The sequence below is a fragment of the Phocoena sinus genome, chromosome 3, assembly GCF_008692025.1.
Source record: "Phocoena sinus isolate mPhoSin1 chromosome 3, mPhoSin1.pri, whole genome shotgun sequence".
Lineage (NCBI taxonomy): Eukaryota > Metazoa > Chordata > Mammalia > Artiodactyla > Phocoenidae > Phocoena > Phocoena sinus.
In genome coordinates, this window is record NC_045765.1 from 23,701,976 (window position 1) to 23,990,333 (window position 288,358).

General features: G+C 45.8%; 3 protein-coding genes and 1 long non-coding RNA gene across 4 annotated transcripts; 2 read left to right on the plus strand and 2 right to left on the minus strand.

Annotated features, from left to right (window-relative positions):
- Window positions 1-41,821: 41,821 nt before the first annotated feature.
- On the minus strand, window positions 41,822-181,961 carry LOC116751339. Its single transcript, XR_004349233.1, has 6 exons — window positions 181,833-181,961; window positions 178,359-178,464; window positions 172,595-172,689; window positions 129,963-130,147; window positions 44,117-44,197; window positions 41,822-44,006 (listed from the first exon to the last, which is right to left on the minus strand). It is a non-coding gene; the product is annotated as an uncharacterized LOC116751339 (long non-coding RNA).
- STC2 (stanniocalcin 2) lies at window positions 181,945-197,404 on the plus strand. Its single transcript, XM_032627114.1, has 4 exons — window positions 181,945-183,528; window positions 185,589-185,731; window positions 188,559-188,770; window positions 193,843-197,404. The coding sequence occupies exons 1-4, from the start codon at window positions 183,378-183,380 to the stop codon at window positions 194,243-194,245; spliced, it is 909 nt and encodes a 302-aa protein (XP_032483005.1). The 5' UTR covers window positions 181,945-183,377; the 3' UTR covers window positions 194,246-197,404.
- A 58,254-nt stretch (window positions 197,405-255,658) lies between these two features.
- Window positions 255,659-258,000, minus strand: LOC116750997 (CDK-activating kinase assembly factor MAT1-like). Its single transcript, XM_032626492.1, is given in 4 exon segments — window positions 255,659-255,736; window positions 257,255-257,397; window positions 257,509-257,865; window positions 257,868-258,000. Coding segments are annotated over 4 exon segments (711 nt in total).
- A 19,216-nt stretch (window positions 258,001-277,216) lies between these two features.
- NKX2-5 (NK2 homeobox 5) lies at window positions 277,217-280,369 on the plus strand. The gene is made up of 2 exons (XM_032628325.1): window positions 277,217-277,681; window positions 279,259-280,369. Exons 1-2 carry the CDS (start codon window positions 277,351-277,353, stop codon window positions 279,897-279,899), a joined length of 972 nt encoding a protein of 323 aa, XP_032484216.1. The 5' UTR covers window positions 277,217-277,350; the 3' UTR covers window positions 279,900-280,369.
- The last annotated feature ends 7,989 nt before the right edge of the window (window positions 280,370-288,358 follow it).

The window sequence follows — 288,358 nt, forward strand, 5'->3', positions numbered from 1 at the left end:
TAGACTGAGTAGTCATAGTTTCTGAACAGAGACTTGAGTGGAGTGAAAGAACAAGTCATCCAATAGCTGTTGATTTAACCACCTTATATCACAACACTTGGAACAGCAGAAGGAAGATGCCACAAACGTTATAGTCAAATGGATTTTCTTTTCTTACAATCACCTTTTTTTTCTATACATTTGAATCATGATATGGCACTTAAGATGCTCTCATGTCACAATTCTGAGTCCCTCCAACTCAGAATTGTGACAGCCTTTTATTTGCAAAGGCAAATTGTGAATGGCAAAACACCAAACAATTTAAATGTCAAGAAGTTTAGAGGGAGGGCTTCAAGATGGCAGAGGAGTAAGACATGGAGATCACCTTCCTCCCCACAAATACATCAGGAATACATCTACCTGTGGAAAAACTCCTACAGAACACCTACTGAATGCTGGCAGAAGACCTCAGACTTCCCAAAAGGCAAGAAACTCCCCACATACCTGGGTAGAGCAAAAGAAAAAACAGAGACAAAAGAATAGGGACAGGAGCTGCACCTCTGGGAGGGAGCTGTGAAGGAGGAAAAGTTTCCACACACTCGGAAGCCCCTTCACTGGTGGAGATGGGGATGGCAGGGGGGAAGCTTTGGAGCCATGGAGGAGAGTGCAGCAACAGGGGTGCAGAGAGCAAAGCAGAGAGATTCCCGCACAGAGGATCGGTGCCGACCAGCACTCATCAGCCCGAGAGGCTTGTCTGCTCACCCGCCAGGGTGGGTGGGGGCTGGGAGCTGAGGCTTCGGCTTCGGAGGTCAGACCCCAAGGGAGAGGGCTGGGGTTGGCTGCATGAACACAGCCTGAAGGGGGCTAGTGCACCACAGCTAGCCGGGAGGGAGTCTGGGGAAATGTCTGGAACTGCCTAAGAGGCAAGAGACTTTTTCTTCCCTCTTTGTTTCAGGGTACATGAGGAGAGGGGATTCAGAGCACTACCTAAACGAGCTCCAGAGATAGTCATGAGCCGCGGCTATCAGCATGGACCCCAGAGACTGGCATGAGACGCTAAGGCTGCTGCTGCAACCACCAAGAAGCCTGTGTGCAAGCACAGGTCACTATCCACACCTCCCCTCCCAGGACCCTGTGCAGCCCGCCACTGCCAAGGTCCCGTGATCCAGGGACAACTTCCCCGGGAGAACATAGGGCACACCTCAGGCTGTTGCAACGTCATGCCAGCCCCTGAAGCTGCAGGCTAGCCCCACATTCCATACCCCTCCCTCCCTCCGGCCTGAGTGAGACAGAGCCCCCTAATCAGCTGCTACTTTAACCCCACCCTATCTGAGTGAAGAACAGACGCCCTCAGGCGACCTACACACAGAGGCGGGGCCAAATCCAAAGCTGAGCCACAGGAGCTGTGCAAACAACGACAAAGGGAAATTTCTCCCAGCAGCCTCAGGAGCAGTGGATTAAATCTCCACAATCAACTTGATGTACCCTCCATCTGTGGAATACCTGAATAGACAATGAGTCATCCCAAATTGAGGCAGTGGACTTTGGGAGCAACTGTAGACTTGGGGTTTGCTTTCTGCATCTAATTTGTTTCTGGTTTTATGTTTATCTTAGTTTAGTATTTAGAGTTTATTATCACTGGTAGATTTGTTTATTGATTTGGTTGCTCTCTTCCTTTTTTTATATATAGATTTTTTTTTCCTTTTTCTCTCTTTGTGAGTGTGTGTGTGTATGCTTCTTTGTGTGACTTTGTCTGTATAGCTTTGCTTTTACCATTTGTTCTGTCCGTTTTTTGTTTGTTTGTTTTGTCTGGTTGGTTTTTTAGTACAGTTTTTAGTGCTTGTTATCATTGGTGGATTTGATTTTTGGTTCGGTTGCTCTGTTCTCTCTTTCTTTTTCTTACTTTTTAATTTTTTTATATTTTTAAGTTGTTTTTAATTTTAATAACTTTTATTTTATTTTGTTCTTTCTTTCTTTCTTTCTTTCTCCCTTTTATTCTGAGCCGTGTGGCTGACAGGGTCTTGGTGTTCTGGCCAGGTGTCAGGCCTGTGCCTCTGAGGTGAGAGAGCCGAGGACATTGGTCCACCAGAGATTTCCCGGCCCCATGGAATATCAAACTGCGAAAGCTCTCCCAGAGATCTCCATCTCAATGCTAAGACCCAGCTCCACTCAACGACCAGCAAGCTACAGTGCTGGAACCCTATGTCAAACAACTAGCAGGACAGGAACACAGCCCCGCCCATTAGCAGAGAGGATGCCTAAAATCAAAATAAGGTCACAGACACCCCAAAACACACCAACGGACGTGGTCCTGCCAACCAGAACGACAAGATCCAGCCTCATCCACTGGAACACTGGTACCAGTCCCCTCCACCAGGAAGCCTACACAACCCACTGAACCAATGTTAGCCACTGGGGGAAGACACCAAAAACAATGGGAACTATGAACCAGCAGGCTGCAAAAAGGAGACCCCAAACACAATAAGTTAAGCAAAATGAGAAGACAGAGAAACACACAACAGATGAAGGAGCAAAGTAAAAACCCACCAGACCAAACAAATGAAGAGGAAATAGGCAGTCTACCTGAAAAAGAATTCAGAGTAATGATAGTAAACATGATCCAAAATCTTGGAAATAGAATGGAGAAAATACACAAGAAACATTTAACAAGGACCTAGAAGAACTAAAGAGCAAACAAGCAATGATGAAGGCACAATAAATGAAATTAAAAATTCTCTAGAAGTAATCAATAGCAGAATAACTGAGGCAGAAGAATAGATAAGAGACCTGGAAGATAAAATAGTGGAAATAACTACTGCAGAGAAGGATAAAGAAAAAAGAATGAAAAGAACTGAGGACAGTCTCAGAGACCTCTGGGACAACATTAAATGCACCAACATTAGAATTATAAGGGCTCCCAGAAGAAGAAGAGAAAAAGAAAGAGACTGAGAAAATATTTGAAGACATTATAGTTGAAAATTTCCCTAATATGGGAAAGGAAATAGTTGATCAAGTCCAGGAAGTGCAGATAGTCCCATACAGGGTAAATCCAAGGAGAAACATGCCAAGACAGATATTAATCAAACTATCAAAAATTAAATAGAAAGAAAAAATATTAAAAGCAACAAGGGAAAAACAACAAATAACATACAAGGGAATTTCCATAAGGTTCACAGCTGATCTTTCACCAGAAACTCTGCAAGCCAGAAGAGACATATTTAATGCGATGAAGGGAAAAACCTACAACCAAGATTACTCTACCTGGCAAGGATCTTGTTCAAATTCGACAGAGATATTAAAACCTTTACAGACAAGCAAAAGCTAAAAGAATTCAGCACCACCAAACCAGCTTTACAACAAATGCTAAAGGAACTTCTCTAGGCAGGAAACACAAGAGAAGGAAAAGACTTACAATAACAAACCCAAAACGATTAAGAAAATGGTAATAGGAACATACATATCAATAACTACCTTAAATGTAAATGGATTAAATGCTCCAACTAAAAGACATAGACTGGCTGAATGGATACAAAAACAAGACCCATATATATGCTACCTACAAGAGACCCACTTCAGACCTAGGCACACATACAGACTGAAAGTGAGGGGATGGAAAATGATATTCCATGAAAATGGAAATCAAGAGAAAGCTGGAGTAGCAATTCTCATATCAGATAAAATAGACTTTAAAATAAAGACTATTACAAGAGACAAAGACGGACACTACATAATGATCAAGGGATCAATCCAAGAAGAAGATATAACAATTGTCAATATTTATGCACCCAACATAGGAGCACCTCAATACACAAGGCAAATGCTAACAGCCATAGAAGGAGAAATCGACAGTAGCACAATCATAGTAGGGGACTTTAACACCCCACTTTCACCAATGGACAGACCATCCAAAATGAAAATAAATAAGGAAACACAGCTTTAAGTGATACATTAAACAAAGTGGACTCAGTTGATATTTATAGGACATTCCATCCAAAAACAACAGAATACACTTTTTCTCAAGTGCTCATGGAACATTCTCCAGTGTAGATCATGTCCTGGGTCACAAATCAAGCCGCGGTAAATTTAAGAAAATTGAAATCATATCAAATATCTTTCCCGACCACAACGCTATGAGACTAGATATCAATTACAGGAAAACAATCTTTTAAAAATATAAACACATGGGGGCTAAACAATACATTACTAAATAACCAAGAGATCACTGAAGAAACCAAAGAGGAAATTTAAAAATACCTAGAAAAAATTGACAATGGAAGGGCTTCCCTGGTGGTGCAGTGGTTGAGAATCCGCCTGCCGATGCAGGGGACATGGGTTCGTGCCCCGGTGCGGGAGGATCCCACATGTCGTGGAGCGGCTGGGCCCGTGAGCCATGGCCACTGACCCTGCGCGTCCAGAGCCTGTGCTCTGCAATGGGAGAGGCCACAACAGTGAGAGGCCCACATACTGCAAAAAAAAAAAAAAAAAAAAAAAAAAATGACAATGAAAACACGATGACCCAAAACCTATAGGATGCAGCAAAAGCAGTTCTAAGAGGAAGTTTACAGCAATACAATCCTACTCAAGAAACAAGAAACATCTCAAATAAACAAAGTAAGCTTACACCTAAAGCAATTAGAGAAAAAAGGTCAAAAAAAACCCCGAAGTTAGCAGAAGGAAAGAAATCATAAGGATCAGATCAGAAATAAATGAAAAAGAAATGAAGGAAACAATAGCAAAGATCAATAAAACTAAAAGCTGGTTCTTTGAGAGGATAAACAAAATTGATAAACCATTAGCCAGACTCATCAAGAAAAAAAGGCTCAAATCAATAGAATTAGAAATGAAAAAGGAGAAGTAACAACTGACACTGCAGAAATCCAAAGGATCATGAGAGATTACTACAAGCAACTCTGTGCCAATAAAATGGACAACCTGGAACAAATGGACAAATTCTTAGAAAAGCACAACCTTCCGAGACTGAACCAGGAAGAAATAGAAAATATAAACAGACAAATCACAAGCACTGAAATTGAGACTGTGATTAAAAATCTGCCAGCAGACAAAAGCCCAGGACCAGATGGCTTCACAGGTGAATTCTATCAAACATTTAGAGAAGAGCTAACACCTATCCTTCTCAAACTCTTCCAAACTATAGCAGAGGGAGGAACACTCCCAAACTGATTCCACAAGGCCACCATCACCCTGATACCAAAACCAGACAAAGATGTCACAAAGAAAGAAAACTACAGGCCAATATCACTGATGAATATAGATGCACAGATCCTCAACAAAATACTAGCAAGCAGAATCTAACAGCACATTAAAAGGATCATACACCAAGATCAAGTGGGGTTTATCCCAGGAATACAAGGGTTTTTCAATATATGCAAATGAATCAACATTACAAACCATATTAACAAACTGAAGCACAAAAACCATATGATCATATCAATAGATGCAGAAAAAGCTTTTGACAAAGTTCAACACCCATTTATGAGAAAAACCCTCCAGAAAGTAGGCATAGAGGAAACTTACCTCAACATAATAAAGGCCATATGTGACTAACCCACAGCCAACATCATTCTCAATGGTAAAAAACTGAAACGATTTCCTCTATGATCGGGAACAAAACAAGGTTGTCCACTCTCACCACTATTATTCAACATAGTTTTGGAACTTTTAGCCACTGCAGTCAGAGAAGAAAAAGAAACAAAAGGAATCCAAATTGGAAAAGAAGAAGTAAAACTGTCACTGTTTGCAGATGACATGATACTATACATAGAGAATCCTAAAGATGCTACCAGAAAAATACTAGAGCTAATCAATGAATTTGGTAAAGTAGCAGGATACAAAATTAATGCACAGAAATCTCTTGATTCCTATACACTAATGATTAAAAATCTGGAAGAGAAATTAAGGAAACACTCCCATTTACCACAGCAACAGAAAGAATAAAATACCTAGGAGTAAACCTACCTAAAGAGACAAAAGACCTGTATGCAGAAAACTGTAAGACACTGATGAAAGAAATTAAAGAGAATACAAACAGATGGAGAGATATTCCATGTTCTTGGATTGGAAGAATCAATATTGTGAAAATGACTATACTATCCAAAGCAATCTACAGATTCAGTGCAATCCTTATCAAACTACCAACGGCATTTTTCAAAGAACTGGAACAAAAAATTTCACAATTTGTATGGAAACACAAAAGACCCTGAATAGCAAAAGCAATCTTGAGGAAAAAAAAAAAAAACAGGGCTGAAAGAATCAGGCTCCCTGACTTCAGACTATACTACAGAGTTACAGTAATCAAGACAGTAAGGTACTGGCACGAAAAGAGAAATATAGATCAATGGAACAGGATAGAAAGCCCAGAGATAAACCCACACACATGTGGTCACCTTATTTTTGATAATGGAGGCAAGAATATACAATAGAGAAAAGACAGCCTCTTCAATAAGTGGTGCTGGAAAAACTGGGTAGCTACATGTAAAAGAATGAAATTAGAATAGTCCCTAACACCATACACAAAAATAAACTCAAAAATGGATTAAAGAACTAAATGTAAGGCCAGACACTATAAAAGTCTTAGAGAAAAACATAGGCAGAACACTCCATGACATAAATCACAGCAAGATCCTTTTTGACCTACCTCCTAGAGAAATGGAAATAAAAACAAAGATAAACAAATGGGACCTAATGAAAGTTAAAAGCTTTTGCACAGCAAAGGAAACCATAAAGAAGACCAAAAGACAACCCTCAGAATGGGAGAAAATATTTGCAAATGAAACAACTGACAAAGGATTAATCTCCATAATTTACAAGCAGCACATGCAGCTCAATATCAAAAAAGCAAACAACCCAATCCAAAAATAGGCAGAAGACCTAAATAGACATTTCTCCAAAGAAGATATACAAATTACCAACAAATACATGAAAGGATGCTCAACATCACTAATCATTAGAGAAATGCAAATCAAAACTACAATGAGGTATCATCTTACACCGGTCAGAATGGCCATCATCAAAAAAATCTACAAACAATAAATGCTGGAGAGGGTTTGGAGGAAAAGGAACCCTCTTGCACGGTTGGTGGGAGTGTAAATTGATACAGCCACTATGGAGAACAGTATGGATGTTCCTTAAAAAACTAAAAATAGAACTACCATATGACCCAGCAATCCCACTACTGGGCATATACCCTGAGAAAACCATAGTTCAAAAAGACTCAAGTACCACAATGTTCATTGCAGCTCTATTCACAATAGCCAGGACATGGAAGCAACCTAAGTGTCCATCTTCGGATGAATGGATAAAGAAGATGTGGCACATATATACAATGGAATATTACTCAGCCATAAAAAGAAACGAAACTGAGTTATTTGTAGTGAGGTGGATGGACCTAGAGTCTGTCATACAGAGTGAAGTAAGTCAGAAAGAGGAGAAAAACAAATACTGTATGCTAACACACATATATGGAATCTTAAAAAAAAAAAAAGGTTCTGAAGAACCTAGGGGCAGGACAGGAATAAAGATGCAGAACTACTAGAGAATGGACTTGAGGACACAGAGATGGGGAAGGGTAAGCTGGGACAAAGTGAGAGAGTGGCATGGACATATATACACTACCAAATGTAAAATAAATAGCTGGTGGGAAGAAGCTGCATAGCACAGGGAGATCAGCTCGTGCTTTGTGACCACCTAGAGGGGTGGGGTAGGGAGGTTGGGAGGGAGACGCAAGAAGGAGGAGATATGGAGATATATGTATATGTATAGCTGATTCACTTTGATATAAAGCAGAAAATAACACAACATTGTAAAGGAATTATACTCCAATAAAGATGTTAAGAAAAAAAAAAAGAAATTTAGTTGCCATTCACTGAATTTGATGGATAAATATTTAAATGGTAATGCTAATAAGATCTCATCTTTTTGAATCTTTTTTTTTTTTTTTTTTTGCCATGGGTAAAAAATAAAGGTCAAGGGAACCCCTCTCCCTTTTAACATTCTCATGAAACAGGAAGATGTCTCAATTTGAAAGAAAAGGTCAGGATAATTCATCCTTCTAAAGGACTCTTCTTTATTACTTTGACAAGTTTAATTTAATTCTGGTTGCTGTGATCACATCCTGGGTAAAGATACACACTCAGTGAGAGCAATGAGGTCTTGATGAATCAGGAACCCCCAGGAGCCCTTAGTAATGGAATCAGCATGAAGCAGTGAGATAGAACTGCTGGGATTCTGATAGAATGACTGGATCTGCAGATTACCATGGTGAGAAAGACTTCAAGCCTTCTGGTACATTTTTCACTTCCAAAGAACTTTTCAAGCTTTTTCTAGTTAGTTCTCAGCTTATCTGCAGGGAATATGAGATAAACTGAGGCATGGAATGACACTGAATCAATCTAGTATTCCATCTACAAGATCCCTGGCACCCTTTGTGATGTAGTACCTGACCTGAGAAACTGACATTCAAGAGATCCTTTCTTCCCTGGATGAAGGAACTGGTGTCTGAGTACTCACTGTTTAGGAAAACAGAAGTTTCATGTAAGCGATAGACAGCAAGGCAGTGAAGGGAAGAGAGGACAATTTCTCTCTTACACACCAAGTTGACTAAATAGCCAATTGCCTTAAGAAACAGAATGAACCTTTAAATTCTCACATATACAATTCAGTAATAGAAAAAATTTCAAGGATGTCACCATAATGACTTTTGGAGAGTAAGATTTGGGGGATCAGAGAGAGAAAGAGCTTTTACTTTTCATTTTATATACGTTTACTTGTTTAAGTGTTTTTTACAATGATTCTGTATTCCTTTGGTTACCTTAAAAATTTATAAGCTAGTTTAGCTTTTATTATTAAAGCAAGTGATATGATCAGATATGTCTCTTTCTTGTGATAAAACTTCATTAGAAGATTCACTGGCCTGGAACTGCATCTCTCTCAGGGCCCCATACAATAATTATACTTTGGAAATGTTTTTTAAAATGGCAAAATGATTATAACAAGTAGCTAAGGCAAAAAGAGGTGGCCTGGTGTGTTCTCTTTGCTCACTTTGGAAGTATTTGTGAACATTGTAAACCTTAATTTTGAACACTGTAGCCTTTGTAAATCAACATGACCCCAGAGTTGAAGAGTAATCCAGATAGTCCAAAAAAATTAAAACTATACAAGTGGAGACTTCACTTCTGGCCATGATGGAGTAAAGGGGACCAGATCTACCTTCCTGCCTGAAACAGCTATGAAATTGGACAAAATATATGAAACAATGATTTTCAAGACATTAGACATCATGCAAAAAAGATAGTGACCCCCAGCAAGACTGGAAACAAATGAGATGAGCCTTATGATTGTCCCAGCTTACTACCTTGAGGGTATTACAAGATATGGCATAGGGAGGGAGAACCAAGCAGAGCCCAGAGGACCCTGAGTTTAGGAGATAAAGCTAAGAGTATAGGAAGCTAGAATTTGGAGAGGAGAGAGCTGCATAGAGAGAACCCCAGAAATCTGCAAAGGGTGTCCATGAGTATTCAGCAGAATACTGATCAGTGTATGAAAGTGAAGAAGCTACACAAAGCTGGGGAAAGAACACCAAAAGGATTGGAGGGAACAGTACCTGCTACAATCAGCCAGACTGGAAAACCTCATAGTTCAAGGGGTACTGGGTCAAGCAGCAAGAAGAGTCCTGACTAAATAGTGGAGAATAATGAGTCCTAGACACAATGCTGCTCTGGTCAGCCTAAAAGAAGTTTAAAAGCAAGACCTGAAAGGATCAAACTGTGTCCAAGTGACTTAACCTCATCTCAAAATAAAGTTGAAAAATATTTATAGAAATACAAAAATATCCAGCAACCAAGAAATTAAAGTTCATAATGTCTAGCATCCAATCAAAAATTACCAGGCATTCAAAGAGGCAGGAAAATATGGCCCACAGGGAGTTGAGAAATCAGTTGAAACGGAACCAGAAATGTCACAGGTGTTAGAATTAGCAGATAAGAACATGACAACAGTTATTATAACTGTATTCCATATGTTCAAAAGTTTAACATTGAATATGTTAAGTAGAAACATGGAAAACACAGAAAAAGAGACACAAATAAAAAAAATCTTGAGATGAAAACTACACTGAATGGGATTAATAACAAATTAGACATTGCAGAGAAGATCAGCGAACTTAAGACATAGCAATAGAAACCATGCAAAGTAAAACATGGACAGAAAAAATACTTTAAAAAGTGAATGAAGCATTTTTGAATTGTGTGACAACCCCAAGCAGCCTTGGAGTTGTAAATGTGTAAATAGAATTCCGAAGGATGAGAATGATAACAGAAAAAAAGTACTTGAGTAAACAATGGTAAAACATTTTCCAAATTTGGTGAAAAATAAAAACCCACATATCTGAAAAGCTCAACAAACTCCAAGAACAAGAAATATGAAGAAAACTGCTTCAAAATATATCATAATTCAACTGCTCAAAACTAGTGATAAGGATAAAATCTTAAAGCAGCCAGAGGAAATAAGATACATTATATACAGAGGAACAAAGATAAGCAGGACAGTACATTTCTCATTAGAAATTATGCAAGCTAGAAGATAGGGGAGGAACATTGTTAAAATACTGAGAGAATAAATAAAACAAACCTGTCAACCTAAAATTCTATACCTAGTGAGAATATCTTTCAAAATTCAAGGAGAAATGAAAACTTCATTCAAAAACTGAAAGGATTTATCACCAGAAGTTCCATGCTATGAGAAAAGGTAAAGGAATACTTTCAGACAGAAGGAAAACAATAACAGATGGGAATAGGGATCTATTCAAAGAAATAAAAAAAAGAAACCACTCATAACTCTGTTGATAAATATGAGATTTGCTAACTCTGTTGATAAATATGAGATTTTTTCTTAATAATTAAAGTCTTTTAATTGATTATTTAAGCAGAAATAATAACATTGTATTGATGGGTTTATAAAATGTACAAGTAAAATGTATGAAAACAATAATGTAAAGGCTGGAGAGGAGAAACAAAAATATACTATTGTGAGATTCTTATAAGAATGGAGCAATGTAATATCACTTGAAGATAGACTATGATAAGACACAGATGAATACTATAAAGCCTAAAGCAACCACTAAAATAACAACAAAAATAATAGCTAATAGCAAACAAAAAACATAAAATAGATAATAAAAAGTACTCAATCAGGGCTTCCCTGGTGGCGCAGTGGTTGAGAGTCCGCCTGCCGATGCAGGGGACACGGGTGCGTGCCCCGGTCTGGGAAGATCCCACATGCCGCGGAGCGGCTGGGCCCATGAGCCATAGCCGCTGAGCCTGTGCATCCGGAGCCTGTGCTCTGCAACGGGAGATGCCACAGCAGTGAGAGGCCCACGTACCAAAAAAAAAAAAAAAAAAAAAAAAAAGAAAGAAATCAGAAAAGGAGAAGAAAAGGAACAAAGAGAATACAGGAGACAAGAAAATAAATGGCAAACTTGTAGATTTAAACCTAACCATATCAATAATCACATTAAGTGGAAATGATAAAAATATCACCCTTTAAAAAGTAGGAATTATCAGATAGGATATTTTTAGTTTTTTGCGGTACCTGGGCATCTCACTGTCGTGGCCTCCCCCGTTGTGGAGCACAGGCTCCGGACGAGCAGGCTTAGCAGTCATGGCTCACGGTCCCAGCTGCTTCGTGGCATGTGTGATCTTCCCAGACCGGGGCACGAACCCGTGTCCCTGCAGGTGGACTCTCAACCACTGCACCACCAGGGAAGCCCCAGATAGGATATTTTTTAAAGAAAGACAATTATATACTGTCCACCAGATCTTCCACTTTAAATATAAAGACCCAAAGAGGTTAAAAGTAAATGGATGGAAAAAGTTATACCATGCTAAAATTAATTCTTAAAAAAAGCTGGGGTGGCTATATTAATATCAGACAAAGTATATGTCAGAGCAAAGGATAATACCAGAAACAATAAAGCTCATCTGACAGCAGTGGCATACACATTCTTTTCAAGTGCACGTGAAACATTTACCAAGATAGACTGTATTCTTGGCCATGAACCAAACCTTAATGAATTTAAAAGAATTCAAGTCATATAATGTATGTTCTCTGACAGCAGTGGGATTAAATTAGAAATGAATAACAGAAATATATCCAAATACTTGGAAACAGAGTAATACACTCCTAAATAACTCATGAGTTAAAGAATAAATCAATTGAGAAATTATAAAGCATTTGAACTAATTGAAAAGCAAAAATACAGCAAACCACAAGTTGTAGGATGCAGGTAAAGCAGGACTTAGAGGGAAATGTATAGCACCAAATGCCCAAGAAGAAATGTCTCAAATCAGTGACACCAGTTTTGATCTTAAGAAACTAGAAAATAAAAAAGAATAAATGAAACCTAAAGTAAGTGGAAGAAAAAAATAATGAAGATCATTACCTAAACAAATGAAACAGAAAATATAAAATCAATGAAACCAACAGGTTTCTTTGTTCCTTGAGAAAATAAAAATAATAATAAACATCTATCCAGACTCATTAGGAAAAGAGAAAAGACACAAATTACCAATATTAAGAATGAGAGGGGTAGCATCAGTACAGATTCTACAGATATTAAAAAGATAACAAGAGAATTTTTAACATTATGCCAATACTTTCTACAATTAAGAAGAAATGAACAAATTCATTGAAAGATACAAACTACTAAAACTTATTTAAGAATAAATAGATACCCTGATAGCCCTATACCTAAAAAAGAAATTAAATTTTTAGTTTAAAACCTTTACACAAGCAAGCCCCAGGCCCAAGTGGCTTCATTAGTGAGTTCTACCAACATTTAAGAAAGAATTTATACCAGTTCTACACAACATCTTCCAAAAATTAAAGATGAAGGAACACTTCCCACCTCATTATATGAAGCTGGCATTGCCCTGACACCAAAACCAGAGACATCACAAGAAAAGAAAACTAGAGACCAATATCTCTCATGAGTATAGATAAAATAATACTCAATAAAATATTAGGAAATTGAATCTAGCATTATATATAAATAGAATCAATGTAATTCACCATGATATCAAAAGAAAATCAATATGATCATCTCAATAAATGTAGAAACAGCAATTGAAAAAAATCCAACCAATATCTATTCCTGACAAAATCTCAGAAAGCAAGAGGAAATTCTGCCAGCAGATGGCCTTCAGACTTGAACTGCAACCTGAGCTCTTTCCTGGGTCTCCAGCCTGCCGACCCATCCTGCAGATTTTGGACTTGTCAGCCTCCACAACTGCAGGAACCAGTTCCTTAAAATATATCTTTCTCTCTACATATCCACATCCCATTGGTTCTGTTTCTCTGGAGAATTCTAACACACAACCCAAAAGTATTTCAGCTGGAGAATGGATAAACTGCGATGCATCCAATAATGGAATTCTCCTCCTAATAAAAATGGTAGACTACAGTTAAATTCAACAACGTGGATGAATCTCAAATGCATTGTGCTGAGTGAAAGAAGCCAAAGTTAAAAATAACCTTTCCCAGATCACAGAGTTAATAAAATGTTATTCTTCTTTATGGCACAGATGTGATCTTACTTATTCCACTGTTTACTGTAGACCTCCCAGACTGAAATGAAAGCACCACAAAGTTAGATTTTTGTCTTTTTCACTGCTGGACCCCAGGTGTCTAGAACAGTTGCTGGCACAAAGTACACAGAGATCGGTTGAGTATTAAATGAACAAGATTCAAACTCAGATCTGGCTCCAAAGCCAACTTTTTTCACTGCTCCAAATTGTCTCCTATATCTCCTTGGATGATAGTGAGGAATCCTCTTACATGCTGGATTTGCCCTAAGCATCCCATGACACATGTTGTTGGCACCATGCATAAGCCAAGCTCTACCAGAGGCCTACTTGGTGGCAGACAGAGCTATATTCTTTACAGAGGTTACTCATTCAGTCCCACCATACACCTGCACGTTGGGGACTATCACCACTGTTTGGTGAATCGGAGAACTGAGTTCCAGAGAGATTACATGCTTACAAGATCACAGATTGAGAATTGTCTGGCTCCAAAGTTTTTTACATATTTCTTTAAAAATCACACACTATAGGGCTTCCCTCGTGGCTCAGTGGTTGAGAGTCCGCCTGCTGATGCAGGGGACACGGGTTTGTGCTCTGGTTTGGGAAGATCCCACATGCCGCAGAGCAGCTGGGCCCGTGAGCCATGGCCCCTGGGCTTGCGCGTCCGGAGCCTGTGCTCCACAATGGGAGAGGCCACGACAGTGAGAGGCCCACGTACCGCAAAAAAAAAAAAAAAAAAAATCACACACTATAAACAATTTAATTATTCTTATGAATATTGTGAAACCTAGAACTAGATTTGGGGTTTTAGTCAGACTATGTCAAAAGCAGTGAAAAATGGACATTTGGTCATTCATTATCATTTCAACATATATTTTGAGCACCTACTACATGCCAGGTAACATGCTAGGCATTGGGAACAGAGTGTTGAATAAAATGGTCCATATTCCTTTCCTCATATGTGTGTTGTGACAATCGATAGAGACCTAAACTCAAACTAGCTTAAACAATAAAAGGAATTTTTGGTTCATATTACTATTAAGTCCAGAGGTAGGTCTTACTTCAGGTATGGCTTGATACAGCATCTCAAACCGAGAAGCCAATTTTTCTTTCTTTCTTTCTTTCTTTCTTTCTTTCTTTCTTTCTTTCTTTCTTTCTTTCTTTCTTTCTTTCTTTCTTTCTTTCTTTCTTTCTTCCTTCCTTCTTTCCTTCCTTTCTTTCTTCCCTCTTTCTTTCTTTCTTTCTTTCTTTCTTTCTTTCTTTCTTTCTTTCTTTCTTTCTTTCTTTCTTTCTTTCTTTCTTTCTTAACTCTATTCATCCAGCAGTCTTTCTCTTGTAACTAAAACTATCCTTCCTCTTGGTTGCTAGATGATTTCTGGGACCTACATGCTTTCTTAATATGTCTAAATTGAGAGAAGCATCCTTATTGGTAGTGAGGACACTTAGAACTCACTCAGCACCCACTTCTTTTCCACCCATGGCAAACTTTGAAGAAACCACATACGTCAAAAGACCTTCCCCTCCCACCCCCACTTTTTGGTATTGCTGATCTGTGTGGTAACTGAAGCAAAGGAGACTTCAGAGTCTGGCTGACCCTTGCTTTCCATTTTTTGTCATCATTGGCTGTCAGTATGGAATCTGCCATGGCTGAGATATGTGTGGCTATGGAATCAGCCCGGAACTGAGAAGAAAGAGACTTGTTTGAGTTCCAGCTAAGCCACTTCACAGCTCTGTGGTTTCTATAAATCACCTCACGGCTCTGAGCTTCAGCTTCCTCTTTGGTAAGCAGATAACAATATCTACCCTTGTCAACTTCACAAGATTGTTGTAAAAATGCATTTCATTCATCCATTCATTCAATAACTATTTACTGGTAGCCCACTCTATGCCAGATATTGAGCTAGATTCTAAAGATACATCAGTGAATAAAACAAAGTTCCTCTGTCTCAAAGCTTATGGTAGAGGAAAACAGACTGTAAATTAATCAAAAAATGAATATATAATATATCAGGTGGTAATGAGGGCTATGGAGAAAAATGACACAGGGTAAAGGAAATGAGGGCTTCTTTGATATTTTATATAAGATGGTACATGAGTGACTATTGGAACAGAGGTATGAAGGAAATGAATGAGTGAGCCATGCAAAGATATTAGGGAAGAGAAGGTACAGCACATGCAAAGGCCCTGAGGTGATGGGATGATTGGTATTTATGAGGAATAGCAGGGAGGTCAGTTTGGCTAAAGCAGAGTGAATGAGGGAAGGGTGGTAGATGGTGAGGTCAGACAGGTAACATGGAGCTAAATCAATTCAGGGCTGTAGGCCATAGTAAAGATTTTGGCTTTTACTCTGATTAAGAGAGAAGGCATAGAATGGTATGAGGTGATGTGTGCTATGTAAAGATCATTCCAGCAGCTATGAGAACATGCTTCATGGGAGCTAGATTGGAAGCAAGGAGACCAGGAAGGAGGCTATTGCAATAAAGCAAGTGAGAACTGACAGAGGCTTGGATCAAGCTGATAGGAGAGGAGGTGGGGAAAAGTGGTCAGATTGTGGGTATATTTTGAAGGTATCATCAACAAGCCTTCCTGATGGATTGGATATCAACTGTAAGAGAAAAGAGAGGAGTCAAGAATGATCCCCAGTTTGAGCCTAAGAAGTGAGAAAATGGAGTTGTTACTTATTGAGATGAGGAAGACTGCAGACAGAATAACATGGAAGGTCTCAGTGTACTAGGACCTCAGTTTTGGAAACATTAGTATTGAGATGCCTACTAGACATCCAGATGATGATGTATGACATTGGACATAGGTATTTGGAGTTCAGGGAAGAGGTGTAGGGTGGAACTATAAATTTGGGAGTTGGCAGCCTATACAAAGCCTTAAGAATGGATAAGATAACCTAAGGAATATGTAGAGAGGAAAAATTCTGAGGTCTGTGAAGAGGAAACTCGAATATTTAGAAGTCTGGGAAGAGAGAGAGGCATGGCAAAGAAAAACAAAAATAAGAAACAGACAATGAGGTAGAAGGAGGAACGAGAGAGAGAGAAGTGAAGAAAATGTGTAAGGAATGAGGGGCTATCATTTCCATTTATTATCCAGTAGATTGGATGAGTATCATGATGGTAGATATAAAGCCGAATATATCACTAATTACATTAAGTGTAAGTGGATTAAGTAGTTTAATTAAAAGTCTATAATTATTAAAAAAATTAAAAAACAATTTAATTTTGTGCTGCTTACTAGAGATACACCTTAAATATAGGACATAATTAAAAATTAAGATCATAAAAGATATACTCTGCAAGAATTTTCCAAAAGAAAGCTGGTATACTGTAGCAACAGTAAAGTAGACTCAAGGCAAGAAGGATAACTAGGATAAAAATTAAAGTTTCATAATGATTGAAAGGATTAACTCTCCAAGAAAACATTAAATTTCTCAATTTATATGTACACTAAAAACATAGCTTCAAAATGCACAGAACAAAAATCGACAGAATTGTAAGGAAATATAGGCAAATCCACACTCATAGTGGGAAACTAACACTGGGAATTTTTTTTTAACATCTTTATTGGAGTATAATTGCTTTACATTGTTGTGTTAGTTTCTGCTGTATAACAAAGTGAATCAGCTATATGTACACTTACATCCCCATATCGTCTCCCTCTTGCGTCTCCCTCCCACCCTCCCTATCCCACCCCTCTAGGTGGTCACAAAGCACTGAGCTGATCTCTCTGTAACACTGGGAATTTAAAAACTTTAACAATGAGAAATACTTCTCTCCATAAAAGATATAATAGGCAGAAAAAATCAGTAAGGATATATAAAATCTAAATAACACAATTAACAAACTTGATATATTGGCATGTGCAGAATATTGTGCCCAAAAGAATGTCCATTCTTTTCAAATGTACATGGAACATTTATGCTGGCCATAAAAGAAGTTTCAAAAGATTGAAATCACTCAGAATATGTTCTCTGACCACAGAAAATTAAGCTGGAAATCAATAAAAAAAAAAAAGTAGAAATTCCTCAAATGCTTGGAAATTTAGCAATATACTTTTAAATAGGTCACAGAAAAACTTTTCAATGGCAATTGGAAAATATCTTTAACTAAATGATAATGAAAATATATCAAAACATGGGGAATATGACTAAAGCCCTGCTATGAGACAACTTATAGTCTTAAATGCATATATTTAAAAAGAAGAAAGGACAAAAATAAAAAATCTAGTTACCTATCTCAAAAAAAAAAGAACTGCAAATTATATCTAAAGAAATGAGAAGGAAGGAAATAAAAACTAAGAGAAGAAATTGATGAAATATAAAACAAACATTCAGAAGAGAAAATCAACATGCCTCAAAGCTGGCACTTAGAAAAGAACGATTATAATGTTAGGTTCCTGGTAAGAGAGAAATAGAGAAAGCACAAATTACCAACTTGAATGAAAAAGAGGACACCAGGGCTTCCCTGGTGGCACAGTGGTTGAGAGTTTGCCTGCCAATGCAGGGGATGTGGGTTCGTGCCCCGGTCCGGGAGGATCCCACATGCCGCGGAGCTGCTGGGTCCGTGAGCCATGGCCGCTGAGCCTGCGCATCCGGAGCCTGTGCTCCGCTACGGGAGAGGCCACAACAGTGAGAGGCCCACGTACCGTAAAAAAAAAAAAAAAAAAAAAAAAAAAAGAGGACATCAGTCCAAAGCCTACAGATATTTAAAAGATAATGACAATATATTATGAACAATTTTTTATTAATAAATTTAAAATTTTAGATAAAAAGAAAAATCCTCAGAAAAACAAAAGTAACAAAAAACTGACACAAGAAGAAATAAAAAACCTGGAATAGTTCTATACATATTAAAGATATTGAAGCTGTAATCAACAACATCTATACAACAAAACCTCCAGGCACAAATGGCTTTCCTCTAAGTAAATTCTTCTAAGTATTTATGGAGGAAATGGCACCAATCTTACATAAAGAGTTGAAGGGGCTAAAGAAAAAAAAGAGAAAATATTTCCTAACTTGTCTAATGAGGTCATTGTAACCTTGACACCAAAAACTGACCTGAAATGGAAAAAAATTTACAGGTCAGTGAGTCTTATGAACAGAGATACAAAAATACCAAACTAGCAAATTAGATTCAATGAAAGATAAAAATGATAATAAATCATGATCGTGTTGGATTTGTTTCAGGAATGAAAGGACAATTTCATATCAAAATAAATTACTATAATTTACCATATTGACTGAATAAAGGAAAAAAATATGATCATCTCAGTAGATGTATAAATAGCTTTTGATGAATTTCAACACCCATTCACGACTAACTGAAAAATCCTCTTTGCACAGGAATAGAAGGAATAGAAATTAAGGATCTTTAATCCAATCAAATGTGTTTACAGAAAAACCTACAGCAAGTATCATTCTTAATGATACTACTGAAAGCTTTATGCCTGAGAATGAAAATGAGCAAGGATGCCTGTTTTTGCATTTTTATTAAATATTGAACCAGAGGTTCTAGTCAGTGCAAAAGGACAAGAAAAAGAAAAAGTATACAATTCAGAAGAAAAAAGTAAAACCATCATTATTTGCAAAAAATATGACTTTGTACCTGGTAAATACAAAAGGATCTACAGACAAACTATTTAGAAAGGTCATCATTAATAAGTGAATTTAACAAAGTCCCTGGGTATAAAGACAATTGTATGTAAAAATCAATTTTATTTCTATGTAACAGCCAAAAGCATGTGGCAAATAAAACTTCAAAAGAATACTATTTGTATCAGCATAAAAATACCAACATTAATGATAGAAATTAAGGAAGACTAAATAAATGCAGGGGACATACCATATTCATGGATCAGAAGACTCGATATTATAAAGACTTCAATTTAAGCTCAAATTTAACTACACATCCAATGCAATTAAAATCAAATTCCTAGAAGTTTTTTTGTGGAACTTGATGAATTAAATCTATGTGGAAATGCACAGGGCAAAATGCCAAGACAATCTTGAGGAGAGAGAACAAAGCTGGGGGTCTTCAACTATCAAATAACAAGACAGTATGTTGGCTACTATCAAAAAGACAAGAGATAACAAGTGTTGGCAAGGATGTAAAGAAAAGGGAACCCTTGTGCACTGTTTGTGGGAATGTTAATTGGTGCAGCCACTATAGAAAACGGTATGAGGTTCCTCAAAAAATTGAAAATGGAACTACCATCTGATCCAGCAGTTCCACTTCTGGGTAATTACCCAAAGGAAATGAAAACACTAACTCAAAAAGATATCTGCATCCCCTACGTTCATTGCAGCACTGTTTACAACAGCCAAGGCATGGGAACGAGTCAATCAATGGAAGATTAAATAAAGTGTGTCCCCCAACTGAAGGACCCCACCTGCAGGCAGCCCTCTCCACCCTGCCTGCCAGGCAGCCCTCTCCATCCAGCCTCCCTCCCTGGGTACTGATGACTGCCTCATACACTTGGCATCAGCTCCCAGCTGAGACCAGCATCAGGACCCTACAGCATCCCGTGTTTCTCAAAATTCTGCCCCCACCTTTATAAATAGCCCCTTATTAAACTCCTCAAATGACCCGCTTTGACTCCTCCCTGTTTCCTATCAGGGTCCTGATGGATGCAGAAGATAAATTTCAGCCAAGGAGAAAGAAGATGAAGGAAAATAAAGCAAAAGGAGGTGATGAAAAGCAGCAGGTAGGAGGGGGTGACTCTAGATAGAGTGGTCAGGGAAGGCCTCGCCTGGAATGGAGACATTTGGATTGGGAGCTGAACGACAAAGAGAAGCTAGTCATGAGAAGAGCCAATTAAATAGGTCTATTTCTTTTGATATCCTGATCATACCCCAGGGTGAAACACTTCACAGCAGGACTTAAAGCCTTGAATGTGCATGCCCTATAATCCTCCAGGAAGGTGTAACTAAGTAGCATTTCCCAAACCACACCTTTGACCCAGATCCTTTTTCTCTAAAGCAGCGCTGTCCAATAGAAATCTAATGTGAGCCACCAGTGTAATTTTAAAACTTTTAGTAGCCACATTAAAATAAATAAAAAGAAAGTGGTGAAAATAATTTTGATAATATAGCTTATTTAATATGCTATAACCAAATATTATCAATTCAACACATAATATAAAATTATTAATGAGATATTTTCCATTCTTTTGTGAAGACTAATACTAAGTCTTTAAAATCTGGTGAGTTTTGTATGCTTCCAGCACATCTCAATTCAAATCTAGCCACATTTCAAGTGCTTGGTAGCCATATATAGCTACCCTATTGGACAGTGCAGCTCTAGAGAATTGTGTGGGTCTTCTGTTTTGCAGGGCACTCTTCAGGAAACCCTTCCCTGAAAAGGAACCCGTGGCTAGAACCTATCCCCACGGCAAAGAGCTAGGACATAATGATCTTGGAGAGGCAGCGGTGAGCGGTGGTGTGAAGCTAGATCTTAATTCCCTGACCAGGAATTGAACCTGGGTAGCCTGGATGAAAACCAGGAATCTTAGCCACCAGACCAGCAAGGGCTAGAGGCTAGAAGCTATCTTTCCCTGGCTCTCGCCCCCACTGAAAAATGCATTTCTCACGGAGGGAAAAACTGTAAAAACAGATAGATACAAAGTTTATTATTAGCGACATAGCACAAGAACAAGTGGGAGAGCACAGAGTGAAACAGCTTGTTTAGTGAGGAAAGAAGAAAGGCAGAGATGCACACCTGGAGAGAAAGGGTGTGGGCATCCTCCCTAATGAGGAGGAGCACAGTAAAGAGGAAGTTAAATCATTTATATAAGTCAGTTCTTCCGGGTCTTTGTTTACCTTTGGCCAATTATCTGGTTCTTCTTCCACGCCTGACCTACCCTAGGGCCCTCCCCAACATGCGTGCGCAACTTTTTTCCAAGATGGATTCCAGCCCAGAGGCCTATGGGGCAGCCTTAGCATCACATGTTATGTGAGGGTGGTGCCCCCTCCTTTTTGACCCCCAAGGAGCCTTTCTGCGCATGTGCAGTGTCTCCCTTGCCCCAAGGATGGGAAACATGTGACCTCTTGATCCTTTCCTTAAACAGCGTCTAGCCCCTCTCTGTTCCTGCCATGACTGTTATCTTAAGTTGTCCACGAGACAAAGCCTGGCTATTTACCCTGTTTCTGTTGTTACTTCCATTTCAGAGACCAAAGAGGGGGCTGATTGTAAATGCCTAAACCGGAGCCCACCTAGCTCCTGTCTCAGGAAATGCAAACAGGAGGCTAGTTGCAAGTGTCCAGCCTGAAGCCCATCTTTTTCTCACCCCAATAAATGTAAATAGGAGGCCAGTTGTAAATGCCTAGCCTGGAGCCCATCTATCTCCTGCCTCAATAAGTGTCTACAGAATAGTTTAAAAGGGGTCATCCCAGAAAATGTGTGAAGCATTTTGGGAAACATCTCAACCTGTGGAAGAATAAAAAGCAAACAATGATAGGACATGGAGTCAAATCTTTCCTTTTGTACAATGCTGTTTTGGTTATCTTTTGCCATGTTAATAAATCATCCCCAAACTTAGTGGTTTAAAACAACAACGATCATTTATTTATTTGCTCATGATTTTGCAGTTGAGTGTAGCCTGGTGGGGACAATTCATAACTACTCCAAGTGGCATCATCAGGGTCAGTTTGGCAGGAGCTGAAAGATGCATTTTCTGATGATTCACTCACGTGGCTGGGAGTTCACCTGGGCTATCTACAAGTGAAGAATCGTGGGCTTCTCCACGTGGCTGCTTGGGCTGCCCCACAGCATGGCAGCTGGGTTCCAGAAGGGAGAGAGCAGAAACAGCCAGTCTTGTCAAAGCTAGACCTTGCACTGGCACAGCATCACTTCTGAGGGTGGAGAAATACAGCCCACTTCTCAGTGTAGACAAAGAACTTGTGACTATCTTCGATCCAACATAGATGCTGTAGTCCTTTCACAACCATATTTTTTGGGAGGTGGTGGGAGGTGGTTTAAGAAAATTTTTTTAAGTTATTTTTTATTGAAGTGTGGCTGATTTACAATATTGTGTCACTTTCAAGTATACAGCAAAGTGATTCAATTATACATGTTTTTCAGATTCTTTTCCTTTATAGGTTACTATAAGATATTGAATATAGTTCCCTGTGCCATACAGTAAATCCTTATTGTCTAGTTTATATACACATCCATATTTTTAGTTGATCCTCCAAGTAACATTTTTTCATCTTGAGTAATTTATTTATTTAATAATCTTGAAATAAATATGACAAAATCTTAACTGTATATGCATGCGTGGAACACAAATGTTTGCTATAATCATCTCTGCATACTTTTTCTGTTTTCTTTAAAATTTTAAATCAGTAGGCTTTATTTTTTAGAACAGCTTTAGATTTACAGGAAAAATTGCAAAGATTCTACAGAGTTCTCATTTAATCCTCCACCCCACACTCACAGTTCCCCTGTTATTGGCATCTTACATTAGTATAGTACATTTGTCGCCATTAATTAACTAATATTCATATCTCATTATTGAATTTCATCATTTATTCAGATTTCCGTGGTTTTACTTTTTTTTTTTTCTGTTCCAGGATCCCATCTAGGGTGCCACATTACATTTAGCTGTTCACAGCGCTTTACGTTCCTCTGGGCTGTGACAGTTTCTCAGACTTTCCTTGTCTTTGATGACCTTGACAGTTTGGAGGAGCACTGCTAAGGTACAGTGTAGGATGCCCTATTATTGGGATTTGTGGGAAATCTAACCGTGGGAAAAAACACCAGTGGTTTTCTCATGGTTAGATTGAGGTTATGGTTTTGGGGAAGGAAGATCACAGAGGTAAAGTGCTATTGTCATCACAGCATATCAAGGGTACATGGTTTCAGCATGATTTATGATTGTTGATGTTGACCTTGATCGCCTAGCAGAGGTATGTTTGTCAGGTCTCTCCACTGTAAAGTCCCTCTTACTTGGAAGGAAGTTGCTGTGTGCAGCCCATACGCTCCCCTCCTTTAGGATGAAGTAACTGCATAAATGATCTGGAACTCATCTGCAAGGGAGATTTGTCTCTTCTCCCTCACTTATTAATTTATCAATCATTTGTTTATATCAGTACTAAATCATGGATACTTATTTTATACTTTGGATTATAATGCAATACTTACTTTAGTTTGTGGCTCAAATTAGCTGCCAGTGGCTCTTTCATTGATTCAGCAACATTTGGTTTTGGATATTATCATTGCCAGGAGAAAGATGAGAAAAAGGCAGTTCATCCAAGTGATGAGACAAGCCCAAGACAGGGCAGCCCACCTCTGACTTCCAAATCTCCGTTGTACCTACTCAGCCCACCAGGGCCCTTTGCTGTTGCCCAAAGGACTGGCTGAGATCACCAGGAAGCTCCTCCTAGAAAGTCAAGCAGGTTACCGCTAGTTGTAGGAGGTCCTTGTGTGTGTGGCCTCTCCACAGTCTGAAAGTTCATAGCCAAGGAAAGGGTAATTATATACCTCAACAGAGAAACAAAAAAACCGTCTGAACAGCAATGGGTCATAATGAAGCGGTTCGAGGCTCCATAAATAGTGCTGCCCTATAGTCCTCAACCATCTCTGAAGCAAATTAAAGCTTGCCTTGGTGCTTGGCATGAACTTGTTGCCCTGCCCCACCCCCGGGGCTACACGGGTCTTCACCAGGAGGACCATCCATGAGCAATGGACCGAGATCTGAGAACACTTACACAAGCCCGACGTACAGGGGGTGAGAGTGCAGTGGTCCCCTTTCGACATATAGTTGATCTGGAACCCCACAAACTGCCTCCACATGGGTTACTCACCCCCAGGCACGAGTGCCCTGGCCATGGGTAATGATTGCACAAATACTGCTCTTTGTATCCAGCAGGGAACAATCTTGAGAAATAAACTGGCTCTGGATGGAAAGTATAAAAATACCACCATAAAGAAGGTCTCATTTGAAGAAACGTTCATACCCTTCAAGGGTCTACATTGTGTCTGCGGCTCAGACATGTGGCTGTGTTTGGAGGAAAAGGCTATTTCAACCTTGATCTCAATGATGTGTTCAGGAAGTCATTCAAAGGCGAGGCATATCTCAATACCCAAGTTCCCGTCCACATAGAGCAAATCCTGTATAGACTTCTATTAAAAACTTTCCTAACACAGAAAATGCTTTTAAATCCAACACCTCTCTTTGCCAGTATTTTTTAAAACAAAGCTGTCATGGCCAACAGGCACATGAAAAGATGCTCATCATCACTAGTTACTAGGGAAATGCAAATCAAAACTACAGTGAGGTACCACCTCTCACCACTCAGAATGGCCATCATCAAAAAGTTTACAAATAGTAAATGCTGGAGAGGGTGTGGAGAAAAAGGAACCCTCTTACACTGTTGGGAATGTAAATTGGTGCAGCCGCTATAAAGAACAATATGGGGGTTCCTTCAAAAACTAAATATAGAGTTACCATAGGATCCAGCAATCCCACTCCTGAGCATATATCTGTAGAAAACTCTAATTTGAAAAGATACTTTCACCCCAATGTTCATAGCAGCCCTGTTTACAACAGCCAAGACATGGAAGCAAACTAAATGTCCATCAACAGATGTATGGATAAAGATGTGATATATATATATATATATATATATATATATATATATAATGGAATATTACTCAGCCATAAAAAATGAAATAATGCCATTTGCAGCAAAATGGATGGACCTAGAGATTACCATATTAAGTGAAGTAAGTCAGACAGAGAAAGACAAATATCACATGATATCACTTATATATGGAATCTTAAAAGATGACACAAGTGAACTTATTTGCAAAACAGAAACAGACTCACAGACATAGAAGCAAATTTATGGTTACCAAAGGGGAAAGGCAGGGGAGGGAAAAATTAGGAGTTTGGGATTAACATATACACACTACTATATATAAAACAGATAATCAACAAGGACCTACTGTATAGCACAGGGAACTATATTCAATATTTTGTCTTAAACTATATTGGAAAAGAAAAAAAGCTGTATTATAAAGTATTCCAAACATATAAGCATGTCTCGAGAATACACATAGCTTTTAACTTTTAACCAAGTTTATCGTCTTAACAGTGTGCTATATTTGCACAGATCTTTATTTTTTTTAAGAAAGAAAACATTGTAGAAGCCCTTGCAGTCTCTGTGTACATCCCCATTTCTTGTCCCACTGCCCCTCACCTGCCCTTAGCTAAAGCTGGTATTCTCGGCCATTCACACCAGACTCTTCTCTCCCGCCACTTACAACCTGTCCACTTCGTCAGGAGCACAGCACTAGGTAAATGCATCAGGAAGCGTGCACTGGGGGGACTCACCTATCAGAACTGCTCAGCTAAAGAACGAGACTGCTGAGCGCAACCGTCAGGAAGAGGAGATGGGGCCTTGAGGAGAGAATGGATGAAAAATATGGTGTAGAACTTGAAACACATTTCAGCCTCCTGAAGGCAAAACAGGCTGCGTCAGATAATATGATCTGTTTTGCCTAAACTCTCCTTTGTTTTTCTTAAGTCACTGTGCCTATGATGAAAATGATTTCACATGCCAACATTAAAGTCTTATGGGGCTTCCCTGGTGGCGCAGTCGTTGAGAGTCCGCCTGCCGATGCGGGGGACATGGGTTTGTGCCCCGGTCTGGGAAGATCCCACATGCCACGGAGTGGCTGGGCCCGTGAGCCATGGCCGTTGAGCCTGCGCGTCCGGAGCCTGTGCTCTGCAACGGGAGAGGCCACAGCAGTGAGAGGCCCGCGTACCGCAAAAAAAAAAAAAAAAAAAAAAAAAAAAAAGTCTTATGTTCTTCATTCTCTTAAGAACTGAGGGAGGGGGAGGCTCAGAGCTGGAGGGGCAGGGCAGGGCAGGGCATTGGGAAATGTGGGTGAGGTCAGCATTGATCTGGCCACATAACACTGTTAAGGTCCAAAGACATAGTAAGTGTTATCGGACTTCTAAAATATGTTTGATAGGCTAGGGAATGTTTGGGCAGGCTAGTGGGTTCCAAAAATCTATTTCTGCAAGATCTCTGCTGACTGTCTTAAAGCTCTATGGATGGGTTCCTTCAGGCACATCAACTGAATCAAGATAAAAACAAAGGCAGGGAGACCCCAAATCATACTTAACTGCTAAATTTCCAACCAAACTAAATTTAAATTTTGTTAGTGAACCCTGAACTGAATCCAACCAAAGTGTTTTCAAGACCCCATTTGCCAGACTGGTCCACACTAGAAGTTTCCAGCACTGTAGACCCAGACCCCAGTCCAGCCTCTGAATTGCTGTCACTTGAAGGGAAGGAAATGGTCAAGGGTCAGTTTTGTGCCAGGCATGGTAGTGGATGTTTCACTCTCTATAGCTTGTTTAGCCCTCACAAAACCCTCTGAAGGACGGCATTAACCCCATTTGATAGATGAGGACATCGGGATTCAGAGAGGTTAAGCAACCTGCATAGGGTAACACAGCCAGGAAGTAGTTTATCTGGGTGGCCCTTGGATTAAACACAACCATATGTAAGCTCCTGTTTTTCTACGGTGGTCTCACTTGTGATGTGTGTTGGTTGGGCTGTTTTCAGATTGCAGGGAGCAGAAAGGTGTCTGGGTTCTCGTTCTCTTGGGACTTGGGAGATGAATTGTAAGAATCCAGAGGAAGTGAAGGAGCCCAGGAAACAAACGTAATCATAGTAGTAGCCAGACTCAGCCTTCTTGGAGAATGAAACAGAGACCCATCCTCTCAGCTGGAGCAATGTGGCTGCTGATTCTAGTGAGGCCACCCCGCCCAACATATTCTCTCTCTCTCTCTCTCTCTCTCCCTGTCTCTCCTGCTCTGCTTGTCTCATGATTTCTGCCACATGGTTCCATATCTCAGTTCCCAGCAACACCCAACTCAGTGTGTGTGTCTCCCTTTTTCAAAGGACAGGTTGGTAAGAGGCCAGGCACCTCATGGATGGACATCCTCACGTGACCAGCTAATCCTTGGCCCCATCACGTGTGCTCAGGGTAGCAAGGTCACGTGACACAAATGTGGTTAATCACACAGAAGATACCACTGTTCTTCAGAAAGGAGGTATGGGTGTGGCGGGCCCTTGGGGTCCCAGGGACTTCTGTATTAGTTTTCTGTGGCTGCCATCACAAATCATCACAAGTTGATATTTATTCTCCCACATGGTTCAGGAGGTTGGAGTCTGAAATTAAGGCATCAGCAAGGCTGTGCTCCCTCCAAAGGCACCATGGGCGATTCCTTGCTTGCCTCTTCTAGCTTCTGGTGGCCCAGGCATTCCTTGGCTTGTGGCTACTTCACTCCCATCTCTGCCTCTGTCTTCATGTGGCCCCCTTCTCCCTGTGTGTCTCTGTGTCCTCCCCTCTTATTATAAGGACACCAGTCATTGGATTTAGGACCCATCCTAAATCCAGGATGATTCCATCTCGAGATCCTTAACTAGGTACATCTGCAAAGACCCTATTTCCAGATAAAGTCACAGCCTGGATTTCCAGGTGGACATGAATTTGGGGTTACATTATTTAAACCACTGCATCTTCTTTATGGTACAGTGTAGTGTTACACACACACCCCCAAAGCACACCAGGGGCTCCGAGAGAGCAGGGGTCATGCCTTTGTTACTTCTTTTGGACCTGCCCCAGCGTGGCGCCAGGTAGTAATTAAATGCCTACTGACTGGACCAGAGTAGAACAGGAAAAAAATTCGGAAAAATCAATTGATGCATCATTCTATCAAAGCCCCTACCTTCTATAGGCGGCTGTACCCAGCTTTGGCATCCTGTATTCATCACGGCTGGCTGGTAAGCATTTTCTGGGCCACCATACCACACAGCACCCTCCCCAGAGACGTGGATTTGCAACTCTGCGCTGTCTGCTGGACAGAGAACTGCCCCTGTCGCTTCTCCATCCTGGAGTCGCTCTAGTGCCATCTCTGCAGACCGAACCATGCCTTCTAGTGTTTTCCTGCCCATGAGCTGACTGGGTCCAAAATTCACACGAGGTTTCCTTCCCATTGCCTCTCAGTCACTGGAGAAGACAAACGAGTCCTGTTCCGGTTCAGCCTTGTTCACTAAATGTTCTCTGGTGGGAAAACAAACCAAACCAAACCCCAGAACTCGTTTGGTTCTCAGCGATATAAAAAATATTTGGATTTGGTTCGAGGTTGAGCAAACTGGTGCAGTTTGTTCCAGTTTCTGGTTCGTCGTTCAGGTCAAGTCCCTGCTCCAGACAGAAAGAATGTCCCTGGAATGCGTCTTCCAACAAGAGCTCAACAGCTAAAAGGGCTGGACGTCCAGACGGAGGCCGCCTGCTCAGCAGGCGCCGAGGGGCTTCCCTGTGGCTCTCATCGCTGGTCTCCCGGGCCTCGGGGACAGGGCCTGGCAGCACATCTGGCCGGGTTCTCCAGGGAAGGCCATGCCACCTTCCATGGACGGAAGAGAATGCCAGGCCACAGTGCAGCTGAGCCCACCCTCAGCCCAAGGGACCCAGAAGAAGAGTGGGGGCAGCAGGGTGGTGGGGATCGCTGTGTAGATCAACCGCCATCTCCACACAAGCACAGCCCCAGGGGTCTCCCATCAGGCAGGGGCCCAGAAGAGGACCCAAAGAACTAAGTAAATGTTTGGCTGATCAGGAGACAATGAGGAGCGTTGGGTCCCGGGGGAAGCAGGCGGAGGCATTCAGATTCAACCTGTTTTGAGGCTGGTGCTCCTTCTGTGCGGCTGGCTGTTCTGAGAAGCCTGCAGAGGAATGCTCCATACCTTCCTGTTCGGCAGGCGTGGATTCAGAGCACAGTTTCTAGGGCCTGCGCAGCTCTCTCCCTCCCCAGCCAGGAAGCAATGCAGAGCTAAGGACAGACCATCAGGATACTCATCCGAAGGGAGCCACTGCAGGGGACGGAGCAGCTGGGGGCATTGGGGACACCCAGCAGTGAATCATCAATGAGGAATTTTGAAGGGAAAACACATATTTCCACTCTAGTCTCCCTCCCACGCGGATCCACACATCAAAGGGGTCCTGAGATACAGACACTAGTCAGCAGGGCTGATCGGGTTTGCCCTGAGTGCTGGAAACCCGAGGGACCAGTAGGCAGATCCCTGAGGGGCTGTCCCAACTCTGTGATGTAGGGAGAGACACACCTCAGGCCACCACGCAGGAAGCTGACAAACACTGTCAAGGGAAATGGAATGAAAGCTCCGAGAAGTGGTCCAGTCCAAACACATCTATTTCTCAGAATTATCTTTCCTAGATCCTTACCCTTCAACCAAAGGGCACCCTTATCAAAGGCAAGTCGGTTGTTCCCTGACTTAGCTCGAAGCCATTTTTATTCTGCCTTGGTTACGTGAATGGTGATCGTGGCCTGAGACGTAATCCAGAAACATTTCCGAGTGCTGGCCACCCGGACAGGATCAGACCCCTCGCACACGTGCTCTCAGCAGGTTGTGCGTTCTGTTCAACGACGCTTGCTACGTGCCGGACTCAATTATAGGTTTCCATATACTTACATCTTCATTAGTTCTACATTGCCGAGTAGATGGAATGTGCTGTCAGCTTTAAAAAAAAAAAAAAAAAAGTGTTATGTTTTTTTTCATGGATTCAACACTGTCTAGTCCTATTTAAAAAAGAAAGGAAAAAAAATAGCTTGGCTGAAGCCTATATTCCTAACGGGCATGGAATTGATTCACAAGTTCCCAACTCTAGTTATATAAAAGTAATTACTGCAACCTAGAGTAATTGGTTCCATATCCAATATTCGCAGAAGGTTGTATATATATATGGATTTGAATTGGGAGAGAAAAAAATGAAAAAAATAGAGAGCATTTAAACTATATATATATATATATATATATATATATACCCTTAAAAACATCTCTAGCTGTGTGGGATACAGATCTTTAAAGAAACAAACGAAGCAGAACTGGCAGAGACCAGACCCCAGAATTCCAAGACCGGGCAGTGGATAGTCTGGGCACTGGAAGTCACGAAGAGCAGAGTCTACAGTGGCCTGGAAGGCCCATTCCACAGGCGGCAGCTTTCAGCACATGGTGGCCACCTCTTGTTCAGCGGAAGAGCCTACTCCACAGCCCTGGTTGAAGCCTTTGCCTGACTCCCAGTCCACGGAGTTTCATATCTTATTTGTGGCTCTGGGAACCCAGTTCCCACTCTGTCCCCCAAGTGGGTTCCTTAGAGCTGGAAGGTATTGGCATAAGAGGACACAGCATGGGGTCAGCTGCAACATTCCCATATGGCTTCAAAAACCACTTCAGCAAGGAAGGATATCCAGTGGGGAGGTCTGTGGACCTGAGGAACCTATATGGGCAAACAGAAAGCCCCTCTGAGTTGGAAACTCAGGAAGGGAGTTAAAGGCCAGCCTTCCTCAGTGATGTGAAGACGATGGAATTGGCGTCACGGGTGTAAAGTGAGGTTTAACGTTGACCTCTGTTCCATTTCACGCTTGGCTGGAACCTAAGATCCAACCTAAAATCCTAAGCATTTCATGCTTGGTTGGAGCTTTCTTCCTGCCACCTACAGAATTGCCTTTCTATCCTGGCTTTGTTTCATCTGTAAATGTAATAAGCCTACGTTACACATCATTAATAAAAATGCTAGAGGGAATTCCCTGGCGGTCCAGTGGTTAGGACTCTGCACTCTCACTGCCAAGGCTGTGGGTTCAATCCCTAGATCCCACAAGCTGTGTGGCACGGCCAAAAAAAAAAAAAAATCATCATCAACGGCCTGAGTCACGATAAACTGATTTTAAAAAAAATTAAAATGCTAGATAAGGAAAGCCCTCAACCACCCAGGGACCTCCACGCAGATGGGCCCCCTCCCGCTTATCAAGGTTCAACCAGGTGCACGCTCACCCATCTCCTCTACCCTCCCTCACACAGCTCCCCAGCTTACCTGTCAGGATAATGCCCGATCTGGGGAGTCGAGAGGAAGGCACAACTCAGGTTGCCGAGGGTGTCTCCTCTTTGTTTGGGTTCACAGAGAGTTAGCAAACATGGTGTACTAACATGACCCTGTGGAGCACGCACGCAATTCTGTGGATGCTGGCCCAGGCTACTCCTGCAAATTCCACACCACAACTGGAGAGACTTCTGGCTTCTCCTCCCTGTTATCTCTGGCCAACCTCTGTGGATTCTCAGCCTGGCAAGAGAGGCTGGTTTCTAAAATTCTGGCAACGACATGGGGTCTGTCACACACTGCCTTTGATTTGGAGGTCTTGGTTTAAGCTCAAACCACGTAATTTTCATTGGGTTACTGTTCATGCCTCCTTCTCACCTCAAATTTGGTTCATCAAAGTCAGTCTTCCAGAAGGGTATGAGGGCCCAACAGTCCCCAGGGGTGTTTCCTTGATATACACTCCATAAGAATGTCAGGAGAAGCAGAGACACTCTTGTCCCTCCTTCTTGAGGTTCAGCCCAAGGACATGAGATATTTTTAATTAAGAGGATGAAGAAAACTAAATGTTTGAGATAGATGATTGGAAATCCAGCTAACTCCTAATCAAAGTGCATTTAGTCACTTGAGAAAAGACAATGTGACCTATGGGATGCTCCATAGGCATAAAAGCGTTTAAATTCAGAACAGCTGGAGTCAGCAGAGTCCCATCAGCGTTCCAGAGACCTGGCCTGAGGCGGAGCCGGGGGATGATGGCAATGCTTCTCCCCACGATGGTGCAGGGCTTTCTGCTCTCCCCGTAGACTGGTGGAACTGCCACGTGTTCCCATTTTACACACTGACAGCAGTTATGATTAGAAAAGGTTTTGCTGCCAATTTGAGCATATATAAACCAGCAGGACGAGAGGATAAATTTCAGCTCCTTCTTCAGCTGGCCGAGAGGCAGCTGCGCATTTGGAATGTAAAGGGAAGGTCTGGGCTGAGAAATTAGAGGAGAGATATCTACCATCAGTCTTTCAGAGGAGGGGAAAGGACTGTCCAAAGGTATATTCTTTCAGAGCTCTGGCCTCAGTTTCCCTCTCTTTAAAATGCTAGAGCTCTTGGGTAATTGTGAGGATTTAGTAACATAATAATGCAGGTGGGAACACTATTGGGAAAGAGGGGAGGAGAGAGAAAGAAGGAAAGAGAAAGATAAAAGGAGAGAGAGAGAGAAAGAAAGACGCAGAGATAGAGAAGACTTTGACTCTTCACCCACTGATCTATATACTGACTGAGGCCAAACCAACCCACAGAGAAATGCAGAGCTGAGATAATTTTGTTCATTCAAAAACTATTTATTATTCTAGATACTGTTCTAAGTGCCTTGGTCACATCAGTGAATAAAGCAGGTGAAAATGCCTGCCCTCGTGGGCAGAAGTAGTGCTGAAGCCTGATCAAACTGTACCTGAAGCCTTGTTATCCCTAGGCACTTATCTGAGCCAATGAATTCCCAACGCTTTTAAGCCAGTTTTTGGCTTTTTTGTTACTTGCAAAGCAAAGTATCCTAACTACTACCACCATCCTCTAGACGTGGTGGTACCTGACCAAACCCTGGTCACGTTTCACTCCACATTCAAATTAAGGGGGGGGACACAAAAAGATAAAATGTACACGTCTCTGTTTGAGAAACTCGCCACCTCTGGGTGGCATACAGCTCTTATAAATAGCTAGGAAGCAGATTCAGGCTGGAAAGGAATTTTAACAATTTCAAAAAAAAAAAAAAGATAAAAGGGAAAGAAAAAAGGGGAAGAATTCCACAGGAAATTGACGGAGAATTTGGGAGATAGAATGCAGCAAGCATCATTGGACCACGGCCAGAACAAGCCTCCCCTTATTAGAAGCACCAGGAGAGCCTGAGTGTCCAAGAGCAGTAGGACCATCCCAGAGTCTCTCACTGGAGAGATGTTTAATGAATGGTGTTTCAGGGTACAATTTATACATGTGTATAAGCATCCTTTGTTCATTTTGCCCCCTAAAACTCACTTCCACTTGGGAAAGATAATGCTCTGAATTTCAAGAATCTCCAAATAAATGCTTTTTTCTTTTAAACAAAAGTAGTGTTTTGTTCTCCACTTTTGTAGGGTTCATGAAATAAATCCCAGTTGTCTTGAAGTCTAATGGGATATGTCACCCTAACTGAGGAGCAGGGCTAACGATTATGATACAAATGCTGTCAGAAAGATTTGTAAAAGCGATACGCGGACTTCCCTGGTGGCGCAGTGGTTGAGAGTCCGCCTGCCGATGCAGGGGACACGGGTGCGTGCCCCGGTGCGGGAGGATCCCATATGCCGCGGAGCGGCTGGGCCCGTGAGCCATGGCCGCTGAGCCTGCGCGTCCGGAGCCTGTGCTCCGCAACCGGAGAGGCCAGAACAGTGAGAGGCCCGCGTACGGCAAAAAAAAAAAAAAAAAAGCGATACGCATCCTCTTCCTCTTCTACTAGGAAGTAATCTAACAGCTAATTGTTGCCTTTTAATAAACCCTTTCGATGTTGTAAATTGCCGTGGACATTCTGCTATTTCTGCCTCATCGGCATCTACTCATCCATCTTTTGTTAACAACACCCAATTTTCCTTGGGAAGCCAACCTCCCTCTACTTTCAGGCCTTGTGGTTCAGTTAAGTCTGGACCCCCTGCTTTAGGGGAGGACAGGAGACCCAGACCCAACCAATCAGAGCACCACACCCTCCTGGCCACATGATAATTGGTTTGAGGATGGTCACATGGCCCAAACCAAGCCAATGGGAATCAGTCCAACAACTCCAGTTGAAATTATTGGGAAAGACACTGTCCCTTTCCACTGAGGCTGCTTAGCTGATAGGCTGCAAGTCCAGAGTCACCGTGGTGCTAATGGGAACACAGCAGGACTGAGAGATAGGGAGAGATGGCACATCTGGACCTCCAGATCCAGCTGTACCTGATGACAGGCTCTATCTATGAACTCTGTAAGATATCTGAGCCAAAATTTTGCTGAAAACAGTTTAAGTTATATCTCTGTCATTTAAACCAAACTTCTAGCTAATTCATAAGTAAAGCCTGCCTGGGTATTCCCTACCAAGCTTATCCTGCACAAGACACACGCTATCACAGAAGTTTCGAGTAGCTTGGTCCCCACCATCTACCCCGCGGGCATCTTCCAAACGCAGCTTCCCTTTCAAAAGATGAAGTGTTCACCATGCTGCCCCTCCGTTCATTCTCACTCACCGCAAACTCCACTTGTTCTCAAAGCTGTGTCTGCAGACCCCACCTACCTCCACTGACCCCATGGACCTTTAAATCTGATGCAGTTGCTGTAGCCCAAGATCTTTTTTTGAGAGGAACCCCAACTCCGGTTGCCGCATATAATGTTCTTGTGGTGGCAGACAGGAGGGCACAAACTGGAGTCCTGGTCAGTATGACCTTACCTCGGCCTTTGGACTAAAGTTCGACTTGGCTTCAGAGAAGTAAGGATGCGCTCAGGGGAAAAAGCAGCTATAGCACCATGGAAACAAAATCAAGAGGCCTTCCGTCACGGGTGTCTCTGAATTCTTCCCAGAGAGCTTGCTGCAACCCGGCTCCCTGAGTCCTGAGTCCCACCATAATTACTGAGTGCTTGCTACAAAATCTCCTGGTTACACTTCTGTGTTCTTTTCTCAAAAGGCCTTTAAAGACCTCATTACCCAGGTGCATGTGGCCCTCAAACTGAGTGGTATTCACATGCACACAGAGAAAGGCTGGCCACCAGCCCTGATTACCATCTACCGCCTTCCAGAGAGAGAGCTGTGGGCCAGTGTTCTACGAAAGGGCAACCCAAAGGGCAACGGCAACCCCCTGCCCTGGGGGGGAACGTGGTAGGTGAATAATGCCTCCCAAAGATGTCCCTGTCCTAATGCCTAGAACTTGTGAGTGTGACCTTACACGGCCAAAGCGGTTCTGCAGCTGTCATAAAGTTAAGGATCTCGAGATGGGGAGATTATTCTGCATTATCCAGGTGGGCTCAGTGGAATCACAAAGATCCTTATAAGAGCGATAGGCTGGCAGTGAGAGTCGGAGGAGAAGGCCATGTGATGACAGAGGCAGATGTTGGAGTGATGCACTTGGAGCAAGGGGCCACCAGCCAAGGGATGCAGGTGGCCCCTGGAAGGTAAAAAAGGCAATGAAAGGAATTCTCCTCTAAGGCCTCCAACACTGGACTGCCTGAACTGTAAAACCTTGACTTCTGGACTCCAGAACTGTAAGAGAATAAATCTGTGCTGTTTTAAGCCACTGTGTTTCTGGTACTAGGAAACGAATTCAGGTCACATGGGTCAAGATGCCAGCAACAGCTCCCTGGCTCTGGTTCTCGTGGTGGGGAGGAAGCTACAGGTGCATGATAGCCTCCCCATCCCATAGTTCCCAGGACACTCTGGCCCTTCTCCTCCCGTGGAGGAGACCCCTCAGGAAAACTATGCATATTCGTTTCCTGTGGGGCCACTGTAACAAATCACTGCAAACTTAGTGGCTTAAAAAAAAAACAAAACAGAAATTCATTCCTTTATAGTTCTGGAGGCCAGGAGTCTGAAATCAGTCTCACTGGCTAAAGTCGGGATGTCAGCATGGTGGATCCTTTGGGAACCACTGAGGGGAGCATCAACTATAGAAACCAGTGGTTATTTTGTGGTCATTACAAAAGTCAATAGGAATAACTGCAAGCTAAATCAAACCTACCAAACAGAGTAATCTATTTTCAATGCAGAGTTCTCTCTGGGCGAAGCCAAGCTAGTTTCTTCTGACCATTTCTGGCCTTTATACTAATGCCTTATTGGCGAGAATTCTAGCAATCTGCATTCAAGGTCGTGTGCTCATGTGTCCCCTTCCCTCCACTGGACCTGCTGAGACTTAGACTTAACTGTGTATCCATGCATAGGCACCAGGAGGGAGAGAGGCTTCTACTGGATGTAACCCAATGGGTTAGAGCCGGTCCGTACCGGCTTTTACCCAATCTAGAAAGCAGCCAAGTGCCCAGAGCTGCCCTCCACTTGTACAATCTTATCTTATGACCAACAGAACAGAATGTTCCCTGTCCCCGCAGATCAAACAAAGACATAGGAAAATGGTGGCCTGAGGGCATGGCCGTTAATACGCCAACACATCGTGCCCCCAGGCAAGATGTTCCCATGAGCGGAAAAATCCAATACAAAACCTCAAGATACAACTCATCTTTCTCCCTAAATTAACATCAACACCTGAACAAAGAGCCTACCTTAGAGTCCTTCCATCACCATCATCACCACGTGGGCTATCATTTATTGAGTACTTATACATACCACTCTGCATACGCTATCTCATGTAATCCTTTCAAGTTAAGTATTATTTGTATTCCCATTATACAGATGAGGAAACTGAGGATCAGAGAGATGGAGTAATTTGGCCAAGTTCATTTAATTCAGTCCTTATGTTCTTTCCAACAACTGCCGCCCGTACAAGTTGCTACATCCATGTAGAGTGGGATGTTTCATCAAAAATACTCACGAGTGAGGGTTTTGTTTGGTTGGCTTGGTTTGGTTTGGTTCCTGCTTTTTCCTGTCACCCCATGATGATTCCCCCATTCATGTAGCAACCAGGGTAGAGTTCTACATTCTCTACCCCAAGGTGACACTGCACAAAGAATCTTTTCCTGTTTTGACTTTCAAAAGTCTAGTCCTTTCAAGACCACAAAGGGCCTATTTGCAGAGACAGCACAAAAGACTTAGGCGAAGCTGTGATTAGGAAGGGCAAAGTTCCCACCAAATCCAGATCAAGGTTCCCCAGACTCAGGGGAGGGAAGAGAGGTGGAGGTGACTTAAGGGATGAGAGAGGGGGACCCTGTCTCCTACCCCTGGACTTGGCCCAGAGAGGATGGAGAGGAAGACAGAGGTCCCAAACTTCAGTCATTTATGTGTCGACACTGTGTATTTTTGCTGTGACTTTTCACCTGTGGCAGCATTTACCTGCTATTTCTCTTTAAATCAACTTTAAAATAACTCTTTTTTAAAACTTGGCTTCCTCCTGGGCAATAGTAGTCTTAAAAATCAGAGGTTTGATGTGCTAATTGTATTTTTCTAGTACTCGTGTAAATAAATACATAATAATTAACATTTTAAAAAATGCTTGCGCATCACCTAAATGCTAGCTCCACTTGGGGAAATGCTGTGTTAGTGTTAGCTCTCCCAGGGAATATCGTTTCACTTTCAGATCTGAGTCCTGGGGAACGGGGCATATGATGAGGGTTGCCCTGGGCAACCATGAGGAAAATCTGGGCCAGGGTAGGGTAGGTACTGAAAATGGTAAGACAAAAGTTGACAAGGAAGAGGGAAGGAAGAAAAAGCTGACAGCCCTAGAGACAGCCACAGCACTCACCAAAGCACATCCAGTTGTAGCCTCTGTGTTTGGACCGTGAATGCAGGGACCACAGCTTACTTCCCTCTGGAGAGAAAACCTTACACATCTGTCCTCATAGACCCAATAGCACCTGTGGGGGGAGGGGGGGCTGGTAATCCCCAGGGTGCAGAGGCAGTGATATGGCACTGCAATTAGGACAACAGGCCCCAGTGCCTGGGTTCCTCAGCTGTGTGACCTTGGGCAAGTTACTTCCTCTCTCTGTGCCCCAGTTTCTTCATCTATAAAGCAGTTCAAAGATAATGGTAGAGTGTTGGGAGGGGAAGTTAAATGAGATTATATGTGTCCCCCACCAGGCACATATAATAGTAAACATTAAAAAAAAACATTGGTTCTTGATAAGTGACTTGCCTGAGGTCACACGGCTCTTATACGAAAAGCCCAGGTTGGCTGACTCCAAAACATGCTCTTTCAACCAGACCACACGTCTCCCTGTCACATGAACAGCAAATTACATCATGTGCAAACCCCTGGCTAGTTTAACATCATGCCCAAATAAAACTCCCTAGCCACTCTGACACATTTAGTGACATACAGCCTGGGAATTCAGCTCAGGTGAAAGCTCTGTGGAGCCACGGGAAGAGCTCAGAGCATGAAGCCACACAGGCCTGGATCCAGACCCAGGCCACAGGACCTCCCCTCTCTAAGCCTCAGTATCCCCCTCTGAGAAATGGGTGTGATGGTTATACTAGCTACCCCACTGAGCTGCAGGGAGGTCTCAAATAACATGAAGGCAAACTTCAGAAACTGAGAAATACCTCACAGCCGCTAGCATGGTAGCTGATGTCTATAATTATTTAATTATCACATGGTAACAGAGTAAGCATTTCTGGGTTTGGCTGGACAAGGCCAGGCTTCAGCAGAGGAGCCCAAGAAGTGGCTCTGGGCACTCTTGGACCAAGGGTTGGAGGGAAACTCAGGAGACGTCTACGTCCATTGCCAGGAGGTTGAGAAATCAAATTGGATGGGAATCAGGGTGGGGAAAAATTCCTTCTCCTCAGTAAAGAATAGAGGAGCTTAGGTCTCTGACTTGCAAATGGAGAATACAAAGTAGTCACCCAGCCATTGTTATTTAATAAATTAATTAACTGCCGAGGAAGAAAGTGTGGAAATAAAAGACTAAAATAGATATGCCATTGAAAACATCAATATCTAAAAACAGTGTGCTTAAGATGTGTGCATTTATTGTATGTTCAAAAAAACGGTAAGCAGAGAGTGAGCGCTGGTTAACAACACACATGCTGAAGTATACTAGGTTTGTGTACTGATCTCTGAAGCTTACTGTGAAATGCAGCCCAAAATTATTGATGGATGTAGAAGGAAGGGCTAGATGGAGAATACATGATCAAAACAAGTAGAGTAAAATATTAACGCATATAGAATCTAAGTAGTCGGTATACAAGTGCTGCCTCTAAAATTCCTTCAACTCTGCATTGTTTGAAAATCTTTTATAAAAAGATTTTCAAAAAATAGTTTAGATGACAAGAAGAAATAGTTACACTATAGTGTTAAGCAGGAAAAGCAAACTACGTGACTTCAATTATGTAACAGCTCCTCTACCACCATGATGGGACTTCAGGCATTTTAGAAAAGACTCCCTTTTGAAAAAAAGGAGAAAAACATCTCGGCTGAAGTTATTATCATTGGAGGTTCATCTGCAGCTCAAAGGCTTCTGACCTTCCAGAATCCTCTTTTTATGTTTAGGGAGTCCTTAAAGAAAATATTCCTTAAGTTATCGACCTACATCTAAGAGGGAGAGAAATTGACAACCAGCTGAGAGTGAAATCGATCTGGGGAGTAGCCAGGTAAGAGGCGACCCCTACAGAGATGGGAGCAAATGGGGTCCGGTGAGGAGAAACCACTCTGTGGAACATGGTCTTCTCCTGGCTGCATCAGAGCATTTGCCATATTATGTCTTACAAATAGAGAAACTGAGGCACAAAGATGAAAGGGGACCTACCTCGGGTCACAGAACACTTCATAAATATGAAAGCCGACAGCAGCATCTTCACTATCTCAGCCACGGGGTCTGCTTTACCCAGTGCACCTGCCCTAGAGAACAGGAAGTCGGAAGCCAGGAGCCGATGTGCTCAGGTGAGGTGGAGAAACCGTCACCAGAACTGCATGCATGGGCCTCCTCGGGGGCACCCACTTCATCCCACTACTTCCAGGTGGGCAAGCACCACTCTGATTCTCTGCCATTGCTCTCCAGGTGTCGGGGGAAGAACGAACAAAGCTAGGCATACTCCATCATTTTCGTCCACCACCAATCCTAAGGCAAATCTTTCTGCCACCATATTCACCTGTCACCTTCCTGAGGAAGAAACCTGCAGGCGTGGTGGCATCGTGGGAGGGCAGGGGAGGGACAACTGTTTTCTGAGCAGGTCTGACCCCTGAGTGAGATGACCAGAGCCTCTCCACATGACCCGCTGAAGACACTCCGATGAGAAGTCAGCTTGGAGACCTCAGTTCCTGAAAATGCTAGTCGAACCGCCTCTTAACTTGGCTAGTCACTCAAGCATAGAATTACTCAGAACATCTTCGCCCATTAAACTGCCCCCATTTTTTTTTTTCTTTACAAAATCTGGCTGCTCTTCCCAAAATGTTTTGACTGGAAATTTTTGAAATGCCTTGAACATATTTATACGCAGTTCTTTGAAACAAGGGTGATTTCAACCACCGCTTTGCTCAGAGAGCTTGCCCTACTCTGCACTGCAGTGTGGAGCGAAAGCCTGGAGTCAGAGCCTCACAAGTCATAAAGCTCGAACTACAGTAACGCCATCCGGAGGCCAGAGACACAAAGCAAGTATGTCACTCACCTCTGACCAATGGCAGGGGCCTCTGGAGACTGGGTTCAATCTAAGAAAATAACCACTGAGGCAGAAGAGGTGAAAGGAGCTGCATTGGGGGACAACTAAGAATCTCTCCAATGAAAGTTCAGCATCATCCCGTTGACAAGCATTTATTGAGCATCTACTATGTTGGAGATTCAACCAGAGAGCAAGAGAAGGTGTGCATAACCAGAGCCATGCTGGGTGGTAGAGAAGACCATATGACTATATGGGGACTGGAGAGCCCAGGTGCAAAGCAGAAAGGAGGTCAGTTTGGGCTGCAAATTATAACCAGGACAAACCCACTTTGCAGCCCAGTTCACAAGCCTCCCTTCCGGGGTCCTCACAGTGGCTATATGACAGCTTCCCACAATCCATTTTGCTCACCTGAGGTTATCACCTCCCTGAGAAACCTTCTGTCCTGACCACTCCAAGACACTCAGCATCCACACCCCTAACTCAGCAAACACCACTTTGGGTTCTTCCCAAGAATTCCGCCAGTTTGCCAGCTGCATGGACATCTGTGGGACCCTTTTAGAAAAGATGTCCCCAAATCTCTTGATCATGACACTATGTCCAGTTGGCCCACTCTTCTCCACAGAGCAGGGAAGAGGCCAGCCTGCAAGAGGTGGTTTCGCTTAGCCCGGCCTCTCTACCACCTAAGATGTGAGCTGTGATTCTCTGGAGTCTGGGAAGGATGTATTTGGACTTCTTGGAACACAGCAGGCTCCCTGGCTTCTTGAACTTAATGAGGAGTGAGACGCTTTGCTTTGATCTCTGCCCCAAGCCATAGAAGATCAAAATACCCTGGATCTGTACTTACGTAGGCAGCTCCATTTTTAGGCAATATTGCACAGAGGGCCTTAACCAGTGTTGGCACCTCCCAGGTGCCAACTACTCCCAGGTGTAGTATCCCTCCGCTGCCCACACCCAGCCTTGTAAGTCTGTGCCTTGGCTCCTCAGCCCCAAAGCAGGACATTAAAGGCTTATTGAGCTGCGTCTTTAATAATATTTTTTTTAATGTTTAAGAACCACCATAAAAATCCATTGGATGGCATTTTTTTTTCCACTTTGGCAAAACTAGAGTCATAGTCTATGTTATTACAAACTCAACCACAAGAGAAGAAAGTCATCCAGTCACAATTTAGAAAATCACATTCCATTAGCACTGGAAGGGCATAATAGCCGAGCAGAGATGTGTCCAGTCACATCTGTCTTTTTCCATAGACGCTTCTCCCCCCAGGCCACTATTGAGCAACTTGTCCCCTTTCCAAGCAGCCTCTACGTGCTGGAGACTGACCTGAAGTGATTCTCTGTTTTCTCAAACCTACAGACAGAGAGGCCTTAGACTTAACATAATTTGAGAAACCCCAAAGGAAGACCCCTTGACACTCCCCCACCCCGCTCTGCCAATGTAGAGATTTGTTGGAGGCTCTATTAACGCCAAAAAGTCCCTTATAAATGTAAGCTGCTCCTGGAAGAGATAATGCATTAAAACACATAGCCATTCACACTTTAGTATGACGTTTTCTGATAATAGCTATTATTTATTGAGCATCTAATCTGGGCCAGGCACTGAAGCAGGCCCTTTAGACAGTCACTTTATCACATTTGGAAGGAATTAAACTTTGTAAAATTTTGGTGAGGGAAAGTTTGGACATGTCTGATTAGCAAGTGGTTAGGATGGGGATGTTAAGTATATGGACATGATTGACACCACATAGAGAGATAGAAGGCCAAGGGGGAAGTCATGAACTTTAATGGAGAACTCAAGATAGGCTTCACAGAGGTGGTGTTTCACTGGGATTTTGAAGGATAAGAAGCAGTTCATCAGGTAGCCAAGGTGAAGAAGGGAATTCTTGTAGAGGGAATAAACATGGGAAAAGCGGTACCGGTATATAAAATAATATTATCTCTCTGTCTATCTATGTATCTATCTATCTCTGTCTGAGTTCCAGCAGGAACACTCAGATAAGAGAATTCAAGAAGGATTTAGCAAACAGACTATTGACAAAAGTGTGGACAAGATACAGGAAAACCACAAAAGGTAGTGCGGGATTCCAGGTGCTGTACCACCCCTGGACCCAAAAGGATGAAAGAAGGCAGCAGTTACCCAGATGCAGAAAGAGAAAACTATGTAGTGAAGGCCACCTTAAGAGGATGTGAGACTTCCAAGTCACGCAGCCAGCCTGAGATGACCTCACAGGGAGGGAGCCAGGGGAATAAATCCCTCCACCTCTGTCTCCCCTGCCCCTACCCCCAGAGCTCCTGTGGTGCTCCCCATAGGCCCACACCAGCAGGAAGCCAGAGGGCAAGGCAGGGGAGCCTGGATGATGCACCCCTAGTGGGCTGACTCCTGGGGCTCAGAGCTGGGCAGAGCCGGGTGCAGGGGGCTCTGGGGTGTGGACAACTAGAAAGCACCCAAAAGAATGTATGAGATGTGGCTAGAACATGGAGTATCGGGGGTGGAGGGGGACGTGATAGAGGGACACAGAGCAGAAATGCGACTGCAGTGGAGCCTGTCTGTCAGGCTAAGAGTAAGCGGGAACCACGGACCTGACGTGGTCATAGAGACCCTGGCCACCGCTGGGCCCTGGGAACAGGCGTTCATCAGAAGGCACCTGGCAGCCAATGACTCCTGAGCTGAGCCAACAGCTTCCTGAGCTTCCCAGGCTGCCCTCTGGAAGCGACCCCAACCAGCCTTGTCTCTTGGAGCCCGTGACACCGCAAACCAGAGCCCGGGAACACAGAGGGGTGCCGGCTGCCAGTGGCTACCGAGAGCGCAGCCCGTAACATCTTGGACCAGTTAAAACTAGTCTATCTCTTTTATTTATATTCCATTCCACCTTTTCCCCCCTCCTCATGTGGAAAGAGAGCCCGGGGATCAGGAGCTCAGAGGAGCAGGTTTCCCAGAAAGACAAGAAATGCCTGTCCACTTCCCCCAAGGAACAGCTCCAGGCGGCCAGCCGGGAAGCCCGGTCAGTCCTGCCCTGTCAGGCCTCAGAAAACAGACGAGTGCCAGCCCCTCTCATCTGGGAAACATTAAAAACAATCTCTGAAGTGATTCACTAAAAGTCCTCCAGTGGCAGAAGACCATCACCCAGATGTGAACATAAACACAGAGGGAAATTCCAGCATCAGAATGGTTTCAGGTCTTTAAACAAATGCGTGGCTATTTCAGGGAAGGGAAGAGTCTTTTGACTGTCTTTCCAAGTCCCCAGAATCCAAGTCAGACTCTCTCCATCCAGCAGACCAGGCAAATTCCTACAATGCCAAACACAGAAAACTGTGAAAACACTCACTTGACTCCCTGGGGCCCTGCCCACTTGAAATTCCCAGCATCCCACCAGCCAAGGCCAGTCACCCAAGCTTACCAAGCTTCTGGTGGTGCAGCCTTCAGCTCAGCCTTTGTAAAGCACCGGAAATTAAAGCCGAAGCAATTGGTCCATTCTGCTCTGAAAAAAAAATCAGCATAGAAAATAGATGGAGAGTAAATCAGTATCAGGCAAAACTGAGAGTGTGTATACACCGATAAAACATAGTAAAAACGAAAGAAAATAGAAGTACATTGGGGCACAGATCACATGTTATCGTGTCTATTGTCTGGCAGAGTGAGTGGCACATGGTAGGTGCTTGATAAACATGTCAGGAAAGAGAGAAGGAGGGAAGGAAGGAAGGAAGTTGGGAGGGAGGGAGGGAGGGAAGGAAGGAAGGAAGGGGGGAGGGAGGGAGGGAGGGAAGGAGGGAGGGAAAGAAGGAAGTCCACGTGCAAAGGTAATTAAAGAGGTAATACTACAGTTTAAAAGTGTAACAGATTCAGCATTGTTTAATTATTACACTTCATAATTCACATACATAATGTATATGTACCATACATAACATGATAATACAACTTAGTTCTTAGTAATACAGGCAAGAAAAGCAAAAATAGATAAATAAGACTACATCAAACTTCAAAACATTTATACATCAAAGGATATAATCAACAGAGTCAAAAGGCAACCTAGGGATGGAAGAATATATTTGCAAATCATATATCTAATGAGAGTTAATACCCAGAATATATAAAGAACTCTTACAACTCAACAAAAAAATCAAATAAGTCGATTAAAAAATGGGCAAAGGACTTGAATAGATATTCTGCAATAATATGCAAACGGAAAACAAGGACATGAAAAGATATTAACGCCACTAATTATCAGAGAAATGCAAATCAAAATCGTAAGATATCACCTCACACCCATGAGGATGGTATTATTTGTTAAAATAATATATGTGTATGTATAACTAAATCACTTTGCTGTACACCTGAAACTAACATAACATTGTTAATCAACTATGCTCCAATATAAAATAAAAATTAAAAAAATAAAGTGTATACAAGCCGTGTTTATCATTAAAAACAAAACAAAACAAAACCCTCCCTATTTCTTCCTCCAGCCTGGGGAAACCACCAGTCTCCTTTCTGTCTCTAAGAATCTGATTACTCTAAGTGCCTCATATAAATGGAATCATACAGTATTTGCCCTTTGGTGTCTGGCTTATTTCACGTAGCATAATGTCTTCAAGGTCCATCCATATTGTGGCATGTATCAGAATGCCCTTCCCTTTTAAGGCTGAATAATATTCCATTGTATGTATATACCGCATTTCGCTTATCCATTCATCCGTTGATAGACACTTGGGCTACTTCCACCTCTTGGCTAATGAGAATAATGCTGCTATGAACATGACTGTGTAAGTATCTTTTGGAGTCCCAGCTTTTGATTCTTTGGGGTGTATACCACTGGGATTTCTTTTTAGTGATGAAATTTCCTCTGAAAGCTGGAGGGTGGAGCGGGGAGAGCCCAGCATTCGCTGAGAATGGGTAAATGATCTAGCTGTCAGATGGTGGAGAGCACAGCACTTGTGAACTTACTCATATTTAGATTAGACTTCTAACTCTACCGTGATTACAGACAATTATGAATCTGTGGAAACCCCACTCGTCATCACAGCCAGCTGCACATTCCCAGGGAAGATCAGTGCAAAGGGGAGAGTTTGGAAGCCTGAGAGACCTGGGTTCAAATCTCAGGAGGAGTCCTTATTAGCTATATGGCTCGAGCAGGCCAGAGACCCAATACCCAAAACATGAAGGTGATAAAACGCTCTTCACATAGTTGACGTGAAGACTAGTGAGAAAGTATACACAGTGCTGGTGGGTTGCAAGCACTCAATAAGCACTGTGTTTCCTCCACTCTGCGGTACCTCCCCTTTTTTTCAATGTCACGTTCTACAATTACATTTCCGAATTCAGGGTGTGCTTTACCAGATACCAGCTTTATCGTTGCCTGTGGATGGAGTGAACTCAGCCAAACTGCTCTGGAGAAATCATAGAATTTTCCCAAGAAGAAGCTGGTGTAAAAGACCCCAAGGTGAGAATGCCCAGCACTCAGCGCTGGCATGTTCACCTGTCAAAGGTCCCTGTTCACCTCAGATGAAAGCAGGTTTCCAAAGAGTAAGTCCTTGGCCGGTGCTATGTAGCAAAACTGTGAATCACGTGACTGAGGAACAGACCCAACAGTGGAGCAAAAGGGTTGAGGATGAAGGTCCTGGAATTAGCAGTCCTGGGTGTGACCTTAAGAAAGTCACTTCATTTCTCCAAACCTCAGCTTCCTCATCTGTAAAATGGAGCCAATAATAGTATGCCTCCTAGGGTGGCTGTGAGGAGTAAGAGGTGGGTAGTGTTGTAACGTGCATGGCACAGAGCCCACACTGGGCAGCTGTGGAACCCAGATGAGATGAGCCAGGTTCCCTCTCCCCTCACTCCTCAGGCATTTCTGCAGGAGAGGGGGTTTAATGGGAAGTGTGCACTGTGCCCTGCCCCTTCTCCAAACTGTACCATCAGCACCCTCCACATTTTCTTTCATCACCCTTAAGGCCTTGATCATAAAGTTTACGAGACGTAAAGAGTATCTCATCTACCCGTCCTTCCATCCATCCACCCACCCATCCATCCATCCATCCACTCATCCATCCATCCACCCATCCATTCATCCTTGTACTCAAGAAGTAAACAGTAGCTCATCTACCCGTCCATCCATCCATCCATTCATCCATCCATCCATCCACCCACCCATCCATCCATCCACCCACCCATCCATCCACCCATTCATCCATGTACTCATCTAACATTTATTGAGTGCCTGCCCTATGCCAAGCCTGACATAGCCATTGGGAACCAAAAGATGAATAGAACAGGCCTCTACTCTACAGGAAATCACAGTGGAAGTTGGGGAGAAAAAAAAAGTAACGACAAGAACAGCAAACACTTATTTAGGGCTACATGCTAGGCGCGGCTTCAAGTGCCTTTGCATAATACATTTAATTCTCCCAACAGGCCTATGATTTTTAATAATGCTGGTAAGTAGCGGAGCTGGAATTTGAACTTGAGCCTTCTGGCTGCAGAGTCCATGCTTCCAACTAGACTGAGAGTCAAAAAACTTTAACAGCAGGTCTGGTACAGACACCCACACATCAGGACAAATGTCAGTGATTTTGTGATGCTCTCGAATGCCAGTCAAAACCAAGCCAGCTCTCCTTCAACTGTTTTTAACCTGTAGACTGTAGGACCCTAACACTAATGGAGTCTTGGGCAGAGGTCACGGGATCGGACTTGGGGGTGTGAAGGAGGGTGTCCAACAGCTCCCCAGAATCAGCGGGCAGCCAAGTGCTTGCGGTGCTTGAACGCCCTGAAGGTTGATGAGTGGGGAACATGTAAATTACACTCCATCCCTCACGAGTCACTGAGCGCTATTCTCACACACATCGGCTCATTTAACCTTCAAGAGAGCCCTGTGAAGGAGATCTAATTGCTGTCCCAACTTCACAAAGGAGCGACCTGAGGCTCAGTGTCCCCAAGCGGGGGACACCCAGCACACCTGTCGAAGGCCCTTGTTCAGCTCAGATGAAAGAATTATTTCCAAAAAGAACATCTTTGGCCCAATTCTACATGCTTGCCAGAAGCAAAGGAGTTGGACCTGCATTCAGTTTCTTTGCCTCCCACCAATAACCAGCCAGATGTCAGAGGGTCCCTTCCTTTATTCTCTGCCCTGCTGTCCCCTCCTCAAGGCGCCACTCTCCTAGGTGTCGTGCCCATAAGGGGCCCTTTTAGATGACACCCCACAGCCTCACTCCGGGTCTTTCTTGCTCACCCATTGCCTCACACATATGCATACTCCCCTATTTCCAAACCGAATCAGTACCAGGCTCAGTGCATTTTGTCAAGTATCTTGAAATACTGTAAACTCATTCATGTGACGGTATTGCTGAATAGGTGTGGTTTTTAAAGGGGGCCTTCTATTTGGATAGTATAGTAACACACTGGAATGGATCATTATAGGAGTTTCCAGTATCCTGGAAACTTAATATGCCTCATCATATACAGAATATTACCTGAGGATGACATTCATTCATTCATTTCTTCATTTCGTATCCCAGCCAACATTTACTGAGTGCCTTGTACCTGCCAGGAAATGTCATGTGTGCTGAGAACACAACAGTGAGCGAGACAGTCGAAGTCCCTGGTCTCAGAAAATCCACTGTGTAGCTGAGGAGACGGAGCTGTAAGCAAAGACCTTGCCAAGGAGTTTTCATTCTCATTCTGAGGATTATAATAAAGGGTGGAAACTCATGCAGGGATCAAGGTAGTCAGGAAGGCCTGCTGGAGAAACTGCAGTCTCTGCTGGGCACTGGTGGGTGACCGGGAGCTCACCAGGCAGAAGAGGGCATATGCAGGCACTCTGGTACCTGCAATTGTGCAGAGTCTGAAACGGCACAAGCAAGGCCGGCCCTGGGCCCACTCATTTCATGAGACCCTTAAAAGGGGCTGAAGCTCACCACAGCCAAGGCATTTGTGCCAAGCAGTAGGTAAAAGCAACAGGCCAGGGTGTCCTTAGGACTGAGTAGATGGCAGCAGTATGTCCCTCCCTTTGGAACGTTAGAAATAGAGTCTGTGCTCCTGGGGTTCTTGGTTCCCTGTGAAATTGCCCAAGTTGATGATCGTGACAACACAGGAGGCAAATCGGTTGTCTCTGCACACAATCTGCGGTGTCTCCCTGACCCTGGCATATCCAAGGAGCTGTCTCAATATTCGGCTGCCCTTTCCCCTGCCTGTCAAGGGAAAGAAAGGCTTCGGCATTAACCGTGACAATGACGGGTGACCTGAGAGTTTTCTTTGACCTGCCACCTAAGGTAAGTGGCGTTTTGCAAAGATCCCAAGACTTTGCTTTTAATTCAGCTTGAACCCAAGTTTCCCTCCCAGGCACTATCTCCAATGTGCTGGGTTGCCCAGTGAAAAGAATCATAGCCCTTTCCTTTTCTGGCTTTCTCTGATGCAACAAGCCTCCAGCAGTCGTCAGAAAAGAGGGCAAGTAACATCCGTGGTAGAGACAAGCCTATGAAATTAGTTCAAACATACAGCTAGGCACTGTACTTACTGCAGAGAGACACATGCTGTTCCGTGGACACAGGCCTATTCGTGAGTCACCAGGCATAATGGGGCATTGTTGAAAGTGTTGGAAACATGAGAATTTCCTCACTGCCCAGCTTAGGTAATGTTGGAGTTACATTTGCCTCCAGAAAGGAAGTCAGAGAGACTCAGCCCAACTCCCAGTTGCCAAGCCCAAACCATCGGGCCACCATGTTTTTAGGCTGACTCGTGTTCATAGGAGTCACCCCAGGTTGTGTTTAAGGATCAACATCTCATCTGCATACACAAGAGAAGTGAGTGCTTTGACAAAGGACGTGCACAAAACTCTGGCCAGAGGGTCCTAGGCCAGGGGGAAGGCTATTTTAAAGACACACACACACACCAGGGCTCTGTCCTATCAGATAGATTGGTGGGAAGAGGAAAAACTTGCCTATGATTTGGTGTGAGGAAGGGATACGGCAGACATGCAGGCAACGATCCATCTAGAATAATGTAGAATAGCTCTCATTTCTTGAGTATATTATGGGCCAGGCACTGTTCAGTGCTGTATGTGTATGACTTCATTTCTTCCCACATACCTGAGATCCAAGTGGGTCCTGCCAACCTCGTTTACAGAAGGAACTGAGAGGTGACAGAACACGCCTATGTCACAGAGCCACCTGGGATTTGAACTCAAGTCTGAGGGATACTAGAGGTGGTGCCCTTTCTTAACCACTATACTATACCACATGATGAAATTTAGGGGGAGGAAATTTGGTGGCCGAGTGTCATTTAATTATCCTTAGCCCTGGATAAGGGCTGGCACCGGGATCCAGTTGCACAGTCCCAGACCCTGAGCTCCTGTCTCCCATGATCCTTTGCACCTGCTTCTATCGCAGCCCTGTCACACAGCTCAACACCAAGATGGCTTGTGAGAACACTGTCTCCCCACTCGATCCAAGTCCCCCAGAACAGGCACTCCATTGTATTCTCTGCATCTGCCACAACACCTGGAGCTGGGCTCACACTCCGAACAGTTTTGTGGGTCCACATGAACGGATGGATAGAGGGTCACCCACGTGCATGAATGATTCAAACAAACTGGGCTTGATTCCAAGCTCAGTCACTGGCTGGCTGGGTGGCCTCGAGCATGTCACCAGGCCTCAGTTTTCTCACCTGTGCCATTGAGAGGTTCAATTACAACTGTATCTGCAAAATGAGAGACGGATCCCACAGGTGGAATGCAAAAATGAAAGTTCTTTGTTTTTATTATTTTATTTAAATTGATATTTATTTTCTCCATAGAAAAATATAACTAGTTCTTCAAGCCTCTGAAGTTTTCTTTTATTATAAGACTAAGTTAAAAAAAAAAAAAGTAGTTCATCTTAAGAGTCTATTCAATCTTGGACCCCATCCAGGTCTCTCTGTGTCATGCTCACCCCACACCACTCTTTCCCACGCCTGCCCTCCAGCCCAAGGACCCTCCTGTGGTCTAGGGTGGAGAGAGGCCCTGAGGCTTTTCCTTGATCTTCATTCTAATCCTATGTTACAGAGAAATTGTGCCTGTTCCCCTCAGGCCCCCACTCTTGATTCACAAAGGCACATTTTGGTTGTCTCACCGCTGGACATGGATTCAGGCTGGAGAGCAAGTAGTTAAAATTGGGTTCGGGAAGCAGCCCACCCGAGCTTGAATCTCACCACATTCTAGCTATGTAACTCAGTCTGGTTTCTTAACCTGTCTGTGCTGAATCCCTTCCTCTGTAACCTGGAGGTCCTAGTGGCAGTTATCGTGTGAGGAGTCAATGAATTCATAGACATATGGCTCTCAGAACAGGGTTTGGCATGTGGAAAGCAAATAATTTTAAAATTTGTTTGGAAACATAAAAGGTCCCGAGTAGCAAAAACAATCTTGAGAAAGAAGAACAGAGCTGGAAGAATCATGCTCCCTGACTTCAGACTATACTACAAAGCTATAGTCATCAAAACAATATGCCTCCCTGGTGGCGCTGTGGTTGAGAGTCCGCCTGCCCATGCAGGAGACATGGGTTCGTGCCCCGGTCCGGGAGGATCCCACATGGTGTGGAGCAGCTGGGACCATGAGCCATGGCTCCGCAACGGGAGGGGCCGCAACAGTGAGAGGCCCGCGTACCGCAAAAAAATAAAAAAATTTAAAAAATAAAATAAAAAAACAGTATGGTAATGGCACAAAAAAACAGACAGATCAGTGAAACAGAAAGCCCAGAAATAAACCCACATACTTACGGTCAATTAATCTATGACAAAAGAGTCAAGAATATACAATGGAGAAAAGACAGTCTCTTCAATAAGTGGTGCTGGGAAAATTGGACAGCTACATGTAAAAGAGTGAAAGTAGAACATTCTCTAACACCATACACAAAAATAAACTCAAAATGGATTAACGACCTAAATGTAAGAACAGATAACTATGAAACACCTACAGGAAAACACAGGCGGAACACTCTTTGACATAAATAGCAGCAATATTTTTTTGGATCCATCTCTTAAAGTAAAGGCAATAAAAGAAAAAAATAAACAAATGGACTGAATTAAACTTAAAAGCTTTGGGGTATTATTTCTTCCACTTTTTATTCTCACAATTAAAACCCAGCTTCTCCTGAAGTGTGGCAGCCTCTGTCTGACCCAAGGAGAGGTCACATATGAGGAACTGGAAGGAAAGAGAAGCACAGAGGTGGCACGTAAAACTCAGACTCTCCTGACAGCCAGCATCCAACAGGGAGGAGCAGATGCCCATTCAGGACTCAGGGACGCAAGAGTCCCAGGGCAGGAGAAGCCCAGTGACTCAGCCCAGAACTCCCCAGCTCACATGGCCACAGAACTGGGTCAGCAAGTTCAACACGAGCTTGTCACACAGGTCCCAGCTGACATCTGAGACACTTTATGACCACCTCAAATGTCATTCCTCACATGTAAAATCAGGATGGTAATAATGTCACCCTTGAGGAGAGGTTGTGAGAATGAGCTGGATTAATACACATGAAGAGCTTAGAAGGGAGCTTACGTATCAACTTTCCCAAATGTTAGAGCTTATTGTTACCTCGCTTAATTCTTATTTTCTTCTTTGTGGCTTTCTTCATGTCCCTTTTTCCTATGATGGGTATGAATTACTTTTACAACTAGGATAATATGGAAATAGGGAAAGGATCTGTTTTAAAGAAAAAAGAACAATGATTATAGATAGAATTGCAGTGCTGTTGGCTGTGAGGAAGGGAGAGGCTATGTCTAGTTGGGGGTAACTCTGGGTGGGCCTCACAGAGGCAGCAGCATTAGAGATGGGCTTTCAAGCATGGGTAGAATCTCATTTAGTGGTGAGGGGGCTCCCTGGTGCACCATTATGAGCCAAAGAACAGGGAAATTTGATGCTAATGAAACGGGTGTGAGGAGAGAAAACCCAGCAATGCCAGTAGATGAGATGGGAAGAAGATCCTGTGAGGAGAATATTTCCCAGCATGCCTAGTTTCTGGGCAATAAGGAGGCCAGACACATAAAGTGAGGGCAGTCTTGAAAACAGAGATACCTTTCTTTTTTACTGATCCAGGCTTAGAATTGTTGCTGGAAAACACAAACTGATCATTTACAAGAGAAGAAATAAAAAAATGATCATTAAAACCATGGGGAAATTGTGATAAAGTATCAATAAAATAGGCCAATATACACAAGAAAGTTTAGAGGAAGAAAGAGAGGCAGAAAAAGGAAGGACATGAAGATTATTTTCACACCTGCAGAAGTAATAGAATTAAATTCAATGCTTCCTGAGACAATATAGATCACCACATTCTCTTGAGTCTCACCTCCAAGGCCCTTCAGTAAATGAGGTTCAGTGACCCCCCCATTCACCTCCCTGGGCCCTGGCAGCCCACTGCTCTCTGCTCTGTTGAGGGAGCCTTATATGGGTAGAGGATGAGGGTGTGCGTCCGGTCTTTATAGAAGCATCAGAAAATGAAATGAAAAGCCAAGCCAGCTGGCATGGGCAAGGAACTTTAGAGCAAACTTCTTCCAATCTTTTTTTAAGAGCTCCTCCAATTAGACGTAAGCAAATCAATAGACAGTGCTGTGGCACTTCAGCGTTGGGTAGGAATCCCACTTCTGCCATCTCAAAACAACTCCAGGCAAGGGACCTTCCTCCTTGGGGCATGAGTTCCCTCATCCACTCAGTAAAAGGGATGACACAGACCCTGCAAGGTGGCTAGGAGCACGAGAGAGAGGAACGCACGGCCAAACTCTGGCCTTAACGAGGACCACCTTTTCAAACAGTTAGAGAGAAAGAGGAGTATGTACAAAAATGTGCAGTGGCTCCTCTTGGCTGGAGAGCAAAAGCTGGAACTGAGGCCTGCTGCTCAAGTCCTTAATTCCTCTGATTCTCTGCTACCAAGTACCCTGGCCAGGAACAAGCATTTAAGTGGTTAAAAGTCTCCTTTTCCTAAGATGCATAATAGGAATGGGTGGTTCAGTGCAGAGCTGAGCATGCAGAGTTATGGGGCTGGTGGCCCACAAGCATACCTTAAGCAGTTTTTATGGTCACCTGTTGGTACTGGGCAAATCCATCTGCAGCTTTGAACTAAGATAGGGGCAAACACGCCCGCTTCGGGCTTCCCTGGTGGCGCAGTGGTTGAGAGTCCGCCTGCCGATGCAGGGGACACGGGTTCGTGCCCCGGTCCGGGAAGAGCCCACATGCCGCGGAGCGGCTGGGCCCGTGAGCCATGGCCGCTGAGCCTGCGCGTCCGGAGCCTGTGCTCCACAACGGGAGAGGCCACAACAGGGAGGGGCCCGCGTACCGCAAAACAAAACAAAACAAAACACATGCCTGCTTCAGGGCAGCTAACAGGAGATTCAGGAGGCTTCTAATTCAATGGACTAATTCTACATGAAGCAGAGATCATTCAAGAAAATGGTGCTTCTTAACCCAGACTCTTGAGAACATGCCCTGGTTCTCCCTGGCCCGTCCTCATCTTCCAGGTCACAAAATAAGCATAAAAGCCTGACATTTGAGGACTAGTCATTTGATTTAGGAGCTAAAAATCTGCTTCTACTGACTCAAATAAGGAGCCCCACTGCCTACGCTGCGTCCTTCTTGACTCAGTAACAACAAGGAAAATATTTCTTGCAATATGGCCTTTCTTTCACTCATCTTCCTGCCTAGAGTCACATACTGGGCAAGGCAGCCAGGAGTCAAGTTCTCCCTTCATTTCACCATGTAACATGCTGCCAAAGTAGCACCAATATATTCCATGGTCTCGGCTTAATTCCATCTTCATTTAGCAAAATCCGCTGGCACCGTCAATCCGCCTTGAGACTCAGCGGGGCAGAGTAAATGAGCCATTTACACAAAACTAAGTTAAGATGACATTAGGTGGGAAGGGAAGAAGGCCACTGCTGACAGTGACCAAGCACTGTGCTTGCCATAACCTATGAGTCTAGTCCAAGGGGAGGGTGGTGAGGATGCTAGCAGCTCAGGAAATTCAAGTTCAGGATAAGTAGTAGACAGCACAGCTTGTCACAGCGAGCAGGTAGTATACACGGGAGACAGTCAATGCTTTCTAAATAAATTCATAAAGGACAGATCCAGAAGGGATTGTGAAAGGAACCTAAAACAGGCGACATGTTTATCAATCAGAAGGACAACTAACACAGATGGGCTTCTCTCTCCCCTGCAAGGACAACATTGCCACGGCAAGGTTAGGAAGCATTCCTAACCCTGAACTTCACAATAATTAAATCATAAATATGACTCTGAGTACGTCAGGAGAGCAAAGATATTGCAACCATAAACCTTTATAATATTTTACTGTGCTAAGAATTTACGTGGCCAGCCTGGTAAATGGGCATCGCTTCATCAATCACGTTAATTATATGAAAGGTCCCGTCTTGCTATAAAGTACAATGCAACTGCACCACCAACTTGACTTAAAGCCAATGTGTCAGCTATAATGCACGTTAAATTAGCACCAATCTGACCTGCTTTCTTAAAATGTGAGAGATATGGGAAGAATGATTTCAACAATCTTGGGCTCTTTTGAGGCCATGACAGTACAAGAAAAACTAAATAGATGTCCTGGTTTTCTTTTGAGAAGCTATCCAGCAGCAGGGAGGGACATTTAGCATCAATCCCCTGCCTCAGAATCCTGCTCCCACTTTTAAGTGGTCTGAGAGTCCCGACCCTGGTGGTGGGGGGCATGCCAGCAGCAGTGTCTCTCTTCCCCCTTCGAAATCTCCTTGCTATTCCCCAGCTATAGCTTGGATGTTTCAAATGTTGGAGCACTCATTACAAGGCAGCTCCTTACCTCAAGGAAGATATCTAGTTCCCCCAAGTTCTAATTCTGCTTTCCTGGAGGTAAGGAAATAAAGTTAATCTTCCTTTTATAGACCAGGTTCTGCCAGTTAAAAGGTTGTTAGCTTCAAGAAAAAGAAAACCCAGCTCAAAAGGGATGAAACAATAAGGAGATTTACAGACTTATCTGAAAGACAGTCCCAAATTAAGGTGGGCTTGCTGCGTGGAAGGGCAATTGATCTAGCGGCCCAGCCATCTCCCAAGGCTGGCTGCCCTTGTGGTCACAGGACGGCTGCCAATAACCAGCAAGACTACCTGCTTTCTGCCTACTGTTGGGGGGCGGGGTGGACAGAGAGAGGGACCCTTCCTGAACCCCCTCATTAAAGTTCAGAATGACTTTCCTAGACACCCCTACTAAATCCTTCCACCTTCCATCTCATTGGCCTGAAATGTCTTCAATCGGCCCATCTCTGAAGCAGTCACAGAGGCAAAGGGATGGGACTTTCCTGATTGGCTTAGCTATGGATCAACCAGGGCCCATCCAAGCTGTGGGTCAATCTGCCAACCCCCCCACTGCTGTTACATAGTGGGAGAAGGGTACATGGATGTTGGAGGGGCAACCACCGTGTGTATTTCATAGTCCTTCTCCTTTCCTGCTTAGAAAGCCCAGCCCCTTCCCCTGACTCTTCAAAGGCTGGATCCCTGGGCCTTTTCTGGACAGCCTGCCCTCCCCAGCACTCAGCACTCTGGGAAGCTAATCTATGTAGGGGAGCCCTGTGTTGATATACTGGGTGTCTAGGATCTCTGGCTAAGCCCAACCTGTGGCTTTTACAACCATGTCATGCTAGGAGCTTATACTGGACAAATCACCATGAGCTTCAGTGCAAGCTGGATTTGGATTCCTGCTCTACCACTTACTGGATGAGTAACCCTGAGCAGCTTATTTCACCGCCTCATCCATGGTTTTCTCATCTGTAAAATGGGAATAATAATACCTATTATACTGGGTTACTTTGAATAAATTAAAGCATTCACTGAGTGGGGCACAGTAAGTTCCTCATAGATCTTGGTATTATTATTATTAAATGATAATAATGAATTGGTTATCTCCCATCTGGTACCGATATCAAACTCCAATTGTACAGGAAAGTAAAGGCTTTCTGCTTCTTCACTCACACCGGATCCAGAAATGTGATCCTTTCCCTCTGTGGATGCTCGGTTGTGCAGAAAGCCCTGCATCCGCTATAGGAGAAACTCGCTCTCTGCCCTCCCAGAGCCCGCCCCCGCCGCGTCCTCCCTCCAGCTGCTCTGCTGCTGCCCCCTGCCCCCCAGACCCTTGCTATGTAAGAGAACTAAGCAGAACAGCTCTGTCACAAGAGAAATATCCGTTTACAGTAACTGCATGTCTTTTTTCTGCAGTTTCAGTTGATACGCTGGGCCTCTAGTTACTCAAATGTAACAAACCAACTTCTGCACTAGGAAAGTTAATTATAAGAAAAAATATCAGAGCAGCTGGGAAGATGATTTCAGTAGCAGCCATTCATCTTTTAAAATACTCAGCTTACTCCAGGAGCTAAAAGGAAAAGTAACTCTCACACTATGTTTCTTTGCAAGTGTTTCTATTATGAGCTCTTCACACCAGCACTGGGAAGACATGCAAATAATTACCCATATTGATATCCTTAAGCAGTTTTAAGAAATTTGCCAAAGCAGGAATGAGAAGGAAAACTGACTGTCCAGCTACTGTTTCCTCCTTGGAGTATAAAGCAGTGAAGGAGTAACTCATGTTCCAGATCTTAATACTTCCTTCCCTCCCAGGCTGAGAAATTCTATTGTTCGAGAACTTTCTTGAGCTCCCACCCTGCAATCTGTCCAGCACTCTGTTGCTTTGGCTTGGTCCCCTGAGCTCCGTCCATTTGCCCTGATTTGATTTCATTCTGCTTAGCCCTCTAGATAGGCATCTTAGCCAGACTGGCCGCCTGGTTGTCAGGATGGGTCTTCCAGTTCACTTTCGGCCCCAGGCCCTGCAGCCATCTGGTCGGGTCTCTCCTGGCCCTGCGCTCAGCCGGACCCTTGTCCTGATGACCTGATGACTCCCTTGTTCAGCAGGGGAGTCCAGACAGGTAATATGGAGACCATCCTCTTACATACTCTGTGGAACAATACTTGAGTGTGTTCAGGGTACATATCTCAACCTTGATTTTGATCTCAAGGAGGAAATTCAAATTCTTGCAGAAAGCATCTCCCTTATCTGAAAGACTGGATGAATCATGAAGCTGTTTCTGTATGAGAAACCTGATACGGATGAGGTCTCACAAAGAAAGCACATGGTGGATTGGATGGCTGTTCCCATTTCTTCTCTCTTCCCTCTGCCATGGCCTTGCAGAGCGGGGAATGGAGAGGATGCACTCCCACTGCACCGACACTGGGCTTGGTTTGCTCTGCTTTGGCCAAAGGAATGTTAGCAGACGTGACGTGAACTCTTCCAGGCTCACACAGTTTTGTATGTCCTTGACGCTTTCATGATCCTCCATGATAAAGGGAAGCCCCAAGTAGCCACCAGTCCAAAGAGACTTGGACCTAACCTGTGGCTCAGAGCCAAGCCCGACCAGTCCCAACCAGGACACAGTCAACCCCAGGTCCGTGAGCAAGAAAATGTTTGTAGTTGTTTGTACACAGCAAAACGCAAAGCAGAACTGCCACTGCCCAAAAACGCCATTACTGGCATCCTGACCACAAGGCTCCTGATTGCCCCAAATCAAGACATGGCTGCAATCAACAAAATGAAAAGCCAACCAATAGAATCGGAGGAAATATCTGCAAACCACATGTCTGATAAGGGGTTAATAGCCAAACTATGCAAGGAAATCATGCAATTCGATACCAAAAATAAAAAACCCAATTTAAAAATGGACCAAGGACCTGAACAGATATTTTCCCAAAGAAGACATTCAAATGGCCAACAGGCACGTGAAAAGATGCTCAACACTGGTCACCAGAGAAATGCAAATCAAAACCACAATGAGATATCACCTCACACCTGTTAGAATGGCCATCATCAAAAAGACAAGAGATGACAAATGCTGGAGAGGGTGTGGAGAAATGGGGACCCTCCTACACTGTTGATGGGAATGTGAATTGGTGTAGCCACTATGGAGAACAGCATGGAGGCTCCTCAAAAACATTAAAAATAGAGCTACCATGTGATCCAGCAATCCCACTTCTGGGTATATATCCAAAACAAATGAAACACTATCTCAAAGAAATATCTGTACCCCCATATTCAGTGCAGCATTATTTACAATAGCCAAGAACTGGAAACAACCTATGTGTCCGTCAACAGATGAATAGATAAATAAAATGTTTTATATATATATATATATATATATATATATATATATACACACACATATGTATGTATATATGTGTGTATATGTATTGTATTATTATTAATATTATAATAATATTAATATTATTCAGCTTTAAAAATAGAAGGCAATCCTGTCTTTTGAAACAACATGGATGAACCTTGAGGGCATTATGCTAAGAGAAATAAGTAAGAAGCCAGAGAAAGATAAATACTGTATGATATCACTTATTATGCAATCTAAGAAAACCAAACTCATAGAAACAGAGAACAGGGTCAAGGGGATGGGGTTCAAGGATGTGGAATGGGTGAAGGTGGTTAAAGGGTACAGATTTCCGGTTATAAGATGAATAAGTTCTAGGGATCTTACATACAGCATGGTGACTATAGCTAAAATACTATTATATTGTATATTTGAAAGTTGCTAAGAGACTAGATTTTAAAAGTTCTCACCACACACACACCCACACACACAAATTGTGCCTATATGCAGTGATGGATGTGTTAACTAACCTTATTGTGATAATCACTTCACCATATATACACATACCCTATCATTACATTGTATACCTCAAACTTACACAATGTTATATGTCAGTTATATCTCAGCAAAGCCAGGAAAAAATTAGAGGATGGTAAATATTTTTTAAAAAGATGCAACTACAAGCCTTGCAGAAGAGAAGAGAGAAGAGCGGCCACTCCATCAATAGCCCCCAGCAGTCTGCAATGATGATGGACCAAGGAAATCAAAAGAATCCTGGATGGGACCTGGCTTCTGCTTTTCTTCACATGCCCCATGTGGTGAACGACTGGGTTTGCCTGCCCCACATCCCTTTCTCCTTCCTCTGGCACCAGGCCCAGATGCCCTGTGGGGAGCTGCTGTACCTTTACTATCAGCCCTGTGGTGAAGGAAGGCTCCCCTGCTCTCTGACTCTAGGTGTGTGTTCCTGGTCCTAGCATAGCCATTCAGCATATTCCATTATCCTGGCCACAGTGAGTGGGTCAAGGATGGGCACATAACACAGGCCAGACCCAAAACAGGCAACCAGGGGGCTTTTGCAGGAAGTATTAGGGAGGAGAAGCTCTCTTTCTGGTAAGATTTGAGCCTGGATCTGCTGGAGTGCCACACACACAGACAGATTGCCCAAGAATGAAGCAGACACAAAGGAAAACCAGGGCTAAAAGATGGAAAGAGACAGATGTAGAAATACTTTGTGTGAACACCTGGATCCAGCTGTGCGTGAAGTCAAACTATCCTGAGCATCTCAGATATATGAGCCCATAAATTTGTTTTTGCTTCTTCAGCCAGTGGAGTTGGGTTCTTTCCCTCCTCCACAGACAGGGTCTTAATTGAGACACTCCATTTGTTAGCTGCCCTGTGCAGTTGCTTCTCTCCATCCTTTTATCTTCAAGGTCTAAATTTAATGTGAAGAAAAGGCATAGAATTTTCATGCTCCTCCACTGGAATTTCTGTTGCTGGCCTCCATCACTGCTGAGCTGGTGACACCAAACATTTGAGCGTGGCAAAGTCCATCACTGTTGGTCAGGAATACTGCATAGCACGTATTTATTTATGCATGTATTTATTATTTTCTCAGCAAGTGGTTAAACCTTCATTTTTTTCTTAGAAAAAAAAAAAAATTGAGCATGTCACCACCTCATTTCCCCACCTCCCCCAGGATTCAGGGATATGACAGAGTTGAATTGGATATGTCTGAACTTTAGAGTTAAAAACAAATCAAACCACCCCCCCTTCCAAAACAACAAAGACATATTTTGTCACAGAGGGTCCTTTCCCTTTAAATGCATTCCAGAGCAATGCCACAAAGGCATGCGTCAGGCCAAATGCCATCGGCTGCTGATTGAGGGCCATGTGAAGAACATCTTCCCCTTCCGGCCACCCCCCAACCCAGCTGTCAGGGCTCCCCACTTGGAGTCCTCGAGTTCCTGAAATGATACGGGCAGTGCAGATGTCACAGGGCTCATGTAAGGCATGAGCGTGGCCTTGGCCCTTGAATGCTCCCCTGCTCAGCTGTCACAGCTGATTGGGCCACTGACCCAACCAAGGGCTCCCTCGGAGAGCTTCCAAGACAAGACCCACTTTCCCCTGCAGTCAAGCTCCTGATGTGCCGGGTTTGTGGCTCTCTGGACGGGCAGTAGTAACCTCTCTGAAGTCATAGCCTTTACTGTCATTTCTTTTTTTCTTTTTAATTCTTTTTTTAAATTGTGATAAAATACCCGTAACATAAAATTTACCATCTTAACCATTTTTAAGTGTACATACAGCTCAGTAGTTCGAAGTGTATTCACATTGTTGTGTAATCAGTCTCATATTTTTATCTTGCAAAACTGAAATTCTGTACCCATTAAGCAATCATTCCTCTCCCACGCCCAGCCGCTGGCAACCACCATTCTACTTTCTGTTTCTATGAACTTGACTACTTTAGGTACTTCATATAAGTGGAATCATACAGTATTTGTCTGTTTGTGACTGGTCTATTTCACTTAGCATCATGTCCTCAAGGTTCAACCATGTTGTAGCATGTGTCAGAATGTCCATCTTTTTAAATGCAAAATAATATTCCGTTTTATGTATATACTACATTATTTTTTCTTTTTTGGCCACACGGCATGCAGGATCTTAGTTCCCTGACCAGGGATTGAACCTGTGCCCCCTGCAGTGGAAGCAGAGTCTTAACCACTGGACCGCCAGGGAAGTCCCTATACTACATGTTCTTTATATATTCATCTATTGATGGACATTTAGGTTACTTCCATATCACGGCTTTTGTGAATAGTGCTTCAGTGAACACGAGGGTGCCAATATCTCTTTGTTAGTTTTTTTGGATGCATACTGAGAAGTGTGATTGCTGGATCCTATGGTAATTCTATTTTTAAATTTTTGAGGAATTGCCATACTATTTTCCACAACAGCTATATCATTTTACATTCCCCAGCAATGCTCAAGTGTCCCAATTTCTCCACATCCTCATTAACACTTGTTGTTTTCCAGGTTTTGCTTGTTTATTTATGTTTGTTTTTTATAGTCTCCAACCTGATATCTCACTGCAGTTTTCATTTTAACTGTTATTCTTGTTGTAGTGGCCAATGCTGCAACATTCTCTTGTCTGTTTTCTTTTCTTTCTTTTTTTTTAATGTTTCAGAAGTGGGTTAATTTCACTTTAAAGTTCAGGGCCTAACCAACTTGCTACTGTCTTCTAAGATAGAGATTCTGCTGCAAAATCACAGGGGCCTGGAACTCCTAAGTGACTAGGGCCATCCTCCCCTTTACGGAAGAGGAAACAGAGGCCCCCAGAGGGATACTGCCCTGATTAAGAAATCCAAGATGGGCAAATCCGGAGGGAAAAGCTGGCGCTGCCACTCACGAGCTGCAGGACTGCAGGATGCCTCTTCGCTTCTCTGAACCTTGTTGGGGTTCTTTTCTGCAAAATGGGAATATGAACAGTATCTGTTTCACAGGGTTGCTGTGAGAGTTCAGCTAGATAACACGTGCCAGTGCCAAACGCAGTGCCTGGCACACAGTCAGTGCTCAATAGATGCTAGTGGCTGTTGTGGATATTGCTGTATTATTCTTATTAAATAACTTGCCCAGGTCCTAGGACCAGTGAATCAGGTTTTCTGATTCCCAGTTGATGTTCCTGCTGTGATGACTCATGACCCCACCTTCCTCAGTGGACATGTTCACTTAAACAGCCCTGTGCCCGTTACGTGACTGTAAATGATTGCCATGATTCTAAAATGTACACTGAACCCAATCCCTCAAGGGTACACCCCATCAATGCCATGCAGGAGGACAGGGGACAGCTGTGGGAAGCCCCTGCTGGTTGTCACTGCAAATTCTGAACAGTCCAAGGTAGCAGAAGGCAAGGGCCAAATGACAGAGAGGGGGCACGGGAAGTGCTCAAGGGATGGGGTCTTCAAGACCTTTGACCTCAAAGAAGTTCACACGAACTGATCTGACGCTATTCCTAAGTCATCGGGGAGCTGCTTTATCTTTGTCTCGATTCCATCATGCTTGTGTCTGATACTTCACACTTTACAAAGATTTCCTCATTCAATAAATAGTTCTTGAGAACCTACTCTGATCACGAAAGATGATGTGTAAGGTGCTGGGACACACTGAAGAGCAACGTCAGAGGGTCTGGGGAGCGAGACAGATATTCAGAAAATTGCACAGAGAGATGGACAAGGAAGGGAGGAGAGGCAGTGATGGGTGAGTTATGCCTTCAGACAAATGGAGCTAAGTCCTGCTGGGTACTCTTCAGAATCCATGTGCAACATCCTCAGACTAGGTCCATTGGAGGACGGGGAGGCTGGAGCATTTACCCATTTGTTCTCATCCCCAACTGGTTGAGGTTTTCCCCTAGAGGCATCAACACTCCCCAGAGAGAGCCCCCAGGTAGCTGGAGGTGGGAATCTGTCAGTGTGCTGGGTACTGTCGACCTCAGCTGCAGGTGAACTCAGATAGCCAGGTGGCTGTAAAACAAGTGTCAACAGCATAGAATCTGTCACCACCCACCATGAGATTATGGAGTGGCTTCTAAAATAAGTGTCCTTATTGGTCAGGGAGAGGACTTGTGCAAACAAGTCACTGGGACTCAGGAAACATAGATTCTGTGACAGCCACAAATACATGCAGAAATACTACCAAGAGCTCAGGCTGCAGAAGACTCTGATTCACTCACTCAACAGATATCTACTGAACACCAACTATATACCAGGCACTGTGCTAGGCTCTGGAATAGAACAGTGGACAAAACAGACATGGTCTCTGCTTTGGGCTTACAGGCTAGCAGATGAGACCAGCATTCAACAAGCACACAACGAAATAAGTAACACTTGTGACAACTGGTTTAAAAGTGCAAATCTTCTGCCTGCAGATTCGATAGGGAGGAATGCATTTTCTGCTGAGAAAGACCATCTAAGAAATCCAGGAATCTATAGCTTTTGACAAAGCTGCAAAAGTCAACGTGCATGGTGCCAGGATATAATGAAGACAGAGTAGATTAGTCTCACGGACTGAATGTGTGTGTCCCCCCAAAATCTGTATGTTGAGTCTCTAATGAGATGGCATTCAGAGGTGAAGCCTTTGTGAAGCAATTAGGTTTAAATGAGACCATGGGAGTGGAACCCCCGTGATGGGATTAGTGCCCTTATAAGAAGACAGACACCAGAGCTCTTTCTCTGCCATGTGAGGGCACAGCAAGAAGGTAGCCATCTGCAAGCCAGGAAGAGAGCCCTCACCAAGAACTGAAACTGCCAACACCTCGATCTTGGACTTCCCAGCCTCTAGAACTGCAAGAAATAAATGTCTGTTGTTTAAGCCACTCAGTCTGTGGTATTTTGTTACAGCAGCCCGAACAGACTAAGACAATGGTGTTAGAAGTTGTTCTGATCATGACCAGGGTATTCCTTCACAGAGAAGCTCCCTCATCCATGCAAAGAGTGGTACAAAAGGATATAGGGGTCTTCCTACTAGTCAGGCAGAACAAGAGTATCTCCCTAAAACTGTGCTTCTATAAGGAAGGGTCAATATGGTTCCACCGGAGATCCAGTCATTGAAATGACTGTTCCAGAAAGCAAGAAATACAACCAACACTCTAAGGATGGTGGATTACCAAGAGAGAAAAGTCTGGGCTCCTTGATGACATTGTTGAGCCCTTGTGCTAGCTTTGGAAACTCACCTCCAAACTTCTTGTTACGTGAGCTAATTAAAAGTCTTTACTGCTTGATCCACTGTAAATCAGTTCTGCTATCACTTGAAGCCAAAAGCATCCCTCACTGACATAACATACCATTTTTCTCAATACCCTTCATGAGAACTGTCCTTCTTCCCATGAAACAGTTAAGGAAACTGATACTCAGAGAAGTGAACTGATGTGTCTAAGGTCACACAACTAACAGAGGTGGAATTAGAACTCAGAGCTTCTCTGAATCCATGCTAGTACAAGATGCTACAGTGAATATAAGCCCTGTTTCTCCCCCATGGAGCCTCTACCACATGCTGTCACCTTACAGAGCTGCTTTTAGTCTCCAAATGCCATGAGGCACTGCATCACCAGCTGCTGCCTCCTCACTCAGTGCCATTGACATGACGTGTCAGCACAGTGGCCTTTGCTGTTGTGTGTGATCAGAGGTCCCTTGGGCATTTTGCATCCTTGCCTTGACAGTTTGTACTGTTCACTCCCTTCTTGGGACATTCTTTTCTGCCAGCTCCCCTAGAACTCCATTATGTCAGCACATACACACATTCTTGCAATATTTAAAATACTGGTTATGAAAATTATGGAATGACATTAAAACATTATATGTTAAGTGGAAAAGCAGAATACAAATTGCATGCACAGAGCTATGACAAAAATACACAAGGACATAGAAAATGAAAGCAAAAACACAAGACTGATTGCTGCGATTGTGGTGGTGTGGTATGATTGTGGGTGATTTGTTTCTTCTTTTTTGATTTTCCAAATTTTATGTACTTACAATGAAAAAGTAGGTTAAAATGGTTTTTTAAAATATGTCATTGTTTATCTGGCCCCTCTCCTTCGAGGCAGCAGAGCAGAGAACGCTAGTTAAAAATATGAGCTCTGGAGCTTCACTGCCTGAGTTCAAATCTCAGCCCCACCCTTTAATAGCTGCATGACTCTCAGAGAGTTCCTTAACTATTCCGTGTCTCAGTTTCCTCATCTGTAAAATGGGGCTAATAAGAGCACTTGTCTCATAGGGTGGTTTTGAGGATTAAGTAAGGTAACATTTGTAAAGTCCTTAGAACAGTACCTAGTATAGACTGTAAGTACTATGTAAATGTGTGTTGGCTACAAGCCATTTCGTCGTGCCTTCTCCACTGCGGAGCATCTTGGAAGGGACTGTGATGTAGAAGCAGGACAAATCTCGTGTTGTTCAGAGGGACCCAACTGGTAGAAGTTTCAGAGAGATGGATTTGTGCTCAAAATAATAAAGAGCTATCTCATAACAAGCAGGCTGGAGGTGAACTCCTTAGCAATTCAGCACTGAATACAGCTCTGATGCTTTATGGCTCAAGAAGTATCCATACATAAGGCCACCAGAGAATTAAGTGCTGGGAAGATGAGCAAATCTCCCCCAGTGCAGAAAGGCCCTGAACAAGTCTTCCCTTGCTTAAATAGGATGAAGTCCTCTAGTGGCCAGGAGGTGACATTACAACTCCTTATCTGAGTCCCAACATAGGATGCCCAACGGTTGCTGGCGACCTTTAGCTGGGTTTGGCTTTACCAGGCATATCAAGAGAGAATGAGCTTCCCTGGTGGCGCAGTGGTTGAGAGTCCGCCTGCCAATGCAGGGGACACGGGTTCGTGCCCCGGTCTGAGAAGATCCCACGTGCCGCGGAGCGGCTGGTACCATAAGCCATGGCCGCTGAGCCTGCGCGTCCGGAGCCTGTGCTCCGCAACGTGAGAGGCCCACGTACCAAAGAGAAAATGCAAGGCTCCTTCTCTCCCCTCGCAGTGGCTGGAAGAGCCAAAACACATTTCTTAAGATAGAGTACCTGTATGTTTGTGGTATAAACCCACTTTATGCAGCTGATCTCTAAAAAGGAGGTCCCCTCCCCGGGCACATTTGATGGTGTGTGCCACTTGTGTACACATTACATCTGCTTAGAAGCAGGGGGCTCTAAAAAGGATGGCTTAGAATGTGTTAGAGATGGAATAGACCTTCAATTAAGTCCTCTCATTTCAATCCCTTCACTTTATAGATGGGGAGAATCCAACATTTAGAATAGTGCCTGGAACACAGTAGGTATATCATATATATCATAAATATTTTATGAGAGCTTGGTGTCATTACTTTAAGAGTAGACCTCATCAAAAAACTCACCTGATGATACCTTAACTGTTCTTTCTTTCACAACTTGGCATTGGTAAAATGCCCATGAAAACAGGATGCTACATTAGGAATAATCTTCCTTTACTTTTATATTTTATATATTATCTTATGGCTGGTAGAAAGAGAAATAAACAGGTAAGAAGAAATAGACAAATAAAAATATAGTCTAGTGTAGGGCTCAGCAAACTTGGAGTAAAGGGCCAGACGGTAGAACTTTTAGGCTGTGTGGGTCAGGCAATCTCTGTCATCACTACTCAAGTCTGCCATCTGTAGCATGAAAGCCAGCCACAAACAATACATAAGTGAAAGGGCCTGGCTGGATTCCAATAAAACTTTATTTACAAAACCACCAGTGGGCTGGATCTGGCCTGACAACCTTTCATCTAACGCAAGAATGAGGAAACTTCCATTCTTCATATACGACAGAAATGGTTAATGGATCATGGTGTCAATTGATTGCCTGAGTCCAAAACCCAGCTCCAGGCCCTTACTAAATGCACAACTTCAGGAAATTTGTTTAACCTCTCCATGCCTCAGTTTTCTCATGTTTAAATGGAAACAGTAATTCTGTGTAGCTCGAGGGATTGCTGTGAGAATCAAATAAGACCATGCTGGTGAATGCTTAGTACAGAGACTGATACTGAAGAAGCGCACTATAAACGTTAGCCGCCTTTTATGATCTCTGTTTTTACCATCATCATCTGCTTCTATTGACGGACAGAGTCATGAACATTAAATGAGATACGGACATGAAAGTGCTTTGATATGACTGCACTAGGCAAATTGGAGGCATTCTTCACGGAGCGCTCAAATGCATATCGATAGCCCGTGCACCCACTCCCCACTGCTGACATGCCAGGGGAAACTGGATATATTCTTCTTGTGTCAGTGGAGTAGTGGGGGAAACTGAGGCTCTGGAAAACTCAAAAGAATCATTAAAAATGGCAATTTATTGACTTGGCAACGGGCCCCCATTCCTTGCCTACTTTTCAGCCTCTTATCAGCAACTTTGGGTTCCAGTGACCATACTGGGCCTTGTTTGTTCAGAGATCTGCTCAGGAAATAGATCCTTAAAGTTCTTTCAGATCTGCTCTCCTACCCTCCATCCTCCTGTCGCCTCCACCTACTGATTTCTGGTCTTCGTTATCTGTGCCTCATCCATTGATGAGGATGGATTTCCTCCTGTTCCATCATCCATCATCCACCCACATCCTGGGTGATCTTTAGAAAGCAAAGATCTGACTCTCAGGCTAAAGGTCTGCATTGTAAAAAATGCACATGGGTCCCTTCACCTCCTGGGTACCCACCAGTGCACCAGTCCCCGCTGTAGTCCCTCCCATCCCCCACCCATCCTCAGGGACTTTGACTCCAGTGCCAGGGACATGCTCACCCTTGGCTCAGCTCCGCAGCAGGGACCCACATGCTCTTGGGAAGGCAGCCCCTCTGCCATCACCACACACACATACCAGCACTCTTCATCTCAACACCACAGGCTAAGAAATCTTCAAGACCAATTCCACCGTGCCTTAGTCACTACCCGGAGCCCATGACTCCCATCCATCCCCCATCACCTGCTCTCTCCTCCCCAAAGAGCTTTGTACACTCTGCTGTGACCCAGCTTACGACCCCTCCCAATCTCCCAGCCTTGGGTCCTGTGGTTCTCACTGTCCATTCTCAGCAAAATTCTCGATTTTCATCTTCTTCCCTGGATCTTCCCTTTACCAAAACCCAGTTCTCTCTTGAAAACTCTGCTACCTCTGCTGTCTGCTCAAAGGTGGCTCTTCTCTTTCCCAAAATCCATGTGTCCCTGGCCCAGAGATGGAGGAGACATCCTACTTGTCATGTTCAGGCCTTTATCTCTCCCACTTCCCTAAAAAAAGCTCATCAACCTTTAGAAGCTCATGCCACTAGACTAGACCCCCAGCCCCTCCCTGCCCCAACCCTGTGATGCTTTACATTTATTAATTCATTAAACCTCTCAAAACCCCATGAGGTAGGTATGATGATCAGCCTCATTTTCCAGATGAGGAAACTAAGGCCCAGGCCGAGTAGTTTGCCAAAGATCACACAGAAAAGATTCAAACTCAGGAGCTCGCACTAGAGTCCAGCTTCTTAAGCACTCCACCCACTCACCCCCAGAGACAGCAGCGTCCTCCACCCAACCCTATTCCTTAAAGATTTTAGCACCAGCCTCACTGCCTCTCTTTCCAAAAACCACTCCTGTCATAACACTTAGCAATTTCAGTTCCATGAAGACAATTCTCCCAATACCCTTCCCATTTAGTTCCTCGGCCTCCTTGCCTCCAATTATACTGTTCTTCATCCTATAATCTTCAATGCTTATGCTGTGTCATTGTCAATAATTGCATGTTACGGACTGAATATTCAAAAGTCATGTGTTGAAGCCCTAACCCCTGATGGGATGGTATTTGGAGACGGGGATCTCAGGGAGGTAATTAGGGTTAAATGAGGTCATGAGGGTTAGGTCCTCATGATGGGATTAGTGCCCTTATAAGAATTGACACTAGAGAACTTGCCATCTCTCTCTGTCCCTCAGCGTGACAGAAGTCATGTGAGCACATAGCAAGATGAAGGTCTCCTACAAGCCAAGACAAGAGGCCTCAGAATGAAACCTACCTCGCCAGCACTTTGATCTTAGACTTCTCAGCCTCCAGAACTGTGAAGAAATAAATTTCAGCTGTGAAGCCACCCAGTCGATGGCATTTTGTTACAATAGGCTTAACACGCTAATACACTCCACTCTCTCTAGAATCCCAATTTCAAACACCCCACCCACAGACCACTATCGCTTGTCTTTCCACTTTACACCCCTTATGAACCCAACTCTAACCACCTTAAAAACCCATCAGCACTTCCATCAGTGACCCAACCACCAAGAGAACCTGTCCCCCTTGCCTGGTTAGATTCCAGGGTCATTACTCCCTTTCAGACATGGTCAGTCCCAGTACCCATAGTTCCTTCTTCTTGCCCAGGAAAAGCCTAATGAAATCCAACCTCCCACCTACTCTGTGCCCACTCCTAGCAGCTGAACGTGGCTGGAGAGACACACCCAGCTGTGCTGATGGACTCACCTCAACAATCACAATCTCAAATATCCCTTGGCCCTGCCCAGTAATCCCATATTTCCCTACTCAGGTTCTCCCCCACTCACCTGGGGAACATTCTCTGTGCCTTCTCCTCAAGCTTCACAAACCTCCTCCCCATTGCTCACTCTCAACTGATAACCTTGCTTTCATTCCTCCGTGAGAAAACAGTAGCAGTCAGGAGAGGAATTCCACACACAAACCCATTGGATCTACTCACCTACCTGCACCTGTCCCTTCTCCCTGCTTTCCTCCTGTCACTGAGTGGGCTCTTTGCAAAGGCCAGCCCCTCCCCAAGCCCTGGATGCCTAGATGCCATCACCTCTCACTTCCTCTAGGGCATTATAACAGCAATGAACTCCCCTGGCTCCTGCATATTTGGTGTTCCCCTCTCTGCTGAATCTTCCCCATCGTCTTACAAACATGCTGCTCTTTCTTCTCTCTAAAAAATACTTTTAACTACTTTGACCTCCACCTCCCCCTCCAGCTACCTCCATATTTCTTTGTTTTCCTTCACAGAGTAGATTTTCTAAAACATTAACTAAACTCGAGCTGTCTAGTTTCTCTCCTCTCATTCTCTCTTAAATCCACTCCAGTCAAGCTCTCAGCCTCACCACCCCCTGGAAATGGCTCCTTCCAATCCCACCAAAGATCTCCACGGTGCTCAATCCAGTGGTCAATACCCAGCCCTCACTGCCTTGATCTCCAGCAGCATTGACAAAGATGACACACCCTCCTCTTAAATGACAGCGTGATCCAAAAAGTATCAAACACTTTCAAAAATGTATTGCTCAGTAACTGGATTATACAAACAAGTAGTCAAAACCCATTCTTCAAGGAGCTATCATTTTTATTTCCATCGTCTTATAAACCTTCCACATGTGCCCCTTGTCTCCCATGGCCCATGTTGATCCTGGGTCTGTAGCCCAGAACTGTGTAGTATATCCCAGATAGATGATTGACATGGCAGTCATGATACATTTCTTCATGTCCTCAAGGATGGGAGAAAGAGGTGGTATAAGCCACAATTCTTGAGTAATACAATTTTTATTTTGATTACCAAAGGATGAAATTATGTCCAGTTTGTCTTGAATAGACCTGTACTTCCTTCATTTGGCTTCCGGGACACCATCCTTCTCACCTCCCTGGCCTCCTTTGTAATACAGTGTGTCCAAAAGTTCCTCCTCTATGTTTACTCTCAGTCCTTGGAGCAAGCATCCAGGCTCTTGGCTTTAAGTACCATCCATATGTCCATGACTCTCAGATTTCTATTTCCAGTGCAGGTAACAAGATCATATATCCAACTACCTACTTGATATTGCCACCTGGGTGGCATCGAATACACATCTTCAACTCCTGACCTTCCCACACACATTAACCTGATGCTCCCAGTCACTTCTTCTGAAGACGTCCCTTTCATTCTACAGTTACTCAGGCCACAACTAGCTTACCTTCACAATAGGACACCCTCTGGCCCTTCACTGCTCCCCCCCTCAGCCAAGGTAGCTTTGCGTTTCACCTGAATTATTGCAATGGCCTTCTTCCAGATGCCCTGCACTACTCTTTCCTCTTGCACTGGTTTCCTGTGGCTGCTTAACACATTTCCTCATACTTGGTGCCTTAAACAACAGACATTTATTATCTCACAGCTCTGGAAGCCAGAAGTGCCAAGTCAAGGTGTCAGCTAGGCCATGCTTCCTCCAGGGGCTCTAGGAGAGAATCCTTCCTTCCCTTGTCTGGCTTCCGATGGCTGTAAGCATCCCTTGGCTTGTGCCTGCAGCACTCTAACCTCTGCTTTTGTTTGCACGTGGCCTTTCCCTCTGTGTCTGTGTTTTCTCTTCTTTCTCTTACAGGACATTTGGCTTTGGGTTGGAATAGGTCCCACCCATATAATCTAGAGTGATCTCATCCCAAGATGCTTAACTTAATTACATCTGCAAAGACCCTTTTTCTAAGTAAGGTCACATTCACACGTTCCAGGGGTGAGGATGTAGACATATCTTTGGGGCGGCCACCATCCAACCCCCTAAACTTTTCTAGACTCTTTTTTTCCATACAGCAGCCAGTGGGAGCCTTTAAAACCATACATCAAATCATGTTGGGCTTGAAACCCTCCATAGGCCCTCATCTCATTGCCTAGAAGACCTAGGATATGGTTCCCACTAACTCTCTGACCTCACCTCCAGCTCCTTGGTCCCTAGACCTTCTGCTGTAGCCTTCCGGCCTCGTCCCAGCTCTGCATCTTTTTCCTTGCTATTCTGTCCGCCTGGAGCACTCTCCCCACTCCTGGCTCCATGGTTCACCCTCTTACTTCCTCCTAGGTCTTTTCTCCACCATCACCTCCTAACACAGGTCTTCCCTCTGCTCCTGCAACTCTCTATCTGCCATGCTTTATTTTTCTTCACTTTATTTTTCTTCTCTTCCTTCATCCATTGTATATTGCTGGTTTGCTCATTGTCTGCCTCCTTTATGGAATGCAAGATCCATGAGAGCAGGGGCTCTGTTTTGCTCAAGGCATGTTATGAACTGAGTGTTTGTGTCCCCCCACCACCCCTGCCCTCAAATTCTTATGTTGAAGCCCTAACCCTCAATGTGATGGTATTTTAAGATGGGGCCTTCGGTAATTGGTTTAGATGAGGTCTGAGGGTGGGGTCCTCATAACAGGATTAGCGTCCTTATAAGAAGAGAGCAGAGAGCTTGCTCTTTCTCTCTCTCCACAATGTGAAGACACAGCAAGAAGGAAGCCATCTGCAAGGGAGCCCATGAGAAATAGTGTTTGTTGTATAAGCTACCCAGTGGATGGTATTTTGTTATAGCAGCCCAAGCTGACTAAGACTGACTGTGCTATCTCCACTATCTAGAACAGTGCTTGGTGGGTGATGATGCCCCATAAATATTGTTAGTTAAAACCTTCCCACAGTCCTCTGGGAAGAGCCTATATCCCAATGAGGAGGCACTTTGCTTCTTTTACTGAAATAATGGGAGGCAACATGAGGCTGCAGTCAAGCTCTGGAATCCTTGTCACTCTATGTACACATGTCCATGCTCCATCCCAGCAAAGATTGTGCCAGCCTGTCGTGACATGACACATCTGTCTGTTCCACAAGACTAGGAACTCTTCCTGAGATGAGTGGGAATTCCAGAGTAATGTTTCCTGAAGTATTTTGGGTAGCATGATTTATCCCAGAGCAGCGATTTTATTAGCGGGTGTTTCCAGTAACAGAGCAGACCAGGAAAGAACACTTTGGCTGGGTGGGTGTAATAGTGCACATTATTTTCATTTCAAGTAACAGAAAACCGTACTCAGGCTCAAGCTTTAAAGGGAACTAAAGATTTTTGGAGATAGTATAGGCTTCAGGTATGGGCTGATCAAGTGGCTGAAAAATGTTGCTCAGCATCCGTTTCCTTCCATCTTTCTGTGGACCTTCCTCAGCATGTCTTCATCCTAAGGCTGACTCCTCTCATGGTCACAAGAGAGTTAACAGGGTTCATCTTCCTCATTTGTATCTCAAGGGGAAGAGAGTTTCTCTTCTCCACAACCTTAAAAGAACTCCACACCACATTCCCACTCCTGAACCAATTCACTGTAGCAAGAATTAGGTTAATTGTCTTCAACCAATAAAAGTCCACTACCGGATCTGATCTGCAAACCACATGCTGGGAAATTTGGGATCCATTTAGGAAGCAGGAAGGGAAATGGATGCTGGAGAGGTGAGGAATAATTCTCAGCACAGTGTGACTCTTCCAGAACATCAAACCCTCCCAGGTGACTGCTGCCCCTGTCTCCACACAGGATTAGTTTCTGGGTGCCCACAGCCAAGTTATGGCTTTTATGAGATATGAGCAAACCTAACCATGGCTTTGGAACGTCTCTTTTAGAAATTAGTGGTGAGCAGGCCAACCATACAATTAAGTATTGAATTTTTCTATAAACACACAAACACAGATACACACAGAACAGGACATGGCATCAAGCCCTCCACACAGATCCCTTTCCCACCAGCCTATCTTGTGCTAAAAGACCTCTGGTTAGAGAATGTGGCAGATGATGGAATTGAAATGTTCCATCATAACTGAAGCAGATTCTCGGCAGCAGCTTTGCCCTCTGCACAGCACGGAATGCCTTTATGTAAGTGCATATCTATGTATGATGACCCACAGCATCAATCTTGAGGGTTCTTGATCTCTTTACTCTCAATAATATAGTATATTATATATACTATATATTATAATATATACTTACTATATAATATATATATTATATACATATAGTATACTATATATAATGTATGTATCTATTATACAATATATAGTTGTACTATACTTATATATTACTTATATATTATACTATGTTTTATATATTATACTATATGTAATATAGAGAATATTACACTGTATACTATATATAGTATATACTATACTATATAAACTATAGTATATACTATATACTATATATACTATACTATATATACTATAGTATATACTATATACTATATATACTATAGTATATACTATACTGTATGTACTACAGTATATACTATACTATATATAGTATACTATACTATATATACTATAGTATATACTATACTATATATAGTATATTATATACTAGTATATACTATATATACTATATATGTAGTATATCATATACTATATTATATATACTGTATATATACTATATATAGGAGTATGGTATACTATAGTGTTAGACATCCAAACCCTTGCCATTTCTTCAGGGGGTGGGGAGGGAGCTTCCCTGCCCCTGACTTTGGACTTGACTATGTTATTTGCTTTGGCCAATGAAATGTTAAGAATGGCTTGCAACATGCCTGTGTGACTGGCATTGCCCTCTCGTGATCTTGCCTTGGCTTAAGGAACCAGCTAGTATAAGGAGGAGCATGTGGAAAAGACCTGGATCCAGCCTGCAGCAGGAGCCCAACCCAGCCAAGTTCCATGTAGATCAGGAAAACCCTGGCTGACCCGTGGACAGGTGAGCTGAACACCCCTGAGATTCTGTGTTTGTTTATTACACAGTCAAAGCTGAGTGTATAGTAAACACTCAATTCATATTATGATTGTTGGCATGAAAAATTGCATATGGCTCATACAACCAGGGTATTCATTTGGAATGTCAGGTTTGTGATATTTGCTCTCATACTAAAAGTTTCACTGCAAGCTCTCAAGGGCCCATTTGGGGTCTGAGCCAGTAGGCATCCCATGGTGCGGTTGACCAACGGAACCATTAACACACTTCCCCTCTGATCTGCACCAGTGTTTTTCCCCAGTTCTCTACAGCATCACCACATTCTCCACTCACCCATTTGAGCAATGTTTATCAAGTGCTTTCCACATTTGCTAGGCAAGGGCACAGACCACAATGAACAGGGCAGACGAGGCTAAGCCTGCAAGAAGCCACATTCTAGTAGGGGAGACAGGTAACAGACACACATGAAGAAAGAAACAGGTACAGACTGATGAGAGCTGGAAGGGCAATGAATGGGTAAGGAGCCAGAGAGTAACTGGGAAGGCCACTTACCTAGTGGTCAAGAAGGGGTGAAGGGCAAGTACAAACTGCAAAGTGTCTGGGGAACCGAAAGGAGCCACGTAGCTTGAGAGGAGTGCAGTAGAGGCGAGAGGGAGAGAGAGTCCATCCACATTCCTCTTTCCCAAATTTCTTTGTCACCAATTTTCCAATCATGTTCCTTCCAAGTCCCTGACCATCCAGCCAAACCATCGGCCACAGCCCATGAATCAATAGTTCACTGGCCACTTCTCCTTCCAAGCAAAGTGAACAACCAGGTACACTGCTCAGTGTTCTGCCTACTGGGAGGATTTCCCTTCACCACGTCCTCCAGGGATGTCCCAGACACGGGCTGTAGTGCTGCAGCCATCCACTTTCAGGCGGTGCCTGCCTACCGTGCAAAACCACCTGTAAACCAGGCCCCAATCTTCTTTCCTTCTGTCAGCTGATCACAGGGAACTCCCCATGAGACCATGGTGCAGGCTGGGAGACAGAAAGCAGTGTAGTAGGAGTGGGGACCATGGCACTTGGGCCACTTCATCATGTAATTTACTTGTGTCTTCAAGGCCCAGCCACGTACATATCACTTCCATTTTGAGTATGAAATATTGCTATGCACACCGAATTTTATGACTTGGTAAATCAGATAACACCCAGCTCATGACAGATAGCTCAGGTCTTATGGTAACCTGGTGGCCCAAAGTTAAATGTGCAGTCTCTACTAAGGCCCAGGGGTAGGCCAAGAGCTGTTTCTCAAAAGCAGAGTAGTTATCTGTGGATGATGGCAGCGTCTTGCTCTAAAATCCTAAAGGCCTGTGCTGGGATTCCCCAAGAGGGGCCTGCCAAAGGCTCACAACAGCATCCTTAGCGCCACAGGCACTTCAAGCAGCATTGGAGCTCCTGGATCCTGTGGCCCAAGTGGAAGACCGTCTTGCACAGCAGCCTGGCCCTATTGTTGAGGCTTTCTTCTGGCTGCCACTCAAAATAAGCAGCTTTTGGGGTCACTCAGTAAATGATTCAGAGCAACACCCAAGTGAGGAAAACGTTGCCTCCAAAATCCAGAGAGATACCCGAGATCTTGTGCCCCTTTCTTGGTTGTAGGAGGAGTCAGATGCAACAACTTGCCCTTCACCTTAGAATGGATATCCCGACATGCTCCACTCCATTGACCTCTAGAAATTTCACTGAGGTAGAAAGCCCCTGAATTTTAGTTGGATTTATTTCCCACCCTCTGACACACAAATTTCTTCTTAGTAAGTCTGGAGAAGTTGCTACCTCTCGCTCACTAGGTCCAGTCCCCATAGGGTTATCAATGTAATGGACCAGTGTGATACCTTGCAGAAGGGAAAGGCCATCAGCCACATACCAGGTACCAGGGGGAGTGTTAATTTGCTCAAGCAATAAAACCACATCTGGTATTTCAGCTGCCACTGGAGTCACCACCTGGTTAAGCTTAAGATAATCCACTGTCATTCTCCAAAATCCATCTGTCTTCTGCACAGGCCAAACAGGCGAGTTGAATGGGGTATGGATTACCAGGCCAGTCAAGTTGACACATAAAATTAACCGTCACAGACAGTCAGGATTTTAGCCTCTAGGAAGCCTTGCAGGCAAAAATATGGGCATCTTGAAGAAACTACTGGAAGCATTCAGAGCTAAGGTGGAGGACCCTTCATAACGAAAACTAGCCCAAGAAAGAGGCACCGTCTTCCGCCAGGGTGATCACTTCATATGGAATAGGGTTAACTGCCGGTAACAGAAGGAATACATTTTCCTCTTGGGAAATGAAACTGTGTAGTCTCTGTGGAAAAGATGGTGGTCATGGTGTTATTTTCTGTGGCCTGCATGATGCTAAGGGGTGTTTGCCCTTAGAAAATTAAAAAGAAACCAACCACAGGTCATAAGGAGAAAGTGGTTTATGGTTGAAATCACCCGCTGTCTCCCCACGTGGTGACTACTTTGCACCCCGTTGATTTAGCCAAGCTGAAACGATCTTTCCCAGAATTCTCTTCCATGCACGTAGAATTCTGGGCCACAGGAGAAATTTGTGCAGGATTTGGAAGATGGACATGAAGCTGCAGCCATGTTCAGGCTCAGAATCCACGTTCAAGGTCAAGGTACAGCTTGGGCGCATCGTCACTCACCTTGTGAGTGTCAGGCAGCAGCCAGGCTTCAGCTTTCTCAGCCCCCATTGGATCTCCTCTTTTGGCTTCTCTGGGTCCTGGGCCAGGAGTGCTGCTCTGTGACAAAGCGCACCAGCTTCTCCCGCAGGGCATTCATGTCCCGTAGATGGAGTGTTTGCAGGTGGATGAAACTGATGCGGGTCCCAGCACCTCCTTCTTGGGTCCCAGCTTACCCTGGCTTCCCCCACTTCACAGTCACCTTCTCACCAACAGCCAGCCCTTCTGACTTCAAGCCCAGTGCCAGATGCAGAGGCAACGGCCTTTCGGAGGGTTGTACCAGCTTCCACGAGCGCATATGGTCAGATCCCTAAAATCAACCCTTCATTCTGTATCACAGACACTCTGTTTCTCTGGTAGAACCTGACTACCACACACCCCTACATCCCTTCTCTAAAGCTTGAGCAGAGGAAAACCCCCTTCCCATCTAACTGGAGTCTATAGTGTCTGCAGACTCATGAAACAGTCGGCCTTTCTCTATGTGGAGGGTCCCAAGGAGGCGGGGGTGACAGACAGCAGAGACACAAAGGCAGAGCAAGAAGGGTACGTAGGGGAGGATGGAAGAGAGGGGTGTCAGGATAATGAGAGACATATCTGTAGGAGTTCTCCAAAAATCTGCCCCACAACCCGTGCATACAGGGAATAAATCAGCTAAAGTCCTCTTTACAGAATCCAGGCCCTGACCTGTGATTCTGAGAAAGTTCACAGAAATACTTAAGAAAGGAGGAAACTGTCATGACGTCTTAGTCTGGGGGAGGTACCACACCTGGAAAGTGGGTACCTCCTGTACCTGACTGCTGGTAAGACACTGGCCTCCCACATGGATGGCGAGGCAGAGAAGATTGCCAAAGGCAGAGGGGTCCCCAAGGCTGAGAGGCCCTCAGGCCTGTTGCCCTCATCTTTCTGTTGCCCCATAGGGCGTATGGGATATCCACACAGAACAGGAAGGAGGACCTTACTATGTGCGTTACATTTGTAACCAGGAAACTGATGTTTCCTCTCCATCCACAGGAATGTTAGAGCAACACCTCCTTAAAAGAGCAGGGACCCTTGTCAGGTGTGAAGGATAGTGATATTTCATGCCCCTGTCTCCTGTGCCAATCACTGTTGCCCCGGCAATGCCTACTCCTGGGCTCTCCCGCCTGTGGAATTCAAGCGGTCACTTCATCATCCCCTCTTTGTTTGAAAGTAATGGGAGGATGAACAGAACCACCTGCTTAGACCAACCAAATAATAAGAGGCCAGGTGTGACTTCGAGTGATGGCTTTCAGTTCTGCAGAAACTATAGAACTGACTTAAAACATAGAGTCCCCAGGGCAGGGAGAGGAGAATGTCATCTCCCCAGCAGAGCCCCATCGTGGGTCATTGGAGATTCTGTGACCAAGGCCAGGAGAGAGTGGGGTCAGCAAAACCCTGAAAGCCAGCCAAGGCTGCCACAATCTGCGACTTTTGCTTCCCTAATGTGTATAGTATCCCTGTAAGGTCCAGTATGACGACGTATTTTTAAGTCCTTTCTCGAAACGAAGCCTTTCTGAAAAACCAAACATGAAATGGTTCCCCAGAGCTGAACTGCACTAAGTGAAGTACAGATGCTGGGCCTGGGATGTCCTACTGCACAGCCAAGCCCTCCAAAGCCCCCCATGCACCCTGCATCCTCCCCAGAAGCCCCTGAGGTGCCCGCGAGGAGCCCCGGAGTCCTCAGAGCACAGAGTGGAACTATATATCAGGAGAAGCCCAGAGTGAGCCCCACTGGGTGGCAAAATGCCCACGGCATTGGTGTGGCGGAGGGAGGGAGCTAGGGCAGGGGGCCGGAGGTCAGATTTCATAATACCAATAATAACTACAGACACCATTTATTATATGCCCGTAATATGCCAGCAAGACTTGCAAGGTGAGAAATACTATTCCCATTTATAAATGAGGATTCTGGAGCACAAAGAAGCAACTTTCTGAGTCGCACACTCCTGAGATTCAAACAAAGGCATGGAAGCTCCAAAGCCTGTGCTCTTTTCCGCTGCGACTGCTGTAGGGCCATTAACGCCTTTGTCTTCCCAGCACCCTAGCTCCTTTGGGGAACCTCCCTTGCCTGTTCTGGTGGGGTGGCCCATCACAGCAGCCTGCCCCTCCTCTCTCCCCGCTGGTGCCACTCGGAAGGGTCAGCCAGCCCGGCTGATGACAATACCCCATCTCCCTGGCAACCGTGCTCAGGCCACAGGGCTATGGATGATACCGTCAGGACCAATCAGAGCCGAGCGCAGGAAGGACCTAGCTTCTGGCCGGCTTTGAAAAATCTGCAGTGACTGCATAATGGCTCCTGCAGCCCCCGTGGAGGTGAGGTGCCAAGTGACCCCCAGAACTATTCAGTGGACTCCTCCATCAACCCAGCCGTACAAGAACAAGGGGTTTTATGGGGCCAGAATTTGTGGAATTAGGGTAACCAACTTGTCCCAGTCTGGCTGGAACTTTCCCCATTTTGAAACTGGAAGTCCTGTTTCCCAAGAAACCCCTCCATCCTGGGCAACCCGGGGTGTCTTGTCACCCCAGACAGCGCTGAACTATGCAGTTGAAGATGGGGAAAGAACCTGGCTCGTATCAGGGCTGAGTGCAATCTTGATGGGAAACAATAAGAATTCAGAACGCTTTGCTCATGACGTTCATCGAGAGACTGTCTCAGGGGAACTGGCTCTGCCCAGCGGATATGGGGAACAGGATGTGTCCACAAGCGGTGCAGCAGGGAAGTGTTCCTCTGTTATCCATCTGACCAAAAATAAGAGAAAATATGCATGTGTTCCCTTTGGAGCCTTCTTCCAAAGTCTCTCCAACACATGAAGAAATTCCACTTATTGCCTCCGTGGCTAGGCTTCTGCTACAGGTTCTGCAACCACTGCAGGCCAGCGAGGAGAGAGCAGAAAGGGAAGCCAGGGCCCAAGAATCCCAAGTGATTGTCAGAACCTGCATTGCCCTTTCTCACCTGGAAACCGAGCAGACTGAGGTGTGACCCTCACTGAGGATCCAGAGATGAGTCCAATCCTCCCCTCCATTTAGTGTCACCTCCTGTCACCCCTCAAAGCCTGCTGTCAGCTGTGCCCATTCCGTAACTCCTGGGATAATCCCCTCCACCTTATCTGCCTGTCTGTCCTTTCGGAGTCAGCCACACCTCACCTCCCCCCCCTGGAAACCTCCTGTAACCCCTCAAACAGAAGTCCGTACTGGCCCCCTGTCGCTTTGCACTTTCTACACACCTCCAGAGGGCATGACATGAGTTTGAGATCATCCAACTGCACAATCCTCTCCCCACCAGACTCTACCCTCCTTGTTACCCACCCACAGGGCAGCAGCCCACAAAGGGCTGAGCCCAGAGGAGATGCCGCCTCCAGACAGGCACGCAGAAGGGAGGGAGGAAGGGAGGGAGATCTCCATGGTCTCAAGAAGAGAGCAGAGTGATCTGAGACATGTTAGCCTGCAGAAGACAAACCTAAGTACCCAAGAGGCCACCACATCAAAGGACAGAATAAAAACCCATCCATTCCTCATATGATCCAGTCCTGCCCCACTAGAACACAAGGGCACTCTGAGTAGTTGAAGAGCAGGAGATGGAGAAGTGCTGAAGGAAAAGCCTTCAGGTGCATCACAGAATCCACTTCTGGGATTCCATGTACATGCACTACCGCTGACGTTTTCAAGACACGGGCGATGTATGACCGTTGACGCCAGTGCAGTCACGCGAGGTGATGCAGTTATTTGGAGAAGCAAAATGTCAGGCTTTGGTTCCCGCCCCTGGGGGTGGAGGGCCTGCTGTTGCTTCAGGCCAGACCTGCAGCCCAAGGGACTGCCCCCCACATGTCCACAGGGGGACAGCCCCCTTCCTCCCCTGCAAGGCCAGCTCAAATGTCTCTCCTGCAAAAATCCTCCTCAGAACCCCCAGATGGGGGTGGAGTGGGTTTTCTGAGTGCTTGGGGCACTGGAGGAGACAGAGTGCAGCTGTGCTTTGGAGCCATCCTGCCAGGGTTCAAATCCCTACTTCCAACTTATTATCTGTGTGCCCAGGACAGAGCCACTACCTCTCTTGATTCAGCTTCCTCACCTATAAAGCACAGATGGTAACAAAACCTACCTGCTGGGGGGCACTGTAGCAATGAGCTAATACATGCAAAATGCTAAGGACAGAGCCAGACTTGAAGGACACTGCTAGAGTTTGATACCACTATCATTATTATTTCTCTTAGGATAAAGATCACAACCTTTCTTGCAGAATCGCCACTGATGTACTCTAGACTAAAGGTGTCTCCAGAGAAGAAATCATTGACCCAAATCTTGGTTTTGCTCTCAGCCCTGTGTGGCTTGCACAGAGTAAATATAAATCGATAGCTATTTCCTCAATGAGCATGCAGGTGCATTATAGGGAAGACACTCTCTGGCCCACTGCCCACACTAGAAAAATTAAATCTTGACACTAGGAATATTCAGCAACCCTTTCCCCCCAGCAACTTGGGCCATGACGGCAACTGCATTCAGAGGCAGCAGGTGTGGGTGGGCTTTTTTAGCCTCTAATCCTCCTTACTTTTTTCTTGTCCTCCTCAACCTCCTTTCCCACAAATACAAAGGAGACGGGTTCTGTAGAAGCTATACAGCAGAAGTTAGAAATCTGTGGTCAGTGGAAGAAAGAAGAACCACACGGCAGAGCGAAGAAGTCTGAATACAAAGGCAGGCTCTACTGCCTTGGACGAGTCAGTCTGAGGCTCTGTGCCTCAGTATTCCTCATCTAGGAGATGGGGCTAAGATATCAACGTCCACTCTCAGGGAGGAATGAGTAAGATTGCAAATGGAGTGCACGGCATGGGGCCTGGCACCTGGAAGAAACTCTGGGTTCTGAGGGCCAGGAGAGCATGGGGTGTCCAAATCCATGTTTGTCTGCAACCGCAAAGCCCTCGAGGGCAGAGGGAGCAGCTTGTTTAGATTCACCTTTGTTTACTTTTCCCAACAGCCTGGTACATTGCTGTGGGCATATCACGGCACTGCACAAATATCTCAGAAGAACTGGGAGCCTCTGGCCTCTTCAGGAAGAATGAAACTTAAGCACTTAGTTGGGGGACTCAGGGCGAAAATTCAGATTTCCTGCCTCCAAGTACGGAGTTGGAGACTCAAGACACTGTTTTTACAGCCAGTGGCCACACACAAAAGAACAAGAAATGTCTGAGTGTGCCAGGGTCCCGATCTGGCTGGCCATGAATGACCAGGTTTTCAAGATGGAAATAAAATAAAAGGAACACCCATCAGTAATGTGAAATGTTAAAACAAAAGCGAGAAAAAATGTAAGCCCTCCCCAACATCAGCAACTAGAACGAAGGGAAGAAAAAAGGAGGCAGAACAAAAAAGAGATGGAGTGAAGGAAAACAAAAGAAGAAAAAGAGCAATAGAAGCAGGGAAGAGAGCTGGGAAGGAAGAAGGAGGTTCCCTGAGAGTTACAGTAAGACAGGCAGCATAGCTGCTGAAGAAAGAGCTGAGGAGGGTGTGGGTGCAGAGGCTCGGATCGGAATCCTCCAACAAGCAGCTGTGGACAGATCATAGCTCATTCAAATAACTGAAGTGTAACTCACGCTCAAGAGCCAGAAGCCTTAACCTGGAAACTGGGACAACTGCATTGCAGCTAAGATTGAGTTTAAAGAAATGGTACCAGTACCATACTGTCTTGATTACTGTAGCTTTGTAGTATAGTCTGAAGTCAAGGAGCCTGATTCCTCCAGCTCCATTTTTCATCCTCAAGTTTGCTTTGGCTATTCGGGGTCTTCTAACACACCACTGTAAAGCAATTATACTCCAATAAAAAAAAAAAAAGAAAAGAAAAGAAATGATAGCAGTGGGGAAGACAAAGCCAGGCTCCGCTGGGCTTTCCAGTCTGGCCCTGAGCAGGGAAGTGAGGAACATTTCAGCAACACGGACAGGGTAAGTGCTTCCCTAATTTAGGGATTGCTCCTGCTGAGACCTGGTTTGTCCTTGGGCAGTGCAAACTAGGAGGACAAAAGGACTCGGGTCCATTCCAGCTCTGGACCATATAACATACTCAGTGGAGATGGGTTATTCCAGATGCCCCAGCATGTGTTCTGTTTCTCAGGAGCGGCCCTGGACCTTTATTCCCATATCCATGCCTCCCCCAGGTGCCTGGGGGAAACTGATTCCACCCTCCTACTCTATGGTTGGGCACCTGGCTTGGGTCAAAGTTAATTCATATAATCCTACTGTCCTGGTCACGAAAGTGCTTCATGTTCCATAAACTGGTCCAATAAGAGTAAAACCCAGGATTTTGTTCAACAGTTGTAGAAAGAGATATTTTCTTCTCTGCTGGATATGATTAGGAGTAATGCAGCCCCAGGGCCGGGGGCGGGTATAGGTAACCATCTTGGGACAATGAGGAGAGGATCGATATGAGATTGGAGCCAAGCCAGAAGAAGCAGAGGGGAGATTTTGATCTAGGTTACATTACTTCTGGATCCAGCTGCTCCTGAAGGCCCTCAGTCAGATCATTTGAGTGAATCAACAAATTCTCTCGTATGATTAATCCAACTGGAGTTTTCTGTCATATGCAATGGAATGTTTTATTGATTTCATGCATGATCACCTGTGTTACCAAATAATAATAATAATGTAAAAATAAAGATAAGTGCTAGAATGAACACATGTGGGAAACAAATGTAAGCACATTAAATCATTTAATTTCCTCAAGGGCTTGCTATACACCCATCAGAATTGCTAAAATTATAAAAAGTGACCATATCAAGTGTTGGTGAGGATATGGAGGAACTGGAACTCTCATAGACCTCAAGAAGGTTAGTGTTATGTATAATAATTATACTGGTGCACATCCATGTTCACTGTAGCATTCTTCACAATAACCAAGATACGGAAATAATTTAAGTGTCTGTCAACAGAAGAACTGTTAAAGAAGATGCAGCATGCATATATACAATGGAATATTATTCAGCCATTTGCAATAACATGGATGGACCTTGAGGGCATTATGCCAAGTAAGAAAAGTCAGAAAAAGGCAAATACTTTATGAATTCATTTATATGGAACCTAAAAAAGTCAAACTTGTAAAATCAGAGAGTAGAATGGTGGTTACCAGGGGTTGGGAGTCGGGGAATTGGGGAGATGTTATTTGAAAGTACAAACTTACAACCAGCAGATAAATTAGTTCTGGAGATCTAGTGCACAGCACAGTGATCATAGTCAACAATACTGTATTATAAGCTTCAAAGTTGCTAAGAGACTAGATCATAATTGTTCTTGCCACAAAGAAATGATAATTATGGGACACAACAGAGGTCGGTGTTAGGTAATACCACAGTGGTAGTCATATCGCAATTATAAATGTATCAAACCAACACATTGTACACCTCAAACTTACACAATTTTATAAGCCAATTATATCTCAATTAAAATAATAATAACTATACTGAAAGTAATAACCGTACTGGGAGTGTGAACACCGTTCACAGGGAATTCATGGAGAACCATGGGACTCCAGAGGCAGGAGGGACTCCATGAACATAGGTGAGAATAGAAATAATCATAATGAGAAAAATACTGCCTTCTACTTGGTCCTAAGTCCCCCTAACTCCTCTTTTCCCCCACCCACCCCACACCACCTCCAACCACCAACATCAACGTCCATCCTTGCCATCAACACAGGCTGTGTGTTGGGGTGGGCATGTCCTCTGCTGTGAAGTGGGAATGATACCCTGAAGGCAGGAGGCTGAGAATGGTCAACAGGATGCCTGCCAAGGCTGCCTTATCCCTAAGTCCCTGCACTGCCCTGGAGCCGGGAAAGGGTCCTAACCACAGACAGCCTGTCCCAGGCTGAGCAGCTCCCTCTGGTTCGGCTTGACATAAGAAGAGAAACCACATCTCCTCTGGTAGGAATCTGACCGGGGACATCCTGAGATGTGGGGGCAGCAATTGGTGGGAGCTGAGCTAAGTTATAGGGGCTCATGGTGAACCCAAACCATGGAGGCCAACTATGTGAATAAACAGAAGTATCAGAGAGATACACAGAGCAGAGGGTGAGGCCCCCAGACAGCAGTGAGGGAAAGAGCAGGGACCTAGCAAGAAGCAAGGACATTGTGGACACAGTAACCTCAAGAGATACAGGGAGGGTCACAGCCAGCCCCAGGGCCACCTCAGCCCCCAAAGCCTTCCTGGTCCCCCTTTATCCTTTGTACTCTTCACAACCCACCCCTCCTTCAAGGGGCCTTGATGGGTCACCAGGTTAGCCAAAGATCTCCTCCACCCACCACTGCAGATGGACCATGTCCTATAGGAGAGGGCCCTGTGACTTCTAATCTCTTACCGGATGAGGCTCCTTCATTTCAGTGGCTCGCTTCTTACTGACTTTACAGTTTCAGACCCAGGAATTCAAAAGCCATCCCAGCAAGATGACTTTCTTGGACCTCCAAGTCTATCCTCAAAAAGGTAAAGAGGAGCTGAGCATCATTGTGTCCTCTAAAAACATCTCAGAAGACAAGGAACCAAAAAAGCCCAAATGAAAAGATGGATTGAAAGTTATTTCTTTGACCTACAAGATTACAGAGAGACCAGTTGTGAGTGTGTGCGTGTGTGTGCATGCATGTGTATCCATGTATATGTGTGTGTGACCCTTTAATCCATTCACCTAGTTAACCCTCCATGAATCTCTAAGCCTGGACAGGGAGGGACCCTGAGGCTGAGAACATGGAAGGATCATGGTCAGGGGAGGGACAGGTTTGCCCATAATAGGGCACTAGAGAACCTCCTGGAGTAATGGAAATATTCTAAATCTTGATTTAGGTAGTGGTTCTACAAGTAAACATATGTAAACTATCATCAAGTTGTACATTTAAAATTGGTACACCCAGATTAGTTCAAGATGGCGGAGTAGAAGGACATGCACTCACTCTGTCTTCTGAGAGCACCAGAATCACAACTAACTGCTGAAGAATTATCAACAGGAAGACACTGGAACTCACCAAAAAAGATACCCCACATCCAAAGACAAAGAAGAAGCCACAAAGAGACGGTAGGAGGGGCACAATCACAATAAAATCAAATCCCATAACCACTGGGTGGGTGATTCACAAACTTGAGAACACTTATAACACAGAAGTCCACCCACTGGAGTGAAGGTTCTGAGCCCCACGTCAGGCTTCCCAAGCTGGGGGTCTGGCAACAGGAGGAGGAATTCCCAGAGAATCAGACTTTGAAGGCTAGCAGGATTTGATTGCAGGACTTGGACAGCACTGGGGGAAATAGAGACTCCACTCTTGGAGGGCACACGCAAAGTAGTGTGCACATCAGGACCCAGGGGAAAGAGCAGTGACCCCAGAGGACACTGAACCAGACCTACCTGCTAGTGTTGGAGGGTCTCCAGTAGAGGCGGGGGGTGGCTGGGGCACACTGCGGAACAAGGACACTGGCAGCAGAAGTTCTGGGAAGTACTCCTTGGCATGAGCCCTCCCAGAGTCAGCCATTAGCCCCACCAAATAGCCTGTAGGCTCCAGTGCTGGGCTGCCTCAGGCCAAACAACCAACAGGGAGGGAACAGTCCCACCCATCAGCAGACAAGTTTTACTGAGCTCTGCCCACCAGAGCAACACCCAGCTCTACCCACCACCAGTCCCTCCCATCAGGAAGCTTGCACAAAACTCTTAGATAGCCTCATTCACCACAGAGCAGACAGCAGAAGCAAGAAGAACTACAATCCTGCAGCCTGTGGAACAAAAACCACATTCACAGAAAGATAGACAAAATGAAAAGGCAGAGGGCTATGTATCAGATGAAGGAACAAGATAAAACCCCAGAAAAACAACTAAATGAAGTGGAGATAGGCAACCTTCCGGGAAAAGAATTCAGAATAATGATAGTGAAGATGATCCAGGACCTCGGAAAAAGAATGGAGGCAAAGATCGAGAAGATGCAAGAAATGTTTAACAAAGACCTAGAAGAATTAAAGAACAAACACCTAGAAGAATTAAAGAACAAACAAACAGAGATGAACAATGCAATAATTGAAGTGAAAAATACACTAGAAGGAATCAATAGCAGAATACAGAGGCAGAAGAACGGATAAGTGACCTGGAAGACAGAATGGTAGAATTCACTGCCGTGGAACAGAATAAAGAAAAAAGAATGAAAAGAAATGAAGACAGCCTAAGAGACCTCTGGGACAACATTAAACTCAACAACATTCACCTTATAGGGGTCCCAGAAGGAGAAGAGAGAGAGAAAGGACCTGAGAAAATATTTGAAGAGATTATATTCGAAAACTTCCCTAACATGGGAAAGGAAATAGCCACCCAAGTCCAGAAAGCACAGAGTCCCAGGCAGGATAAACTCAAGGAGGAACACACCAAGACACATAGTAATCAAACTGACAACAATTAAAGGCAAAGAAAGATTGTTAAAAGCAACAAGGGGAAAATGACAAATAATATACAAGGAAAATGCTATAAGGTTAACAGCTGATTTCTCAGCAGAAACTCTATAAGCCAAAAGGGAGTGGCACAATATATCTAAAGTGATGAAAAGGAAGAACCTACAACCAAGATTACTCTACCCATCAACGACCTCATTCCGATTTGATGGAGAAATCAAAAGCTTTACAGACAAGCAAAAGCTAAGAGAATTCAGCACCACCAAACCAGCTCTACAACAAATGCTAAAGCAACTTCTCTAAGTGGGAAACACAAGAAAAGGATCTACAAAAACAAATGCAAAACAATTAAGAAAATGGTAATAGGAACATACATATCAATAATTACCTTAAATGTGAATGGATTAAATGCTCCAACCAAGAGACACAGGCTCACTGAATGGATACAAAAACAAGACCAATATATATGCTGTCTACAAGTGACCCACTTCAGACCTAGGGACACATACAGACTGAAAGTGAGGGGATGGAAAAAGAAGTTCCATACAAATGGAAATCAAAAGAAAGATGGAGTAGCAATACTCATATCAGATAAAATAGACTTTAAAATCAAGAACGTTACAAGAGACAAGGAAGGACACTACATAATTATCAAAGGATCAATCCAAGAAGAAGATATAACAATTATAAATATATATGCACCAAACATAGGAGCACCTCAATACATAAGGCAAATGCTAACAGCTATAAAAGAGGAAATCAACAGTAATACAATAACAGTGGGGGACTTTAGCACCTCACTTACACCAATGGACAGATCATCCAGAAAGAAAATTAATAAGGAAACACAAGCTTTAAATGACACAATAGACCAGATAGATTTAATTGATATTTATAGGACATTCCAACCGAAAACAAAGATTACACTTTCTTCTCAGGTGCACAGGGAACATTCTCCAGGATACATCACACTTTGGGTCACAGATCAAGCCTCAGTAAATCTATGAAGATTGAAATCATACCAAGCATCTTTTCCGACCACAACACTATTAGAAATAAATTACAGGGAAAAAACACAAACACATGGAGGCTAAACAACATTACTAAATAACCAAGGGATCACTGAAGAAATCAAAGAGGAAATTAAAAAATACCTAGAGACAACGAAAACATGATGATCCAAAACCTATGGGATGCAGCAAAAGCAGTTCTAAGAGGAATGTTTATAGCAATACAATCTTACCTCAAGAAACAAACAAAAAAATCTCAAATAAACAATCTAAACTCACAGCTAAAGGAACTAGAGAAAGAAGAACAAACAAAGCCCAAAGTTAGTAGAAGGAAAGAAATCATAAAGATCAGAGCAGAAATAAATGAAATAAAAACAAAGAAAATAATAGCAAAGATCAATAAAACTAAAAGCTGGTTTGTTAAGAAGATAAACAAAATTGAAAAACCTTTTGCCAGACTCATCAAGAAAAAGAGGGAGAGGACTCAAATCAATAAAATTAGAAATGAAAAAGGAGAAGTTACAACTGACACCGCAGAAATACAAAGCATCATAAGAGACTACTACAAGCAACTCTATGCCATAAAACGGACAACCTGGAAGAAATGGACAAATTCTTAGAAAGGTATAACCTTCCAAGCCTGAACAAGGAAGAAATAGAAAATATGAACAGACCAATCACAAGTAATGAAATTGAAATTGTGATTAAAAATCTTCCAACAAACAAAAGTCCAGGACCAGATGGCTTCACAGGTGAATTCTATCAAACATTTAGAGAAAGGCTAACACCCATCCTTCTCAAACTCTTCCCAAAAATTGCAGAGCAAGGAACACTTCCAAACTCATTCTACGAGGCCACCATGACCCTGATACCAAAATCAGGCAAAGATACTACAAAAAAAGAAAATTACAGACCAATATCACTAATAAACATAGACGCAAAAATCCTCAATAAGGGACTTCCCTGGTGGCACAGTGGTTAAGAATCCTCCTGCCAATGCAGGGGACAAGGGTTCGATCCATGGTCCGGGAAGATCCCACATGCCATGGAGCAACTAAGCCCATTGCCACAACTACTGAGCCTGTGCTCTAGAGCCTGGGTGCCACAATTACTGAGCCTGCGTGCTGCAACTACTGAAGCCCACATGCCTAAAGCCCGTTCTCCTCAACAAGGGAAGCCACCACAGTGAGACTCCCATGCACCGAAACAAGGAGTAGCCCCCACTCGCTGCAACTAGAGAAAGCCGGTGAGTAGCAACAAAGACCCAACACAGCCATAAATAAATAAATAAATATATTTTAAAAAGAAATCCTCAGCAAAATACTAGCAAACAGAATCCCACAACACATTAAAAGGATCATACACTATGATCAAGTGGGATTTATCCCAGGAATGCAAGGATTCTTCAATATACACAAATCAATCAATGTGATACACCATATTAACAAACTGAAGAATAAAAACCATATGATCATCTCAATAGATGCAGAAAAAGCTTCTGACAAAATTCAACACCATGTATGATAAAAAAACTCTCCAGAAAGTGGGCATAGAGGGAACCTACCTCAACATAATAAAGACCATATATGACAAACCCACAGCAAACATCATTCTCAATGGTGAAAAACTGAAAGCATTTCCTCTAAGATCAGGAACAAGACAAGGATGTCCACTCTCAGCACTAATATTCAACATAGTTTTGGAAGTCCTAGCCATGGCAATTAGAGAAGAAAAAGAAATAAAAGGAATAAAAATTGGAAAAGAAGAAGTAAAACTGTCACTGTTGGCAAATGACACGATACTATACACAGAGAATCCTGAAGATGCCACCAGAAAACTACTAGAGCTAATCAATGAATTTGGTAAAGCTGCAGGATATAAAACTAATGCACAGAAATCTCTTGCGTTCCTATACACGAACAACAAAAGACCAGAAAGAGAAATTAAGGAAACAATCCCATTCACCACTGTAACAAAAAGAATAAAATACCTAGGAATAAACCTACCTAAGGAGGTAAAAACCTGCACTCAGAAGACTATAAGACACTGATGAAAGAAATCAAAGATGACACAAGCAGATGGAGAGATCTACCATGTTCTTGGACTGGAAGAATCAATATTGTGAAAATGACTCTACTACCCAAAGCAATCTACAGATTCAATGCAATCCCTATCAATTTACCAATGGCATTTTTTACAGAACTAAAACAAAAAATCTTAAAATTTCTATGGAGACACAGAAGACCCCGAATAGCCAAAGCAATCTTGAGAGAAGAAAATGGAGCTGGAGGAATCAGTCTCCCTGACTTCAGACTATACTACTATACTACAAAGCTACAGTAATCAAGACAATATGGTACTGGCACAAAAACAGAAATATAGATAAATGGAACAGGATTAGAAAGCCCAGAGATAAACCCACGCACTTGTGGTCAACTGATCTATGACAAATGAGGCAAGGATAAACAGTGGAAAAAAGACAATAAGACTCTTCAGTAAGTGGTGCTTGGAAAACTGGACAGCTACATGTAAAAGAATGAAATCAGAACACTCCTTAACACCATATACAAAAATAAACTCAAAATGGATTAAAAACCTAAATGTAAGACCGGACACTATAAAACTCTTAGAAGAAAACATAGGAAGAACACTCTTTGACATAAATCACAGCAGGATCTTTACTGACCCACCTCCTAGAGTAATGGAAATAAAAACAAAAATAAACAAGTGGGACCTAATGAAACTTAAAAGCTTTTGCACAGACAAGGAAACCATAAACAAGACAAAAAGACAACCCTCAGAATGGGAGAAAATATTTGCAAATGAAGCAACTGACAAAGGATTAATCTCCAAAACATACAAGCAACTCGTGCAGCTCAATATCAAAATATAAACAACCCAATCCAAAAATGGGCAGAAGACCTAAATAGACATTTCTCCAAAGAAGATATACAGATTGCCAACAAACACATGTAAGGATATTCAACATCACTAATCATTAGAGAAATGCAAATCAAAACTGCAATGAGGTGTCACCTCACACTGGTCAGAATGGGCATCATCAGAAAATCTACAAACAACAAATGCTGGAGAGGGTGTGGAGAAAAGGGAACCCTCTTGCACTGTTGGTGGGGATGTAAATTGATACAGCCACTATGGAGAACAGTATGGAGGTTCCTTAAAAAACTAACAATAGAATTACCATATGACCCAGTAACTCCACTACTGGGCATATACCCAGAGAAAACCATAATTCAAAAAGCCACATGCACCCCAATGTTCACTGCAGCACTATTTACAATAGTCAGGTCACGGAAACAACCTAAATGCCAATCGACAGACAAATGGATAAAGATGTAGCACATATACACAATGGAATATTACTCAGCCATAAAAAGGAACGAAATTGGGTCATTTGTAGAGATGTGGATGGACCTAGAGAGTGTCATACAGAGTGAAGTAAGTCAGAAGGAGTAAAACAAATATCATATATTAATGCATATATGTGGAATCTAGAAAAATGGCACAGATGAACCAGTTTGCCGGCAGAAATAAGAGACACAGATGCAGAGAACAAACATATGGACACAAAGAGGGGAAAGCGGCTGGGGTGGTGGTGGTGGTAGGATGAATTGGGAGACTGGGATTGACATATATACACTAATATGTATAAAATAGGTAACTAGGGGCTTCCCTTGTGGCGCAGTGGTTGAGAGTCCGCCTGCCGATGCAGGGGACACGGGTTCATGCCCCAGTCCAGGAGGATCCCACATGCCGCGGAGCGGCTGGGCCCGTGAGCCATGGCCGCTGAGCCTGTGCGTCCGGAGCCTGGGCTCCACAGTGGGAGAGGCCACAGCAGTGAGAGGCCCACGTACCGTTAAAAAAAAAAAAAAAAGGTAACTAATAAGAACCTGCTGTATAAAAAAAATTAAAATTAAAAACAAGAAAAGAAACACATGGAGTACTACAAAAATAAATAAAATTCAAAAATAATATAATTAAAAAAAAAGATTGTTTCACTCTACCTGGCAATTCCACACCTAGGCATATATCCAAAAGAACTGAAAGCAGGGACCAACAGATATTTGCACACCAATGTTCATAGCAGCATTAGTCACAACAGTTTAGAAACAATCCAAGTGGCCATCAACAGATTAACAGATAAGCAAAATGTAGTACATACATACAATGGAATAGTACGCAGCCTTAAAAAGGAAGGAAATTCTGACGCTTACTACTACATGGATGAAGCTTGAAGACATTATGCTAGTGAAATAAGCCAATCGCTAAAAGATAAATACTAGATGATTCCACTTATAGGAGGTACCTTGAGCAGTTAAACTTATGGAGGCAGAAAGTAGAATGGAGGTTGCCAGGGGCTGCAGGGAGGGGAAATGAGGAATTATTGTTTAATAGGTAGTTTTAGTTTTATAAGGTGAAAAGAGTTAAGAAGATGGATGGTGGTGATGGCTGTGCAACAATGTAAACATACTTAATACCACCAAACTGTACACTTAAAAATGGTTAAGATGAGAAATTTTACCACAGTAAAAACAAAAAAAATTGGGGGGAAATGTGGCATATACATACAGTGGAATATTATTCAGCCATGAAAAAGGAATGGCATTTTGATCTATGCTTCTTTTAGTTCTGAGACTTAATTTCCAACATGGTGGGGTGGAGAGCTCCCTACACTAACAAGCAATTCTCAAGACACCAGCTGGCTGTCCTACAATTCAACTCAGTTCTAACTGTCTACCTGGAGAAAGCATCAGATCCCACAGGTTAAGGGCTCAGTCCCAGAGGACCATCTCCCCACCTCAAACTTCAGATGCCAGTTGCAAGTCCAGGTTGTTACCCGTGCTTCTGGTAAACTGGCTATAAATTAGAGGTTCCCATGACCTCCTCCTTGGATTCAATTAATTTGTTAGAGGGGCTCACATAACTCAGAGAAACATTTTACGTACTAGATCACCAGTTTATTATAAAAGGATTTAACTCAGGAACAGCCTGATGGGAGAGATGCAGAGGGCAAGGTATGGGGAAAAGATCGGAGCTTCTACACCCTCCAGGAATGCACCAAGCTCCTCAAATCACATGTTCATCAACCCAGAAGCTCTCTGAACCCCATTCTTTTGGATTTTTATGGAGGCTTCATTATATAGGCACGATGGATTAAATCATTGGCCATAGGTGACTGATTCAACCTCCAGCCCCTCTCCCCTCCCCGGAGGTCAGGGGGTGGGACTGAAAGTTTCTACCTTCTAAACACAAGGTTGGCTCAATGACAACCAGCCCCTGGTTCTTCAGTACCTTCCAAAAGTCACTTCATTAACATAACAAAAGACCCCTTGATCACTCTCAACACTTAGGAAATTCCAAGTGTTTTGGGAGCTGTGAGACAAGAACTGTGGCTGAAGACCCCATATATACAACCAAATATTTCTTATAAATCACAATATTGCAATGCTACAACACGGATGGACTCTGAAAATGTTCTGTTAAATGAAATAAGCCAAACACCAAAAGACAAATACTGCATGATTCCACTTTCTTGCAGTGCCCAGAATAGGCAAATTCAGAGACAGAGTGTAGAACAGAGATTACCAGGGGCTTCAGGGGAAGGAGGAAGGGGGAGTATTGTTTAATGGGCACAGAGTTATTGTTGGGGATGATGAAGAAGGTTTGGGCACAGACAGTGGTGATGGCTACCCCGCATCGTAATGGTTTTTTTTGTTTGTTTTTTGTGGGGTTTTTTGTGGTACGCAGGCCTCTCACTGTTGTGGCCTCTCCCGTTGCGGAGCACAGGCTCCGGACGTGCAGGCTCAGTGGCCATGGCTCACGGGCCCAGCCGCTCCGCAGCATGTGGGACCTTCCTGGACCGGGTCACGAACCCGTGTCCCCTGCATCGGCAGGCGGACTCTCAACCACTAGCGCCACCAGGGAAGCCCCGTGAATGTATTTAATGCCACTGAATAGCATACTTACAAATGGTTAAATGAAAAATATCATGTATGTCTATTCTACCACACAAAATATTTGTTACACTTTATTCAATTAATAAATCTAATTAATTTAAGAGTTGGAGGAAGCATAATTAGCCCCATTGACACTAAGAGTTTTAAATACCTTTTTCATTTACGAGGCTCGTCCGCATCCCAGGTACTTTGCCAGCCAGTGTGGCAGTTGCTGGATTCAGTCTCAGGTCTGTGAATCCAGAGGCCAAGAATAAAGATTCCCACACCCATAAAGCAACCCCTCTCTAATAAACTGGTCAATCCAGTTCTGCTTGGGCTGAGGACAGCCTCCCTCCTGCAGGGAGGGCTCAGGCTGCTGACCTCTCTTTACCAGTGTGGGTCAATGAATTGAATAACAATCTGGGTAACTTCGGGCCGGCATCCTTCCTGCGCTTGTGCAGGGCCCCCTGGGTGTCTGTGGAGTAGCTTTCCCTGCAAAAAAACACCCCAGCTCCCTTGTCTATAAAAGGTGACTAGCTCAGAAGGTGTGGCTGAAACCAGCCAACAACAAAACCTCCCAAATCAAATGATGAATTTAATCCCACCTGGCATCAGAAAGCGTGGACATGCTTCTACCCTTCTTACTCTGAGGCAGAATAAATATAGATGCCCATGACACCAACTTTCCATCCTTCGTGTATGCTGCCCTGTCTCGCTCTGCCAGGTGGGCTAGAACAACCTGTTTGGAATAAAGATCCCACCTTATATTCAATAACATCAACAACCTTTGGATGGGGGTGGGCACGTCTCCATAGACTGTGGATTTTAGAGTTTAAAGCATCCTTTGAGGTCATCTCACCAAATCTCTTCATTTTCCCAGAAGAAAAAACATAGGGAGGGAGGGGTGAGGATCACTGATTTTTTGAGCTAAAGAGCCCTGGATTTGAACTTGACTTTGACACTTACTTTGACATTTATATAGTCTTCTGAGTTATCATCTTTGGACTTTAGTTTGCTCATCTGTAAAATGGGGATAATAATACCAACATTATAGGGTTGTTGTCAGTATTAAATAATATATGTCAAGAGCCTGGCACATGCCTCTCTCACTGTGGTTAGTATTCTCCTCCACGACCATCACCATCATCATCATCACCATCGTCAGTATCATCATGAAACTAAGACCCAGGGAGATGAAGGATTTCTCCAAAATCGTACAACTGTGACTTGTGGCAAAACAAAGTCTTCCACACCTGTGGGTTTTTCCATTTCATCATCCTGAAACAGCACAATTTCCTGGCCCTAAAAATTTACAGCACTTCATAGAAAATATTTGAAATTATATGGCTTTCCCACATCTGCAAACTAGAAGTCCAGCTTGATGTCCAACAGTCTTCAGCACAGAAACAAACTTTTCAGAGTAAAGATATTGAAACAAATAATGTGAGCCTCCTTGCTCTCTGCCTCCACATCTGAAGCTGGAATTCTCAACGAGGATGGCAAAGGAGCTGGAGATGGTCCCGGGAGCTCACCTAGAGGATGGGCACAGGACAGTTGCCCAGGAAGATGACCAGACTTCTGTGCAGGAGGATAAAGGCTGAACGGAGAGTTCAGCAGAATTGTGAAGGGAACAGATAATAATGATCACGATGACAGCACCGACTGGGCGCTCAAGCACCTACATCCATTACCTTTTTCAATCCTCTAACCCTGTGAAGTAGACAAAATTATTTCCCTCATGAATGAGGAAGATGAGGCCAAGGGAGCTTTACAAACTCATTCCCCAAGGAAGGCTTTCCAGGTCCCATTACTAATTACTAGCCATACCAGGATACCCACTCCCCAAACCTCTGAGCTCAGGCTGTCTCATACCATCTTTCCATCTCCAATGCCTTTCCTCATCTCTGTTTGCTGCAATCCTATTCACCCTTCAAGATTTAGCAGGAATGTTACCGCCTCAGACTTTCCCATGCATAATTATCTATTTTGCCTTCTGACTCATTCGCCTACAAGTTCATCACTTACCATATTGTATTATAGTTTGTGTGTGTGTGCACTTCTACATTAGGTGTCAAGATCAAGGAGGTGTCAAGATGTAAAATCGTGTTTCATTTGCCTTTATATATTTCTTAATATATATAAAAGATGGTCAGTAAAGGTTTGTGGAATTCTCAATCCCCTTGGTCACACAGCTTGTCCTTGGAGAAACTAGAACACCTTCAATATAGACTTGGCCCTCAACTCCAAGAGCTCATGTGGATTTAAAGGACATTCTCTCCAAAGCTGATGATTAAAGTAGGCACAAATACACAGCTTCAAACTAGTAACTTGCCCTTATGGGTTCACTGAACAAGTGGACAAAGATACATACACAAGGATGTTCATCACAGCCTTGTTTATAATGGAAAAAATGGAAGCAACTTAAATGGCCAACCGGGGAGAAATGGTTAAAGATATCTCCATAAAGATATCTCAGTGTGTATCTCATTTTCACCCAAAATGAAATGCTATGTTACTTTAAAAACGATTATGTACATCTCAGTGTACAGATATGGAAAGCTATCTGGGATGTATTCCTGATTAAAATTAAAAGTAGGTTACATAGCCACATCATTAATATTATCTCATTTAGGGTAAACTTATGTAAATACAAACATCTGTGCATATGCTTAGGGAGGTTTTGAAGTGAGTTCACCGAAATTAACAGGATTATCTCTGTGTGAAAATATTTCAGGTAATTTTTACTTTCTTTTTTTGTATTTCTATATTCATTAAGCTTTTTGCCTTTGAGAATGTATTGTTTATATAATCAGGAGAAAACATAAATACATTTTCATTTGAAAGGAAAAAATGTACTTAATCTCAAAAGAGGTTTTATAAATTCGTGGGTAACAAGGCTTCTTAAATATGGAGGGTAGTGTCTTCTGTACAGGAATTCTAACTTCTCCAACTGGGAAATGGGTGCAAGCCATGCCCTGCCTATCCCACAGGGCTGTGGCAAGGAGCTACTGTGTTTGAAAGTCTTTTGAAAACTAAAAAGTACCAAATAGATGCAAAACACAGATCATCCTAATAATTTGATCATTGCTTATTAAGAATTTGCAATAAACTATGAAGGCATATTCAGGAGTTGCAATCTCAAACACCACCAGGAACCAGGCAGGACAGAGATGAGCAGGGCCTCTAGAGTCCAGGACCAGTGATCACTTAAGAGAAGCCTAAAATCTAGATTATTATGTGAACTCTCTCAATTTTTTAAATGTTGGCATCTCATTTAAAAAGTGTCAAACATCGTGCCATCAGTATAAACATAGCCCCCAAATCACATGCTTGCAATTTCTGGTAGATATTCCCCTAACTTAACAGAAGGTCTAGAATTGACTAGTTTATCTCTAGTCCAGTGATACAGCTACATTCATCAGCCCAAGACTAAAGTACCGCTTGAATTAAAAAGAAAGATTCAGTTTATGCCTGGTCTAACTTTAGAGTAAAATGTTTTATTGCATTCTTGTTTATTTGTTTCCTTATTCCGCTCTTTTTTTCTTTTTTTTTTGAAGTACAGTTGATTTATAATGTTGTGTTAGTTTTAGGTGTACACATTCTTGTTTTTTGTTTTTTGGGTTTTTTATTTATTTATTTTTGGCTGCGTTGGGTCTTCGTTGTTGCGTGTGGGCTTTGTCTAGTTGCGGTGAGCGGGGGCTATTCTTTGTTGCGGTGCACGGGCTTCTCATTGCGTTGGCTCCTCTTGTTGTGGAGCACGGGCTCTAGGCGCAGGGGCTTCAGTAGCTGTGGCACGCGGGTGCAGTAGTTGTGGCTCATGGGCTCAGTAGTTGTGGCTCACGGGCCCTAGGTGCACAGGCTCAGTAGTTGTGGCACACGGGCTGAGTTGCTCCACGGCATGTGGGATCTTCCCGGACCAGGGCTCAAACCCGTGTTCTCTGCATTGGCAGGCTGATTCTTAACCACTGCACCACCAGGGAAGTCCCACATTCTTGTTTTAATTGATAGCTTTTATATGACATAAAAAGTAACTTGTGATTAACTAGAACATTTGACAAAACTAAATAGCCCACAAATCCTAATCATGCCAAACGACAGAATTCTAAATACATGTGTCTTATATTAACCTTTGCATATATATGTGTATCTGTGTGTGTACATATATTTGCAGATATGTATGGTCAAAATATCTACAAAAGAATATGTTTCAAAGCCATAGAAAGCATATTTGTCCTTTGAAAAGAATCTCTGCTTTTCATTTTTAATCTCAATTTGAAAGATACGAGCTAAACATGGTTGGATAGAATATTAATGAGGTTCAGCCTCTAATTAAGGTTAAAGCTTGATTACTTCCAACGTCATATTGAGATACAGGAACATACTCCCGAATAATTATATATGGATGGATGGACAGATTGAATGATTAATGGATTTGAAGAAAGCTTATAAAAACATATTTAATGTAATAAAAAAGAGAGTGAAATCATAGATACAGAAAAGAAAGGCTGGGCAGTAGGATAGCGTCAGGGAAAGTTCACACACAGAGACTCAAGGTGCCAGCCCTATACAATCATTGACTACAGGCTGCAAGCTCAGCTCCCAGCAGTCAAAACAAAAGTGATTCGATCCATCACTTATTCCCAATGTGTCATGATTACAATCAACTGTCTTTGCTCTCCTGGTGACAAAACTAAATGAAATAACGTCTCTCCTATAACTCCAAGCTAAAGATGACAGATCAACTAAAACTATATTGAAGATATTAGAAAATAAAAGGCCAAGAATCTTGCTATGTTCCTTTATCCAGCATTTTGAGATTGTCTATACCCAGTTATAGAACTGTCCACTGACTTATTTTTTACCCCACGACAGGCTCTTGCACGCAGACACTAATCATCCACCCTCTTTCAAAACTACAATTAAAAAAAAAAAATAGGAAAGACTCCATTTTAAACTAGGCCAGCCTTTAATACGTGCAAAGGACAAACAGTCCCAAAATACTCCCACCCACGCCCCTTCATTTCCACGCCCACCAATTTCGGAAGGCTTTTTGTGCTGTTCACCTTTTCCAGGGTCCTAGGACTCTGATGAAAGCTGCTTTGCCGCTTCTACCAAAGCGCGTGCTCTGTGGCATCTGTCTGGAGTTCAGGCACAGGGAAAGGGAGTGCCAAGCAGGAGAGAAGTCTAGGAAGTCTGGGGCCGTGGTGAAAAGCCCCTTTCAGGGAGTATTATGGGCTGAACTGCGGAGGCCAAAATTCATATATTGAAGTCCAAACCCCCAGTACCTCAGGATGTAAGGTATTTAGAGCTAAAATCTTTAAAGACATAATTAAGGTAAAATGAAGTCATTCCGGTGGGCCCTAATTCAATATGACTGGTATCCTTGTAAGAAGAGGAAATAAGGACACAGACACACACAGAGGGTAGACCACGTGAAGACACAGGGAGAAGGCAGCCATCTACAAGCCAAGGAAAGAGGCCTCAGAAGAAACCAACCCTGCCAACACCTTGGTCTTGGAATTCTCGGCTCCAGAATTAGGAGGAAATAAATTTCTTTGTTTAAGTCTTCCAAAGTCTGGGGTACTCTACTATGGCAGCTCTAGCAGACTATTACAGGGAGATTTTAAAAAGACAAAAAAAAAAAAAGAAAACTTGGTATTGGGGAAACCATTTGACGAGAGGCCCTTATTGACCCTTAAGAGAACTTAAGAGAAGGAGAAAGATGGCCTCCTACACATGGGGGCTGTTCATTTTCAATCCAACCTTAAAGTTTTGCTCTATTTTAGTGCCTTTCATTTGAAACTGGTTTTGTTTGTTTGTGCAGGCTTAGTTGTCTGCTGATTGAAAAATCGCTGGTCATTTCCCACCATCTTGATGCTGACTATTGCAACTCAAATGCATGTTCCACAGAAACTCGGCTGGTGAGAGGGAAGATGGGATGGGGTGGCGTGAAGAGGGAACTGGTGACAGTGTGATGGCCCGTGTGCTGGGCTATGCACCTGACATATATCAACTCATTCAATCATGTCATGCTTCAGGTTCAAAAATGGACACATGGCAAGGTGTCATGGTTTGCCCAAGGCCACATACGAAGTTGTGGGAGAGGCAAGATATGATTCCAAAGCCTATGCCCTTAACCCCCGCCTCTCAGTGAGCTCCCCTCCTTCCCCAAGGGGCTTCATTGAACGCAGGACAAGTTAGGACTCTCCCGGCTATGACAGGAGTGCAGCTGAACCTCTCATAACGTGAAAAGTGTGGTGGATCTCGAGGCAGCATTAAATCCAAGACTCTAATGAATCATCGGGGCGCTTCATCTCTCTTCTCTGCTTCCCTCTGAATGTTGCCACATCTGTCCTACCAGTGATGGGTCCCCTCCATATGATGGGTAAGATGACCATGAAATGACCAAGTTCACATCACACCAGCATGGCGAGCCCAGAAAGGGGCAGGAGGCCGGCATTCCCATCAGCGCTGGGAGGAGAGGCCCGGCCAGCTGGAGTCACATGACCATCCCAGAACCAATGACTGTCGTTTGATTTTCCAGGCCTGGGTCATATGTCCACACCTGTGGCCAGGGCTGCAGTGGCAGAGCAGGTGGCAGGGTTTGTTACCAGGAAGAGGGAAAGGGGACAAGTAGAATTAGCTCCCATAAATTCAAAGACCTGAGTCACTAGTGAAGCGTGACCCGGGCAGGTGAAGGGGTTCGCCCAAAGTGTCACAGCTAGGGATGGGGAGAGCTGGGCGTCCGGACTGCAGGAAGCTATTAAAGAAATACTAATGCGGGGAGTTGTCCCGGTTCAGAAGACTACAGAAGGCTACTACCTTCTGCGTAAGAAAGGAGAGAGAGAAGAGTGTATATTCGATTTGTATTTGAATAAAGAAACTCTGGAACCACCAAAAAACTAGGGGGTTTTGATGACTTACAGGGCATGGGGTGAACAGAAACCAGAGTGGATGTGAGACTTCTCACTGTACACCATAGGATGTTGTTTTTATTTTTTAACCATTTGAAAATATTACCAGGTTTTTTTTTAATATTTATTTATTGGGCTGCACTGGGTCTTAGTTGCAACACGTGGGATCTTTTAGTTGTGGCATGCGGGATCTAGTTCTCTGACCAGGGATCGAAACCGGGCCTCCTGTACTGGGAGCACGGAGTCTTAACCACTGGACCACGAGGGAAGCCCCACCAGTTTTCTAAAATACAAATTAAATTAAATTTAATTTAAAATAAAGCTTAAAAATTATCCATAGGAAAAGAGATGAAAGGAAATAGGCTGAAATGATAACAGTGGCTGTCTTTGCATGTGTTTTTCCCTTTGAACTTATTTACCAAATTTTCTAAAATGAACATGTACTGTTTTTCACAATGAAAAGAAAATGAACTTTAAAAAGATCTGAACTGAAAGTCACATGACGTATGAAGCAGAAATCATAATTCTGACAATATCATCTAAATTTATTTTTCATTCCCTGTAAATCAAGTTGCCCCGCAGCCCCCATACCCCACCCACCCCACCCCCAGTGCTCTGAAGCATTGCTTCAGAGGGCCAGGCAGTCGTTGTGCTAAAGTGGGGAATTTCAAACAAGATTTGTAAGCGCAAGAAAGTAGTTTTGAAAGTCAGGCTTTGTTGAGAAAAGGTTATTTCTAAATTCCAAACTGCTTCCCTTGCAAAGAACACCACGTGGTGGTCTGGACATATTAGCTACATCGAGAGAAAAGACAGGATTTAACAGGAGGGGAGTTCTCAGGGCTTCCTCTCCTCAGGTCTGAAGGATGGTGCTGAGGATACAGGGAGATACAGACCAAGTGGGATGGTGACACCCTTGGCCTGGCCTGATCTCTGAAGGACCCAGCAAGCCCACCTTGGCCATCCAGCAAAAAGAAAAAGAGAAAGGTACATCCATCAAGGTACATCAAGGGGAAGGGAACTGTTATAGACTGTATGTAATGTGTTCCCCCAAATTTATATGTTCAAGTCCCAGCCCCCAGTACCTCAAAATATAACCATATCTGGAGATAAGATATTTACAGAGGTGATTGAGTTTAAAGAGAGGCCATTAGAGTGAGACTCTAATCAATCTGACTGTTGCCCTTATAAGAAGAGGAAGAGTCACCAGGGTTCGAGTTAATGGAGGGACAACCATGAACAAGAAGGCCTCCATCTGCAGCTCAAGGATGGAGGCCTCAGGAGAAACCAACCCTGCCAACCAACACCGTGGTCTTGGACTTCCAGCCTCCAGAACTGTGAGAAAATAAATGTCTGTTGTTTAAGCCGCCCCATCTGTGGTATTTTGTTATGGTGGCCTGAGTAAACTAATATAGAAACCATCTCAAAGAATGTCCCCAGAGCAACAGTGAGTGGCCAAGCAAGTGGGAAATGCCACCTGGTGTGGTCAGGTGGTCCTAGGAGGGTGAGTATCCGTGGACCCACAGAGACACGTGGCGTGGAACCAACCTACATTCAAACACAGGACCCTCACCACCAAAGGAAGTGGAGAGATCAGAGACTTCAGTAGTGGGTGCTGCTGTGACCCACACACAGACAGACGGGTGAACAAAACCCCCCTTACACACGCTATGGGATGCCAGGGACCAGGCCAGACCAGCCACAGCATAGCCCACGGCATGGCTGCAGCGAGAAGTACCCCCCAGTGCCACAATGCTAGGGGAGCATCCCCTGGCACCCAGAGGCCCCCGGGGAAAGGGAGGGAGCTCTGAAAGACTATTTTCCCCAAAGAGACTGTTTTCACTCAGAAGCATGTCAGCTTTTAAGCACCTCTGACTGACGAGTTGTGAGGTTTTCCACCACATTTTTTTGTACCTCTGAACTGTGGTGGATTCATTTCCAACCAAACCCTGGTGTGGCTGATAGTAAGAAGTCATCTATAAATGAGACAGCAAGAAAAATGACCTCAACTTGGTCAAAGCCCTGAAGAAGCCTAAGGCGTCCCAGCATGGAATTTGAACTGTCTTGAATTCTGTTGAACAGGATAGAATTCCAAGAGTCTTGATGGGGCTTGGGTAGCACGAGCCCTCTCTTGAGATGTGGCACAGACCCCAGGGGCCATATTGTATGAGGTTCTGGTGTGTCTCTCCAGAGGGTGAGTTCCAGTCTAACGGCTTGGAGGTCTTCCTGCTTTTTTCCATTTTTAAAAGAGCAGATGTTCTCCTGGGAAAGAGATATTTAGCTACCCAAGCAAATCAGAGAAGTGGAGGAATGGAAATAAACCAGGCATCTGCCTGCCACGGTGGCAGTGCCCAAAGAAATCACATTAGCTGGAGGGGAACATCCGGCCCCAGGGAGGGCTGCACACCTTGGCACCGTTCCTGTCCCGAGGGAGTGACAAATACGACTGTCTTTGTTCTGGTTCTCGACGTGAAGGATGGTCTGTGGGGTTATTTGTCTAGTTTGTTGGCTCTCATAAAAGACATTCATAAATTTATTCTTAGTGCCAGGGGTGCTTACCAGTGTCAAAGTGGAGTCTTTTCAGACAGCCACTCTGTGTTAAAACAAGCCACTCAGATGCATCTATAAATAATTGTCTGGGCTTCGTTTAGCTAGCAAACGGCTTTTTTTCCTCTCTCTCTCTCTCTCTCTCTCTCTCTCTCTCTCCTCTCTCTCTCTCTCTCTCTCTTTAAAATCAACTCAAAAATGATTTCATAAACAACGGGAGGAATTTCCCATTAATATTAAAGTGTGTCTGGGTTGGTCATTTTAATAGAACTTTCCAGAGGGAACAAGCAGTCCTTCCATCTTGTCCATGTGAAACCTATTCCCTTTTCAGAATAAGACATTTGGCAATCCATCCTCACTAGGACCAGTCATAGCGTCCCCTCCCCACCATCCTATGTCCATCTCTTTCACTGCTTTGGCCAAAAAAAGGAGGAGTAAAGCGGGGCCGTGGACAGCAGCAGCCCGAGCCAGTCAGGAGAACGTGTCACCACCCCGAGGCCTCCACGTTTCTACTCTGACCTCAGATCTCCAGAATTTTACTTTTCAGTCTACCACCCATCTAGGCTAGAAAGGTAGAGTTATGGCTGTGTCGGTTCCATTGCTATAACAGAACTCCCCAACAGCCCCCTGGAAATAACAGTGACTTAAAAGAAGACAGACATTTATTTCTCTTTTACATAAAAGTAGTCTAGAGATAGATAACTTAGGGTTGGTGTGGTGGCTCCACAGTGTCACCTTCTGTCTTTGTACTTTACCATCCTTGGCATGTCATCTCATGGTCCAGGATGGTTGCTCAAGTCCAGGCATCACGTCTGCATTCCAAGCAGCCAGAAGAAGAAAGAGGAGATGAAGGGTATTCCCTCCCATTCAAGGTCAGTTCCTGAAGTACCACATACTACTCCTTCTTCTACTTCCTTGGACAGAATTTAGTCAGATAACCTCACCTAGCTGCAAGGGAGGCTGGGACTGGCCAGACAGCAGTGCTACTTGAAAAGGAAGAATGGACATTGGGAGGTCACTAGTCATCTCATCCACACGATGACTGCACTTGATCACTTCCCATAGAGTTTTCCAGGGCCTACAGTTCCAAAGCCCCACAGGGTCCTGCCACTGTTCCTCTTTTTTTTAAAGATTTTCAGTTTTTGCATCTCTTCTCCTCAAAACTCACCTTGCTGCCCTCCTGCCCTTCTGGATCACGCCACCAGTCCAGCTCAGTGCCTGCTCTGCTCCACACCAATTTCATTACTGCCAGAGACAAATGCTGTTGAGCAACAAGTGTCAGAACAACAGGTTCCACGTGAAATTCACCCACCCACTCTGCATGGATCACCTGAGTAGAGTGAGTACTAAAAGGATACTCAGCAGTTGTCAGAGAAAGATGAGGTCTGAAAACTACAAGTAGGAATGGCAAGGAAAAAATAAGCCACAAAGCAGCCTTGCTTAAACTGCATTCGGTGACATACCAGTGCCATGCAATGTTGAAAGGTGTTTCCACCCCCAAAAGCACAGTCAGCTAAGTTTGGAAATTGCTGCCACTAGAGATTCATACTTTAGAAAATTAAAGGCTCTGAGAAGGTCTGCAGTAAAGAAAGCTGTTTATTTCCCTATTTAGCCCAGCCTTTCCTAAACCATTTAACTACTCCCTTTTCCTTCTGGAATGTCTATTACTGTCTCATGAAACCAATGTTCATCAGAATACTGGATGATGCTGTAATGTACTGAGAGCCACAGCTACCTCTCCGGCTCTGGAATCAAATCACCAGCATTCAAATCCTTGCTCTAGCAGTTTTTAGTGATGTGACCTTGAGCATGTTACTAAGTCTCTTTGTGCTTTAATTTTCTCATCAGTAGAATGGGGGTAAGAATAGCATCTGCTTCCTGGAGTGGTTGTGAGAATTAAATAAGTTAATGCATGTGGAATGCTTAGAACAGTTAGAATAAGTGTTAGTGGTGATGAGGATGATGATATGATGATGAAGGAGGAGAGGAAGAGGAGGGGTGGAGAAGAAGAAAGAGGGAGGGGAAGGGGAGGAAGAAGAAGGCAATAACCCTGTTATTGGAAGGCTTTCCACCGTTTACAAGAATGGTTTATTTGTTAGTTGATTGCCTGGACCCCACGAAAATGTAAGCTCCACCAGGGCAGGCATCTTAGCTTTTGATCACCAATGCATCTCAAGTGCCTACAACACACTCCTGATCTAACAGGCACTCAGTAAAAATCATGTTAATGGACACACAGATGGACGGGCTCAAGGCAAGAAGTGACAAGGTACAATGTAAGGAAGATGAGATTTGGGAATTACCTGGTGGTCTAGTGGTTAGGACTCGGTGCTTTCATGGCCGGACCGGGTTCAATCCCTGGTCAGGGAACTGAGATCCTGCAAGCTGAGCGGTACGGCCAAAAAAATAAGAGAGATTTCGGAAGTCACAAGAGAGAGGGGCTGGAGTGATTTCATCTGGTTATTAAAGAAAGAGGTGGAGGGGCTTCCCTGGTCGAGAGCACAGTGGTTGAGAGTCCGCCTGCTGATGCAGCGGACACGGGTTCGAGCCCTGGTCTGGGAAGATCCCACATGCCGCGGAGCAACTGGGCCCGTGAGCCACAATTACTGAGCCTGCGCGTCTGGAGCCCGTGCTCCGCAACAAGAGAGGCCGCGATAGTGAGAGGCCCGCGCACCACGATGAAGAGTGGCCCCCACTTGCCACAACTAGAGAAAGCCCTCGCACAGAAACGAAGACCCAACACAACCATAAATAAATAAATTATTAAAAAAAAAAAAAGAAAGAGGTGGAAATTTGGGTCACTGAGATGGAGAAAGGGGTATCTAGAGAGTGATACTCCCAAAACCGACTAACGGTAAGTTTCTTTGGGGCTAGGATTATGAGTGATTTGCATTTTATATTTTATGTGTTTTCTATTATATATGTAAGTATAAATATAAATATATATAGTAATAGATAATATAAATATTTTTATATATTATATATTTTAAAAATATATTTATATACATTATATATTGTTTGAATGTTTATAATACGCCTCCATATAACTTCTGTAATATTAAGTTGAAAAAGTACAGTGAATAAATGCACACAGCAACACAGTCCAAGCCAGGAAGGAGACTCTAGCCCCTGAGATCTGAACCCCTGGTTCCAGCCTCGCAAGTCAGGGACAGGTCACACGAGTATCAGGGGAGGACGAGACATCTTTGTGGTTCTGCCACATGGCCCAGAATGCCTGACTTTGGGCCCTGAGCCCCAGCCTTAGCCTAGTCTCCTCTCCTAGTAACAGAGCTCCAGTGTTCCTTGGGAAAGTTTTACACACACACACATACACTACTCCAGGGGTGAGGTGACCCAGGCCTGGTCACTCACTGCATCAGAGAGTTTTCAGGGGAGGGCATGACCCAGTCAGAATTCATCCCAGGGCCCTTACTGGAAGCCTACTTCCTTACTGAAAGTTTTCCATGGGGCGTAAGTCTGCCCAGTGCTGCTGGAGGCCATCCTGCCACCATGAGGAGAGCAGTAGCCTGAAGATGGAGCCAGCACAGAGAAAGGCAGAGCTAAGAGACAGTGAGAGCTCCTGATGTGTCATTTAGACACCTGGGTGCAGCCATGCCTGAAGCCACCCCTGTCCTAGTCAGTACGATGAGCTGATTGTGTTTAGTTCAGTCTTCTCAGATCCAGTTAATACAGAGGCTTGAGTGTTTCCTGGACTGTTCCCCACAGGGAAAAATTCTGCTCATGTGTCCCAGCGAGAACACATGCAGTGGAGTTTTGTGAACAGAAGACACTACTGGGATAGACAGTGTCCCTGCTCCATCCAGACCACACTCCCACCCCCGTGCCTTTTGCTGTTTCTGGTGCCTATTCCCCTACTTTCCACGTGTTCTTGTTTCCAAAAGCCTGAACCTTCGAGAAGTGCTTGGAGTTCATGTCCCCTTGGCCGACAACTGAAAGTCGTGGGAGTATGAAAGCCAGCTCTCTTGCTCAGCACCAACTCTGAGAGGTGAGTTACACCCTAGCAGGATCAGGCTTAAGCCACCCTCATGGGCTCCACCCTCTTGCTTGGTTTCATGTCTTCTTCCCATCCCTGACCACCTTCCCTTGGAGCACCCACTTCATACATCACTGCACGCAGATCCTCTGAGGGATATAACTGAAGACACCAGGCGCAAACCGGCCAGGCCAGGGGGGCTCTGAGCACCCCCAGAGAGCAAGGGGCAGGGGAGCCTGGAGGTCATCTCCACCAACCCCCAGAAGACTCCACGCAGCACACAGGCTGTGACTTCTCCCCTCCATCCTGGCAGCCACAGACCAGAGAGTAAGCTGGCTCTGGAATACCCAGCACCCGGGTTGTGACATGGGAAGGGAAACCGGCCTGGCTGCCTGCTGGAGAAGAAGGACGGCAGGGGTGATAAGGGACTTTCAGGCACGAGGTCTTTCCTCCCCACTCCGAGCCCTGGACTCAAAATCAGCCTGCACGATGCACTCAGACCCCTCCACTCTGCACCCTCTCCTTTGTCTGACCACACTACCTCCGGAAGCTGCAGCGGTCCAGTGCCCTGGGACTCTACTAAGCAGCTCTCCAGACCCGTCTTGGATGGGCCACACCATGCCCTGTGCCAGGACCACACCTTAGGCCCTCCAGTTTCTTCCGCTCCTGGGGACACGGGCAGCCAGAGCTGACTTTCTAGTTCTTTTGCTGCCACTAGATAAGCTTTTATTCTTGGTGGTGGTGACTCTCCTGACTTTGTGGATAAAATGACCACGAGGAGTGTGTAGACCTTGTCCCAACATCAAGTGGCATTGCAGCTTTTGTTTCCTCAGGAGCCACTCCCCCTCCCCCCAGTAAGAACCCCCAAGATCATGTCACTTTGAAGGCTTCGATGATGAGTAAGTGGCATGACAAAATAAATACACACCTGGGCCACAGTGATTGGTTGAAGGCAGACCCACGACCATAGCCAGGCCAAGGAGACCTGACGATGGACTTGGGGGAAGAAAGATGTTTTCTCTCTGTTGGGTGCGAAGCTGGGTTAAGCCTGGAAAGGCCAGGAGTCACCGCGGGGAGGGTTTGCTCAAGAGGGAAGTCAACGCATGCTCTCTTCTCTGTTGTTGCTGGGGTTTTGTGGTGGTGATTCTTTCCTTCTGGTTTTCTGCTTAAGCCAGTTTGATTCGAGTTTTCTGTCACTTGCAACCGAAAGCATAATAACCACTGGCAACACCGATGGATGAAGTACAGGAGAGGAAACTGCCTCTAGCCCCATGTGGCTTTGGTCAGGGCTCTTAACATCTAAAACAAAGGCAGTGGAGACGTGATGCACACATCTGGGCTCTGGGCAGAGCACACCAACTTTGCTTTGCCTTCACCTTCCTTTCCACGGAATTCTCCTTCAAAGGCCAGTTCAAACCTCCAGGAAGCCTGCCCTTCTGTCCCCAGCCCTTGGGGACACATCCTGCTTTGAATTCCTGCAACATTTCCCTGTCTGCGCCACTCACTGTTCCTATACCAGCTTGATATTTTGGGGTCACAGTCCATGCATATGTGCTGTGTCTCGCCACCCAAAACTCCTAAGAGTAGCTAAGCACGTTACCAAATCCCAGGCACTGCGCTAAGAAACCCATTATATGCAAATTGCTATAGAGGCTCACAGCCATCCTGCAAGTTGGTATCTCATTATCCCCGTTCGAAAGGTGAGGAAGGGCAGCTCAAAGAAAAGAAGTCACCTGCCAGAGCTCACCCAGCCAGATGTGCGAAGACGGGGATTCTTTAAGATGATCAACTTCTAGGTCATACCACGCTGCTCTGCAGACACACACCCTCAGCCTAATGGTTCCTTTATCGCACATCGATTCCTCACAAGCATCTGCTGATGGCTTCATCTGTTGTGAGAGGATTTCAGGAAGGCGCAGGTCAGGCAAAAGGAAAGACCAGTGGCACTTGGGGCTGCCTCTCTGGGCAGCCCAGGCCTGCGAGTGGAGGAGTAACTCCCTGCTGAGGCTCCCCCTTGTCCCCCACTCCCACCCATCTGCTCTGCCCAGCTCCATTCCCTGCACAGAGCCCCATTCACTACCTGGCCAGGAGGTGAGGCATCCTTCCCATCCTTCCTGACACACGTCTCAGACGCCGTGACGGCGTCACAGCCGGCTAACAGAGGAGCAGTTCTCCCCTGGAACAGAAGAAATTCAGTCCCATCAAGAGCTCACACTGTCAATCCGGGACCAAAACAACCCATCCCCCATTAGCCAAACCCTGAGCTGGACCCAAGCGTTAATTGTGTTACCAGGCAATGAAACAAACAAAAGTGTTTTATTCCCAGAAAAAAAAAAATAGCAGACCAGTTTGAACCTGAGCTTAACCTGTATATTTTCAAAGACTACTGAACAGGTACAAAAATCAGACATCAAAATGTTGTGTGAATGAAACCAATACTCATCCAAGTCCTTGATTCAAATCAAGAAGGAAGGAGCATTTTACCTCCCCGTGTGGCTCCACGGGGTGTGTAATAGTGTTCTCGGGAGCTTTGTGTGAAGAATAGAGGCTGGCTTCTTTTCAATGTGGTTTTTAAAAATGTTATTTTATTTTAAACTTCCATAAGGATGAATCAGAAATTTTCAGAGCATTCAGTTCCCCTTGTATTGACAAAAGCATTTCAAGATGGATCCATTGTAATAGCATCGCGTAAAAGCCTCAGGGAAGAGGACAGAGCCTTGAGTCCTAGGTCCAATTGCCCGGGTGACCTCAGGCACGTTACTCTGAAGCTGTGGTCACCAGAGGCCAAGGGCAGGCTCTTGAACAGCCTGACTCAGCTCACCTGATGCTGGGCATAGAGGGGCCCCTTGGGCGTGTCGCCTTTTGGAAGGCCTGACCCACACGAAAGCATCTGATTCCAGATCTCATGCACCAGAGGAGAGCACACTGGGCCAGCTGGACTGTCCCGTCCTCATTCCATCCCAGCCTCTGGACAAGCTGCTTACCGGGTCCCAGAGCAGCAATCAAGAGGCTGAGAGCCCCCCAGCCATAAACACACGCAGACCACACCAGTCCTAGGGCCTGGAGAAAGAGAATGCCGGGCAGAGGATGGGGAGCTGACGCCACTACCAACAGCTCGATGCACAAGTGAAAATGGTCGTTCCATTGACCAAAGATCAATTACTCCTGTTTTATAAAGACCAAGGGCATCCAAATGGCTAACAGTAGTTACTCTGGGGTATAGGAATGGAGAGCAGGAGACGGAACCCTGCTTTCCATTTTACACTCGTATTCATCATTTGGACCCTTCATAAGGAGCATGTATGCACTGCATTTATAGCATTTAAAATCGAGGCTAAACGCTAAGCATATGATAGAGGCAGAAACCACAGAGGGAAAGACTGATGGACTCCACTGCACAGAATTGAAAAACTTATGTGTTAAAAAAAGAGAAATTACCTTAAATTATATTAGGAGAGGAAAATATTTACCATATTAATGATAGTAAATATTTACTATCTTAACATATAAAAAGCACTTGGGGAAAAACCACACTGTAATAAAAATGAGCAAAAGACATAAATAAGCAATTCATGGAAGAAGAAATACAAGTGGCTAATAAATATAAAATTTGCATCCCCGGGGCTTCCCTGGTGGCGCAGTGGTTGAGCGTCTGCCTGCCAATGCAGGGGACGCAGGTTCGTGCCCCGGTCTGGGAGGATCCCACATGCCGCGGAGCGGCTGGGCCCGTGAGCCATGGCCGCTGAGCCTGTGCGTCTGGAGCCTGTGCTCCGCAATGGGAGAGGCCACGGCAGTGAGAGGCCCGCGTACCGCAAAAAAAAAAAAAAAAAAAAATTTGCATCCCCACTAATAATTGAGGACACACAATGAGAAGTCAGGTAACGTTTTTGCCTATCAAACTAGCAAATATGTATCCAAAAAAATTTATAATACTTATTGATAAGAGGATAGACAGGTAAAGAACCTCATACACTGTTCATAGGAGGGTAAACTAGTAAAACCGTTTTGGAAGGCAATATTGCAAAGTCTATTAATAATTTTTAAAATAGGCATAAACTTCGACATAGCTAATCCACTTTTAAGCATTTATCACTAAGGAAAATCATCATGGCCAAAGATACATGCATTTGGATGTCCAGTGAAGCATTGTTTATAAAAGCAAAAAGTTGGACATAGCCTCACTGTCCAAACAATGAACAACTGGTTTAGTGTATTATGGCATTATACACAGGGAATAACTATGTGGATATTAAAATGATGATAGAGAAAAATACGAAACAACATGGAAACGTTCATGATATATGAAATGAAAAACACTGTTTACAAATGGTTTGTACAATATCAACCCACTTTTATAAATAAATATAGCTATATATCCACATTGGATGTTTAAATATCTGATCATAGGCTATTTAAATTTTCTCCTTTCTGCATTTTTTGGAATTAAAAATCTGTATTTTTTAAATAAAAAAAACCCAGTGCCAAAACGCATCCAAGAATCATTTTCAAGTAATCAATTAGGAAGCAAACATCTTTAACTCAACAAGTTAAGAACCAAAGACATATCAAATAAGATAAAGTAGTATCAATTGTTCCAAATAACCCCTCCAATTAATCTTCTATGTCTTTTTTTATAAGACCACAGAATCTGAGTTCATACAGATGAGGTCATTGCGTTGCAAAACTTGTTGGACGAAGACAACATTCTAAAGTCATAACCTACGCTTACCCACAGGAAAGAAGACAAGAAGCTTGCTCCCTTATTTTCTTAGAAGAAAACGACTGCATCTTGAAAACTCAAGGTGGAAAGGCTGAAGCCAGACTTCATGGGTTCTAGGACCAGGATGGTTTTGTTCTCCAATAACATTGCTTCATGTCAGTGTGAAATTCAGATTTTCAGAGAAAGAAAGAGGTATACTTAAAGAGAAAATGTCGTTTGCAAGCTGCAAAATGCTGATGTGCAACACTAAGAAAAGAGATAAAATAACAACGAGGGAGAATTAGAGATCCTCAGTGCCCTGCCTAACTCTTCTGATGCTAGAACATACACACACACACACACACACACACACACACACACACACACACACACACATGCCTGGCGTATAGAAGTTGCTCAGTAAATACGGACTGGCTAATGTTGGAGGTGAATTTCACTAGTATTACATCTCCTATTTGACCACACATCCTTAGCCAGAAATATCTTCCCTCTCACTGCAAGCCAGCACAAAACATTTAGGCTACAGAACTAAGACTTTCAGGACAATACAATATTGCAATTAAGGGGAAAGTTAGACATAAGAGAAAGTGTAAACAGGATGCTAATGGATTAATCCACTAACATCCCTTCTCCACTGTCTCTAAGGAGATCCTCCTACGCAGGTGCTAACTTCCAGAAATTGCAATTGGCAAATCCATTCATACTCCTCCTCAGACACATCCACGTGCTGGAAAGAAGGTCTCCTTAGGTCATGCAAGGCTTTGGGGCAAGTCAGGAAGACACTGTTTTCATTCATTTGTGAATTTCTATTGTAATCTTTTTTATTATTGTTATTGGAGTGTAACTGCTTTACAATGCCCTGTTAGTTTCTGCTGTACAATGAAGTGAATCAGCCCCTCCCTCTTGGACCTCCCTCCCACCCCCCACCCCCCCCCCACCCCCCCCCACCCTGCCCCATGCCCCCCATCTAGGTAGTCACAGAGCACCAAGCTGAGTTCCTGTGTTTTATAGCATGTTCCCACTATCTATTTTACGCATGGTAGTGAATGAACGACTGGCCACACTCCAGACTCACAACATCCCCTATTATTGTATTATTGATCTTTCCCCGAATCCAGACAACAGCTCCGTTTGATCTTCGACCCAACGTGTAGAAAGAATTTCATTCCTAACATATCATTTTTTTACGAATAATGGGACTGTAAAAGAAATTTATCTTCATTGGCTTTTAACCACCCTGCGGATGGTTTTCCACTGTTTGCGCATTCCCTACCAACCAAATCACAGATTGTTCAGACCGCTGCTGAGCACAATACATCACCTAGCTTGGAAATGATCTGCGGCAAAACCTCTCTTAACCATAATACTCGTAGAAGGGGGTGTTCTCTTTTCATTTAGAGCCCTGCTTGGCAGAAAGCTAAAGAGAAAATTTCCCAAGGGGAAGTTTTTGTACACAAGGTGGGTTTCAGAAGGTCTTTGGAGGGGATCAGATGAAAGTTTCTCCAATGTAAAGATGTTAAGACACTATAGCCAGTAAATGTTTGCTGAATGGGATTATCCTAGTCTATTAAAGGTCTTAGTCTTGAGCAATGGTATAAAGGAAAAGGACAGAGAAAGGCCTTATGTCCAGAGCAGAGGGAGGACACTCAAAATCAGACTGACATCAGAAAGTCAAAATTCATCCACATCACTGTCCCAAATCGGCATGCCCATATTTAGTGATCAGACTGGTTTGGTAAGTAAACAATCATTGATTGTAAACTGTTTAAAAATCATTTTACTGAAAGAGTAGGGCTTGTTGTATACATGTTCTTTGTCAAACCCATGATGCTTGCCATTTTTGGCTGCAAATCTGGTTTATGCTATTTATACAGAGATTTATGTAACTTTCAGATGACTTTTGTATATATTTGTGTGTGTCTGCTCCCTCTTGTTTTGCATATGGCCAGCACTGAATATATGTTTGCTGCAGAAAGAGATAAATGAATGGCTGCCTTTGGAAAGCAAACATTTCCAAACAGTTGGCCACAAAACTGGGGGAAATGCTGATGATCTGATAGGCTATGAACCTGATCCACTCTCATACAACCTGAAGGATCCCATCTGGAAACATCCCTTCAAGAAGACCAAAAAAAGACATAAACAAAGCAGAAAAAGAAGTGGACCCACTGAGGAGTTTCAGAAATTGGGAATAACGTTCAATTTCTTCCAGCTCATATCTAGAAGCTTCCCCGAAGCTCTCCCCAACCCCACCCTGTGCTCCGTGGGCGGCCCGAGTGAATGGGTCAGCCCTTCACTGACACATCAAGCCCAGGACTGTGGTGATCCAGGGCCGGGCCATAGAATAACCACTGACTCTTCTCTGCCCAATTCTCATCACATCTCAGGGATGACACCCCAGATCCACGGAGGATTAGTGGAAGGATGTGTGGCAGTCCATGGAGACTGGAGAGCTGGATTTCCCATGGTGATAGGCAGGCTCATGATTGAACAGAGGCAAGATCATTTTAGGTGGGGCTTAGTTGCATATTTACTGTTAAAGCATATTACTTAGGTGCCTATTACTGTTAAAGCAATTATAAATTGCTTTATATTATTAATTTACATTCTCTAGGAAAATTATAGCCAATCCAGGAAACGCTGCTTCAGAAGAGTGCCATCCAAGGTGACACCCCACAAGCATTCCTTTCAAAAATGAGTTTGAGGCCAAGGTGCAGCTGGGGAACAAAACTGTGCAGCTCTAGCTTTGGGGCTTTGAGGTCTTTTTGGTTTTCAGTCCGCCCCCTCCACGGGACTCCCAAGATCCTACAGACAGCACAGAGCTAAGCCGTTCCATAGGTTCTGGAAACACTACAAACCATAGAGGTATAAGTGCAGCAGCCCATGAAAGGTTCCAGGAGTGCTTGCAGTTTACAAAAATAGCCCTTTTACCTTGGTTTCACCTTTGTTCACATCTTGCATATTATCATCCCCCGGGACACACCTTGCAGGCAACCGCTCCACATTTTCTAAATTTTACTTTTGGGTAAAATCTGACCATGAAAAAGCTGAATGTTTGGGCCAGAGTGTCTGGGGTTCTTGTACCATCATTTTTACAGGATGGGCCTTGCTTACATGGTATCTGCCTCCACGGAGGGATTTTTCTGGTGAGGCATATACAACTCGCCCTTCCGTGTATGGCGGCACTGGGGTCAGGAAGTCCTCAACTTCATCACACAGTGTTGCCTCCATGAAAACGTAGGGAAGAAAGCAGCCCAGCCTCAGTTCCAGTAAGTACCATGCTTCTGCTAAGCAAGCTGACATAGGTTCAGCTGATGGACAGTGTGAGTCCCCTTGTGGCTCTTATTTCCCTCTTTGCTTTGGCCGCCACTGAGCTCACAGCCGAACCTGTAGTCCAACTTCAGAAACTGTGCAGGACTTTAAAGCTCAAATGTCTTTGCACAAGTCTACCTCAGATACGTTCTTATTGCCTTACCCTCGCTTCTCTTCACTCTTGCATCCTTATTTACCTAGGTTGTCCTGCTGTTTTCTATGTGTTTGCTACAAGATGCCCTAGATGGAGAAGGGGTGGATTCATAGATGTTTTGGCCCTCCTTTCACTCCATGAAGACAGAGCAGGGAAGAGCATCTGGGCCACAGGATGGGAAAGGCCCGTCTGCATATAGGAAAACAAACATCTTGTTTGTTCCATTTTGCATTTTTATGGGGTTTGCTTTTTATACTTTTGGTAGATTGTGGTTTTCTGAAATTATTTGTTTGGGTGTAAATCACTGAAAGTGGTGTTTGCACATTGCTTGTCTATTTTAGCTTTAAAAACAAATGCTCGAGTACTTAAAGCCTGGGTCTATATGTAGCCCACCTGCCCTCCAAATAAAAAAAGTCTGGCTCCTTCTCTGAAAATCTCAGAAGCCAATCTGGTCCCTCTTCCCTACTCTCAGCTGATGGCAACACCTGACACAACTGGATGGTGGTTCACAGGCTGAGGCCAGCATCTTCCTGGCCTTCCATTCTCACCAGAACCCTTACAGCAACAGTAGCATTTTTACTATTTATGTACTATTGCATATACATATGAAGGAAGACACTCTAATCTTTTACGGCATCAATAGACTAGTATTTCCTTACAGATACAGTGCTTGGTTCCTTGCATGAATAATGGTGAGTATAGCTCTCTCCATTTACCAGCTAGTAAATACAGACTCGGAGAGTTCAGGAACTTGAGTTTGCATTTCATCCTTCTGTCAATCCCTCAGGAAGTGATGGGGAAGTTGGGAAGAGTGAGAAACTAAAAATTTAGCTCAGAATTCAAGGAGCTCAGGCAGAAAGGCAGCCTGAAATTAAATCATGGAATATTTCTTCAACGTCCTGCCCCCTCATTCTTTAGCTCCCCTCTTCCGTTCTAAAAACCCTCTTTCGACTCCATTTTCCTTCCCCAGAAATCTGCCAAGAGGCCTCTACTGTTACTCCTCTCCACTTGCTCCAGACCTCCTAATACTTCTTTCTCTTCCAGCCCCAGTCCCTGTCCTTCCTTTCCATCCTCTGCTTCAAGGTCAAGGGCCCTGGGGGAGTGGGGGGGAGAGGAATGTGATAGATTAATTCACTCTAAGTCTACTACAATGGTCCTTTCTCATGTTTTCCTAATATTATTTTATTTTACTTTAAATTTTATCGGAGTATAGTTGATTTACAGTGTTAGGTTAGTTTCAAGTGTACAGCAAAGTGATTCAGTTATACATATATATAAATTCATTCTTCTTCAGATTATTTATCCATATAGATTACAGAAAAAACGACCCAATCAAAAAATGGGCAGAAGATCTACATAGACATTTCTCCAAAGAAGACGTACAATGTCCTTTTCTTAAAGTATTCCTTCTCTCTGAAAGAGTTACATTTTTTTTTAATAGATTTGTTTTATTTATTTTTTGGCTGCGTTGGGTCTTCATTGCTGCATGCAGGCTTTCTCTAGTTGCGGCGAGCGGGGGCTACTCTTCCTTGCAGTGCGCGGGCTTCTCACTGCGGTGGCTCCTCTTGTTGCGGAGCACGGGCTCCAGGTGCGCGGGCTTCGGCAGTTGTGGCACGTGGGCTCAGTAGTTGTGGCTCGCGGGTTCTAGAGCGCAGGCTCAGTAGTTTTGGTGCACGGGCTCAGTTGCTCCGTGGCATGTGGGATCTTCCCGGACCAGGGCTCGAACCCGTGTCCCCCGCATTGGCAGGCGGATTCCCAACCACTGCGCCACCAGGGAAGCCCCAAGAGTTGCATTTGTAAAAGAGACCACAGCACCCACACCTTGACGCAAAGGAGTAAAATTTCTCACGCCAGAAATTCAGGCAGTAAACAGGAAATTGGGGAAATATTCCGAGTTGCAGCAGGCTTCCAGGCACCCTCACTCCCCTTGCCATGGGAAAGCCCAAGGCCCCATATGGCAGTGTGGTAAAAGACGAAGCCCAGGGCCTCCCTGGTGGCGCAGTGGTTGAGGGTCCGCCTGCCGATGCAGGGGACACGGGTTCGTGCCCCGGTCCGGGAGGATCCCACATGCCGCGGAGCGGCTGGGCCCGTGAGCCATGGCCACTGAGCCTGCGCGTCCGGAGCCTGTGCTCCGCAACGGGAGAGGCCACAACAGTGAGAGGCCCGCGTACTGCAAAAAAAAAAAAAAAGACGAAGCCCATCCCCATGTCCTCCACCCGGCTCCCAGTTACCTTTTATGGTTAGCCTGTGACAAAGGACAGAGACATCACAGATGGGGAAGGGCCCGGGGATGGGGCAGAAGCTCAGGACTGCAGGGGTCACAGCCCAGAGGAGCTGCCCTCACTGGCCCACCTGAGCCACACTGGGCCAGACCCAATTATTCATCCTTCACCGAGAACCAGATCTACTGCTAGGAGGCAACTCACCAAAAGGCCTGGCCCCCCATCGGATCCCTGGGGCTCAAAGAGTCCTCTGAGCCTCCTGGTTTCCTTGCCGGTGAGTTTCTTGTAAGCAGCCTCAGCGCGGGGACTCCAAACTGCCCCACCCCCTAGTGGAGAGAGGCGAGCCGTGCACCTCCCGCCCGGCTCCTGCCAAGACCAGGCAGCCTCCACCAGCTGGGTTCAGCCAGCCAGTGCAGAACGGAGCGGGAGGCCCCACCGGGCACATCTGTTCTTCCCCGGGACTCCCCTGAGGGTCTCTGATGGCCTACACTCAAAGTTTTTCTGGCCTACCCAGTCCACGCCAAGTCTTAGACTGTGAGGGGTGAAATATGTGAAAAAAAATGGAAAAATGTGTCCGCGCACTCACACTCTCAATGGGAATACAAGGAGTTATGGGACCAGACACTGGGCGGCTTTATTCTTCCCTAATCAGCCAGATGTTTGGCCTGGCCTGGAGTGCACAGACCCAATAAAACGCTGCAGGCCCCGCTCAAGTTAAATCACCTCGCTCAGAGGCCCCCACGTCAGGCTGCCCTGTGGCCCCAACAGTTCCGAGGCCTCAAGGAGGAAAATCACTCTCCCGGGCCGAGAGCCAGCTCGACACCCCATCTCTGGAGCTTGCCTCTGACACATTTGACACGGGGAGGACTTCTGTGTTTGCTTTAGGGGGTTGTTTTTAGTTTGTTTGTTGCTTTTCCATAAATTGACCAAAGTGTAAGAAAATTCCATTTAGAATTCCTTAGCTAGATGAACATTTGTGCTCCATGACTCACTCTTATATAGAGTTTCAAGGAAAGGTGACTGGGAGTAGGGCAAGACGCAGCCTGTCCCACAGAGAGGAGGGGCACAAGAGAACATTCCAGGTATTCGACAGGTCGCCTGTCCCTTCCACACACAGCATCAGTCTGAGCAGCGAGGCGGAAAGGTAAATAATTCCCCCAGACTTGGCCCTCCAGAAGCTCCCCCAAGTCTAGTGAGGGAGATAGAAGAGAGGGGGGGAAAAGTACCGAATTTATCACTTGCCCTGGTGGAGGAATGAACTACGTGGTGAGGCAGCTCAGAGGAGGTGGCATTTTCTTCGAGTGTTGAGGGACAAGCCAAAGAAATGCCCTCCTCGGGGGTTTTTTTAGAGGCATCCTCATCCTTGCACAAATATCCCTAACTGACTCAGTGCTAGAAGGCAGGCCAAGATGAAGCTTTTGATCCCAGGGGGCCCTAGAGGCTGCGGCTGACTCGTGTGCCCCCTTCCAAAGTCCACTTCCCCTGGATCAGGGAGAATTAGGAGGCAAACAATGGAGCCAGTAGAGAGAAGGAAGATGGCTGCAGGGAGATTGCACTCTGTCATGTCCTCACCCCTCTACAATCATGCCTTTCTTGCCAGACACTGTGGTCCAGCTCCCAGATGTTTTGGCGGGGGGGTCTCTAGAATATTTTTTTAATTAGTGCCAGCATTTAATAGTTGGACTCCTTCATGTAAAAATTATCTTGAACTTTTCTCTTCTCTGAAAAAAATTGGAAGACATGGTGACACTGGGTGCATATTCTGGCAGGGCAGCTCTAGGCTGAGTAGGAGCTGCCCCCGTCAGAGGGCACATGTACCAGTTAGCCTTTGCTGCGTAAGAAACCACCCCAAAGCTTAGTGGCTTAAAACAATCATTTATTAGCTACCATTCTGGATGTCAGCAGTTTGGCCTAGGCTCAGCTAGAATTTCTTTAGTTGGTCTCATCTAGGCTCATGTATATGGCTACAATCAGAGGCTGACAGGTGTTGGATGGGATACCTCAACTGTCTTCCACATGGCCTGTCCAGCAGGCTAGTTCGGTGCTCCTCCATCGGCAAGAGAGGGCAAGCCTCAATAGGCAAGCATTTTGCAAGCCTCTGACTACATGCCTTTTATTAATGTCCAGTTGGTTAAAGCAAGCCACAAGATCAACGAGATTCAAGGGTTAGGGAAATAGATTTCAGCTCTTGATAGGAGGAGCTACAAAGAATGCACTGTTATTTTTTTCATGAGCTCTCCAGTTCATCAGAACCCCAACCTGGCAGAAACTGTGGGTCTGTTGCCATTTCTCCTTGAACTTGAGCTGCTGGTTTTCTTACACCTGATCTTCCTCAAAACCTCACTCTACCTGGAGCCCTGCAGGTACCCAAGTTAAGGAACTAAACTTAGAACTCCAATCTTTTGACTTGACTCAGAACAAGCATGCCTGACCCCGCCACTCATGCACATGGGAAAGTGAAATGGATTGGATGAAAATAAAACCTAGAAAGAGGATCCAAAGTAGGTGGCTCTACTCAGTGATGCCAGAGGAAGGTCAGGATGGCCAAGACCCCAGGTGGTGAAAGGCAAAGCAGGGAGAGCGTCAAGAACCCTGAGACAGACCACAGTGTCTGGCAAGAAAGGCATGATGGTAGAGGGGTGAGGACATGACGGAGTGCAAGGTTTACAAGGCAGCCCCTTGAAGAACTCACGAAAAGGACAACCGCGGACAAGAAAAGAGGAGAAAACTCCTTTTCTGGAGTCAGTTCTCACCCAACTGGCTCTGCAGCAGAGGTGGCACAGAGCCAAGCGCGGCATGGCCAGGGAGGTGGTGATGCCCTACACTCCACCCTGCAGGGCTCGTAGGGAACCCAGAAGATTACAAAACAGGATTCTTGGGGGATAAAGCGTAGTCTCAATGAGTAGACATTCCAGTACATAGTACAGAACATTTCCAGATGACGCAAGAGGATGGCCGGGGAGGGCTCAGTGCGTGAGGGGAACAAGGGCAAGTTCTACCAGAACTAACGGGCAGCACCTGTTACAGTGCAAACCCCCTCTTTTCATGAGAATTGTTCGGCCTTTGTTCCCAGGGATACAAAAGTATGTCTGAAGTTAATAAATGTCTTAAAAGATGACACTAGAATTGACGTGCTAAAATACACATCGCACTGAAGGGCACATCACCCCTTACGCCATATTCTTGACAAAAATGAATGAATGTAATCCAGTCTTTACACTTCAATTCTAGGATACAGGAAATACAGGGGACGGACAAACAAGTAAAGCAACAGCATGAAGAAACACTCAGATATTCAAAATGTGGGACTTTTGACAACTCAATTGACCTATCTTGTCATGGTTATTTAAAAAGAAGGAGGGAAGCAGTAGACTGTTCTACAATGAGACTAAAGAGGTATGTCAAGCAAATGCAATGCGGGAATGCTGATTGGATTCTAATCCCTAAAAAACTAAAATCCCAGCCATAAAACACATTTGGGGGAATAACATGGATTGCATATTAACTGATATTATGATTACTATTAAATGATTGCATATGAATGATATAATGTTTCTTTGGCATGATAACGCTATTATGTATATGTAAAAGAACCTCCTTAATATAGGGGACGCATGCTAGAGTATTTAAGGTTTGTGCCAGTTATGAAAATGCTATGTCTTGACTCCAAACTCACCGTGCTATACTTGGCCTTGTGACGCTGGGTCTGGGACTCTGCAACCCACATGAAAGGATCTGCCAAAAGCGGGTGCTAGAGAGAGAGAGTATGCAAGGCTGGAGGAGAAAGAAGAGACTTGCTCCTTTCCATCTGCTTCCTGTTCCTCTTTTGCCCCCCAGCACTGCTTCTTCACCCCAGTAGCAGGGCTTCTTTCCCACAGCAGCCACGAAATCCAGCCGCATAGAGACACCGGCACCCTCCAACCAGACCCCTCCTCAGAGGTTTGGGTCCCAGTGCCACGACTCAGAGACCAGTACTAGCTGAGCAGCCCCTCGGCTTCCGACAGGAGAGTCTCAGCGACAGGGAGCCTTCCTGTAGGTGTCTGGCTTAATAACCCCAATTTGTCCTTTATGCCACCAACCCAAAGGATGCTTCCTGAAACCGCCTCCACCGTGATTCCTTGGAGTTCTCATTTTATTCTTCTGGTCACCTAGCCAATGACTTTGTATCTAGTTAAGTCATTATAGTAAATTCTCTCCACTCAAACAGCAGGTGCAGTTTCTGTTTCCTGAATAGGTGAAGTGCCATAACGTTTGCAACATGCTTTAAAAAGATTCAGCCAAAAGGAAAAAATATCGATACAGAGATAGCGTATATAAGTATAGATATAACGTACACGTACACGAACATATACTGAGACAAAGGAAAGAGAGACAAAAGTGTTGAATCTAGGTGGTGAGTACATGGGTGCTCATCATATTAGACCTTCACTTTTCTGTGAGTGTAAAATCTGTCACATTAGAAGTTTAAATAAAAGAAGAAGATAAGGAAAATAATACCTAACTCATGTTATAGCTATAAGAAGTAAGTTGAGATACCCATTAGGAAAAAAAAAAATACTTTGCCATTTGCCCAAGTACATCTGCAGCCCCAAAGGCCATCTACCCCATGAAAAGTTCGGGTCTTGATGGTCTGGCTCCTTTCCTGGACAGAGAAAGCACGTGGATGTGCGAGCCGTAACCCAGTACCTGCCAAGAGCATCTGTACCTGCCGTCACCCACAGAGGCCCCGACTCGACAGAATCCAGGGCAGGCGGGGGGTCTTTCACACGGGTCAAATCATTCCAGCAGAAAAGAATCTGTGCCTTTATCGGAGACAAAGAGGACATTTCAGAAACTTCCCTGAGAAATCACTTCAACCATTATGATCGTCCCCATCAGTTCCAAACCTCTGACCTAAACCCCTCATGCTCCAGACGAAGCCCCTTCTTTTTGCTCTTTCCTCCCACAGAAGCCCTTTTTCCTATGAAAGAAGGCGTCTCCTATACCTTATGAAGTGACCCTGCACCCATGTCTTAGCAGAATGCCATCAGAACCCTGTAACCAGCTTCATTGTTCTTTCTCTTTCTTTTCACGTGTTTTGGGTCCAGTCTCACTGAGATATAGTAGTTTAAGGTGTCCAACATAATGATCTGATACATGTATATATTGCAAAATGATTCTCATAATAAGACATCATCATTTCTTAAACACTATCTTGCCTTTCCTCCACGCCTCTGACCACTGAGCCACAATGAAAAGCTGGCCTCTCTTTTGGCCCTAATCACTATACCCCACATTGTGCTGGGCTTCCATCTGTTGTTTCCGGATAGAGGTTCGTTTGCTTAATACCTTTGGTCAATCAGTGTATATCCCACTGCGGGTCATTTCACCAATATCCTTCCCTTTGTTGGCTCCACCCTCTACTGATTCAATTTTGGTAAACACAGCTGGTTTTACTGCCTTAAGGAAAACATTTGGCTACCTCAGCCCCATTAAATTTCACCCAGACAAGGAAGGTGTGTGTGAATTCTAATATGATCTTAAAATAGAAGGCCAGGGAGTCAACCGCCCATCTCTGGAGGCTCTTTGCAAAGCTTGTCGTGGAGATGACCACGAAAGAGGCAGTGCCAGGATGAAATAGCGAGCCCCACCCCAGGAAAGTGGGGTATCCAAAGTCTACGACCACTTGGCCCTAACTGCTCTGTGGTTGGCTCTGTTGTTTCCTATGTCTGAAACAGCCTCCCTGTCTTGCCTACCTCCTGAAAGCCTTCTCATCCAGTGAGGTCTGGCTCAACTGTTACAGCCCTCAAAGCTTTCTCTGCTTCCTCCAGTGAAATGACAGGTAGCCAATCGGCGAATAAACACACGAAAAGCTGTTCGTCCTCACAATCAGGAAAATGAACATGAAGACAGTAAGACAACACTTTTCACCCCTCAGATTATGTCAAAACAAAATGTTTGATAATACCAAGCATCAGAAAGGGTGTGGAAAAAGAAAGATTCTCATATCCTCTTTGTTGGGCTCTAAATTGGTGGAGCCTCTGTAGAGAAGAAATTGGAAATATCTAGTAACATTTTAAACATGCACACCTTAGAACAAGCAATTCTGCTTCTCATCACCCACCCTTGGAGAGAGACTCCTTGCACAAATGCACAAAGAGTGTGCGCAAGAATGTTAACTGAGAGATATAGGAACAAACTGGAAGCAATCTAAACGTCCATCAACAGAGCAAGGAATAAACTGTGGTGCGGCCGTTCTAAGAAATAGCGGGCAGCAGTCAAAAAGAACGTAGTAGAGAGAAGCAAGGAGATCCAGTAGAGATCTCGGTCTATGATACCATCCCCTACTAAAAGAAACCAGAGGTCCTTGGAGAAATGGATGGCTCCAGGACTGAGGCAGGGTAGGTACACGATGAGCCTGGAACATTTTTGTAATGCCAGAAAGTAATGAAATACCAAAAAAAAGATGGGTACGTGTCACAAAGAACCAGGAAGGGGCTTCTACTGGCCAAATCTGGCCAAATGTTTGAGTCAATAATAAACAGATAGATAAACAAATACATAGGGAGAAGGGAAGGCCCTAGCTTACAAGAGAAGGCCAAGCCCACTGGTATACATGGAGGGATTGTTACAGCTAGCAAGTCATCATTTTGCAGCCATCTCAACAGAGATTGGTTCAGGCAAGAATCATGAAGTGTGGGACTTCCCTGGTGGCACAGTGCACTGGACTCCACGCTCCCAATACAGGGGGCCCGGGGTTCAATCCCTGGTCGGGGAACTAGATCCCACATGCGTGCCACAGCTAAGAGGTCGAATGTCACAACTAAGGAGCCCATGTGCTGCAACTAAGGAGCCGGTGAGCCATAGCTGAGCAGCCTGCCTGCCACAACCAAGACCCAGCACAACTAAATCAATCAATAATTAATTAATTTTTAAAAGTTTAAAAAAAATCATCAAGTGATGCTAAATCTGGGGGGAAATATTGACAAGGAGAAGGCTATTTGCACGGTCTTAAGTGCCTTCCAATAGACCACATGACAGTTGCGGGGAACCATCAGGGGAAAAAAGGCGGGGGGGGGGAAATAGTAGCTTTACAGTGGACAACTCAGACCACACCTTGCCCGGGTGATCAAAATTAGCATCACCAGCGAGGGGTAGATGAATGCGGTGAGTGTGCAGATGTGGTCCCCTGAGAAGGACCCATCAACTATATAATATTCTGGCTGAAAATGCCTAACTTGAATCGAATCATCAATCTAATCATGAGAGAACATCAGAAAACCCCAAATAAGAAACAGCTCATTTCATAAAAAGCGACCGTATTCTTCAAAAGCGTCAATATCATAAAGTACAAAGAAAGACTGTAAAAACTGTTCCATATTAATAGAAGAACAAACAAGACATGACAACTAGAGGCGATATCCGATCCTAGACTGGATCCTAGATTGGAGGGGAAAATCCTACAAAGGACAATTACTCAATTAATTGACAAAAGTGGCATAAAGATGGTAGACTAGGTCAAAGTAGCACGTCAAATTTATATTTAGAGGAGTTGATAATTGCTATGCCTACTTAAAAGAATATCTTTACTTTTATGCAGTGAAGTATTTAGGGGAGCAGGGACATGAGGTACACTACTTACTTTCAAATGATTCAGAGAAGAAAATTATACTTTATCTATAGAATAACATTAAATTATATATATAATGTGTGTCTATATAGTTATACTTACATAACTACATACATACATATATACATACATACTCTATACTTACATATGTATAACTATATACATACATATATATACACACATATATAACAAACGTGAAATCTGGAGAAAGGATATTTGAAGATTCTTTGAACTATTCTTATTCTTGCAACTTCTGTGTTTCAAAAGAAGTTGTTGCTTCAGCATAAAAAGTTGAAGAAAAGAATGATGTAGGTATACATACTAACATAGAAAGAGCTTCAAATATACTGTTGAATGAAAAAAGAAAATCTGCAAGGTAATTCACTTAGTGTGATATTCCCATATTATATCCATTTGTACATAAGGTCTGGAGGAATACCTACCAAACTGATCACGTGGCTTACCTTTGGGGAAGAGACTAGGAGACCAGGGTAGCTGTTATAGAATAGCTCACCTGCGATATTTTTATTTTTTAGAAGAGTTTATTTATGAATTGCTCATGCAATTAGAAATAACTTTTTTTTTTAAAGGCTAAAGTTGCCTTGCTGTCAGTTCCCACTGCTGACAAGGATCACAGCTCAGGTGTTCTGGGACAGTACTCATTTAAATATTTGAGCCCACTCTCACATATGACAGTCTCAGAAACTTTCCAGCTTTGGGGTTTAGGAAATCTGGTCAGGAAATGGCAGCGGCATGGAGTGTTTGGAAGGACCCTGGGCTTCAGACTCAAACCTGCCTCCATCTTTCCCATCTTTCACCGACGGTGAAATCTTAGGCAAGAGACAGTCCTCCAGGAACCTCAGTTCCCTTACCTGTACAAAGGGAAAAGAATGCTTCTAGAGCAGAGTGGCTGAGCTTTAGGTATGATGTACATAATTTACGTGTCCTTAGCAGATGCCCACAGAATGCCAAGCCCATCCTGGGGCTGGCACAGAGCATCTGTTTATTGTTATTCATTCTACCGTTTTTAGTGATTCGTTTGCTCTTCACTCTTCCTCTGTGAGCCCAGTGGCTCTTTAAGGAAGGGTCCATCCTTTATTCGCTCTCTGCTCCCAAATGTGCCCTCACAGAACACTCTGTAATTGGCACCTGACAAACACTGGTGGCACGGTAAAAGAACCTTGGCACAGCAAATCTGGAGCAACATGGAAGTATGCTGTGAGGCCTCAGGCTTACTTTACAATGATCAAATATAAGGAAACACGGCCTCTGAAGTCACCATGTAGAAATCTATAAGTGCCAAGAAGATGAAGACGTGACCAATGACCCCACCCATGTGTTCCAGAGCAACAGAGGTGAAAGAGCAGTGTCAGCATTCCTCAAAGCCAGAGGTGTTATTTAGTAACAGGTATTATTTTTAAATGTTCTGTGGTCAAAAATGCTTAGAAATGCCAAATTAGACAAAACTAAACAGGCTTATTCACTGCAGGACTTATCAGCTCCTTTAATATACTAATGTGCATCATGAATATCCAACCGTGTAATTTGCATCATATTCCAGGCTTATTTGAGACTCCCTTTTTTTTTTTTTTTTTAAGGATCTCAAAGTCTATATCCCATAAAACATGCTTTGGAAAATGCTGCTTAGAGCTGTTTCTCCACTGTCAGTGCCTGGTAAGAACAGTACTTAGTGGAAATTTAACAATGTAACTTGCCTACCTAACCCAAGAGGGCAAGGGAATTAACTAAGCCATGAGTTAACCAAGCCATTTTTTTTTTTTTTGCAGTACGCGGGCCTCTCACTGTTGTGGCCTCTCCCATTGCGGAGCACAGGCTCCGGACGCGCAGGCTCAGCGGCCATGGCTCACGGGCGCAGCCGCTCCACGGCATGTGGGATCTTCCCAGACGGGGGCACGAACCCGTGTTCCCTGCATCAGCAGGCGGACTCTCAACCACTGCGCCACCAGGGAAGCCCAACCAAGCCATTTTTAAAGGTCACTGTCAATTCCCCTCATATTCCTCCTGTTCCTTTGCCCTGCTGGTCCAGGGAACATGTGCAAAGAACCCTGACCAAGAAAAAAAAAAAAAAATCATGGTTATGACTCCCAAACTGAAAAGATAGACCGCAATATCATCATTCCAGTCCTTTCAGCTTCACTTAATCCTGTTCATTCCAGCCTAACCAAGAGTGGATAAGACAAATGGCTGAAATAGCAAGGATCTTGCACTACGGCCAAGTCATGGACCACAGGTAGAAATGCTTGTCCCTGCACCAGCCGACTGGAATATTTAAGCAAATGTTCCATAGGATCAGGCTAAGAAGACCAAATGTCATACTCATGCTACTATGACCTCAAAAAATAGGCCGTGTGACAGTCCAAATTGTCACCTTTTTATTCATTATCTCTGAGTAAGAGAAATCTGTTATGCTAGCCCATCCAGCATCTATGCCCCCCTTTTTGGGTAACAACACACTTTTTGGGGGGGAGTTGTTCTTCTTTTCTCCCTACCCACTCCCCATTGCATAGTCTTGGGGGGCCAGTTAATTCAGGCTCCCTGTGCTCCCCTGCCCAAGGAGTGGGTACTGGACCCATGATAGGGTCGATCAGACCCAGTTCACCCAGAAATTTCGAAGCTAGAGTAAAGCAATACAAGGCCAAAAAAGGTTAGACTCTGATGGTTGGTAAAGCCCCAGAGACAGCATTTAAGTCCTGCTACCCAGGTCCCCAGCATTGTCCTGGGTCCCCCGCTTTGCAGGACTCAGGCACTCAGCTTTTCTTTCGCTCCTCAGTGCGCCCGATGTCCTGCCGATAAATTCCCAGAGAGTTTCCGTTGCTTGCAGCTGAAGAACCTGGCCCAATACCCTGAGCAAAACAACCTCAGCAAATTCCTACTTACCTTTCCTTTAACTGGACTTCAAATCTGAAAGCGACCTGAAAGCTTCCCTGACAGCCTAAACCTCCGAGTTTTGCACAAAAAGGTTACTGAGGCCACACAGACAGTGTCCTTCAGTTCACTAGTGACGGTCAGGTTTCCCAGCTGCCTGTGTGTCCTGAGCAGATTTCCAAACAACTTCCATTTTCCACTTAGATACAACCTAAACTGCCCCGGGTAAAAGGTCTGAATTATGACTGTTTTTCCTCCCCTCCTGTGCCAATACTGGTCCTCCACCACCACTTATCAAATGCTGCACGAGAGTGCGGGCATCCTTTAAATACTCCAGGGAGCCTTTGCATACCCCCCAAATGTTCACAGCCTGCCACTCAGCACAGCCTTTCGGCTCCATGTTCTGAAGGCTCCTGCATTCGGTAAGGAGCTCCAAGTTCTCGGGTTCTGGTTAGCGGCTCACCAGGGATCGCCACACCAAGCACGTTCTATTCTGAGTGTGGCCCCAGTATGTTTCATTTCATCAGCAAAGCACGAGTTTATTCTGGAGAGAGATGTTTTGGACACATTCATAGTAGCCAACGAGCAGTACTTCCTTATATGCAGAACACAAAATCGTCACATAAAAATCTGACCTAACTGCCAGTGTGGGGTTTAAAATAAACAAACTCACCCCGAAAATTACCTCTCTGGGCTGGCCAATTTTGCACCTCAGAATCACAGGCTGCAACAGTGGTACGGAGTCTGTAAAAATCAGACTGCGGTGATCTTTGCTTCTTCACCGGAGCGACTGGGGACCAAAGCTTCCATTTTTCTCTGTTGAGCCGGAGGTCTTCACCGGTCGCTGGGCATACACTTCAAATCTGCGCCCTTTGAAAAAGCAATGACAGAGGAGAGTTGGCCCAAGTTCTTCCCTGCAGTGCTGCGCAGGACTTTCCCAGCAAGGGCAGGAAGGGAACCCAGACTTGCCTACGTTCTCCAAGGGAGTCGAGAAGCATGCTGCCCTGCCCATACCCAGCTGGTCAGCCCTGTGCCTTCTCTCTCACTTTCCCTCTGCTCTGCACATTCTTTGTTTCCTTCCTCATTTCAGGAAGCATTCTCCAAACCCCACCTACCTCTCCACCTCCCAACCTGAATGAGGTGCCTGCAGCCCAGCCCACCCCGCTGTGCTCCCCTCTGTAATAGAACTCCATCACGCGGCTCTTTCAGTGTCCATTCATGGTCCTGCTCCCCCACTGGATGACTGTGAGTTCCTCGAGAGCAAGGAGCGTATCTGTGTCCATGTCCCCAGTCCCCAGCAGGTGCTCAATGAACAGAACAGAGCTAAAGACACAGAAGCACCACAGACTCAATGATGATCACAGCTCCTGGCCCCAGGAGGAAGCAGCTCTGTCGATGGGTCACGCAGCTCTGCCTGAGCCAGACCCACCATGCCCAGGGAAGAGATGGCCTGGCCTCGCCATCCATAGCTCTCCACACGGCCAGCATCCCCAAAGTATTAGGATGAGTGGGACCCCCAAGAGGCTGCGAGAGTAGCATCTGAGATGAAGGCATCCAGAACTAGGCAGCTAGCTGGGTTCAAATTCTGCCTCCACTACCCAATAGCTGTACGAACATGGGCAAGTTAGCCACTAGATGCCTTGATTTCCTTGTCTGAAAAGCGGGATAATTATAATACACCATCACAGGATTATTCCAAAGATAGGTGAGTTAATCTCACTAAAACACTTTGTGCCTTAACTACGTATTCGTTTTTTTGTTTGTTTGTTTTTGCAGCACGCGGGCCTCTCACTGTTGTGGCCTCTCCCGCTGCGGAGCACAGGCTCCGGACGCGCAGGCTCAGCGGCCATGGCTCATGGGCCCAGCCGCTCCGCGGCATGTGGGATCTTCCCGGACTGGGGCACGAATCCGCGTCCCCTGCATCGGCGGGCAGACTCTCAACCACTGCGCCACCAGGGAAGCCCGTATTAGTTATTTTTATTAGGGTATAATTTACATATGATTGTATAAGTTTAAGGTATACGATGTGTTGATTTCATACATTTATATATTGCGGTATGATTATCACCATAGCTTTAGCTAACACCTCTGTCACATGACATAATTAACGATCCTCTTTTGTGGTGAGAACATTTAAAATCCAGTCTGTTAGCAATTTTGAAGTACTGTATATAAAACAGTATTGCTAACTATAGTCACTATACCTAAAATGGTTTAGGCGGTACCAGACATAGCCTTAAAAAACATTCAATCAAGGGATTAATTCGTTCTCAATTCTCTTTCAAACTTTCTGATTATTTCAAGGAAAAAGTAGCAGTTTAACACATCTCTAAAACTTGCTGTTCTCACTTTCAACAAGGAGAAAGAAGCCCTCCAGCTCAAGTCTCTGGCAGATCTAACGGAAATGCATAAAGTGATTTTGCTTTTTTTGTATTATTTTTATGGTTTCATGGCAGTTGAGTACAGTCGACCCTCAGCATCCACGGGTTCCGCGTCTGCAGATTAACCAGCCAGGGATGGATGGGTGAATACACAAATGCAGAGCCCACGGATACAGAGGGCTGACTGTACTACATCATTTTATAAAGGGACTTGAGCATCCTTGGATTTTGGTATCCATGGGGGTCCTGGAACCAATCCCCCACAGATATGAGGGGCAACTGCAGTTGCAAACATACTACGGCAAAAATCATGAAAGTGAGATCCAAATGCCTCAGGTGTGGAAAATACAGATATACACTAAGGGATGCCTGGAAGTAGAGATCCCCCTAGTGTGTGCTGTGCCCAGAGAACACTCAGGAAGCTGACCAGTGGCAAAGCCCTGCCTCCAGAGGAAGCCAGGACCTCAAAGTGCCCCCGAGATAGAGCACAGTACAAGATGGCAGACACGGCTGAACTTAGAGGTGAGCCTCCTGCTCATGGGCCTGGGCGGAGGTCAGCAGTGGGTGGAACGGTTCAAGAGGCTCTGTGAAAGAGGGTGGACCAGACAGGCAGCATCCTACATACACCAGGAGTCTCACGAGAGAGAAGCAGACTTCACTTATGACCAAGTGAGGGTCAGGCAAATGCCTGATGCACTTCCTTGGAATCTGGTGTCTCCTGCATTCCCTGCCATCCATGCAACTGAGGGCAATAGCTGGCAGGAAGCAGTTTCAGGTAGTAAAGACACCCACTGGGCCTTTCCAAGCAGCGTCGCAAAACAACTCGATGGCATCTCTGGGCAAATGGGATATTCAACTCAATCTATGATCCCATGATTTTCTTTGCGTTTTTGGCTCATCCGTTTGTGATGTTCATTGGAGGGGCACATAGGTGAAGAGGTCTAGCTTGCTTTTCAAACCAGTTGTGTTCCTTCTCCCTGTGACTCGTAGGCCAGGCTCACCCACAGACAGAGACTGCCTTCTCACTGTCCTCTGGCCAGCTGGCCACCAAAACCATGCCCTGGACATGCATGGGGAGGGCGTGCAGGGGACTCCCTATGCCTCCTCCCTTAACCAGCACAAATGACAAGACACAGGCCAGCTCTCCAGGAGCTCTTGGGCGAGAGAGTTATAAGAATAACTCACTCTAAAACCTAACAGCTACCACTTCTGAGGGACCTGCCCCGTGCCAGGCACATTATTGCATCCTCACGAGAAACTCCCCATCGTGCACATGAGGGAACTCAGAGAGGGGAAGTGGTGAGCAGCCAGGGTGTGACACAGCCTGTTTTGTGGACCCAGGTCTCTGTGCCTCAAAGGCCACAGTCTTGCCATCCCACTGCCCCCCTCCCCAGCCTCACAAGAAAATGGGTGTCGTGATGGTGCCATCCAGAGTGTTGGGAGATCACGGATTTAATTCTGCTTAGGGCAACGAGAGAAGCCCCCCAGAGAAGGTGATATTTGAGCTGAGATCTTAAGGAAATCTATTTTAAGACAGTCAGGGGATGTCTTTCTGAGGATGTGACATTTTTGCTGAGCAAGAATGATGAGGTGATGGTGCTATTCATATAAAGTAAGAGTGAGGGTTCCAGGCAGAAAGAATGGTATGTGCAAAGGCCCTGAGGCTAGAAAGGGAATTGTATGTTCATGGAACTGAAAGATAAGAATGTTTGGAAACAAGTGAGTCCAAGGAAAAGCATTGCTCAAAAGGAAGCTGGGGAGAGAGGCCAGAGCCAGATGGTGCAGGTTCTATTCTAAGTGCAGTGGGAGGTTCCTGATGGATTTTCGGCTTGGAAGTTATATAATCCAATTTACCCTCTAAGATTAGGGCTCAGTTCCCTCATCGGTAAAATGGGGGTAAATAAGAGAATGCACAGAGAAATGCAAATCAAAACTACAATGAGGTACCACCTCACACCGGTCAGAATGGCCATTATTAAAAACTCTACAGGGCCTCCCTGGTGGCACAGTGGTTAAGAATACGCCTGCCAATGCAGGGGACACAGGTTCGAGCCCTGGTCCGGGAAGATCCCACATGCCACTGAGCAGCCAAACCTGTGCACCACAACTACTAAGCCTGTGCTCCAGAGCCCGCGAGCCACAACTACTGAGCCCACGTGCCACAACTACTGAAGCCCACATGCCTAGAGCCCGTGTTCCGCAACAAGAGAAGTCCCCGCTCGCCGCAACTAGGGAGAAGCCCGCGTGCAGCAACAAAGACCCAACGCAGCAAAAAATAAATAAATAAATTTATAAAAAATAAAAACTCTACAAATAACAAATGCTGGAAACAGTGTGGAGAAAAGGGAACCCTCCTACACTGTTGGTGGGAATGTAAATTGGTGTAGCCACTATGGAAAACAGTATGGAGGTTCCTCAAAAGACTATGATCCAGCAATCCCACTCCTGGGCATATATCTGGAGAAAACTGTAGTCAAAAAGATACATGCATCCTTATGTTCACAGCAGCACTATTCACCTGAATGAATAGTGACATGGAAACAACCTAAATGTCCATAGACAGATAAATGGATAAAGAAGATGTACTATATACATATACAGTGGAATATTACTCAGCCATGAAAAAGAATGAAATAATGCCATTTGCAGCAACATGGATGGACCTAGAGATTATCATCCTAAGTGAAGTAAGTCAGAAAGAGAAAGACAAATGCCATATGATATCACTTATAGGTGGAATCTAAAATATGACACAAATGAACATATCTGTGGAACAGACTCACAGACATAGACTTGTGCTTGCCAAGGGGGAAGGGGGTGGCGGAGAGATGGACTGGGAGTTTGGGGTTAGCAGATGCAAGCTATTATATACAGAATAGATAAGCTATTGTATACAGAATCCTACTGTATAGCACAGGGAACTATATACAATATCCTGTGATAAACCATAATAGAAAAGAATATGAAAAAATACGTATGCATATGTATAACTGAATCACTTTGCTATATAGCAGAAATTAATACAACATTGTAATTCAACTATACTTGAATAAAACAAAATTTTAAAAAAATAAGAGAATGCATTTTTTAAAAAGTACCCTGCTTGGTCAGAGGATGGATTGAAGATGTTCTGAAATGTAAGCTTGCATCAAAATCACCTGGGGTGCTTGTAAAACTCAAGACTTCTGGGGCCCACTCCCAGAGATTCTGATGCAATAGGTCTGGGGGAGGCCCAAGAATATGAATTGCTAACAAGTTCCCAGGTGTCGCTACTGCCGCTAGTCTGAGGACCCCACTTTGAGAACTCTTGGATTAGAGAGAACAATAAAGAAGTGGGAGGTGCAATTGGGATGCTGTTGCAATCATGAAGAGCTGGTGGAGTAAAATGATGTCAGTGAGATGTAGAAAAGTGGTCCAAAAGAGTTTTATCCTGGAGGTACCATGGACAAGACTAGCCAATAGATTGGCTGTTGGGGATGAGGGAAAAGGAGAAATCGGACATGAAACTCCTGGATCTCTGGATCTCTGCTTGAGCAACTTGGCAATGATAGTGGCAGAAACTGAAACGGGGAACCCTTAAGGATGGGTGAATTTGGAAATAAGGGCTGGGACCTTCTAACTTTGAGATCTATGCAATCCCAAAATGGTAATGTCAAGCAGGCTGGAGGAGCCTTCATGAAGACAGCAGTCATATTTATCTTGCTTTCCATTTTATCCCAAGATCTGAGTCCAGGGCCTCCTGGTACATAATAAATATTCAGGAAACCTATGTTAAAGGTTGAAGAAGAAATGGAGGCTGAGGAGCTAGGGTAACCAAAGGCACTTGGGGCACCAAATGCTGCCATGCTGGAGGAGGCTGTGAACAGTCACTCTTGAGGCTTCACCACTGGACCAGTGGTACCACCAGCTCCATCACTTCCTGACCTTGGCATGCATGATGAAGCAGGAGGTTGGGGGATAGAACAAAAGACAGAAATGAGCTCCCCAGTTCACTGTGGGGCTCTTCCTTTAGAAGTCAGAGATGTCACATTTGAGCCTTTCTTGCGTGGGTTTTGAGACGGAAAGGTTTGAACTGTGAGCTTAATGAGCGTGAAGGCCAGAGGAATCTAGCTAACATGGGTTTTTTTATAAAATAAATCATAGGAAAATCAAGCTGTACAACTCGGGGAAATGAGGAGGGAGGGATGGGGAGACGGGGAGAAGACAGAACAGGAAAAGTGGCTTGACCAAGACTATCTACCCACTAAGGGTACAAGGGGCCAGCCTCCAGACCTTCACTCCCAGGCCAACCTCGACCCTGGGGTCCTCACCACATTTCAAGCAGGGATGATGGACCCTCGGCCTCCCCACTTACCAAGTTGTAAATTAAAAGGCTGTAATTCCAGCCAGGGGTTCTGGTGACATCATAAACCACAGAACCACAAGCTCAATTCACCAGAAGCCCCAAGATGGAATTACACCCTTTTTTCCTAATCCAGGCAGCTCTGGTCACTGCCATTTTTTTTCATGATATAATAGAAGTGAGCGATATTTTAACCATTTGCACGTGGCCTTTCTCATCCAGCAGTTGAGACTCCTCTCCCTTCTCCTCTCTCCTTCTCCTCTCCCACCCCGCTGTGTGCCTTTCTCCTAAGGTTTTCCTAAAGGGACGTCCCCTGCTTTCCGAGGCTGCCCCTCCTCCAGGCCCACTCCCCTCCCCACTTTCCTCCACATCTCTTCTGCTTTTCTGTCTCCTCTTATGGCACCCTGACTTCTACCTTAAATCTGCTTTTCAAAAGAAGTGCAGTCGGGCTTCCCTGGGGGCGCAGTGGTTGAGAGTCCGTCTGCCGATGCAGGGGACACGGGTTCGTGCCCCTGTCCGGGAAGATCCCACATGCCGCGGAGCGACTGGGCCCGTGAGCCATGGCCGCTGAGCCTGCGCGTCTGGAGCCTGTGCTCCACAATGGGAGAGGCCACAACAGTGAGAGGCCCACGTACCGCAAAAAAAAAAAAAAAGTGCAGTCTCCTCTGGGTCCAGGACAAGATCCTGGAGAACAGACCTCAGACTGTGTCTGGAATACACTCCCCAAAGGAGCCTACACAGGAAGTCATGAATGAATCCAGGAAGCTTAAAGATGAATCTTCCTGAAAGCAAATGAATGTTTCCAATATCTGTTTGTTTGGGTTTGGATTTGAGTCCTAACTTTCGTAAAATTTTGCTTGACACAATGTATACCTGGGCATCACATTACCTTTACCCCTGCTTCCCCACCTTAAGCTTATGGTTGGTACTTAAGTTCCTATGGGAATCTCACGTAGAGGGAAAAACCACAACGAAGGGCAATAATAAAAGCCGTCATCTGGGGGGTGGGAAAGGGAAGGATTGGGAGTTTGGGATTAGCAGATGCAAACTATTATATATAAGATGGATAAACAACAAGGTTTATCCTACTGTATAGTGCAGGAAACTATATTCAACACCCTGTGATAAACCATAATGGAAAAGAATATAAAAAAAGAATGTATACATGTGTGTAACTGAATCCCTTTGCTGTACAGCAGAAACTAACACAACATTGTAAATCAACTATACAGCATTAAAAATAATAAAAAATGAAAAAGCAGTTATCACTTGATGAGTACCTATGTCTCAGATGCTTATCGTATTCTTCATCCCTTGCATAGAGATATTATTTTCCTCATTTTATGGAGGAGGGAACTGAGGCTCAGAAATGTGGAGTATTTTGCCCAGTCCGACAACTACTAAGTAAAGCCCTTGGATTTGACCCTAATCTGACTCAAAAGCCTCTGTATACATGCTCTCTCAGTATCCCCTCACATAAAATATTTTGAGAATAAGTGTTTCATGGGACTCTAAAAGGACTTTAACGATTGATCTTCATGTAACAGGATTTTTTTTTTTTAATTTCAGAAGGGGTGAAAATTCTACATTCTTTTAGGGTACAATCAGAATCAAAGAAACCCATTCCAAATGTTTTGCATATTTTTTAAAAACAACAAAGTAAATTATTTCAAAAAGATTATGACTTACCCCAAAGCAAAAACAAGCAAAAAAAAAAAAGCTTAATTCCACATTGACATAATTTGGCAGAAACGAGGTGGACCAGTGACTCTCTTTATAAGGTTTCGTCCACGAAACACCGACATTGGAGATGGCAGCTTTCAAAAGAGCTCATCTGCAGAGGTCTGTGCGCCCCGGCTGTGTGCACCATGCAGTGCAAACCCTGAGCATCTTGGAGATGGCCCGCAGTGGGCGGGGCAGGCCAGTTGGGCATCTTGGATGTCCTCCAATGGCAAGAGGGAGAGGAGGTGCAGAGAGTCCATGCTTCCGGGGTTAAAGGATTTCGGGACTTTATAAAAATATAATGATGTTACTGCTGAACAGAGGCTGCAGCTCACGCACTTCATAAAAGAAAAAGAAACACATTTGACGTCATTTCAGAACGCTAGCTTCAAACATTTGAGAACACAGCAGTCTTGGTTTTAGAAAAGTTGGACTAGAAGAGAAAAAAAGCGCTGGTTTTCTCTTCTTCAGAAAATGTACCTCTGCCTAAAGAAGAATGTGTTCGGATGGTTTAAGGAAGATGTGTGAGGCAGTGACCTAATTTTTTTTCCTCTAGCATCAGGGATAGTAAATAACATCTTCCCGGAGACTACAAATGGGGAAAGATCGTCAGCATATATTACATGAGGCTACCGTGTGGAAGTGAATGCCGCCGTGAACAAGCAGGCGCCTTGCTTCTCCAACTTCAAAGTGACATGACAAAATCTCCTGGTGATAGAGAACAATTTATTCACTCCCAGCAACAAACATTTAATTACCAAATTAAGCCCATAGCATTGTACTGCAGTATGGAAAATCATCATCATCTTCTAAATGTAGAAAGACAATGAATTTGAAAACATCATGTGGGTTTTCCTTACAGACTGAATGTCCAGGATCCCACTGGCTGTATTCACATACACAGACCTTCAGGCCAAGCCAGCCTGATCAACCGCAGAGAAAGCACCAAGAGTTCTGATAAGACAGTAGTTAAGAGTATGAGCTCTGGGGCCAGACTACCTAGGTCTAAACTTGGCTCTGTGATCTTGGGCTGTATAAGCCTCAGTTTTCTTGTCCGTAAAATGAGGATAAGAGTGCCCTAACTCATGGACTTGTTGGGAGGATTAAATGAAGCAATACACATAAAGTGCTTATAACAGTATGTAGTAAACACTCAATAATTGACAAATATCATGAGCCTTTTCTCCCCCATTATTATGCTTGTGTCGGCTAGAACTCTTGCCAGAGATAGAAAATCGGTCTCAAACTTAGCTTACTTAACTGAAAAGTCCAGGGGAGTACCAGCCTTGAGTACAGCTTGATCCTGGGACTCCAATGGTACTATCAGGCCCTGATCTCTCTCTCTCTCTCTCTCTCTCTCTCTCCATCTCATCTCTCCTTCCTCCAGTGTAGCTCCACTCTCAGACAAGCTCACCCCTCATGGTGGCAAGATGGCTGCAACAGCATCAGCCTGTATCCCTCCAGGTTTAAGTCCAGCAGGAAAGAATGTAGCTTATATCTCGGTAGATCCTGCACAAACTTGGGAATTCAATCTAACAACGCCAGTACAAATCATTGCTCATCATTTCCCTGATTACTGACAAGGTTGAGCACATTTCATTTTCATGGTATTTATATCATTAAAGGGTATTAAGATCATCATTTTACTGAAAACCTTCACGTTCATCATGCACGATATGAGAAGAGCATATATATTTACTTTAGGGGGTGTCCCGGATGTGCCAAAATTAGAGGCTCCTCCCCTTTGGGCACAAGACCTTCTCTCTGATGATCTGTCGGTCTCCTGAAGCATTCTGCTAAAAATAGTAACTTCGTGGTGGCCATACCCATGCTCAGCTCCATCTGAAAAACTGAAACCACAGCAATGCCCAAACCCCTTCATCTCACATACTCTTCACCCCCAAGTCCCCGCCTGACACCCTCTTGGCTCCTGGGGCTGCTAATTTCCTCCAAGCACCATGGAGAATGTCTGGCTTTAGTGGTTCCCATTCGTTTCGGCATCATCTGAGATCAAGTGCCTGCTCTTTTCGAAACACTTGAAAACTTGCCTCCTTGGCTGCCCAAATCCCTGTCTCTCAACAAGAAAAGTGCTGGGAGAGCTAACCTACTAACTTTCCTGCACAAATTTTCTGAACACCACAGTTCCAGGGGGTTCACTGTCTAACATTCCCCGGGAAGCTGGGGGCCAAAAATTCTCCCCACCAACACCCTTCATGCCCTTGGCTTTGCTCCCAAGCTATTTTTGGCCCAGGTAAGTCCTGCTCTCTTTAAGGACTTGACTCAAGTGTCACCTGAATCTCCAAAACCGGGGTTAGTCATTCTTGCCGGGCCATCTGGCTCACATCCAGAAGAGTGCTGGGCTCAGATTGTTGGCTTTCTCACCCACATTTTCCCCCACCTGCCTACAGCTAGCACAGCATCCAACAGAGTTTCAGCTCAGCACATGTTGGCTGAATGAGTCCCCACTTGAATGATGGGATATACGTCTACACCTGAGAACCTCATCATCGCCATGACCCCACTGAAGTGTGGTGTACATCCTCATGACTCATAGTAAGAAGCAAGGAAGCAGGATTGGGTTTTCCTACTCTTCTTGTTTTACCAAATTCTGTGCCACTGAACATGGCTCAGAATGGTATCACAGTGCCCTTATGGTGGTTGTAGGTCTGAAGAAGAAAATAAGTAGTTTGAGAAATCACTTCCTAAGTGCTTCCAACATGCAAAGAGCTGAAAGGAAAAGTGAGTATATATATCAGTCAGGTTAGGCTAGGTTTATCCACAGTAACAAACAATCCCTAAATCCCAGTAACTTTTAACAACAAAGGCTTGTTTCTTGCTCATGGTACACGTTCACTGTGGGTTAGCAAGAGTATCCAGGCTGATAGAGCAGCCAACCACCTCAAGTAAGGTTAGTCAACAACCAAGAAGGCATAAAAATATTTGCTGAGCAGCATTCATGAGGACCATAATAGGTAAGTTCTGGGCCTTGAGCTTTGTCTTTGTTGGAGGAGGAATAACATGTAAAGGAGGAATAAAAAGGGCATCAATCGTACAAAAGAGGAAAGAAAGGTGGGGGCAGGGGGAATGCTGGGGTAGAATGAACCGGCCTCAGGATCCCATGAATGCATGATTAACTCGCTGAGTCTAGAGCTATTGTTTGTTACGTGTGTAATATGTACCTGGTAAGCTCTTGCTCTAAGCTTTTGGATCAGTTAGGGTGCTCAGAAGGTTAGCAAGGAAATCCACTCTGGCCAAAGATGGGTGATAACAGAAGGCTCCAAGGGCTCTCACAGAACTGAAGGAAAAACAGATGAACTAGGTCTCCCAGTGGAAACCAGATCAGCTCCAGGGCTCTCGACGGCAAGACCAAACCACATCCTCATCAGCTCCAGCTGTGTCCCGTATTCACGTTGTGCAGGTGTCAGATTCCCTGCAGAGAAGCTATGTACGGCATGGCTAAGGTTCTGATGCACATCAGAGAGGGGAGGCCAGGGCTCTTTGACCGGCAACCCCACTAAGGCTGCATGCAATAGGGACGTCCCCCAGAGAGAAATCAAGGTGCTGCTTCTAGAACAAGGGGGAGTGATTGATGAAGGCTCAGGCAAAACAGATGTTCCTAAAAGCACTTTAAATCCAAAGGGATTCTCGCAACCATAACATGGGTATCACCCTCCTGCTGTTTACACACAAAGAAGCTGAGCCTTAGGGTGTAAGGAATGTCCCAACATCACACAGCTGGTAAGTGCATAGGCCCAACTCTTTGGGGGTCCCAGAGCCTGTACCTTTACCATTGTTATCTACTATCTCACACAGATTTGGTGGCCTTTTTGTTGGCATTTTTCATGAGGCATTAAAATGAGGAGAAGGAATATAAGATGATCACATTGCTACTAATCATGCAACCGTCACATCTGTAGAACACTTTACCGTCTACAAAGTGCTTTCACATATATGACTTCCTTGGTCTTAAACAGTGTGAGGTGGGCAGACCCTCTATCATCCATCCCATCTATTGGATGAAGATATGGGACTCAGATCAAATGATTGGCTGGGAGCTGGTGAGGGTGGGCCCAGCATTTCCAGGTCTCATTTTCAGTTGGAGGTGATGATCTGGGGCTTTCCTAGCAGGTGTGGGACTCAGTTTGCTGGTCTGCAGTGTGGGGCTGGCAAGTTGTGGTCCACTTGGAGCCAGAGGGCAGGATTGTGGTTGGAACTGACCAGGCACATGAGATGCATGGGAACTCAGAGCCTCTAAAGGAAGAGCTTGGTCTCTCAGCCTCAGCAGGGGGCTCTTGGGATAGTTCTCCATTGTCAAGTGTGTGTAGGTCTTACTTAGTGGTGTTAGTGGAATTGGGGAAGTGTAACTGTAAAGGAGCTTGGCTCCCAACCCTTCCTGCATCCCTAATACCTGACTTAGGAGGCCCCTAGCAAATGTTCCATGTTGTAAAATGTTAAGCTAATCATAGTGTTGGGGATGGCTGTAGAAGTGAGTTAAAAATAAAAGAATGGAGGAGCTATGGGTATTAAAGCTTCCCCGTCACTATCCTCAGCTTCCTGCCTCATGCAACCAGCCACTCCCGCTCCTTTGAAGCTTAGAGGCAGTACGATGTGGTGGTTTGGGTTGACCAGATGTCTCCAGAGTCCCATTATCTGGCTTCAAATCCCAGTCTCATCATTTTCTGTTCTGTGATTTTGGTAAGTTATTCATTTCTCTGAGCCCATTTCCCCATTAGTAAAACATACCCAATTTGTGGGCATAAAGATAAAGTGAGCTAATCCACAAAAAGTACCTAGTGTGGTGCTCAGCACATACGAGACTTTCGGAGGCATGCACATAAATAATAAATCAGAGAGACTGAGTGACTTGCCCAAAGGTAGACCAGCTAGGGAGTCGGGGAGTCAGGATCCAGACCCTGATCAGAGTCTCAATTCTGAATGCTTCTTCCCACCATGCCATGCTGCCTCTCAGAGCCATGCTACTTCTCACAGGGAATTGGAGATTCTGGTAGAAAGGGGTAAATTCGTGTCTTATTTCACTTGCCACTGAAGCACTCCCAGGACTCATCACCCTATCTTCAATGGACTTTTTACCTCCATGAGGTGCAAGCATGATCCTTAGTCTACATTTTTTTCCTTAAACTCACCCAGCCTTGCCGTGGTCAGATCTGCCCTGATCCCTTAAAGGGTGCTCTGTAGGCTTGGGAATAACATAGGGAATAGTGTTTTTATACAGCACCTGCCCACTTACATAGAGGAGAGAATTCTACCACAAAGAACCTCTAGCTTGACCCTGGCACAAACTTATTTGAACAATCAGAAGACACACTATCTCCCGCAACAGGGAGTCAAGAGATGGTGTGGGCTTCAGGTATGATATGATCAGGGCTCTATCTGAACTCCTCTGGCTCTCTGGGTTCAGCCTTCCTCCACACACTGACTCTGCACTTCAAGCTGGCTTCAGTCATTGTGGCATACTGCAGCCTGTAGTAAGTGCACTTGCTTACTTTTTATATCTAGGAAGAGAAAGAAGACTTTGTACCTCATTCCAGCTCAGGCCACATGCCCACCCTGATCCAATAACTGTTGCTGGGGCAATGCCATGTGATCATTGGACTGTATCCAAATTCCTGAACCAATTATTGACAATCAGCCTTAGGCCAATCAGGGCCTTGGGGCGGGGATGGACTCAGATTCTGTGGGACCCAGAGGCCTCAGGGGAGAAGTGGAAACCAGAAAACCAGGTTCTGTTGGGATGGAGAAAGAAAAAGTAGACGCTAAGTACTCAGTCAACAATGCCCATCCCACAAAGACAGTGGAGGGCAGGGGATGCACAGTAAGAAACTACTGTGCCTAGGATGCCAGGGGGAAAATCTCATAAAATGCCATATCTCAAGTCAAAACTCTAACATGAGATCACCACATTTAATTTAAGAAGAAAAGTGTCATAACAGCTGCTATTTATTGAGCAACGTCAGTTGAACATGGAGGTAGGTACTTTCCCTACATCATGTCATTTAATAATTTAATCCTCACAACAACCTTTAGAATTTGGAATTATCACTCCTATTTTATAGCTGAGGAAACAAAGCTCTGAGCAGTACTCTGACTTAAAGTCGTCACACAACTAGAACAACGAACTCAGATTTCTGTGTGCAAAAAGCTCCAGCACAACATCTTGTTTGTTATACTTCGAAAAACAAAAGTAGGATGTGTGAGTTAATTTCATGTGGCTCTCATACCATTGTCAAAAAGGAGGAAATAAATGACCTTCAGCCTCTGGGACCATGGGAAAAAACACTTAAAATTTAAAAATAAAGTGCGAAGTGGGACCAGAAGAATTGGGGGAATTAGTAGGAAGCCACCATGCATTCTTCTCCCTAAATATACAAAATTCTACTAAGATTTGGGGAAGGAAAGTGGGACCCCCCACTCCCCCCACCCAGGGCTAGCTTGTCATGTTTGGACATCACTATGAGAGTGACTTGAAGAGGTTGTTTTATGCTAACAGGGTCTTTGAAAAGGAGGTATCTTTTTGGCCCAGCTTGTCCGTCTTTCAGATGGGCATACGTATATACTTAAGTGAGTTTTATTTGTAAGGGGCACTTGACTGCACAGGTTACTTTGGGGTCAATAGGGCTATTATCCTGGGATAATAGCCATCTGGGGGGTCTTAATTGAGAAGGTGTCCCTGTGGCTGTCCCCACGGGCTGTTGGAGTCCATATCTACTTCACTGCCCCTGCAATGGGAGTTGAGGTGGATTGGCCTCCTCTGGCTGCTGTAACAAAGCACCACAAACTTAGTGGCTTAAAACAATGCAAACTTATTATCTAGCAGCTCTGGAAGTCAGAGGTCCAAAATGAGTCTGATGGGGCTAAAATCCAGGTGTCATCGAGCCTATTTCTTCTTGAGGCACTAGGGGAAAATATGTTTTCTTGTCTTTTCCAGCTTCTAGAGGCTGCCTGCATTCCTTGACTAGTGGCCCCTTCCTCCATCTTCAAAGCACATTACCTCAACATGTTTCCATTGTCACATCTCCTCTCTGCCTTTGACCCTCTTGCCTCCCTCTTAAGAGGACTCTTGTGTTTATATTGGATCCATCTTTATAGTCCAGGATAATCTTCCCATCTGAAGATCCTTAATCATACCTGCAAAGTCCCTCTTGCCATATAATGCAACATATTCACAGGTTTGGGGAATCGGGACATGGACATCTTTTTTTTTTGGAGGGGGTGGGCATTACCACATGAGGGACAAAAAAAGGCATCACCTTATGAAGCCATCATCCCCCACCAGTAAGGACTGAGAAAGACACTGTTTCTAATGGATCAGCTTAAAATGGAAACTAGCAAAAGAATATTCTGAACATCACTGCTCTCATTCGGGATTTTCAATTTTAGTTTGATAACCTTTAACAGAGAGAATTTTGAGACTGTACACACATATGCATATACAGCGACTGGGAAAATGAAGAAATTAGCTGGATGATTCAGAGTCCTAATATTTATTAGGCCTGATATTTCCAGATAAATCCCTCTCCCACTCAGATATTGTGAATTTGAATGACTATTTCCCCTTCCATGCCCAAACTCCATCTCTGTCTTTGTCATGTCTCTTTCTAACTGTGACTACTAAGAGGCTGGTCCCAGGGGACTCTGCAAGCAAACAGGGAGATGGGTGAGGTCAGGATATCTGGGAGGAGGGATGCCAGGGTGGGGAAATGGGAGGTTGGGAGGAGCATCTCCTGTGGGGTAGGGTTTCCCAGACATCAGGCATCCAGGTACCAATTTTTTTTTTTTTTTTTTTGCCGTACACGGGCCTCTCACTGTTGTGGCCTCTCCCGTTGCAGAGCACAGGCTCCGGACGTGCAGGCCCAGTGGCCATGGCTCACAGGCCCAGCCGCTCTGCGGCATGTGGGATCCGCCCGGACCAGGACACGAACCCGTGTGCCCTGCATCGGCAGGCGGACTCTCAACCACTGCGCCACCAGGGAAGCCCCCAAAGCGTCCAATATGGACATTTTGTCCCATATTGGTGTCCTACCTGTGCTACTCTTAAGTTAATATTTTTCTCAAATTGACTAACTTTTGGTGAAATAAGTTGTTTTATCTGATATTAATTCCATAAAAGGAAAAACAGAAAGAATGTAATAGAACAAAAAATTATCAAATATTATTAAAAAATTAATTGTTTAATCATTATTAAGATAAAAATATGTCCATAGGCTACCTAAAATATTCTTATTTGTCATACATATTAGAACTTTTCAAACTTTAACATGCATAAAAATTGCCCGAGGATCTTGTTAAAAGGCAGACTCTAATTCTGTCCAGTCTGGGATGAGATCTAAAATTCTGTATTTTTAAGCAACAAACGGTAACTCAAGTTTCAGAAGACTGAATCACACACTCATGGGACCCTGAAGCCTGTTCATTCCATCCCAGCATCCTCTCACCTCTACCTGTCTTCCCACCTCCATGCGATCAGTGTCGTTTCTATACCCCCCTACATTTTATTCCCCTACCTCCATCAAAGACAAGGCTGGAACTTAGCTACCATGGACATCAGGAGTGCTGTTTCCCCAGATATTTCCAGCTCTATCCCTCCAATACATGGTAGGATTGTACTTTCTGGTCCTCTAATGGTTAGGTGGGGCCTAGTTCCGGCCCATGAGTTGTGTGAGAGTGACATGTGTCATTTAATTTCTATTTCCCATCTGGGATGGTGACTGACCATAATGAAGATGGTGGCTGTTCTATCTGCCTAGGAGCCCTTGCCAATCCAACAATGAACATGTACCATGAACAAGAAATAAACTTTCGTTGTTAAAAACCACTGGGGGGCTTCCCTGGTGGCGCAGTGGTTGAGAGTCCGCCTGCCGATGCAGGGGACACGGGTTCGTGCCCCGGTCCGGGAAGACCCCACGTGCCGCGGAGCGGCTGGTACCGTGAGCCATGGCCGCTGAGCCTGCGCGTCCGGAGCCTGTGCTCCGCAACGGGAGAGGCCACAACGGTGAGAGGCCCACGTACGGCAAAAACAAAAAGAATGATTTAAACATCAAAATTTGACTTCCTCAAATATTTTTGTCAACATTGATCCTTTTTACAGTAAGATTCTGGATATCAAGGAATGCATCTGATGATGTGATTTTTTTAATTACACCAAAAAAATAAACATCTGACTCATACTTTATACATTCTAAGAGTTAGTGCACAGCTGCAATTATAAACTAAATTTGGTTAAGTGTATGGTACGTTTTTCCAAATTAAATGGGTGTGAATAGGAACTTCATTGAGGCCTCAACCTTGACCCTAATGATATGAACAAGAATTAATAAACTTATTGGCTTCTTGTGCTCCCTCTTCTGAGAAACATTTGTCTTTGCCCATGTTTCTACTTTCTTTTCTTATTGATTTGTAGGTGTTCCTTCTATACTCTTGATACTAATCTTTGGTGTGTGTATTGCAAACATCTTCTCCTACTAAGTTATCAGTTCAATTTATTGAAGGTCTCTTTTAATTAACAAAGCACATGTTTGCTTGTTTATGTGTTTGGTTTAGACTCAATAAGAAATATTAGCCCCTATTTTAAGCAGATTTACCTGAAAGGTTGTTTCCCAGTACCAATAACCTTCAGATTCGAGGACCTTCTGCAGTTCAAAATCACTCTTTCCTTCAGGTCAATGCAAGATACTGATACATTTTTACTCTGACTTTTTTCTTCAACATTCTAAATCAGCACTAGGAAACAAACCAATATTTTTCCTTGGGATGGGCCAGATTGGATAAACTTAACAAGATGCGTGTTTCCCTGACATGATATGGTCTGTCTTAAAATTGATAACTTCTGGCAAGGATCTGCATGTTACTTTAGGTTCCTTCTTGGAAATTAGAGAACACTCAGTTACATCAATATCACACTTAAAAATCATCAACAAAGTTAGCCATTTTCTAAGATATTTTTAAGAAACCAATCTTGTCATATTAGTTTCCAGTGTAGAAAATAGCATATTATCTTTATGAAAACTCTATGAGTACATTGGATTTCATTCACCTTCATGCACTCAAAGAATTTTTATTTCTCCATCTGGAAGAAAAACGAAGTTAGACCCTTACCTCATACCATATAAAAAATTAATTCTTAATAAAGTTCTGAATTAAAAATAAAATAATATCAGAGGAACATTTTTATAAAATCTGTAGGAGACCTTCCTAGTAAGCAGGCATAAAAATTATAAACTCCAGAAGAAAGAATAACCAGATCCACCCACATAATATTTTTAATTTTTTAAGGTATAAGCTTCTTAACCCAATTAAAAGTGAATAAGCAATAAGGACATTTAACCACCAAAAAAAAATAAGATAGATCCTGGATTGATTAATTTGGTTTTCATTATGTCATTGAGAGCCCAGGCTCTATGTTTTTTCACTCTGCAATCCTCAACTTTGGCTTTTGCCCTTGGGCTTGTCCCAAGATGCTACAGTTGCTGCAAGTGCTAAATCCTCCCTCAACAATGTCCAGATGGCAGAAGTACCCAGCACTCCTTGGGTCCCTTTCGAAGGATGTGAAACCATCCCTTAGATTTCCCTTCTCAGAAACCACCAGTAGACTTCCATCATTGGGGAAGTCTACACTTCCTGCCTCTCAGTGGCCATAATCCCATCCCAAACCTATGCCTAAAGCACAGAACTAGTAGGAGGAGTAGGGTTACCATAGTTGGCTTGAACTAACCAAAATTCGCCCTCTGGGACTGGGGAGAAGCCCATACCCTACTCCTAAAGCCCACCGCTACCCCATTAGCAAGGAAGAAGAGGAAAATTGTTGTTGGGTAAACAACCCACAGCACCTGCCATGGCTAATATAAAATCTCCTCCTCAAAGTAAACAAGTTTACTGAGTTAAGAATATGTGCCAAGTTGCCCTCTAGAAGCTCACAGTCTAGTGCAAGAGTTGGCAAACTTTTTCCGTAAAAGGCCAGATGATAAATATTTTAGTCTCTGAAGGTCATTTGTTCTCTTGCCCAACTACTCAGCTTTTCCACTGTAGCTCAAAACCAACCATAGATAGTGTGTAAACAAATGGACTGTGCTCCAATAAAACTTTATTTATAAAAGTGGTGGGCCAGATTTGACCCAAAGTCCTATAGTTTGTGAACCCCTGGTCTAGTGGAAAGATAAGTATGTAAACCAAAATCTCACAGTGGCCTGCAGACAAGTTTTGTTTGCCAAACCTTGGGTGTAAGCAAGATATTCACTTTCTAATTGACCATAGTCCCCACTATTCCCCATTGCCCCACACCACGGCACTCTCACATTTACTGTCATGACTCTTGATTAAAGGTAAATGTTGTTTCACCCAGAGTTCCAGGAAACACTCACTTGTTTGTTTATGGCATCTTTGGGGACAAATGTTTTTGTACATAAATTTCATTAACAAATACCATGCAATGAAAGCGTTTGTACCACTGTGATCTTTGGTATACTTTAGGACCACAGACGCATACACAATTTAACGGAATTATCTGGGCACCGATTTTTCTAGGCACACAGTCCAGAGAAGCCCCATGATAATCTTTTCTCGGGAGTGATCAACAGCCCTGAGTGGTCCCTGTTGACAAGTTCCGTGGTAACCCAATCCACATTCTGCTGACAAGCCACACTCCCGTGGTTTATGAGCTCAGTGGAATCCCTGAATAGAATTATACCCTTTTATTGAGTCCTGAACCATATATTATCATGAATACTAAACCAGTTCAAATGGTCCATCCCCTCTGCCTTAACATTAGACAAAGCCTTTAGCAATTACCCTTCTCTTTAAAGAATGTGTTTTCTTTGACACTGAATCCTACTGAAACCTGATGTGCCTGGGCCTTCTGCATTTACCTCCAGGCCCCACGTTAGGCTGCCCCCCAACCCCATCGTTGTCTGGGGTCATTTGGACAAAGTCATTGGAAAGCTAAGTGTCTCCCCTTTCCATAAAGAAAGGATTAGCAAGGAGATTTAAAAGCATGGGCTCAACTTCAGAGGGAATGGTTATAACCCTTACAAAGAGGAGCAGCTCTTTGTCACCTGACATCTTCAGGTGATGTCAAGCGCTTGAGAAGCATGCTTTCCAACCGCAAGGAGTCCAAGGCTCTCCAGAAGGTAGTCCTTTCTTTAGCGATTCTAAAAAAGGAGACGTGCTATTTATTTTCATTCATTCAAGAAATATCTATTCGGCATCTGCTGTGTGTCAGATACCGTGCCAGGCACTGAAGATGGAGCAGGAAATGGAAAAGATCCGAATGTGACAGTGACAAGTGATGTTGAGGAGTTGGAAGGAGATAATAACTAGATCACCAAGTTCACAATGTGAAAGTAACTCGTCGTAAGCAATATGACGGAAAAGAACAGGATGCTGTGTGTATGAACTCCCTGTGGCTGCTGTAACAAAGCACCACACACTGGGTGGCTGAAAACAACAGAAATGTATTCTCCCACAGTTCTAGAGGCTAGAAGTCCAAAATCAAGGAGTGGGCAGGGCCACACTCCCTCCAAAGGCTCTAGGGGAGAATCATCCTTGCTTCCTTCATCTCGTGGTGGTCCCACATGCTCCTTGGCTTGTGGCTGCATCCCTCCAATCTCTGCCTCCCTCTTCATGTGGCTGTCTCCTCTTCTCCCCATGACTTTCTCCTCTGTGTGTCTCTTAAAGAACACTTGTTGCTGGATTCAGGTCCCACGCAGATAGTCCAGGATGATCTCATTTTGAGATCCTTAATTACATTTACAAAGACCCTTTCTCAAAATAAGGTCACATTCACAAGTTCCAGGGGGCCTGTGGAACCTGGAACTTGGGAGTCACCTTTCAATCTACTACACTATAAGAAATAATAATGGGGTAACTTATTTTAGATCAGAGGGTGGGGGGGTCACCTCTAAGGAGGTGAGATTTAAGAGAAGACTTGAAGGATGAGGAGAAACAAATCATGCAAAGTAGAGGAGAGTATGATATGGTATGATATTCCCATACCGTGCATGGGCATAAGAAGAAAGGCATTGCTGACTGAAGGCACAATCTATGCAAAGGCCCCCAAAGCTGCTGAGTTTACAGCCCTCCAGAAACTGAAAGACCAGTAGGGCCAGAGCAGAGAGCAGAGTAAGTAAAATGGCCTGAGATGTCCTGGGAGGGGTGGGCAGAGACCTAGCCTGAAGCCACAGTAAGGAGATGGGATTTTACTTCAAGTGCAAGGGAGAGCCATTGAAGATCTTTAAGCATAAGAATAGCATGATTAAATTTACATTTCATCTTGAAGATATTTTCAAATAGCACAGCTGGCCTCAGTTTAAATTGGGAGTTATTATTTTTACTGGAGTCTTGGCAATAACAAATGCATAGTATTTTATCATTTACACCACTAGATGCATTAACTCATTTAATTTTAAAATGCATGTAACCCAAATACAAACCAGGGCGTCATGTGGTCCAGTGTCTGATATCCCATTTCAGGAAGTGCAGTTTAGAGACCAGAAATAATCAGAATTCTAATCTTTGCTGGCATCTCTTCTAGAACATCAAAGGGGATCTAATTCATAATCCATACCAACACTTAATCAAACACTCTTTCCCCATTTCTCTCCTTCACATCTCTGATCTCTTCTAACTCACAGTTTCCTCAGAAACCTCCCTCCTCATGCCCAGTCTTGACTAATTCCCCATCAAAGTCTCTCCCAAAATCCTAACCTAAGGCTCTTGGCTTATTCACCTCCTAAACCCAGCAGACAGACCCACAGCCTCCCTTAGCAGAGAGAGGCAGAATCCGAGCACCAGGGACAGACTCCAAAATCCACTCTCTCTCTCTCTCTCTCTCTCTCTCTCTCTCTCTCTCTCTCTCTGAGGAGGTATTGGCAGTAGGAATATAAATATAATTTAATGTCTTTTTTCTCTTCACATACCAATTTAAAAATTTTTAACTGTAACCTCCACGAGGGCAGAAACGACATGTTACACATTTTGCAGCCCTTACACTGTAGAGCTGACCTCTTTGCACAAAGGACACACAGATGCATAACAGGAGCTTGCCTGAGACCCTGAATCCTTGCTCTGTGATCAAGCATTCTTCCCACATCATCTGTAAAGTTCCTGAGCTGAAACTGTCTGGTCTTAATTAAGCTTTGGCGGCATCTGTCATGAGTGACTGGTGACATTTTTCCATCCACTCATCACTCCTAAAAATGGACTTGTCCCTGCTTAAGGAGGAATCAACAGACCAAGGCGGCCTAGAGCATAGGTGAGCGAGGGTACAGGGGTCATCCAGGGAGGATATGTGCAGGGGGGGAGAGAGAGGCAGCTGCCACACTGGGCACCCTGCTCCCAATGGCAGGCAGTGTGGACAGCAAAATCCCCTTCCACCAGAAGCATGTTCTATCGGTGAGACACAATCCTAACAGGATAGCAGAGGATAGCAGAGAGAGATGATCTCCAGGAAAAGCTTGGAAAGGCCAAGAGGCTGTGTACTTCTCCATGGACTGCAGGCTCCTTCAGGGCAGGAGCTGTGCTTAATTCAACCCTGTACTTCCTGCCCCCTCTCCGAACTCCATCTCCTGGCTCCTAGGCCCCCAGAGCCTTGGACCCAGCACACTGTGAAGCTGGTGGTGTGGTTGGTTGCATGGTTCGTTAAATGAGCAACTAAAATCTCTAACAAGAGCCTTCCCAAGTGCTGAGACTTGACAAAGGCCATAAGGTCACATATGCCCCTACTCCCTTAAGCCATCCCCCAACTTCCCAGACTGAGAAAGAAGATTCCTGATTTCTTAGGATGCCAGTGTGGTATAATAGAATTATATATACAGTATTTGGTCTCTGTCCTGGCTGGCACAGAGCTCCTAAAACCCTTGGAATTTTCTGAGTGATGGGAATGTCTTTTGTTATTCCTAATGACTTCCTTTGACCTTACCTGAAATTATGCTAATGAGGTGACCTTTGGCAGACCCTCTAGATGGCTTCAGGATGGCAGCTGGATGCCAGAGAAATCGACCGCAGGAGTAGAGGGTTGGAAATTTCAGCCCCACCCAACCCTGCACAGACCTGACCTCTAGAGAGAGGAGAGGGGCTAGAGATTGAGCCCAGTCGACAATGGCCAATGATTTAATCAACCGTGCCTCTGTAATGAAACTGGGATAAAAACTGGAAACACGAGGCTGGGGGAGCTTTCAGGTTGGTGAACACACGGATGTGACAAGAGGTTGGCACCCCGGAGATGGCACAGAAGCTCTGTCTCCCTCCAACTTCGTCCTATGCATCTCTTCTATTTGGCTGTTCTGCTGTTCTTGAGTTTTATCCTTCATGATAAAACTATCATTGTAAGTACAGCACTTTCCTGAATTCTGGGTCATTCTAGCAAATTATGGAACCTGAGTGTGGATGGGGGTCGTAGAAACCCCCAATCTGTAGTTGGTCAGACAGAGTGCAGGTAGCCTGGGGTCCCCATTCACACCTGGCACCTGGAGTGGGGGCAGTCTTGTGGGACTGAGCCCTTAAGCATGAGGTCTGTGCTAACTCTGGGTAGTTAGTGTCAGAATTGAACTGAAATGTAGCACAACCGGTGGCAGAGAACGGAAGAAGTAGTAGTTATTGGAAAAATGAAACACACAGAGACCCCAAATATGCTCACCAGCTGTCAAAAGGTGCACATCCAAACCATCCATCAGAGAATCTTATTCGTGAAAATGTTCTCATTTTAAGCTTGTATGACCACTTTAACTGTATTCTTTCTAATGTTTTACAAACTTCACTTAAATCCCTCTTCAAATACAAACATTTTTAAGTACCCACTATGTATAATGGCCTTTAAACTTTTAAGCTCATATCACTCCTAAAAGAATTTCGATACCCTGTGTAGGCCCTTGCACATTTTCATCATAAATTTAAATAGTACGAAACATGCAATTCCCACTGTATTGTAAATACTGACATTTTATAAAATATAAAACTGTTACATCACTCTTATGTTTCCAATGGAATCCAAATGCCGTGCCAATTTGATACGCACCATCAGCTATTTGAAAAACGACATGAACAAACTCTTCTTTACGAGTCAGAAAAGTTTACATTTTTCCTTTTTCCTCCTTGAAATCATATTTACTTTTCCTCACAGAATTTTATCATATTGTAATTTTTATGCTAGAAAGTCTTTTATTAATCATCCTATCATAATTTTATGCAGGAAAAAAATATATAAATTGAAATTCTAATTTACTTTTTTATTTCTGCAACCATTAGGCTCTGAATGTTAACAATTTTTCCTTTGGATTGAAGAAATCAAAGGAAAATTGATTATCATTGCAATTATTATTTCTACACATATGATCAAGGCATTGTAGATATTTACAAATGTTGGTGTATACAGTCTTAATCAATATGAGGTTTTCACAGACATCAGTATTTTGAATGTCACTGTTTGGCACTTTAGGGTGGGGGAGGGCTGAGCCTTTCTTTGAGAAAGTGAGAGAAAAGCATCTGGAAGGAGTAGGAGAAAAGGAGAGCTGGCCTCCACAGTGGGTACGTTCTCAGAAAGATGTGCTTGAGCAAAGGACGCTTAAGTGGATTCCTTTGGAACTACCTTTGCTCACATCCCCTTGGAAAGTTCTCCCATACCCCCAGGGATACCAGGAGTCTGGGTTTGACGATCAAGTCGTAGGCAATTCATGTAAGAACAAGTTACAATTTTAGTCTTTGGGGAGTTTACATCTGGATAAAAAGTTTATATCTGAAATCAATAAGAGAAAATGATCTAAAAAATTGTTCAAACATGAAAAGATGCTCCACATCACTAATTATTAGAAAAATACAAATCAAAACTACAATGAGGTATCACCTCAGAGTGGTCAGAATGGCCATCATCAAAAAAATCTACAAGTAATAAATGCTGGAGAGGCTGTGGAGAAAAGGGAGCCCTCCTACACTGTTGGTGGGATTGTAAATTGGTACCAATCACTATGAAGAATGGTATGGAGGTTCCTTAAAAAACTAAAAATAGAGTTGCCATATGATTCAGCAATCCCACTCCTGGGCACATATCCAGAAAACAATATAATTCAGAAAGATACATGCACCCCAATGTTCATTGCAGCGCTGCTTACAATAGCCAAGACATGGGAACAACCTAAATGTCCATCAACAGAGGAATGGATAGGGCTTCCCTGGTGGCACAGTGGTTGAGAGTCCGCCTGCTGATGCAGGGGACACGGGTTCGTGCCCCAGTCTGGGAAGATCCCACATGCCGCGGAGCGGCTGGGCCCGTGAGCCATGGCCGCTGAGCCTGCACATCCGGAGCCCGTGCTCCGCAACGGGAGAGGCCACAGCAGTGAGAGGCCCGCGTACAGCAAAAAAAAAAAAAAACAGAGGAATGGATAAAGAAGAAGATGTGGTACATATATACAATGGAATATTGCTCAGCCATAAAAAAGAACAAAATAATGCCATTTGCAGCAACACAGATGGACCTAGAGAATATTAAGCTTAGTGAAATAAGTCAGAGAAAGACAAATAATACATGATATCACTTATATGTGGAATCTAAAAAAATGGTACAAATGAACCTATTTATAAAACAGAAATAGTCACAGATGTAGAAAACAAACATATGGCTGCCAGGGGAAAAGGGCAGGGGAGGGATAAATTGGGAGATTGGGATTGACATATACACACTACTATATATAAAACAGACACCTATTAGGAACCTACTGTATGGCACAGGGAACTCTACTCAATACTCTGTAATGACCTATCTGAGAAAAGAATCTAAAATAGAGTGGATATAGGATACGTATAATTGACTCACTTTGCCATACACCTGAAACTAACACAACATTATAAATCAACTATACTCCAATAACAAATTTTTTAATTAAAAAAATAAAAAATTGTTCAAGACAGGTTGTGGGAGTTTGTTACAGCAGCCATACACATCTAATACAATAGAGATCCGTTCCCCACACAGGAGAACAGGAGACTTGGGGGCTCAGAAAGAGGCCCCAAGGGTGTGGTGGTCAAGCACGGGCCACACCTGAGTGTGAATCCCGGTCCCTTCCAGCTTGGCCTGGGGGCACGGCCAGCCTGAGGACACAGGTGTGAGGCCTACTCAGCTGCTTGCCACTACTGTCCCCATATCAACCCTGTCAGCTGTGGGGCCCCAGCAGGTCTGAATAAAGGCAGGGTCCTCATGCCCCTAATCCTCACAACAACCTTGCAAGGTGTACTGTTATCCCCATTTTACAGCTGAGGAAACTGAGGCTCAGAGAAGTGGAGGATTTGTAACTGGCAACGGCTAGTCCAGCCATTATCCTGGGAGCTTTTCAAAATCTAGATTCCTCAGCCCTGCTGCAGACCCTCTGAATAAGAATCTCCAGGAATCTCCAAGTTCAAGGATCAAACCCAAGAATCTCTTCTCCAGGTTCTTCAGGGGCTAGGCTTGGGGACTACTGCACGGTATAGCCTTGAGCTGCCAGGGCAAATCCTCATTTCTGAGGCACATGAAACTGAGGCACATGAAACTTTGAAGACTTTATATGAGCAAGGAAGGCAGGGGCTAGGGCGGAGAGACGGAAGCAAAGCAAAGCAATCATTTAATTGGCTGTAGCTTAAACAGTTACCTTAATTAGGAAAATCTAGTTATTTGATTGTAGGATCGTTGTTCTTGTGTTTCATTTTCTCAGATTCAAGTAAATCTAGTTGGCTGTTGATAACTAGTTGTTCTTGGATTTTGTTTTCTTAGATTCGGGTGCACTGACTCTGGCTCAAGCTTGGGTTTGCTTATGCAGGCTACCAAGGTCGCTAAGGCCACCCCAGTCTAGTGGCCTCCTTATCAAACTACCTTAGCAATAGGCAGCTCCCAACTACTGCCACCTGCCCCGCCCCCCAACAGTGAAGTGTTGTTGTCAATCAAAGACTGGGCTGGGCAGCCGGCTCCCTCTCCACTGTATGGTTCTCAGCCTCAGCTTCACGTTAGGATCACCCTGGGGGAGAAAAAACAACAAGCCCTTCTGCCTGGGGTCCACCACGATGACAAAGGTTCTGATTCCATTGATCTGGGTGGGACAGAGCCACCGGTGGTATTTTAGAGCCACTGCCCTAAAACTGTAATATCTGTAAGCAAAGTTCATGCTGTACTTATTATAGACCAGACACTGTTCTAAGCGTTTTGTCTGTGCATATTAACTTAATCCATACAACTACATTACGAGGTAGATACACTCATAAGCTTCATTTCATAGATAAGGAAACTGAGGCACAGAGAAAGATCTGCCCAGCATCACGAAGCTAACATGCGGCAGTAGTGGGACTTGAACACAGACAGTCTGGCTCCAGCATCTATGTGAACCACTGCCTGCTTCCCTGGGAAGCGAGCCCTGCATCACTCTGCCCCATGGCCAGGTCCCAAAGGGTTCATATTTCCCCGTAACTACCCTGGTGTCGGTAAATGCCAATGGCAGCAGGCTGTCGATCTATCCGCTCGCACCTGGGCTGAAAGCCATCTCTGGTTGCAAAAGAAAAGTCAGGATGGGGAGGTGCTCTTCCCACCCACATTCTAACTGCATCCTCCCTGCCCTTCCCACAGGAGTCTGTGGCTGGGCCACCCCTAGGTGCAGTCAATCCAGCTCACTGCCACCACACAGCCCCCTCCTCTCCACTTAGAGTGTACACAGATACTGCATTTTTTCCTGGAGAAGCCACATCTCATCTGATTTAAAATATTATCTTCTTTTAAAAATAATTTTAAAGTGGGGGAGGGATGGAGTGGGAGTGTGGGGTTAGCAGATGCAAACTACCATATATAGAATGGATAACAAGGTCCTACTGTATAGCACAGGGAACTATAGTCAATATCCTGTGATAAACCATGATGGAAAAGGATATTAAAAAAAAAGAATGTTTATATATGTATAACTGAATCACTGCTGTAGAGCAAAAATTAACACAACATTGTAAATCAACTATATGTCAATAAAAAATAAATTTAAAAAGTTAAAACAATCATTTAAAAACATTATGGATAGGACTTCCCTGGTGGTGCAGTGGTTAAGAATCACCTGCCGATGCAGAGGACACGGGTTCGAGCCCTGGTCCGGGAAGATCCCATATGCTGCGGAGCAACTAAGCCCATGAGCCACAACTACTGAGCCTGTGCTCTAGAGCCCACGAGCCACAACTACTGAAGCCCGCGCACCTAGAGCCCGTGCTCTGCAACAAAGAGAAGCCACCACAGTGAGAAGCCCGTGCATCGCAACGGAGAGTAGTCCCCGCTCACCTCATCTAGAGAGAGCCCGCGCAACCCACCGAAGACCCAACACAGCCAGAAATAAATAAATAAACAAATTTATTTAGGAAAAAAAAAAAAAACATGGATAGATGGACATAATGAAATGGAGGTAGGGGCTATTTACAAAAAGAATGGCACAACAATTCCCATTTGGTAGAAATATATATGTATATACATGTTTAAAACTGGAAGGATGTACAGCAAGATGCTGACAGGAGGGTGATTTTTGTTCCGATTATCTGGGTATTCTAAATGTTTTACAATGAATTTGCATTACTTTTGAAATAAGGTAGGAAAAAATCAAAGAAAATATTTTTTTAAAGCAATGGTCTACAATAAATTAAGATGTTTGAAATTCTAACCAAAAGTATTTTTGTACCTAATCCTATATTAGTGAGGGTTGCTAAGGAACCATGTGATGCAAATTAGGAATAATCCCCACTATAGCTCAAAAGGGTAAAAACAGAGACAATCAGGTAGACAGAAGCCTACGGATTGGAGAAAGGAATCATGAAGAATGTGTCTAATCATGCTGGCTCCTTCTTTTCCAGCACACGGGGAAAAGAAAGATGGTTTGTTCCCCAAAGCACAAATACTTGAGTGTTGGAGTTACAAGAGCCCAAGACAGCCAAGAGCCTCTCCAAAGAATAGTCAGGGGCAGGAGGAAACTAATCATTATTAGTATTTATCAGATACATCTTTGTGCCAGTCACTGGGCTCAGTGTTTATTTAATTCTCAAAACACCCTCAAAAGGTGGTGCCGTTATTATCCCCATTTTACAGACAAGGAAACTGAGGCACAAAGAGTTAGGTGACTTGCCCCAGTTCACACAGCCAATAAGTGTCAGAGTTGCCCTACAAACCCAGGCAGGCTGATTCCGGATGCCACAAAATGCCACCACACCCAGAAAAGGCAGAGTGAGAGCTTTCATTCTGGTCAGAGCCGAAAATAAGGCTCAAGGGCAGCTTTCAAAGCCAAAGTAAGAGTGAGAAGCAGCGGCCTCTCTTCTTAAAGAGGAATGAGAAAGAGAGAAAGAAAATGATGAAGTATTCAGTTACAAGAGTAGAGAGAAAAGTATGAGATTTGGGGTTGGCATTGATCATATTAATTTCTGCTAGGTTTATTGCTTCTATAAATAGGGTGTTGTTTGACGCTTATGTTCTACTTAATGAAGGAGCTGCGAGGTGAGGGTGTGTCCATGTGTGTGTGAGTGTGTGCTCGTGTTCGTGCATGGATGGCGTGTGTAGGGGCACGAAGGCCCGTGAGTGTGTGCACACAGAGGTGCGGGTGCATGTGTGTGTCCGCACGGGCAAGGGTGTGTGCATGGGTGCACGTGCGAGCACCAGACCACCACTAACGCATTTTTGTTTTCCCAGCGGCAACCTGGGAACTGCCAGCAAAATTCCTCATCAGAAATAAACAGTCTCCTGGGAGCCGACCCTCCACCCCTTGCTCCTAAGTCTCCCCTGCGCCAACAGAGCCCCACAGACAGAGCACCTCAGTCCGAGTTGTTGACAAACTGACAGCCAATGGGGCTGTGGCCGGGGAGTGGCCTGGGCAGGCCGGGTGGGAGTGCCAGAGACACAGTTAGCGGCCACTCCTTTCTGGCCTGACACTCTCACCTTTCACACATTCCTCAGATTTGAAAGAAGAAAAAAGCTTGCTGAGTCCATATACTCCCTGCAAATGCACCGGCTGTCAATGGCCAGCACCGTCAGGCACAGTACCGGCAGCCCCCCGCGTGGCCCGTCCCTTGAGCACCAAGGAGGAGGTCACTTCCCCAACCCCTCCTTCTGATGGGGTGGACAATTTAACCCACGCATTCGTGGGCTGGGCTCTGCTAGCTGTGACAATGACCACAAGCTCTCAAGTGTGTCCTACAGATGGTACCATTCTTGCCCCCAAAGTGTGGAGGGGGGGTGCTTCTTGAGCCTTTCTTGAAACTAGGAAAATAGCAGAAAAGGGAGACTTGATGGAAACTTCTTAGCAGGCAGGGATCTTCCTTGCCTAATCCTATCATCGTCAGTACCCTCAGATCACACTGCAGATACTAAAAAATAGCAGCTTTGCAACCTTTCCTCGACCCAAGACGGTAAGCAGAGCCTTCCCTGGGGGCAGCTGGCACGAGACTCCACCTTCACGTGAGAATGAGAATCACTCAGAAAGCAGGTCAAAAGGAGAGGTGCCCTAAAGAGCAGCCTCTCCACAGATTTCGGGGGTGTAGGGGGAGCTGTATAGAAGTTGCACTCCTCCAGGGAGATCCTTGTCCCATCTGTAAAAGAGCTCCGGGATCATTTCCAAAGCAATGGGGCAAGGGTAAGAAACAGCAAATTGCAGGAATGGAGCCTAGTGAGCACTTAGGTTATTTTTTGAAGCATCCAGGACGTGTCAATTCCCCAAGGTGAACTTTGGAAGAAGAACAGGCCAGTGGATAGCTAATGTAAGGCATGCTAGCTAACGCAGAGGGGAGACGATGGGGGGTGGGTGCCGATTATTAGACCCGAAGGGAAGAGAGTACGGTTCACAAATGAAGGACCGTCAAAAGTGTCACTGACAACCGAAATCATTCCTTCAATCCACAGACACCTAACTGGGGTCTGCTCTGGACCAGACCTTGGGCTGCACATTTTCTGCATGCGAGCAGGTACCCAGGCAGCTCACTAGGCAAAGTGAAAAATAAGGAGGACCCTCCTTCTCCCTCTGACCGTGCCTCCCCACCCTTTGGAGAGAAGCCAGCACCCTACACCCTCCCAGGCCTCATCCACTCCTGCAGAGACCAACGAGGCCCAACTTCACTTTAGAGACAGGGGAAGAATGATCGGGTCCCCCCACAAATGAGGGGCAGAGGCAGAACTGGATCCTTAGACCCAACTCATTGGTGGTACCATATTACATGCATGGACCAACCCCAAACAGGAGACCGGAGCAGAGAATACCGCCTGGTTCCTGGTGCCCCTCAAATTGTGTGCTATAAGACAGATGCCGAACAGCACCCAGTCATAAGTGGGGCTCCATCCCAGGCTGAAACCCACACCACCTTTCATCCATAAAATGTGCATGATTCCTGGATCCCTCTATCCCTCTCCCTATCTGAATAGCTAGCACGTGTTCAGAAACCTCCAAACACTTCTTGGAGCCTGTGTACCAAGTACTGGGCCCTCAGGCATGAAGTTTTAAGTGCCTCGGGACTTCCCTTGTGGTCCAGTGGTTAAGACTCTGTGCTTCCACTGCAGGGGGCACGGGTTCGATCCCTGGTGGGGCAGCTAAGATCCCTCATGCCGCGCAGCATGGCCAAAATTAATTAATTAATTAATTAAATGCCATGCTAGCGAGGCCAGGCTTTATACTGTAGGAATGGTATAGGGGGTGGGAGGCTGTGGAAAGACCCTAAAGGACTAACATAGATCAGATTTGCATCTTAGAAGGACTAGTCTAGAGCTACATATGAATTAGAGAGAGCAGGAAGCCTGCTATCAGGTCACTGTAATAGTTCAGGAGACAGAGGACAAGGGCCAAGCTGAGGTATGGACAGGTGGCCATGGATTCCAGATGGTATTTTTATAATAAAAAATTCTCTTCTGTAGATGGATAATGATGATGATTGTACAATAATGTGAATATACTAATGTCACTGAACTGGACACTTAAAAAATGGTGAAAATGGTAAATGTATATTTTACAATTTTAAAAAAACCTTTCCCCCTCCAAGTAACACTTTTCGTTTGTCAAAGGCACAAAAGGCATAAATGCAAGGACTCCCTCCCCTAGGTCTCAAATACTATAAAGAATGAAGATGAATAATATTTATTGAGGGCTTTTCTGTGTTCAGGTATTATACTAAGTACTATACCAAGTATTAACTCATTTAACCTTCTGAACAACTCTACAAGGTAGATACTATTATTACACCCATTTTAGAGACGAGAACACTAAACACAGAGAACTTAAGTAACCACCCCACAGCTCATACGTGGCAAAGCCAGGATTTGAACCTAGGTAATCTGGCTTCAGAGCCTGCATGCTTACCCACTACACTACATTGCCTCTGTCCATTTAGATGCTAAATATCTAGATAAGAACCCAAAAAAATGTCTGCCAACCAGCTAGCCCCACTATTTGGTTATCTGGCTTTATAGAGAACAGAAATCCAGAGAGCTGACAGAAGTTTTTTTTCCATTTTCATCCAAATGTTTGGCATCACATAATATGATATGTCCACGAGTCTGAGCCACTCAGGAATTAGAACTCGATTGCCAGTAGAAACACTTTTTTAATGCAAGGTTGTCATTTCATGAATTAACGTCCTACCCAAAAATGTTTGCCTAACTTCCTAGGTCCTTGCACTCTTTGAGGATCTGACAGCGTTTTTGCTCCACTACGGGTTCGAGTAGTAGCTAATAGACGTCCTGCCCATTTCTTTGTCCTCCATCCGGTATTAGCAGAAATCACATGGGATTTTTTTTTTTTTTTTTTGCATCACAAATAACAAAAACCATGCATATTTTAACTTCATCTCTAGGATTAAAGTAAATACATAATTTTGGCAAATTACTCAGAATTACGGGCTAGCAGCATCTGGTTGGGATATTCTCAAGTAAATTATTGGCACGGTCTCTGCCACATTTTTAATTTTAACCAAAATGTTTTCAGAAACATGTGTTTTCTGTCCCGTTTGCATGTAATCAGTTTTAGAAGGCCTCGGAGTTTTAAACTGGGGTTTCAGAAATTAGCTCCAATACCTGGGCACTGCCCGCAGGCCCCAAAGAGCCCTCCTCCCTCCCAGCACCGCTCTGTCCCTGCCACCAGCTCTTCAGAGCGAGAGAGGCCCGCAGGTACTGTGTGTGCGCGTCCCTCGCCCTTCATTCTGCTCCCAAATTACATACCTCGCTTTTATGTCAAGTCCAATATAGCTTCCTTACCAGTTTTTTTTTTTCCTCCTTATTCCACATCAAGAGTACCCAATTACTTTTATAAATACTTGTTTTAAAAATATCACAGTGGTTTCCTGCTGCTTCAAATTCTCAAGGGCTACACAGGATTTTAGACTCTTATAAATCTTTCAAACAGTTCATATTTTATCAACAAAGTGTGCTTTTTTGTAAACCCTAAATATAACTCATCGAAGGCTTTTTTGTCCAATTATTTGACCTTTCCATAAAACGACAAAATTAAAGGAATTTGGGCCATTTCAAAAGTCATTTGCCATGCTGTCCTTGGGCTCATTAACCCTGCCTCGCCTACCAACAGGAGTGGTGTTTTTGGTTAAAAGAGAAAGCATGAGGGTTTCAAAACGTCCCAGCAGAGGTAAAGCAGGGTTATGTACTAGGTCTTTAAAAGAAAATTCCAGGAAGGCCTTGGCTTTTGTTAAAACTGAAAAGCTCCCTAGCTCAAGGCAGGCACTCCTTGAATGAATGACACATCACCAGGGACCCAGAAGGAGTCAGCCTGCATGGTAGAGACTGGGCTCCAGGTCCTGAGGATGCCCCAGTCTACTCAGCTACCCGAATGTATATGGGCACTTCTGTGGTTTTCCACTTGGAACTCCCTGGAGATACCCAAGGAATGGCCACTTAGGAGGCAATTCCAAGAATGATATTCAAGCCTGAGCAAGATGCAGTTCTAAGTACTACAAAAATCAAGGTGTATCCACCAACCAAATGACTGTCTGGAAGCACAGGAGTTTCAAGTCTTAATCTCCTCTGCTATGTCTGAATTTCTATCTTATGATCTGGAAACCATTGCTGGGCAGGGAGAGAATGAACAAGGGAAAGAAATGCAGTCTGGGTATATTTTAGAGCCTCAGGCCTCAAACACATAAAGAATAAACCAACTCTTTGAAGAATGACCTTGGGTTAGATCCCCTTGATTCTCCCCACCGAAAATCCAGGAAAGTGGATTTTCAGCTTAGAGTCACCACCATCTCCCCAACTTACCACCAAATCCCCCCACATTCATTCATCCAGCAAATACTTGGTGTCCAGTTCTTCTGGGAGCTGAGGAAGAACCAAAGAAGCACAAAATGGACCTAGAGATGATCATACTAAGTGAAGTAAGCCAGACAGAGAAAGATAAACATCATATGATATCGCTTATATGTGGAATCTAAAAAAAAAAAAAAAATGATGCAAATGAACTTATATACAAAACAGAGATAGACCCACAGACAGAAAACAAACATGGTCACCAAAGGGGAAAGGGAACAGGGAGGGATAAACTAGGGGCTTGGAATTAACATATACACACTACTATATATATAATAGATAACTAACAAGGACCTTCTGTAATAGCACAGGGAACTATACTCAATATTTTTAATAACCTATAAAGAAAAGGAATCTGAAAAAAAATAGATACATACGTATGTAAAACTAATTCACTTTGCTGTACACCTAAAACTAACACAACATTGTAAATCAACTATACTTCGATTAAAAACAACAAGAAGCACAAAAGGAATACCTCTCCTCAAGAATGGAATTGTGGGGTGTTCCCTGGTGGCCCAGTGGTTGGGATTCTGGGCTTTCATTGCCATGGCCTGGGTTCAATCCCTGGTCGGGGAACTGAGATTCCGCAAGCCCCACGATGTGGCCAAAAAAAAAAAAAAAATCTAATAGTGAGTGTACAAACTTAAAGCTATGTAACCCCACCAGGCACTATGTGAGCAAAGTTAAGGAGGGATCCAGACAGTCAAGGCACTCGGAATAGGTTGAAAGGCACAGCTTCTAGAGGCTGGCTACTCAGAGAAGGGTTCCAGAAAGTGAGGTCTGGGCCAAGCCAGAGAAACAAACCCTAACATACAGGAATACATACATACATATCTATAGGCATGTATATGTATATACGTGTGTATATGTATATTTACACACACACACACACAGAATGATTTCTTGTAAGGAACCAGCTCACGTGATCATGGGGGCTGACAAGTCTGAATTTTTAGGACAGACCGTAGCCTGAAAACGCAGGAGGAGCTGATACCGCAGTGTGCAGGCAGAATTCCTTCTCGGGGACACCTCAGTTGACTGGATGGGGCCCATCCACATCATCTAGGGCAATCTTCTTTACTTAAAGTAAAAGGACTGTAGATGCTAACCACATTCACAAAATACCTTCGCGGCAACACTTAGCTTTGTGTTTGATTAACCAGCTGGGACTATGACCGAGACAAGCTGACACATAAAACTAACCTCCTAGGATGCCTCCAGAGAGGGAGCAAAAAGGGAACTGCTGCTTGGGATTCAGCTCGGGGACTCTGAAATCTGTGCTGAGAGGTTTGGGGCCCGTGTCCCGGCCCCTGGAGTCGTTAAGGGTTTCCCATGATACGGGCAGCACTGCAATCTGGAGGGAGCCTGAGGATAGACCAGGAAGAACAGACCACTGAGAAATCTGCACGAGTCCACCCAAGGGAAGGACCAGATCCCAGGCTGGTGAGAGGAGAGGAGCTGAGGGGACGGAAGAACAGCTGCAAGAGGCAGGCTGCCCAGAGGGATGGCAGGGGCGGACACAATGCTGGGAGACTGAGCCGGAAAGGACTTCCCTGTCCCCATGGTTAGTAGAGGGAATCAAAAGGAGCAGCCAGCTTGGAGGGCAGGCTGGGGAGCTTGGGTCTCGATGTCTCGAGGGTACGCGCACTGAGGCCAGCGGGGACACACAGCCACACGCAGAGCAGGAGTCAAGGTCACTATAGACAGAAACCAGCGGTGCTGATGCGTGGTAACTGATGACGTCTCCAAGGGAGAGACCTAAAGGAGAACAGGTCGGAGTGTTGAGCCTTGGAGCCCAGAAACCAAGGGGACGGAACCAGAATGTCAGGCCGTCAACAGATGCCAGCCAGGCCACAGAGGGAGTGGAGAGCTGCAGTGAGGACCAGGGTGGAAGGAAAGGCCTTCAAAATGGCAGAAGCAACACAGTGACCAAGCAGCTAGGAGTGACCCCGGGAAGCAACACGGGCTGCCCTCAGGGCTTCTCCCACATGCAAGGGAACCTGAGAGAAGAGTTTATGGCCAAGGGCACAGGCCATGTGGTCGAGGAGGGGTCTGAGGCAGAGAGGAGAATTTTTCCCTGGAGTCAGCCCTTCTGGAGCCCTGAGGGGGCAAGCAGAGGACCCCCAGGAGACGATGGGTGATCTGCACTAGACTTCAGTGGAAGCCTACTTAACACCTGGACACCTAGTAGGATGGAGGTGGGGCAGGGCTACTGAAAGCGGAGGAGCAGGAAGAGGGATGAAGACAGCAGTAAATTGGGAGAAAGGTGAGGCAGGTGATCATGGGGGGGAGGCCAGGAAGACTGGAGGGAGCAGAGCCTTGTTACTTGACAGAATTAAGGAGGGTGGGGGAACAGACGCAAATGGGATGATACACACACAGCGGGATACAGGATACCCAGGCTCAAGGATGGAAGGTTAGTGTGGCGGCAGTATCAGGACATGGGCACCAACCAACACTGCTTCAGACACCTGCCTAGCACAAAAGGGGTGGTGGAAAAAGAGGTACACCTGTACCTTGAAAAAATAAAAGACTACTTTAAAAAAGGGGGTGGTGGAGGCGGGAGCCCCAGCAGATGTCAGTAGCTCACACTTCTGCCTGGTGCTTAATGCCCACCGGACACAACTCTAGGACCTCTATATACTAATGTACGTCAAGCCTCTTAATTATCACAACCCTAAGAGATGTGGTACAATAATTATCACCATTCTACAGAGAAATAGAGGAATAGAGAGGTTAAGAACTTGCCCAAGGTCACACGGCTAGCAAGTGGCAGAACTGGCATTCCAACTAGACAGTCACCTTAGATGTGAGAGGTTAAACAACTTGTCTGAAATAAAGCAAAAAGATAAATTCAGAACTCAAACACAAGCATATACCTATGGTGGCTGGTTTACCCAGGCAGAAGTACACCAGCCTGGGTCACCCTCTGAGTAACCTGATCTAGAGGCACAAGAAGAATACTCGCCAGGAGCTTGCAAGGGCCCCTCCAGTCCTCAGCCAGGCACACTGGTTCCCAGCATCCTTGCAAAGACTTGTCCTAAACTACGATGATATTTGCACAGGAGCCGGAGGTCTGGGGTCCAGTAGGCAGGGGCTGCAGCTTCAGGCATCGGCAGCCTGAAAAGCTAGGAGGTCACGTGCCAGGAAAGTCCCTCACCAGCCTCATGGTCAGATTCTGGAGTTGCCGGGTACGCTGGAAGTAGCTCAGCCAAGGGGCCCTGAAGAGATGTTTCACACCAAGGTCCCTGCCAGCTCTAGGAGCCTCTGTGTCTACAGTGAGCCAGAACACAGCAGATTTGGAATCTGGAGGTTTATGGATGATCTGCTCTGTCATTTGACCTCTTAACCTGCTGAAATCCAAACTGGTAATTAAGCCAAGTCTAAACATCCAAGACAGAGAGGATGAGGGAGAGAATCTTTACCCTAAGAACAACCCTATTGTTCTTACGTTTGTACCTTGCCTTGTACTGTAAAACCTTTCATCCTGCAGAAGGGTTACCCATTGCAAGATGAGAACCAAAATGTTGCTTTTGTGCTTGTCTACCCAGCCAGCAGCTCAAGGCTCAAGAGACAAGTATGCACGGTGCTGTCTTCTTGTTCTCAGCCAAAACCGCTTTCCTGGGGCAAAGTATTATGGTCAACCCTCTGCACCTCTCAGCCCCCTCCCCTCCATCTTCCAGGCCCTCATCCTGCTCTCTCTGCCTCCAAGCCAACTGCCCAGACTTTGTTCTACAGGCCCAGCTCCCCTTCCCATGCCACTAGGCCTCCCCTCCCCTCCCCCTCCCCCTCTTCTCCCTCTTCCCCCTCTTCCGCCTCCTCCCCGTCTTCCCCCTCCTCTCCCTCGTCCCCCTCCTCCCCCTCTTCCTCCTCCTCCCCGTCTGCCCCCTCCTCCCCCTCTTCCCCTTCCTCCCCCTCTTCTCCCTCCTCCCCCTCTTCCTCTTCCTCCCCCTCCCTCTCTTCCTCCCCCTTCCCCCCTCTTCCTCTTCATCCACCTCCTTCACCTCCTCCACCATAGCTTTTCTCAGGACTAGCAGCTGACAGGGAAAGGAGAAGAGTGAGCTCTATTCTGGCAGGAGGAGCCTGGAACAGGGCAGGAGGGAAGCAGCAGGGAGTCCCCAAAGATGAGAGAAAGGCACCAGAGCCTTCCTTGGGCCTTCTTGCTGGTAACCCAAGCTGCCTCTTCAGTGACGCCCACAGCAAGTGGCAGCCCCTGGCTGCCATGCCCACACATCACAGAATGGCAAGTTGCCCAAGATCCAGAAGTGTGTCCAGGGCCAGTGTGATGTGTGTGTTACTGGACCTCTCAAGATGATTCACAGGGCAATGGACACGTGCTTTCTATTTAAGAGACGTGTATCTATTTTTACAATCACCTTCTGTTTACAGGAAGGTAAATATACTCGTTTTCATGCACGGCCATGGAAGAAAGTTTCCTGTTAAAATAAATTTTCTAAGTGAAAAATGTGCGCCACTTTAAAGAAAAGCAGAAAATAAGTAGTAATTGCATGGGTAGAACGCAAATATGGCAAAAGCCGCAAAGGCGATAAGTAAATGACTGATGATTGGTGATTCTGACATTTACTGCATAGATATGGACCCATCCCATAGACCCACTTTGGTCCTCAGCTAATTGATAATAGGTCAGACTCACAAACCATTTTCTTTCTTTTTTTTTCTTTTAATATTTATTTATTCATTATTTATTTTTGGCTGTGTCGAGTCTTCATTGCAGCACGTGGGCTCAGTAGTTGTGGTGCACAGGCTCAGTAGTCGTGGTGCGTGGACTCAGTAGTTGTGGCGCGTGGGCTCAGTAGTTGTGGTGTGTGGGCTTAGTTGCCCCACGGCATGTGGGATCTTAGTTCCCCGACCAGGGGTGGAACCCACATCCCCTGCATTGGAAGGCGGATTCTTAACCACTGAACCACCAGGGAAGTCCCCTCACAAACCATTTTCAATTCAGTGGACAAATATTTGCCAAGAGCCTTTGCCGTGTCCAGGACCGTACGAGTCACACAGAAAAGGGAACCTCCCACAGCCACCCCTGACTTCTGGTAGCTTTCAGTTAACCCGTTGGAAAGAACAGGTCTACACTCGAGGAAACTGCTAGAGAATGGAACAGAAGTGTGTAAGAGAGGGAGGCAGACTTGAGCAGTGGGGGGGAACAAGAAAAGGGAGCCCAGGATTCACTGGGGTGACTCCAAGGTGAGGCTCCGGATGGGTCATGGAGATCTCAATCAGTTCTGAGGAGCCTGGAATGTTCCCTCTGCTCCAACCTCATCACCTGGATCCGAAGAGTCACTCCAGACCCTGGTGACCTTGTGGTAGTGAAAGTCTTCACCAGAGGACCTCACTTCTAAAGGTGTGAGGAAAGGGCAGACACCAGCAAGTCACGTCCTGGGCGGCTCTATAATCCTGACAGCCACCTCCGGAGTCCACACAGCAAGGTTCTTCTGTGGTGGCACCAAGGACCTCGGCACCCTCTAGCCAGGCTCCGCCTACTCTCTGCTTTCCTGTGTGGTTCCCTTGTCTCTCAAACTCCTGATGCTGTCTTCTCTGTGGTGCCTGGGGAGGACCATCTCCTTTCCCAGTCTGAAGCTGACCTAGGAACCCAGAGAGCTGGGTGTAGCTGAGTGGGGACAGAGGCAGACTCACAACTGCTGCGTTTCCCTCCGCCTCTTGAGAGTTGACACCTTTGGGTACCTCTTGGTGCCCTGATTACGGTGAGGCTCCATCTTAGGGAACTGCTCCCCCAGCCATATCCACAGAGTCCCAGGGTGGGTACCCATCCATGAGATCACATCCCACGGCCCTACCCCCTTGACCACGAAGCATCAGAGCAGAGATCTGAGCCAATCAGATTCTCCCCCTGGAATTAGGAACTTTTTGGAATTTGGAATTACAACAGAGAGATTCCAGCTCACTCTGGGTTGATCTCTGGATGGCAGAGATGCAAAACTCTACAGTTAGGTGAGGCCATCTTTGGCCACGTGGCCCAGAAATGCAGAGAAAGTGGATCCGCAGAGAGAAGCAGAGATGTAAGGCAAAAAGAGATAAGCCCTAACAAGCCATGCTCTCCCTCAGCCTTTGGCCAAGTGTTTTTGCTGCCACAATGCCCTCCTCTCCCTCCCTCTCTAAGATAACTGCACTGGATTCAAGGGTTCCATAATGCTTAACAGTGAAATTCATGATATGGACGGAATGTTTGTATCTCCCAAAATTCATATGTGGAAACCCTAACCCCTGGTGGAAAGGTTATTTGGAGGTGAGACCTTTGGGAGATAATTAGGATAGATGAGGTCATGAGGGTGAAGCATCCCCATGATGGGATTAACGCCCTTAAAAGAAAAGAACACAGAGCTCTCACCCTCTTTCTTTCTCTCTCCCCACCATGTGAAAACACAGCAAGAAGATGGCCATCTACAAGCCAGGAAGAGAGACCTCAGCAGAACCCAGCCAGGCTGGCACCCTGATCTCAGACTTCCCAGCCTCCAGATCTGGAAGAGAATAAATATCTGTTGTTTAAGCCACCCAGTCTATGGTATTTTGTTTACAGCAGGCCTTTGCCCTGGCCGCTGGCCTTAAATTTCTCATCTACTGCCACTTTCCCCATCACTCACTAGACCTCGGCCACACTAACCACATTTCAGTTCTTCGAACAAGTCAACCTTAGTTCCAACCTCAGGGCCTTGGTTCTTACTCTGCTTCTGGCTGGGAGTAGCCTCCCTCTGTCTTCATACGGTGGGCTTTTTCAAGTCATTCAGATTTTTATAGAAATAATCCTTATTCAGAGAAGCCTTCTCAGACCACGCTCATTGACACAGACCCTTAGACACTCTATTTTCTCATTACTTTATGTGCAGCATGAGACCAGCTACCTTGCCCATCTTATTCACCACTATATCCCACAAAGCCCAGCCCAGCACCCAGCACAGCAAAGGTGTCCATCAGATATTTGTTGAATAAATGACTGAGACACAAAGAGTCTGGCCTCCACGAGTCCAGACAGAGAGCCAGACTGTGGGTGGAAAAAGGGAAAGGGTGACACTGGCAGAGGGCACCACCATTAGCTTGGTCTGCGTTCAAAAGTTTCCCAGTCAGCAAACCAGCTCACGCAAGCCCTCCTAAGGAAACACAGTGCAGAACTCGGGAAATGTAGCCCAGGGCTGGTCAAAAGACAGTCATACTCTAAAATATGCACGACCAGATTTTGTGTACCACGTGTTTTATCTTTGACCGTACTTATGGAAAGATTATTCAAGAACATCGTGAACACACAAAAATAAATCTTTAAAAATATCATTTGGATGACACACACATACGAATGAAAGATTTTTCTCTTTTTACTATAGCATCCCATTAAGGCATTTTGAAAAAGCAAATGTGCTAAGTAACGGCACACGATAACCTGCAAATAAAAATGGACCCAGTTGCTACCTACACAGCTGACCCCAGATGAAACCCACCCCAATCTCACCATCAACCAAGGTAGAAGGAGGGGGCAGCTCGCCAACTCTGTTTCCTGTCCTCTGAGGACCTGATAGCATCCAAAGCAACAGAAGGTCACGATTCTTACTCACACTGGGATGTGGGTCAGAGAGTGGCCACAGCCACCACTGCCTGCTTTGATCACTGGGGAAAACAATGGCTATTCAGTGAGTGCCAGGTGCCAAAAGCAAGGCATTTGACACACTATCGCATGTAATCCTACAAAAACCCTATGAAGCACACATTATTATCCTTGAACTTATGTTGAGAAGACTGAGGCTGCTCAACATAAATTCAAGCCTCAACAGAGAGGCTAAGTAACCTGGCTGAGATCACACAGCTAATTGGCATCAAGGCTAAGATTTGAAGGCCACAGTGCCTAGATCCCTACCTACCCAAGAGCTGTCCCTCCCCTCCACACTCCATAGATTAGCTCTCCTTACCCTTCTTCATCTCCACCATCAGTAACTGACGTCAAGGGCCCAACACCTTCCTCTTTTCTGTCCCTCCTAAACACCCAGCACCGGCCAGCCTGCAGTGAACTTCACGAGGTTGATGATGATGGACCCAGACTTCTTGCAGAGCATCCCCTTCTGGTCCGCCTCTCCCTCTCTCTCCTTCTGCCTTATCCCCCGAGGGCTCTTTTCTCATCAATTATCAGCCCTCTTGCTTTAGTTTTGTATGCCTAATTTATCTTGTTACCCACTTCTTTTTGTTTGTTACCTAGCCAAAAAACAAGAAGAGTGGGCTTCCCTGGTGGCACAGTGGTTAAGAATCCGCCTGCCAATGCAGGGGATACGGGTTCGAACCCTGGTCTGGGAAGATCCCACATGCCATGGAGCAACTAAGCCATGTGCCACAACTACTGAAGCCTGTGCACCTAGAGTCCACAACAAGAGAAGCCGCCACAATGAGAAGCCCGCGCACCACAACGAAGAGTAGCCCCCATTCACTGCCACTAGAGAGAGCCCGCGCACAGCAACGAAGACCCAACGCAGCCAAAAATAAATAAATAAATTTAAAAAATAAAAATAAAAAACTTAAAAAAAAAAAACAAGAAGAGTCTAAAAAACATTCTTTGGCTTCCTTTTAGATTGTAATCTTACCTTAGTTCCTGTGCATTTCTTTCTTCTGAGGACTTTCTTTTACTTTTCTCTCTTTTACTTCTTCCTACTTCTTCTGCCTCTCAAGGTTTTAAGGTCTTAAGGAGAAAAAACAAATATATATATATTTCTGTGTGTGTGTATATATATATATATATATATATATATATATACACACACATACATGGGCACTGGATTCCTCTGGCCATCAGGCTAAGTTCACTTTGTTCATCATCAAAATGAAAGTGTTTTGTAACATGATCTATAATACTTATTATTCACTGGTGGGGATGGCGAAGTGGGTTCTGACTTCAGAACAATAATAAAATACAAAGATCTGGCAATCTGTATACCTAAGTTCAAATCTGGACTTGACCCTTCCAGCTGTATGTGCCTTGGACAAGAATCTCTGAGCTTGAGGTTTTCATCTGTAAAATGGGAATAATAATTCTACTCCTTCCCAAGGCTGTAGAGAGGTTTAAATAAGCCGTGTATATGAAAGCACTTTCAACCTAGAAATAATTTCAGCAAAAAGCAGGGCCTTGGCCGAACGACGAAATGCCACAAGAAAGGGGAGGTTGCTGTTGAATTGTGCATTGGATATCGCACCTGGGTGGCCCACTAACTCTTTACATCCACGACCTTTCCCCCAAACGGGGTTTCCTCTCTGGAAGTCCCACTTCTGCTAATGGAACCAGGAGGCATTTCATCATTCAATAACCACACACACACTTAATCTGCTGTGAGTCAGGGACTGCAGTGGGTGCTAGGGATTTGACATTGAACTTGCCGAACAATGTCCCCTCCGTCAGGGCCCTTATAATGCATTTTGGATGGGAAAAACAGTAAGACAACAAACAATGAAAATAAATAAACAAGATAATAACTGATCAAGGCCCCTGATTTGCAGGGACAGCCTGCATGAAGGCCCTAAGGCAGGAAAGAGGTTGGCTTATTTGTAGTATAGAAAAAAGATGCTGGAAGGGAATGAGTGAGGGGGTGGTTCCCCTGAGGTCTGCAAAATCACCAGGGCCAGATCTTACAGGGCCTTCCGGTCCGTGGTCAGGAGTGTGGATTGGATTCTAAGGAGGCCTCTGGAGTCAAGCGATGGAGTGATAGCATTGGGTTGAGGGTTTATTTTTGTTGGTTGCTTGGTTTGGTTGTTTTTTGTTTTTTTTTTTTATCAGTCTGGCCACAGTGCAGAGAATTAGGATTGGAGAGAGTGTTGGTGAGCGAAAGTGGAAGCAAGAGAGCAGATTGTCAGCTCCACGGTAGGACAAGACAGAGATGACTGAGGCTTGGATGGTGGAGATGGAGAGACGCGAACAGAATCGACAGGTATTTTGGAGTCAGAAACAACACAAAGTGGTGATGAGTTACATACAGAGGTGTGAAGGGAAGGAGAAAATGGCTCATTTTCATATCAAAGAGGACTCCTGGGGTTTTTTTTTTTTTTTTTTTTTTTTTTGCTAGAGCAACCAGAAAAGCAGTGATAGTAATGATTGAGATGGGGGCGGGAGATGGAAGAGAAGTGGAAGAGCACGGGGCAGGTGATGGGGGAACTGGTAAAAGAGAGGTAAAAGAGAGGCTTAGGGACTTCCCTGGCAGTCCAGTGGTTAAGAGTCTGTCCTTGCAATGCAGGGGGCATGGATTCGATCCCTGGTTCGGTATCCCTGGTTGGAGAACATGTAAGATCTCATATGCCACACGGTGCGGCCAAAAAAAAAAAAAAGAGAGAGAGAAAGGCTTAAACTTCCATCATTTTCCCCACCTACCCCTCAAGTGCAAAAGCTGGTTATCTTGCCAGTTTGTCCCCCACAAGCTCGTAAAAATCGCCTCTACCTTCGCATCTCCAATTTGCCACGTGACTTCTCAATGTGTTTCCCCCCTGGAGGTCTCCTCCTCCAAACCATCTCTGCACCCTCACTAGCCCCACAACCTCAGGACTTTCTGGAATGGGGAGTAACGCACTTATCTTTATTGTTTAAGACTTCTGCATTGGGTTTTCTGTTACTTGCAGATGAAGACAGACACACCAGGCCCTCGGGATCAAATCCCAGTCAACGTTCAGCCAAGAGTCCTCTCCTCCAAAACACCATCCTTCCCTGCCACACCAGACCACCCAGGTCTCCATCCTGCCTGCTCTCACTCACTCCTCTGGGCCTCTGTGCATGTTGGTCCAGCTGCCTGGGATGCTTTTTCTCCCTGTTTCCACCTTCTAAATGCCTCCTAACCATTCTCTTAACCATTCTTCAGTTCCTGTTTTTTAAGCGAACGTAAAAACTAAAAATTTTTCATCTTTGACACCTTTTATGAGGTGTCAACCATTGAGGGGTCAGTGGTTGAGGGCAACCATTCTCTTAGTTCCCATAGTACCCTGCCCTCATCTCCATCATAATGCCAACCACACAGTGCTGTAAAAATTATTATTTCCTCCTCTCTAAATTTGTACTGCTGTAAGGGCAGTGCCTGGGTTTATCTCTTCCTTGCTGTCCAGTATGCAACACGGGGTCTAACACACAGACACACACAAGAGTTGACTGAATGACTAAATGTCAGAGTGGGTTAGTGCTATAGACCGAACATTTGTGTCCTCCCCAAATTCATATGTTGAAAGCCTAACCCCCAGTGTGATGGTATTTGGAGGTGGGGTCTTTGGGAAGTAAGTAGGGTTAGATAGGTTATGAGGGTCAGACCCTCATGATGGGATTAATATCTTTATAAAAAGAGGAGGAGATATGAGATGGATCTCTCTCTCTCTCTGTCTCTTTCTCTCTCTCAATATCTCTCTCTCCCCCCTCTCCCTCTCTTTATGCATAATTCAGGGAAGCAGGCTTCCACTAAGAACCAAATCACGCTGGCATCCTGATCTCAGGCTTCCAGCCTCCAGAACTAAGAAAAAGAAATATTTGTGGGAATTCCCCGGTGGTCCAATGGTTAGGACTCTGCACTTTCACTGCCAAGGACAAGGGTTCAATCCCTGGTCAGGGAACTAAGACCTCGCAAGCCGCGCAGTGCAGCCAAGAAAAAGAGAAAGAAAGAAATGTTTGTTATTTAAGCTACCCAGTCGATGCTACTCTGTGATAGCAGCCCCAGCAGACTAAGACAAGTAGGTTCTAAAGTCTTCAAACAAAGTAAAAATCTTGAATGGTCAAAATTAATCTTAAAAATCCTGCCTACCACACATAAAACACAGTATCCATGTCTTTATTACACATAATTCTTATCCCCACTGAATTTTGAGAAGTACTGAGTTCCACTAAAGGGGAGAATAAACAGAGAGGTTATATGACAATATCTCTCATTCAAAGCACCCCACTGTAAAACAGTCATCAATCCTTAACAGGGAGTTTTTTTGGCCGTGGCTCACGGGCCCAGCCGCTCCGCGGCACGTGGGATCCTCCCGGACCGGGGCACGAACCCGTGTCCCCTGCATCGGCAGGCGGACTCTGAACCACTGCGCCACCAGGGAAGCCCCTTAACAGGGAGTTTTAAGGAAGATGGGGTGGAGGAACGGCTTCTTCACTGGCTCCTTCTACACTGGCTCCTGCTTGCCTGAAGGAGTTTACTTGATTTTTGTTTTAATGTTCTCGTCTGTAACCTCAGCTCCCAGTACAGCAGGAAAAAACTGTCATCATCATTTGGTCCAATGAAGCCTTTCTATTTTTCTGAGTAATTTACAGAAATAATAATAAAGGGACAGCTTTTAAATTTTTATTACAAAATTGAATCATTTAAACATAGCAGGGACTTCCCTGGTGGTGGTCTACTGGTTAAGACTCCACGCTCCCAATGCACGGGGCCCAGGTTCGATCCCTGATCGGGGACGTAGATCCCGCGCGCCACAACAAAGATCCCGCACACAGCAAAGACGACCCTGCATGCCACAACTGAGACCAGGCGCAGCCAAAATAAATAAATATTTCAAAAATAAATATAGCAAATTTTCATTCCCTATTTTCCTGACTTTGAAGGTATATAAACTCAAAATGAGCAACATTCTCTACATGCAAGTAACTATTCATCAGCTGAACCAGGGGCAGATCCATCTCACAAATACTAATTTCAGATTTCAAGTAAATCTCTAATAAGTTCTAATTTATTGTTATTTCTGGTTCTTCTTGCAGTTGCATCTTAAAACTAGTACTTTTCAAACCTTTGATGGGATGTAATTTTCCTAAAGAGAAGACAGTCATCTTCTTTTCTCCATAATTGCAAAGCATTTTCTTTCTTACATTTATAAACACTAGTAAGAATATTCTTTGGATCACCTTTGTAAACACACCCGACTTCATCATTTGTCCCTTTCAAACTGTATCAAGGAAATTTTGCTAAACAAACACCACAAAAGGTACAAGAAGATTGGCCTCCCCTTCTTTGAGCAAAACAGGACAGTCCAGGTTTTTGTTGCAACATATTGGGTGATGAAACCATCCTTGTTGCATGACTAACTGGATGAGAATACCATATTTTTTGTCCTCAAAAAATATATTGTTTATTGATCGATTCTGGAGTGTGAGAAAATTGATCCAGATTGTTGTATGGTAAAACTCAGAGTCTGAGACTTTGCTTACAGAGTGAATTTTACTGTTAACATCAGAGTCAACATCGCTGCTGTCCCTTCTGATTTGTCTAACTACTGTAAAACATTTTCCTTTGTCAGTTTTCTTCTCTTCGCCATTTTGTGCAGGCAATGAAAAATTCTGTATTCTCCATGGCATGCAATGAAAGTGATAATAAAACTACAAAGATGATGTCCTCGGGGCTTCCCTGGTGGTGCAGTGGTTAAGAATCCACCTGCTAATGCAGGGAACACGGGTTCGAGCCCTGGCCTGGGAAGATCCCACATGCCGCGGAGCAACTAAGCCCATGTGCCACAACTACTGAGCCCACGTGCCACAACTACTGAAGCCCGTGCGCTTAGAGCCTGTGCTCCACAACAAGAGAAGCCACCGCAATGAGAAGCCCGTGCACCACAACGAAGAGTAGCCCCTGCTCGCCGCAACTAGAGAAAGCCCGTGCGCAGCAATGAAGACCCAACACAGCCAAAAATAAAATTAAATAAAATAAATAAATTTATTTTTTAAAAAAAGATGGTGTCCTCTATCCTCTTTTATACCTTCTTGAAAGATGATGTAATACTCCAAGCAATGTAATAAGAAAACTGAAGGGTGATGCAATCGTGATGATTTATTTCACTGTTGCATCAACCTTCTGGATGGTGATTCCATCATTCTTCCATTTTCTTATTATTTTAGTATTTTTAGCATAAGTGGCAATAATTGATGGGTAATGATGAAATAATTCCTAGGATGATAAAATGGAAAACATTTCAAGATATAAGAAAAATCAGATCACTAAGATCCCGTGAAGTCTTAGATTTATAAATGGCTCCAATGGTCCCATATGGTACATTCAAGATAGAATGAGTTTTATTCTGTTCTTGTTAAAAAGTAAATGTTCTCTTTGATCTTTGAAAAATTTCCTTTCAAAAGAACCAAAGTCATGATATATAAAACTTTACAAATAGTTAGAACTGCTCAGAAAAAAAAAAAAAAAAAACTCAAAAACTAAAATTGGGTCCCATGGACCCGGATGGTATACTGATGGTTAAATCACATTAATAGATTTGGTCATTTCGTGAAAATTTTCAAAATCTGACTCCCTGGTAAACTGCCCCACAAAAAGACCCTTCCCTTACCCATAGTTCTCGGACCAACCAGTCAGAGAGAAAGCTCCATAGTATTCCAACACCATAGATGCTCACCTCCGGGCTCCACCAGCACTCCCCACGGAGATCAGGCTGCTCCTGGCCTGGGACATTTTCTCCTAGAGTCTGTCTTCACACACAGCGAGGAAGCAAAAATCATGACCTGAGGAAAACAGAGACCACTTCTGGAATACTCTGCAGGCTTCAGAACAAGGCACTAACAAAACTCAGACCACAATCAGACACCAAACTTTACTGCTTTGCATTCTTTCCAGTAAATGGATTTATTGTAAGGAGACAGTGGTCCTATTCTCTTAGGGTTTTTAAAAATTCTTTTTCATCTCTTGTGTTTCCAGTCAGTCCATGACTATGGTTTGACAGTTAATCTACAACACAGAGGAAATGTCCAGTTCACAAAAGTGGTGTATTCCAAACCTTTGGAAGTTGGTTGTTTCGGGAACTCAGAATATTTTCTCCTTAAATAAACAATATTATAAATGATGGTGAGGTTTCCAGACCAGCCCCACAAAAGCCCTCTTAACTCATAATGTTGTTGGGGCCCTGGACTTTTACAGTGAAAATTAGTAGAGAGCAATTTTGTTGTAGTACCAATAAACAAACTCAAATATGGAAGATATAGTCTCCTCTCTCCTGAATTCTATTTAATGAAACAACTGATTTAATGAAAGGAGATAAAAGGAAAGACAGACTTTTTAGGGAGGGACCTCTATTTATAAGAATTTTGGAGCCTTATAGCAGCATTCTATTGTTATTTTGTCTGTCCAGTTTCACTTGGATACCTTTTTTTCATTTTCCCTCATAGAGGCATGACACAAAGGAGCCATGATGAGGGTAGATTTGGGGCTCATAGCAAAGGATGGGGGAGGAAAAGCAAAAAGTTTGAGAGAGATTTTCTTGATGGGGCGATTAAAGCACGTCGTTGCAAGGGGGAGACTGCCTAAATCGGTATTAACTGATTTGCTAAGGAAATTGAGGAGAAGGTGGAAGACCCAGTATTAGTAGTGCCCTAGGCCCTTGAGCCAGGAAGAGAGAGAGGAGAGTCCACTATTTGGTCAGACAGTTCCCTCTCTAACCATAAGGTGGTGCCATCAGCCCAGACAGTCGGCCCCAAGGGGGCGTGGCTTGCAGGAGGAAGAGCTCTCCACGAGGAAGCCACGTTTTCCACCCTGGCTTTGGAACTCAGAAAGCCTGGACCAGACACCAAGTATCAACCTATGCGATATTGCCTCATCATCCAACAACTTCCCATCCTCCAAGGCCCCACCTGCTCATACCTTCCCATCCTCCAAGAATACCTTTCTAGGCATAGCAACCCACATCAAGATTCCAACTAATTACTCCCCATTCCTCTCATCCATATCCCCCTTCACAGTGTCAGCACTGGGCCCCTGACCTTTTCCTAACTCCAAAAGGGAATCTAGTCTAAGAGCGTCCTGGAGTTTCATCCTTAAATGCCATCAGGATGTGAAAACAATATCTCTGGTGAGCACAGATTTGTCACAAAGGCCCCACAACAAGGCCCCAGATGCCCTTGGCAGCTTTATCTTCCACTTGAATACCAAAGTGGGCAACCCCTATTCCCGATACAAAACGCACCACATCTCCTCCGTTCATTTACCCCTGCTGGTCCTCCCTCCTGTGATACCCTCTGTTCCTTTTCTACTTGTCAGTATCCTCTCCCCTTTCAAAGTCTAACCCGAATTAACCTACTTATTGTTTGGATTTAACTGGTGGAGTTAGAGAGGAAAACTTGGGTTCCACGCATTAACCACAGAAGCCCCAGATGGTCACGAGGTGAGCCTGCCTCATCCTTTCCACTGCCAGTTGGGTCTTAAACTGAGAAGGAGGGTCCGTCCAGCCAAGACTCCCTGCTGAGCCTCAGGGCAATACCAGCTGGACTGTTCTCGCATCTCCCAAGTCTCAGTGCCCACCTAGAGAGACATCAAAGCTGCAAGCACAATGCGTGGCCCAGTATCTATTCTCAATTCATGTTTCCTTTATAATAATAATAATAATAATCGCTACCATTATTACTGCCCCTTCCCCACTCCCTACTGTCACCAGCCGCAGTCTGCCAAACCAGTCCTGAGTTACAGAGCTAGAAGAAGGAACGAGGGGAGATCACAACACAGTCGCCAGCCTGAGCTCCCCTCCCCACTTCCACCCCAGGCCTGTGGCCTAGACTGGTAATCCCAGGAAACTGCTTCCTGATTCTGCAGAATTTTCTCAGCCCTGCTGGGATGGACTGGGGTGGGCATTCTTCTCTGGATGTCTGGCTCTGGCCAAGTGGCCTGACGATAAAACTTTTAAGAACTGGTACCTGTAACTTGCAACACCTCAAATACAGTTCACTACTTTCCTTTTAGTTCTAAAGGGACAGGTGGCTCAGGTAGGAGACAAGGTAGGAGACCAGAATGTCCCCTGTGAGGCTGGAGCAAAAAGCCCCAAGATGAATTTTTCCATTATGCAGGTCCTCTGAGGGCAGCCCCAGGGCTTCATGGTGGCAAAAGGCCATGCCCCAGCTCTGGGAGGCAGGAGCCCAGAGACCTCCATCTGCCTGGCCCCTGATCCAGGTGGCCGAGAAGACTCAGAGAGTCTGCATCCAACAAAGGTCGGCTTGCTCCCACCCTGTGGACCTCTCCTATTTCTGTGGCTCAAAGAACCAAGAGACCAGATGCCCTTTTTAATGCCAATATAGCTCATGTTCTCACCTACAGAAAAAGGCTCTCCAAGGAAAGAAAGCCTACCCAGGTAATTCAGAGGCTTACGGAGTTCGTGGGAGGCCAGACTGCTGCCGGTTTTTTTGTTATGTTTTGTCTTTTCAGGATCTACAGGAGACGGTGTTTCATAAACTAATAAAGGAAGTTAACTACGCAAACAAAAGCAGGGTGGGAAATGCTAACCACCTATTTTAATGTACTTGTACCCCACCTCCTTCCCCCAAAGCTCTGAGGCTGCAAGAAGTAATTGTTATTGGAATCATGGGCATGAGTGGTCAGTTTCTTGCCACTGCTGCAGACTCGGACCTTCAAAGTGACCATTTCCTTGGGCTCTGAAATCGGGTGGGGATGGTGGACAGCAGGTCCCCGGCGCTGCAACCCCGGGGAGAGCCCACCCGAAGGCGCTTTCCCCACCCCCTCCTTTCATTCCTCCCACCTCAAGGCCACTGGATGCGCTGGACAGCCGCGGCCAGAGGCGCCCACCCTGCCCCCACCCCCACCCCCCTTCCTAACGCCCTCGTGCATCCGGAACCCTGGGAAGGGAGCTTTGGAAGCCGAACGGCGGCCGGAGGATGACCCGGCCCCAGCGTCTCCGCGCCCCCTCCCCCAACCGTGTCACATGGCTGCCCCAACGAGGCTCGCAGTGCGCCCCGCCGCGGAGACCCAGGGCCGCGTCGCCACGGGCAGTGGGTGATGAAACCTCCCCGGCGAATTACCGCAGAGGGCAGGGAGCAGAGCGGGGCCGAGGCCGGGGCCGGCGCGGGGGGTGGGAGCTGGTACCCGGGCTCACCTGTTCTCCAGGAGGAGGATGGAGACGGCGGGGGAGGGGCGAGGGCGCGTCAACCCGGGGTGAGTGGCGCGGCGCTGGCGTCCCCGCCCTCCCCCAGCCCTGCAAGCCCCCAGAGCAGCGCCGTCGGACTGATGGTGCCCGGAGCAGTTCCTGTCCCCAGCCCAGGCGCCGGGGAGACGTGAGCGTGCACACGTACACACACAGCGGGGGAAGAGGCGCTCCGAGCGGCGCCCAACTTTCTCCCTGCTTCCGCAGGCCGGGGGAGAAAGCGGTCGGGGGCAATCCAGCCCCGGCCGTGCTTGGGGAGGGAGCTCGAACAAGGAAAAGAGACGGAGAGAATTTCCTCGGGTTTTGTTTTTAGGGTTTGGGGAGAATTTTTTGACCTTTTCCATCCGATGAATGAAGAGTAAAGGGAACCAGAATGGGGTGGCGAGTAGCGCTTTGAGAAAATGGAAGAGTATGCTTGGAGACGCGTGAAGTTGCCTTTCAAGCTCCAGCCTCTGGGGCACGCGATGCTCCTCGGCGGGCTGACTCAGGGCTGCCTGGGCCTCCCAGCCCCCCGCCTGGAAATGATGCAGGTCCAGTCAGTCACCTGGATCCCTGCAGCCCAGCCCGGAATCCGTCTGGACTGAGGGAGGGGCGAGAATCTGGCACCAAGGCCCACCAAAGAGGGGCGAAAAGAGGAAGATGGGGCAGTCGCTCAGGCTAAGTCCTATATCTAGTGCTCTGATCCTATCTTAAATAGTTTGAGGGATTTTTTTTTTTTTTAACGCAAAGCGTCACAACGCCAGGAATTCCCGTATGTGCCCAGTTTGGCCCCAGCATCACTGTATCCAGGAAACTTCTCCAATCCTCGGGGCTGGGAATCTCAAGTGAATTCCAACAGGCAGAAAGAGGAAACTTTCCCAGCCCGATGCGGGTGTGATGCGAGTCAGGAGACCGGGCGGACGCTGTCCCAGCACAAACTGTCCCCTCTCGCCCTTCTTTAGCTGCAACCGGAGCTGGAATTCGCTTTTATTTTTTTAAGTCCGTTCGGCCATTGCCCTCGAGCACCCGCACACGCGCATGCATCTCCGGCCGCGCTCTCACACACTCACACACGCACGCAAACGCGTGGCCGCCGCCAGGTCTGCAACTTTGTCAGGCGCTCCCAGCGGCGCTCGGCTTCCTCCCGTAGTAGTTGGGCACAGGCCACGCCTCCCGACCGTGTTGTCAAACGGGCGGGGGTCTCGGATTGGTCCAGCCGCCGGGACAACACCTGCTCGACTCCTTCATTCAAGTGACACCAGAGCTTCCAGGGATATTTGAGGCACCATCCCTGCCACTGCCGGGCACTCGCGGCGCCGCTAACGGCCTGGTCACATGCTCTCCAGAGAGCTACGGGAGGGCGCTGGGTAACCTCTATCCGAGCCGCGGCCGCAAGGAGGGAAAAGGCGAGCGAGGAGGAAGAGTGGGAGGAGGAGGGGAAGCGGCGAAGGAGGAGGAAGAGGAGGAGGGGAGCACAAAGAATCCAGGTCTCCGGGCGGGAGGTTTACACCAAGAACCATGTGTGCCGAGCGGCTGCGCCAGTTCGTGACCCTGGCTTTGGTGTTGGCTACCTTCGACCCGGCGCGAGGGACCGACGCCACCAATCCGCCCGAAGGCCCCCAAGACAGGGGATCCCAGCAGAAAGGCCGCCTGTCCTTGCAGAACACAGGTAAGTGCGTGCGCCCCAGCGGCGGGGAGCTGCTGGGAGAAGACACCCGGCACCCACGCAGAGCGCCCCGGGCGCTTCGCCCGGAACTGGGCGCCCACCCTGGGCCGCGCAAACTCTTGGGGTGGCGTAGGACGTGCAAAGGAAAGCGCGAGGCAAAGCGAGGTCCGCGCCGGGCTCCGCGCGCCCGGAATCCGCACGTGCTGGCAGGGTGATGAAATGGCTGGGGCAGGACTTGTTGCTGTCCTCCCTGGGTCGAGGGTAAGTGAAGCAGCGTCTGACGCGGCCAGTGCCGGCTCCGGAGTCCCCGGTCCGGTTCAAAGCTCCCTGCTCCATCCTGACCGGCTTGCGGGAGGCACGGAGGGTCCCCGGAGCGGGGCTGCGCCCTGAACCCGGAGAACTTCTCTTCCCAGCCGGCGGGCCGCGGCAGGACCGCTTCTCCCCTTCCTCAAAAGATGCCCGACATCCGAGAACTTTGTAGGCGAGACAAATTGCATTTTGAACTTTCCCCTTAGGGAGCATTCCTTTCGGAAGGGGTAGGGGCGGGTGGCGCAAAAGCGTACCTCTGCGGTGCTGCCGCCGTTCCCCGCTCCAGGGCAGGTCAGCAAGGGAAGAAATGGTGACACGGCCCGAACCGTGCGCCGCAGCTGCTCGACCGGCTCTCCGCTCACCCACAAGCTGCCGAGCACAGCCAGGCGTGCAGGGCTCGGGGCTGGCCCTTTTCCCAGCCTCCTGGAGAGGAAGAAAATCTGCCTACAGCTCCTTCGCTCTTCACGGCCCTCCCTTTATTTAGGGGGCCTGCGAAACCGGGGGCGGCGTGCGTGCGCTCACCGCACGAGCAGGAATGCACGAGTGCCCATTAGCGACGCCCGGAGCGCGTGAATCGCGGCCCTGCGCGCTCCTGGCCGGCGCGCCGGGGCCGCGCGTGGGGTCGTCCGGGAGTCTCCCACCTCCATAGGCGGGTGCCAGCACCCGCGGCCCGCGCCCCGCTCATCCTAGGACCCTCGCGCACCCTCTCCTCAGGGAAAGTCCCAGAGCTTTCCCTGAGAATCGAACGTGATTTTCGCTAGTTGGTGACCCTCAATAAATACACGCCCCTCATTCTCTCCGCAGATTTAACCTGAATGTGGATTATCTCCTCCGACCCCGCCCTTCTTCCAAAATATACTTTTCTGATGTAATTTTGTGGTTGGTTTAAGTCAAGGAATTGGGTAGGGGGAGGGAAGGAAGACAGGCTTTGCGCGCGGCAGCCTGACAGTTAACTCCCTCTCAGCCTGTCCTTTCACAGAGACGAATTAGAGCCACATTCTGCTAAGGGGGGCAGCAAACTCCCGGGTCGCGGGAATTCTTGGGGATGAAGCGTCACCTCACCCCGGATCTCTGTTTAAAAGGAGCCTCTAACTGCGAAGGTTGCGTTTCTGCAGACTAGCCCCCATCTGACTATTCCTGAGCTTGCTTGCAAACCGCAGCTTCCCTAGCCTGGTATTTTTAATGCGGATGGTTTGGAGGCGCTGCCTTAATAGGAATTTTGTTTTGATTTTTAGATGTTGAATCATAAAGCTGAATTGAAACTGCTTTTTGGACGCTTTCATTTGGGGGTCAGGAAGGAAATGGCCTTGATTTAATAACAGCAGCTTCATCCAAGTAGAGAAGGGTATTTCATTGATGAAGTACAGAAAGGAAGAGCAAGCTGATGGGTTGAAATTTTATTTTTGTCTGTGGGTTTAGAAAGCTGAAATATCTTATGCTTTCAGACTAAGTATTCCCACAAATACTTTAATAAGACGAGAAGGATGAAAAATGGAGTGTTCAGACCTAACTTCTGATTGTGACTTTCGCAATGTAGGTTTGGCTAATTTTTTACAAATATTTACAAATACATTTTCATAAGTAGATTAAGTGATGAAATTTTCTTTCCCTGGTTTTTTAGATCCTAAAATAGTCACTTCTAACTTTTTCTCTTAAATCTTCTTTTAGTCGTTACTTTTATTTCAACCCGCCTCTCTGCACTCCCCAGCATGGCTGAGAATTTTGAATATGATTGTACGTAATTCTCATTTTAGCGGAAATCCAGCACTGCTTGGTCAACGCTGGCGATGTGGGGTGTGGCGTGTTTGAATGTTTCGAGAACAACTCTTGTGAGATACGGGGCTTACATGGAATTTGCATGACTTTTCTGCACAACGCTGGAAAATTTGATGCCCAGGTAAAAAACCATATTGAGCGCCACGAATGTTTTGTGTTAGCGTAGCGTGATTGAAATGTTCGTTGGAAAGACTTGTTAACAGATTTTCTTAGCTGACGGTCATGGTGGGTTTTAGCACTTGCCAGAGACCTTCTAGGTGAGCAGCAGGCTGCCAGTGACTCCCCACTCCACTCCTGGAGTTCAGCTTTCTGGACCTGTCATGTAGGCTAAATCCTTCTCCACTCTTCAACTGTGTCTCCACACACAGCGTGGAATGGAGACCAAGTTGAACACTTATCTGAGGATTCTTAGCAGAGAAGACAAAAGTCATAATAAATAATAAACGCCTTCTAAGGGACACCTAAGGATGTCCGGCTACCCAGAACCCAAGTCTGCAAGGCCCATCACATTTAAGAGTGTAGGTTGAGTGGAGAAGGGCAGGGACTCCAACTGACCATGCCGAAAGCTATTTTCAAGAATAAAAGAGACACAAAATTTGTAGAAATTCATCATCTCCTAGAGGGCATGTGGGGGACTTCCCTGGTGGCGCAGTGGTTAAGAATCCACCTGCCAACGCAGAGGACACGGGTTCAATCCCTGGTCAGGGAAGATCCCACATGCCGTGGAGCAACTAAGCCCGTGCGCCACAACTACTGAGCCTGCGCTCTAGAGCCCACGAGCCACAACTACTGAAGCCTGCATGCCTAGGGCCCGTGCTCTGCAACAAGAGGTCTCTGCCCCCGCTCACCGCAACTAGAGAAAGCCCACGCGCAGCAACAAAGACCCAACACAGCCAGAAATAAATAAATAAATAAATTCAGAGGGCATGTGGGCAGGTAGCATGGATAAATCAGGGCCTTCAGAAGAGCAGACTTTTCTCCCTCCTAAGTAGCAGATCCTCCTTTCCCAACCTGAAAAGTCGGAACCCTGAATGAGTCCTGCTCTATATAATAACTATAGTCAGGGTCTGACCCACTTCAGTTATCCCAGGGTCCCCAGGGTAAAGCCCAGTTGCTGTGTGGGCAGGAAATGAACCCAACAAGCAACTTTATGGCTCCAGTGCCCACGATCCAAACATGTTTCAGATGGAGTGGAGCATTAGGCTCATCTCCTTCATGTCCTCCCCAGCCCACATATGCACTATGAAGTACCCTGTAGTTGTTACAGACTTCCTCTCCCATTTCATTGGAGAGCCATGACAGTGTTTGGATGAGGCCAACAGTTTAGGTGTGATTTATGAACATCGCCAGTCACCATGTACTGACATCCTGTAGAGAGCCTGACAAAGCAACGCCTGGGAACCAGAAAGCAATGTGACAGGGCTGGCAGCCTCCCCTACAGAGGATGTGGGGTGGCAGCAGGGGAAACAGAAACCGGGGAAGGAAAGAGGAGTAGAACGTTTGAACTCCTTGAGACTCCCTAATAAAGCATCCCTTCTGGATTAACTGGAATTAGGAAACGTAATAGGAAATCCGGAGGAAAGATGTGTATTTCAGGGCAATCCCACAGGATGTCAGGGAAGAATACCAAGAACGTATTACTGCAGCCCTCGCATAAATTAATCTTCCTTTTTTCTCTCAACCAACAGCAGTATGTTCTCAAGTTAGAAGCATCCCTTTCAAGTCAGATCTCAGCCCATAACTACTTAATAAACTGGCACACCGTACCCTCCATCCTATTTGGCTCCCACTGGAGAGTCAGAGGAAAGGGGGCTACGGGGAGGTGGTTTTTCAGTGATCAGACACTATCTGTAGACATTTCAACTGCTTCTAAAGGAGAGAACTGAAATAAACATGCTGGCTGGCTTCCCACTTCCAACCTAAACCCATTTACTTTCTCAACTCCGGTACGTCCGGGCCTGTCTAAAAAAACAGGGGGTGACCTCTCCAACGACAGCTTGTTTCTATAGTAAGCGGGGTGCGGGGATCCCTGGGTAGGTATCCCACAGTGCCTCTCTGCCCCGAGAGGTTGATAAGGGAGCTGCCGGCCCGGGCTCGCCGCCACACCCCGAACAGCTGTCTCCTTTCTAGGATAAGAGCGATCTAATGGGGTTGCCAAGAAAGAGGACTGTAGGCCAGATGTATGCCTGGCTGCCTTCGCCACTCGGAGGCCGGGAGCATGGGGGAGGGGCCGTCAGTTGGGCAGTTCAGACTCCAGATGCTGCCAGGCAGTGTGCCAGGCGGGCCTTTTAGAGGCAATAACCCTAACAGTTTAAAGGAGTCGAATTGCTTTCAAAAAGGAAAAAGAATGCTCCTCCTTAAAGGCTAGGAGGAGACAAGAGAGAGTATGGGTTGGGGGTGGCAGGAGGCACTGAGACAGAGAAGGGAGGCCCAGCTAGCACCGGATCTTGACATCCCTAGAAGGAACAAGGGGAGATGTGAGATTTGGACAAGCAGGGACTTTCTACTTGAGAAAAACTCTTGCTGGGCGCCACCAAGGAGTTCTGGATTTATGCCTGGCCAAATTCCCCTCTGTGTTCCAGAAGCGTTGCCACCAAACGGCCAACAGTGGGGCCGCCTTGAGGATGGAGGGTCATGGGTGGCCCAGGACCAGGAAGGCTAGCAGAACGGGTCAGGAGGAAGGAGGCCGATGCGTTTGTCTCCCGAGTAACATACCGAGTAACATACCGAGTAACATACCGAGTGCGGGGGTATCACGTCCCTCTGGACAGACCTCCTGATGTAGCCTCAGCCTGTCACCTGCCAGGGTGTCTGTGTGCGGCAGGGCCTTGGAGTTCAGTTGTCAGAAAAATCCCTTGTAAGCCCAGAAAGGGTAAAAAAGCCGAAGTGTGTAAGAAGGACTGGTCTCTCCCGCCCCGCTCTCCCTCCGCTGTCCCCTCTGCTCTCAGGGCAAGTCCTTCATCAAAGATGCCTTGAAGTGTAAGGCCCACGCTCTGCGGCACAGATTCGGCTGCATAAGCCGGAAGTGCCCGGCCATCAAGGAGATGGTGTTCCAGTTACAGCGGGAATGCTACCTCAAGCACGACCTGTGCTCTGCCGCCCAGGAGAACACCCGGGTGATGGTGGAGATGATCCACTTCAAGGACTTACTGCTGCACGAGTGAGTGCTGCCCTCTGGGGGCAGGGGGTTGGGGGGGAACGGAATGGTGCAACTAGGATAGAGGAAGGGGAGGCCTGCTGGGGCTGGAGGAGAGTCTTCCTCGGTTTGAGGGGCTGGCCTGTAAAGGCTGAACTCTCCTGTCAAACTGGGAAGGTTGTGGTTTACCTCAGAAAGCTGCGCACTGACTCCCCAGGAGTCCCCTTCCAGCTGGCCTTCAGGAAAAGCGAAAGAAATTTCCACCATCGGTTTCCAAATCCTAAGCAGTAGCCACAGGAAATCTTTTCACCGAGCGTGAGATGTGTAGAATTCGGAAATACCTTTCGTCTTCCCCTCAGCCAAGATCCCAACGGTGCTGAGGGTTCCAAGTAGCCATGCGGGTGCCCCGGCAGACGGCCGAGAGCTGATAATATACTGAGCATGTACTAAGTGCCAGGTATTGTGCTAAGGGCTTCATATGAATTTTTCACTTGATCCACATGACAGCGCCGTGGGCTGGGTACCATTCTCATCTCCATTTTACAGATGAGAAAACTGAGATTCACTGCGGTAAAGGTCGCACAGACAATGAAAGGCAAAGCCAGGATAAGGAGCCAGGCGGTCGGGCTCCAGGACTTACACTCTTACAAACCAATCGCTTTTTTTCCTGCCTCCATAAGCTCTCCTTTCCTTTAGAAGGTCCGACTCACCTTCTCTAACATTAACGCCCTCCCAGAGAAAATGCAAAACAAATGACAAAAACTTTAATCAGCTAAACGCCTTTATGCCAAAGTGAGGAAATAAGAACATACTTATCGGAAGACTTGCAATTCGATCATAAACCCAGGACGTCTCCTTCCTTAAAAAACATCCCTATAGGATCCTAAATTTTGCAGAGTAGTAAAGCATGTGGGTGCATAGTTGCTTCTAACACAGTAGCCCCTGAAGGTTACAATGGCGCCTTCCTTGGGGACTTAGAAAGGAAGCTACTAGCTAAGCAGCCCAGTACAAGTCATAGCACTGTTAGTCTTTACACAGCGACTCATTGAGCCAAATCAGTACAATTTTATGAACTCTTGCTCCTTAGTTTGTGCCATGGCCTCCCCCAGCTATGTCGCTAAACAGGCCACTCCCCACCCCCACATACACCACTTAGATCACAGAGGACAGCAACCGTCACCTGTCACTTTCCACTTGATTATGAGGCTCTAGGTATCTTGCAGCACCCCTTGGTGCAGTGTTAGAATTATAAGATTCACCGTGAATCTCTACCAGCAGCTCTTGCCAAGAGCAAACCGATGTGGCTTTTCCTTGAGTTACACTAATGCCTGATAAAATATTTTCTATTCTTCCAAATCCCTAGAGAAAAACAAAGCAACAATAGCATCAACAACAATAGCAATAACAATAACTATCATTTTCTGAGTGGGCCAGGCCCTTTGGCCAGAGACTTTACCCGGATTATCTCATTTATCTTTCCCAACAGTGCCACAAGCCAGAGAATACTGTCCCCATATAACAGAGGAAGAAAGTGAAGCTAAGTGGTTAAAGGTCTTACTCTGAGGTTCAATTCCTACTTTTCAACTTGGGAATTGGTGATTCTGAAGCCAGTTGTCGGGAATAGACCTCAAACCTCCTTGTAACCTAGGCTGCGTTCTCCCCCGCAGACCAGCTAAAGGCTCAGTGGTCCCCAAATGTGGCGGGATTTTTCCCTTTTCTTAGAAACAGCCCCATTATACTGGCAAAGCACTGTGAAATTTCCTTCCTTCAAGGTGCCCCTGCAAGAGGCAGACACCCCATGGCTGAGAAACTCATGAAATTCATTTGTCCTCAGCCCACTGTCATCCTTTAGAGATAGTTTGTTGGCCTCAAGCATGGATGACGGGGCACTAGTTTTTAATTCTATGGTATATTCTTGGAGCCAAGAAGACTTTGTCTTTCTGGAGAAACGTCTTCTGTGGGGAAACTGAAGGTTTTGAGGTTTTTTGCCACCCTCCCCACCTTGAATTTAAGGAGAGGGAAAGTACCGTGGCTTTCTGACATCTCCTCTACGGAAACATGGTCCATGGGGCCACGGGACCCTGACTTCCAAAGGACTCCTTACATCATTTAGAGCCAACACATAGCCCCCACCCAGGCCTGCTCTGGAAATGCTGGTGGTCCATCCTGAAAGCAAACCTGGGCCATTTTCTCAAATTCTCAGTGTGGCTGCATCCAAGTCATCTTGCCTCCTGCTAAGCCGGCACCCCTAGCTCCCCACAAATCCCCACTACCTTCCCTTCTGAAGCCACGACTACACACTGCGTCCACTAGTACTTCAAGCTGAACTGAGGTTTTTGTTTTTTAACTATCTGAACTGATTTGGGCACAAAAGATCCCATCAGTCCCCAGATATCAAGAAGACCATTTAAGAATGTGTGACACTGGCCACAGATAAGAAAATGAAAACTGAATTTGCTCTTCCCTCTAGAGAGGAGGAAATCATAGTCACTCCAGAATGCACGTCACCCGCATCCCTCAACCTGATCCTCATTCACCCCAAAACACGTTCAGTTAAAAGGACTTCCTTCAAACCCTCTGCTCCCCTCACCCCCTTCCCATCCCACTTCCTCCATATCAACGGCTTGGCCACCACACACCCTGTCACTGAGTGCTGGCAGCCTCCAGCCACGTCCCGCTCCAAGTATTTTAAAAAATCTTTTAGCCTTGCTGACTCCCAGTGGAGAGAGCTGGGCTTTGTCATTAGACACGGGCTGAGCTAGCAGCCGGAGAAGGCACCATGCCAGCTCGAAACAAGCTTAGATGAACACACAGCCCTCCCCACAGTTCACAGCTTTCTCCCCAGCCGACAGCGCTGAGGGCAGAAGAGAGCGTGGGCTAGCCTTCCGGGACCGCCTCGGGATTCGGAGAGCTCATCTGGTGGGCAGGACGCCCTGGCGAAGGAGGCCAAGAGGCAGTCTGTGCATTCCCAAGAGGGCCCTCCCCTTACTCTGGGGAAAGAAACGTGAAGGAGAGCATCCCAAAAGGACAGATGCTCAGCCTCCTCGATTTGCCCATCTAGCCCCAGGGGGTGGCAGGTAGGATCAGGTGCTAAAATCCCGATGCTGCTGTAGCAGATGTACTCGGTGACCCTGACCTCCCAGAGGCAGTCAGTTGCTAGTTTTCAAAAGGTGGAAGGAAACAGACCTGCAGGGAGCATTTCCCTTGTGTTGCCCCTTGCCCTCGTCTCTTAAGCAGACTTGGGTCATTGCTGTCCTTGTCACGGTTAGGGGCCTGCCTTACAGAGTTTCAGCACCCTGCCCATCAGCCGTGCCCAGACTCTCTGACTCTGAAGGCATCAAGGAGGCCTTAAAAGGCAGCTTGATCTCTATCAGCCAAAACAGTCCTCCTCTCCACTCTCAGCCCAGCCCCAGGCCTTCCCAGCCCAGAAGCTTCCAAAGCCACTTTCACACACGCACACGCACACGCACACGCACGCCTCGTCTCCTTTTTTATATCGATGAAATGAGGACAGTCCACTCAATTACAACTTGAGGACTAATTCATAAAAATGGCAGTAAACTACTTCACAAGTCTCAAAACACAATCTGCTCTTCCTGCTTGGCGACAACTGTCAACTTGCAGAGAAAAGATTAAATGGGCTATAATGCAGCCCCCCAGGTGGTCCAGGCTCACAGAGGAAAAAAATTCTTCTTCTTCTTACAAATGATCTCATGTTCCGGAGTGATTTCCTGCCCAAAGGGATGGCCCAGAGCTTCAATGTTCCTGATCAGAGATATCCAGAAATTCTGCCAGTGAGGACTGCTTAAGAAAGCTGGTTAGCCACATGGAACACTCCATACCCCTCTCCCGCCTTGGGGATCTTAAAAAGGCCAGTGAGATGTAAGAAAGGCTCAGTGAGTGGGCCAGGACAGCCCATTGCCGGGGGGTCCTTTTTGCCAGATGGGCCCCAAAATATAAGAAGCAGGCACACTGCTCCAGCTTTCTGCACACACCTCCCACCCACAGGAGGAAGGTTTGCATGACGTGGTCATCCAGCACTTTCCTAAAGAACAACCCGGGGCAGCTGGGATGGCCTGAGCAACTGGCCCTCCCCTTGGGATCCCAGCGTGCTTATTTCACAGACAGCTGGCTCTCGTCCCAAGCACGTAGACCCCTCTCAGCCAGCTCTCCCCTCCCTCATCTCCCGTTGTGGGGAAGCCCAGATTGGAAGCATAGAGGTGCTTAGACAGCCACTCCCCCACCTCGGCCTCTGCTACCGAGGAGCGGAAGAGCTCTGTGGGAATTCACATACCCCCACCCTTCTCTGCCTGTTCCGGACTCCTCCAGATACAGAGGGGAGTGCGCCCAGAAACTTCCCAAAACACCCTTTATCACCATGAGCCCAAACCAGGGGCAAACACGGACCACGGGTGAGATGGTTTCTTGGGAGCCTCACGTACAAAGCTCACCTAGGAGAAGGACACCCAGTGCAAAGCCAGCCAACCTCGCTTCCCTGCCATAAAGACTCCCCAGTTTGGTATTTAAGGCCCTTCATCATTTGCCTAAGTACTCCACTGGCTCCAAGACCCAGCTCGACTCCCGCTAAAACCCTCCCAGTTAGCACACCCTAAACAGACCCATAGCTCCCCTGCCGTCTTATTCACACAGCTGGCGTTCTTGCCCCGCCTCCCCAGAGATTCTTCCCAGACTTCTAGCATATGCACCTGTGAATTGTCACTGGCCCTTTTATTTGTGCATGGCATGCGGGATCTTAGTTCCCCAGCCAGGGATCGAACCCGGCCCCCTGCAGTGGAAGCACGGCTTCCTAACCACAGGACCACCAGGGAAGTCCCTCACTGGCCCTTTATCTTGTGGTAGGCTGTCTCCCCAGCCTCCAGTTCTCTCCAATGCCTGGCATGGATACCAGTACGTAATGGCCACCCAGTCAATGTTGGTTGAGACCAGTACTCCAAAGAACAGGCTTCAAGTAGTTCCAGAAAGCTCGTCCACCAAACCAAACCCAAGCCGAGCGTTGGTCACGTCCCTCTCCCCCGGTGTATCGGTCCTGCCCTCTGCAGGCGTACTGCATCCTGGGTCTCTCTCTCAATCTCCAGACCCTACGTGGACCTGGTGAACCTGCTGCTGACCTGTGGGGAGGAGGTGAAGGAGGCCATCACGCACAGCGTCCAGGCTCAGTGTGAGCAGAACTGGGGAAGTCTGTGCTCCATCTTGAGTTTCTGCACGTCGGCCATCCAGAGGCCTCCCACGGCGCCTCCCGAGCGCCAGCTCCAGGGCCACAGGGCCAAGATCTCCAGGGGCCACCACGGCGAAGCAGGTCACCACCTCTCGGAGCCCAGCAGTCAGGAGACCCGCCGAGGTGCCAAGGGCGAGCGAGGTAGCAAGAGCCACGCAAACGCCCACACCCGGGGCAGAGCGGCCGGCCACGGGGCCCAGGGAACTTCTGGAAGCAGCGAGTGGGAGGAAGAACAGTCTGAGTATTCTGATATCCGGAGGTGAAACGAAAGGCCCGGCCGGGAAATCTTTGCTCCACGCCGTCCATTTTCTTCTCTCTGGACATTCCAAAACATTTGCCATTAAAGAGGGGGGATGTCACACGCAGGATTTGATGGGGATTGCGGACTTGATGGAGGTGTATGTAAGCGGCATGGACAGGTGAAGCGGAGACTCCCTGGGCGGCAGCGAGGGCTCGGTTGTGCCCGCTGGGTCCCGCACCGGCACATCCCGAAGGGAGGGAGCCACCCGGCGTCCTCATTGCAACTTTGCCTTCTTTCCATCCGCGGAGCCCCTGGGCGGCAGCCTGCGGTTCCCTCTGCTGTGGGAGGCGATGGGGAGGGGCGGGGGTGACCCCCGGGGCTGGATCGCGGCCCAGACCGCAGCTTCTGGTGCTGTCTTGGTGGAGAGCAGCTGGATTCCGGTGCAGGAGTGGGTGTGAAAATCTCCCTGGGAATCAGGAGAAGGGTGGAGAGGAAGCAGGGGCCGTGTGGGTGCTTGGTGCCAAACCAAATCCAGTTTCTTGCATGGGACCTTGAGGTTTGGAGCAACTTGGGAAGGGGCGGGTGAGGGTTCTAAGTGTAATTTCTGAGCCATTGTTCTGTCTGGGGCACCCTGTCCGAGGGAGTGGCCCCTGTGTGTTTGTATTTTAACCACTGCTTCAAGTCTCAATTTCACTTTTTTTTAATTTATCCAGTTACATCTCCATATCTGTCGTCTAAATAAATAGCTTTCAAACAAAGCAACTGGGTCATTGAAACCAGCTCAAGGGAAAACAAAAAACAACCCGTCTTTGGGGGCTGAATTGTTTTTAGTGCTATTTTAAAAGGAATCAAAGAGCAGTGTAGCCGTACATCTGACTGCCTGACGTGGGCTCATTGCCACTTAGGGCAAAGCCACACCTGGAGGAAAATGCACACAGGAGGAGTGCATTTGACAGATTTCCTTTTGCATTTCGGTATCTCACCTTGACCCTCAGCCAAGACAGATAAAGCACCGTACCCTGGATTCCATGAGGCCAAGTTGGAAAGCTGGCCTCTCCGTGCTGGAGGATGGAAAAGGGGAACACAGAAGGACTACTCAGTAATTTTCACCAAGGAATGCCGACCTTTTGCATAAATGGAGGAGACTGCTGAAAATCGCTGAGGGACGAGATTTCCCAGATCCAGATTGAAAATTTAGCAATAAGAAAAGGAGTCAGAGTAAACAAAAGAAAGGCAGAGAGGAGAGACAGAAGTAAAGATACAGGGAGAAGATTAGAACAGAAATCGTCAGCAGTGGATGTCTTGTGGTTACTGAAGAGGTTTCAGAGATAGGACTTTACTTCTCTTTCCCAACAGGCTACAAATTAAAGCTTATCCTTTCTTGCAGCCAGTACTCAGACAGGAGCCCAGTATTGCAAGGAGTGGATGGATGTGCTGGGCCAGGTCCTTCTAGAGCAGGGGTCGGCAGACCTTCTCTATAAAGGTCCAGATAGGGAATACACTATTTTTGGTTTGGCGGGTTGTATGGTTTCTGTTGCAGCTACCCAACTAAGCCTTTGTCGCCTGAAAGCAGACATACGTAGACAACACATACCAAATAGGCTTGTCTCCATGCCATTAAAATTTTATTTAACAGGGACCCAACTGGACTTGGCACTTGGGCCTGAGTTTGCTGACTGCTGTTCTAGTGACTGGGCAAAAAAGTATGCATCCTCCATTTACATCAGCTCATAGCTTTCCCTGAAAGCAACCTGAGGCCAGAGATAAAGAAGCTAAATTTATCTGCTCGAAAATGATTTGTTCCACAGAATGCCCTTCCCCAAAGCACAGCTAGTGTTTATATAACCCAAATCCAATCTCATTGCTGCCAGGACATGGTGCCGGAGCGTCATTTCCCCAATCTTTCATGATCCATGTTGGAAAGAAACCATTTGGGTGTCGGGGGAGGGGGACAAAAGGCTGGGAGAAGCACCTAGAGAGAGCTAGAGCTGCAGAAAGAGGAGGAGACGGTGCACTTAATCCGGCTCTGCCCTCGGAGGGAGGAGGACCAGTGTGTCAGGCTCTGCCATGGCAACGGAACATAAACCGTGTTCGGTTTATGTTCAAGCCACGAACATAAGCAGTGGATGCCCTCACTGCTTATGCCTTGAGAACGTGTCTCAAGCCACGCAGCACATGGACTGTTTTCCTTACATCACTCAAAAGCTGAAGCAATAACAAATTCTCTCGCGTTGCTGGGTCAGCTGTTCATTTGTTCGCCGGCTCCTGGGCTGGATGGGTGAAAGGCATCACTTTTATGTTTTCCTCGGTGTAACTGTTTTACGTGTTCGCTCCTGACGTCCCATGTGTTGCTTCTATTGTAAATATTTGTCATTTGTATTTATTATCTCAGTGTTTTCCCCCAAGGCATAAAACTGCTTACTCTGTTGATTTGAACCGCCTCCCCGATCTCTGTTGTATATTTTTCATGCCACCGTTTTGTTTCTTCTCAAAAGTCAGGTAGAAATCCTTGCATTCTGGTTCCTAATGTTTTGAAGCCTACAATCGTATTTATTGCTGAGATTCTTTATCTCAAAACTGAGGAACATCCAAATTCCTGTAAGCACGGACAGAGGCATTTGTACAATCTAAAATGTAAGCAAAGTCATCCTTAAAAAATAGGTCCTGAACTTGGGGCTTCGGACTTCATACAGATTTGCTCTTGAGCCTTCCTTTGAGGAAGGATGTGGATTCCAAATAAAGATATGATGTTTATTTTGAGGCTTGCATCTTAACAAGATGATCCAAACACCTCTCCTTTGTATCAATAAATAGTCCTGTTATTCTGAAGTGAGAGGCCTGAGTAGACTGAAATGCTAACACTCAAAACTAAAATAGAAAACGCCAGCCCAGAGCTATAGTCATACTTCACACACACACACACACACACACACACACACACACGGAGAGAAATTTCAACTCGAACCAAGGAAAAGTCTTCGTTAGAACAACATGGGAAAACAATGCTTCCAGGGCCCATTTCCTAAGGAAGAACAACCCTCATCCGATCTCAGCATCGGTACCACGTGAGCTTTGCTAAGTCATAATATCTGTTTCTGTTATGGATTTAGGCAGCGGGACCTGTACATTGTCACATTGCATTATCTTTCTCCAAGCGTTAATAAAGGTTTTAAATAATTGACTTCCCCTTGAGTAGCGTTATTGTCTGAGAGGGCTTTGGATGGGCCAAGGGAGATGGCTGTGAGCAAGTGGGATTTGAGTCCATTTTAAATGCTGGATGTTCAGATATCTACAAAAGAGAAACAGACTCACAGACATAGAGAACAGACTTGTGGTTGCCAAGGGGGACGGGGTTGGGGGAGGGAAGGATTGGGAGTTTGAGATTAGCAGATGCAAACTATTATATATACGATGGATGAAAAACAAGGTCCTGGGACTTCCCTGGTGGCCTAGGGGTTAGGATTCTGGGCTTTCACTGTGGTGGCCCAGGTTCAGGGCAAGATCCTGCAAGCTGAGTGTTGCAGCCAAAAAAAAAAAAAGACAACAAGGTCCTACTGTGTAGCACAAGGATCTATATGCAGTATCCTGTGATAAACCATAATGGAAAAGAATATGAAAAAAGAATATATATTATATGTATAATTGAGTCACTTTGCTGTACAGCAGAAATTAACACCACATTGTAAATCAACTATACTTCAATAAAGATTTTTTTTAAATGCTGGATGTTCAGTTTACAGGGAGGGGAACCCAGGGAAGAAGACCGCCCTGGGCTTCTCCTCCATCACAGGGACTCTGTGCAAAACCCTGCCTGGGGCTTCCCTGGTGGCGCAGTGGTTGAGAGTCCACCTGCCGCTGCAGGGGACATGGGTTTGTGCCCCAGTCTGGGAAGATCCCACATGCCGCAGAGCGGTAGGCCCGTGAGCCACGGCCGCTGAGCCTGCGGGTCCGGAGCCTGTGCTCCGCAACGGGAGAGGCGACAACAGTGAGAGGTCCGCGTACCGCAAAAAAAAAAACAGAAAAACCCTGCCTGGATCACCCAGACAAAGAGGAGGATGAGCTTCCTGTGACCAACCCAGGGCCATCAGGGTGGTCCTCACATCTCCCTCTGGAGTCCACAGACCTTGGAGGTGGCCACCCCTTCTTTCAGACTGAGCCTGCATTGGACGCCACCGGAATAAAAGCTCAGTGGCTCTGCACAGCAGGGAAACCTGCTCCCCAGCTCTTCCTCAACACAACAGAGCTGGAGTCCCTGATTTACTCCACCATTGGCATACCTACTATGTGCCCAGGACCACACTAGGCACGTTGCATACGTAATCTCATCCCCAGTATGTCCCACAAGTAGCGGGTCTTATCCCCATTCTACAGGTAATGAAACCAAGGTATAGAAAAGTAAAGCAACTTCTCCCAAACCGTGTGGCTAGTGAGGGGGGCGGGGTCTGAACTCAAACCCAGATGTGTGACTCTAAGCCCACATGCTTTCCCCCACTTCAGGCCTAGATTCTCCACATTTGATTTCTTTTTAAATTTAAACCAGTCAGTATTATTCCTATTTTACACAGGGCTTAGAGAAAGAATAAATTATACTCTTAGCTTTATAGCACCAGGCCTCTGAGGAGTTCTGCTTTAGAACGGAAAGGAAAATTGATGCTCTCACCTTTCCTCTCCGCAAAGACTCAGATTTTTGGTTCAGGTTAAAGGAGGAACAGTAAAATCACGGCATCTCATCGCTCTTCTGTGCATGTGGGTGATTTTTTTTTTAAGGTTCTTCTCAAGTGTCCCTGAGGAAATCATTTGGGGAGTGGCTGGCTTGTGTCACCATGTAGATTGAGTTGTCGCCACTAAACCCACCCGATCGCCAGCCCTGCCTGAGACGTCAGGCTTCCCTGAGATCTTCACCACTGTCATCACCCCCATCACGATAGTTGCAGTTTCTTGTGGATCTGTTATGTGCCCCATGCGCTGCCTGGTGCTTTACAGGTATTATTTCTGAGCCTCATTTTACATATAAAGAAACTGAGGCTCAAAGGCGTCTTAATTTGCCTAGAGCCCATCGCAAGGCTAGCTAGCTCCAGGGGGTGGCAGGGCTCACCCCGCTCTGCCTTACCACCCGTCACCCCTGATGTGAAAATGTGGGTTTAATACCCCCGAGTTCGGAAACGCAGCTGCCTCCCCGCAACCTTCAGGACTGCTCCAGTCCACCGGTTCAGGAATGACGAGGCTGTGGGAGGGTTAGAAGATCTTCCAAATATGCTAGTATTTAAGCAAAGTTTCCAAAAGGAGCAATTGTGGGTCCCGCAATCTGGAGACGGTAATTTGAATTTATTCTAAAGTCAGAAAAAAAGAAAGCAGCCTACTGAGGAGGGGACAAGCCTTGTCCAGAGAACACGTTTTATGTAAAAGTATTTGCAGGGGGGTGGGGGGGGCGAAAAAGGAGGAAAGAGCAATACTAACTTTGAGCTGGGAGTCATGCATGGCTGCTAGCATAAGCAGTTCAGTTTTTATCACTCCCCAGAAAGAACACACACTCAAAAGTCACTCACTGAAGAGAATGGGGGGGAAAAAAGCCACAAAGCCAACCTAAGCTTATGCATGGAACAAGCCCCACCAGGATGAACTCTGATGTCCCAGAGAATCCAAGCCTCCTGGCACTCGAGGGTGTATTCCCACCTACCACCATGTAACATCAGGTCTGCCTGGGCGAACTAAAGCATGGGAAAGACAAGAGAAGCCCCTCCAGGAATTCTCAGAGGCAGGGCAATTGTTCACAAGGTGCCGAGGAGAATCGCTGGTTCCATGTTCCATTGGAGAGTTTCCAGGATCGTTTATAGTTCTTAAAGCTAAGGGGGAGTGGCCAGGTAAAAAGAAGTGACAACCTAATAAGAATGGAGACCACCTGCCTGCTTGCCCTGGTGAGTCATGCAGAATACTCAGCCGAGGACTGGGGGCACCAAAGAGGGCTTCGTGCAGGGTGGATGACCAGGCCCTGGAATTTTGTCCCGGTTGTTTATTGCAATGTTAACAACAACCCCCAAAACTTAGTAGATTGAAACAATGATTTTATTTTGCTCAGAATTTTGTGGGTCAGAAACTTAGAAAGGGCTCTGCTGGGCGGTTGGTCTCTTTTCCAGATGGCGTCAGCTGCCTTCACAGATGGATGAATGGGCCCTTTAAGATGGCATCTCAGTACTCCTGGCCCCCAACCTCATCCCCTTCTCTCTCTCTCCCTCTCCATGTGACACCTCATCCCCCGAGGCCTCCCAAACCATGGCTGTCTCAGGGTGGTTAGTCTCCCTTCTTCCATGGTAACTGGCTTCCCCAAGACAGACTGGAGGATTTTACAGCACATTCTGCAGATCTAAACTAGGGTTTGAAGTTCATCCTTGGTAATGACTGTCACAAGGGCAGACACTGACCTCTGCACACAGTTTCATGTCTCTCCAGAGGCCTGGCCATCACACAGTGGGAATGAATGAATGAATGAATGAATGAAACCTCTTGTCCTAAAAGGATGCCAAATTGTCAAATCACATACGTTTCAATTTCACTTTAACTCCTAAAGGAAATATAACCTTGTGTCCTTGTAAGGGGCACTGACATGTCAGAGAGTCAGTGAGTGGGTGTCAGAATTAAAAGTCACTGGGAAGCCTAATAATTTGAGAGTCAGGAGACATAATATTGATCCAGACACTTACTCGTCTTGTACCCAGTAAATCTCTTTTTTTAAAAAAATAATGACTGAAAAAATAAATCAGGACTGACCCTGAGATCTTGGCAAATCAGTTAAACTCTGTAAGCCTGTTTCCTCAGCTACAAAATAAGGAAACTAACAGCTTCCCTCACACTGGGTAGTGAGGAGAAATGACTGAAGCTATACGAAAGTGACAATACACAGGAGATGCTCTGAAGACCATGGATGCCATGTCAACAGTGGGGATTATTCCTCCTGGCCATTTTGGAAGGTTTGAGCCTAGAGTTAAGAGCACAGAAGGGATGAGCTGCCCCATCCTTTCCACTGTCCTGGTGGTTGTCTGAAGCAGGTACAAAGTATTCTATGGCCAGGATAGAGGGGTCAGCCCCACATAGTGGGAATTTGAACCAGGCATAAGGGGGCAGAGCCTAACTAGGTGGGGACCCTCTCTAGGGTGGGAGAGTAGCCCCTGAGCAGCTCCAAGCGGTAGGTTGGGCCAGGCAGCAACCAACACGCTGGGAGCAGAGGGCCTTCCTGCCAGGATCTCTCGCTGCAAACCTCAAGGCAAGGGACCCACAGAAAAGCCGGTTCATAAACTCCTTAATGAGAAAGAAAGCAGAGACTGACCGAGATGAGGGAGGAGAGAGATTTGGGGCCAGAGCCCACTCCGCTGGATGCCAAGGTTCCTGAGAGTCGGACATTTGGAAAAGATCTGGCCTGGAATAGCCAAGGATTTGGGACAGGGCTCCTTCCGGCTCCCGGGACTGTCAAGAAGAGAAGGAGGGGGAGGAAAATGACTCAGCTGAAATGAAGAGGAATGTATTTTTAAAAAGGGAAACGATGAAGGGCACAAAGGAATGAGATGGAGCCCCAGGATAGGGTCCAAATGCCTTCTCAGAGGAAGTGGGGCCAATCTGCAAAACGCTAGTGGACTCACTAGGGTTTGCAGACCAAGAATAGCACCTTTAAAATGAAGAGTGTCTTCCAGGCTTGCCAGGCCCACTGCCCTTGAAGCCCTCCAGGTCCATGGTCCCCACGGGCTGGCGCCCGCCTCTGCAGGAGAAATGCTGGGGATGACCCGGCAGTGTAGAAGCTTCTCCACACTTTTGATGCTGAAGATGGCAGCAGTTCTTGAACAGAGGAGTTAGGGAAAAACTCATTTCACATTCAGGCTCACACTCACCCAGCAGGGCAAGCCTGAGCACAGAAGGGATAAGCTGCCCCATTCTTTCCTAGGAGGGTCTATGATGCCCTGCAACGCCTCCCTTGCTCCATTCTGTCCACTGAACCCTGGTTGGGGGTTGGGGGGGAAGGGAGGGGTGTGGAAGCAGGCTCCCTCTCCAGAAGCTGACACAACTCCAATCCCCCACTCCCAACAGCCAAGGTCAGATGACCCTGATTGCAAAAGTGTCAATGGAGAGGGAGAAGAGATATGAGAATAAAGAGAAGCTGCTGTCTGACAGCTCTGCATCTCCTTCCCCCCCGGCTTATCCAACGTTGGGTTCACGCTGAGGTCCACCTCTCCCTTAGCACTGAACTCACATTTCTAGACGAGGGGAGATTGAGAAGAAGAAGAGTTCAGCTCAGCATGGCCCAAGAACTATGAACCCCTCGCACAAGCATGTCAATGCCGGCGGCCTTTCTGAGTCGCTCAACGTTTACCCAGAGGCTCCCGTCATTGAGAAAACCATCGTGTATCCTCCTAGGAGGATGTGCAGCAGGAAAGCCAGCCTGCTGGGGAGCACAATGACAGATGCAGAGGAGGACCCAGGAGGGGGTCGGCTGACCAAACCCCACTGCCCCACTGTCCAGAAGCAAGGCTGGGGTGGGAAGCCTCCCCCGAACCTTTGTGAGAGAGCTCTCTGACTATAACCCTACATTCTAACAGAACACAGGAAACCGGCAGAGAATTCCTGGCCCTCCAGACCCTGGGTTATCCCGGCACCTCTGAGAAGAGATGCTGTCCCTATGGGCCATTCAGATGGCTGCCGGCACCTGGCAGGGGGATCTCCGGGCACCTAGTGACTGTAGCTACACAGAAAGAATGGGGCCAGCTGCCCTCTGAGGCCCCTTCTGCCAGCTGTAGCTGCCCTGAGGTTCCTTCAACCTTGGACTTTGAACACAGACCTCCATAGGCAGCACCGGAAGCACCTACACACCTGTATTTCCAGGGCCTGGGACCTTGGAAGCTGGGCCAGTTAGGGAAGGCAGAGACAGAATTAAAAGTGCGAGAGATCTGTTGGAAGAAACACTGTGAAGGATCAAGTGGAAAGAAGAAGCAGGCAGGTAGAGCCTCAGACCGCAGTGCAGGGCTGACACCTGAGAAGGGACAGAGGGAAGGAGGGAGGGCTGAGTAGGACCGCAGGGCAGCTCTGAGAAAGTCTCAGCCAGGATAGTGGGGAGCCCAGGGCAAAGCGTGCTGCTCTGTGTCAGGCAGGCGTGCCTGGCTCTGGTCCTCTATTCGTGGGCTCAGTCATCTCCAGGAGCAGCCTGGGAAGAGGGTGGCTCGGCCCCAACACGCCGATGGGCCTGGAAGGAGTGGGAGGTGGAGGCTGAACTAGCTGCACACTTCACAGTAAGGAGGTCTGAGCAGCGCACTCCCACAGCTACCTAATAGCCAGCGCTTTTTAAACCTGCTTCACAGTAAGTGAAGCTAGTCAGACACAGAAAGGTAAGCATATCACTTATATGTGGAATCTTAAAAAAAAAAAAAGATACAAATGAACTTAATTACAAACAGAAACAGACTCACAGACAGGAAACAAATTTACAGTTACCAAAGGGGAAAGCTGGTGGGGAGGGATAAATTAGGAATTTGGGAGTAACACATACACACTACTATATATAAAGTAGATAAACAACAAGGACCTACTGTATAGCACAGGGTATAGCACTCAATATTTTGTAATAACCTATAAGGGAAAAGAATGTAAAAAAGAATATATATATAAATATATATATATCTCACTTTACTTTACACCTGAAACTAACACAACATCGTCAATCAACTATACTTCAATAATAAGTTAATTAATTTTTAAAAATGACAACAACTAAAAAATAAAAACCTTCAACAGGGCTTCCCTGGTGGCGCAGTGGTTGAGAGTCCGCCTGCCGATGCAGGAGACATGGGTTCATGCCCTGGTCCGGTAAGATCCCACATGCCGCGGAGCGGCTGGGCCCGTGAGCCATGGCTGCTGAGCCTGCGCGTCCGGAGCCTGTGCTCCGCAACGGGAGAGGCGACAACAGTGAGAGGCCCGCGTACCACAAAAAAAAAAAAAATTAGTACGGCCTCAGACTTCTCACCAGCGACTTTGGAAGCCAGAAGACAAAGGAGCAATGCTTCAGCAGCCTGAGGGAAAGTAACTCTACCCCCATTCAGGTCATCAATTAAGTGGAGTACAATCCAGATATTTTTCAAGCACGCCAGGTCTCAAAAATTTTCCTTCCAAAATATCCTTCCACAGGAAGCTCCTGAAGGCTGTGTGCCACCAGAATGAGGGATTAAAATTAGAACAAAGACATAATCAGATCCAGGAAGCAGAGACCTAGCACAGGGGAGAGGGAAGGGGCTTCCCAGGATGACAGTAAGACGAGTCCAGGGTGGCAGCTGAGCAGCCAGTCCAACTAGGACTGCGGACGATCACTTCCTGGTTCTGCCAGAGAGCTTGGGGATAAGTTAGTGATGGTTAAATTAGGTACAGGAAACTAAGCAAACCAAAAAATGAGCAAAAGACTTGAACGGGCATTTCACAGAAGGAGATCTCCAAATAGCCAATCAGCACATGAAAAAGGCCTCGACATCATCAGTCACTATGAAGAATACAAATTTAAGACCCCCGTGATCATCACTATCCACCCAGCAGAATAGATCAAATGAATGACAGACTCTCGCAAGCGCTGGCAAGGGAATGAAGCAACTGGCCCTCTCACATGTTGCTGGTGGGGCACCAATGGTCCAAGCACTTTGAGGAACATATACCCATCCTATGGCCCAGAAACCCCACTCCTAGGACTATGTCTACAGAAATGAATACATAGAGCCACAAAAATATTAGTACAAGAACATTGTACTAATATTAAAAAAATATTAGTACAAGAACATTGAGTAACTTTATACATAATAGCCAAAAACTGGAACCAGCCCAAATGTCCATCCAATAGGAGATGGATAAACCAAGCGTGATACTTCCATCCAAGGAATACGAGTTGGCAGTTGAAAGGAATGTGACACACACAACCACGTGGATGAATCTTCAAAACACGACAAGGGGAAGAAGCCAGACAGAAAAGAATATATGTATGAGTCTCCTTACATAAGGTTCAAACCCAGGAAAAACTAATCTATGGGGTGAGAATTCAAAATAGTGTTTTTCTCTGGGGGGCCAAGACAGACAGGTATTAACTGACAGGACACAAGGGAATCTTCTAGGGTGACAGATATGTCCTGGTGTCACAGGCATATCATAATGTAAAAGTCATTAAGGTGGGCACTCATGATACATTTTACTACATGTAATTAATTCCCCAATAACATACTGGAAAAAGAAAATGAAACAAACCAAAAAAGATGCATTATTAATTCCATGAAAAGTAAAAACTTATATTAAAAAAGAAAATGTAATCATAGGACACGCCCTATAGTATGGACCTAGCTTGGCTGTGAACAGTAATTACCCAGTTGTAACAATAGATAAATATACCATATATGGATTCAACCAGAAATCTATGTTGGCACGATGAGCAGAAAGGCAGTGTTTGTGTGTAGCAGAGGGTTGGGGGGTGAGCAAAGAGAGCTAAATCCTAATAGTTTGTAGTAGGAAGTCAATAGATAATGTCTAAAATCAAGTGCACCAATAAACAAGAAATAACAATGAGTTGCGTTCTTCAGACTTCTGAAGGTGATTATGAGCTAAAGGGGGGCAAGTGCTTGTCTCTGGGGAGTAGCATTCAATGGTGGGGAGGTGTGGGGCAGGTCACTTGGATCTGCTAGAATTAGATTTGGCAGAAAGAAATGCAAAGGAACCCAAAACAAAATCCTTTAATTAAAACAGAAATGGAAAAGTCTACAGATAGAAAACTCTGGGCTGCTCCACAAAGGTGTCAAAGATTCAGGCTCCTTTTTCTTACAGCTAAACCATATACAAGTTACAGTTCCAAGACCACCTTATGGTTCAGTATGGTTGCTCCAGCTCCAGCCGTCAAATCCATGTTTCAACCAGTAGGATGGAAAAAAGGAGACTCTTTTTTCCCCCCATTTCCCCATTGCGGGCTGCACTGGTCCTGAGCACACACCTGGGCAGGCAACAGCAAATACCTAATGAGTGCATAACCACTACCACAGGCCCCCCACCACAATAGGGGAGCCAGAAGGAAAACTAAGGAGGTGATATACGGAATTAAATTATTGGGTGGTGCACACAGGGCCAAGAACCCACCAGAGGGCCAAATAACTCCACGACAACAACCTTGCAGATCGCCCCAAGGTCTGAAATCTTTGCTAGCCTTCCACATTTAGACCAGTGTTTAAAAAGATAAAAGCACACGACACCCCAGAGAGGTGGAAATTGTTATTCCTCCTTTACAGAAAATGAAACAGACTCCCAGAGGTTAAGTAACCTCCTCCAGGTCATATCTGGAGGAGCTAAGACTTGACCTCAGGAATCCCTAAGACCGAGTCCTGGTTTCTCTCCTCCATGACACAGGCACTCCTCCGAGGGGTCTGGGTGGCCACCCGCGGCTTTTGGATTCTCTGCAGAGCCACATCAGGCCCGTCAATAAGTCACAAGATGTAATGACTCATCTGAAGACAAGATAAACAACAGGGAGGCCTGGTGGGATGAGAAGTCCTGTTTCCTAGGAAGTCACCTTCTGTAGGACTGAAAGAGTACACAGTTAGCAAGCAGGAACACATTCTGCAAACACCAGCACAGCAGTTTGCAGACAAAGAAAAAGTGCTGCTGGTCCTAGAGACGGACGGCAGAGCTGGGAGCCGCAGAGTTATTTCCATCCTGAAGGGGCTTTTGTCAAGCCTGGGCCATCAGCCTGAGGATATAGAATTCCAAACCTTCCCCTTCCAATTCCTCCAAAACCAGAAGGGAAGGTCCTTCTGCACTGCTCTAATAATATTTCTCTGCTGCATCCCATCTGAGAATCCCAAAACGTTTAACCAATATTTCTGGATAAAACTGCAGACCCTCCAAGTGACCTTGGAGCAGTCATTTCCTCTCCCTGCACCCCAGGTCTCAAGGGAGACGAAGATGGCTCTCAGGGAAACAAAGGTGATCTGGAAGAGAGCAGAGGGAGCTTACTGCCTCCAGAACCCATCCTATCAGGTCCGTCTGGATACAACAGGCTCATGGGGACCAGCCAAAGCTCAGAGCCCAGATGGCCCAATAGGAAAGCAGCAGGCCATCAGGGAGGGACGGGCAGAGACTGTAGAGGCCAGCAGGAGGGATCCAGCTCAAGGCTCAGGGACAGGGCTCAGCCCCTGCAAAGACTTGGGCCACAGCAGGACCCTGTTCCCAGAAGAAATCTGCTCTCAAATGAAGGATCCAGGTAGAGCCTTGAGGTGTGGTCGTCGAGAAATAAGACAGGAGATGGGCCTGCTGGGCTGTAGGTCAGAGTGAGGTGACATAATGCTCTCAGTCAGAGAGAGCTCAGAGGAAATTTTTATACTCCCTGATCAGTCATGGAACTTATGCCTGACTCTGTAATTGAGGCAGCTTTGAAAGTCTGGGGACAACAGGACAGGGAAGCCTCAGAGGCAATTCAGGAAGCTGCATGTGCCCGGCCACCTCCCTCCCATCCCCCTGCTCAGGAGGCCCTTCTCCTCCAAATCATCAGAGCTAAGCAGGTGACATTCAAGGCAGCCCCAGGACTCTGTGACAACATTCAGAACAAAGCTCTGCTCACCGTGACCCCTTCCTGGACACCCCCAGCTTGAATGGACCTTCCTAATGCATGAGTTTTATCTGTGACCCAATTCAAATCTTCTATTGTTATTTAAAATGACTTACTCTCACTCAACCCCAGCACCCAGCACAATGCAGTATACTCAAAGGAGCTCAGTAAATATCTTTGTCTTTGACTTGAAAATAATCTAGTTAAGATTTTAAAAGAACTGCATGAGAAAGTGACAATATACAAACAAGCACAAAATGATGCTCTGCAAATAAAAGTCATAAATCCCCAGGGAGCACAGAAAAATAAGTGAATCCGAAAGAAGCGGCATTAATCTGGGAAGGTGCTTGGAGAAGGTGAGTTTTGAACCAGCTACTAGGAGAAATAGAGTTTGGGCTTATATATTAGAATTATTTTGGTTGCAAGCAATAGCCATCTAATTCAAAGTAGCTTAACCCAAAAAAGAAAAGAACAAGTAGGAAGGAAGGAGGGGGGAAGGGATAAAAGAGAAAAAAAATAGGGGATACTGCATGAAGGCATGGCTGGATCCAGGGGCTCAAAGACAGATTATCAGGAACCCACCTTTCTCTATTCTGGTTTCCTCTGTGAGAGTGTCATCCCAAGGCCGGGTCCCTCTAGGGTGGCTCCCTAGATATAGATCCTAAAGCTTAGCAACCCCAAGAGGAAGAGAAAGCTTCTCTTTTCCAGCAGTTGAGGGGTATTAAAAACAAAAAACTTCTGTTGTAAAGAGATCCTGAGGGGTTTATTTGTTACTGCAGCTTAACCTGGCCTATCCTGACTAATACATGCCTCCTGGGTCTAGCTTGGGACACAGGCTCACCCCTATAGCCAGCAGGATATGCTGATCTGATTGTCTAGGCTGACTCAGGGTATGGCACTCTGATTGGCCAGACTGAGTTACAGGCCCAACCCAGGAACCAGAGAACTGAGGCCAGCCTCGCCCTAATCATGTGGTCTGAGATTTCCTCAAAGAAATATCAAGATCCTGTTACCAAAAAGAAAGGGGAATGTTCACCAGGCAGCAAAAGTCAGCAGAGCTTAACACACACCTGACAGAAAGGTGAAGGGAGGCTGGGCATACTTCACACCAACCATTCCTACGTCTGGGGCCCACCATTCTGTCTGATGACTCCCCTCCCTCCAAGGCACTCCCTGCCTCCCCACAGGAGATTCCCGAAGTGAAAGCCGGGTTTCTGAAGAGAGCTTGGGGCTCCCAGAGCAAGGATAGATCTGCCCCCCTCACCCCATCTTTGCAGCTCACCACCTGCTCTGGCCAAGACTCCCAGCTGTGAAACCTCCTGGCCCTGCAGGGAGACTGCAGGTGTCCAACGGCGGCCTGGAGGCCCAGCGCCCACACCTGCAGCCTCTGAGGGCCACCAGATCCTGCCGGGATCCTCCCAGCAGCAGGCACACGGATGCTCACACAGCATTCCAGCAGGGCCCACTCCTCAGGGAGCTAGGCGCAGTGCATCAGCGCTTTTAGCTCTACCATTCCCTTACATATTTTTAACCTCCTGGACGAAAGAATTCAGACGGGCTTGTGTTCCTTTCCCCACAGACTTGAGAATCCAGCCGGAGTCACTACGTCACACTTCCTGCAGCAGCCCAAGGGTCAGGAGTTCACCGGCTGAACTGTTTGCCTGGGGAGCAGGGGTCCTAATAAGCATGACATCCTCCCCCAAAGCTCCAACAGCTGTGTTTCCCCCTGGCTCGGAAGGGAAGAGACCAAATAAAGCAGCAGGAGGAATTACGTGGTGCAGAAATGCTCAGCGTGGGATTCCAGGTCCAAAGGTCAGATGCTCAATTATGATTGTAAGCAGGTCAGTTTGGGGGGGTTTGCCTCAGTTTTCCTGTTGGCAAAATGGGGAAAGAGGGGATCATTTCAGGGAAGTGAGCCAGTGTATGATAAAGTAGGAGCCTCTCCACCCAGGTTCTGCTGGGTCCAACAGCCATCCAAAACCAAGCCAACCCTTTTTATAGAGAACTTTCTAGACTGCCAAACCTACCTTAGGAGGGAGAACTGCAGTCGAGCTGAGCTTGCATCTTTAATTCTTGGTCTAAACTGGGCACTGGATGAAGCAGAAATCTGGAAAGCTGAGCCACCAGCTGAAGGCTTATGGCTCCCCAGGCATCTCTCAGAGGGGACAGGAGGCTGGCAGAGAGCTAGAAGCAGGACAGACCAAAGTGTCCCAAAACCTGGGGCTGGCCTCCTACATCATACCTGGGAACAGAGTATATACCTGAGTATGTACCTGCTCAGAGCATTAGATGTACTTATAAAGGCAACAGGAACCAGAGAGATGGAGGGGCTGCAAATTCTGGGAGGGGGTTGAGGAGCACCAAATATATGACTGGTCAGAACAGGCAAGAGAGGAGGTGGCTCCTGGCTGTTAGTCTAGAACTCAAAATTATTTATTTTTTTAAAAAAGGCAGTAGAAAATTAAAAGAAAAAATCTGGATAGAACACCTCTATGTACTAGGCTAGGGAGCATACAGCTAAATATAAAGGGCAGATCCCAGCTGGGGGCAAGACTGACTATAAGGCCCTTGTACAGAAGGTGCTTCCAAACGACACATCTAAGAAAATTGCTTAAATGGGAATTAGGACAAGTCCTGGCAATTGTATTAGAGGATCTTGGTTGCCAGGGCAGCCGCCCAACCTAAGCTGGCTTAAGCCAACAAGGGGAATTTATTGCCTCACTGGACTAAAAAAGTCAGGGGTTCCAGCTTCAGGCATAGTTGGATCCAGGCTCAGACAGTGCCATGAGGACTCAGCCACCTACTCTCAGCCCTGCTTCCCTCCACACCAGCTTCATTCTAAGATGCCATGTGGCACACCCTGGAGGCTGCAGGCTTAAAATCTCCTTCCTGCTGGCAATCACAGAGGAAAAAGAGCTTCTCCTTCCCAAGGGTCCTCATGGACTCCATTTGTGTCATCATCACTGTGGCAGGGGCTGGGGGGTGGGGGAGGAATACGGTGATTGGTCAGACTGGAATCATGTACTGAGTCTCACATGAGGGTCTGGAACGCTGTGAGAAAAGACTGGGCTGGAGATAAAAAATGGACTCGTTGGGATAAAGATGGAGACAAAGTTACCAGTTTTGCCATTACTAGGCTGTGGGGCATCGGGCAAGTCAGTGGCCCACTGTGAACCTCTGTCTCCTCATCTGTGAATGAGTAACAACACCTACTGCAGCTGACTGCTGTGGAGACCAAGTAAGATAACTTATGTAAAGTACCTAGCACAGAGCACTCAGCAAATAGTGGCTCTTATCCTTTTTTCCATTTGCTTCTCACTTTAGTTCCCCTTTTCCTGGTTCTACCTTAAGACTGCCAGAGGCTCACCCTTTGGCACTACGCAGAGTCCTGGGAGGCACTGGACTAAAGAGAGAGGAGGGGCCTGGGCTGCCGGGCCTTATCATACCCATCCCTCCACTCCCTTTGGCGTGCTCCACCTTGCAGCTGTGGGCTGGGAGACAGGGATTGGCCACGCCAGGTGCCAGCCAGGATGCCAAGGCTGGAGAGGGAGGCTCTACCAGAAGCATCGTGAACTATCAAAACTGCAGGGCCCCTGGGAAAGCCAAATGCAGAGCCTCCAATAATGCACCTCGGGTGCATCAAGGCAGGAATGGGGTTAGGATGACCGGGGTGACAGGGTGGAAGCAGGAAAGGGAAGCAAAGATGAGGGGCAGAGGAGTGACCCAAGGAATCCAACCACTCACCAAAGGCCAGGAAAACACAACCTGGCAGCTCCAGGGCCAAGTCAAGGCCATCCCTGAGTTCTAGGGATTAGAGAAATGCTTTGAATTCAGGAAAACATCAGGATAACTCCACCCACTGTTCTTGGAAAGGAACCACACGATGACACCAGCAATCGTGGCCCAGATGCAGGTGGGAATCCAGTTAGGAGCCGTCACAAGGAAGAAAGAGCAGGCTACCAATTTGGGGAGGCCATCCCCAAACCTCACCCATCCTTCCTTCCCTTTGCCTTTGCCTTTTCAAGAGATTCTTTTCGGGACTTCCCTGGCGGTCCAGTGGTTAAGACTCCACGCTTCTACTGCAGGGGACACGGGTTCGATCCCTGATGGGGGAACTAAGATCCCACATGCCACGTGGCACAGCCTAAATAAATATACATTTCTTAAAAAAAAAAAAAAAAAAAAAAAAAGATTCTTTTTGCTGAGAACTCCCCTCCAGACCTTCCCAAGTGCAGTCAGAGCAGTTGAGCAGGGGAGGTGGGCTGCACCAGAGCACGTGCAGGAGAGCAGGTGTGAGCAGATGACTCTGGGTTTCTGTCATTCCTGGGTTTAGAGACCCTGGGCAAGTCTCATTTCCTAGCTTAGAAAGTTGGAATAGCCACCGGTCACCTCTGCCCAGTGCTGGGCCCAGACAGGGGCAGGATGAGGCAGGGAAAGCCGTTAAGGCTGTGAGCCTGGGGGAAGCTTCAGGGGCTCCTCCCTGCTCCACCCACCAGCCAGGGGAACCCCTGGGGCAAGAACACCCAGCCTGGGAGCTGAGGGGCAACTCTTAAAAGATCTCTAGCTCTTTCCCCTCAGGCCCACCCCTGGCAGCTGACCTCGGCACATCACCGGCCTTCTCTGAGTCGGAATTCCTGATCAGAATGGAAGTACAGCTTGCTGGGAAGCGACAATGCACCCGCATTTTAGAGCCACCCTGGCTGCCTTCCTGGGCCTCAGTTTTACCATCTGTAAAAGGGAGCTAATACTTTCTATGTTAAAGTAAATAACATCGTGACTGGCACATAAAAATCACTCAGTGCTGGTAACTGCTATTATTGATGTTATTGTTATTGTTAGGCTTAGGGGATGAAGAGACTTCCCTGATGGCGCAGTGGTTAAGACTCCACGTTCCCAATGCAGGGGGCCTGGGTTCGATCCCTGGTCAGGGAACTAGATCCCACATGCATGCCACAACTAAGAGTTCACATGCCACAACTAAGGAGCCCGCCTGCTGCAACTAAGACCCAGCACAACCAAATAAATAAAATAACTAAATAAATATTTTTTAAAAAGAGGTCTTCAGCAAAACATTTCAAAATTCACAGATTCAAGAGAGGTGGCTTAGAACCTAAAATACAGTTTTATTGCCCCTTTACCTATTATTCCGCTTTCTTGTCTCCTGGGCACCTTGTTTGCAAGATTGCCCAAACATCTGCCCTCCGTCCCTCAGCAGTCCAGAAGTAGATGGTAAAAAGTTCAGACAAGGAAACGAAAAAAGCTAATAACAGACAGCAGCTTGAAAACCAGACTGACTTGCAATGTTGGCATCTGATCAAATGAGTGGGCGCCCAGGAAGCTCTCAGACACGGGTGGTGGTAGCAGTAGTGTCACTGTGGCTGTCTGACACAGATCACACACTCAATTTTCCATGGGGGCTTGCAGACTACAAAAAGTCTGGTGGTTTCCAGGAGCCGTGTGGTAACAATGTGTCATTCTTCCTATAGAAAGATGACATTACTGGTTTGCAATCTCAAGCACCAGAGCCTTAGCAAGACCTGGAGAGGGATTTTCACTGATCCTCTTCCAAGTTTCCTCGGCCCCCCCCTCTGCATTTGCCCAAGAACCACGGTGCCCATCTGTGGGTCATGGAGAAGTAGAGAGAAAAGTCCCTGACCTGAGACGGAGAGAGAAATCTAGAGGGTTCAAGGGGGAAGGAGCCTCACCTGACCCTAGGTGACACCCGCTCCTTCACTGAGCCTTTGATTCAGCTGATGTTAAGATGAAGCTGGACCCCTCCAGCACAGCGGCTGATGCTGAGGGTAGCAGGAGGTGGGAGGGAGGCTGCTCAGGGATGCTGGGGCATAGACAGATGGAGGAAAGCCAGGCAGGGACCGAAAATTGTCCAGCTTTTCACCCTAGTGGGCAGGGGTTCCAGCAGCGGAGTCTTTCCTTGGGTGTGAAGGTGGCTCGGGGAGTGGAAGAGAAAAGCAAGGAGATGGAAGCAAGGGAAAAGGTGACAAGAGGCACCTGGGGAAAGAGGAGAGCCTGAGGATACAATCCACCTTGGGACTCGAGATGGGGGAAGGAGAGGGTAGTTGGCATGTTCCATGCAGAGACTCCACCTGCCCTATGGGCTACACCAAGTGTCCCCAACTGTCCCAAACCCAAGCCGAGGACAAGCCCCTACACGCCCTGTGTCCACACACTGCAGATCACATGTATGGTTTTGTCAGGTCTTACAGAACGTGCCCACACAGCTCCAGGGGGCCCCTAAATGCCATGCTTCGTGCAAGTGGCGGCCCCATGGGTTGTGCAATGAAAAAGCTGGGCAGCCCTGAGCCACAGCCCTGGATGCATCCATCCCTGCTGTGTGCTCTTCTCCAACTCCACCTCTCTTACCTTGGCAGCCGTCACTCCAGCTTTGCCCCGACATCAAGACAGGTGGTGAAGGGGCTTCCCTGGTGGCGCCATGGTTGAGAGTCCGCCTGCCGATGCAGGGGACACGGGTTCGTGCCCCAGTCTGGGAGGATCCCACATGCCACGGAGCGGCTGGGCCCGTGAGCCATGGCCGCTGAGCCTGCACGTCCGGAGCCTGGACTCCGCAACGGGAGAGGCCACAACAGTGAGAGGCCCGCGTACCACAAAAAAAAAAAAAAACACAGGTGGTGAAGATGTGGAGTGATCACAAAGGCAAGTAGCAAAGCCCAAAGAAAGGTAAAGAGTCAGAAACACTAGAACCTGCTCTCTCCCCCATTAAAGGGGCCAAGTGGCCCCACGTCAGAAACTAGCCTCGTTGCATCCACCGCAAGGCAAGCCTCCCTGCACCCAGCCCCTCTCACCTGTGTCATCCTGCTGGCAGCTGAGTTAGGAACTACCCAGGCCCTCACTCACAGGTGGGCCCACATCAATGGCACACACCTGCCATGGCAGCCTGCCCACCCCCCCCCCCCCCGCCCAAACTTGGACCCCCGCCAGGCCATGCTAGACTCAGCCCCACCACAATCTAGGGGGACTCTGGTAGTTTCCCACCCCAAAAGCATTCTCGTACATCACCTCCCAACCTGCCTGCCCCATTTTTGTTAGTGCTAATAAAAATGGACATCGTTTACACATCTTGCTGGGTAAAACCATTCTCTCCCTCTCCCAGACCTAGGGGATAAATTATGCTTCGTCTAAGCCAACCGTAGCCATCCTGTTCCTCCTTGCCAGTGAGAGTCCAGGAATGGGCATGTGACCAAGCTCCGGTCATTGAGATGTAAGAAGTCTGCCAAGATTTTCTGAGGTTGCTGACTAAAAACAGAACACTGTGGAGAAAGACCCTCTTTGCTATCCTTCCTGCTCTCTGTGAAGACATGAGGCCTGGAGCATCGGCAGCCATACTGCGACCTAGAGGACAAACCTAAGGCCAAAATGCCAATGCTAAAGTTGGTGGAGTGGAAAGGAAGAACAAGCCTCGGTCTCACGCAGCCATTGTGAGGTTGCTGAGCCAGACCTGGAACTGCCCTCTCCAGATTCTTTATCGGTGAAATAATTAAATGTTTCTATGGCTTAAGCCATTGTTAGTGGGGTTTCCTGTACTTGCAGCCAAAAGCAGCCTAGATGATATAATAGTCAGCAAGTCCCTTCCCCTTCACCCCAGGCCACAATCCCACCCCAGCTGCCTGCCAGGGCCCAGGCTTGGGGTGCTCTTACCCAACAGCCATTGATCACACACATACCCTTCTTGACCACCCCAGGCACCTGCAGGCCTCCACATGGAGCAGAAACTCCAGCCTGCCTCTGTCGGTGTGGGGTGGGATGGCCACTAACCAACCTGGGTCCATAGACTCAGACTCATTCCGTTTCCTCTGGTCATCAGTCAGCTGTCTGCTAGACAAGCCACAAACTCTCTGTGCCTCCGTTTCCTTATCTGTAAGATAGGTGTGATGTTTTTTTAAACTGCTTTATTTGCTCCTAGGATATCATAGGATTGAAACTAGTTGAGAGAACATGAGCAAAGGCATTTTGTGTATTTTAAAGTGCTCAGTAAATGTCAATTAGCGAAAAATTTTAAAAATAAATAAATAAACTCTTGAAAAATATGTCAATTAGCGTTATTATTAAAATAAAATCTGGATGGGGAAGCACTTTGGAAAAAAATATAAATTGTCGTGGAACTGTATACTTTAAATGGGTGAACTGTGTGGTATGTGAATTATAGCTCAAAAAGAAATGAGTAAAAAATCATTTAATACATATGTATGTATGTGTATATATATATATATATATATATTCATTGTTATCAAAATCATTATTGTGATGATAAAAGAAGGCTTTGGAACAGGCAGGCCTGGGTTAGAATTCTGCCTCTGCCACTTACTAGCTGTGTGACTTTAGGCAAGTCACTTACCCTCTCTGAGCCCTATTTCAGCTTTAAAATGGGGAAAATAATACCTGACTCACTGGGCTTGAAAAGGATTAAACAAGATAATGTGTGTGCTCCTGGCACAAGAATTGGAGCACAAAAAATGTCAGTTCCTCTTCTCAGGAGACCCATGCCGTCCGGCAGTGGAGTGGGTTCCCTTCAACAATCACACAAAGTCCCTGCTTCTTGTTCCAAGTACAGTTAGTGACCACTTGCATTAACAGCACTGAGGTCCTTCCAGCAAGCCCCTGAATTAGCATCTCCATAGGCAGGGTCTGGGGAGCTGCCTGTTAACGAACGCAACCCTATCCCGGCTCGGCCGTAGTTCCCAAGCTCTGTGTTTTACACAGACCTAGTGCCAGCTGCCCGGCCTGGTTTCCTGGCTTCTCACCACACACCCCGAGAGGAGAGAGGCAGTTGTGATCTTTCCCATTCCATGAGGCCATCTGATAGAGGAGCGGACAGAGAGTGTGTTGGGCTAGAACAGTCCCTCCAAACTTGTCACACCGGCCCTCCCCTCTCCTCGCAGATGAGGCCTTAGAGAGCAGTAGGCCTTGAACCTCAAGAGACCCTGGGCATCCAGACCCCACTTCCAGCACTGGCACCCTTCAGACCTGGCAGGTGGCCGTACAGGAAGCAGCTCCTCCAGACCTCAAGCCTCTGCAGCTAGGCAAGGCGGGAGGGACCAGAACCAAGATGGGTTTGATTTGGTGGCTGCCCCAAGGACGGGCATCTTGGACCTGAATGCCCAGTGGCCTGCACGAGTCCAAGTGCTTCAGCTGGGGCCCCCGGGCTTCCCGCGTGGCCCCCCTCCCTCCTCACTGCTCCAACCTCCCCCTCTTCTCCCAACACCAGCAAAGCGGGTCCCTACACCACATCCATTCCCCCTTTCCCACCTCCTGGCCTTGCCCGTGCTGTTCCCTGAGCCCAGCAGGCTGGGATTCCCATCTCCCTATTCAATCCCCACCTGTTTTCAAGGCCTGACTCATACCTCATCTGCTCCAAGAAGCATTCCTGGACCCCTTATCTGATGGCCTGTAGTATTGACTGTCCTTTTCACAACTTGAAACCCGTGACCATGTTCGAGAGTATACGTTTGCTCGACTGATTCAATATTACAGAATGTATTGGGCACTTTCTCTGTACCTGGCAGCAGGACAGACATTGTGAAAGATGACAGGACCCTAACCCCCAGTGAGAATCCTGAGGATGGAACACTGTGTAGAACTTGAGCTCACTGCACCTTCCCAGCAGGCTGTGGGAGCCATCCAGACAAGAGTCCCTGCCTCCTTTCCTCATCTGCCCTGCAGCCCAACCTTTTAGAGCTCAGTACCTACCCCAACGACACCCCGAGGGTCACCCATTTTACAGATGAGGAAACTCAGGCTCAGAAACAAAGCGGCTAGCCTTGACCACGCCACTAGGAAGTGCCTGACCCTGGATCCACAGCCAGTCTGTGTGGCCCCAGAACCCACAGGAATTCCCTCTACATCACGCTACCTCTCATGTTAGGTGTCAGTGACAGCATTAATTATCCCATTCGTGCTGTATCTTTTTTTTTTTTTTTTTTTTGGCCGCACCTGTTATGCGGGATCTTAATACCCCTACCAGGGATCAAAATCGCACCCCCCCGTCCCCGCATTGGAAGCACGGAGTCTTAACCACCGGACCGCCAGGGAAGTCCCATGCTGTATCTTTCTTTCCCAGTGTTCTTCTACTTTTTCCTGGGATCTGCTCACCCTCCTCGCCCGGCATGGTGCACAAACCCTTAGTAGCTGCACATTTTCTTCTTGCTTCCTTCTTCTCTCTGAAGATCTGTCTTTGCCTTATTTCTTCTCCCACAGCCTGAGCGGCGAATTCGTTTCCAATTCCATAGCGCCACCTTGCGGCCATGGAGAAAACAGAGCTTTTTTGATCAAGTGGGCAAAGGGAAGAAGCCTCACCGCCTTCTAGGTCAGGAGATAATCTGTCAGTCACACCAACAGCAAAAACCAGTGTTTCCGGCACAGCCCACTCCACCTCCACATGGGACTCACATTTGCACTAACTCCATTACAGCCCGCCCTGCCCGTGTAGGAAATAGACACGGAAGCCTTCCCTCATCACCAGGTGGTCTCCTGTGGGTTCTGGTGTCTGCTGGGCCCAGTCCAGTACAAACCAGGGGACGCCAGCCCTTTGGTGGAGTCCCAGTGGTCTGCCAGGCCCCAGGCAGGGAAAAAGCCACCCCAGCAGAGGTGCCACACGCAGCTCTAAACTGACCAGTGGAGAGCTCATCCCTAAAACTACCCCAGAGCCCTGGAGAACTCTTTCCTCTAACTCAGAGAAAAACACGCGGAGAACAGTCCACATACTTATGACATCATTTTAAGGGATAAATGCAGATATAAAATTGTATGTACTGGGTGATCTTTCTTCTTTTTACATAAACATTCACATGTTACAAAATTGCACTAAAAATCTGGAAGTATGTTAAATGGTAATGAGGGTTACTTGTGTGTGGTGGGATTTTTAATATACTTTTCTATATATTCCAACCTTTTCACAGTTATCCTGGAATACCTTTATCATGGGGAGGAGGGGGAGAGGGCAAGATGGAAGACACGTTTACGCTCTTTGGAAAATTGAAAACGTTTCTTGTGATGCACGGTGGAGCTGTGGTGTAGGAACTAGCCTTGAACTTGAGACCAAAAGCCCAGGTCATCCACTCACAGGCTGGGTATCCTTGGGCAAACAACCTCCCTAACCCCCATCTGTCCTCCATAAACTAGAAATAATTTTAGCTACCTACCTCCCAGTGTTAGTCTGAGGGCTGAATGAGATCATGTATGTGAAAATACTGGTACAGAGTGAGTCTTAATGTTTTTTGAGTGAATAGCATTTTATATATTTAGTATTGAGCAGGTCAATGCGAGTGACAGAAACCCAACTTAATCCAGTTTAAGGAAGAGGACAGAATTACAAAGTTACAAAACCGAAGAGAATAGGGTTTCAGGCACAGCTGTATCAAGCTGTTCAAATGTTATCTTTAGAGATCTCTTTTCTCCATCTCCTTGGTTCTTCTTTCCCTTGTAGTGGCTCAAATCTCAGGGCAGGGTTTTCCTAGAAGTGGCAAGATGCCCTCAGCAGGCCTCAGCCCACATCTCACCTTCTCAAGTCTCCAGACCCTTAACTGGGAGAGCACTTCTATTTCCCAGGAACTCCAACAAAATCTCCTCAGCCCTAATCCAAACGCTGAGGTCAAGAGTCTGACTGTCAGGCCTGGGAAGTCACAAGCACTCCCCTGGGAAAGGTGGTCAGAGGCCGCCCTACTCAAACGATGTGATTATTGGGGGCGTTTACCCAAAGGAAATCTGGGGTACAATTACCACAGAAAGGAATAAATGGCAGACATCCCCAACAGACACATTCATCAATAACATAGCACAAAGGCTGCCACCGACATAGGGTCACACCTCTCTTAAGACAGAGATTCTGATAATTAACTTTGACACTTGTGCCAAGATCCACCTTGGAATGGAAGGAGCCTGGGCTGGGAGAGGGAAGACAGGCCTTCTCCCTGCAGCCTGTCCCACATGACCTTGAGCAAGCAGCGAAGCCTGGCTGGGTCTCAGGTTCTTCACCTGTTCAAGCAGGGCTTTGGGCTAGGATCCACACTCACATGCCTCCAGACCCAGGCAGTTAGCAAATGAGTGAAGGGCCAGTCATGGGGCCACACGTGAGCACAAGTCCATTTAGAAGGCCAGGCTCCCTCCTCGTATTGTGAGGGAGGCCCCGTTGTTACCAGGTCTTCTGGTCTTTCAAGGTTTTCTGTGAAACCTCCTGACTTTGCAATGTTGAAAACTAACTTCATTGCGGTGATGGTTGCACCCCTCTGGATTCATACACGCCACTGTGACAGCCATGGAACTGTATGCTCCAAGAGGTGAATTGGAAGGTATATGGATTACATCTCAATACAGCTGTTATAAGCGAATTCAGAAGCTTTCTAAAATTATTCAGCCTTAAAAAGGAATGAAGTCCCGGTACATGCTGCTGCGTGGAGGAACCTTGAAAACATGATGCGAAGTGAAAGCAGTCAGTCACAAAAGGGCACCTATCGTATGATTCTGTTTATATGAAATATCCCGAACAGGCAAAAAGCATTGGTGATTGCAAACTATTATATACAGAATGGACAAACAACAAGGTCCTACTATAGCACAGGGAACTATATTCAATATCCTGTGATAAACCATAATGGAAAAGAATATGAAAGAGAATGTATAGATACGTATAACTCTGTCACTTTGCCATACAGCAGAGATTAACACAACATTGCAAATCAACTATACTTCAATTTAAAAAAAATAAAAAGCATTGGTGGTGATGGCCAGGGGGAGGACGAGGGGGGCAGTGACCAGAGTTTCCTTTTGGGGCGATCAGAATGTTTTGGAACTCGATAGTGGTGATGATTGTACAAGAGTGCGAACGTACTAAATGCCACTGAATTGTGCGCTTTAAAATGGTTAATTCTACGTAATAGGAATTTTACCTCAATTTTTTTCAAGTTTTTAAAACATTCTGCTAGCCAAATAAAACATATCCGTGGGCTGAACTGGGCCCAGTGGTTGCCAGTTTTTAATCTCGCTAAGGTCCCTTCTAACCCTCAGATCCCATATTCCCAGGGACAAAAATGTCAGCTCCCGTCAGAGAAGCAGTGGCAGGCTGACCGCAGCTTACAGCCAAGAGGAAAGAGGCATTCTGTCTCCTCGAAGAAGAACCTCCCCAAGATAATTTGAGGCCAGAAAATAAAAGTCTGCTGGAGCTGGAACCAGGCCAGGGTTTTCGGTTTGTTTCTAACTGCCCTTTGCCACAATGAAGGGCAACGAACTGCATCTGGGTGACAGCAAATGGACCCTGTTGACACGGCCCAACTTTAATTTTTGTGAAGTTAATAATTAGGCTGTCATCCCTCCGCTCCAGAGCAATTAGTGGCCTGCAGAGGGGATGAATGGGCCCTATTATCAAGGGGAATTATAAATAGAAGGAGGCGCAGGGTGGCTGAAGCTCTGCACAGCATCACCCCTGCCCTCTCGCACGCACCAGAGTCCCCACCGGCCCGACTGTGATCACTTGCCTCCAGCTGACAGCTTGAATCCCAGCTGCCATCCGAAAGGGCTCTAAATTCTGCCTCTGTCATCTGAGCCTGACTTTTTATGCTGTCCAGAGCAGGGCCCAGCAGCCCTGCTGAGCCACAGGACAGCCCGAGTGAGATAAAGTCCTTTGTTTCGGTGGCCTCCTGACTCCGGGGTCTGGAGGTGTCTGGTGCTGAGCAGAAGGAACTGGGCTCAGCCTGACAGGCCATGGTGTTGGGGACACTGAGTGACAGCCTGTTCAGTGCTTCCCCGGGTCAGCCCGGGATCCCAGCCAGGAGCAACAGCCCCCAGAGCCAGGGCCGGAGACAGCCCAGGTTCACACCGGTATCCTTGCTCTGCTTCTTCCAGCATCTCAGGCAAGTTCAGAACCCTCTCTGCAAACTCTTACAAGAGACCAGATCGAAAACAGAGCTTCGTAGCTCAAGAAAAAAGCACTTGTCACTGTGAGCAACAGTTTAAAAATGCAAATACCTACAGCCAAAACCAATGATAATAATAGTTAATTATTTATATAATTACATATAGTTATATAAATAATTATATATATAATTATATATAATAATTATATAATTATTTATATAATTTTCAGTGCACCGGGCACTTTTTATATAGTAACTCACTTAAGCTTCCCCAAACAGCCCTATGAGATAGGTACTATTACCATTCTCATCTCACAGGTTTGTAAACGAAGGCAGCCAACAGTTTCGCTAACTTGTCCAAGTCACACGGCCAGGAGGTAAAATTCAAATCCACTCTGGCTCATACTCTTAACTATTATTTCTATGGCTCATGCTTTAGTCAGTGAGTGAAACAGACCAAGGGTAGGAGACAAGAAGGAGCGGTGGGGACTGCAGTGCCCTGGAAACAGCACATCCAGACTGAGGGAGGAAGTGTCCCGCCGATGGGCTGCCTTAAAGGGATGAGGACGCCGATTTTTTTCAAGAGAAGCTGGAAATCTAAATTTAACATGAAATTTGATTTTCAAATGTTGGTAACTAACTCAAAGCTTTTAAAAACACCGTGCAGACCAAACAAAGCAGCTCTTTGAGCCGCTACTTTGCAATTCTGATTCAGAGCCATGCTCCTGACTCATCTCTGGCCTCACTGGGATTCAGTCTCAGTCAAGTACAGCCTCTTCAGTCTGTCAGGCCTCCTTCCAATTTCCAAGGAAAGAAATTGAGACAGAGGGAGAGAGAGAGAGAGAGGTGACAACCCACAGTCCAAGGCTGGGCTCTACCAATAGCTGTGTGGCTTTGGACAAGTTACTTACCCACTCTGGGCCTTAATCTTCTCATTTGTTAAATAGAGATAATAGTTCCTGTGTCACAGGGTTACTGAGCCCTGTATGAAAAGGTTGCAGGGACCAAGCTTGATAGACTATAAGATACCTTCTAAATGTGGGAGCCTCCTCACGCAGGTGACCTTAGCCCGTGGTCTGCCAGGACAGGTAGAAGGGAAGGACCCCCAGTCCTGTGCAGCCAACTGCCCATCTCACAGCTGCTGCCCCCACGTCCTGCTTTCCCACTCACACAGCCTGTGATGTCAGGACAAACAAACACCGTGGAGCCCATACACCCCGAGTCCCTGCTGACCTCGTCCCCATACCTCCCACGATGGAGACTGCCCGTCTGCATGGGGCAGGAGAGATTGCAGGCCAGCCTCTCACATGACACAGAATTTTAAAATTAGAGAAATGTTAAAAATGCAGAAAATGCACCACCACCCCCATCCCCATAAATAATTTGGTGCATATTCAACTAAATAATTGTTTCTATACATAAAAACAGAAGTTATGTAGGGTATTTTTTTATGAAATGGGAACCAGATGCACACGGAAGCTATCTTTTTGATTTACTCTGTCTTGAACGTCTTTCCATGTTAGCATATTGCTACCGTATTCTTATGAATGGTGCCACAGAATTTCATTATTTTTGAAACTAGTCCCCTGTAGGTGGACATTGCTTCCAGTTTCTTTGCAGACACAAACAGAGCGACCAAGAGCATCCCTATACCTATAGCTTTAGTCACTCGGGCCCAGGAAGGTGTAGGGGGACGGGGATGTTCATACCTGGCTAATTCTTAGATGTGGAAATGCTGAGTCAGAATGGCTGGTGAAATTAGGAGTCCTTTCATTTTCTTTGATTTATTCAAGTTATCTTGATTTTAAAATGTATTTGCTGGCCTCCCTGGTGGCGCAGTGGTTGAGAGTCCGCCTGCCGATGCAGGGGACACGGGTTTGTTCCCCGGTCCGGGAAGATCCCACATGCCGTGGAGCGGCTGGGCCCGTGAGCCATGGCCGCTGAGCATGCGCGTCCGGAGCCTGTGCTCCGCAACGGGAGAGGCCACAACAGTGAGAGGCCCGCGTACCGCAAAAAACAAAAAAAATGTATTTGCTAAGAAAAGTGAAGAAATTGAAAGTGGACACCACAAACAATAAAAAAACATCCTTGTGACCCACGCAGGTATCACGACTTACCACGATGTATGTGCAGTTGCTTTATAGACTCTGGGACTAAAATTCAGAGCTTGCACTCAGGGTTAACTTTTAAAGAGCGGGAAGCCCCCTGGGGGTTTTCCTGAGTCCCCTCCAATCACTCTGGATGGGGAGGAGCCACTGTGTCCTCCCTGATGGGAGGGAGACTCAGGCCAACATGGAACACTCAATTATGGGGAAGTAATTTGTAACTGGAGCTAAACTCCAAGAAAGAATATGGTCAAGGACAGAGGAGATAGAGGGGAAAACCAATGAATCAGGAGGCCTGGGTTGGAATCTTGACTCTACATCTACTAGTTGTGTGGTCCTGCGCAAGTCATTTATCCTCTCTGACCCTCAGTCTCTTCCTCTGAAAATGAATGTAGTAGTCTGACTTCATAGCACGTGAAGAATCCAGCTTGAGGCCTGGCACATAGCCAGTGTTCAAAAATCATTGGCTAAATCGGAACCCTGCAAATTCCCTCTGCAATCAATCTAACAAATTCCATCTGGGTTCACAGGGGACTACTGGAGCAATGTCATTGCATGAATTTATCCATCAATTGACTGATGAGGGCAGTAAAAATGGCTGTGACTGATTTTGATTCCAGAATATGCTGGCTGCTTCACTGCCCCCAGGAAACAGGTTGTCTTGACAGGGCCCACCGCTGTTTTTTTCTCTTTTTTTTTTTGGCAGGTGCCTTGGCCGGAGATGCAAGTAAAACCATGGCATGGGACTTTTGTGGGAGAAAGTACTTTTGCTTGTGCGGCCCCTTCTTCCTGACACACATCCTCATCTTCTCTCTAGCAATCTCGATCTTTCAAGCCCTGATCAAAGAAATGTGTCTCCAAGAAGCCCAAACCAGCCCACCCCTCACTTTGCATTGCTTCAGCCCACAGACCTACAGTCTGTGACACACCATGTGCATGTGCGTGCGTGCACACACAAACACACACACACACACACACAAGCATGCACAATGGTCTTACAATATTCTGTGCTTGCTAAAATTCCCTGACTGCTTTATGTACCTACATCAGTTCTCCCTCACTAAAATGTAAGCTTCCAGATGAGGCATTTTCTAATTCTCAGATCTACTAAATATCGTTTACTGAGTATACACCATGTACCAAGTGTTTCGCCTACATTATTCCATTTAATCTTCTCAACAACTCCATGTGACTTAAATGTCATTGTGTTCAATTTACAGATGTGGAAACTAAAAGTTCAGAGAGGCAAAGTAACTCACCCAAAATCACAGAGCTTAGCACTCAAGGTGTACAAGTCGGCACTCAACAAATAATTTTGAATGATTGAAAGAATGGCTGGATGGTTAGATGGGTGTGTAGGTGAGTGGATGAATGGGGTGGATGGGTGAGTGCATAAATAGACAGCAAATCAGTGGTAGATCCAGGTTTACCTGACTCCAGTGTGTTCTTTCCATGTGAGCACAAGCGAGCTCCTACATTTAGCACCCAGAGCAGGCACAGGGCAGGGCCCAGTCACTGTCAAACATTACCCCAAACACACAGCAGCAGCCGAGCATACTTGTTCCAACCAGTTTCCATAGCTACAAGGCTGGGTGTTTGATTCAGCCACAGGCAAGGGTGAACCATTAGGGTGAGGACCAGAGATTCTCCTCCCTCCCTCACAGCAAGAATGGGCTGATGAGCTGAGGTTCTGGGTGGAGGATTTGGGTGGGATTCTGGCTTACTGGGACCCACCTGGTTAGCAAGAGGGTCCCCCTCACCAGGCCACAAGGGGGCAGCATCTCCCCGCATCCGCCTACCCCAGGCGGGCAGGGCTGGGTCAAGAGGCTGCTGCTGGGTGAGCAAGTTCCACCAAGGACCCTCCTCTGGCCCCGCCCTGTAAGTTTAAGCCTGCGTGCGCTGTTAGGGTCGGGGGAACCCTGGCTGGGAGTGCTTAAGAAAACACTAGAACAACCAAAATTTCAGTGCCTGCCATTAGGGGGCAACCTAAAACGATCTCGGCAGACACGGCTTAGCCCTGAGCAGCCCTTATGAAGCCTGTGGCCCCTGCTGATGCGGGAAAGTCCCCAACATACGTCAGATGAGAAAAAGCTAAGTGCCGAACATGGGTGTAGAGCAACCTCATTTGTGTAAATTGTAAACACGTGTACATAAGTATATGTATTATTTGTGTGCTGGTCTACGCAAAAGAAAATTCTTGAAGGAATCCCAAGCAGCTGTTTGAAGGCTACGTTTTTTTTTGTTTGTTTTGGTCGTTTTTTTCGTTTGTTTGTTTTGCCTTTTCTTCTATATACTTCTTTTATTTCGTACGTTTATGTATTACTTATATAATACAATATATCATTAAAGAAAGTAAAGGAAATACCAAACAAAAAAATCTGACAGGCAAAACCCCTCCAAATTTAAAATTTTAAACTAAATACTTTAAACTTTTTATTTTTCCGCTCAAATATTATTAAATACTTTACTATTCAGACTTGAAATTCCAGAAAACATAACAAGCTTTCTTAGCAAAGAACTGAGAATTTACACTATTTAATGTAATTATTCAAATTTGTAGTAAAATTTAATGGAAGTACTGAATCCTTAAGAAAGTTTCTACTTTACAAGGACACAATGTTCACTCTATTCATTCGTTCATGTCTTACTAACATCAGCTGTCGATATTTTAAAGGGAGAAATATTTATTCAAAGGAAAAGCCATGAAACAACAGCAAAAACTCTTTTGTAAAAGTGTTCGTATAAGCTCAGTGAGGTGTCTTTAGGCAGAGGAAATTGCTGATTAAACTTGACGGCATTAGTAACCCAATCTTTAATTTTATTCCAGTTTCAGGGATTTAGAATCATGTGCCAGTTTTAACGCTTTGGCATCCTTTCCATAACATGAAAAACTTATTCTATAAATCTAAACATTCAAGGACATTTAAAAACAAATATCAGGTATCAAAACTACCAAAATTCACCTGATTTCTAATAGACAAATCTTCCTAATGATAAAATTAAGATATATACCTGCGGAAAAGTAAAATAAACCCATCTCAACTTATAGTTACTGATGAATTGGTTTCTAATTATTCAGCTAGAAATATATGCCTCAAAGGAATGCTCAATTATATTTAAGAATTATATTTAGTAATCAGTAACAATTAATGAACAAACTCGAATGTATTGAGGTGTAAATTATACTTGATATAGAGAAATTCTAGAAAAACAAGCCTATTTTCTGTACTTTTCTTCCAAACTAAATAAATGACAGAAAGGAATAACATGTTCTAACCTTTCCGTTTTGGATTCATCGTCAATTCTGTACCGTTCAAAATCTTGGCTAAGAGACTGTAGCTTTTCTTGAAGTCTCTTTTCACATTCAACCCTTCCTCGATAAAATTTTCTCTCTTCTTCCTTTGCTTTCACAAATTTTTCTTCCATAGCCTTAAACTCATGAAGAATTAGACAGCTGACTCCACAGTATTTACAGACTTTCTTCGGGAGACATCTAGAAGATAGAACATACATTTACCGAAATGATATTTTCTTAATTCTAAAAAATAAAGTTCACGAATGCTATGTTTGGAAGGAGAGGCTTGTACTTTGGCTTTTCAGCCTTTCTGTGCTTTTGAAGGTTTTTTTTTGCCATTGGAATGTATTGATTTTTTTTTAATTAACAGGGCTTACCTGGAAATTGGGATTTGTGGAGACTTTTGTTTGCTTGTTTCCTTTTTGTTTTTTACACTTTCTTGATTTTTTAACCTTATCGATAAGGAGGAGGAGGGTAGTTTAGGGCTTGCTACTAGCCCAGCCTCCTTAACTCCCCACACCCTACAGGCAGGAGGCCCTGCTGGCAGGACCTGGCTGCATGGTACCCTCCCTCCAGGGCAGGGTGGCAGGCTCAGCCCCGGAGCACAGGGCCCGGGCACCCCAAGCTACACGGAGGCCGGCACCATCTGATTTTCCAAGGCTGATTTTGAGGAACAAGGACAGATCCACGGGGTACTGAGGGCTTGGTGCTCAGATCCTGCTAGTAAGGCCCCCTGCCCCCAACACAGCAGGGCCTGTGAAGCGGAGCTCTGGGTGAACAGCAGGGCCCATGGAGTTATGAAAGCAGCAGGTATGTATGACCTGGGGATTTGCCGATCCAAACTGGGCTTGAGTCAACACTGTCCTAACAGTCTCAGCAGCAGATGGACCTTGTGTAGTAAAATGGTTGGGGCTTCAGAACCCAACAGGCTTGACTTTGAACCTGGCTCCTGCATCTGACAGCTGGGTGACTTTGGGCAACTGACCTGACCTCTCTGGGCCTCAATTTTCTCATTTGTCAAATAGCAGTTATAAGAACACTGTTATAAAAGTGAGTGTTGATCAGACTCACAGACATAGAGAACAGACTTGTGGTTGCCAAGGGGGAGGGGGGTATGGGGAAGGGAAGGATTGGGAGTTTGGGGTTAGCAGATGCAAACTATTTTATATGGAATGGATAAACAACAAGGTCCTACTGTATAGCACAGGGAACTATATTCAGTATCCTGTGATAAACCATAATGGAAACAAACATGCAAAAGAGTGTATACATGTATAACTGAATTATTTTGCTGTACAGCAGAAATTAATACAACATTATAAATCAACTATACTTCAATAAAATTTAAAAGAAACAAAAAGGGAGCATTGATGTACGTAAACCACCTAAGAAAGAGATTGGCATATAGAAGACATTTAATGAATGGTGACCACACTCATTACCATCATTATTATCTCCTTCTCCTTCTCCTAGAAGGAAAATCAACCATAAAGCTGAATGGAATGAAAACTGAATCCAGAAAGTCTCCAGCTTGGTGACTGTCATCTGGTCCATCTCTGAACCAGATCAGTGTCTCCTCAAGAGTGAAGAGGATAGGGCTTCCCCGGTGGCGCAGTGGTTGAGAGTCCGCCTGCCGATGCAGGGGACGCGGGTTCGAGCCCCGGTCCGGGAAGATCCCACGTGCCGCGGTAGCGGCTGGGCCCGTAAGCCGTGGCCTCTGAGCCTGCGCGTCCGGAGCCTGTGCTCGGCGACGGGAGAGGCCGCAACAGTGAGAGGTCCGCGTATCGCAAAAAAAAAAAAAAAAAAAAAAAAAAAAAAGAGTGCAGAGGATGGTGCTCCTCTCTCAACCCTACATGTGAAACCAAAGTCCCCACCCGGGACTCTGCCCATCCTCCCACCCCTACACTCACCACCACTCCATCCAAGGCGCAGGCTCAGCTCCCAACCCTGCAGTTCCTATGTGTTCTCACTTGAAGGCAACCTTGAGCTTCAGATTTCAACCTGCCCAGGTGTGTTCACCCTCCTCAATTCTCCAGCCTCCATCACCAAATCACAGACTAACAGAATCAGGCTGCTCATAACACAGAGAGAGCAATTCTAGAGACAAAGAAAACCGTGCTGCTTTCCACCACCTAAACACGGCACCAGCTGAAAATATAAAGGGGTTTCGGCAGATAAGGAGCAAAAATAAGATGGGGAGAGGGGACCTGTGTGCACCTTTGCAGACTTATCTATGAGTAATAAAAAATTACAAGCGACGTAAATGACTGCAATAGCTAGGTAAATTATAATATGTCTACTCGAATGAGCATTTAAAATTCTAACGATGAATATAACACAGGAATGTGAGACAATTCCCTAAGCGGAAAGAAGAATGCAATTTTTCTCTATATTTTTATTCCAGCCATCTAAAAATTATATATGCTTGTAGGGGGAAAAAAGGAAACAAGAATAAATTAAAAATTAAATTGCAGAGGTGAGAGGACTAGAGGTTTCATGTAGTCTGTTTTGCATTTGTGTTGTTTATTCACTTTTTTAATATTCAGGACTGTTGACAGCCATTGGTGGGGCATAATGTGGTAGAAAACACACGGATTCTGTAATAACACAGTCCTGACACTTGTGCCCACTGAAGTCATGGGTCGTCCACAGTACAGACACACCTGTGGGTTAAGATACAAATATTCTCCAGAGAGTGACTAAGAAACTGTTCCCCTGGAGGGGTGGGGCAAGCACTGGTCCTGGATTCATTAAAACACAGTAGAAAATAAGAACATGTACGTTTATTAGGTTATCTCTCTTTACTATAGAAAAGCAGGATTTCAACGTGAGGGGAGGAGAATGGAAGAAAGTGGAAGGAGATACTAGTCCATAATAATAATCCCTAATTTGGGCAGACCAGGTTTGTCTCAATAATGATTTGCCATTTATTAAGCGTCCCCATGTGTTAGGTACCTAGCATTACACTGGGCACATCACGTATATTACCCCGTGTAACGCACTCGACAACTTCGTGAGACAGTAGAATTTACTTTCCACTTTTTATAGATGAAAACTGGAGGCTGAAGTTGCATGATTTGTTAGTGGCCAAGTCAGGATTTGAACCTGGGTTGGTCTCCCTTCCTGAAGCTTGTGCTTCACACACACACACACACACACACACACACACACAGAACTGCTCAGAAAGGCAGACAGAGGAGACCGGAAGGGCCCCACGATGGGCAGGACCTGAGCTTGGCCTTAAGTACCAAGCAAGGGGCAAAAAGCTAAATGGAGTATAACCTTTAAAAATTGTGAGTCACTATACTGTATACCTGTAACATATAATATTGTACAGCAACTATAGTAATAAAAATTTTTATTCCAGAATAAAAAGGGGGCGCGGCACAAAGCTTCATGAGAGACCCTTGTCTTCATCCTAATGACGACACAAATGACATCTGTATGCCAGAAGGTCCTGGACACTTGCTGCTGGGTGGGATCAAAGCAAAGCATTTGGCTGGCAGGAGGGGGCAGGAACGTCTTCAAAAGATGCTCGTGGGTCCTGGTCTCCACGTTTGCTTGTCTCCCGTTCCCTTGCTCTGGTTTTCCTGCCTCTCAGCATCAATGGGTGAGAGTACAAAACCTGAGCGACTGCCTGTGTGGGAAAGCTCCAAGGTCAAAGAGTTGCATTCAAACCATATACCCCCAGAACGCAGGTGAGCAGAGCCTGTGAAATCAGTGTTGGCCGATCTGCAAATGGGCTAAAAGAGAGAACTTTTCATGAGACGTAATTTGGGCTGGGTTGGTTTTTAGCTAATATTTGTATGTCCAGGTACTCACAAAGGAGGCACTGTTATTGTGTCTATTTCACAGATGAGAAATCCAGGACTGGAAGGAACTTCCCAAAGCCCCTTAGCTGGGAAAGCGTGACAGACTCCAGAGTCCAAGCTCACTGGAGCCCAAGCTCTCAACCACTACAATATAATGCCTTCCACTGTGCCAGACTGCTTAGATGGAAAAGAGAACAAAAACTTCACAGCAACGTCTCTGCACCTCAGGCTCTTTATCTGTAAAATGGGCCAATAATAATAATAACACCTGGGACTTCCCTGGTGGCACAGTGGTTGAGAATCCGCCTGCCAATGCAGGGGGCACAGGTTCAATCCCTGGTCCGGGAAGATCCCACATGCTGTGGAACAACTAAGCCCGTGTGCCACAACTACTGAACCTGCGCTCTAGAGCCCATGAGCCACAACTACTGAGCCCGCATGCTGCAACTACTGAAGGGCACCTGCGCGCCTAGAGCCCGTGCTCCACAACAAGAGAAGCCACCGCAATGAGAAGCCCGCACACCTCAATGAAGAGTAGCCCCAGAACAGTATGGAGGTTCCTTAAAAAACTAAAAATAGAACTACCATAAGACCCAGCAATCCCACTACTGGGCATATACCGTGAGAAAACCATAATTCAAAAAGAGTCAGGTACCACAATGTTCATTGCAGCACTATTTACAGTAGCCAGGACATGGAAGCAGCCTAAATGTCCATCGACAGATGAATGGATAAAGAAGATGTGGCACATATATACAATGGAATATTACTCAGCCATGCAAAGAAATGAAATTGAGTTATTTGTAGTGAGGTGGATAGACCTAGAGTCTATCATATAGACTGAAGTAAGTCAGAAAGAGAAAAACAAATACCATATGCTAACACATATATATGGCATCTAAAAAAAGGAAAAAAATGGTTCTGATGAACCTAGGGGCAGGACAGGAATAAAGATGCAGGACGTAGAGAATGGACTTGAGGACACAGGGAGGGGGAAGGGTAAGCTGGGACGAAGTCAGAGAGTAGCATCGACAAAAACACACTACCAACTGTAAAATAGATAGCTAGTGGGAAGCAGCCGCATAGCACAGGGAGATCAGCTCTGTGCTTTGTGACCACCTAGAGGGGTGGGATAGGGAGGGTGGGAGGGAGACACAAGAGGGAAGAGATGTGGGGATATATGTATACGTATAGCTGATTCACTTTGTTATACAGCAGAAACTAACACACCACTGTAAAGCAATTATACTCCAATAAAGATGTATAGAAAAAAGAGTGGCCCCCACTCTCCACAACTAGAGAAAGCCTGTGTGCAGGAACAAAGACCCAACACAGCCAAAATAAATAAATTAAATAAATTTATAAAACTAATAATAACACCACCTACCTCAGAGGGTTGTTGTGAGAATTAAGTAAGTTCCTCCATGTAAAGCAGTACATGGTCTCACTCAATAGATAGTAGTTGTTGTTTAACTATTATTGAGATTATAGAGTCAAGACTTGCAAGGACCAAAGTGACCTGGTCTGACATCCCTACAACAACTTCCAGCTGCTTAAACTGCAAAGGAATCATCCTTGCTCCATGAGGGGCTTGTTCTTTCATGAAGACATTCATGATTAGAAATGTCTTCCTAATATATTTGGCTAAATCTGGCTCCCACGACATACATCCTCCCCCAGGTCTATTTCTGCCCTGGAAGAGAGACTGAATAAAGCCAGTCTCTCGCTCCCAGCAGTGCTTCCAAGCCGAGGAGGAGCCCTGCCCTTCGTGCCCCTTCCAGGGCCCCCTCACTACTCAGCATCCCTGTCCCCAGAAGCCCAGAACAGGATGCAGGCGTCCAGCTGGACCCTGCCACTTCCCTGACCTCGGCTAATATTAATGCAAAGGTGATCCCCTTTTGTCTTACATTGACAGAATGGAAGGAGAAAAGACATGGGAAGCATAATATTGAAAATAAAAAGGACAGTTGTGTTTGGAGCACTTTGTGATGTGATGAATCTCAGTTCATGACACTTGGCGATTTCTCAGCTTCAGCCCCCAACTCATTCTCCCTGACAGCCACAGCTTCCCCGGAGTGAGGTCTTTGTCCTGGTTTCTGTTCTAGGGGCTTCTGTGTAGTAACCCTCCTTTTCTAGCACACTCAGGCACTGAGAGTAATCCGGGCAAACAGGACTGGGGTCAGAACACATTTCTGTCCAGAGGACCACGTAGCACGTGGGCCAGACCTGCCTGGAGCCCTCCTCCATCAGTGTTGATCTCTGCATCGTGTCCACACTGCATCCAGGAGAGAACAAGGCTCTGGGCCAACTTCCCACAGAAGCAGAGTCGGTGTGTTAAGATGCATCATTATCTCCCAGAGGCTGCAGGGAGCTGGGACCACTCAGGGAGCCGTCTCCATGCCAAAGGAAGATGTTACCGGACAGCAGGAAGGACACAGTGCAGGGTTGTTGTCTCATCAGATTCTTTTGAATGCGTGAAAGTGTCCTGGAAAGTTAAAGCTTTATTCCAAGTCTGGGCTAGTTGCGTCTCCCTCTGTGCACTCCTTCTCTGCCCTTACCAATTTAGACTTACCACTGCATTGCAATTGTCTGGTTACTGATCTAGATCTTTCCCTAATGCGTGAGTTCCTTGCAGGTAGGGATGCATCTCTCTTATTATTTCGATTCCCCAGGAGCTAGCACAGTGCCCAGAGATAGCAGGTGATTGTGGGTATTTGTTGAATGAATTGATTACATGAATGACCAGCACTTACCACCTGATCCACATTTTTTTTTTTTTTTTTTTGGCTGTATCAGGTGGCATGTGAGATTTTAGTTCCCCGACCAGGGATTAAACTCACACCCCCTGCATTGGAAGCTTGAATTCCTAACCACTGGACCGCCAAGGAAGTCCCCACATGGCTGCACGGCCATGGGTGGACTCCCAGTTTCAAGATGGTGGGATAAGATTTTCTTCTTAGGAATCACACAAGGACAAAAAAGAAGAAACATGAACAAACTTCATTTTCAATGAAACAGGAGACAACTGTAAGACTAATCCCAATGTAGAAAAGCTCAAGTACATAGAGAAATGTAAATGACCCAGCAGAGAGGAAGCAAGGCAAACTCAAGGATCTGCACGATTGGCTGGAGGGACCTACAATTTGCTCTACAGAACCCCACAAAGGTTCAGGAGTAGGAAGTCTCAAGTTCTCACATTAGATAGAGGCTGAACAGGGAATGAAAATAGAAAAAAAAATAATCTCTTTAAAGAGTACACAGAGTCCATCAACTGATGAATAGATAAACAAGATGTCATATATCCATACAATGGAATATTATTCAGCTTATCAAAAAATGAAGTACTGATTCATGCTGCAACAGAGATGAAACTTGAAAACATTGTACTAAGTGAAAGAAGCCAGACACAAAAGGTTACATATTGTATGAGTCTATTTATATAAAATGCCCAGACTAGGCAAATCTAGAGAGACAGAGAGTATATTAGTGGTTGCCAGAGGCTGAGGAGGGTGGAGTGGAAAGTGACTGCTAATGGGTACAGGGCTTCTCTTTGGGGTGATGAAAATATTCTGGAATTTGAGAGAGGTGTTAGTTGTACAACCTTGTATTTATACTACAAGCAACTGAACTGCGTACTTTAAAGGGATAAATTTTGTAATATGTGAATTATATCTCAATTTTTTAAAAAAGAGTACACAGAACTTCTGATCAGCTTTTTCTGATTTAAATTTGAACTGGGAGACAAGAATCACCAGAATCTTGAAGATCATCTTGACCATGAAAGACAGAGACAAAAACATACAAAGACAATAAAGAAACTCAGAGCAGAGATAATGCAGGGCTCAGAAGAAAACTTCAAATATTTATAATTAATATGCCCTGCATGATAAGAGAAGAAAGAAATTGCTCCCATGAAGCAAGAGCATGAGTAGAGAAGCCAAAGAACAAGAAATTCTTAGAATAAAATTTTTTGTTTAATTATAGCTGAAATAAACCTTTCAATAAAAGGATTAGAAGATTAAATTCTGTGTCCCCCTGAAATATCCTCCCCCAATAAAAAGTCAAAGAGAGGACAAAAGGTGAGAAAAGGTTAAAAAGAAATTATATATATATATTTTTTATTGGAGTATAGTTGCTTTACAATGTTGTGTTAGTTTCTGCTGTACAGCAAAGTGAATCAGTTATATGTATACATATATCCACTCTTTTTTAGATTTCCTTCCCTTTTAGGTCACCACAGATCCCTGAGTAGACTTCCCTATGCTATACAGTAGGTTCTCATTAGTTATGTTTTATACATAGCAGTGTATATGTGTCAATCCCAATCTCCCAATTCGTCCCACCCTCCATCTCTCCTTGGTAACCATAAGTTTGTTCTCTACATCTGAGACTCTATTTCTGCTTTGCAGATAGGTTCATCTGTACCATTTTTCTAGATTCCACATATAAGTGGTATTATATGATATTTGTTTTTCTCTTTCTGACTCACTTCACTTTGTATGACAGTCTCTAGATCTATCCACGTCTCTGCAAATGGCACTATTTCGTTCCTTTTTATGGCTGAGTAATATTCCATCGTATATATGTACCACATCTTCTTTATCCATTTCTCTGTTGATGAATGTTTAGGTGGCTTGCTTCCAAAAAAAATTTTTTAACTTTTTCTTTTAATTATAGAATCAATTCAGGAAGCCTAACATGAAATCCAAGTTATAGGCATTCTAGAAAATGAGGGCAGATAAAATGGTGAAATTAAAATTATCATAAAAGAATAAAGAAAATTCACAAAAATTGTAGGATATAAGTCTCCAGATTTTAAAAGCCCTCAAAGTTCCCAGCACAATAAATGAGAAAATAATCTTATGAAGGAATATCATTCTGAAACTGCAGAACAGCAAGGATAAATAAAAGATGCTGACAGCACCTACAGAGAAAAAAACCAAGTCACTTACAAAAAGATCAAGAAATGAAATGGTAACCAACTTCTCAACAGCTAGAGAAAAATGGAGAATGACTTCAAAATCTTAGGAAGATTTGAATGAATTTCAACCTCTGTATCCTGCCAGACTATAAGTGAAAAGATTAAAATTAAGACATTTTAAGTATGAGAGATCTGAAGATCTGAAGAGATCTGAAGATCTGAAGAATTCACCTCTTGTAAACCCTTTCTGAGAAAACTACTGAAGGATATTCTCCAAGAAAACGAGGGAGGCAAAGGATCAAGGGGGAAAGGAACCAACACAAAAGAAAGGCAAACAGACATCCAGGAAGAAAGGCAAACAGATATCCCAGGAAGGAGGGAAGGGAAATACCAAGACAACCAACAGCTGTGCAGAAAGTTTAACAAGCAGGAGGAGGGAAGGCTTTGAGAAAAATACTGAGCTGATGAATTCCCTAATAGGTTTGACCATGTAAAAAATTATGTGGGGAGGTTTATAGGTCTGTTGAAGGGCAAGACATGATTGGTCTAATATTCAAAGAAAAGTTAGCAAACAAAAATATTGTACAAGAAAGGAAATTTAATCACAGTAGACTATCAGATACAATAGTGAACAATGCTTACAAAGTCATAAAATGTAAATACTGAATAAGGATTTTATAAAATATTTAGATAATTATATTGTAGGGAAAGGGAAAGAGAAGGTATAAGTGAGCTAAAATCTTCATCTGCCATGCATCAAATTAATGAATCAAGAGATAGCTTAATATACATACTATTTAGAAACATGGAAGCAATGCCAGAATAAATAGTTAACTGGGTTGAAAGATATTCTTTCTGGGAGAAGGGGGTCAGCATTAGTTGAGTGGCCTGGACGGAGGGGGGAGGGCAAGATAATTTTGACAAAACTTTAAAAATTGTCTTAAGTGCACTGACTTTGAAGTCTAGACATGATTTGACCTTGTTCTGCCATTTCCAAGCTGGATGTCCTTGAGTGAGTTCTTTCCCTTCTCTGGCCTCAGTTTCTTCTGTGTTAATAATCCCTACTTAGTCCACAACAAGGACACAATGTATTCGCAGATGGTAAATAAATGGGAGATCCCTTCTCACTCCTCCTGTTTCACATGAATGGCATCTCGTTTCTTCTAGGGGGCAGGGACTGTGTCTCTGCTTCTTTCATAACCCACCCACCCAGCACCCAGCAAAGTATGTGAAAAGTATATCATCTGACAAAACTGCCAAATTGAATAATTGGCTATTATGACTTATCGGTCATCTGAGAGAAAGTATTTCATTGAGGGTTAATTATAAGAAAACGGAGATATATCATTATAATAAACCATTACTACCCAGTCCTTTTCATTGCTCCCACAGAAACAGAGTTTTATGGGTTTGGATAAAATAAAAGACTGCAAAATAATCCTGTATGGCCAATAATTTCTAGCCATCCTTTTTTAATAAAAGCCCCTGTGGCCAAAGCTACTAATTGTCCACCAGTCTCATTTTCCCCCATCTTCCTTTTAATCATAGAACACCCACCCAACCCTGGCTGCCCAGGTAAAGACTACATTTCCCAACCTCCTTTGCAGCCAGGGGTGGCCCCTGACCCAGTGCTTACAATGACTTGAGAAGACGGGATGTGTGTGACTTCCACATCACTTCCTCAAAAGAAAACTGCCTACCCTCCACATCTTTTCTCTTTCCCCCATCACACAGGTTGGTTCATGGACATGATGACCAACAAGACAGAAGGAGTCTGAGGCCCCAGATGATGTAGGGGAGCAGAGCTGCCTTCCTGACCCACAGCCCAGCTACTGAGAATCCAGCCTGTCTTACTCAAGTGTTGACTGTGAACTCCTGGCACTGGATGTGACAGGAAAACACAAAACCCAGTTACAGAGGGACTCCCTGCTTCATTCAGTTCTACAATCAAGCACCAAGGAAAGTTTGTCCTTAATTAATTTGTATAGGTAATACATACACACATGCTTCAAAACTCAAAATATGCAAAAATGTATATTACAAGAAGTCTCCCTTGATTCTGTTGTGTTTCTTGTTTTGGTTTGGTTTTTGGTTTTTGGTTTTTTTTTGCGGGGGGGTTGATTGTTTGTTTGTTTGTTTGCCGTGCCTCATAGCTTGTGGGATCTTAGTTCCTCCAACCAGGGATTAACCTAGGCCCTCAGCTGTGAAACCGCAGAGTCCTAACCACTGGACAGTCAGGGAATTCCCAAGTCTCCCTTGATTCTAAGTTCACATAGCCAGATCCCATCCCGCCCTCAGCCCCCAGGTAACTACTGTCATTGGTTTCTTGTGGATTCTTCAATAATTTCTTTATGCACATATAAATATAGATGCTTATATTTGCTTCTTATTTACACAAAATAGTTTTCTACATTCTACACCCACCTCTCTACAGTGGTACCACTTCTGGGAATCTATTCTTAGAAAATAACTAGAAATGTTGCTGTATGACCAAAGATATTAATTGCAGCGTTATTTATAATAGTTCTAGAAAGAAAGGAAAAGAAAGAAAGAAAGAAATGAAGGAAGGAAGGAAGAAAGAAAGAAAGAAAGAGGGAGAGAGAAAGGGAGGGAGGGAGGGAGGAAAGAAGGAAGGAAGGAAGGGAGAAACCCTTAATGCACACAAACAAGAAACTTAGCTACCAAGATTAAATTTGTAAACAGTATTCCATGGCATGGGAAAATGCTTATGATTTTATACTAAGTGGAATAATCAGATCAGAAATACAATGTGTCTTCAGCTATGTAAAAAATACATATAGAAAATGAAAGGAAAACACCACACCTCAAGATCAGCAGTGCTTTTTTTCAATCGGTGCAATTATTTCTTCTTCTGCTTCTCTGTTTCCCAAAATGACAGCAATGAGCTTATAGTTCTTCTGTATAATAGGGGAGGGCGTAAGACAGGGGAGGGAAGCCTATACCCACCCACCTCCTTCCAGAGGTACCTCCAAGGTGTCTGGGCGCCTTCCCATGTCAAAGCGACCCTGAAGTGGGAGGGTTAGAGTAATGGCTGGATTGCATTTTCCTTTACTCTGCTTGGAACTCCTCAGCCCCAGGCCTTGATGCTACCTTCTCCTTTGCTTCTGTTCATCTTGCTCCCCAGATGATCTCTGGTCCCATAAAACTGAGCTGGGAAATCACCGTTCCAGGTTAAGATAGGCGCATCAGAGACAGAGTCTTTGTGTGAGTGGATTGGAGCTTTCATTGTATCTCTCCTTTCACCCCAAGGAATGAATATTCCCCAGATAAAATGCTGTGCTATCTTCTCCTGTCAATCAAGAAGTTTCTCCTTTATATGTAAGTATCATGATTTCCTTGTGGGGTACACGCTGTTCTAGTTTTTGTTTCTGATCAAATGCCTGTTTGGGAAAAGATGAAAGTATTTAGTCTATTAGATTTGCACTGCTGGATTTTCTTTTTATAAGTGTAACCTTGACAGCTGTCTTATTGTTTATCCTGTAAGATAAATCTATCAATTAAAGTTTGATAATTTTTTAATAAAAAAGAAATTTCTCCTTTGCCAACACCCACCTCAGCTTCCCCATTGGCCCACACCCACCAATAAGCCCCCATCCAGGTACGTCCACCCCATATGCCAGCGCAGCATGGTTCCATGAATTTCCCACATTTTCCCATCTTTCTCTGAGTTAGGCCAGAATTTTTCCAATGCATGATTGATTAGTACCTGGATTTTTAAAAAATTAATAAGTATTGACTTTAAAGTATATGATGACAAAATACAACTAGGGTCTCAAACCCATGATCTTTGGGACATTATTACTTGGGGCAAGGCTAAAATAAGTTTTCAAGTAAAAAAAAAATGTAGGTCCATTTCAATAAAAATAGTATTTCAATAAATATATTATTTACTCACTATGTTTATCTTTATTTATATAACTTTACTTATACGTGATTTATCTTACCAGGTTATGGCAAACAGTGGGGTTTAGGAAACTCTACATTAGGGTATTAATTTTTTTTAATGTTTTAATGCATACCCGGAAGGGATAATTCATTATCATCCTGGAGATTCCCCACCCTTAGAGGCAGGCCTGGGCAAAGAAGCACAGACAGAAGGGGAGCCCCACTAGGGGTATATGGGAGGCCACGGTGAATATATTGTTTTCCCTCACCCACCCCAGGTAAACCGCAGGGGGGCAGAATTCCACCAGGCTCTATCCGGAGCATCTTCCTGACCCGGTCTGAAAGCACCCAAAGTGGGCAGCCAAGGCGTGGCATTGTCCCCTTTCACCCAGGAGAAGGCATGAGTCTGCAAGCAACATTCCCTGGGTGGTGGAAGAAGCCCCTTCACCACGCCGCGGGGCCGGGAGCAAATCCCACTTGCTAAATGATAGACTGCATTTTTAAGTCACCTGATGAGGTCATCCAGCCCAATCCTCGTGAGATATAACATACTTTTGAAAAATCTCTCCATTTCCTGAAAGAAGATCTGGCAAGCCAGGATCTCCCCACCTCCTCCAAGGCAGAGGGGGCGGAAAGAGGGGTGGAAACAAAGATGGACCAAGCTAAATAGAGCAGGGCCTTTTAATCCCCCTGCACTTAAGTTTGGGACTCTCGGGCACTTGGCGCTTTTCCGGGCCGCCTAAAACGAGGGCCCTTCAGCACTCCTCACGTGCGAGCAGGGGAGTACACATGGGTGGGAGTGGAACAGGGGTGGGGGGCAGGCAAGCGGCTTCCTAGACTCGAAGACTTCAGGGGATTAGGACACTGACAGGCGTCTTCTGCAGGGAACACTGCCAGCGTCCCCACCCACGCCTCCCGGAGCCTGGGTCCAGCCTTTGCCACTACCCCAGAGCCCAGCCTCTCTGTGTGTCTCAGTTCACATCTCTAAACATTTGGGGAAGGGGGCGGAGGGCTTGGCAGGTCTGGTCCCCACCAACTGCCACCTTGCCGGCTGTGAGCAGAACAGCAGGTGGGTCCACGAGGAAGGCGCAGTTTGCCTATGTTGGCATCTGGCAGCATCACGCCGCAGCTTCCACGATATAAATACAGGGAGTGAAAATAGCTAATCCCAGATAACAGCAGTGTAATCACCCAGCGCCCGGCCTGGAATCCCGGAGAATTTGGAGGGAGCAGCTGTGGGGTCTGCCCCCTTCAGCAGCCCACTGCCCCTGGGTGGCCCGGGCTGAGAGGGTAAGCCAGCGTAAAGCTGGGGGTTGGGGGGGGGGGGGCGGGGAGCAACTGGAAGAGAGAGACCTGATGAAAAACACCTCTAATCGCCACTCTGTCTGGGAAGAGATGATTTTTCTAGAAGCAGCATGAAAATTCTGAGCTTGCAGCAATGAGAACCTGGTCTCCCAGTCTTAGTTGAGACATGTGATGATATACAAGGAATCATCTAGATTTGTAGTTGTTTTTTTTTTTTTTTTTAACTTCTGGGTATTATTACCATCACTGGTGTCATTATGGTCCTCCAATCTGGGAGGTCGGAGCCTCTCCCATGTCCCTCCCACATTCTGGTCCTGAGTGCCAAGGTGGTCGGTCTGTGGCCGCCAACCACAGGCTCTTGAGCTCAGTTCTGACACGCTGGCTGCCCTGAGTGGTTGCCACTGAGGTTCCAAATGATGCCACCTCTGCTCCTGCGGAGACCACCGTCCGTCTGGGAGAAGCTGCTGGGCTTGCTGTTCTCAGCCATTCTGTTCAAGCAGCACATTTAATTAGGCCTGGTGGAGATGGTGTAAACAGCTCGGGCCTCCCCTGCCCGGTTCACTGTGCTCCTTGATTCTCTGCTTGATGGACAAGCAATCCCCAGCCTCCAGTCATGTCTACCCCCACATTCTCTGTGGTTCGTCCTGACTTCCCAGTTGTGTTTCTGAAGGGCCCTGCACACTCATCCCTTCTGATGGTCGTGAGGCGCTCTCCTGCTCAGACTCGGCTGCAAACAGAGCCCGGCGACCCTGGAGTCGGCTCAGGCTGGGCCGCAGTGGATGGACGCTGATGGGGGAGGCCACAGAGGGGCTCAGAAACAAGGGTGGCAGCTGGGCCTCAGAGATATGTCCTTCGTGAGTTTGGGTACATTTGATTCCTTATGGAAGCATCATGACCATCCTCTGTCTATCCAGGAAAAGCGGGGGGGGGGGGGTGGTGGGGGGGGGGGAATAGTCCAGAGTAAACCAGAAAGAATAGGAAATGGAATCATTTGTCACCTCTGCACAAACCAGGGGTGGCAGCGAACAAGACTCCTCCTGATAGGATTCTGAGAGGCTGTTCTCTGATTCTCTCGATTGGAGAATCCAACTTATTATGAATAATGCTATTTCTGTTTGGAGTTTCATGTCGCTTTATCACACAGACTTTCATATAGTCACTGCAGAAGGAAGTCACTGTGTTCTCTCTCCGTAATATAATCATAAAGACCAGCCACAAATGTCTCAGTGAAGAGCAAACCCTGAGCTGTATGAGTGTCTGATCCCCCAACTCAAGGTGGCAAATGGAATAGATGGAAGGTTTGCCCACCTCAGAGCCCCCAGGCCCACGGGAGATGGAGACCCTGTCGAAAGAGGGGGCCGTGAGGCTGAAAGGTCACCAGGGCCACCACAGGAAGCTCAGCCACCAAGATCAAATTTGAAGAGTATTTGATGACATGGGGAAATGCTTATAATTTTATACTAAGTGGAAAAATTGCATATTATGTGGTCTCAGTTATGTAAAATATACATGTAAAAAGATAACAAAGCCACACACCTAAATATTTTCCTGGCTTTTTTAACTTTTTAAAATTTTTTGGCCATGCCACGCAGCATATAGGATCTTTGTCCTCCAACCAGGGATCAAACCCGCGCCCCCCACCTTGGAAGCACGAAGTCTTAACCACTGGACCGCCTTTCCTGGCTTTTTGTTGCTTAGTAAGACTATAACTTTTTTTCTTCTATTGCATGAACTCATCATGCCATGGGCTTCTCCCCAGTTTCTTTTCTAAAGAAGAAGCATTGGGCCTGACAATCGCCTGTGCATTAAAGAAACCCATGATTTCTTGGATATGACTGCTTTGGTTAAGGCTGAAAAAAGTTTTCAAGTTAAAAAATATAAAAGAGTCAAATTAAAATATTCGAAAAAAAGTAAATTAAAATATTAAATAATATTTGCCTAGTTGTGGCAAACAACTGATGCTTAGGAAACTCTACATTAGGGTATTAACTTTAAAAAAATGTACCAATATCTGACTTGGTGAGGGATAATCCATTTCCACTCTTGAGATTCCTGCCCCAAAAAGGGTACCCACAGAAAGAATCAGAGAGAGGGACAGAGCTCCACAGTGAGCATGTGGAAGGCCCGGAGGCCCCTAAACAGAGGTCAACACTCAGCTCCCTCTTCTACCCTGGGTGAATCCATGAGGCTCCAGATGGAGTTCCTTCCTGGTCCAGTTGGCCTCCACCTTGGTCCAGATACTACTCATCTGCCACAGAACCTTGGTAACAGACCCCAGAAGACTGACGTCAAAGATGACATTTGAGATCATAACTACAGTGCATTCTAACTATATCTGAATCTCTTCCTCCTCCTAATAAAAGGTTTTCCTTAGATATTTAACAGAAATGAACCCCAAACTAACGAGAGAATGAAAGGAAATGCTATTTGTTAAATGCATACAGTGTGCCAAAAACTATATTAGAAACAGGATACACTTTATTTAATGCAGCCCTCACAACAACTAAGAGATGGATCTCACAGCAAACATTTGACAGATGAGAAAACTGAGCCTCAGAGAGTTTAAATAATTCATCCAAGGTTAGCCAGCTAGAAGTGGCCAAGCAAAGATTCAGACCTACCGAATCTGACACCCAAGCCCAAGGTCTTTGCACCAAACTACATCGCACCCTGCCTCTGAAAGGACTTACCTACGTACAGAAGGCAACGAGGAGGTAAGAGGAGGAGGGGGAACATAAGCTGAGGTTGACAAGTTTCCCAGTAGCTGACAATATTTCTCCCCAGATGTTTCAACATTGGGGAGACCCATGAGCCCAGAAAAAGAAAGTCAGAGAAGGAAAAGGAACAAAGGCTCAAAAGCAAAGGCATGGGGAAGCACTGTGGAATTAGCTTCCTGGCTCTGCACTTGTTGGGCCACTGCCTACTGGCCAGTATGTAAATGTGGGTTTCACCGCATATGAAATCAACAGACCCAGGTCTTCCATCTCTGCCAGACAGGCAACTCCAGCTGTAATCTAATCACACCCCTTAGAGCCCCAGCCAGCAATCTCTTTCCCTCACCCTGTCACACATGCCATCACGTTGCATCACAGATTCCCCTCACACGCACAGCCCCGGCAGGACACTGGGACCTGTCTTGGCCACACATCCACAGATCGGCAGGGTCAGCCCTGGTTCTGCACAGTGCACCAAGGCCAAAATAAGAGTGAGACACAGAGGGGCCCCTGCGGGTGGCAGGCCTGGCTGGCCGAGGGAGGTCAAGGTTTGGAGGCTTGCTCTTAACTAAGTTCCTTGCTACTGCCCACTGTGGATCTGCTCATGGAAAGTTATTAGGGATAAAAATGAAAGAAAAGAAAGGATCCAGGCATGATTCCTGAAATGCAATTATTTTTTTTTAAAGGAGTGAGAAAAAGTATAATAAAAACTCATCTGATGATCCAGATTTAAGATTTGACTGCTGTAATGAACTGTGTACCATTAACTGGCCTGATGCTTGGAAAGTCACAGAAGGGACTGCCTGATGCAAACTGCTTTGACACCATCACCCCGGGCTTGGAGTCAGCATGGGCTCATCTTCCCAAAGATTTCAGATGCCTCTGGAAATTTCAGGATGAGGATCAAGGAGAAATGGACTTTAGCACTTTTCATTTATATTGGGTCCCATGTTTCCATGTAGCTTATCTCCTTTGCTTCCACGGTAATCTGTGAGGCAAGTAAGCCCACTGTTATTGTCTTTTCTTTTCTTTTCTTTTTTTTTGGCTACACCACACGGCTTGCAGGATCTTAGTTCCCTGACCAGGGACTGAACTTGGGCCCCCAGCAGTGAAAGCTCAGAGTCCTAACCAATGGACCACCAGAGAATTCCCGTATTGTCTTCTTTTAACTAATGAGGAAAGGAAAGTCCAGCGGCCCCACAGTCCTACAAGTACTTTGTGACAGAACTGAGACCGGAACTAAAATCTGGAAGCGTGTACTCCCATTACCAGTTATAGGAAACTAGGTCATTGAGACCACCTGCCATTCTACTGAAGATAATTAGCAATGTTGCAGAACAAGCAAATTCTTAAATGAGCAAGTGGAAGAAATTTATGAATTTTCTTGTAATATATAAAGAAGAGAAATATGGCTAATCTCTGTCTGTCACTTTCCCTGGCACATTTAAAATTGGAAGATTATTAATAGACTCAAAGGCAGTAACAAGATTACCCTGCCCCTCTTCTTGGTAAATGTCAAAACAAATTATTACTTTTTATTATTACTATTAGTCCTATATAGTGACTGCTTTGCCTCAGGTGGGAGGATTTATCACTAAAGCATGCAAAGGTAGAATAAACTGAAAGGAAAATCTATATGTGCTTTTTTTTAGAAGTGGTTTCATTGTAAGAATTTTGTCTGCCAGAATATCTTTTGAGAAAGAAAAGGGGTAAATCCAGTGAAATATATTGTCAGCTTAAGTTGTTGTTGTTGTTGATAAACACTTGTTTATGTTTTTAATAAAACTGAAGATTATTCAAAGTAAAAAGCAAAACAAACAAAAAACGTGCTTAAAGACATCAGAGAGCTAACAAAATAATACAGAATTACCAGCCAGGATACAAGGGAAGAAGGAAGTCCAGAGCAGTGAGCCCATTCTTCGAGCTGCTTTAAGACCTGGGGGCAATTGCTAATTCTGCAAGTGACGGCTGAGAGGCTGAGTGGCACTTCTGACAGCCTCAAAGGGAAAAGGGAGCAGAGAGGGAATCTGAGGCCCACCAAGAGTAGGATTGGGACTTGCCTTGGATTGGAACTCCAAAGGGATGCTCTCTACAAGTAAGTGCAAACCAGAAGTAGACAGGCCCTTGCAGAGACTACAGCTCAGCTTTAGGTATTCCAAAGCCCTGAAGTTAGATTTAAGTAATCCTTGATTGTTGGTGGCCCAGGAACCTGGCAGAAGCAAACACAAACCTTCTCAGAAGGAACGTTATAGGTCTCAAACTGATTCTGCAAGCAATTTTGCAAAAACAATGCCCAACACACAATAAAAAATACTAAGGCATAAAGGACACAAAGCAGTATTTTAAAAAAAAAGAAAAACAGGAAAATCAACAAACAATAGAAACAGACCCACATAAGCTCTAGATATTTGCATTAAAGTAATTATGCTTACCACATTCTAGGAAATAAAAGAAGTAAAACATAAAACTGAGAATTTTGGCAGAGAACTGAACTCTATAAACAGAGCCAAACAGATATGTTAGAAATGAAAAACATGATAACTAAAATTAACAACTCAAAGGATAGTTTTAGTTTAAAGAAAAAATTGGTGAACTATATTAGGTCAGAAGAAATTATCAGAAAACAGTAGGAAAGACAAAAGGATAGCAATACAGAAGATAGGGCAAGAGACGTAAAAGACAGTGAGATCTCACATGTGTGTTATTAAGAGCTCAGGGAGAAGAGAGAGGGAAAATGTCAGGAGCAATATTTGAAGAGATAACAGCTGAGAATTTTCCAAAAGTGATCAAAGACATCATCATACCACAAATTCAAGAAGCCTTATACAAATCCCAAGCAGGATAAATAAAAAGAGGTCCACACTTAGGCACATTTCTTTTAAAAGACTGCTGAAAACCAAAGATGAAGAGAAAATCTTAAAAGCAGCTAGAGGGGCAAAAAAGATGGATTACCTAAAAAATAGGAGCTGGAATCAGGCATTCAGCTGACCTTCCATCAGCAACAATGGAAACCAGAAGGCTATAAGACTGCATCTTCAATTGGTCAAAAGAACTCAAGTCCCCATCTACAAATCTAGCGCTCTTTCTGCTATACTATGTTGCCACCCAAGCTTTCATTTCTTAGTGGCTTCTAGAGCTAGACAAACCTGAGTTCAAATGCTAGCCATTGGATGCCAAGCCTCTGCTATCTTTCCGTACAACACGGAAGAGAAAAATTTAATAGAAAATGTATAAGCAAAAAAAAAAAAAAAAAAAAAAAAAAGAAAATGTATAAGCGTCTGGTACTTAACAGCTCAACACAATTGAATCCCTGCTCCCTCATTTTTTTTTTTTGTTTCTCCCTGAGACTCTGATATCCCCTCAAATAAGCATCATTGCTAAATTTTGTTCCCCTTCTCTCGTTTTTTCTTGTACGGTTCAAGTCCTTGTGATTTGCTGAACCATAGTTCCATTACACGTATTTAAATTTTCTTAGAGAATGGTCAGCTTTCTCTCACCATCCTGAGTGGTATTTCTTCTTGAGCTCTCCCTATCTGTCCTGTCTGGATCACTCAATTACAGCCCCTCTAAGGCAGAGCTCATCGCTCTGGCCATCCCGCCTCCTGACTGCCACACATGTGAGGTTGATGACCACTTGTCTTTTCTGCAGTGATGCATCAGATACCTGACTGCCTTAAGGTTGGAGTGTAGCTATATTCTGGAAGACCAAAAGCATGAACTTGACCATGGCAAACCTAGAGCTCCAGGAAGACAGTAGCTCCTCACTCAATCACATGACAGTAGGACACCAGTTAACAGTTAGTGAGAACCTACCACGGATCAGGCGTTGCATTGAGCACGGCCAATGCAGAGGTAAGACATGGTGCCCGCCCCCAAGACACTCCCAGTCCACTGAGGAACAAACCATTTCAACAAGTACCAAAATAAGGCGTGATCGAGTTAGAAGGAGGGGGAAACTAACTTGAGCAAAGAAAAGACTAGTCCTGAGCCCTCTTGTGTTTCTCTCTTCTTAATCTCATCCACTGCCATGGTTTTATTTACCATCTGTACACTGATGGACTCCACATCTGTACAACTCCAGACCCAGAAGACAACTGCCCATTAGAAACCTGGATGGCTATAAGAATCTAAGACTTAACACATTTATAAGAGAGCTATTGAGTTCCTGCTTCATATCCCTCACCCCACTCACACACACACACACACACACACACACACACACACGCCTGATTTTCTTCAAGTCTTCCCCACCCCCAGAGATGATACTAGTTACCTAAGTCAGGCACTTAAGTACTGAGGTGTTATTCTCAATTCTCCCTTTCCTTCATTCCCCCCAAATCCCATCAGCCCAGTATTGGGCTCTATTTCTAAAATGATCTTATTTATGAGTTTGAGTCCATGAGTTCATTTTCTTCCACCAGAATGTTATCTTCCTAAATGCAGGAACTTTGTTGTTCTTTTGGTTTTTGTGTGGTTTATTTTTACTACTGCATCTCAACGGTGGAACAGTGACTGTCGCTGAACGGGTCCTCAATAAATGTGTGTTACCAGCTAAGAATGTCAGGGAGGGTGTCAGCGGGGAGGTGATATTTGAGCTGGGTCATGAAATATAAGTGTCAACTACTGGAGAAGGAGGAAGGGAACGCCTGGAAGAGGAAATAGTGTGAGCAAAGACAGAGAAGCGATAAAAAGGGCAAAGTATCTGAGAGGCCCAGACCCAGAAGTCAGGCATGCTGTGTTCAAATTCTAGCTCGGCCCCTAGCTCTGTAACCTTTTGAAAAGTGGTTTCCCGATCTGAGGAAAAGGGAATTAATTCTAGTACACGCTTCGTAGGACTATGCAGGGAATTAAGTGAGAATGGGCAAAGCACACTGTGAGTATGCCATGAGTGGTAATGCTATTAATACGAATTAATAATAATTACACATGTATAATGAGTCACAGTTTTAATCATTTGATGTGGCTAGAATGTGGGGTGCATGAGAAGCTTCTGGGAGATGTGACTAGATGGTCAGGTTGGAGTCAGAACACTTGAGGTCAGGGGACCCTCAAAATCAGGTAGCAGCAGTGGCCAAGTGACCACAGCTCTGCAAATTGTTCTGTCACTCAAAGCGTTAGGGGATCAGCAAACTCTCACCTGAAAGCGTCCTTCTGCTCTGACACAAGCTAAAGAGCAGTCAGCTAACGTAGGCAGTTCTCAGTGACGACAGTGGCGTATTAGTTGTCTATGGCTGCATAACAAATTATCCCAAATCTTGGCAGCTTAGAAAACAATGAACACAAGAGGGAAGACATATGGGAACATATGTATATGTATAGCTGATTCACTTTGTTATAAAGCAGAAACTAACACACCATTGTAAAGCAATTATACCCCAATAAAGATGGTTAAAAAAAAAAAGAAAACAATGAACATTTATTATGTCATACAGTTTCTGTGGGTCAGGAATACAGGAACAACTTAGCAGGGTCATTCTGGCTTGGGGGGTCTCTCGTGAGGTTGAAGTCAGTTACAGTCATCTGAAGGCTTAACTGGGGCTGGAAGGTTCACTTTTAAGACTTTTCACCTGGTTAGCAAGTTCATGGCTGTTGGCAGGAGGCCTTAGTTACTTGCCACATAGACCACAGGGCTGCTTGAGTGTCCTTACAATATGGCAACTAGTTTCCCTCAGAGCAAGTGGTCTGAAAGAGAGCAAGGAGAAAGTCACAATGTCTTTCATGACCTAGCACCAGAGGTCATATAGTCATTTCTAAATACCTTATGGGTTACCAGCTCAGCCCTACTCATTGTGAGAGGGACTGGGGGCCTCAGTTCTTCCCCACTTGGCCTCTTATCCTTCCAGAATACCAGGAAGCAAGGATCATTGAGGGCCATCTTGGGAACTGGTTACCACAGCTGGCTAGAATGGAACTGAATTTTTCCTTACTTCCCCATAGATGGAAACAAATAACAATGCTGGAAGAAAAAGTACAAAAATAAAAAGCAGAACAGGACTGCTGAAGGAATAAAGTAATAATAATAGTATAATAATAACAATAATAGCTACTGTTTACTGAGTGCTCCCCTTATATTGAACAAAGACCAAGACCTGAATAAAGTAATAATAATAGTATAATAATAACAATAATAGCTACTGTTTACTGAGTGCTCCCCTTATATTGAACAAAGACCAAGACCTGAATAAAGTAATAATAATAGTATAATAATAACAATAATAGCTACTGTTTACTGAGTGCTCCCCTTATATTGAACAAAGACCAAGACCTTTCCATGCTCCATCACAGCAGTTGACAAACTATGGTCTGTGGGTCAAATCTGGCCCACAAACAGGTTTTGGGAAGAAAGTCTTAATGGAACTCAGCCACACCCATTCGAATATGTACTGTCTATGGCTGCTTTCACCTACAACAGCAGCCGAGCAGTTGTAACAGAACCCTTATGGTCTACAAAACCAAAAATATTTACTATCTGGCCCTTTAGAGAAAAAGTTTACCACCCTGGGCTCTATCTCATTAAAACCTCATAAAAACCCCATGAGGCATATGTATATGTATAACTGATTCACTTTGCTATGGGGCAGAAACTAACACACCTTTGTAAAGCAATTATACCCCAATAAAGATGTTAAAAAAAAAAAACCCATGAGGTTAAAAACAATTGTTTACAAAATTTAAAAACCCCTGAAGTAAGTGGTATTACTTTCCCCATTTTATAGATGAAGAAACGGAGCATCAGATGTTAAGTGACTTGTCCAAGATGGTATTTATTGCAAGGTTCCTATCAGGGAGCCCGATCTCACGGTCTGGGTTACACTGGGCTTGGACTCTCGGAGATGCTGGCTTTTCCAAGGAGCCATGTGACCTTGAGCAATTACTTAATGTCTTGCTCCTCATTTTTCTCTGCTAGGGATAGATTTTAAAATGTCTGTCCACGGGGAGTGGGAAAGGTAAGCTGGGATGAAATGAGAGAGTGGCATGGACATATATACCCTACCAAATGTAAAATAGATAGCTAGTGGGAAGCAGCCGCATAGAACAGGGAGATCAGCCTGGGGCTTTGTGACCACCTAGAGGGGTGGGATAGGGAGGGTGGGAGGGAGGGAGACACAAGAGGGAAGAGAGATGGGAACATATGTATATGTATAACTGATTCACTTTGTTATAAAGCAGAAACTAGCACAACATTGTAAAGCAATTATACTCCAATAAAGATGTTAAAAATAAATAAATAAATAAAATGTCTGTCCAACCATTTTACGGGAAGGTCAAATGATAAATATAAAAGTGGAATGAAAAAAGAGCAAACACTTCAACAAAAAGAATTAGTATCCTTAGCATGTGATGCTAAGGCTTACAAAGAGAAAGAGCTCTGGGAGAAACTCCTAGAGGAGAAGTAGCTCAGTTATCCCTGCAACACAGACCACCCAAAACGTAATGGCTTAAAGCAACAACAATTTATTACTTTTCGTGACTTTGTAGGTTGGCTGGATGGTTCCTTTGCTCGTTCCCCCTGAACTCACTTATGCAGCTGCATTCAGCTAGAGCAGCACTTCTCAACTAGGGGTGATCTTTCCACCCAGGGGACACTCGGGAATGTCTGGAGACATTGTTGATGGGTGCTACTTTCATCTAGCAGGTAGAGGCCAGAGATAATGCAAAACATCCTATGGTACACAGGAACCAAATATCAATAGTGCTGAGGTTGAGAAACCCAAACTAGAGAGTCACCGGAGCCAGGAAAGTCAAGATGCCCTCACTCACATGTCTGGCATTGGTGCTGGCAGCTGGCTAGGGGCCTCAGCTCTCCCTCACATGGCCTGTCATCCTCCAGGAGGCCAGCCCAACCTCCTTCCATCATGGTCTCAGGGCAGAGTGCCAAAAGGGCCAGGGTGGGCCTTCCCTGGTGGCGCAGTGGTTGAGAGTCCGCCTGCCGATGCAGGGGACACAGGGTCGAGCCCTTGCCCGGGAAGACCCCACATGCCGCGGAGCAACAAAGCTCGTGTGCCACAACTACTGAGTCTGCACTCTAGAGCCTGTGAGCCACAGCTACTGAGCCCAGGTGCCACAACTACTGAAGCCCGCAGGCCTGGAGCCTGGGCCCGCAACAAGAAAAGCCACTGCAATGAGAAGCCCGCGCACCACAACAAGAGAAAGCCCGCATGCAGCAACGAAGACCCAACATAGCCAAAAATAAAAACAAATAAATAAGTTTATTTTTTAAAAAAAGAAATGGGAGGGAAGTTCATATTAAATAAAATGGTTTTTTAAGGCTAAAAAAATTACTAGCAGAGCCCATTTAGAGTTTTTTTTTGCGGTACGCGGGCCTCTCACTGTTGTGGCCTCTCCCGTTGTGGAGCACAGGCTCCGGACGCGCAGGCCCAGCGGCCATGGCTCACGGGCCTAGCCGCTCCGCGGCACGTGGGATCTTCCCGGACCGGGGCACAAACCCGTGTCCCCTGCATCAGCAGGTGGACTCTCAACCACTGCGCCACCAGGGAAGCCCTGGAATCTTTTTTAAAAAGTGATACAAATGAACTTATTTACAAAACAGAAATAGACCCACAGACATAGAAAACAAACTTATGGTTACCAAAGGGGAAGGGGGAGGAGAGAGGGATAAATTAGGAGTTTTGCCATACACCTGAAACAACACTGTAAATCAACTCTACTTCAATAAAAATAAAATAAAATAATAAATACATTTTTTAAAAGAAGCAGAATGGGACAACACTGCTACCGGTGAGTGCCAGCAGAAAGCACGCAGAGTGCAATAAGAACCCCTGTCTTTCAAACCACCCCCACCTACACACACACACACACACACACACACACACACACACACCGTGCTCTGCAGCCTTCAGGCAAAACCAGAGGCAGGACACAGTCAAGTTCCCAGGCTCCCCTTGTGTCCCATCTGATAACTATGCCTCTGGTTTTTTGTTTTTGTGTATTCTGGAAATTACTGAGACAGCTTGTGAGCTGAATACCTCAAGAGTGCTACACAGGGGAACACTGAAGGCTGCGCTGTCCCGATGTACCAGGGAGCCTCTGGCTGGAGGGGAAACTGCAAGAACAAGGTCTCTCCCACCTCCCGCTCCAGGAACCCTCCCGCCCAGGGCCAGATGGGTCCTCAAGCTCTTGATGGAGGAGGGAGATGTGTGACCCCCAACAGTGGCCACTCAATTCCAGACAACATGAACTTTTCCTGATTCTTAGATAAACCACATGATCCAACAAAAGGACCCATCTTTATTCAGCACAAAAATGGCTCAGCAGCCTGAGATATTCACCATCTCCAAGGCAGGGACTAAATGGGCCACTGGAGAGCGGGGTCACAGATTTAGGAGAGGAGGAGGTCGGAGGACTTTACTGGCATTAAAGTAATCTTTCTGATCATTGGCCCGATCTTTGCACTGTAGAGGCAGCTTGCCAAGGTAGCGAGGCCCTCTCACTGGAGTTATGCCGGCAAGAGGCAAGACATTAACAACCAATTGCTGGGGCATTTAGGAACTACACAGAGAATTTAAACACAGCAGTTTCCAAACAGGCGCCACCATGAAGACAGGAGGCCTCCCCTGCACTCAGTCCTTCTATTTTATGAATTGGGATTCTTCATAAAATGATCATTTTCAAGAAAGGTTCCATTGCTTTAAAACAAAACTTTGAAAACAACTGAACTGGATGACTGCTAAGGTTCCTTCCTATTTTCAGACTCCTTGTTCTGGGTATTAAGTATCTGCGTGCCCAGAATAGTCGATAATACCTGAACCATAATCAACCTCCTTATAATAACCTCTAATATATGAATATAAACTATCCTACAGCATAAACAACCCAACATGACACTGATTTCACCTTCCACTGAAAAAGTTAAGTTCAACCTCCTTGGCTTGAACAGGGGTGGCAGAGCTGCTTCATTATTTACCTTTTACTCTTTGTCGCTATGAGAAAATGGTGATGACATCTTTTTGGCCAGATGGAACTGATGGGAGATTTATGGAGCAGCTGAGAACTGTCAAAGCCAGGCCAGGCCGATCCCACAAGACAATGACCATGGCCTTTTCATCAAGGAGCACGTTGCTTTCTGGAATCCACTAACACAAGAGGTTCATATCTACCCAGTCATCAGCAAGATTATCCCAACACCCCACCAGCTGCCGCCACCCAATCCGGGGGCCTCCGTTCCTGCTCTTGAGGGATGACATGTGAGTGCACAGGACTTACCCATCACCCATCATCACACCACACCACCCCCGCCCCAGTCTGGCACCCACAGCCCTCCCAGAGTGGGAAACTTCATCCAATGCCTTCTCCGTTACAGAGATTTCAGAAATTAGTCACAGAAAGGAGGGAGGGAAGACAGTGGAGGTTTCCTGAAGGAACCAGTAACAAGATCTGGGCTGTTTCACCTCAAGGTCACAACAGCTCAGACTGTCCCTGAGTTAGCACTGAGTGGTCAAGAATGAAATCAACCTCTGCAAACCCTCCACTGACTTGTCCACCATCTACTTTGTACAAAGAGCTTCCTTAAGGCGGGGCCTCCAGCAGATGGGCCTCCCCATTCACTGAGCCTTTCTCTTTGGAAATTTTGATCCTTTCCCCACCGCCAGCCTCAGAAGATGGTCCCAGTGCCCACCCATTATCAGAAAGAGGCGAAGGAATTGGAGACCAGAGTCCAGCATTTGTTTGAAACAAGGGCTTAGAAGAGCTTCCCATCCTTATCTTGTAAAGATACACGCATGGACTCCTGTGGTTTTGGTGATCATATGCCCTACTCCGCATAGGACAGTCCCAGTTTGTTCCTCTTGTTGTCCCAGAATTGTCACTGATATCACTGCCTTTCACTCTCAGAAGTCCCTGTTTGGACAATAAACTAGGCAGTCCCTCTACCTTTGGCCCAGTCACCACCTATGCTTTTCAGTAAGAATCTGGAAAGCCACAGGTAGCCCGGCAAGCCAAGAGATGTGGGGATTTAAAAAAAAAAAAAAGCCAGAGATAACATATATTTCAAAATTAAATTTTAAAAAGCCAAAGCCAAAGAGCGGCGATGTTCGTTAGTTTGTAACAGGGAAACATGGAAACAATCCAAATGTCTATCAATAGGAAATGGTTTAATCAGTCAAGGCTTGTAATATGGAATACTCTCCATCCATTTAAAAGAAAAAGGTGGATCTATATGTACTAACATGGAAAGATCTCCAAGGCAGTTTGGTAAGAGAAAAATAGCAAATGGTTGATCAATGCAACAGGAATGATCCCAGTTGTCTTTTCTTTGTACTTGTGAGTATAGATGTATGAAAGGTCTAGAACAACACCGTCTAACAGGAATATAATGTGAGCCACTATGTAAATTAAAATTTTCAAGATCCATATTTTTACAAAGTGAGATTTATCTCGTGGAACCCAATGTATCTAAAATATGATGTAAATCAATATAAAAAATTATTAATCTTATTTTGCTTATTTTGTACTAAATCCTCAAAATTGCACTTACAGCAATCTCAATTCTTAGGACCCACATTTCAAGGGCTCAAAAGCCACATGTGGCTTATGGTTATGGTATTATTCAACAGCTCAGTGCTAGAAGGATGCATACCAGGTAACAAGTTATCTCTGGAGAGGAAAGTGAGATTAGGAAAATGGAGTGATTTGTCTAGGATTTTGAAATTTTTACAATGAGGATATATTCACTACTTATATAATTTTATAAAACAACAAGAACTGGACATTTTTAAAAATAAGGAGCCAGAACATGAGATGTGAAACAAACAAAATCTATGAATGAGCTTTGTGGAAACACAGTATTAAAATCAATGCATCAAAAATAAATAAATAAGAATAAAATCAATTAATCAGCCAAAGAGTGTCTGCATTTTTGTTAAGTTTGGCCACAGCCAGCCTCAAGAGCCATGGGGCTGCACTAGCCTGCCCAGCCGCTGAAAGCCAGCTTCCTGAGGGCCGCTTTGCTTGTTCTCCACCTAGAAACGGGAGCCACGGTGCATCCCTGAGGAGTCTGTCACATCAGAGAGACGGGACACTGCTCTCAAATACTTAGACTGAAGCTCTGTCAATGCGCACACAGGAAAACCTGTGCCATCAGAATAGCCTGGGGAGCCTGTTTTAAAAGCAGACTCTCGAGCCCGGCAAAATAGGTGTTTCTGAGGCGGGGCCCAAGAATCTGTAATATACAAGAACTCCAGGGGATTCCTAAGCCCAGCTAGGACACAAAAGAACATCCTTCTCTTCTAGCCAACTTTCCACTGCCAGATTCCTGGCTAGAATCTGATTCCACCTAGAATCGTGCTGCCAAAAACCGGTGGAAGATAGGAAGTCCACTCAGAACTCCCCTGCCCCACCCTACAGGAAGATGATCTTCTTTCACTGTACGTACTGAATGATGCTTAAAGACCCCGCAACTTAGAAACAGGCCATCTCTTGGTAAAGACTGCCTTATCCAGAATCAGCCCTGCTTCTAACGCTCCAAATCAAAGACTCCGGCTGGTGGACCAAGGCCTGCCCTCAGCCCCTGTTCCTATTGTGGGAATGCAAAAGGTGTTTCTTTCTACTTCCACCATCCAGGAGACTGGGACATCCGGGTGGAAGGTTTTCCCTTAAGGTGAGACCTTGTGTCTATTTGGTTTTTGTTTTTTACATCCTTTTTTTTCCTTCTCTTAAAACAAACCAAACATGCAATTCACTGTTTAAAAGGGTGGAGGGCGCGTGGAGGCAATTTCTTTTTTTTTTTTTTTTTTTCCCATTTCAAAAAGCTTTATTGGGTAGTGCTTGTTTAGAACATTTACATTTAATGTAATTACTGATACAGTTAAGATTAAATCTACCACCATGCTATTTGTTTCCTAATTATATCATTTCTTTATTTTTTGCCTCTCTTTTCCTGCTCTCCTTTTCATTAATGGAGTATTTTTAATGATCTCATTATTTACTCTGCTACTGGCTTACTGACTATCCCTCTTTGCTTTACATTTGTAGCTGTTGCTCTAGGGTTTATGCTAAATATCTCCAAATACTATTATACCTCTTCATGTATAGTGTAGGAACATTACAACAGCAAAGTTTTTCCCTCTTCCTATCCTTTGTACTAACTGTTGTACATTTTATTTTTGTGTTATTATTCATGGACATTTCCATAATCTTTCAAATGTATTTTTAAAATAAATTTATTTTATTTCTTTATTTTTGGCTGTGTTGGGTCTTTGTTGCTGTGCGTGGGCTTTCTCTAGTTGTGGCGAGTGGGGGCTATTCTTCATTGCGGTGCGTGGGCTTCTCACCGCGGTGGCTTCTCTTGCTGCGGAGCACGGGCTCTAGACACGCGGGCTTCAGTAGTTGTGGCACGTGGTCTTCAGTAGCTGTGGCTCATGGGCTCTAGAGTGCAGGCACAGGGGCTTAGTTGCTCCACGGCATGTGGGATCTTCCCGGACCAGGGCTCAAACCCATGTCCCCTGCATTGGCAGGCGTATTCTCAACCACTGTGCCACCAGGGAAGCCCCAAGTCTTCCTAGCATCTCAAGCTCAGGAACTTGTGGTCCACAAGTCTCTACTTGCAGTGGTTGGTATTCATATAGAGCTTCCTCAAGCTTTTGAATGGGTGCTAATGAAATATGTTGACCCATTTTGATGTCTGTGGAAAGTGTCACTGGTTTTATAGGTTTAGGTTTTTCAAGTTGCATTTCCAACTGGGTAGATCTATGTTTATGCTGAGCCAAAAGTAGAGCAACAGGGAGATCAGAACTCTCCAGTTCATCTAAAAAAGCCTGCTTATTCTTCCTTTTTAGAATCTGCCGCAGTTGTTCTTCTTTTTGTATAAATAGTCTTCTTTGTTCATTTTCCTGTCGTTCTACCTCTAAAGCTTCTTCCAATTCCTCCTGTTCCCGAGTCGGCTTTAACTTATTTTTCTGAATGACATCTTTGTTTTCCTTTTGGTCTATCTCCATTTTCTTTTCGGTGTTGTCCAAATCCATGTTGTTGGTCAGGTTGAAAACAATTTCCTCCACTTCTTCCAGGAAATCATTATATTCTCTTAGACTAGGAAAGTCTTCTTCCCTTTTATTGTATATCTTTAGCACGTTTTTCTGAATCTCAACTTCCTGTCAACAGTAGGATCTTCAAAGAGTTGTACCCTGAAGTTGCTCTTTCTAAGTGGAGTGCCACACTCAGGACAGTTTCCAGCTCCTCTCACAAACCTCTCCCCACACCGCTGGGGAGGCAATTTCTTCAAAGGCATATTCCCAATAGTGAAAAGTTATTGCTTACATGTGTATAATATCTTTCCCCTGGTTTCTGGTTATTCTGGTCAATAACCTGAAATTGACAGGTGTGATTATCCTCATTAAAAAAAAAAGAAAGAAAGAAAGGAGGTTAAGCGAGTTGGGGACGTGTGGGGAGGGAGAAATTAACCTTTACCCTCCCTGTTTGGTCTTGAGCTAGGTAGTGAATACAGAGGGTCACGGTTCATTTTCACGACAACGAGAAGCTGGTATAGTTACTCTTTTCATCTTGACAACTAAGGGAAGGAGTTGGCGGGCTCGCAAAGCTAGTGAGAGGCAGATAATCCACTGGACTCCTCCGTTGGTGCTCGAGCCCCTGCTTCACACAGAAGAGTTCCCTCTGACACAAAATGATTTACTGCCTACTTCACCCCCACTCAGCCACATTTAGCCGATTAAAAGAAAGGCCCTCTCACCATAGTTAAACAAGTAGATGAACGTTTTCATCAAAGCTAAATGTCCTTTAATCACCTGATGCCCACTCTCCGATTGGGATTGACATGTATACACTGATGTGTATAAAACTGATGACTAATAAGAACCTGCTGTATAAAAAAATAAATAAAATTCAAAAATTAGAAAAAAGAGAAGTAATCACAATGTCAAGTATGTAATATCTTTCACTTCCACCTTGAAAAGCATGGATATTAAAGTGCTAATATAAAAAAAAAATCATCTGATGCCCACTCTCCTTCCCTGACACCTGGCCGCTGTCAGGCTCCTAGTAGAGGAGAGAGAGGAGGGAGAGGAGAGTTTTCCTTCGCCTCACCCACAGCAGCCCTCCGAGGCCAGGCTGGGGGCATTCCGTCACACCTGGGAACTCCTTTCCCTGGAAGTTTCTCCCCGCGCTTCCCGCCTCCCCCCCCCCCACCCCCCATCGACACCTCCATCACCATCTCTCTTCGCTCTCAATCTCTCTTTTCTCTTTCAACCTTCCTTCCTCTCTTCCGGTCCTCTAGGAAAAGCAACCAGCAGCTAAGGCAGCCCAGCAGAATGAAGAGCGGGCAGACGGACCCGTGTGGGGGGCAGCCTCGGCAAGTGAGAAGGTCAAGGTGAGGTGCAAGAGAAGCGAGAGCGAGGAGGAAGCTCGGGAGCGGGGCGTGGCCTGCGCCGCGGTGACAGTCTATCCAGATGTTCTCTTGGTGCTGCTCTGCCTTATCTCTCTTCAGAGGGAGGAGACGCCTCTTAGATCTAAAGAGTGCTGGGTGGCGCTCACCACGGAAACCCGAGAAGGTTCGGCACCCAGGCCCAGGCCCAGTTCTCCTGGAACCCCCCCTCACCCCCACCCCGCCCAGGATGTTGCCCCAGGATGTTGCCGGGGCCTGGACACCATCTCCGACACTTCTGCTGCAGCTCTAAATCTGACCATGTTTGCTTCATCCAAGGCTTTCCCTTCTGCAGGTCTGAGCCCCCAGATGTAACATCCCTTGGTTGTCTCCCCTGAGCCCCCCGAGGAGGGAGACATAAGCAGGTGAACCTGATCAGGGCGCACTGGAAGGCTGAATCACAACCACGGAAAGATCCCCTTCCTGTGCAGGAGGCACTGCGCACGCGCAGAGACTTCGCTCAAAGTCACTGCTGGGTGGGTTTCAAATGATCGATCCGAAAGCATCTGCTGTGCACCCACAACCTGCCTGGAAGTGTGTTAGAATGTATTCTCTGCCCTCAGATACCTGGAGACAAGGTAACGCACGGGAAGACAGGCACTTCCTAAACGGAAAAGCAGCGCCCAGAGGCAAGGGGTTACTCTTACTCTGAGCAATTATTTTTATGCTTACTGTAGTACTATGGCTTTATAGGTGGAGCAACAAAATGGTTTCTCACCCCTCCTCTGCTCCTCACCCCTACATTCCCCAAGCTCCACTCCAGCTTACAACCTTTGCCAACGCCACTCTAGAATGTTTTTAAAAGATGAGGGGGGAGCCCTTCCCTGGTGGCGCAGTGGTTGAGAGTCCGCCTGCCGATGCAGGGTACATGGGTTCGCGCCCCGGTCGGAGAAGATCCCATCCCAAAACTTAGTGATATGAAAACAACCATTTTATTATACTCAGTGATCCCGTGGGTCAGGAATTTGGACAGGACATAACAGGGATGGCTTGTCTCTGCTCTAGGAAGCCTGGGGCCTCAGCTATGAAAACCGGAACAGCTGGTGCTGGAATCATCTGGAAGCTGCATCACTCACAGGTCGGGCTCCTGAGCTGGAATGACTAGAAAGCTGGTTCATCCGGAACTGTCAGTCAGCGGACTTACACGTGGTCTCTTCCTATGGCTTGAGCTTCCTCACAGCATGGTGGCCTCAGGGTAGTCAGACTTCTTATGTGGTACCTCATGGCTCCAAGAGCAAATGTTCCAGCAAACAGAAAAACAGAAGTTACATGGCTTTTTCCGATCTAGCCACAGAAGTCAGGTGGTGTCACTTCTATAGTATTTTACCAGTTATATTGATTGAAGCAGTGTCAAACGTGCCCCACATTCAAAGGGAAAGGATATACCCACCTACCCCACCCCCCATGGGAGAAGGGCCAAAGAATCTTTGCTTTACTACACTGTCTTCTTTAATTCCCAAACAGTCATCTTTTGAAGAAGTATGAGTATTATTCCCATTTTACAGATGGGAACATCAAGGTTCAGGGAGGTTAAACAATGCAAACCGCCCTACTCCAAAGGTTGAGCTCCAAATCACTGCCCACAAGACTCACCACCTGGCATTTCTGATGCCTTCCTTTATCCTGGATGCTCCCCAAAACCACACCCAGCCCAAACTCCAGGACCCTTCTTTCCTCACCTCTTTCTGTTGGTTTACCTGCTCTGAATTCCCTTCTGTCCTGGAAGTAGCCAATGATACTTCCACCTCCATCCCATATCCCATCTTCACAAGCTTTGGGGCCCAGGATGGAAATTTCAAGGAAGGCAGCCCTCCAGGTTTGACCAATCTCTAATGTCAGCCACTTGTGGGCTCTTCATGGTCTTTTAGGCCAGAGTAGGAACGGCCTTTGTCCTATGGAATCCCCACTGACTCAGGGCAGCTGGTTCAGTGGCCTGGGGCCCTGACGCACCCAGACTTCATTCTGCCATTGGCCCATGGCCAGTCCTAACTGGGAAACAAAACCCCACCACTGTTTGAGTATCTCCTTTATATATTATCGTCAGGTGCCTTAAAATAAAAAAGAAGGCTTTAGGAAGACAAATGGTAAAAATACTGGTAGCATACACTAAAATGACAAAAGGATACTAGCTAATATAAAGAGCTCATAAAAATCAATAAGAAAAAATGAAGATCTCAATAGATAAATAGATAATGCAAATAGGTGATACATTTTTAAAAAGAAAAATACAAATGGATTACAAACATTTGAAACTAATCAAAATAATTTAAAATAATTATAGTCTGATGTTTTCACCTCATATATTTGTAGAGATTCATAAAATGAGAATTCCCAAATTGCTTTCCAGAAGGATTGTACACAGTTATACTCACGTTTCACTCATGTTCTAAGAGAGGGGCTCTTCCTGGGCTGCAGCAATCAGGAGGCAGGACTAGGATTGTGACCTTAAGAGGGTGTAGGATATCTCATCTACATCTCTACATTTACATTGTCTATGTTTTAAAAACCCATGGAGTTTAAATTATTCCACTTAGATTGCTATGTAAATATTTGATCTACCACAATGCATAAAAAAGGATACATAATCGTGATTTCTGCCCTCTCCTTCAAATCCAAAGGGTTTTATTGGAGTTTCCCCTATTTAATGAGTGACTAAAATATTCTTAGCAGAAACAATGCTCTGGCAACTATGAGGAAAACAAGCAGAATCAAACATGTGTTATGTCTTCAAGGAGTTTACCATGGATGGCAGGGCTGGTTGCCCAGAACCCAAGAAGCTACTCAGCCACAGACACCCCAGACATGTGAACCAGCAGTGCTACTACCTCAAGGTCAGAACCATGTCACAAGGCCAGAGCCAAAAATGGATGCTATGGCATTCAGAGAGTAAAAATGCAAATCACAAACCGGAAGATGATATTCACAATAAGTAAATATCCAACAAGACACTGGTATCCAAATATATAAAGAATTCCCACAACCCAATAAGAAAAAGAGAAAAGATTTAAACAGGTCCTTCGCAAAATAGGATATTCAAAAAGCCAATGAACGTTTGAAAAGTTCCTCGATTTCATTAGTCAGTAGGGAAAGGCAAAATAAAACCACACTGAGATAGCCCTACACTCTCATCAGAATGGCTTAAAATTAAAAACTGATTACACCAAGTGTTGGCAAGGATGTGGAGTGACTGCAATTCTCCAACACTGCCAGCATGAGTATAAACTGGTACAACTGTAAATTGGAAAACTGTTGAGTAGAATCTACTAAAATTGAATTTATGAATATCCTCTGGCCCAGCAATTCCACTCCTAGATATATACCCAATAGAAATGTGTTGTTCAACACATCTGTTGTTCACATATGTTGTTCAACAGCATGTGTTCAACAAAAGACATGTGCTAGGGTGTCTATAGCAGCACTCATTATTCATAAGTCAGAAACTGGAACCCACCCAAAAGCACATTAAGAGAGAAAGGGTCTAAAAAAGAATGAAATATTGCCATTTGCAGCAACATGGATGAACCTAAAGATTATCATACTAAGTGAAGTCAGACAGAGAAAGACAAGTATTATATGACATCACTTATATGTGGCATCTAAAAAATAATACAAATGAACTTATTTATTAAACAGAAACAGACTCATAGACATAGAAAACAAACGTATGGTTACCAAAGGTAAAAGTGGGGTACGGATAAATTAGGAATATGGGATTAACAGATACACACTACCATATATAAAATAGATAAACTCTTAGAGGAAAACATAGGCAGAACACTCTTTGACATAAATCACAGCAAGATCTTTTCAGTCCACCACCTAGAGTAATGAAAATAAAAACAAACCATAAACAAAAGGAAAAGACAACCCTCTCGCCGGAATGGGAGAAAACATTTGCAAATGAAGCAACTGACAAAGGATTAATCTCCAAAATATACAAACAGTTCATGCAACTCAATATCAAAAGAACAAACAACCCAATCAAAAAATGGGCAGAAGTCCTAAATAGACATTTCTCCAAAGAAGACATACAGATGGCCAAAAAATGCATGAAAAGGTTCTCAACATCACTAATTATTAGAAAAATGCAAATCAAAACTACAATGAGGTATCACCTCACACCAGTCAATGGCCATCATCAAAATATCTACAAACAGGGCTTCCCTGGTAGCGCAGTGGTTGAGAGTCCGCCTGCCAATGCAGGGGACGTGGGTTGGTGCCCCGGTCCGGGAGGATCCCACATGCCACGGAGCGGCTGGGCCCGTGAGCCATGGCCACTGAGCCTGCGCGTCCGGAGCCTGTGCTCCGCAACGGGAGAGGCCACAGCAGTGAGATGCCTGCGCAAAAAAAAAAAAAAATCTACAAACAGTAAGTGCTGGAGAGGGTGTGGAGCAAAGGGAACCCTCCTACACTGTTGGTGGGAATGTAAATTGGTACAGCCACTATGGAGAACAGTATGGAGGTTCCTTAAAAAACGAAAAGTAGAATGACTATACAATCCAACAATCCCACTCCTGGGCATATATCTGGGAAAACCGTAATTCAAAAGGATCTATGCACCCCAGTGTTCACTGAAGCACTATTTACAATAGCCAAGAAATGGAAGCAACCTAAATGTCTATCAACAGAGGAATGGATAAAGATGTGGTACATATACACAGTGGAATATTACTCAGCCATAAAAAGGAACGAAATAATGCCATTTGCAACAACATGGATGGACCTAGAGATTGTCATACAGAGTGAAGTAAGTCAAAAAGAGAAAGACAAATATCTTATAATATTGATTATATGTGGAATCTAGAAAAATGGTACAGATGAACTTATTTGCAGAAATAGAGTCACAGATGTAGAAAAAAAAACTTATGGTTTGTTTGGGGAAAAGGTCGGGGGGGTGGGATGAACTAGCAGATTGGCATTGCCATATATACACTACTATATATAAAATAGATAACTAATGAGAACCTACTGCATAGCACAGGGAACTCTACTCAATGCTCTGTGGTGATCTAAACGGGAAGGAAATCCAAAAGGGAGGGGATATATGTATATGTATGGCTGATTCATCTTGCTGTACAGTAGGAGCTGACACAACATTGTAAAGCAACTATACTCCAATAAAAATTAATAAATAAAAATAAAAAACAACCACAAGATTTACTGTATAGCACAGGGATCTATATTCAATATCTTGTAATAACCTATAATGGAAAATAATCCAAAAAAAAGAATACACACACACACACACACAAACATATATATATATATATATATATATATATATATATATATATATATATATATACACATAATCTGAATCACTTTGCTGTACACCTGAAACTAACACAATATTGTAAACCAACTATAAAAGAGAGAGAGAGAATGGGTCGGTAGTAGTATTTTCATACAATGAAGTGTTACAAATTAAATGGAGCTAACTACAACTACAAACAGTGTAGATGAATGTCACAAACATATACTGAGTAAAAATTGCCAAACACAAAGAGTCTATATTATATGATTAGATATATGTGAAGTTCAAAAATAGGCAAACCTAATCTATGTTGTTAGAAGTCAGAATAGTAATTATCCTGGAGGAAAGGAGAAGGGGCTTCTAGGCACTGGTAATGTCCCATTTCTTGAATTGGGTACTAGTTACACAACCGTGTTCAGTTTGTGAAAATTGACAGGGCTGTTCACTTTTACTTTGTTCACTTCCATGTGATGCTGGAATAAAAAGTTTCCAAAAACTGGGAAGGCTTCAGAGCCACGTACGTGCTCAGCAATGGGGAGCAAGTACACTCCTGGACTGGGTCAGGGCGTAGGACACCCCAGGGTTTGTCACAGGAACAAACAAAGCTCACTCCCTTAACCCAAGGAGCATCTCCCAAAGTCACTGCCCAGGATCACTGCTCAGAACCCAGGAACTGGCCGAGAACTGTTCCCAGGGCCGCCTGGTACCACGTCCCCTTTCACCTCTTCTCATGGACAAGCAGTACAGCTTCCCCTAAAGAAAAGTACCTAGAGCTTCTAGAAGATGACAGCCACATCTAGGGAGACAGCAGGGTACTGAGGGTCCACACTTGATCTACCCTTGGCTGTTCTTACCACCCCTAGCTCTAAATGTCCCGACTCCCCAATCTCACCCCACACATTCTGTTAGAAGAAAAGAAACAAAGCACCCTGGATTACTTCTACAGATGTGTTCATTCAGAGTAGATTTTTGTGAGGGTCACTGCCCTGGAAGAGTGGCAGAAGCAGCTCTCCCCATCCAGGTGGGCCATCTCCAGATCTACCCAGGACTGAATAACTAGGTCACCAGTGTAACTCAAACAGATGGCATGGCGGTGTCCAGTTCACATTCTGCTAGTTTCAACATAGCACATGGCACATATGACCCACCCTGCAAGACACACAGCTAGAGTCTCCCCTCCACTGCCACAACCAATTTTATAATAATCAAATTCAGTATTTTGTTAATTACACATAAAATGGAAAGGCCCGCAGGGAGTAGGAAGACCTAGACTGAGTTCTTAAAGAATGGGAAGATGCAGAAATGCCTGCTCCTCTCCATAATAAATGAGAACCCAAATTTTCCCAAGGCCTGCATTTTCCTCTGTATGGGTTTGGTGGGTGGTCCTCTCTCAGCAGGTGGAGTAATCCTGACGTTCCTGGGCAAGTTGGAAGGGAGCAAGTCTGTACTGAAGCCAAGAAGAAATCCCCCCCGCCCCCGCCCCCTCCAGCTTCCCAGAAAAAAAGGAACCCTGTAAGGAATTATGGGGCTGGAAATAAAGGGAGTCTGAATCCCACCTTCCTAGATGGTTGGTGGCTGTGTGCATCCTTAAGGGGATTGAAATGTATTTGTTATTGTTATCGGATTATATTTCTTAAAATAAAATCTGGATAAAACCTACTTTGATACATAAAGAAAAATGAGGAGACTAGGGTAGCAGTGCTTAGACATCCAAGAAGGCCCAGGGCCTCCCAGCAGATCACTGCATCTAAAAACATTTCGGCGCGGAGCCTGGCCTGCAGATCTCTGCTGAGTGTTCACCACGGGAAGGGGAAGCCGAGGCCGGCCACAGGGCCTTTGCGAAGGCTGGAAGACCAGCCTGGGTTGCATCTTTCCTCTGCGCCCTGTCCTCAGGCCCGGCTGCAGGCAGCTCTGACTCCAACTTGCAGTAAGCTGGACAGGTGACGCCGCCAGAGGCTAGACCGGTGGCCAGATTTGGAGGTCCCACCGACCCTCTGGGCTTGGGAGTTCTCTCCTCTCCCCGCATAGGTCACCCGGAGGCTGGCGAAACCTCACTCTACCGCAGTGCGAAAGGTAACCTGGCGCCGGGCAGGCGCTTCCTGAAGCCCTGGCGGCCCTCTCCAAATGACAAAGCCTATTTTCCTCCGGACGCCGGCAAGCAAGGTTGCCCACAGAGTCGCCAAAGCACTGCTCTCAACAACTATTTCCTTGGAAGAAAAGAAAAGAAAAAAGAAACCGTCCCCTCCCCCGCGAGTGATCTGCACCCCAAGGCTTCCCCCAGACGGGTCGATTTCAGCCTGTTATTTTCCTCCCGGGCCCGAGTGGGAGTTCTAGGCCCCCCGCACCTTCATCCTGGCCCCCGCCTCTTCGCCCCACCCTCCGGGACCCCCGAAGGGGCGGCGGGGCCTAGCCGAGGGCGCTGCGCGTGACCCCGAGCGGAAGGGCCCCAGTCTGGGTCCTAATGCGGGTGGCGTCTCCCTTGACAGGCGGCGTTTGGGGACAACAGCGGGGACGGGAGATAAGGTGACATACCAGAGCAGATTTGGTGCGCGCGCTGATACTCCTCTCCCGACAGGAAACGCGGAGCTATTTAAAAGACCCTATCGATTACTTTATCTTTCCCGGAGGAAAGCTTCTTGCAGAGAGACAAAAGATGTTCCCTACCTAGAGATACAAGGCCACAGCTCTCCACACACAACGGAGGGTCTGCACAGGCGACGCCCAATTAGGGCGCAGGGACACATGTACACCGCAGAGGGCACACCCGCGTGTGTGCCAAGAACGGCTCTGGAGGGCAAGAGCGGAGAGGAGGGCAAGGGGAATTTCACAGGATGATTTGCTGTACCCTTTGAATTTTTTTCTGACCGTGCGCACTTAAAGCACACGCCAAGAAAGTGACTATGCACTTAAAGTACGTGTACGTGTAGCCGTGTCGTTTCGGCAAACTTAAAGCGCACCAGTAAGCACATTCAAGGCGGGTTACTGGTCTCTGTGAACGTATTCCACAGACACACGTCCCAAAAGTGAACGCTCCATCGTGCTCCTTTTAAGTGCTTGAATGTCTGCAACTGTCATGTGTACGCTTAAAGTATGGGGAGGCGTCAACACGGCCCTCTACAGTGCGCTCATTTTGTGCCTGCGTTCCCGCATTTCGCCAATCTGTTGGGAGCGCTGAATGCCGTCAGCGATATCCTGCTACTGACACCGAATTTGCTCCGGAATCCCGAAGCTTTGTTAGCCTCCAGGTCCCCTGCGCCATGCCCCGGGGAGGCTCCTAAGAAATGCCGACTGAACCGAATTGCACGGAATCGAATTTTTTTTTTTTTCTATGCAACAATTTGCACCCTAGGCATTCTCAGTGCGTTCCGCCGGGCTGTGGAAACGTCGCTGCATTTCGCAGAGCAGGCTGGAAGATGAGACAAGGAAGGAAGTTGCGGAAGAAGGAAAGGCGATGGGCCTAGGAAGGTTTGATCGCCCATTGCCAGCTTCAATTCGACACTGACCAGGCCGCAGCGATCCAGGGTAGAAGCTCCGGGGGCCACGGTGTCGGCCCGAGCCAGGGAGGCCGCACAGATCTGGGCGCGACTCTTGAAGCTCTCCCCGGAAAGCCACGGCCGACGACCCCAGCCCAAGCTGCAGCACTGCAGACCCCGCGAGCCCCCCCGCGCTTTGGGCAAAAACAGGCGTCCGTTTGCCCAGCTCGGCTTTTCCCAAAGCTTCGCGTTCACGCCAAGGGCTCTAACAAAGCCGTGGCTCCCGAGCTGTACACCCACCGGGCAGGTGTTCACCGGCCCTAGAAAATCCATTTTCCTCTTCACCGTTTTCCGAATCGTTGTCTGTCCGACTCGAATGTCACCTGACTTTTCCAGCTGTGACCTTCAGCGACGGGATCCTGAGGGACAAGTGGCAGCGTCTTGGTTCTCTCCGCCTCTCCTCGCTGTTTTCGCCGGAGCGGTTTGCAGCCGGGGGCGGACTGCGGTCCAGAGGAGAAAGCACGAAATTAACACCAAACGACAACGGAAGTTTAAAGGCGATCTGGCAAACCTTAACACGTGTTTTAAAGCGTGTGACATCTAGGGACCCAGGACAAATTCGGTTATAGAAACGTACCCCACAAAGCATGAGAAAGTGGCTTACACAAAGATACTATTAACAAAAACTGTCCAGTCAAACGTGCAAAGGAGGGGATGGGAAAAAATGCAAAGGAGTCAGCTGAAGGCAGTTCCTCTCAGAAAAACAAAAACAAATGTATAATAAATAAGACTTAAATTTGTAGGAAATGTCCCTAGAAGGATATATATTTTTTTAAAGCTGGATGGTGGTGGGAATTAACTGAGAAGGGGCAGAAGGAAACCTTTTAAGGTTATGCAAATATTTTTGTATTTTTTGTAATGTTTTTGTAGCCTGATTGTGGTGGTCCTTGCACGGGTTTATTCATGTGTCAAGATTCATCGAACTGTACACTTAAACTGTGTTCATTTTGTTCATTTTGGGGTTTCATTGTTGTTTTGTTTTTACGGTGTATTACTTATTCAAAATGTATAATTAGGATATTCAGTGCTGTGAATATAAAACAATTTTAAGGAAACCAACAAAAACAAGAACAGAAGATGCTCATACACCCCCCTGTAGGGACAAGAAAAATTGTGTACTGTCCAAGCACAGAAAATTTTTGGGAAGGGGAAATCTCTTTAATGTTCAGATTTGTTTCATTTGTTCTTTTGCTCCTATGTTTCAGACACCAACGAAAAATGAGGACCTAAAACTTTTCTGGTGTTTACGTGGGTGTGGGTGGCTGTCATCTCCTTGAGGACTGAAGGACTCCCAGGGCAGGCCAGCCACCGGAGAAGTCCATGCAAGGCCACAGGAGCCTTTCCTGGCCGTCGTGTCCCAGCTCCCGTGAGAGCTATCCCGCTTGGAGCAAAGATGCGGTGGCTCCTTGCGCCTCCTGGAGAAGGCCAGAACTTGGAGTGCACGACACCCCAAGATCCCTCCCAGAAGTGGAAGCAGGGCCTCCCAGAGGCTAAGCAGGCCAACAGGGTCCCTGGAGCCCAGAGAGGCCCCAGAGCCCGGCCCACCTCCCTATGGAGACCAGTGACTACGAGGGTCCCACCTCTGTTTGGGGGAACCAGATATGACATACCTCCATGTATCACGCTGCAAGGTAGGGAAGAGTCACTTTGGCCTTGTTAAGACAGATTCCAGATCTAGTTCCAACTCAGAGCTATTTCAGGGAGAGTTTTGGAGGCTGACCCTCAAGAGACAGAGGGACAGTGGGTCCAAGGCCAGGGGCCAGGAAAAGAGGACAGGACCTGGGTGGGGTTACCAGGCCTTCCCACCAGCCTCATCTACTGCCCCACTCACAGCCACCAGACCCACAGCACCTTCAAGCAGCCAGCCAAGGCATTGATTAATGGAGGGAGCTGCATTCCCAGTGACCCCGAAACTGGGCTCTAGTCCTGGACCAAAGCACCAGTCAGGGGGAAGTCAAGAGGGTAAATCTGCTGAGTGGTAATCGGGACCGTTGAGGTCCTGTCCCTGGAGAGTGCTGGACGAGTGCTGGCCACCCCACTCCCCTCTCTCTGAAGCTCCACTGACCACCCTCCTCAGTCTTCCTACCACTGATGGCTTAGCTCCAGTTCCCTCTTGGAGACTGGAGATTTCATTGAAGTTTCAAGCCATACACACCCTTGATTTGTAAACTCCAAGCTGAGGGGTGAGGCCCATAAATGTGCATTTTTAACATGTACTCCAGGGAATTCTGGCCTAGATGCTTCCACAGCCCAGGATTCTCTTCCCCTTCTTTAAAGGTATAACTTGACTCTACTCTATTTGGAGTTTATCTTGATTGTGTTTTTTTTTTAAATCTCTTTAAGGCAATATACATGCATATGGTAAGAACAACAACAAAAAGGAGGAAATTGTCCTAAAAAAATGTACTAAAATGTCAATGTTTTAGTCCTGATCCCCCCCCTCCCCCAGGACTCTTCCCCAGAAGTTTTCGTTACCTTTTGTTTACCCTTCAAAAAATTTTCGTAAACCCACATGTATGTACATATGCCCATATTTAAAACACAAACTCTGCATCTTGATTTGATATTTAATGTGTCTCAAAAAGTATCCCTAATAATACATACAAATGTAACTCATTCTTTCTCAAGTCTGCTAGTATTCTGTTCCATGGGCTATATAATTTTTTTAACCAGTCCTCCAAGATAGATATATTGGGTTTGTTTTGATTCTTTAAAAATATTTAAAACTGCAACGAAAATACTTTACTAAACATACATGTGTGTGTAGAACAATCCTAGAAGTGGAAATACTTGTACAAAGGGCTTATGCATTTTTAATTGCGACAGTACCAAATTGCTGAAGAGGTTTCCCAGTTTACACTTCCAATCAACAGCGTGAAAGAGTGACTAGGCAGAGTAATTATCAAATTTCGTGATCTTTGTCAATCTGATGAGTGAAAACCTTTGCCTCGTGGTTTTTAATTTTTTTCTTCCTTTCTTTCTTCCTTCTCTTTCTTTCTTCTGTTTTTCCTTCCTCCCTTCCTTCTTTCCTTCCTTCCTTCCTTCCTTCCTACCAGCAGAGTTCTGCGAGTCTTGGTCAATTTGTCAATTGCTTTGTTGAGTCATTTTCTTATTGATTCATGGAAGCTCTTTCCACATTGTGGAAATTAGACGGTTTTTGGGTCATTATTTCTAGCACTTAAACTGTGTGCCATTTTCTCTTTGACTCTATTCTGGTTTTGTTTTGCTGTACACAAATTACTTTTATGCCGTCAGGTAATACAATTCATCGTTTATGGTTTCTAGGTCTGTAGTTCTCCTTATCCACCCTTCCAAATATATTAACACTCTAAAATTACTGTTTTAGTCATCTATAGTACTGTTCTGTTTCATTTCTTAAGTTAAAATTTTTAAGCTACCTGGAATCAAATGTATGTGGTGTAACACATATTCACTTTATTTGGAATATGTGTTGTTGTATGGACCACGTTCCCCAAAAGAACATAATATCACAGTTGGTAGGGACCTTATTTCCCATCTTATCCAGTTTCATTCTGTAGGTTAGACAGCCACCAACATGACTCTCCACCCCTCCCCACTGCCCAGGTGAGTCCAGGTAACAACATGGGACATTTCCCAGAATGGCACAGCTGGGAAGGGACCTTAGGTACACCTAAAACCACCTGGGAGACAAACGTGAAACCAGCGACCAGAAAGGAAAAAGGATGTGCTGGAGATCAGCCAATCAGTGGGAAGCAAGACAAGAACCCAGTACTAGTACTGGTAGTACTAGTACTAGTACTGGCTCACAGTCTAGTACTCATTCTGGTACAGCTCTGCCTCCTTCAGGGTCTGTGTGTCTTGGGCTGTGAAACACCAGCACCTGATGCAAGGTGGGCACCCAGTCACTGTGGGTAAACAGATGCAGAAATCAGGCCAAGTATCCAGTAGTGACTAGGCCATGGGTCACCTGGAGGCTGGGGGCAAGTTCTGGCCCACTCTTCTAAGCCTTTCCCCTCACTCCCTACCCCCTCACACACATGCACACTCATACATATATACACACAGATCCACCAGCCAGGTGGATCTGCCTGCTGTTTTCCACTTATGTGGGCTCCAGGCCCTTCTTATGGCTGAGCAACTTTGGACAGACAGCCTTTAAAGCAGCTCAGGGGACTTCCTGCCTGTCCCAGCTGGCTAGAGGAGGCTAGACCCTGGGGCGAAGGAAGCCACAAGCCTGGCAGATTACAGGAGCCTTGGGGACATGAAGATAGTATTTCCAGGGCTCTGCTCAAAGTGCCCAGAAAGCAGGACCAGCTTTATAATTTGTGGAGCCCAGTGCAAAATGAATGAAATGTGGAGCTTCTTGTTCAAAACTTATTAAGAATTTCCGGACAGCAACAACAGAACACAGGGCCCTTCTAAGCTCAGGCCCCGTGAAGCTACACAGTTGGCATACCCATGAAGCCAGCCTTCAGGGAAGGATAGGGTTAATTATAGCGGGAGGCAGGAGAAGCATCCTCCCCAGACCTCTAAAGGCTCAGCTTTTAGGGTAGAAGTGGACTGGGGGGTTATTCATAACAGCCAAAAGGTGGGAACAACTCAAATGTCCATCGACTGTTGAATGTAGAAACAAAATATGCTATACCCGTACAATAGGGTATCATTCTGCCATAAAAAGGAACAAAGTACTGATACTTGCTACAACATGGATGAACCTTGAAAATATTATGCGACGTGAAAAAAAGCCAGTTACAAAAGGCCACATATTATATGATTCCATTTGTATGAAATGTCCAAAATAGGTAAATCTACAGAGACAGAAAGTAGATTAATTAGTGGTTACCTCGAGCTGCGGAGGTGGGAGATGGGGGAGGGTGTGGGGTTGATGGCTGAAGCCTACAGGTTTCCTTTGGAGCTGATGAAAATGTCCTAGAATTAATCTTGTCATGATTGTGACTCTGTGAATATACTAAAAGTCATGGAATTGTATACTTTAAATGGATGAATAATAAAGTTGTCACCAAAGAAGAAGGGGGGGCCGGTAGGAGGAGATGAAGGAGGGGGCGGAGGAGGAAGAGGACAGAATGGAAGAGATTCTGGAGGAGGTGGAGGAAGAGGGGGAGGTGGAATCTTACATTTCTCCCTCTCTTTCTCTCTCTCACTCAGACGAACTATATGCCAGAAGCCCCCGTGTCGATGAAGGTGTTGGTGAACCCAGCATCCCCAGTCCAACAACCTGGTCCTCTTCTCTAGCTGCGTGGAGTGTGTGTTGGGGGAAGGGGTAGCGTCTTGTTTCCTCACCAGCTGGTATGACTCTAGGAGTCAGCGACACGCAAGAAAAGAAAACATTCACAGCTCTGCAGTCAGTCCTGTGTTCGAATCCTGAAACTGTCACTTTCCGTCTGTGTGACCTTGAGCAAGTCACTTCACCTTCCTGAGCCTCTTTCTCTTCTGTGGAGCCATCGAGATAAGCGGGTGCGCGAAGACGTTCGAGGGCGTGTGACTCATGCCGTGGGAGAGCAAGAAATTGGTACCTGCTGAGCCAACCCGAATAAGGCGAGTCCCGGGCAGGAAAAATCCGGTGCCCCGGAGGCCGCCCGGGCTCTTCCGGAGCCCAGGGCGAAGGCGGCAGCCCCCAGAGTCGCCCCCCACTCTCAAGCCCCGGCCCTGAAGGAAGGCAGGACGCCTGAGGGGCCCCGCGGCCGGGCCGGGGAGCCGGAGCGAGGGCCGGGAGCCGGGCCGCAGCCGCCGCTGCTCATCCATCAGCCGGACGAAGAGCAGAGGCGCGCTCTCGGCCCTCTGTTTGCTTTCTCGCCAATTATTGCCGCGCCGTAGCCCCTTTGTTGATACAGTAGTCCGAAAAAGTGCTAATGTTCATTTATCAGGGGGCCTGCCGGGGACTCCCACGAGTTGCGATTCTTCCCAAAATATAAACACGGGGCGAGCGTCCCAGACAGAAACCCCCATCTGTTTCCCCGGCGCGGGCCGAGAGCGAGGCGTTGTTGAAGATAAAGCCGAGGATAACGCCGCCTGTCTCCAATGGACGTCTCCCCGGCGCATTAATGACATTCCCGGTGATAGTTCCAGCTTATCTTTCAATTAATCATATATACCTTTTGCGGCCGACCCTGCTGATTGCAGGAAAGTGGGGGCCGGCTCGGGCCGCTCCGATCGCTTTCAATTAATAATATTTTATGTGCGTAGAATGCTCTCAAGTCATCCTGGAATCTGGCTCACCTTAAAGCACCGACTCTTTAAGAGGCAAGGAAATAGATTTTCGATCTCTCCTCTCTGCTCCTTTTGTCTTTCTCCCTCTCTCTGCCTTTCTCTGGACTGAAGGTTGTTTGTTTGTCCTGCTAGTTTGGCCAAAGTGCGGCTTAGAGAGGCGGCCAGGTTAGGTCAGTCGCCCTTGGGAAGGAAGATGCATCCCTGGTGGGGCTGGGGAATCAAGTTTCCTCCCTCCCTACCCCCAACCATTGCAACTTCACTTAAAGAAAACAAAAATGTTTTTACTGACTCAGAAATTGTGAGGACTTCAAAGAAAATTAGAAATTGCTCTTGGACATTTCTCTGCAGAGACCAGCATGGGTCACCCCAATTTTGATTTTACTCGTATTTATCCGGTTTTGCCCCGTTTTCCTCTTTTTGGCAACGCTAAGGCCTGTTTTAGATCCAAGAGAAATTATTACCGGATTCACAGAGGGTGTGGGCGGTTGAAAACTTATTGATTTTGTCCAAATATGGAGGGTTTTCTTTCCTCCCCTTTTCATGACACCTGACCCACAAATCTGTCAGCCCTAGGAACCCCCATACCCAAAAATAAGTGATAAATCTTCACCGCCTTGATTTGCAGAGGAAATGCTGAATTTTTCTCTTCCTCCAGAACTCCCTTACAACACACACACACACACACACACACACACACACACACTAAAAACAGAGATCCCGGATGCAGCCTCAATGTCCCCCATTAAACGGTAATATTTCAGGCGTCGGCTCACACTAATCTTTCAAACTGTCATCGCGAGCCGCCCGGCCAGCCCATTCACTTAACAGCGCTCCCAGGACCCTCGCTCCGAGCTCTTTTCAGCGAGACGTTTAATTGAATCGGATGTGGCTCGTTTGCCAGACGTCACCGCCTCGGCGATAGGCATCCTCTCCCATTCCCCAAAAACATTCTTGAAAGGCGAGGCGGGCCCCCAAGCTAGGTTAGTTGAAGGCAATTACTGTAACATTGGCCAAAAGCCGTGGCGAGGTAGAGCCGAAGAGAGGCCACTGATCTGCAGATCCGTCGAGGGAGAACTCGGGTTGGGAGGTTGGGAAGTGGGCGGGTGCGGAGGGTTCCTGGGGCTTGCGAACTCCCCACATTTGAAAAAAGGAATCTCTACGCAGACCAAGCCAACAGTCCCAGAACCGGCCGTGATCCCCGGCTCGAAGACTTAAAGCGAGATTCCGCCGCGGTGGTGGGGCCCTGGTAGCGACGGCTGGCGCCTGGAAGCCGGGTCGGAGTGCTCCGAGCCTCCGCGACCGCCGCGCGGGGCTCCGCTCTCCTTCGCCCTAGCCCGGAGGCCACAGGTCCCGGGAGTGTGGATTTGATGAGGCGTTGGCAAAGTTCCAACATTAGGCCTACGCTTGACTTCACTGGCGCCCTTCCCGGTGGCCCTAACCGACGGTTCACCGTCAGGCTTGAGCACCCTAAGATTCACGTTCTGGACCTGCTTCATGCATTTCCTGGGCGCCTTGAGGGCGCATTCTGGAATCTAAGGCCCTGAGCCCTGTCCTTAGGTTGCCTTTGGTCCTGTGTGCCTTTCTTCTGGTTCAAACGCTTCTTCCCTGGTCCCCAACTCGCCCTCCGCAAGGAGCCGAGCCCTACAAGTCTCCATTCTCAGAAGGTCGGCGCGCTCCACCCGGACTTCCCCGCAGAAGCTAGGGTGGTGGGAAGTCGACGTTTTTCCCTTGACAAGCCTCGACATCGCTAGAGATAGGATAAGGCGGAGACCATAACCTGGGGCCATTCTGTCTGCCCAAATCCTCCCTGAAATTGTACACAAAATAGAGCGCCTCTCTGCAGTTTTCTGGGGGTGAGGGGAAGGCCCCCCCAAGCTTTCATCAGATCTCCCAAGGGACCCAGAAGGATGAGGTGGGCTAGCGCAGGATCTGACCGGGTAGCTTGCTCCCGGGAAACACTTACTTGTTTCTCTGACAGAAGATCCCTACTTTACTGACCCTGGGCTAAAAATTAACACCCTGGCCCCCACCCCCCATGCGCCTGGCCCGGCCGCCGCCGCGGCGCCCCACTCGGAGCCGGCCCAGAGAAATCTTGGCCACGTTGAGTTCAGAGGAGCCCCGCCTGCCTGAGACCTAAACCTGAGCTGGGACCTGAGTCCCTTGTGCTGACAAAGGCCTAGGGGACTCGCTGCTAGGCAGGGAGGGCAGGGGAAAGAGGGAGGTCAGAATGACGGGCCCTCAAGAATAGGAGAAAAGGCCACTGGGAGCTAGGATGCCCTAGAAGACAGCTCTCTTCTGGGAAGCTGAGTTTCTTTGCCGGGATTCTGGATTTGTTTCATTATTAAGGGGAGGGTCATCTCTCAGGGAAGAGACTGGCAGTGACTGGTGCCCCCTGGAGTTGTGTTTGTACACTTACACTACTGTAGGCAGTCCCCCTCCGTCCTACAACCACCCACCTTGCTTTTCAGCTTGACTCACCCAGGAGCCCCCAGAGCCTGGCCTCCTGGCAAAGGGAGTACTACACAGAATCCCAAAATTGTCCAGAATGGCCCCCTCCTGCCATCGCCCCAGAGCAAACCCTTTCCCCAATGCTTCTCTTCTTATTCAGATTCTTCCAAGTCGGACACACCATACCGTTAGTAATAAAGAAAGCCTTTCCAACTTCTGGAAATAACTCAGTCCCCCCAGCCCTCACCCAATCCCAGATCCTTCCCTATTCTGTTTCAGGTGCTGAGGAACATTTCTTCAAATCCCAGATCCACCCAACCCGGCCTAAAGGGCGGATTCGGAGAATAATCGGGTCCTTTCCTGTGCTGGTAGGATTTTCAGGCTAATGTTTTGGACAAATCTCAGGCTGCAGGAGCGAAAGGAGTCTTCCGAACGCGTTGCGGGCCCTTTAAAAAGCAGAGCGGGATTTTTTTTTTTTTTTTTTTTGAGCCGTATGACTATATTAGGTGACCCGAAAGTGCTCATCGCTCCTGTCAACGAGGCCCCCGGCCCAATGGCAGGCTGAGCCCCCCTCCTCCGGCCTGGTCCCGCCTCTCCTGCCCCTTGCGCCCCGCACTACCTGCCGCCCGGCCACATCCCGAGCTGGAAGGCGGGTGCGCGGGCGCGCGGCGGGCACCATGCAGGGAGGCTGCCGGGGGCCGTGGGCAGCGCTGCTCTCTGCCGCCCACCTGGCGCTGTGAGACGCGCGCTGCCACCATGTTCCCCAGCCCCGCGCTCACGCCCACGCCGTTCTCGGTCAAAGACATCCTGAATCTGGAGCAGCAGCAGCGCAGCCTGGCCGCCGGGGAGCTCTCCGCGCGCCTGGAGGCCACCCTGGCGCCCGCCTCCTGCATGCTGGCCGCCTTCAAGCCCGAGGCCTACGCGGGGCCGGAGGCCGCAGCGCCCGGCCTCCCCGAGCTGCGCGCCGAGCTGGGCCCCGCGCCCTCGCCCGCCAAGTGCTTGCCTGCCTTCTCAGCCGCCCCCGCCTTCTATCCGCGTGCCTATGGCGACCCCGACCCTGCCAAGGACCCTCGAGCCGATAAGAAAGGTGAGGAAGAAACACAGGCTCCTTCTCCCCCCTGGGGTTGCTTTCGTCCCCAAACCTCGCGGCCAAGAAACTCTGGCTTGGGTAGAGGAGAGGCGAGTGCCTGGGCGGATGGTCGAGCAAAGGGGGCTCCGAATGTGAGAAGCGAGTTTGTCGCCAGGGTCTCCCCCCACCCCCGCCCCACGCTTCCAGTCGGAGGTTTAGAGGAAATGCTGGATCGTGACGATCAGAAACAAGAGACCGGAGAGAAATATATATATACTTTCTTGCGGCCTAACAAAGCCCCAGGCGGCGGCAGCCCTGCTCCTGGATTTGTTATGAAGTTGAAGTTGAGCGATCCGTTTGTGGTAGACAGAACAGAGGGAGAGAGAGAGAGTCTGAATATCGGTTTTTTTTTTTTAATCTCTTGAGGGTCTTTTTGAGGATCTGACGAAAACCACTAAACAGAAATCAAAATGCTGCACGCCAGACATACTTTTGCGCACAATTGGAGCAGGTCCAGGACCTTCTATAGCCCACCCGTTACCCGGGGTGGCTGGGGCCTTTCCTCCTTTGTGCCCTGAGAGTGGAATGTTTGAGAACAAGGATCTTGAATTTAAAATGGGATACTCCGGACTCTCAAGAATCTGACTTAGCAGCTTTATTTTTCCATAACAATTTTCCCACGCGGCCAGGGCCGAGAGGTTCTCTCCTGGAAAAAGTTAGAAAATGCCGCGCGACGAAAGGCGTGGGGCAATGGAGGAGATGACTGGGGAAGTCGGCCGGATCGCCGCGCGCATCCCGAGGTCCAGGGGGAGGCTTGCCCGCCGGTGGAAAGGGCGCGTCGGGGAGACGGTGGCCCAACGCGGGGTCCGCAAGAACCTGGGGAGGCCAGGGGCACTGGCTGAAGGGCCGCCGAGAGCCCAGAGGGGCTTTCTGTGATCCTACAAAAGTTTGTCTAGTTGCAGAGGGGAGGCCTCAGGAACAGCTGCCGGAGGGCACGGCAGCTTGAATTGGTCACTACCGATTCAAATTCAATTGGAATCCAGGGCCGCCTGCCCACGCGCTGCTTTTTGGGCGCTGCAAAATCTCCGCAGCAGTTGCACGGGAGCCTTTGATAGATCACCAAACCAACACCTCTTGGCCTTCTGTTTCTTCGGTTCCCGTAATTTTGAGATAGTGCCACCGACCCTGGTGTGAGGCCTAGGTCTCCTTCATTTAACCTCTCAAACCAAAGTAGTCCTAATCTAATTCACCCCAGCGCATCACTTGGCTTTATTTTCTTTGCAACCTGAAGTCGTTAAGTCACTGTCCATCTCTTTCACCAGAATGTGAACCAACCCGAGGGCAGGGACCTGTCTTGTTTTGTCCTCCTGTGCCTAGAGCCGTGCCCGGCACATAGTAGGCAGTCAACAAATGTTGACTGTCGAGCGGAAACCGAGCAGTCGCAGCTCCCAGCGCAGCCGGCAGAGTGACCCGTAGTCAAGCTGGGGGCTCCAGGCAGGATGGGGTGGCACCCACTGGGGCTCATCAGCCGGCGGGAGCTCGGGGGGTCGGGTCGCTGTGACCCAGCGTCTCTCTGCCACTCTGTTCCCCCTCAGAGCTGTGCGCGCTGCAGAAGGCGGTGGAGCTGGAGAAGCCTGAGGCGGACAGCGCCGAGCGACCCCGGGCGCGACGGCGGAGGAAGCCGCGCGTGCTCTTCTCGCAGGCGCAGGTCTACGAGCTGGAGCGGCGCTTCAAGCAGCAGAGGTACCTGTCGGCTCCGGAGCGCGACCAGCTGGCCAGCGTGCTGAAGCTGACGTCTACGCAGGTCAAGATCTGGTTCCAGAACCGGCGCTACAAGTGCAAGCGGCAACGGCAGGACCAGACTCTGGAGCTGGTGGGGCTGCCCCCGCCACCGCCGCCGCCAGCGCGCAGGATCGCGGTGCCAGTGTTGGTGCGCGATGGCAAGCCTTGCCTCGGGGACTCGGCGCCCTACGCGCCAGCCTATGGCGTGGGCCTCAACGCCTACGGCTATAACGCCTACCCCGCCTACCCGGGTTACGGTGGCGCGGCCTGCAGCCCTGGCTACAGCTGCACCGCTGCTTACCCCGCCGGGCCGCCACCGGCGCAGTCGGCTACGGCGGCCGCCAACAACAACTTCGTGAACTTCGGCGTCGGGGACTTGAACGCCGTGCAGAGCCCCGGGATTCCGCAGGGCAACTCAGGAGTGTCCACGCTGCACGGTATCCGAGCCTGGTAGGAAAGGGACCGGTGTGGGACGCCCCCGACCGATCCCACCTCTAAAGAAGGGCACTGACTCTCAAGGAGAGGGAGGGCTCCCGACACGATCCTGCGTCCCTCGGATGTCACATTCACTCCCACGGAGGCCCCGGAGCTTTACCTGCCCCGTGCGCCTTTGCCCCCACGCGAGGGAGAGTTTGTGGTCGGGCTTACGGAGCTGGCGGTGAGTGATCCCGCAGCCTGGTGCCTTAGCCGTCGCCCCGGGAGTGCCCTCCGAGAGCCCACGGGCATCCCCAGTCTGCCGAACACCGGCCAGCTGGGACTGGGAGCCCGGGCGCGGCAGGCCTAACATCCGGCCGCCTTTCCTCGAACCTGGGCCGGGCGCCCGGGCCCTTGCTGCCTTGCCGCTGCCCCCACCCCTGGTATTTATGTTTTTACCTGTTTCTGTAAGAAATGAGAATCTCCTTCCCATTAAAGAGAGTGCGCTGATCCTCCTGTGTGCTTCATTCAGCTTGCGGCGCTTCAGAAACTGAATTTTGGAGGGCAGAGGCAGCCGGCCTTGAGTTGTAGGGATGGGTATTCACTGAGCAAATTGACAATAATGATGAATAAAGACTCACCTGTGCTGGGTCCCATGTCAGGTGCTTTCTGGGACTGCTCATGTAACCTTCAATAATCCGACAAAGGGAGGTCCTATTTTAAAGTTTAGCAGACTGAGGCCTGGAGAGGTTTAATGACTTACCTGTGAGCAAACAGCCAGCACTGGTAGAAATGAGGTTTGCCTCTGGGTCTCACTTCAGAGACTGAGGACACTGGCCCAGAGGTCTCAACCTCACCTCCTTAACCCTACTATGTACCAGGCACTGTTCCGGGTACTGGGCATTACATGGAGGGCAAAGGCACCTAGGCCCTATGCGATTGGAAGGCACCAGAACTCATCCCGCTTAGAAGAATGCTGCAGCCCATTTTATAGATGGAAAAGCCCGGAACCAAAACCTTTGTCAAGCTCCTCAGAACTCCCCAGCCCAACGCCGTGGCCCGGTCTCACCAGTTTCTTGGCTGGGCAGAGTGCAGAGCCTGGACCACAAAGAGGCCTCTGGCGGACCGTGCTCACCTCCTTCTGTGGCTAGGCCCCCATGAATTCACGTAGTCAGGGAACCCTTCTCCCCCATTTGGCCGCCTCTCAGCATTTAACGAATTTTGCACTAGTCCTCACCAACGAATGCTGTTGTATAGATTTTACAGATGAGAAAACTGAGGCTCAGGGAAATCCAGCTAAAAACCTGCTCACTGTGGGAGTTTCTTGCTGCCTTCCCCTGTTTTTTCATCAGTAAAATAAAAATAACAAAAATACTCAGGTCCCGCCAGTCCTCAGGGGCTCGGACCTGACTTCCAAGCTCCTCTACCTCCAGCTCATCTACCGCCAGCCTCCAAAGTCAAGAGGAGCTAATTCAGTTCTTTAAAAGGGAGGAAAAAGGGAGGGAGTCAGGGACTTTGTGTTCCTGTGGAATGTGGGTTTTTCTGAATTTTGCCTGGAAAGTACAGGCCTGGCTGCCTGGTCCCAGAGCTCTTGGTGGAAGACAAAACATTGCTCCCGGCATATCCTGATTCAGTGCGCCTCTTAGGCTGGGGAAGAGTCCCCAAGCCGGGCCTGGGGCCACCCTTCTGTCAGCCAGGGACCAGGCAGCTCTGCCAGTGCCTGTACCGTCCTCTATTCCTCAGGCTCACCCCACTGCCTTTGGGGATAGGGGAAGACGCCAGGAGATTCTAAGTGCTAAGAGCTGAGCTGGACGCAGCTTGCGATTCAGGGATGCTGGGGTGTATGCACTCGACCATTGCAGGGTTATGGGCTGTGCTCTGTAAGGAACTGGGAAAGGCTGCCTCAGAGCTTGGCTCGGGGCCCTCGGACTTGAATCTCTCCGCTGTAGAGTCCAAGCCGAGGACTGCGGGGAGGGGAAGTGTTCAGCTCGGCACTTGCACACCACCTCCTGAGCCCACGACCCTACTCCGAGAGGCACACCGCGGTCCCATCTCATGGAAGGGCACCCGGAGGCTGTGCCAGACCACCAGACCAGCTCTTAATTCAGACAGCCCTTTCCTACCAGGCAGCCCCAGCAGGCGGCCTAACTCACACAACCAGGGAATCCTTCGACCCGGAGCTCATCCACATTCTCACCCTTAGTGTCCAGCCGGCCCCCACCCCGGGGTCCTGCATGTCCGTGGGCCTTTCTCATCTTACACTCGTCTGCGGTAACATTAGAGAGAAAAAAAATTTTTTTCACAACGTTATACTGCTACGGTTTTTCTATGATGCCTCTGTCTCCCTCTTTATCATCCTTCAGGGACCAGCTGAGTGACCCCAAGGTCTCTCACAAACGGATAACAATGGCTGGCTGGCTTTGGGCTCACTGAAAGCCAGGACTCCGGGCTAAATGCTTACCGGGGTTCTCTAATCTAATCCATCTTAATTTGCAAGCCAGGAAGCTGAGGACCAAAGGTTAAGGTAATGGTCAAGGTCATACATTTCCTAGCGCGGAACTGGGAAACCCACCGGGCAGATACTGAAGGGCGGGGACGGGCGTGGGCGTGTTTAAGAACCGAGAGCCAGTTCACGTCGCTCTTCAAGATGCAGCGGGACGCTGCTCCCTGCCCCGAGCGAGCCTACGTTCTCACCAGTGGGGTGAGGATCTCAGCCTCGGTATCCAGGCTCATTATGGAGTAAACTGTAGTGCGCAGAGCCCTGGGAAGCGGCACACGGCTCTCGCCAGACGAGGGTGTTGGGTCCGGGAGCCAGGGGGATGAGGGTCTAAGGGTCATTACTATCTTAAACTAATGACGCCCGCCTTCCCATAGCGACCCCTTCGCAAATCAAATCGGCAGTATTTGTTTTGTTTTCCAAGTATTCTATAAACAAAGCGTGCAGAGTGAGAATATTCAACCAGGACAGAAAAGTGAGAAATGCTGGGGACCTCCGAGGTGGCAAAGCCCGCGGAGATCAGCGCGGTACAGGCGGACTCTGCATGCCCGGAGTGCCAGGGGCGCACCTAGGGAAATAGTTATACTCAATAATTTTTTTAAAAAAATCAGCCACCCGCCGCCGTTAAAAATTAATGAGATGATAAACCGTGACATTAAAAAGAAAGAAGCTGGCTCCGCAGGCTGAGGTGGAGTGCTTCCCTCAAGCCCAGCGCCGCCCTGCACCAGCCGGCGGGCGAGAGCCCAGGCTGAGGGTCCCCAGCACAGAGGCTGGGCCACCACGCCTCTCCCCTTTCCGCCAAGCTCTTGCCCAGAAGTCCTCTTGCTTCCTAGCGTTATTCCCAGCGAACAGACACAGGTTTGGCCAAATCATAATAGCTCCCGTTTTATTTTGTATAGATTCCCCATTAAATCGATGTCATGTGGCGTATTTCAATACCTGTATTTAAACGAATGCTCAGAGCACGCAGGGTTCCCTGGAACTTTACGACTTGACAGCGGCGGGGAACCCTGGCTGCTCCTTGGCAGGCACGCCCTTCGTGGGCCTGCCCCTCGCTTCCTCTGGGAGGTATTCCCGGCTCAGGCCGCGGGCGCTCCACTGCGGGAGCCAACAGCCCGGCAGCTCCGGGTCTTGATGACCTCCCTGCTAGACTGGGCTCCTGGAAAAAGGGGCCAGTGGCTTAGATTTCATTTATAACTCATGGAGCTTTCTGCGGTACGAGCACTGTCCTAGCTCTTCACAATAAACGCGGGACTCCCCTGGTGGCGCAGTGGTTAAGACTCTGCTTGTCAATGCAGGGGACACGGGTTGGATCCCTGGTCCAGGAAAATCCCACATGCCGCAGAGCAAGTAAGCCTCTGGGCCACAACTACTGAAGTCCACGCGCCTACAGCCCCTGCTCTGCAATAAGAAAAGCCACCGCAATGAGAGCGCACCGCAACAAATAGTAGCCCCCGCTCGTTGCAACTAGAGCAAGCCCACAAGTGGCAACAAAGACCCAAAAAGTACAATAAACCCATCTAATCCTATTTTACACCTCTGAGTTCTGCTGAGGAAATAGATGAAGAGTGAATCTTAGGCCAAAGAGAAGGAGTAGCTTGCCCAAGGTCACACAGCTCATTAATGCCAGAGCTTGGTTTCAAACCCAGGCAGTCTGATTCCGGAGCCCAAGAGCAAGGTAACATCTCATGCCCAGTTCAAAGAGGAGGCACAGAAATGTCTGTCAGCAATCCCATTACTGGGCATATACCCTGAGAAAACCATAATTCAAAAAGAGTCATGTACCAAAATGTTCATTGCAGCTCTATCTACAATAGCCAAGACAGGGAAGCTACAGATGTCCATCAACAGACGAATGGATAAAGAAGATGTGGCACATATATACAACGGAATATTACTCAGCCATAAATTGAGTTTTTTGTAAATTGAGTTATTTGTGGCGAGGTGGATGGACCTAGAGTCTGTCATACAGAGTGAAGTAAGTCAGAAAGAGAAAAACAAAATACTGTATGCTAACACATATATATGGAATCTATAAATAAATAAATAGAAAATGGTTTTGATGAACTTAGGGGCAGGACAGCAACGAAGATGCAGAAGTAGAGAATGGACTTGAGGACACGGGGAGGAGGAAGGGTAAGCTGGGACGAAGTGAGAGAGAGGCATGGACACATATACACTACCAAATGTAAAATAGATAGCTAGTGGGAAGCAGCTGCATAGCACAGGGAGGTCAGCTCGTGCTTTGTGACCACCTGGAGGGATGGGATAGGGAGGGTGGGAGGGAGGGAGACGCAGGAGTGAGGAGATACAGGGATGTATGTATACGTATAGCTGATGCACTTTGTTCTAAAGCAGAAACTAACACACCACTGTAAAGCAATTATACTCCGATAAAGATGTTTTAAAAATGTCTGTCAATTGATTAAAGGGTACAGTAATAATATTAGCTAACAGTTCTTCAAAGATTTCTAGGTGCTAGACATATCAAGCATATGAGGTAAGCACGATTATTTCTCACTGAGGGCAGAAGAGGAGACTGAGGCATGTAGAAGTGGCCCACCCCAGATCAGGGCAGCTGGGATTCCAGGGGGCCCATCTGTCCCCCTTGCACCACTCTGCTGCTTCTCAGGAGAGCTTACTGCAGAGGCAGGTAGGAAGTGAGCAGGCCTGGTAGGCCAGTCACCCAGAGCCACCACCCACCCTGACCCAACCCACAGCTGCCGAAGATAACAGTGGGAATGATTGCCTAATATCTGTTCTTGCTTCCTCTGTGCCAGGCACAAGGCTAAGTGCTGAACCTGCAAATCTCATTCTGTCACTTCCCAAGGAGGAAACTGAAACCCAGAGGAGTTCAGGACATTGACTACCAAAGGTCACTCTGGTAGTGTGGCCCGGGGAATCCTAGATGGGAATCTAGATGGCTTCACTAGAAGCCCTGGTTCCTTTTATTTAAAAAATATTTATTTATTTATTATTTCTTTTTGGTTGCATTGGGTCTTGTGCTGAGCGTGGGCTTTCTCTAGTTGTGGCAAGCGGGGGCTACTCTTCGTTGCGGTGCATAGGCTTCTCATTGCGGTGGCTTCCCTTGCTGTGGAGCATGGGCTCTAGGAGCATGGGTTTCAGTTGTTGTGGCACATGGACTCAGTAGTTGTGGCTCGCGGGCTCTAGAGCGCAGGCTCAGAAGTTGTGGCACACGGGCTTAGTTGCTCCGCGGCATGTGGGATCTTCCCAGACCAGGGCTCGAACCTGTGTTCCCTGCATTGGCAGGTGGGTTCTTAACCACTGCGCCACCAGGGAAGCCCAAGCCCTGGCTCTTTGAACCACTCTCAGCAGTTCCCAAACTTGCCTGAAGACATAAACTGCTGGAGGCTGGGACAAACCCAACCCCCTGCCTGCCCCAGCTCCCTTGAATTGGCCTCCCTGGGGACATCACCTAAAAAAACCCGCATTCGTAAACAGGTGATCCTCGTCATGTGGCAAGTTGGAGAACTGCATCTTTCCCAGAGGTCCCAGTTCCTTCAGGCTCCTCTCCTGATGGGCTGGGAGAAACTGGAGTCAGATTTCCCCTCTCCAGGCCCTGCTTGTCCATCTCAGCGTCTCTGTGTGTTTGCTGGGATCCAGTGGCTACAGCACCAACCAAGCAGCCTGGGGACCCTGGGAGGGCAGAGGGGGGCAGAGGGAGGGAAAGAGGACGGCGGGGAGGTTAGGAGAGGTACTCTGGGACACACTTGTCTTGGCCCAGACCACAAAACCACCCCTGTGGCTTATGCAGCCCAGTACCTGCCAGCACTGCATAGGAGAGAAGATGAATTTGGGGGGACTCTTCAGAGACAGTCTATCTGTTCTTCCCAGATCCTAAGCTCCCCCGTGGAGCCCCACAGGAAGGTGAGTAGGGGCGAACCAACCTCCACAGGGGTTTACAGGGTGCCAAGCTTTCCATCTGGCCCTCTGTCCACAGGAGGCTTAAAAGGTTTTTGTTACTTACCCTGTTCCACACTTAAGAAGCAGCCAAGCTGAATTCTAAAACCAAACCCTCTTCTTTCCAGCACACCCCAACTAACCCTACCCCATCCAAACTCCAGCCTACAGAAATCTCACTTGCTGCTCTGTCTCGCATTAACTCTGCCACTCACCCCAAAGAAGTTTCCTTTGTCCTCAGCTTCTTAGGGGGGGTTTGTCACACGATCCTGGCACATTCCTGCCTCAGGGCCTTTGCACTGGCTGTTCCCTTTTCTTGCAATGACCTCCCCCAGATATCTGCCTGGCTGATGCTTCATCTGTTTCAAGTCTTTACTCAAATGTCACCTTATCACGAGGCTCCTATTTAAAATTGCACCCCCCGTGGAGAAAAGGGATCCCTCCTACACCGTTGGTGGGAATGGAAATTGGTGCAGCCACTATGGAGAACAGTACACAGGTTCCTCAGAAAACTAAAAATAAAGTTGCCATGTGATCCTACAATCCCACTCCTGGGCATATATCCAGAAAAGACAAAAACTCTAAGTCGAAAAGATACATGCACCCCAATGTTTGTAGCAGCACTATTTACAATAGCCAAGACTTGGAAGCAACCTAAATATATATATATATATATAATGGAATATTATTCAGCCATAAAAAAGAATGAAATAATGCCATTCGCAGCAACATGGATGGGTCTAGAGATTATCATACGAAGTGAGGTAAGTCAGACAGAGAAAGACAAATACCATATGATATCACTTATATGTGGAATCTAAAAGAATGATACAAATAAACTTATTTACAAAACAGAAATAGACTCACAGACACAGAAAACAAACTTATGGTCACCAAAAGGGATAGCTGGGGGGCAGGAAGGGAGAAATAAATTAGGCATTGGGGATTAACATATACACACTACTGTATATAAAATAGATAAACAACAAGGACCTACTGTATAGCACAGGGAACTATATTCAAGACCTTGTAATAAACTAGTGGAAATGAATCTGAAAAAGAATGGATATATGTATATGTATAACAACCACTTTGCTGTACGCCTGAAACTAACACAACATTGTAAATCAAATATATGTCAATTAAAAAAAAGAATTAAAACAACTGTAGATACAACTATATTTATTGACTATAAGATGAATTTATTTTCCTAATTTTTCATTTCATTTTCTTCAAGACAAAGTCCCAAACTAATTTTTCCTTTTTTTTTTTCTATGTTTTGTTTTCCCATTTTGTACCCTATTTTAAATAGCCTTTTTTTCTGGCATGAGTTTTCTTTAGAAAATGATCATCCCCTGTTTTGTCTTAGGACAGAACTTTCTCTTATAGTCTTGTATTTGAAGTTCCTCCTTTCTATCTGGTGAACTCCTACTCATCCATCAAGATCCATGTCGTATGCCCCCCCGCTTTCTGAGTGCATCCCCCACTGTTAGAGAATTAACTTTATAACTTGGTAGTCACTGTTGTATCTGATTCATCTCTATGCCCACAGTGCTTAACAAAGAACATGCTACATAGTAGGTGCTCTCATCTGACAAATGAATGATTGAACGAGTAAATGAATAAAGCCTGCAGGTGGGAAGCAGTACACCCCACAGATGCATCATCTCCTGTACTTCTTTTCTGTAACAGTCATGGCATTTGTAAGTCCTGTTGTAATTCTCTCTCCACTGGTAAACCGTGGGCTCCGTGTGGGAAAGACCGTGTTTGTGTGCTCACCCTGCACAGAGGCTGATCATAGCAGGCATGTAATAAATGTGCACTGCCTGAACGAACAGGTTTATTTATTTTGATTTTCAAGATAAAGAAATGCACTTCTGGAAACAGAATTTTAAAATATGCCTGTTTGCAATTACTCACCACCTTCTCAAACCCCCCTCCTCTGCTCCTCCCTGGCAGCCGTGAAATTCATTCAATACATACTTATTAAATAATGTGCAAGGCACCGGGGAACCCACCAGAGAGTAAGATCTCTGCCATCATGAGTTTCAGTTCTGGTGGGGGACAGACAATAAACAGAT

What these genes read in the sequence shown, in the direction of transcription:
- STC2 (XM_032627114.1), top strand. Translation starts at nt 183,378, where the DNA reads ATGTGTGCCGAGCGGCTGCGCCAGTTCGTGACCCTGGCTTTGGTGTTG. An exon ending in CTGGAAAATTTGATGCCCAG is followed by an intron (nt 185,732 to 188,558) that starts GTAAAAAACCAT and finishes CTCTGCTCTCAG; the next exon opens with GGCAAGTCCTTCATCAAAGA. An exon ending in AAGGACTTACTGCTGCACGA is followed by an intron (nt 188,771 to 193,842) that starts GTGAGTGCTGCC and finishes CTCAATCTCCAG; the next exon opens with ACCCTACGTGGACCTGGTGA.
- NKX2-5 (XM_032628325.1), top strand. Translation starts at nt 277,351, where the DNA reads ATGTTCCCCAGCCCCGCGCTCACGCCCACGCCGTTCTCGGTCAAAGAC. An exon ending in CCCTCGAGCCGATAAGAAAG is followed by an intron (nt 277,682 to 279,258) that starts GTGAGGAAGAAA and finishes GTTCCCCCTCAG; the next exon opens with AGCTGTGCGCGCTGCAGAAG.